The following is a 288358-nucleotide window of genomic DNA, read 5'->3' as shown; positions in this document are numbered from 1 at the left end:
CACGAGCCATAATCTAAAAGTTTTGTCTGTCAAGAGAGGCTGAAGTGAGTGGGCCCAAGAAAAGGTAGAGCCCTCTCTGTCCATCCATTATTATATCTCAACACAATCTCTGTTTTATAATCCAATACTGGATGCAGAGTTCCCAGGAGGATCGTAGAGAGAGAGAGAGCGTCTGAGTAATGGGAAAAATGTGTCTGCCCAATTTGAAAGAAAAACAATTTGCATACAAATTAATAATTGCCATTTCAAGTCCATTTTCAAGTAGCAGGCAAATGTCTACTCCGAGTGACACAAACAGAACCATATAGCTGCAGTTCTGCTGGTGATTGAATTGACATTGTTTTGTAGGCCAGGCGGCGGAACTGACGGAATACAAGTGTACTCAACTTCAATGAGGTGGGAGAAATACCACCAGAACACAGAATGGAGACAGAAGAAATGGGAGAAATACAACCAGAACCCAGAATGGAGACAGAAGAAATGGAGCCATTCATCTTGGGCTACTGACATATCAAAATGCAAGGCTACAACTTTAAGATAGCATCAGTCAAAAGTCATATTCATCTCCTATATAGGGTGATTAAAAGCATGCAGTGAATAGGTCTGGTTCCACCATATGACAGACAAGGCAATGGTAGGGCACCATGTCTGACTTTATGAGAAGCAAAATGCACAATATTACATAGCCTTAACCCGAACCCTTTAAAATGTCACATACCATCTGAATGACTGTTTAGATACTATCTTAACTTCTCTAGGATAGGGGGCAGCATTTTCACGTTTGGATGAAAAGCATACCCAAATTCAACTGCCAGCTACTCATCCCCAGAAGATAAGATATGCATATTATTAGTAGATTTTGATAGAAAACACTCTGAAGTTTCTAAAACTGTTTGAATCATGTCTGTGAGTATAACAGAACTTATTTAGCAGGCGAAACCCCGAGGACAAACCCTTCAGAATTTATTTTGAGGTCACTCTCTTTTCAATGGGTTTTCATTGGGAATATACATTTCTAATTGACCTTCTTGCAGTTCCTACCTCTTCCACTGGATGTCAACAGTCTTTAGAAATTGATTGAGGTTTTTTCCTTTGTGTAATGAAGAAGTACGACCATCTTGAACGAGGGTCACTTAAAGTGTCCTGTTTGTTAGAGGCGCGTGACCAGAAAGCTAGCTACAGTTTGTTTTAATCCTGTATTGAACACAGATCATCCCGTCTTCAATTTTATCGATTATTTACATTAAAAAATACCTAAAGTTGTATTACAAAAGTAGTTTGAAATGTTTTGGCAAAGTTTACAGGTAACTTTTGAGATATTTTGTAGTCACGTTTCACAAGTTGGAACCGGTGTTTTTCTGGATCAAACGCGCCAAATAAATTGACATTTTGGATATATATCGACGGAATTAATCGAACAAATGGACCATTTGTGATGTTTATGGGACATATTGGATTGCCAACAACAGAAGCTCGTCAAAGGTAAGGCATGAATTATATTTTTTATTTCTGCGTTTTGTGTCGCGCCTGCAGGGTTGAAATATGCTTCTCTCTCTCTTTGTTTACTATGGTGCTATCCTCAGATAATAGGCTTTTCGGCGAAAGCAAACGATGCTATTTGAATTCTGACATGTTGGCTGGATTCACAACCAGTGTAGCTTTAATTTGGTATCTTTCATGTGTGATTTAATGAAAGTTTGATTTTTATAGTAATTTATTAGAATTTGGCGCTCTGCATTTTCTCTGGCTTTTGGCCAAGTGAGACAGTAGCGTCCCGCATAAACTCAGATTTTTGGATATAAATATGAACTTTACCGAACAAAACATACATGTATTGTGTAACATGAAGTCCTATGAGTGTCATCTGATGAAGATCATCAAAGGTTAGTGATTAATTGTATCTCTATTTCTGCTTTTTGTTACTCCTCTCTTTGGCAGGAAAAATGGCTGTGTTTTTCTGTGACTTGGCTCTGACCTAACATAATCGTTTGGTGTGCTTTCGTCGTAAAGCATATTTGAATTCTGACACGTTGGCTGGATTCACAACAAGTGTAGCTTTAATTTGGTATCTTTCATGTGTGATTTCATGAAAGTTTGATTTTTATAGTAATTTATTTGAATTTGGCGCTCTGCATTTTTACTGGCTTTTGGCCAAGTGGGACGTTAGCGTCCCACGTATCCCAGAGAAGTTAAAGCACAGCACATGTATACTCCCAGAAGACCTCGGGGGAAAGTAACTTGGAATGGTAGTCGCTGAAACGTAGGCTAAATATCCCAAGTGATGCTTTTAAGTGTGCTGACAGGTTCGACCTAGAGCTTGAGAGCCAACCTTGAAAAGCATGGTCCTATTCATTAGGAACCAAACAACAGAAAACCAGCTGGCACAGGGAGAGAGACTACCTCTACTTTTTCCGTTGCAGAACGTTTTAAAACCATTGCATGCCCTAATAAATATGACCAACATCTGCCCTGTATAATAACTTAAGAGCAGAGTTCCCCTTGGCACGAAACAGATGACGACGGCGACGAAAAGACAAAGACAAAGAAGAAGACACTAACGGATTATAGAGACAGAATCAGAATGCTTACATGAACAGTCTCATTGCTTACATGAACAGCTAGGGAGAGCAATCCAAACGGAGCATGACAAATTCCCCTTCACACCACATTAGGCTAAACATGATGACAGCCGCATCTATGATGATATGACAGATTATCTCAAACAAACAAGCTAATTTTACTACCCTTTTCTAATTCTTAAGATCCAAAAAGAATATATCAAATCTCACTGGCATATAGTCACTTGGATTCTTGCCAACCACAGCATTTCCATGTGTTTGCAATGGAAATAGAAAAGCACAATGGACATGCAAATTAGCCAATTCAAATGCAAACAAACCGTGAACCTCTTATCAAGGTAGACATTGCATACAGTACACCTGGTCTCAGATCATTTCATATTATTATGTACGTAAAACACTCCATTTAGTGTGGTATGTTAGATTTGGTATGATTACATAAGACAGAGGGCCACTTAAAGCAAAAAATGAAAGGAGGGTGGTTGGTCACGGTGGATGGGTGGGCGTATAATGCAAACGTCTAGCAACCCAAAGGTTGCGAGTTCTAATCTCATCAAGGACAATTTTAGCTAAATAGAAACTTTTCAACTACTTTCTACCTTTTAGCTACTTTGCGTCTACTTAGCATGTTAGCTAACCCTAACCATAACCATTTTAGCTAACCATTCCTCTAACCCTAATCTTAACCCTTTAACCTAACTCCTAAACTTGACCCTAACCCCTAGCTAACGTTAGTCAGCTAGCTAACTAACATTAGCCAGCTAGCTAACATTAGCCAGCTAGCTAACGTTAGCCACCTAGCTAGAATTCGTAACATCATACGGTTTGCAGATTTGTAACATATTGTACATTTAGCAAATTCGTAACATATAATACAAATTGTAATTCGTAATATATCATACGAAATGGGTGATGGACATTCACAAATGAATACATACGAAATGTAATGGATTTACAGAATGACTACCAGGCACCAGGTAGATGTAATTTTATGGTGTTATTATTGATAATATTTGTCTTATATGGATATCTGGAATCCCTATATAGTACACTACTTTTGACCATAGCAGTGTACTATACCCGGGCAGGCAGAGTGCTATTGATGCAGTATGAACAGGATATGTGTGTGTGATGGGATGAGGGGTCCTTGGGGAGCACCTCAGGGGATAGGAACATGATGTTTATTCTGGGATGGAACCAGGAAGCGGATGTGGATCCAATACACAACGTACCTCATCCAGCCCTACAAATCAATACAGGCATCTGCTGACTGCACTGAGACCAAGCATAGGGCTCTGGTCAAAAGTAGTGCACTATATAGGGAATAGGGTGCCATTTGGGATGCAACCCATGTACCATTTCTCAATGGTTGCCTTTCTCCAGAAAATAGGAGATCTAGGAGTCAGGATGTTATGTGCCAGGAATCAATTCACAGTTTCACACCACTATAACTGAGTGTCTGTGTCAGTGAGGGCAGGGAGAATGTAGCAAAATGTCTTTCTGCAGACCGGTGTTTGCTTAGCCTGGTCTCAGATCGGTTTGTGCTGTTTTGCCAACCCTTATGGGACGCATGACAAAGACCAGAGACCAAGCTAGTTGCTTGATAGCCTCTCTCAGTTCATCTACCTGAGGAGAAACAATGCTAGTCCCATAGTGTCATAATTCACACACGCCTTTAAATGTGTCCTATAAGCGCTTTGTGAAGGGTTTTCTGTAATTAGCCAACTTTGAGGCTTCAGGTGCGGCGTATGTGAGACCTAGGCTAACTGCCGCTGAAGATCACAGAGCTAAGGCACAGCAACATCAGTTAAAGGTGCAATATGCAGAAATCATTCCGCCATTTCCTGGTTTAAAACATTCTGATAGTTTGCCTAATTTTAGTTTATGTGACAAAATAAGCAATGTATAGTGTAGATAATCATGGTACCATCTAAACCACTGTGAAATCTCTTTTCAATAACCAAAAATATAGTATTTTCAGCTGTTTGAGTAAGACGCAAAAACAAAACTTAAGAACGAGAAGCATAGAATAGCGCACATAGAACATATATACCGCTTCTTAGACTTGTTTTCAATAAGATTGACAGATCTATAACTTACATTTCTATGTGATTTTGGTCAAGTCGCCCAAAAAGTCACATATTGCAGCTTTAAAAGAGAATCCGCAACATGAACTGACGGAGCCACACAGACCTCTCTCTCAGTGAAGGGAGTTGGAGTGCAATTAGACAGTTGAAGGGTAACCACAGAACAATCACACTACGGTATTCCAATTTGAAAAACAATGAGGGATTGTGCTCTGAACTTTCAGTAACATATAGCAATTGACAAAGCAACAACTACACTGCTGAATCACTGCTCTGACGTGCAACACCAATCAATAGTGTCTGTACAGCAGCAGCTATATACTGGGCTCTAACAGCCAAAAGACTGCATCCAGTCAATTACTCATGCTCTTTCAGCGCAGCAGAGAAACAGAGTGACAGTCGATCAGTCTGTGTGTTTGTAGGAGATTCAGGTATACACAGCCAGTCTCTATCAGCTCTTCATGACTGTATGACAGGTATCTGAAAAAAAAATCTGTACACTGATTGGCTCTAGCTCTGATGCAGGGTCAGATGCTATTCCACCCCTCTAATGGTTAAGTCTGTTCCCAGACTTAACTTCCTCTATGTCTGTGTCTGTGTGTGTCTGTGTGTGTCTGTGTCTGTGTCTGTGTCTGTGTGTGTGTGTGTGTGTGTGTGTGTGTGTGTGTGTGTGTGTGTGTGTGTGTGTGTGGTCACAATACCAGAATTTTGACTTCGATACTGATACCAGGTTTAGTATCCCAATACCAAAATGATACCACAAAAAAAGAGAAGGCTTATTAGCCAAAGTCACAGAATGTCACTTGATCTAGACAGATACGTTACTGCTATGTTCAATCGTTGGGCATCTTTGAGTTCGACATCATTACATTTGAACATTTTTATGCAAATTATTTTGAGACAGCCATGTATGCATTAATTGAATCAATTATACAATCAATTTGACTTTGTTTTTACCAATCTAACTACAAAACAACATAGTTGAATGGTAAATCTATATTGATAAACTGGGTAAATCAAGATGTGGTTCTATTCACAATACAGGTGAATTAGTATTATTCAATAGGAGTGTGTGCATGCAGTGAGTTATTGAGCTTGTTTTAGCTGACATCATGAGGCTACAGATGACAAACAATCCCTTACATTTAGGACTTATTTTATTGTCAACTGCTAGGAGAACATATTATTTTATTGTCAACTGTGAAGAGAACATATTCTTTTATTGTCAACTGTGAAGAGAACATATTCTTTTATTGTCAACTGTGAAGAGAACATATTATTTTATTGTCACCTGCTAGGAGAACATATTCTTTTATTGTCAACTGTGAAGAGAACATATTATTTTATTGTCACCTGCTAGGAGAACATATTATTTTATTGTCAACTGCGAAGAGAACATATTATTTTATTGTACTGATTAACAACATTTGCATAGAAGAAGCAATCTTTTCTTTTCGAAAGTGTGCACTGTCTCTTTAAGAAATGAATGATATAATTTGCAAGGCAGAATGTGGCTATGGAATCTAGTGGAAACCAGACTGGAGGCAAAGGAAGATGTAGAAGTGAATGAGTTTTTCGTGGCGAGGGACACAAAGTGAATTAATACAGTTTTTGGTGGGTCAGCTTTGAAATCAGCATATTTTGCATTATGGTTGGTGCATTATCACAAACAAAGAACTATTGTAGTGAATTCAGCTGTAAGCTAGCAAGGAAAGTTAGCCTACAATTAAAGCTGGAATCTACCGATTTCATCTTGCATTGTGAAAGTGTTCTAGCCTGTACGGACATTGTTTTGTGAACAGTAATACACAGTTTTAACATTTCTACATGCCGTGTTGCATTCAGACTTGGGCTCGGTTTCCCGATAGCGATGGAACTCAAGATATCCGCATGCTTCCCATCCGAAACAGTTTGTGCATATATTATGATGACATTTTGTGACGTTTTTGTTCATTTTGGCCTTTGGCAAAGGTTTTTTCGGCTGTTCATACACACGTAATTTTTTCTCGAGGCAAGCCGAAGTTTGGCAGCCGAAGTCTACACCCCTTCGTCAGTGATTGGTCAACAGTAGGGATTCTTCAATGAAGTACTTGTAATTCAACGACAGACGACTCGTTTTCATACACACACAGAAATACTGCATGATCTCCTTGGCAAAAACTTCTTGAATTATCTCAGATTAATTCTGACTATGGCGTCTCAAGATGGACAAATAGTACTATTGCCGCGTTTTTCTAGAGCACACTCGTTCGGTTTGCCTAGCCGAACCGAAGCATGCAGAAGCCTTTATGCCCCGTTTACATTGTGATGTATTTCATTACGCCGTACTTCAACTTCATGCAATCTCATTCCGCTACTGGACGGAGAGCATAGGGTAGGGTTTCACAATGCAAGACAAGATGGAGGAGAGCCTACTCTCATCAGAGATAGGATTTATTTTGGAGATGGCTAAATATCTTTCTACACTGACTTGCCTAGTTAAATAAAGGTTAAATCAAATAAAAATAAATATGATCTTTTCATTCAAGACAGGAGAAATATATAGGTTGAAGATTCCACTGTAGCTAGCGACCTCCACCCAATAATTATCACCAAAATCAAAAGTCACTACCATCACAATAAACTTAAAAATGGGAGGCAACAGTCATAATATAATTGGCTAAACAGCCAATGTGTATTATTTAACATTACTATTAAAAGGGTACTTTTAATAATGACCCATTATATAGGAAGGGGTCATTGTTTACAATTTGTTAGCTATCCAATAAAGCCAACCTGAAACTCACATAGTTTTATCTTCTTCTGTGATTTGCTAAATTCCTGTTCTTTGACGGACTCTGTCTGGACTGGAGACGACGTAAAGTTTGGAAAATTTCAAAGTATGCGGCGTTCATCTTCCAACGGAGCCTTGAACAGCAAGGGGGCGTTGCGATTCCACTACTTTGTGGAAGTCCCCATTGAAAAGCATGACATCCAGCGCTTCATAACGGAGTGCTTATGGGTAATATGAACAAGGCTTACGAGGGATTTAACAATGTATCTATCTACAACGGCCGAAGATGTAACATGCTTTTCCTAAAACACAATGCAGAGAGAAAGGTCGCTTGCACCACGCAGAGAGAAAGGTCGCTTGCACCACACAGAGAGAAAGGTCGCTTGCACCACGCAGAGAGAAAGGTCGCTTGCACCACGCAGAGAGAAAGGTTGCTTGCACCCCGAAGAGAAAGGTTGCTTGCACCACGCAGAGAAAGGTCGCTTGCACCCCGAAGAGAAAGATTGCTTGCACCACGCAGAGAAAGGTCGCTTGCACCACGCAGAGAAAGGTCACTTGCACCACGCAGAGAAAGGTCGCTTGCACCACACAGAGAAAGGTCGCTTGCACCACGCAGAGAAAGGTCGCTTGCACCACGAAGAGAAAGGTCGCTTGCACCACGCAGAGAAAAAGGTCGCTTGCACCACGCAGAGAGAAAGGTCGCTTGCACCACGCAGAGAGAAAGGTCGCTTGCACCACGCAGAGAGAAAGGTCGCCTTGCACCACCCAGAGAGAAAGGTCGCCTTGCACCACCCAGAGAGAAAGGTCGCCTTGCACCACCCAGAGAGAAAGGTCGCTTGCCCCACGCAGAGAGAAAGGTCGCCTTGCACCACCCAGAGAGAAAGGTCGCCTTGCACCACCCAGAGAGAAAGGTCGCTTGCCCCACGCAGAGAGAAAGGTCGCTTGCCCCACGCAGAGAGAAAGGTCGCTTGCACCACGCAGAGAGAAAGGTCGCTTGCACCACGCAGAGAGAAAGGTTGCGAAGTGCATTGTTGGATCATGTGTCGATACAGGTAGGATCAAAAAGAAAGTGAGCACTGCTCTCAGATCAGCTTTCTCCATTCAAATCTTTCCTTAACATTAGATTTCACAATAATGATGACAGACCAGCTCCTAGAGAGATATTATCGCCTACGCCTGCAAATATTGAGCCGGCTTACTCTAACGCTTACCCAATAAAAATGCATCAAATAACTGATTTGGCACATCACTGTGCACATGTTAGGCTACACATAGCGAAATACAACTCAATTGATTGAACATGAAACGTATTTCAATGATTGAAATAGACCTATAGCCTACTGTTTATATTTTAATGTAGTCATCTCGGTTTTCATTTGAAGAATATTTTTACACGCTGCTTGCTTGTATCAATTGACATTGGCAACTTTGTATTTGTAGTCAACTTTGTTCTGAAGTTATCTGTGGCCACAGAGAGATATTTAGCGGAGATCTTCTGTGTATAAAGTGGAGGGGGAAAAAAGCATCCAACGACACACTGAGCTGTTCTACGAGTGCTCTGACACACTGAGCTGCTCTACGAGTGCTCTGACACACTGAGCTGTTCTACGAGTGCTCTGACACACTGAGCTGCTCTACGAGTGCTCTGATACACTGAGCTGCTCTACAAGTGCTCTGACACACTGAGCTGTTCTACGAGTGCTCTCACACACTGAGCTGTTCTACGAGTGCTCTGACACACTGAGCTGTTCTACGAGTGCTCTGACACACTGAGCTGTTCTACGAGTGCTCTGACACACTGAGCTGTTCTACGAGTGCTCTGACACACTGAGCTGTTCTACGAGTGCTCTGACACACTGAGCTGCTCTACGAGTGCTCTGACACACTGAGCTGTTCTACGAGTGCTCTGACACACTGAGCTGCTCTACGAGTGCTCTGACACACTGAGCTGTTCTACGAGTGCTCTGACACACTGAGCTGTTCTACGAGTGCTCTGACACACTGAGCTGTTCTACGAGTGCTCTGACACACTGAGCTGTTCTACGAGTGCTCTGACACACTGAGCTGCTCTACGAGTGCTCTGACACACTGAGCTGTTCTACGAGTGCTCTGACACACTGAGCTGCTCTACGAGTGCTCTGACACACTGAGCTGTTCTACGAGTGCTCTGACACACTGAGCTGCTCTACGAGTGCTCTGACACACTGAGCTGTTCTACGAGTGCTCTGACACACTGAGCTGCTCTACGAGTGCTCTGACACACTGAGCTGTTCTACGAGTGCTCTGACACACTGAGCTGCTCTACGAGTGCTCTGACACACTGAGCTGCTCTACGAGTGCTCTGACACACTGAGCTGTTCTACGAGTGCTCTGACACACTGAGCTGCTCTACGAGTGCTCTGAGGCAGGCGTTAGATTGCGAGTGTTTTCAAGTGCAATGTTAATAAAGATGGTTTTGGGAAACAGGTTCTAATGATGAACTTAGCCTTAAGATGCTTTTGGGAAACCGGGCCCTGATCAATTCTCTCAATCACATGAGACACATTTGACAGAGGTACTGAATGTAACAAAAATTCTAGTACCAAAAAGTTTTTTGTTTTATCGAAAAAGTTCCAAAGTTTCGGTATACGGTGCAACGCTAGTATGTGTGTGTGTGTGTGTGTGTGAGACCCCTGTTGCCATACATTTGCCCTCTGTCTTCACCTGCTAGGAGAACATATTCTTTTATTGTCAACTGTGAAGAGAACATATTATTTTATTGTCACCTGCTAGGAGAACATATTATTTTATTGTCAACTGCGAAGAGAACATATTATTTTATTGTACTGATTAACAACATTTGCATAGAAGAAGCAATCTTTTCTTTTCGAAAGTGTGCACTGTCTCTTTAAGAAATGAATGATATAATTTGCAAGGCAGAATGTGGCTATGGAATCTAGTGGAAACCAGACTGGAGGCAAAGGAAGATGTAGAAGTGAATGAGTTTTTCGTGGCGAGGGACACAAAGTGAATTAATACAGTTTTTGGTGGGTCAGCTTTGAAATCAGCATATTTTGCATTATGGTTGGTGCATTATCACAAACAAAGAACTATTGTAGTGAATTCAGCTGTAAGCTAGCAAGGAAAGTTAGCCTACAATTAAAGCTGGAATCTACCGATTTCATCTTGCATTGTGAAAGTGTTCTAGCCTGTACGGACATTGTTTTGTGAACAGTAATACACAGTTTTAACATTTCTACATGCCGTGTTGCATTCAGACTTGGGCTCGGTTTCCCGATAGCGATGGAACTCAAGATATCCGCATGCTTCCCATCCGAAACAGTTTGTGCACATTATGACATTTTGTGACGTTTTTGTTCATTTTGGCCTTTGGCAAAGGTTTTTTCGGCTGTTCATACACACGTAATTTTTTCTCGAGGCAAGCCGAAGTTTGGCAGCCGAAGTCTACACCCCTTCGTCAGTGATTGGTCAACAGTAGGGATTCTTCAATGAAGTACTTGTAATTCAACGACAGACGACTCGTTTTCATACACACACAGAAATACTGCATGATCTCCTTGGCAAAAACTTCTTGAATTATCTCAGATTAATTCTGACTATGGCGTCTCAAGATGGACAAATAGTACTATTGCCGCGTTTTTCTAGAGCACACTCGTTCGGTTTGCCTAGCCGAACCGAAGCATGCAGAAGCCTTTATGCCCCGTTTACATTGTGATGTATTTCATTACGCCGTACTTCAACTTCATGCAATCTCATTCCGCTACTGGACGGAGAGCATAGGGTAGGGTTTCACAATGCAAGACAAGATGGAGGAGAGCCTACTCTCATCAGAGATAGGATTTATTTTGGAGATGGCTAAATATCTTTCTACACTGACTTGCCTAGTTAAATAAAGGTTAAATCAAATAAAAATAAATATGATCTTTTCATTCAAGACAGGAGAAATATATAGGTTGAAGATTCCACTGTAGCTAGCGACCTCCACCCAATAATTATCACCAAAATCAAAAGTCACTACCATCACAATAAACTTAAAAATGGGAGGCAACAGTCATAATATAATTGGCTAAACAGCCAATGTGTATTATTTAACATTACTATTAAAAGGGTACTTTTAATAATGACCCATTATATAGGAAGGGGTCATTGTTTACAATTTGTTAGCTATCCAATAAAGCCAACCTGAAACTCACATAGTTTTATCTTCTTCTGTGATTTGCTAAATTCCTGTTCTTTGACGGACTCTGTCTGGACTGGAGACGACGTAAAGTTTGGAAAATTTCAAAGTATGCGGCGTTCATCTTCCAACGGAGCCTTGAACAGCAAGGGGGCGTTGCGATTCCACTACTTTGTGGAAGTCCCCATTGAAAAGCATGACATCCAGCGCTTCATAACGGAGTGCTTATGGGTAATATGAACAAGGCTTACGAGGGATTTAACAATGTATCTATCTACAACGGCCGAAGATGTAACATGCTTTTCCTAAAACACAATGCAGAGAGAAAGGTCGCTTGCACCACGCAGAGAGAAAGGTCGCTTGCACCACACAGAGAGAAAGGTCGCTTGCACCACGCAGAGAGAAAGGTCGCTTGCACCACGCAGAGAGAAAGGTTGCTTGCACCCCGAAGAGAAAGGTTGCTTGCACCACGCAGAGAAAGGTCGCTTGCACCCCGAAGAGAAAGATTGCTTGCACCACGCAGAGAAAGGTCGCTTGCACCACGCAGAGAAAGGTCACTTGCACCACGCAGAGAAAGGTCGCTTGCACCACACAGAGAAAGGTCGCTTGCACCACGCAGAGAAAGGTCGCTTGCACCACGAAGAGAAAGGTCGCTTGCACCACGCAGAGAAAAAGGTCGCTTGCACCACGCAGAGAGAAAGGTCGCTTGCACCACGCAGAGAGAAAGGTCGCTTGCACCACGCAGAGAGAAAGGTCGCCTTGCACCACCCAGAGAGAAAGGTCGCCTTGCACCACCCAGAGAGAAAGGTCGCCTTGCACCACCCAGAGAGAAAGGTCGCTTGCCCCACGCAGAGAGAAAGGTCGCCTTGCACCACCCAGAGAGAAAGGTCGCCTTGCACCACCCAGAGAGAAAGGTCGCTTGCCCCACGCAGAGAGAAAGGTCGCTTGCCCCACGCAGAGAGAAAGGTCGCTTGCACCACGCAGAGAGAAAGGTCGCTTGCACCACGCAGAGAGAAAGGTTGCGAAGTGCATTGTTGGATCATGTGTCGATACAGGTAGGATCAAAAAGAAAGTGAGCACTGCTCTCAGATCAGCTTTCTCCATTCAAATCTTTCCTTAACATTAGATTTCACAATAATGATGACAGACCAGCTCCTAGAGAGATATTATCGCCTACGCCTGCAAATATTGAGCCGGCTTACTCTAACGCTTACCCAATAAAAATGCATCAAATAACTGATTTGGCACATCACTGTGCACATGTTAGGCTACACATAGCGAAATACAACTCAATTGATTGAACATGAAACGTATTTCAATGATTGAAATAGACCTATAGCCTACTGTTTATATTTTAATGTAGTCATCTCGGTTTTCATTTGAAGAATATTTTTACACGCTGCTTGCTTGTATCAATTGACATTGGCAACTTTGTATTTGTAGTCAACTTTGTTCTGAAGTTATCTGTGGCCACAGAGAGATATTTAGCGGAGATCTTCTGTGTATAAAGTGGAGGGGGAAAAAAGCATCCAACGACACACTGAGCTGTTCTACGAGTGCTCTGACACACTGAGCTGCTCTACGAGTGCTCTGACACACTGAGCTGTTCTACGAGTGCTCTGACACACTGAGCTGCTCTACGAGTGCTCTGATACACTGAGCTGCTCTACAAGTGCTCTGACACACTGAGCTGTTCTACGAGTGCTCTCACACACTGAGCTGTTCTACGAGTGCTCTGACACACTGAGCTGTTCTACGAGTGCTCTGACACACTGAGCTGTTCTACGAGTGCTCTGACACACTGAGCTGTTCTACGAGTGCTCTGACACACTGAGCTGTTCTACGAGTGCTCTGACACACTGAGCTGCTCTACGAGTGCTCTGACACACTGAGCTGCTCTACGAGTGCTCTGACACACTGAGCTGCTCTACGAGTGCTCTGACACACTGAGCTGTTCTACGAGTGCTCTGACACACTGAGCTGTTCTACGAGTGCTCTGACACACTGAGCTGTTCTACGAGTGCTCTGACACACTGAGCTGTTCTACGAGTGCTCTGACACACTGAGCTGCTCTACGAGTGCTCTGACACACTGAGCTGTTCTACGAGTGCTCTGACACACTGAGCTGCTCTACGAGTGCTCTGACACACTGAGCTGTTCTACGAGTGCTCTGACACACTGAGCTGCTCTACGAGTGCTCTGACACACTGAGCTGTTCTACGAGTGCTCTGACACACTGAGCTGCTCTACGAGTGCTCTGACACACTGAGCTGTTCTACGAGTGCTCTGACACACTGAGCTGCTCTACGAGTGCTCTGACACACTGAGCTGCTCTACGAGTGCTCTGACACACTGAGCTGTTCTACGAGTGCTCTGACACACTGAGCTGCTCTACGAGTGCTCTGAGGCAGGCGTTAGATTGCGAGTGTTTTCAAGTGCAATGTTAATAAAGATGGTTTTGGGAAACAGGTTCTAATGATGAACTTAGCCTTAAGATGCTTTTGGGAAACCGGGCCCTGATCAATTCTCTCAATCACATGAGACACATTTGACAGAGGTACTGAATGTAACAAAAATTCTAGTACCAAAAAGTTTTTTGTTTTATCGAAAAAGTTCCAAAGTTTCGGTATACGGTGCAACGCTAGTATGTGTGTGTGTGTGTGTGTGTGAGACCCCTGTTGCCATACATTTGCCCTCTGTCTTACCCTGACATCGGTGGCGTCCCCATGGCGGATGTTGCTGGCCCATGTGCTATGCTCGCTATTGCTCTCGAAGTGATGGAAGACCTTCAGGACCCTGTCAGGGGCCCCGGGAGCCCGCTCCGTGGCTGTGCCCGCACTGAGGCGCGACTTGGCCCCCCCAGCCAGGGCGTGGTTGAGGTTGGGGTCCAGGTAAGCTGTCGCCATGCCTTTGCTGTGAGCTAGGTGTCTGTCATATTCTGTTAGTGTGGAGAGAGAGAAAACAACCATATAATTAGAATTCCTGCTTTACTCCTATAAGGAGATTGAAAACGGCCGGCAGTCCTCCCATTATGGCGTCATTGAATTTATTGGGAATGCCCGTTCTACTGACACTAATTATATGGAAACAACGCTGAGTGACAATGGAGTAGAAACATCACACGTCCCTGTAGTATAAAACATGGGAAGTCAACATTGTGTCTTGAGAATCTTGATTATAACAACTTTTTGGAATCTGAAGAACATTCTGAGAGCAGCAACAGGAAGTGGGCATATCATACTTCCTCACCGTTCAATGAGCCCCTGATAATGATTTATTCATGAATAAATGATGCGTAGTGGTGAAAAATGTATCAGCAAGTTGGGAGGTGTGAAAAGGGTTTCTCATCCATATTGCACAATGCAGAAAGGTGTGACAACATGTAACACACCAGTCTTTCCTTCTTTCACAAATGGAAAAGTGGCAAAGGACTCTAAGGAAAACATTAACAGTGACTTGGCCCACCACATCTCACTATAATCTCAATGGTGTATCTGGACTGGTGAATGCATCTGGAAATATATTATACAAAGAGCAATCTGTGGTAGTCAGTCACACATCCGGGCTCCAGATAGAATACAATCTAACAACTAGTGTGGATCTGTTGGGTGAATATACTATAACTAGTGTGGATCTGTTGTGTCACGAACACCACCGAAGGTGGCTCCCCTTCCTTGTTCGGGTGGCGCTCGGCGGTCGTCGTCACCGGTCTACTAGCTGCCACCGATCCCTTTTTCCTTTTCGTTTGTTTTTGTCTAATTGTTTTCACCTGTTCCTTGTTGGGGTTTAGGGACGGGTGTTATTTAAGTTAGTTTAGCCCGCTGGTGTTTGTGCGGGCTTGTTGTTATTTTGACGTATGTGGTGTTTGTGTTCTTTTGGGTTTTCGCTGTCCGGGTTTTTTAGTAACTATGGTTTTGGGTTTGTTGCACCTGTGTTTTGGGCTTCACCCATGTTTTTAACTGGTTACTAGCCGAAAGGACATTAAAGCGTTTTTCCCGTCTACCTTCTGCTCTCTGCGTCTGACTCCACACCCATCACTCTCCAGACGTTACATGTTGGGTGAATATACTATAACTAGTGTGGATCTGTTGGGTGAATATCTATAACTAGTGTGGATCTGTTGGGTGAATATCTATAACTAGTGTGGATCTGTTGGGTGAATATCTATAACTAGTGTGGATCTGTTGGGTGAATATCTATAACTAGTGTGGATCTGTTGGGTGAATATACTATAACTAGTGTGGATCTGTTGGGTCAATATCTATAACTAGTGTGGATCTGTTGGGTGAATATACTATAACTAGTGTGGATCTGTTGGGTGAATATACTATAACTAGTGTGGATCTGTTGGTTGAATATCTATAACTAGTGTGGATCTGTTGGGTGAATATCTATAACTAGTGTGGATCTGTTGGGTGAATATCTATAACTAGTGTGGATCTGTTGGGTGAATATCTATAACTAGTGTGGATCTGTTGGGTGAATATACTATAACTAGTGTGGATCTGTTGGGTGAATATACTATAACTAGTGTGGATCTGTTGGGTGAATATCTATAACTAGTGTGGATCTGTTGGGTGAATATCTATAACTAGTGTGGATCTGTTGGGTGAATATACTATAACTAGTGTGGATCTGTTGGGTCAATATACTATAACTAGTGTGGATCTGTTGGGTCAATATCTATAACTAGTGTGGATCTGTTGGGTGAATATCTATAACTAGTGTGGATCTGTTGGGTGAATATACTATAACTAGTGTGGATCTGTTGGGTGAATATACTATAACTAGTGTGGATCTGTTGGGTGAATATCTATAACTAGTGTGGCTCTGTTGGGTGAATATCTATAACTAGTGTGGATCTGTTGGGTGAATATACTATAACTAGTGTGGATCTGTTGGGTCAATATACTATAACTAGTGTGGATCTGTTGGGTGAATATACTATAACTAGTGTGGATCTGTTGGGTGAATATCTATAACTAGTGTGGATCTGTTGGGTGAATATCTATAACTAGTGTGGATCTGTTGGGTGAATATCTATAACTAGTGTGGATCTGTTGGGTGAATATCTATAACTAGTGTGGATCTGTTGGGTGAATATACTATAACTAGTGTGGATCTGTTGGGTGAATATACTATAACTAGTGTGGGATCTGTTGGGTGAATATACTATAACTAGTGTGGATCTGTTGGGTCAATATACTATAACTAGTGTGGATCTGTTGGGTCAATATACTATAACTAGTGTGGGTCTGTTGGGTCAATATACTATAACTAGTGTGGATCTGTTGGGTGAATATACTATAACTAGTGTGGGTCTGTTGGGTGAATATACTATAACTAGTGTGGATCTGTTGGGTGAATATACTATAACTAGTGTGGGTCTGTTGGGTGAATATACTATAACTAGTGTGGATCTGTTGGGTGAAGATACTATAACTAGTGTGGATCTGTTGGGTGAATATACTACATACATTCATCCAGCTTGTGTCAGCAGCACTGTTCCCTCTATGTGGCTGGAAAAGCCCAAAATAACCTCCCATTGTAGAATTGAGAGAATGGTTATATCCCAAACAGCACCCTTTTGCATGTCACACTACTTCTGACTAGGGCCCAGGTCAAAAGTAGTGCACTATATAGGGAATAGGGTTCCATTTGGGACGCACACAGTGACTAAGCACTGAAAATGATGGAAAACAGGCTACTTTTACTGTATTTGGCCTACAATGAAATGCCACAAATATGTGGTTTAGCGTGTGAGCTTTAAAGACATGGTCTGGAGAATTAAAAGACGTGTTCCAAATACACTTAACACAACTATAATGGATACAAGGCTTGGCAGCAGTGCAGTCAATTTGAGAACGGATGGTGGGCATTGCATCACAGCGTCGGGTACAGTACGAACTCAAGGTTATAGCAGGGGCGCCTAAAGTGCACTGCTTTCATTTTTTCATCCAGGCGTACACAGAGCCAATGGCTCTAGTCAACAGCAAGTCACAGACAGACAGTGTGCACTGCAGTGCTGACTGAAACTGCTCTTTGTAATCAGTGAATCTCCCGGTCTAAGCTGGGGTCTGGTCCGTGGCTTCAGGCAGGGGAAAAACACACACACACACATGGCTGGGCTGTCAGATGCCCGGCCAGTATCAAATCAACACACAGGCCAAACTGAGCAGCTCTCTCTCCCCAGGGGCACACAGTGTGTGTGTGTGTGTGTGTGTGTGTGTGTGTGTGTGTGTGTGTGTGTGTGTGTGTGTGTGTGTGTGTGTGTGTGTGTGTGTGTGTGTGTGTGTGTGTGTGTGTGTGTGTGTGTGTGTGTGTGTGTGTGTGTACTAGACATCATCTCTACTATAGTCCGCTGGTCATCTGGGAGCCCTGGGCCGTGCTGGTCAGTGTGTTCAGTTTGTCCATATTATTAACCGACAGATTAGATGTATGTCTACCACCAGCGAACAGGAGGACAGAACACACCCCTGTGGTGAGGGGCCACAGGGACAGACCAGTATGGTCACACAGGAGGGTTGTTAGCGGTTAGCACTGGGGTTCTTGCCAGCAGATGATATGTTTCAACTGCCACCTTAGTCTGACCATTAGCTGGCCTAAAATAGCAGTTTCTCTCCAGATGGGTCCACCTGCAGTCACACACACACACACACACACACACACACACACACACACACACACACACACACACACACACACACACACACACACACACACACACACACACACACACACACACACACACACACAGAGAAAATAAACAATTGACTGCTGTGGCCAGCCGCTATTATACAGTGCAATAGTGCCAAATACCCCAGCCAGTTGAATCATATCTATACTAGCCCAGCCTCAGAATAAAGTATGTTTACAGATGGCATACTGATCACATTCACCACGTATGTCACTGTGCATAATAACTAATAATCAGGCAAGAGGCAGCCAGTCCAGAAAAAAGTATATTTAGTCATTAAATGAATGGCCATATGGACCCAGCTTGTGCTTCTCATCAACACGGACTTCACACACACACACACACACACACACACACACACACACACACACACACACACTAAACCTCCCTCAGCCGCACTACATCAAAGTAGAGTACTGTTATTGTCAACAGAGTGAACCCATCCAACCACACCCACCCAACAGTGCACCAGGGAAACATCCCATTTCAACAGTGAAATGCATACAGTAGCAGTAACAGACTGTCACCCATCTGATACAGAGTAAAGAGAGACTGTCACCCATCTGATACAGAGTAAAGAGAGACTGTCACCCATCTGATACAGAGTAAAGAGAGACTGTCACCCATCTGATACAGAGTAAAGAGAGACTGTCACCCATCTGATACAGAGTAAAGAGAGACTGTCACCCATCTGATACAGAGTAAAGAGAGCAACAACGTCATTAAGTCAACACACGGCCATGACAACAACCTATTTCATTGATCCCATCTAACATTTATACAGGTCAATCAAATATGCTCACGCAAACAAACTGGAAACCTAAGACCAGCACACAAGCAACTATATCACCTGAGGATCTTTCACTTTTCTGTCCTCCTTTCTTTCTTTCTTTTCTTTCTTTCATACCACAATTAATACCCTGTCCAATCCCTACCTCCCATCAGAAAGGGCCAGCAGGCGCATGTCACCCTGGAGTGGCGTGGAGAGAGACATCTGTACCCATCTGCGTACATTGGGCAAGTAGAAGAGATTCCCTATGCACACACACTCTCTCACTCTCAGATTACGGCAACTCTCTCCAGAGGCAAAAGAGCCACTGAAGCTCCTGTAATGCTCATGGGCTTTTCCATCCACAGATGAAAACCACAGTCACAGACACACGTCCCGGCCTCTCCCCGCTGACTTTGGGTCACATCCTGGTTATAACAATGCTCCCTGCCGCTCAAAGTACTCAGAATGAGTCATCCTGAAATTACCGGGAGCGACTCACCTCATTCCCATATCATTTCCATGTTATCCCAATCCCATTCCCACCTCCAGGTAAGAGGGGTAGGGGCTGGATCAAGAGACTTCCTCTTATCAGAGGCATCATATGACTGAATAAGCGGTGAGCATTCTGATTGGCTCTGTGGTGTTGAAGGGGGGCTGTGAGCCTGCTGATTGGTTGGCTGTAGTTGTAAACAAGTTCAGCATGGCTGAGTGGGAGCTATGCCAGACAGTGAGAGGGTTGTAAACAACTATAGGGTGGGGCCTTCCTTCCTCCCTCCACACTGTGACTGCAGGCTGAATCTGAACTCCCTGTCTATTGTTAACCCTTAAAACCTTCAATCCTGAGCGTTGTGAATATGATGATATGAGACTCCTCATTAAACCACTGGGAAAGTGTTCATTTCGGCAACAATAACTTTTACGAAAAATATTTGTCAATTACCTATTTTCCCTGACAAAAAACTAATGACGACGTGATGAAAAACAAATTAGTTTTCATTTTAGTTGACGTAAATGTGACGAGACGAGAATTCCATGTGAAACTAATGGACATTCAATTTGACATGAAGCTCCTTTTCATCTGTTTAATCCAATCATAAGCAAGCATGGCTTTTCAGAATATGTAATACAATCCTCTAATTGGAAGAATGAATGTCTTTCAGTTGTGCAGTCTGATTGAGCTGATCTGCCTGGCTCTCCCACACACCTCCTGGGCAGTCACTTCAGTCACTCTTCAGTCTTTTAAACGGATGCCCAGCCAGCAAGCCAAGACATTTACATTGTAACTAACCTCAACTAGAAACAATAATGTTTACTCTCATGTTGGCAATTTTTGCTTTGATTACATCAGAAGCTCTATTTTCCCATGTGTGCTGTTATTCATCTGTTTTCTGATTGAAATATTAATGCCATTTACTGAATATAAGGAGTACAGTAATATTTCTGGCATTTATGGAAAACTCAGATTCTCCCCTTTTTAAGGGAATCATGGTTATTTACCCCCATCCTAATGTTATAATGAGAAGAAAAGAGACAAGGTATCCTTTGCAAGCCTCTAGTTCTTTTGACACAATGTTGCACAATCCACATTACATGAACATGTATAAATTAGCCACATAGTCGATCACTGACTAATTTCAAGAGGATTAAAATCTTCTCTGTAATCTCTCTGGGGCAGACACTCCAGTCTGGCTGCAATACAGACCAAACTCAAGCTCTTGTTCTGCCAAGACTATACATTAATGAAGGTGATGATGCCAACTGCAGTCAATTTGATAGTTTTCATAAATACACCCAGAGATCCTTAAATGAACAAACCCACTAACTCTTTAGTGACTGGGTATGAAAAAGGTTTTTGGTTGCTTTTCAAAATGATTTAAAATGTTTTCCGTTGAATAAGGATTTTCCATAACGTGGTTTTGATGTGCTATTATTTTCATTAAGTGTAACTCCCATGGCAATCACTTCATTCACTAAATAAACTGGCATTTCACTTTAAATAAAATCACACTCAACTCTCCACTATGTTGTGAAATATCATATAAAAAGGCACTTCCCAGAGAGAGAGACACAGAGAGCGAGAGAGAGACAGAGAGAGACACAGAGAGCGAGAGAGAGAGAGAGACACAGAGAGAGAGACAGAGAGAGACACAGAGAGCGAGAGAGACACAGAGAGAGACACAGAGAGCGAGAGAGAGAGAGAGAGAGAGAGACAGAGAGACACAGAGAGCGAGAGAGAGAGAGAGAGAGAGAGACAGAGAGACACAGAGAGCGCGAGAGAGAGAGAGAGAGAAACAGAGAGACACAGAGAGCGAGAGAGAGACACAGAGGGAGACAGAGAGACACAGAGAGCGAGAGAGAGACACAGAGGGAGACAGAGAGACAGAGAGAGACACAGAGAGAGAGAGAGACAGAGAGAGAGAGAGAGAGACAGAGAGAGACACAGAGAGAGAGAGATGCAGAGAGAGAGAGACACAGAGAGAGAGAGATGCAGAGAGAGAGAGACAGAGAGAGAGACACAGAGAGAGACAGAGAGAGAGACAGAGAGAGAGACAGAGATAAAGACACAGAGAGAGAGAGAGACACAGAGAGAGAGAGAGACACAGAGAGAACTACAGAGACATACAGAGAGAGTGAGAGAGCAAGAGAGAGGAAGAGAGAGAGACACACACAGAGAGAGGGAGACATACAGTGCCTTCGGAAAGTATTCAGACCCCTTGACTTATTCCACATTTTGTTGTTTCAGCCTGAATTCAAAAATGTTCTCACCCATCTACATACAATACCCTATAATGACAAAGTGAAAACATGTGTTTTTAGAAATGTTTGCTAATTTATTGAAAATGAAATACAGAAATCTCATTTACATAAGTATTCACACCCCTGAGTCGATACATGATAAAATCACCTTTGGCAGTGATTACAGCTGTGAGTCTTTCTTTGTAAGTCTCTAAGAGCTTTGCACACCTGGATTGTACAATATTTACTTCAAGCTCTGTCAAGTTGATTGTTGATCATTGCTAGACAGTCATTTTCAAGTCTTGTCATAGATTTTAAAGCAGATTTAAGTCAAAACTGTAACTAGGCCACTCAGGAACATTCTGTGTCATCTTGGTAAGCAACTCCAGTGTAGATTTGGCCTTGTGTTTTAGGTTATTGTCCTGCTGAAAGGTGAATTTGTCTCCCAGTGTCTGTTGGAAAGCAGACTGAACCAGGTTTTCCTCTAGGATTTTGCCTGTGCTTATTCCTTTTCTGTTTATCCTAAAACACACCCTAGACCTTGCCGATGACAAGCATACCCATAACATGATGCAAACACCACCATGCTTGAAAATATGAAGAGTGGTACTCCGTGATGTGTTGTGTTGGATTTGCCCCAAACATAACGCTTTGTATTCAGGACAAAAAGTACATTTCTTATATATATTTTTGCAGTATTACTTAAGTGCATTGTTGCAAACAGGATGCATGTTTTGGAATATTTGTATTCTGTAGAGGCTTCCTTCTTTTCACTCAATTAGGTTACTATTGTGGAGTAACTACAAGGTTTTTGATCCATCCTCAGTTTTCTCCTATCCCAGCCATTAAACTCTAACTGTTTTAAAAATCACCATTGGCCTCATGGTAAAATCCCTGAGCAATTTCCTTCCTCTCTGGCAACTGAGTTAGGAAGGACGCCTGTATCTTTGTAGTGACTGGGTGTATTGATACACCATCCGAAGCCTAATTAATAATTTCACCTTGCTCAAAGAGATATTCAGTGTCTACTTTTTTTATTTTTACACATCTACCAATCGGCGCCGTTCTTTGCGAGGCATAGAAAAACCTCCCTGTTCTTTGTGGTTGAATCTGTACTTGAAATTCACTACTTCATTAAGGTACCTTACAGATAATTATTGTATGTGTGGGGTACAGAGATGGGGCAGTTATTCCAAAACCATGTTAACCACTATTACTGAAACTAATTATGTGATTTCTTAAGCACATTTTTACTCCTGAACTTATTTAGGCTTGCCATAACAAAAGGGTTAAATACTTATTGACTCAAGACATTTCAGCTTAATTTTATAAATACATTTATAAAACTTTCTACAAAATTCCACTTTGACATTATGGGGTATTGTGTGTAGATCAGTGACACAAAATATACATTTAATCCATTTTAAATTCAGGCTGTAACAACAACATTTAGAAAAAGTAAAGGGGTGTGAATACTTAATAGGCATAATCCCTCATTGATTAATAGTACTTCTTTCTATTTGATGTAGATTAGAATATGCATCTGACCCCCTGCATTACTTATGTCCTTGTTGCATAGGCTAGTATAGACCTCTTCCCATCTGAGTTTTCATGGTAAAGTAGTGTATTGAGCTAGCTGGTGCACAGTTCTGTAGAGGCCAGTTAGAGGCTCCTTCTCTCTTCTCATAAACAGACAACTGAGGCAAAGGGGGACAGGCTCTCTGATGAAGAGGCCTTCTTTGTTCTGTGCCAAGGAGTCGAGGGTTGAACGGTTCACCCTGTACATCCTCACAGAAAGAGAGAGAGAGCGATGAGTGAAAGAGTGGGAGAAAAAGAGAGTTGGGTTAAAGCGAGAGAGCGGGATAGAGAGAAAGAGAGGCCCCTGGATGGAGCCCCTCTAGCTGACCTCCTGAGAGCAGGCAGCTCAGTACTGTACAGACAATGGCCATGTTAGTCAGAGCAGTTTACATAACCACAGTCCCGTATGCCTGTCTGTGTTCTGGGTACCTTCTGCATGTAAAGGTGTGTCTGAGGGTGTACACATAGGCTGAGTTTACACAGGCAGCCCAACTCTGATCTTTTGACCAATCAGATCAGCTTTTTTGCCCATAATTGGGCAAAATATCAGAATTGGTCTGCCTGTTTAAACGCAGCCTTACTGTACTTGGTCTGCTTATGTGTATCTTGGCCCAAGTGCAGGGATCTCAACATACGATATTACTGGGATACTTAGGTGCTGATAAGATATGTATTGTGATTCTCAAGATTCTATAAGTATTGCGATTCAATACTGCGACTTTATTGCAATGTAATGTTCCAAACATATTGCTCACCATATGTCTGCTGCAGAGGGACAAGAGAGAGACGTGAGAAAATGAGTTTGATCAGTCATGGAAATAAAAGTGCTGAAAACATTTTGACTCACTATTTGAAAAGAAGATGGAGAACAAGCTATATGATGAAAAATACCAGAGTTTTGCCGCATGTACAGCTGACTAGCGCTAGTGAACGTTACCTAGCAACAATTCATATATATATATATTTTTTAAATGGTAATGTATGTTCTGTATTTCAGAGTGTGAAGTAAAGCAGAACAGGGATAAATAAACTGCCATCTCTATCTCCTCTCCACGTCTCTCTCTCTCTCTCCTCGTCTCTCTCGCTCTCTCTCTCTCTCTCCTCTCCACATCTCTCTCTCTCTCTCCTCTCCACGTCTCCCCCTCTCTCTCTCCTCTCCACGTCTCCCTCTCTCTCTCTCCTCTCCACGTCTCTCTCTCTCTCCTCTCCACGTCTCCCTCTCTCTCTCTCCTCTCCACATCTCTTTCTCTCCTCTCCACGTCTCTTTCTCTCCATGTCTCTCTCTCTCTCCATGTCTCTCTCTCCTCTTCTCCCTATCCTCGTGTCTCTCCCTCTCCACGTGTCTCCCTCTCCTCTTGTCTCTCCCTCTCTTTCCTCTTTTCCCTCTCTCTCCTCTTTTACCTCTCTCTCCTCTTAACTCTCTCTCCTCTTTTACTTCTCTCCTCTTTCCCTCTCCTCCCTCCTCCTTCCCTCTCATCTTCTTCCTCTTTTCCCTCTCTCTTTCTCCCTCCTCTCCCCTCTCCCCCTCTTCTTCTCACTCTCCTTCTCCTCCCTCGCCTCTTTTCCTCTTCTCCTCCCTCTCCTCTCCTCTTCTTCCTCTCCCTCCCCTCTCCGCCCTCTCCTTCTCTTCTCTTCCCTCTCCTCTTCTCTTCCCCCTCCTTTCCCCCTCCCTCTCCTCTTTTTCCACTTCCCCTCCCTCTCCTCTTGTCCCTCTCCTCTTTTTTCTCCCTCTCCTCTTTTGCCTCCCCCTCTCCTCTTCTCCCTCTCCTCTTTTTTCTCCCTCTCCTCTTTTGCCTCCCCCTCTCCTCTTTTTCCTCTTCCTCTCCTCTTTTTCCTCTTCCTCTCCTCTTCTCCTCCCTCTCCCCTTCTCCTCTTCTCCCTCTCCCTCTCTCCTCTTTTCCCTCTCCTCCCTCTCCTATTCTTCCTCTTTTCCCTCCCTCCCTCTCTCCCCCTCCCCTCTCCCTTCTCCCCTCCCCGATAGTTGACTACTGACTGACACATGGCATGCTGAAGCATATGCCCAGTGACAATAGGGTGCTTTAAATTCACATGTAGTGTTTTCCATGCAGACAAAGAAAGCCACTCAAAGTGGGAGTCTGGCTAGAAATGGAATTGACTGCTACAGGTCCCAGTCTCCATTATCAGCAGCTGCTCAAGCAATCAGGTCAGCTGTGGGTTCTATGGGCAACATGTGAAAGGGAGCTGAACCCTGTGGTTGTGAAACACGCAACATCTACACGCAAACAAAAAAATCACACAGACACAGTTACACACATGTGCAAATACATAGACACACACACACAAACTAAGATAAACTAACACAAACTAAGACAAATATGTGCACACGCACACACCATCCATTCCACAGGGAAAACAAAGCTTGCAGCTCCCCTACTACAGTATCATGGTAACGTCCCTATCATCTGTCACAGACAGGTTTCTAAAGGTTACTACTCGTTATGTGGAGAAATGCCACTTCTCTGGGAGGCATTGTGCCCTTTAAAAGAGCAGAGCTTGCTGCATTGCACAGAAAGATAAACGACAACCGTTCAAGCAAAACAAGAGGTGGAGGCACATTGGAGGCGGTTAACACCAGGCATCAAAACTATAAAGATGTAATCGGTATGAAATCTGTCACTCTGTAGTTTGGAATGTTAATGATTTCAACACAATCCTCTATGGCATCACAACAGGCAGGCTACACAACACAGTCAGTCAGTCAGGATTAAACTAGAACAGAAAAACAACAACCGTGACTAGCTAAACACTCTTCTGATCGACCTAACACAGGTAGATGGTGAGGATATGGAAGAAGGTGGGAGGAGGAGAAGAAGAATAAGGTGGGAGGAGAAGAAGAAGAATAAGGTGGGAGAAGAAGAAGAATAAGGTGGGAGGAGAAGAAGAAGAATAAGGTGGGAGGAGAAGAAGAAGAATAAGGTGGGAGGAGAAGAAGAAGAATAAGGTGGGAGGAGGAGAAGAAGAATAAGGTGGGAGGAGGAGAAGAAGAATAAGGTGGGAGGAGAAGAAGAAGAATAAGGTGGGAGGAGAAGAAGAAGAATAAGGTGGGAGGAGAAGAAGAAGAATAAGGTGGGAGGAGAAGAAGAAGAATAAGGTGGGAGGAGAAGAAGAAGAATAAGGTCGGAGGAGGAGAAGAAGAATAAGGTGGGAGGAGAAGAAGAAGAATAAGGTCGGAGGAGAAGAAGAAGAATAAGGTGGGAGGAGAAGAAGAAGAATAAGGTGGGAGGAGAAGAAGAAGAATAAGGTCGGAGGAGGAGAAGAAGAATAAGGTGGGAGAAGAAGAATAAGGTGGGAGGAGAAGAAGAAGAATAAGGTGGGAGGAGAAGAAGAAGAATAAGGTGGGAGGAGAAGAAGAAGAATAAGGTCGGAGAAGAAGAAGAATAAGGTCGGAGGAGGAGAAGAAGAATAAGGTGGGAGAAGAAGAATAAGGTGGGAGGAGGAGAAGAAGAATAAGGTGGGAGGAGGAGAAGAAAAATAAGTAGTGGAAGTTCGGAGTTAGTAGTAGTACCTGCAGCCCAGCACATGGGGAAGAGGCTGCAGCCGGGACTGGTTTCCATGTTGGTTGGTCCCCCTGCTCTCTCTCTCTCGGGTCCCACGGCCGGCCAACACCCAGAGTTCTCACAGAACCGCATGGAGGCCAGGGCTTCCACCTTCCCCCTACACCACACTAACCCTTTACCTCCTTACCAAGTAACACCAACCTCCCTGTCTACGCCGGCCCACAATGCTCCTAATCCCCTACACCTAGGGCCAAGAGACAGCACTAGGGTCTGGGACAGGAGGGGGAAGGGGCTCTGAGAGAGAAGCACATCCAAGACATCCAGAGTAAGAGAGGGAGTCCCAGCCAAGTGCTGGCCCAGTTTTCAGCCCTGAAACAGGGGCAGGAAGAATAAGGTGGATCAACACTGTGTTGAGGTTTTTAGCCCCTCTACTGTGAATATACAGCTCATTTGTTCTGCTGCTTCTGTCCCGGTGGAGAAATCCACAGTAGTTCTGTCTGGCTGGCTGTCCGTCCGTCTGGCTGGTTAGCGTTGCTAAGCCTCCGGCTGAGAGCCTTCCCCCAGAATACTAATCCTAGCCCAGGTGCCCCGCAACCAACTCCCGCCGCCTCGCAGGAGAGGAGAACAGGAGAGCAGAGAACAGTAGTCCAAAACAACACAAGTAACTCCACACCGCTCGCTTCACTTTGTACTCATTCTGAGGCAGGAGACCAGTGTGCTAAACTCACCTGAGGAACAGTGTATGACAGGGTGTGTGCAGAGAGTGAGAGTGACAGTGAGAGTGACAGAGAGAGTGTGTAATAATGGGGAGAGAGAGAGTATGTAAGAATGGGAGGAGAGTGAGAGGCAGAGTGACAGCAAGAATGGAGAGAAGGATATGGAGAGACGGAGAAAGCAATTGTTTCAGGTTGAATGAGAGGAAGAAGCAGAAAAGACAGAAGCAGCCTGTGTACTCCGCTCCCTCAGTCAGAGAAGTGGGTGTGGGGAGAGGAGCGAGTGCAGAGAGAGAGAAAGAGAGAGAGAGAATCCTTCACTTGCTTTGGCAATGTAAACATATGTTTCCCATGCCAATAAAGCCTTTAAATTGAAGTGAATAGAGGGGGGGCCAGGGGGTTAGTATAGGCCTCATTAATATGCAAATCTGAGCCTAGGTTCTATTCAGTCCTCCAGCCCACTGCTGTTTACCGAGCCCCAACCCCCTCCTCCTCCGGCCAGGCAGGCTGCAAATCAACACTGACCCTGGGTCTGCTCCACTCCACCCCCACAGCACTCACTACTAGAGGAGGTTGTGTGTGTGTGTGTCAGGGTTTCCGTTAGGAAAACATGACCGGGCAGATTTTATTTACCAGCCATTTGAGAAATTTACAGGACCCATATGCATTGAGTGCATAACCTATTAACCATAACCCATTAATTAGGGTGTCCACCCACAGAAACCACATGTAGATTATGGTAATGCATCCAGAACATGCAACTAATGTAATGAAGCAGCCGACGAATTTCATTTTCAAACATTTGCCAAAATGCAATTTGCAGGAAAACATTCTAAACAGCGCACTTAGGAAAACACCATTCTAAACAGCGCACTTAGGAAAACACCATTCTAAACAGCGCACTTAGGAAAACACCATTCTAAACAGCGCACTTAGGAAAACACCATTCTAAACAGCGCACTTAGGAAAACACCATTCTAAACAGCGCACTTAGGAAAACACCATTCTAAACAGCGCACTTAGGAAAACACCATTCTAAACAGTGCACTTAGGAAAACACCATTCTAAACAGTGCACTTAGGAAAACACCATTCTAAACAGCGCACTTAGGAAAACACCATTCTAAACAGCGCACTTAGGAAAACACCATTCTAAACAGCGCACTTAGGAAAACACCATTCTAAACAGCGCACTTAGGAAAACACCATTCTAAACAGCGCACTTAGGAAAACACCATTCTAAACAGTGCACTTAGGAAAACACCATTCTAAACAGTGCACTTAGGAAAACACCATTCTAAACAGCGCACTTAGGAAAACACCATTCTAAACAGCGCACTTAGGAAAACACCATTCTAAACAGCGCACGTAGGAAAACACCATTCTAAACAGCGCACTTAGGAAAACACCATTCTAAACAGCGCACTTAGGAAAACACCATTCTAAACAGCGCACTTAGGAAAACACCATTCTAAACAGCGCACCTGATAGCGGTTACATATGTGACAGAGATGAACATCTCTAAACTAGGGGAATCTAAACTAGGATGGGCTGCTAATATAACTAGGATTGTGTCTTTGGCTTCTGGACAATGAAATAAATTAATATGATAACCAATAGAACAGGAGAGAAATAGCATAGCGGTAGGTCCAATAGGGAAGTAAATGGAAATACATTTACCAAAATGATATAATTACTCCTGCCTATACAGAAATAGAGAAGAAAAAAGAGGCAGAGAGAGACAGAGAGAGAGAGAGAAAATGGCAGAGAGAGACAGCGAGAGAGAGAAAATGGCAGAGAGAGACAGAGAGAGAGAAAATGGCAGAGAGAGACAGCGAGAGAGAGAAAATGGCAGAGAGAGACAGCGAGAGAGAGAAAATGGCAGAGAGAGACAGCGAGAGAAGCAGCAATAAGCATCCATTGGAAGAAAGAATCTCTGGCAGTCCCTGATAAGGCCAGAGCATTAAGGGCTAACCTTTGCGATGATCTGAGACCCCTGGCAATCTGCACAGAGGAAATACCATGATGATTTCATTTTCAAAGTCTCAAACCTCAATGTAGTTAATTACAGTGAGATGGCCCAGAGGGGATGTCTAGGACACGGAGTCTTCGTCTCAAATGCTTTACATGAGAACACAGCTTCAGTCTCAAGTGGCACCCGGTTCTTTATGGGCCCTGGTTGAAAGTAGTCCACTACATAGGGAATAGGGTGCTATTTTGGACACATTTGCTGCCCAAAAAGTTAATAATATTATTCATAGACAAAACTTGGGGTAAACCACCTTCATTCGAATCATTGCTATGTTTTTACTGACATGACAAGTTAAGAGTCTTCGTATTATTCTTTGGAGAAGAACACAGTTCTTTGCCTTGATGACAGCTTTGCACACTCTTGGCATTCTCTCAACCAGTTTCACCTGGAATGATTTTCCAACAGTCTTGAAGGAGTTCCCACATTTGCTGAGCACTTGTTGGCTGCTTTTCCTTCACTATGCAGTCCAACTCATCCCAAACAATCTCATTTGGGTTGAGGTCAGGTGATTGTGGAGGCCAGGTCATCTGATGCAGCACTCAATCACTCTCTTCTTGGTCAAATAGCCCTTACACAGCCTGGAGGTGTGTTGGGTCATTGTCCTATTGAAAAACAAATGATAGTCCCAATAAGCGCAAACCAGATGGGATGGCGTATCGCTGCAGAATGCTGTGGTAGCCATGCTGGTTAAGTGTGCCTTGAATTCTAAATATATCACACAGTGTCACCAGCAAAGCACCCTGTGGGACCTTATATGTGACTCGTTTCAGGAAACTAGGAGTATGTCACACATCACTACTTCACAGGAGAGCCTTTTGAACATAATACTTTTTAAAATCAAAATGCCTTATTGGCAGAAATTCCTTCTGGAACATGTGAACTTTACAAACTTGTATGCCATCTGTAAATATGAATAAAATTGTTAAATTACAAACTAGTTGGTTAAGCCACAGAAAAAGCCAGTAACCTTCCCGCTAGCCATGATTGGCTGAGATAATGAATGGGATGGACATCCCGAGAGATGAGTTCAGATTGGTCTGCCATGTAGAATGTTTCTGTCTATAACATGAGCTGCTCAGTATGTGTAGTATTTCAGTATTTCTACCGCAGCTTTTTTGAAAAATATATCACGAGTAACCACAAAAGTGTTGCTACTGCTCTCCACTTTCCGGAGGACGATCGTGCCATGCTGACTCTGACTCTGAAAATGAATCAGACGAGGAGGAAATCCCTGATTTAGGTAAAAACATCGTCACTGAACCAGACTGTGTAGTCTTCTGAAATGGTGATCAACAGTGTTGTTGTCACGGAAGACGTTGTCCCAAGTTTTGAATTCAGTGGAATGCCCGGTGGAAGCAAAGTAAGATAGCTAAGGAGATGGAGACTGGTTGCACAGAGTTACAAAGAAAAAGCCATATCTCAGACTGGCCAATAAAAAGAAAAGATTTAGATGTGCAAAAGAACACAGACACTGGACAGAGGAACTCTGCCTAGAAGGACAGCATCCCGGAGTCGCCTATTCACTATTGGCGTTGAGACTGGTGTTTTGCGGGTACTATTTAATGAAGCTGCCAGTTGAGGACTTGTGAGGCATCTGTTTCTCAAACTACACACTCTAATGTGTACTTGTCCTCTTGCTCAGTTCTGTACCGGGGCCTCCTGCTCCTCTTTCTATTCTGGTTAAAGCCAGTTTGCGCTAGTACACAGCGTTGTACGAGATCTTCAGTTTCTTGGCAATTTCTCGCATGGAATAGCCTTCATTTTTCAGAACAAGAATAGACTGACGAGTTTCAGAAGAAACTTCCTTGTTTCTGGCCATTTTGAGCCTGTAATCAAACCCACAAATGCTGATGCTCCAGATACTCAACTAGTCTAAAGAAGGCAAGTTTTATTGCTTCTTTAATCAGGAAAACAGTTTTCAGCTGTGCTAACATAATTGCAAAAGGGTTTTCTAATGATCAATTAGCTTTGAAAAATAATAAACTTGGATTAGCTAACACAACGTGACATTGGAACACAGGAGTGATGGTTGCTGATAATGTGCCTCTGCACGCCTATGTAGAGATTCCATAAAAAAGTAATCTGCCGTTTCCAGCTACAATAGTCATTTACAACATTAACAATGTCTACACTGTATTTCTGATCAATTTGATATTATTTCAAATGGACAAAAAATAATTGCTTTTCTTTCAAAAACAAGGACATTTCTAAGTGACCTCAAACTTTTGAATGTTAGTGTATGTATGTAAATGAGATATTTCCACAATTAATTTTCAATATATTTCAAAAACATGTTTTCACTTTGTCATTATGGGGTATTGTATGTGTTATTGTGTTACATATTGAATCCATTTTGAATTCAGGCTTTAAGGGGTATGAATACTTTCTGAAGACACTGTATGTGGCATCACAGACTGGCCCCTGTGGGTGAGTTAAAGTTGAAGGCAGAGATGTATGCTGCCAGTTAGTTTAATCATTGTCTGCTTACTGAACAGACTGCCAATGAAACGAGAGGGGGTGGAGAACAGAGAAGGAGAGAGGAGGAGAAGAGAGTAGCCCTGCCTGGCTGCTCCATCTATGGGTATTCATGTGGACTGGGTCTGCATCCCAAATGGCACCCTATTCCCTATGGTTCCTGGTGGAAAGTAGAGCACTATATAGGGAACAATGTGCTATTTGGGACATAGTGGATCAGAGGGACAGAGAGCCCCAGAAACAGCCGGGGCAGACAGACAAAGGGGCTATGACTGAACCCCATGGAGAAGGAGAGGTGCTCTTCCCAGCTATTCAGCTCACATCACATCCGGCCCACTGTTCCCAAACAAAAGCCTCTCTCCCACCCCTCCTCCCCGCTCCCTTGTCCATATTTCAATAGCAGGAGCCCAAGCCGGGGCACGTGTTACCAAACCATACAGACACCAGGCTGGGACACGTGTTACCAAACCATACAGACACCAGGCTGGGGCACGTGTTACCAAACCATACAGACACCAGGCTGGGACACGTGTTACCAAACCATACAGACACCAGGCTGGGACACGTGTTACCAAACCATACAGACACCAGGCTGGGACACGTGTTACCAAACCATACAGACACCAGGCTGGGGCACGTGTTACCAAACCATACAGACACCAGGCTGGGACACGTGTTACCAAACCATACAGACACCAGGCTGGGACACGTGTTACCAAACCATACAGACACCAGGCTGGGACATGTGTTACCAAACCATACAGACACCAGGCTGGGACACGTGTTACCAAACCATACAGACACCAGGCTGGGACACGTGTTACCAAACCATACAGACACCAGGCTGGGACACGTGTTACCAAACCATACAGACACCAGGCTGGGACATGTGTTACCAAACCATACAGACACCAGGCTGGGACACGTGTTACCAAACCATACAGACACCAGGCTGGGGCACGTGTTACCAAACCATACAGACACCAAACCTTACACGGCTGGGAGCAGTGGGTGAGACTAGGCCCACACAGAAACACACACACACAGAAACACATACAGACGTATGGTTCAGTGGTGCATGCAATCATCAGCTGAATATGTGACTGGTCTGTCTGCAGGCCTGGGTTCTAATAGAGAAGACACAGGAAGGCATACTGTAGGAGTCTCTAAGACCATGGTTAAATACATACTGTAGGAGTCTCTAAGACCATGGTTAAATACATACTGTAGGAGTCTCTAAGACCATGGTTAAATACATACTGTAGGAGTCTCTAAGGCCATGGTTAAATACATACTGTAGGAGTCTCTAAGGCCATGGTTAAATACATACTGTAGGAGTCTCTAAGACCATGGTTAAATACATACTGTAGGAGTCTCTAAGACCATGGTTAAATGATTACCTAGTCAATTTAAATTATGTGGATTAGAATCTCAAATTACTTGTATAACTGGGGGAGGGGGGGACTGTCAATCAAACAAATAAGCAGGTGTATCTGGTATGCAACGTTCTTCATTGAAAAGCTGATTGAAGACAGACATTGAATATCCCCACTGACAGTGATAGGAGTTTAGTGCACACAAACACACACAGTCTGAACCCAGGACAGATCCCAGATCAGCCATCCCACAGCTGCTCAGGTAGGCTCTATAACAGCCTGTACATCTTACCCTTCTGTCGCCGTTAAGGTTTTCACAATCATCCTTTTCACCATTATCACTTTCATCTCTGCACCCACATAGTCAGCTGTCACCTAATGGACTGTGTGTGTTTGTGGGGGTGTTGTGGAGCCAGCCACTGTTGAAGGTCAGGGGGTTGGATGTTGTACTACTCATCACTCCCTCTCTCATGGGGCTTTCAGCATCATCACACGTTATCCAACATACTTTACCTGGGTAACAGTGTCACATGGTTCCACTAACCATACAGTACATAGTCATGGAGGTTTGTGTGTGTCACACACCATACTGGATTACGCAATCTACTGTAGCTAGCTAAGTGCAATCGATCCAGATGGAACATCAATAGAATGTGTGAATGTGTGAATATTGATCTAAGAATGGATGCCATTTTAAACCATGACCTTGCCATCTCTGGTTTATCCAGGGGGACTCAGAGCATTCGGTATGGCTTTGCACAACTGGAATTAAACATGCTCTAGATTCTAGGACCATTATAAACCTACATACGTGTATTATAGGTTTTATAAACCTATGTAGGTGAATGATAGGTATCATAAGCCTACATAGCGGTTTTAACATTTGAACAGTGATAGGTTTAAGCTAACTCCCAAACCTCCTAACCCTGCAGAACTCGACCCATGTAACCCAACCCAGATGAAACAGAGAAACAGGGATTATCAATGATTACTTGCCTTGAATTTAATGAGTCATTTACATAACAATGCCATTACATCATTTGAACTCCTAATCAGTATTCCCTGGTGATGATTGCTATGTATCTGCCTTGCTAAAGAGGGCTGGAGCAATTAACATATACAACGTGCAGTGACCACCTTATTTAGCCCAACCACCGGAAGGCCTGGGATGTGGAGAGTCAAAGGGTACGTACCAAATGGCACCCTTTTCACTACTCCCATAGGGCTCTGGTCAAAAGTAGTGCACTCTATAGGGAAAAGGGTGTAATTTGGGACACACACAGAAAGAGAGTGCAGCGTTTGGAAGCTGTTTTATCCTCAGAGTTTCTGTGGTCGTCAAAGAAGATGAGGTGCTAGCTAGACAGACAGAAGACAGTCTGGGGGGTTGTGAATGAACAAACTAACTTTACTTTGAACAATCCCCCAAAATCTGCCATTCTAAATATCAATATGCCAAAATGGCTTCCAGATGCTGCAGCTCATTGAGAGGAATAACAGTCCAATTCAAACTCCGATCTAAAGCTATCGGTTGTGGATTTTTTTTAAACTGACAGGTGCTACCTTAACATGTCTAATAAGAAACACTCATTTTGGTTTAATGTTGCAAAATGTTTTGGTATGATGTGCCCTACTGAATGTAGCCCAGGTGTTTGTATAGCCAAACTAAAGAGGAGTATTTATTACCTCTATTCCGTGAGGTTTCTCTCCGTTATCATGTCTTTTATGGAGCTGGGACACTTCATCATTCTCCAATATTACTATAGGGGGTTTAGGAGGGCAGGGGACACAAAATGGACAACAACTGTGTGTGTGTGTGTGCGTCTGACATCTGTGCATGCGTGACCTGGCTCCAGGTCATCTATACGTCTCTGCTAGGTAAAGCCCCACCTTATCACAGCTCACTGGTCACCATAGCAGCACCCACCCGTAGCACGCGCTCCAGCAGATATATTTCACTGGTCATCCCCAAAACCAGTTCCTCCTTTGGCTGTCTTTCCTTCCAGTTCTCTGCTGCCAATTACTGGAATGAATTGCAAAAAATCACTGAAGCTGGAGTCTTATATCTCCCTCACTAACTTTAAGCATGACCTGTCAGAGCAGCTTACGGATCAATGCACCTGTACACAGCCCATAAATAGCCCACCCAACTACTGCATCCCCATATTGTTATTTTTTTTTTTGCTCCTTTGCAAAAATCTCTACTTGCACATTCCTCTTCTGCACATGTATCACTCCAGTGTTTAATTGCTAAATTGTAATTATTTTGCTACTATGGCCTATTTATTGCCTTACCTCTCTAATCTTACTAAATTTGCACATGCTGTATATAGAGTTTTCTATTATGTTATTGAATGTACGTTTGTTTATCCCATGAATAACTCTCTTGTTGTTTGTGTCGTACTGCTTTGCTTTATCTTGGCCAGGTCGCAGTTGTAAATGAAAACTTGTTCTCAACTGGCCTACCTGGTTAAATAAAGGTGAAATAAACAATAAAATTAATAAAAGAGAAAAAACCAAGCCATGAGGTCGAAGGAATTGTCCGTAGAGCTCCGAGACAGGATTGTGTCGAGGCACAGATCTGGTGAAGGGAGCCAAAATATGTCTGCAGCATTGAAGGTCCCCAAGAACACAGTGGCCTCCATCATTCTGAAATGGAAGAAGTTTGGAACCACCAAGACTCTTCCTAGAGCTGGCCAACCGGCCAAACTTGAGGCTGTAATCGCTGCCAAAAGTGCTTCAACAAAGTACTGATTAAAGAGTCTGAATACTTATATAAATGTATTTTTTATTTTTTATTATACATTTGCACAAATTTCTAAAAACCTGTTTTTACTTTATCATTATGGGGTATTGTGTGTAGATTGTTGAGGGGGAAAAAACAATTTAAACAATTTTAAAATAAGGCTGTAACATAACAAAGTGGAAAATATGAATACTGAATACTTTCCAAATGCACTGTATATACACACTGAGTGTATAAAACATTAAGAACCCCTCCGTGTTGCTCTCAGAACAGCCTAAATTCTTAGGGGCATGGACTCTACGAGGTATCGAAAGTATTTCACAGGGATGCTGGCCCATGTTGACTCCAATGCTTCCCACAGTTGTGTCAAGTTGTCTGAATGTCCTTTGGGTGAGTGAGACTAAACATGTTGTTCATTACACATTCTATAAAAAAAGGTATGGAGTTCTGGTACGGCTATGGAGTTCTGGTACGGCTATGGAGTTCTGGTATGGAGTTCTGGTACGGCTATGGAGTTCTGGTATGGAGTTCTGGTATGGAGTTTAGGTATGGCTATGGAGTTCTGGTATGGAGTTCTGGTACGGCTATGGAGTTCTGGTATGGAGTTCTGGTACGGCTATGGAGTTCTGGTATGGAGTTCTGGTATGGAGTTTAGGTATGGCTATGGAGTTCTGGTATGGAGTTCTGGTACGGCTATGGAGTTCTGGTATGGAGTTCTGGTACGGCTATGGAGTTCTGGTATGGAGTTCTGGTACGGCTATGGAGTTCTGGTATTTTAGTGTGTGTGTAGTCTCATTAAGGAGTGAGACGGACAAACAGGCTTCCCAGTGACCTTCATCATCTACCGGACACACACACACTTTCGCTCTCTCTCCCCTTCAGCTCAGCTAATATCCCCTTCCTAAATAATCTCGAGGAAATATATCTTTACACTCTGAACACAGACACTCTCGGTGGAGGGGACTAATATAACTTCACTTCGAGGATGGAAGAGTGAGTGAAAACATGCTTGGGTGATGAAATGTAACTTCCTTATGTTATAAAATACATTTTACCAAGACAAATATGATTCTTCATGTTCTAAATCATTCAGTGGGGTCCTTCTAACGTATCATTAACATTATATCCAAAAAGTCGGATTTCGTAACCTTATACATCCCATAATAAACACCAAGCTCTGTTGACAGAGTTCACATGTTGTGGTGGTAGTCTGCAAAGCTGTTTCGGCGGATCCCAAAAAGCTAATTTATCATGACGCGAGCTGAATTAAATGTAAAAGACTTTGAAAATAAAAAGCTTGTGGTATGCTCTGTGCACCGCTGACATTCACAGAGATATACTTGTTTTTGAAAGAAATCTTACGAATTTCGCATTAATATGAAAAGCGTACACTAAATTATTAAAATACTAAAATGAAATGCCTTAATCTATATCCATCTTACCTCTATATTGTTTAATATCCTCCGGATTTAAGAAGAAGATGACGAGTTCAACACTAACCCTGTAAATTAGCCTTAATTCTCACACAGCATCCAGGTTTGCTGACGCAATGCTTTTTCCAAGATTTTTTCCTACAAGGCTAAAAACTACAAGAACTTGTGAACGGATTATGATAGACACAGGTGTGGACCATTTGTTAACATTATTTTACCCATTGGTCAAAAGATGCGTTTCTGATTGGTCACTCGAAGAATAGTAGCCTAGATCCTCTTGGGAATAAGTGGTTGTGCCCTTCATATGAGTCGATGTTGGTGCATTAAATGTAGATGACAGACTTATCTAGTAGGAGCCTTCTATTCATCAGAAGAGCACCACTATAAATCAAACCTGCCTTCCAAGGTTTATCTGACAAAGGTTTATCTGACAATATCTGATAATGAGAAACTTTCACAGCGTATAAGATCCATTGTAGTTCACAGCATACAGTATGAGATCACTTGTAGTTCTGAAGGCCACTCACCTGTGTAGTAGGAAATTCTTGAAATATCTGCAAGAGAAAGAGAGACAACAGGGAGGTCAGTTGGTTTGATTGGTTGTTGATCTGTTAGTTCAGCACATTAGGTTCAGTAGAGTCGAGGCAGCATGTGGTTTAGTGGGTCAATGATAATCCTAGAGGGCAGCCTGGCGGCTCCAACCCAACCCGGTCCCTGGTCATAGAGCGCCCCCTAGCGGCCTGGGAGATAAAGCTCTGTGGCTCCCAAATGGCACCATATTCCCAAGTAAGGCACTACCTTTGACACATAGGGGCCCATAGGGGCCAGGGCTGGCACAGAGGGGGACTCCTATGATGACACCATAATCTGTCAGTGTCACAGTTCAAAGTGAACCGGATGGCAGGGTAACAATCTGAAGGAAGTCCTCCGGGGTTGGGTTTCAGAGTGCTCAGTGGGACATTGGCCATAGACAGACAGGACGGAAAGACGTGGTTTTAGTCTCTCAGGTGTCAGAACAAGGTTAATCAATTGTCAGGAGAGTACAGCCAGAGTACAATGAGAAGGATGAGTCATAAAATTGGCATGCACTTTGTGTGTGTGGATGTGTGTGGAATGGTCTATGTGAGCAAATATGAGATTGAGCCAGACACAAACTGCAGGTGGGTATGTAGGCTAACGCCAACTGAAGTGGTGAAATGTTAAGTGGCAACATGAAATTAAAAAATTAAAAATTTAAAAAGGCTGTTGCCTTCTCAATGCCTCTCATTCTACCCTGGCTTTGTGTTTGAGGACACTGTCTTGGCACCCTATTCTCTATATAGTGCCCTGTAGGCCAAAAGTAATCTACTATGAAGGGAATAGGGTGCCATTTGGATGAGAGTAGAGCCCAAATAAGCCTGTAGACCACAAACACCAGCCATCCAAATCAACAATCAAGAGGCTACAGAACAATGATCAACATTGACAAGCATCCCAAATAATACCATTTTGCAGTTGGTTTCATATCAACATCGGTCCCATGATCCATCACTTGAACATTATTACATTGACTTGAGATGTGTGGGTGGTGTAGGTCTCTCAGCCTATAACCAGATCAACCAAGCATATATTACTTATAGGGGTGTCTATAGTTGTAATAATTAGATTTCTGAGAAAGAGCTTGAGGCCCAGAATGAACCATATGCCCCTGGACAGACCATGATGTCTCTAAAGAGTCTGTCCTTCCTGAGTAATGAGTATAGGGTTGGTAAAGAAAACCTAAGTCCCTTAATAATCAATATATCCAAGCGCCAGTTGATCAAATCACCATGTGAAAGGCAGCTTGAGACCTCTGGATTGACTGTTCATCCAGAGCTTAAAAGATTAGTCCATTAGCCCAGTGTCTCTTTAATAGACTAGCATCACCTCGGTGCATATGGTCCTCTCTCTTTGTCAGTGGATCACCAACTAGATAGGTCAGCAGTAGAGGCTAGTGATGCTAGTAGCCAGGCTAGCTTTAATAGGACTGATCACACCTCACTGCACTAATGCTAACACTCGCTAAGAACCAGCCTTGACCCGCGTGGCCCATGTCAGTGTCAAGGTCGAGGTCTCTTTACTGTGGTCAGTGTAACGTATGGAGGGCCGTATGGGGCTGTGGTGGACGGCCCCGGTCTGCTCTGTCCCCTGCCTGGTGCCTGACCCCACTCTGTCTGGCAGAGGGCCCAAACACCTGCTCCTCAATCTGTCCCCAGGACACACACATTCAGGGAGGGAGATATACGGCCTGGGAGTGCCTAATGCTTACATTTATCTTAGCGCAGGGGAAAGGGGAGGCGAGATAACAAGGCTTTCTCTCCGAAGCATTTTAGAAAACAAGGCTCTCTTCTCACCGGTGAATTTTTAGCAAGCAGGGCTCTCTCCTCTCCGGTGAATTTGAAAGCTGCTGGCAGCTCAGTGTTGACAGAGAGGCAAAGAACAGTGTCTAAAACAGACAGACAGACTGAATGAGTGTGGGGGTGTCAGGTAGGACAAACACAACAATCACTACTGTAAAATATGCTTGTCCTCAAGTTATCTTACTGCCTGGCTTTCAAATCCATTTTTAATTACTCAGAATCCCTGATTGAAAAGGCCTAAATGGGGCTTTCTTTACATATCAACCTCTGAACGTAGCATTGGCAGAACACTAGAAAGAGATGAGTGTTACAGGCTGTGTTTGTCCTGCTTTGTGCTAAGACTGAGGGTATGTCCCAAAGCCACCCTATTGACTAGAGCCCTACGGTCCTATTGCCCGATGTAGTGCACTATAGAGAATAGGGTGCTATTTGGGGCAAAACTGCCTCAGTTATGTAGCTACCAGAGCAGACGTAGAGGGATACAGTGCTGGCCACCTGTGATGGTCTGGTGGAGGGGTGGAGACGATGTGAAACTGCTGAGACACTTTGTTCTAAAAGAAGAGTGCTGGGGTCTGGCTTGGGGACAGAGCCTGCCGTATATCACCTACAGACACACACACACAAAGAGCATTCTGCGAGCAAGTGAATAAATTCAGTCCTCTGATAGCGCCTAGCGACGCATGCACACACACACACACACACACACACACACACACACACACACACACACACACACACACACACACACACACACACACACACACACACACACACACACACACACACACACACACACACACACTATCTCTCTCTCTCTCTCTCTCCACCCCATAGATGTACACACCACAGATTGGGGCATCAATAAACCAGCGAGCATCGCCTGACATCATGTGAACCAGGAATGTCACTCACAAAAGCTGCAGCACATGTGAAGGTCAATATCTGCTTTCATGTCCAGCCCATATAAAGAGCCATTACCAACAAGCATTCATAACCCATAAGATCAATCATTCAGCCAGTTACACAGGCTAGGCCTGCTGCTGTCCTGTGTAATAATGACAGACTGGGGTTTGTCCAAAATGCCACCCTATGCCCTATATAGTGTACTACTTTTGACCAGAGCCCAGGCTCTATAGGGAATAGGGTGCATTTTGGAACGCAGAGAGAGACTAGGCTGCTGACTCCTCTCAGAATAGCCATCCAGCCATCCACAGGTCTGTTATCAAGCTTTTCAATGGCTGTTTTAAGTATTTTGAATCGTTTGCGGCTTCAAGCTGAACTGAGGAGTAGGGCTGGGATGATACCAGTTTTGCGATACTCATTAGTATTGTGGCAAGGAAACAAAACACAAAGCGGATTTAACTTCTTTAGGAAAACAGCTCTAATGTTGGAAACAAACATCATTATGTTGTCATCCAGATTCACATGTATTTATTTTCTAAGCTATAGAACACTATTTTACAAATAGCAGGTTTTGTAAAAGGACCAAATAGTGAGATCTGCTTCTTGTTTTCATTTTAGCCATGGATAAAATATTGCGATACTGGTATCGTCCTGGCCATACTGAGGAGACCATTGTTTCTGAAGAGAGTCTGTCTCTTGCAGCATGTTAAAGGAAAGCTGTGATCCTCAAAACACCCTCTTACAACAACATATGTGATTGACCAAGAGACATAACAGGAAATGGGCCCACATATTATTGGAACCTAATCTAATCCAATGGGAATGGTGCTAAATTGGCAAATCCAAATCGCTGAGTATGAAGCAAACGCAAATCCCGGTCTACCACAAAGAATACATCTGTGAGAGTGAGACGCATAATTACCTAGTGAGGAGGTTATAATTCTCCTGGCTCCAAGCTGTCTGCACTCTCCTTCCTTCCTCATGTCTCTCCTTACACCTGATTATTGACTTGATTAACTCATCTACTTTTACCTGCCCAATCAGGATTAAGATTACAATGAAGGCTTTCAGGAAATAAACCGAGAGAGAGGGGAAAGAGGAATGGGAAACGTTCCTGATTCTACTGTAAGTGATGAGAAAACCTCTTTTAACATCCAGGGGTTTGTTCAGTAGAGACCCAAATTAAGCCAAGAGAGAGGACAAACATTTTACTGAGAGGATTAAAGTGAAATGTAGAGACGAGGAACATCTTTCTAGAGTTACCCGAGAGGTGGGAAGACAGATTCTACTGAGAGGAATGAGGAACACTTTTGAACCCTATAACCTCCAACAGTCTACTCAGCACATTGGATGTAGTCTATCACAGTGCCATCCATTTTGTCACCAAAGCCCCATATACTACCCACCACTGCAACCTGTATGCTCTCGTTGGCTGGCCCTCGCTTCATATTCGTCGCCAAACCCACTGGCTCCAGGTCATCTATACGTCTCTGCTAGGTAAAGCCCCACCTTATCACAGCTCACTGGTCACCATAGCAGCACCCACCCGTAGCACGCGCTCCAGCAGATATATTTCACTGGTCATCCCCAAAACCAGTTCCTCCTTTGGCTGTCTTTCCTTCCAGTTCTCTGCTACCAATGACTGGAACAAATTGCAAGAAAATCACTGAAGCTGGAGACCCATATCTCCCTCACTAACTTTAAGCACCAGCTGTCAGAGCAGCTCACAGATCACTGCACCTGTACATAGCCCATCTGTAAATAGCCCATTCAACTACCTCATCCCCATACTGTATTTATTTTTTTGCTCCTTTGCACCCCAGTATCTCTACTTGCACATTCCTCTTCTGCACATGTATCACTCCAGTGTTAATTTGCTAAATTATAATTATTTCGCCACTATGGCCTATTTATTGCCCTACCTCCCTTATCTTACCTCATTTGCACACACTGTATATATACTTTTTTCTCTATTGTATTATTGACTGTATGTTTGTTTATTACATGTGTAACTCTGTGTTGTTGTATGTGTCACACTGCTTTGCTTTATCTTGGCCAGGTCGCAGTTGTAAATGAGAACTTGTTCTCAACTAGCCTACCTGGTTAAATAAAAGTGAAATAAAAAGTATGTGTGTTTGTGTGTGTGTGTGTGTGTTTCACCTGCAGTGCAAGGCGGGAGGAAGTTCTGTTTCCATATATGTAGCAGGGCATCAGAAGACTGCCAAGTGCTGACAAAGCAGGACAACGTAGCCAAAACAAGGTCAGCTGGACCTCCACTAGCATATAACTACATTACGCTAGGATAACGCTCACCTTGAGTTAGCACAGGCTACTAGGAGAGAAGGACCTTCAGAGTAGATTCCTCCACTAGGCTAGGCTAGGCTATAGGCTAACAGGAAAGATAACTCAACTGTACACAGCAGCTTCACTCCTTATAATGAACAATGCACAAGAATTCCCCAAAATAAAGGATTGTTATTTGAATGGCAGCATATGCCGAAGCTAAAGTGTGTGTGTAGATTTTTTTATTTATTTAACCTTTATTTTGACAGGGAATTGAGACCTAGATCTCTTTTCCAAATGCGCCCTGTATAATACAATATAAAACACACACACACACACACACACACACACACACACACACACACACACACACACACACACACACACACACACACGTATATACATACAAAATTCAAGAAAATTATGTCATAGAATCTTTAGAATCTTCTGTTAGGCTAATTGACATAATTTGAGTCAATTGGAGGTGTACCTGTGGATGTATTTCAAGGCCTACTGTCACGTTCGTTGGAATAAATGGACCAAGGCGCAGCGTGCGTAGAGTTCCACATGTTTTAATAAATGAAACTCACCAAAAACAATACAGAACAAACGAAACGTAAAGTAAATGCAGTGTTCACAGGCACTACACAACAACAAGATCCCACAACCAACAGGTGGGAAAAGGCTGCCTAAATATGATCCCCAATCAGAGACAATGATAGACAGCTGCCTCTGATTGGGAACCATACCAGGCCAACATAGAAATCAGAAACTAGAGTACCCACCCTAGTCACACCCTGACCTAACCAAAATAGAGAATAAAAAGGATCTCTAAGGTCAGGGCGTGACATCTACCTTCAAACTCAGTGCCTCTTTGCTTGACATCATGGGAAAATCAAAATAAATCAGCCAAGACCTCAGAAAAAGTGTTGTAGACCTCCACAAGTCTGGTTCATCCTTGGGAGCAATTTCTGAAGGTACCACGTTCATCTGTACAAACAATAGTAGAAACACCATGGGACCACGCAGCCGTCATACCGCTCAGGAAGGAGACGCGTTCTGTCTCCTAGAGATTAACGTACTTTGGTGTGAAAGGTGCAAATCAATCCCAGAACAACAGCAAAGGACCTTGTGAAGATGCTGGAGGAAACAGGTACAAAAGTATCTATATCCACAGTAAAACGAGTCCTATATCGACATAACCTGAAAGGCCGCTCAGCAAGGAAGAAGCCACTGCTCCAAAACCGCCATAAAAAAAGCCAGACTACGGTTTGCAACTGCACATGGGTACAAAGATCATACTTTTTGGAGAAATGTCCTCTGGTTTGATGAAACAAAAATAGAACTGTTTGGCCATAATGACCATCGTTATGTTTGGAGGAAAAAGGGGGATGCTTGCAAGCCGAAGAACACCATCCCAACCGTGAAGCACGGGGGTGGCAGCATCATGTTGTGGGGGGGCTTTGCTGCATTAGGGACTGGTGCACTTCACAAAATAGATGGCATCATGAGGCAGGAAAATTATGTGGATATATTGAAGCAACATCTCAAGACATCAGTCAGGAAATTAAAGAGCTTGGTCGCAAATGGGTCTTCCAAATGGACAATGACCCCAAGCATACTTCCAAAGTTGTGGCAAAATGGCTTAAGGGCAAAGGTCAAGGTATTGAAGTGGCCATCACAAAGCCCTGACCTCAAGCCTACAGAGAATTTGTGGGCAAAACTGAAAAAGCGTGTGCGAGCAAAGAGGCCTTACAAACCTGACTCAGTTACACCAGCTCTGTAAGGAGGAATGGGACAAAATTCACCCAACTTATTGTGGGAAGCTTGTGGAAGGCTACCCGAAATGTTTGACCCAAGTTAAACAATTTAAAGGCAATGCTACCAAATACTAATTGAGTGTATGTAAACTTCTGACCCACTGGGAATGTCATGAAATAAATAAAAGCTTAAATAAATCATTCTCTACTATTATTCTGATATTTCACATTCTTAAAATAAAGTGGTGATCCTAACTGACCTAAGACAGGCAATTTTTACTAGGATTAAATGTCAGGAATTGTGAAAAACTGAGTTTAAATGTATTTGGCTATGGTGTATGTAAACTTCCGACTTCAACTGTATGTATGTATGTATGTATGTATGTATGTATGTATGTATATATATATATATATGTGTGTGTGTGTGCACCGGGGTCTCCCACTCTTTCTATTCTGGTTAGAGCCAGTTTGTGCTGTTCTGTGAAGGGAGTAGTACACAGCTCTGTACGAGATCTTCAGTTTCTTGGCAATTTCTCGCATGGAATAGCCTTCATTTCTCAGAACAAGAATAGACTGATGAGTTTCAGAAGAAAGGTCTTTGTTTCTGGCCATTTTGAGCCTGTAATCGAACCCTCAAATGCTGATGCTTCAGATACTCAACTAGTCTAAAGAAGGCCAGTTTTATTGCTTCTTTAATCAGGACAACAGTTTTCAGTTGTGCTAACATAATTGCAAAAGGGTTTTCTAATGATCAATTAGCCTTTCAAAATGATAAACTTGGATTAGCTAACACAACGTGCCATTGGAACACAGGACTGATGCTTGCTGATAATGGGCCTCTGCACAGCTATGAAGATATTCCATAAAAAATCAGCCATTTCCAGCTACAATAGTCATGTACAACATTAACAATGTCTACACTGTATTTCTGATCAATTTTATGTTATTTTAAATGGACAAAAAAATGTGCTTTTCTTTCAAAAACAAGGACATTTCTAAGTGACCCCAAACTTTTGAATGGTAGTTAAAAATATATATAGTGTATTTTATATTGTATTATACAGGGCGCATTTGGAAATGATATACATATATAGATATAGATTGATAGATTATATACACATGCATTAGAATACAAGAGGAGAAGGAAAGGATCAAGAGAAATGTGAAATGTGAAAAGACAAAATATGTGGGTGATATATTGCATGAAAAGAAATGGGTCAAAAATCCAACAAGGAATGTGAATTAGATGCTACTGTTGCACAAAGAGCTGTGAGTGGTCGCATTCCAAGGTGACCATTACAAACGACCAACACTTCTTTACATGTTACTAAGTCAACCTTCCCATCCAGCTGCTGGTTATGAGTCTCCAGGAGATACTGCAGAGCACTAGTTAATGGTTAATCCCCTGGCTGCCCGCAGAGAAAGAGTGTGTGTGTGTGTGTGTGACCCCTCAGGACACGGGGTGTTACTGGAGCGTGTAAAGGGGTCTGTGGATGTAGGGGTCAGCACAGGGGTCTGTGGATGCAATAAAGGTCAGGGGTCCGCCTCCAGCACCTCCAACACCTGCTAGTGTGTAACTAGCAGTTACTAGTTACACACAATCACACACACACACACACACACAAACAAACAAACGCAAACACATGTACATACACACTCAGAGAAGCGCTCACAGGCAGGCACACACATGTGGTTACACTCCAATAAGCAGCCTCAGCTCTTCTGCAGAAGCTGTCATACGTACCAAAGCAGACATACATGAAAAGAAAAACAACTTGTGTAGCCAGACACTGACACACACGTCATATAAAAGCAAGGCATGAAGCAAAGGTCACTGTCATGCATGAGTGCACCGCAGATGAACGCATCCAGTAGTCATGCCCTGATGGAATATCACTAACCAAAAGCTTCTCTATGCCATAAAGTTAATACAATGTGGGCGTGTGTCTTTTCTTCATCAAATTAGAAATGTTCTTAAGACTACACGTTGTGTGCAGAGGGCACAAGGAGGCCTTTGCAAACGGTGCTTGTTTTGCATATGTCCCACACATTTTTTCAAGAGGGGTAAGGAATAATAAAGCACCATTAATTATGGATGAGGAAGTTGATATAACGTAGAAAATAGATGACACCAGCAGAGGAAGAAGAGGATTGTTGCACACCTACATCCCTCTCTCCCTCCCTCCCTCCCACACATGATCACACTTCACTCCAGTGACCAGGGCCATTTATCACTGGGACTGACACATGATTATCTACAGCTTGGATTAGGAACTGAACAGACACTCCAGAAAGACAGTTCTGTGTCCCAGTCTGCATCCCAAATGGCACACTATTCATTATAGCCCCTATGGGCCCTGGTCAAAAGTAGTGCAATGTATTGGGGATAGGGGCCATTTGGAACAGCCATTAGGTCAGGAGAAGTTTTACAGAAATAGAAGACCGTAGACATCAAGCAAGAGATTACCATCGGAGTGTGAAGTAGTACTGCACAGACAGCAAAAAATACATTTCTGTTTCAATGGATGAATAAAAGTTGTATTGTATCTCAGTCACATGCAAGCTACAGTATGAATCCTCTGTTAACGCTGGACCCTGTACAACAAGCTACAGTATGAATCCTCTGTTAACGCTGGACCCTGTACAACAAGCTACAGTATGAATCCTCTGTTAACGCTGGACCCTGTACAACAAGCTACAGTATGAATCCTCTGTTAATGGTGAACCCTGTACAACAAGCTACAGTATGAATCCTCTGTTAACGCTGGACCCTGTACAACAAGCTACAGTCTGAATCCTCTGTTAACGCTGGACCCTGTACAACAAGCTACAGTCTGAATCCTCTGTTAATGGTGAACCCTGTACAACAAGCTACAGTATGAATCCTCTGTTAACGCTGGACCCTGTACAACAAGCTACAGTCTGAATCCTCTGTTAATGGTGGACCCTGTACAACAAGTTACAGTATGAATCCTCTGTTAACGGTGAACCCTGTACAACATGTTACAGTATGAATCCTCTGTTAACGCTGGACCCTGTACAACAAGCTACAGTATGAATCCTCTGTTAATGGTGAACCCTGTACAACAAGCTACAGTATGAATCCTCTGTTAACGCCTGACCCTGTACAACAAGCAACAGTATGAATCCTCTGTTAACGCTGGACCCTGTACAACAAGCTACAGTATGAATCCTCTGTTAACGCTGGACCCTGTACAACAAGCTACAGTATGAATCCTCTGTTAACGCTGGACCCTGTACAACAAGCTACAGTATGAATCCTCTGTTAACGGTGGACCCTGTACAACAAGCTACAGTATGATTCCTCTGTTAACGCCTGACCCTGTACAACAAGCTACAGTATGAATCCACTGTTAACGCTGGACCCTGTACAACAAGCTAAAGTATGAATCCTCTGTTAACGCTGGACCCTGTACAACAAGCTACAGTATGAATCCTCTGTTAACGCTGGACCCTGTACAACAAGCTACAGTATGAATCCTCTGTTAATGGTGAACCCTGTACAACAAGCTACAGTATGAATCCTCTGTTAACGCTGGACCCTGTACAACAAGCTACAGTATGAATCCTCTGTTAATGGTGAACCCTGTACAACAAGTTACAGTATGAATCCTCTGTTAACGCTGGACCCTGTACAACAAGCTACAGTATGAATCCTCTGTTAATGGTGAACCCTGTACAACAAGCTACAGTATGAATCCTCTGTTAACGCTGGACCCTGTACAACAAGCTACAGTATGAATCCTCTGTTAACGCTGGACCCTGTACAACAAGCTACAGTCTGAATCCTCTGTTAACGCTGGACCCTGTACAACAAGCTACAGTATGAATCCTCTGTTAACGGTGGACACTGTACAACAAGCTACAGTCTGAATCCTCTGTTAACGCTGGACCCTGTACAACAAGCTACAGTATGAATCCTCTGTCAACGCTGGACCCTGTACAACAAGCTACAGTATGAATCCTCTGTTAATGGTGAACCCTGTACAACAAGCTACAGTATGAATCCTCTGTTAACGGTGGACCCTGTACAACAAGCTACAGTCTGAATCCTCTGTTAACGGTGAACCCTGTACAACAAGCTACAGTATGAATCCTCTGTTAACGGTGAACCCTGTACAACAAGCTACAGTATGAATCCTCTGTTAACGGTGAACCCTGTACAACAAGCTACAGTATGAATCCTCTGTTAACGCTGGACCCTGTACAACAAGCTACAGTATGAATCCTCTGTTAATGGTGAACCCTGTACAACAAATTACAGTATGAATCCTCTGTTAACGCTGGACCCTGTACAACAAGCTACAGTATGAATCCTCTGTTAATGGTGAACCCTGTACAACAAGCTACAGTATGAATCCTCTGTTAACGGTGAACCCTGTACAACAAGCTACAGTATGAATCCTCTGTTAATGGTGAACCCTGTACAACAAGCTACAGTATGAATCCTCTGTTAACGGTGAACCCTGTACAACAAGCTACAGTATGAATCCTCTGTTAACGCTGGACCCTGTACAACAAGCTACAGTATGAATCCTCTGTTAACGCTGGACCCTGTACAACAAGCTACAGTCTGAATCCTCTGTTAACGGTGAACCCTGTACAACAAGCTACAGTATGAATCCTCTGTTAACGCTGGACCCTGTACAACAAGCTACAGTCTGAATCCTCTGTTAATGGTGAACCCTGTACAACAAGCTACAGTATGAATCCTCTGTTAACGCTGGACCCTGTACAACAAGCTACAGTATGAATCCTCTGTTAACGTTGGACCCTGTACAACATGTTACAGTATGAATCCTCTGTTAACGCTGGACCCTGTACAACAAGCTACAGTATGAATCCTCTGTTAACGCTGGACCCTGTACAACAAGCTATACTATGAATCCTCAATAGAGGCTGATGTTTTGTATGTCACTGATGGTCCCCGGTACGATTGCGTGAAGACATAATATAATCAACCAATAAAATAATGTGCTATCATCATCATCATCATCATCACCATCCTAAATGCGTCTCAGAATGACGCTCATTAAAATACTCCGCTAAGACCTGTTATAATTGTCCAATTAATTTAATTTCTGACCACATGAAGTGTCCATATCGCTACCATTGCAGATAATACAGATAGATTAAAAATCACCCTAAAATCACACACACACACACACACATACACACACACTGACAGAGGAGAATACTATATTGTAAATGCCATTCCATTCAGCAAGCTAGCCTAGCGTACACCACAGCAGGGTAGCAGTGGTCTACACCGTAGGAGAACAGAGCAGCAGCGAGAGAGAGAGAAAACCTTACCGTGATAGAGTCCTTCCATTAAAAGATGAAAAGCCCAGAGAGAAGAATATATGATCTACTTATTAGTACACAAAGCTTTGAGACCCTAGTATCGTGGTGCCTCCTTTACACGCCTTAACCAAGATGGAATGAATAACAATATCCTGCCATGTAGAACAGAGCAGCCTTCCTTCTCAGACTACGGAGAGCCAGAGAGAGAGTCTGTGTGTGTGTGTGTGTGTGTGTGTGTGTGTGTGTGTGTGTGTGTGTGTGTGTGTGTGTGTGTGTGTGTGTGTGTGTGTGTGTGTGTGTGTGTGTGTGTGTGTGTGTGTGTGTGTGTGTGTGTGTGTGAGAGAGAGCTGAGTGTGCGCACACAGCCGGCGGACGGACTGCCTCCAAATAACAGAGAGAGGGGGATGAGAGAGGGGGATGAGAGAGGGGGATGGAAACAGGAGGAGGCGGGAGTCTTTGTCTCTCTGAAGGAGAGGGGGGATGAGCGAGAGGGGGAAGTGCAGGAGGAGGTGGGAGGGGAAAGTGCAGGAGGAGGAGGGAATAGAGAGAGGAATGGGGAGAAAGGAGAAGCGGAGATAGAGGGAATTGAGAGCAAGAAAGGGAGGAAAAGAGGAGAGGGAGAGACAGAGACAGAGGGAGACAGACAGAAAGGAGGGTAAATCACACGTCACCAACAAAAGCCGTCCATCACAGTGCATGGCCGTTAGCCCTCAATGGAGACAGCTCAGAGCAGACAACCAGCTTCCTGTATCTAACATCACACCGCTTACTGTCTACACACAGTAGACCGTCACACATAGCCTGGTCTCTCGCTCTCTCTACCCTTACAGGGATAGATGGAAGAGGGATGGAGGGGGCTCAAAAGGGGGTGTTGGTGTCGCCACAATTGGCAGAATTTCTTCCACTAAATCTAATCTTCTCAAATGACTCTTCCGGGCCACTTTTCAATCAAGAGTCTTGTTTTCACCACGGAACAAACAACCTGGCCGCAGTACAAGTTAGGGCTAGGACGATACCAGTATCACGGTACGCGTTAGTATTTTGGCAAAGAAACAAAACACAAAGCAGATTTAACTTCCTTAGAAAAACAGCTCTAATGTTGGAAACAAACATCATTATATTGTCATCCAGAGTCACGTATTTATTTTCTAAGCTATAGAACACAATATTTTACATACAGCAGATTTTTTAAGGACTGACAAAGAATTTGGTCTGCTTTGTGTTTTCATTTTTGACATGGAAAAACTAGTGCGATAGTGGTATCTTCACAGCCCGAGTACAAGTAGAGCTGTTAGTGTTAGTGAGGACTAGTGTGAGGAGGACACAGGGAGCAATATAGCCTGCTCCCTCTCTGTGTCTGTGTCTGTGTCTGTGTCTGTGTCTGTGTCTGTGTGTGTGTGTGTGTGTGTGTGTGTGTGTGTGTGTGTGTGTGTGTGTGTGTGTGTGTGTGTGTGTGTGTGTGTGTGTGTGTGTGTGTGTGTGCCGACATTAGACCGGCAGCATTTTAATTTACCAGACCCATATGTATTGAGTGAGGGACCTGATTAGGGCGTCCACCCATGGTGTTCAAAAGAAAGTTGATCTAAAATAATTGCCTGACATCAAGTGTACGGTGTCATTTTGAAACGAGACATGAGGAAAAACTTCAAGAATGAGACAGCTAAGGCTGAAGGAATCAAGGGGGCCGTGTCCAGGGATGAAAAGATAAGCAGTATGTTTACAAATCTACATGTAGTCAAATATCAAGCTACAGAGGGGAGCTACAAAGTTGCGCAGTGCATTGCTAAACATGGAAAACCATTTACTAATGGGGAATATATCAAGGAGGCTTTCCTCAGTAGTTTGCAGGCTTTATTAGATGGATTGCCTAACAAAGACACAATCCAGACATGCCTGTGTCTGCCAGAACTGTTGAAAGGCGCGTTACCGAGATGGTTGAAAATGTCAAAGAGCAGCAAACTGTAGCATTACAAGCACCTGTGTGGCTCTTGATGAGAGTTTGGCAGTTGCAATACATTGACTCAGAGCAGGTACGTGAGGAGCTGCTTTGTCTATAAGATACTGTGACTCAGAGCAGGTACGCGAGGAGCTGCTTTGTCTATAAGATACTGTGACTCAGAGCAGGTACGTGAGGAGCTGCTTTGTCTATAAGATACTGTGACTCAGAGCAGGTACGTGAGGAGCTGCTTTGTCTATAAGATACTGTGACTCAGAGCAGGTACGTGAGGAGCTGCTTTGTCTATAAGATACTGTGACTCAGAGCAGGTACGTGAGGAGCTGCTTTGTCTATAAGATACTGTGACTCAGAACAGGTACGTGAGGAGCTGCTTTGTCTATAGGATACTGTGACTCAGAGCAGGTACGTGAGGAGCTGCTTTGTCTATAGGATACTGTGACTCAGAGCAGGTACGTGAGGAGCTGCTTTGTCTCAAACCCATGCATGGATTTACTAAAGGGGAAGTTGTAGAAAAAGCCTTCACAGATAATTTTTTGGAGAGAGGTGTCTATTAAAAACATATTTGCTATTACAACTGACGGTGCCACCACTATGGTGGGGAAACATAAATGATTCGCAAAGCTGATTGAAGATAAGATTGAAGATAAGATTGGCCACCCCGTGGTTAAATGTCGCTGTATGTCGCTGTATCATTCACCAAGGGAATCTGTGTTCCAAGATCAAGCCTGTGGTGCTAATGGACAGTGCCTCTGTTTAGTGATTATTCCGTTTGTGGGCAATTAGATATTGAATAGACACAACTAGTTATAATGCACATATGAAAATCATAACTGGTACGTAGATCGTTAGAAATGACTGGATAAATTGTAAATTGGCACTCCACCCTGACATTGCCAATGAATATATAGCACATCTTTGGATTTCACCCCTATCTCAAAATCTAATGGTTTTGACCATTTGGATGTTTTGGTGAGCTTCTTTTCTACTCCTCTTTGGCCTTGCAGTGCGCCTCGCAAAACGTATTCCTTATTATGAAATTATCAACTTTACACTACATGTCTAAAAATGACCATATACACTGATTACCAAAACTATTTCTGACAGTGAACCTGTACAATCTAAATGAAATCTATTGTAAGCCCCGTTCAGCAGGTTTAGCCAGAGTTGTGTCTCCAGTAGCTTACTTTTACACCATTTTCAACAGTGCATAGATAACAATAACCTAGTAAATTACATAGGCTTTATGAGTTGAGTGACAACCTAATATCACGCAAGCCATTTTATCATTTGAATGCTGAAAGTGCAGATGTGCAAGATCAGGAGGTAGCCTAGTGGTTAGAGTGTTGGACTAGTAACCGAAAGGTTGCTAGATCGAATCCCCGAGCTGACAAGGTAAAAATCTGTCGTTCTGAACAAGGCAGATAACCCACTGTTCCTAGGCCGTCATTGTAAATAACAATTTGTTCTTAACTGACCTAGTTTAAATAAAGGTTACATTTAAAAAAAGGAACAGGCCGCCTACCTCGTGTTGGTCAGCTTGCGAAGCTGGGCACAGTGAGCAGTTTGTCCACGGAACTGATATTCCCTAGGGTTGTTCAGCATGAAAAATGACTTGCAGATCAATGAATTTGACAGTTACATGCTTAGATCCACACTGAAGGAGAGGACATAGTTGTCACAAAATATTAGGTATTTCAGAATTTAGAAAGAAAGTGAATCGGCGATTCGGAACATTTGAATCTATTTTCTGACCAATAGATGCTACATTTGGAATCCGTTTGGGGTCTGCAGACTGATGCAGTCATATCTTAAACAATTGACTGATGGGGACAGATGGGTATCAGTGAATATTACATCCCAACTTATTACATATAGTCTTACTAGTCTAGCCGTGTGTGTGTGTGTGTGTGTGTGTGTGTGTGTGTGTGTGTGTGTGTCAAGCTCTATACAAATGGACACTGGAGACAAAGCACGGAGAGCACAGCACTGAGTGGGACAGGAGATTTGGAGTTAGAGCAACAGCACATGCTGAACAGCCAGCTAACTCAAGAGTCTTAACAGAAGGTGAAGCTCTTCAACCGTCACAAATCCCCTGGGGAATGGACCAGGGCTGAGCCAGCACTAACCCAACTACAGCCTGCTTTCCAACAATATCAACTACACACTGATCACCACATGGATTTTGACCAACATACTTTGCATGTTGCAATCATCTTTCAATGAAAAACAGGTTATTAATTAAATATATTGTTATTTATTCTTACATAGACAACAGCTGGATTAGAATTTAAATTTGACAGACCAAACCCATAACTCTTACTAATCAGTGACACTACATGGAGATTAATGTGACCAATAATAATGATCATGACTTTGACAGACATTTTAGATGAGTTTAGTAGGCCTATCAATCTATGGAATTTGGCAACAGGATGCGAGTGAGTCCGGTCAGTCCCAGTCAGATCGTCAGGTAATCTAAAGGAAGTCTCTCTGACGTGTTCATGTGTGCAAACCTGACATATGCTGGATTGTGACTGCTTCCTCTGAGCTGGCTGGGGGGAAATGCCTTCCAGGCCTTAGAGGAAACTCTTTACTGTGTGTGTGTGTGTGTGTGTGTGTGTGTGTGTGTGTGTGTGTGTGTGTGTGTGTGTGTGTGTGTGTGTGTGTGTGTGTGTGTGTGTGTGTGTGTGTGTGTGTGTGTGTGTGTGTGTGTGTGTGGGTGTGTGCATCAAAGGAAAACCGCGGGAAACCGCCCCACCCTTCCAAAATGGCCTCCGGCTGATTCCAGACAGTGCTCCACTGGCACATTAAATACATTAAACATGTGGTAATGTAGTCAGCATTCTGAATAAATTACATTCATTTTTCTAGATGATTCAACTGAATTTCTACAAGATTCCTCAGCTTTGATTGTGAAAAACCTAAATTCAGTCCATAAAAGCCAATGGTTTCATTATCTCTCAAGCTTACTCATTTTGATATGTTTCCTAGGAAAGCCTATCCGAACACAATAACCTAATCAATGTCATAAAATAACAGGTCTGCATCCCAAATGGCACCATATTCCCTACATAACTAAAGTGTACATGTCAAAAGTAGTGCACTATGTCGGGAATAGGGTGCCATTTGGGATGCAAGCCAGATGTGTTCAATGAAACAAAAGCCCAAGACTTAACAAACACAAAATGTCTTGGGTCAAGCAAACAGATAACATGACAGAACTCATAATGGAAACATCTTTATTCCATTAACCACGAGACGTGCCAATACATGACAACAACCTTTTGTACTCTCGAAATTAAACTTGGATGCTTGAATTGAAATATCTATTTACCTTCCATACTGTGGTTTGAGATGTTTCTAAAGTCAGCAAACAGAAAACAATAGCATATTGTTCCAAAACCCATGTACTGTATACTCCACACCAGCACATCACATTCACCCTGTCACAGTAAAATCAATATACCATAGGCCTACAGCTGCTTTGGAAGTATTTCATACAAAAAAGTGAGACATTGTACACCACCATAAATAACTTCTACAATCCTAAGACTTGCAGCTAATAATAACAAAAACAGAACCCTGTTCTCTAGTGAACAGGTACAGTAGTGATCGGAAAGATGTTAACGAAAAACAACTTTACACAATGTACCTAAAACATTGTTAGTTTTCCTCAGGATATTCCTGTGAGAATACAGATATTCTGCTGCTGCATCCTCTCTCCCTCCCTTCATCTCTTCTCTCTCACTCCTTCCACCTCTCACTCCTTCCCCCTCTCACTCCTTCCCCCACTCGCACTCTCCCCCACTCGCACTCTCCCCCACTCGCACTCAACCTCCTCCAGCTCTCCAGCTCTCCCCCCATTCTCCAGCCTCTCTCCAGCTTTCCCCCACTCTCACTCAACCTCCCTCTCTCTCCAACTCTCCCCCCACTCTCCATCTCTCCCCCCACTCTCCATCTCTCCAACCAGCCTCCCCATCGGCACCCTCTTTCCCTCCACTATTGCAGTGGCAGCAGAGCGGTTTGGTGTTAAGCAGAGAAAGCGGCTCCAGCTTTGATGTTAAAGAGACTCCCGCTGCTTTCTGACAGGAAGAAATCCTGCCAATGCATCCGCTTCAAACGTAACGAGTCCACGAACGCAGAGCACTGGCTGCTTAGCTGTGTGTGATTGTGTGTGTGTGCCCGCTCAGTAGTGTGAACGGTGCTAACTTCGAAGTCAAACGGAAAGACAGAAACATCATCATGGCTTGCTGCGAGTCTCAGAATGCCACTTTCTCCCTCCACCGGCACAGTAAGCTTCAAACGCATCATAAAGGGAGAGATGACGTCTGGATTCAAAGAGATGTTAGTTCAAATGTGTGGAGCTCCATTGGAAAGCCTTCTTTTAGGAGAGAATGGGAAAATGCCTTCCTGTATACATTAAGCTGTGTACCAAACGCATTAGTGCACTATGTAGGGAAGAGGGTTCCAAAATGAAAAGCGTGCCCAAAGTAAACTGCCTGCTCCTCAGGCCCAGAAGCTACGATATGCATATAATTTTTAGATTTGGATAGAAAACTCTCTAAAGTTTCTAACACTGTTAAAATACTGTCTGTGAGTATAACATAACTGAAATGGCAGGCGAAACCCAGAGGACAAACATCCCCCCCCAAAAAATTCTGCATAACACTGATTTCAATGGCTGCCACTTTTATTATAGGGCGAAATCCTCCCTGATTGCAGTTCCTAGGGCTTCCGCTAGATGGCAACAGTCTTTAGAAAGAGTTTCAGAGCTGGTTTTTGGAAAAATTAGGGAGAAGTTGGCGTTTTTCTAAGTGGCTCCCATTTTGGCTGTAGTGTTTCCAAGCGACTGGAGGAAAGCGCATTCTTTGTTATTTATCTCCGGTAAAGACAATAACGATTCTCCGTCTTATATTTTATAGTTTATTTGCGTATTAGGCTACCTAGGTTTGATTATAAATGTTGATTGACTTGTTTGGATAAGTTTATTGGTAACGTTTGGGATTCATTTTGTATGCATTTTGAAGGAGGGAAATCGGTGGATTATTGACTGAAGCGCGCCAGCTAAACTGAGTTTTTATGGATATAAAGAAGGACATTATCGAACAAAAGGACCATTTGTAATGTAACAGACCTTTTGGAGTGCCAACAGAAGAAAATCTTCAAAGGTAAGGCTTATATTATATCGCTATTTCTGACTTTCGTGTCGCAACTGCCTGGTTGAAATATGATTTGTCATGCATTTGTATGCGGGGCGCTGTCCTCAGATAATCGCATGGTTTGCTTTCGCAGTAAAGCCTTTTTGAAATCTGACACTTTGGCTGGATTAGCAAGAAGTTAAGCTTTATTTTGATGTATAACATATATATTTTCAAGAATGTTAAATATTTGAATTTAGTATTTTGAATTTCGCGCTCTGCAATTTCACCGGATGTTGGCCAGATGGGACACTACCGTCCCACGTATCCGTAAGAAGTTAACTAGTAAATAGTGGCCTACAGTAAAGTGTGTTTAAATCATTTCTGACTTGTTAACAACTTCTGCTAGTTAATATTTGCTACCATGTGGGTTTTAGCTTGCTTGAGCCTGCTAACTGAGGAGTGTTAACCTCTCTGGGGTAGGTGGGACGCAATCGTCCCACCTGGCCAATAGCAAGGGAAAATACAGAGCGCCATATTCAAATAAAATGATATAAAAATCAAACTTTCATTAAATCACACATGTAAGATACCAAATTAAAGCTACACTCTTTGTGAATCCAGCCAACATGTCAGATTTCAAAAAGGCTTTTCGGCGAAAGCATAAGATGCTATTATCTGATGATAGCACAACAGTAAACAAAGAGAGTAGCATATTTCAACACTGCAGGCACGACACAAAACGCAGAAATGAAAATATAATTCATGCCTTACCTTTGACGAAATTCTTTTGTTGGCACTCCAATATGTCCCATAAACATCACAAATGGTTATTTTGTTCGATTAATTCCATCGATATATATCCAAAATGTCAATTTATTTGGCACGTTTCATCCAGAAAAACACAGCTTCCAACTTGCGCAACGTCACTACAAAATATATCAAAAGTTACATGTAAACTTTACCAAAACATTTCAAACTACTTTTGTAATACAACGTTAGGTCTTTTTAAACGTTAATAATCGATCAATTTGAAGACGGGATGATCTGTGTTCAATACAAAAAGAAAACAAACTGACGCAACTTTTTTGGTAATGTGCCTCTCTCAAACAATTTACTTCAAGTGACCCTCATTTACGATGGATTTACTTCTTCATTACACAAAGGAATAACCTCAACCAATTTCCAAAGACTGGTGACATCCAGTGGAAGAAGTAGGAACTGCAAACAAGTCCCTTAGAAATCTGGTGTCCCAATGAAAACTCATTGAAAAGACAGTGACCTCAAAAAAATAGAAATTCTGAATGGTTTGTCCTCGGGGTTTTGCCTGCTACACAAGTTCTGTAATACTCACAGACATCATTCAAACAGTTTTAGAAACGTCAGAGTGTTTTCTATCCAAATCTACTAATAATATGCATATCTTATATATTGGGAGGAGGAGTAGCAGGCAGTTGAATCTGGGCATGCTATTTATCCAAAAGTGAAAATGCTGCCCCCTACCCCGAAGAAGTTAATTCACCTGTTTTCATTCATGTTTAATTTTAAAACATTTATCTTACAAAGGAGTTGTTTAATCTAACTGCTTAACTATTTATCTGTACATGGAATTGTATTTGGGTTTTAAAAAATGAATAATCCTAATCTATACAGAAAAATGTCACAGGAACGATCTGATGTGTGGAGACATTCCACTACAGCTAATGTAGAAGGAAAAGCTGTGTACATGTCCAAATACTGTGCCAATTCATGTGATGAACAAAGATGCAGAATCATCTGGCCAAGTGCATAAAGTTCCCTCAGCGCTCAAAACAAGCAACCTCTGACAAAAGTCCTTCTACTTCTATTCAAGGTGAAAATGGTGAATCAGATACCTTATCGATAGCAACAGCTCATGGTCCTCCTGGAATCAGAAGTGTTTTTGACTCAATGGAGGAACGTAGTCAGAGAAATGCTGATGAATGTCTTGCTCGAGCTGTGTATGCAACGAGTTCACCTCTGATGCTCACAGGCAATGGGTATTGGAAGAGATTTCTGAATGTTCTTCGCCCAGCATACACCCCTCCAACCAGACATGCTTTATCTACTAATTTGCTGGATTCAAGTGAAGTTCAAGCAAATCATAGAGAAAGCAGACTGTATTGCAATCATCTCTGATGGGCGGTCGAATGTTCGTGGGCAAAAAATAATTAACTACATCATCTAAACCCCTCAACCAGTATTCTACAAGAGCACAGATAAGGGACAACAGACACACCCGTCTCTACATTGAAGATGAGCTGAAGGCAGTCATCAATGACCTTGGACCACAGAAGGTATTTGCACTGGTGACAGACAATGCTGCGAACATGAAGGCTGCTTGGTCTAAAGTGGAGGAGTCCTACCCTCATATCACACCCAGTGGCTGTGCTGTGCTCATGCATTGAATCAGCTCCTCAAGGACATCATAGCACTGAAAACAATGGATACCAAGGAAATGGTTAGGTATGTTAAGGGTCATCAGCAAACTACCTCACCAAGCAAAGTGAGAAGAATAAGAGCACCACATTGAAGCTGCCCAGCAACATCCATTGGCGTGGTGTTGTCATCATGTTTGACTGCCTCCTGGAGGGGAAGGAGTCTCTCCAAGAAATGGCCATATCACAGTCTGCCGATATGGACAGCCCCATCAAGAGGATCCTCCTGGATGATGTATTTTGGGAGAGTGGTAAGCAGCATGAAACTCCTGAAATCTATAGCAGTAGCCATTGCACGGATTGAGGGAGACAATGCCATCCTGCCTGATGTTCAGACTCTGCTTTCAGATGTAAGAGAAGAAATCCGTACTGCCCTGCCCACTTCACTGTTGCTCCAAGCAGAGGAAACTGCAGATCTGAAATACATCAAAAAGCGTGAAGACTTCTGCCTGAAGCTTCTGCCTGAAGCCCATACACGCCGCAGCGTATATGTTGGACCCCAAGTATGCTGGCAAGAGCATCCTGTCTGGTGCAGAGATCAACAAGGCCTATGGTGTCATCACTACTGTCTCGCCACCTTGGCCTGGATGAGGGCAAGGTTCTTGGCAGTCTGGCGAGGTACACTTCCAAGCAAGGGCTTTGGATTGGAGATGCAATATGGCAGTTGTGCCAACATATCTCATCAGCCACCTGGTGGAAGGGACTTTGTCGATCTGAGGCTCTTTCCCCTGTCATCATCCTCCAAATCCCACCAACATCAGCCGCCTCAGAGCGCAACTGGTCCTTGTTTGGGAACCGAACACCAAAGCACGCAACAGGCTGACCAATACAAGGGTTGAAAAATTGGTGGCCATCCGGGCAAATTTGAGGCTTTTTGAGCCTGACAACAAGCCATCCTGAACAAGGTTGGAAAGTGACTGTGAAGATGAGGCCTCAGAGTCTGATGTTCAAGAGGTGGACATTGAGGTCCAGGGAGAAGACATGGAAACCTGAGATGAAGACAACCAAAGCTTTAGTTTCTAGACTATCATTTTACATAATATAATTTTACAGATGTTGAAATCGTTTTTGGGAGATGCAGTGGATCATTGGGGATCATTCAATATTCCCTTTTGTTGTTCAGTGAAATCATCCTTTGTGAAGAGTCAATTAAAGTTCAATTCATAACTAAATCGTTTTTTTATTTCTATTGGAAGGATTGATTCATTTGCAATTATGTCTACTTATGATAAGGTAAAAGGTTTATGTTTGTCTACATATGATATGGTAAATATATCCAATGCAAGAAACATCTATATTTAAATAGTATTAATATAATTTGCATATATTTCCGTTAATTCCCAAGGCAAGTTTCCACCTCTGAATATTCCCCAAATTATGCAACCCTACTTATAGTAGCATTCAAGCATTCCGTCAACACACAAAAACTAAGCAATAATCCTCAATTACTCTTTCATAGACATTGTAATATTCCGGATAGTTCCTCAAACTATAAAGGCAATTCATTTTCAAGGGGGACTATTCCATCTATTCATCCTCCTCCTTCCCTTTCAGTTAGGGCGCCTCCCAATTAGCACCCTATTTCCTATATAGTGCACTATATAGGGCAGTGTTTCCCAACTCCAGTCTTCGAGTAACCCAGCACACATTTTTGTTGTAGCCCCGAAAAGACTCACCTGAATCAACTCATTGAGGGCTTGATGATTAGTTGACAAGTAGAATCAGATGTGCTTGTCTGGGGCTACCCACACAGGAGTTAGGAAACTGGGCCGCAGTTGGGAAGCAGCCCTAATCTGTTTCCATTGGGGTACAGTACCCTACACTACAGAAGAGTAAGCTGCTGCAGCGGGCCTCCTGTTGAGTTTCTCTAGAAGATTACCCTCTTGATCAAGTCAGGATTAAGGCTATTTAATTTGATCAAAATCAGGATTAAAGCTGTTTACTTTGATGGCTCCCCTCCACGCCATCACCGTTTCTTAACTAACTTCTTAGCCAAGGGGGAAGGGATCTGCAGGCTAAAGTTTGTCTACGCTCCAGTCACTGTCCTCTGCTATTAGGCCTGGCCTTGATTCCCCCAGAGAAGGAGAAATATGCACACATATAGAAATGTGCACACACACGTGCATACACAGTCGCAAGCACATATACACACACAGTCACACACACACCTAACTGTCAAGGTTACAATTATAGCAGACTAAAAAGCCTTTCAAAACATTCCCATTGATTGAGAAGAAGTTGAAACGTTGTTACTGGAGCAGTATTGAGGAACAAAGCAGCTTAATAGCTCTCTGGAGATTACAGTAAGAGCCAGCCGCCATGAGCCTCTGTTCTGCTAGCTAGGTTACACACACATTTATGCACGCGGACGTCACTTGACTTTCAGGGGAGTAACTAGTACTCCTCTGTGTCGGTCTCTGTCTCCTGATATTGTCTGTTAATGTTTGTACATGGGAGAGAGGAGAGAAGTAGTGTGTGTGTGTGTGTGTGTGTGTGTGTGTGTGTGTGTGTGTGTGTGTGTGTGTGTGTGTGTGTGTGTGTGTGTGTGTGTGTGTGTGTGTGTGTGTGTGTGTGTGTGTGTGTGTGTGTATTTGCCTGCCTGTCTGTCCCTGTTTAGCTAGGAGGAGAGAAAGAGTTAGAGACAGCAAGAGAATGAAAGGCTTATCCATGGAGGTAAACCAGCCTCACGTCTTGTCAGCCTGACTGACTGAAGGAGGAGACAGATGGACAGGTAAGCCAGCCTCACGTCTTGTCAGCCTGACTGACTGAAGGAGGAGACAGATGGACAGGTAAGCCAGCCTCACGTCTTGTCAGCCTGACTGACTGAAGGAGGAGACTGATGGACAGGTAAGCCAGCCTCACGTCTTGTCAGCCTGACTGACTGAAGGAGGAGACAGATGGACAGGTAAGCCAGCCTAACGTCTTGTCAGCCTGACTGACTGAAGGAGGAGACAGATGGACAGGTAAGCCAGCCTCACGTCTTGTCAGCCTGACTGACTGAAGGAGGAGACAGATGGACAGGTAAGCCAGCCTCACGTCTTGTCAGCCTGACTGACTGAAGGAGGAGACAGATGGACAGGTAAGCCAGCCTCACGTCTTGTCAGCCTGACTGACTGAAGAAGGAGACAGATGGACAGGTAAGCCAGCCTAACGTCTTCTATGGCTGCACGATTAATCAAATTCTAGATCTTGACCAGATCCATATCACAAGAGGCTGAAATTTTCTCCTTTCTTTGACACTCTGTTAATAATAGAACAAAATCTAGACTACAGCACCTTCTCCAATGAGATGCACTAAATGTTTATTCACTCTCTACATGCAAAATAAAGGTTAAATAAAAAATATAAATAAAATGCACAGAGGATGCTGACCAATCACAAGCGTCCCGGTTACAGGCAAACCGATTTCAACCAAATGCAAGTGTTGTGCAAAAAGTGCCTCAGAGTTGTGCCGACAACAAATGTATTCAATCATTTGAAGAAGAACCATCCCCTACTTTACGACGATTGCACGATGAAAAAAAGCGCACAACATCAGCAAAGCCCCTCGGCCACAGCCAGCCACCTACATTAAACAGGCATTCATTTTTCATTACGAAGCTTACCGGTAGTCCCCAGTGTTTGTTTACAAGCACACAAGGAAGAGAGCCAGAGCCTTGTGAGTCACTCAGTAGTGCAGCACGCACCAGCTGATCTAGTTACAGTATGAAATTCACAACTAATGTTTGCCAGCTAGATATCTTATAACTATTACGTTAACTGTCTAAATGCTCTGCAGTTGTGCATTTGGTTTGCTGATTTAGTAGCTAGTTAACTGTGTAGCTAGCTGAGTGGTTAGCTCTTTCAAAAATCAAGCTTCGCTTGGTAACAGTAGATAATCCCCTCCTGGAGCGTTGCTGTCTAATATTTGGTTTTGTGAATGCAGCAAATTGTGAGTAGCATTTTGGAGTTACTTGTGTAACTTTATGAGCTGGGATATCTGTGATGCAAATACTTTAGGTCAGAGACTATAACATTTTTGTAATGCGCTCGTTATCATTTAGTTAGCATTCTCTATGGGATTTCACATGTACTTGTTAGCATTGCTAACCTTTGCATTACAAAAGCTCAGTGGGGTTTGAAAATAGCAACCCTTGTGTTCAGTGCCAGTATTATGAAGATCGCAGAATGGCACAAGGTCGGTATGAAGGTCTGACAATCTGGATACACACAAGGTCAGTGTGAAGGTCTGACAATCTGGATACACACAAGGTCAGTATGAAGGTCTGACAATATGGATACCACACAAGCCTACCTGTTGGTTGCTCATTGTAGCCTACGCCTAATTTAGCAAACTTAATTCCGTCATTTTAATTGTATTTTGCATTTATTAGCTAGAAATCTCCCACTTCACTTGCTACACATGGAGCCTCTGACTGTAGCGCCGCTTTGACTGACCAACAACAACATGCTACACCTGTAAAACATGTTTTGTCTACTAGTGCGTCGTTTTTATGGGGCACACTCATAAAATCTGTAACATTTTTAAAATTTAAATGTTGAATGCAATGGTATCTTTGTAGGCTATGGCGCAATGATAGATCATAGATCATTTTTTAAATTTTAAACAAAGCCTCCCCCCTCAAAAAACAGGCCTATTTAAAAAAAAAAAATATGAATACTCTCCCAAGTAATCGAATACTAACGTCTGTTTGTATATTCCAATAACCATGCCCATCCCTACTCTGAACTAGAGGTCGACCGATTAATCGGAATGGCCGATTAATTAGGGCCGATTTCAAGTTTTCATAACAATCGGATATCGGTATTTTTGGACACCGATTTGGCCTATTTTTTTTTTTTTTTACACCTTTATTTAACTAGAAAAGTCAGTTAAGAACACATTCTTATTTTCAATGACGGCCTAGGAACGGTGGGTTAACTGCCTTGTTCAGGCGCAGAGCGACAGATTTTTACCTTGTCAGCTCGGGGATTCAATCTTGCAAACTTACGGTTAACTAGTCCAACGCTCTAACCACCTGATTACATTGCACTCCATGAGGAGCCTGCCTGTTACGCGAATGCCGTAAGAAGCCAAGGTAAGTTGCTAGCTAGCATTAAACATATCTTCATAAAAAAACGATCAATCAATCATAATCACTAGTTAACTACACATGGTTGATGATATTACTAGTTTATCTTGCGTTGCATATAATCGATGTGGTGGCATTCGCGAAAAAGGACTGTCGTTGCTCCATAGTGTACCTAACCATAAACATCAATGCCTTTCTTAAAATCAATACACAAGTATACATTTTTAAACCTGCATATTTAGTTAATATTGCCTGCTAACATGAATTTCTTTTAACTAGGAAAAATGGTGTCACTTCTCTTGCAACAGAGTCAGGGTATATGCAGCAGTTTGGGCCACCTAGCTCATTGCAAACTGTGTGAAGACTATTTCTTCCTAACAAAGACAGCCAACTTCGCCAAACGGGGGATGATTTAACAAAAGCGCTTTTGCGAAAAAAGCACAATCGTTGCACGACTGTACCTAACCATAAACATCAATGCCTTTCTTAAAATCAATACACAGAAGTATATATTTTTAAACCTGCAAATGTAGCTAAAAGAAATCCAGGTTAGCAGGCAATATTAACCAGGTGAAATTGTGTCACTTCTCTTGCGTTCATTGCACGCAGAGTCAGGGTATATGCAACAGGTTGGGCCGTCTGGCTCGTTGCGAACTAATTTGCCAGAATTTTACGTAATTATGACATAACATTGAAGGTTGTGCAATGAAACAGGAATATTTAGACTTATGGATGCCACCCGTTAGATAAAATACGGAACGGTTCGGTATTTCACTGAAAGAATAAACGTCTTGTTTTCGAGATGATAGTTTCCGGATTCGACCATATTAATGACCTAAGGCTCGTATTTCTGTGTGTTATTATGATATAATTAAGTCTATGATTTGATAGAGAAGTCTGACTGAGCGGTGCTAGGCACTTTCGTGCGTTTTGCCAGCAGCTTAAATGTTAGCTTTCTTACATGGCACATATTGCACTTTTACTTTCTTCTCCAACACTTTGTTTTTGCATTATTTAAACCAAATTGAACATGTTTCATTATTTATTTGAGGCTAAATTGATTTTATTGATGTATTATATTAAGTTAAAATAAGTGTTCATTCAGTATTGTTGTAATTGTCATTATTACAAATAAATAAATTTGTCCGATTAATCGGTATCGGCTTTTTTTTGGGTCATCCAATAATCGGTATCGGCGTTGAAAAATCATAATCGGTCGACCTCTACTCTGAACCCAAAGGAATCCCCCTGCTGCTGCTGCTGCTTCAGTGGGTCAACAATGGGGCAAACAGGCCTGATACCTACAGGGGTCCTAAAATTCTAAATCAAATAGCTAAATGATCCACGGTATGAACATCTTAAAACAATTCCATATGACTAACATTAAGGGTCTGTGGCTGTTTACTTTGATTAATACCACTCGCATGCGTCTGTGACCTAGCAAAGGGAGTTCTGCAGCACAAACCTTCATCTGTCCCAGGATCTACTAGGTTACTAAATCATTTGCCAGTCTGGGGTAGTAGCAGGGTTGACCACCTCTTTCACTGCTCCCGCTGGGTGTAGATTAAAGTTGCATTTATATGCTGATCTGGTGTCAGTTTTACATTTTCACCACTAATGGTTACGGTTAGGATTCGGGGAAGAGAAGCTGATCCTGTACCTAGGGGAAATGTCACACAAACTATTGTAGCTGTGATGTCATGGCAGTGGTCATTTTCCAGGTGTTTTCTTTTAAATAATCTCCTCACTCCCTCCTTCCTCTTTCTCTGAGGTCCGTTCCAGAAAAACGTTAACTGATATCCAGATCTGAGAGAGCGAGAGTTTACATCATCTGATTTGCCTAGCAGACGCCAATGAGCGCCTTTGTTTAAGTTATTGGGAGAGAGAGGAACGCATTAAATAAACCCATCCTTGCTTGACTAGGATGGAATTCGCAGTAATACCCCCGTAAATGAATGAGTCCTGTTTGTGGTAGTGCCGTGGTGGACCCAGTCTCACTCTCTACTCACATAACATTGATAGAGCCAGGAGCCATGAGGGTTAAGCTAAGCCTGTTAACTGAAAAGTGTGTGTTGTTCATATGGCTATGTGGGCAAGAATACTGTACATGTGTTGTAACACTATAATGAATGGATTGTGAGCCTAGGGCCACACTTCTTCCATTAATTTCCCAACTGCTGAGCATTTAACTGAGCTTAACCAAGCTTTTTAAAGTCCTAACATCTTTCAAATGTAAGTCATTTTAGCTAATCCCAGAATTGTAGATAGAGTAAAAAACCCAGGTGTGTCTTAGAGTAAACAGACATTCAGCCCACAGTTGAGAGGTAAGCAACCACAAGACAGACGCATTTCTCTTTATCTCTCGGACTCAGGGAGCAAGTGCACAGACACAGGGTCACAAAGTCCAAGCTAAGCTATAGTTTCTGTTCAGTTCATCTCTGTGACTCAATGCAGCGTCACTGACACTGTGCCCTGGCATTGCTCTCTGCAAGCTTGGTCGCATTACACAAGCACAGCACAACCTTACACAACAAATACACACACAGACACACACAGACACACAGCAACCTTACGCACGCACGCGCCCACACACACCCACACACAGTAACCTTTGTTCAGCTGAGTCACATAATATTCAATGTGTTTATAGTCTAGGGATGAGCCAGAAATATAAACCAGAGGTCCCACGGTAAGCCCTGTCTACAGCCAATATGGGTCCACAACAGTGGGCCGGCCTTCGCTCGAATCAATTGGCCTACTAATGTAATGTGTGGAACTTAGATGGGCCATGGCCATGATGCTTATGGCCTCTCTGGTGAGCAGGTGATGCCTGTCATAAGCAATAATAATGAAATCTAAGGATGTAAGCAATAAGACCACACACACACATAGCCTACCAGGGCACTAAATCTAGGCCAGGACCCCATGGAGAATAGGATGCCAGATGGCACCAGTGTCCATCAGGCTCCTAGAGGGGGGATTCTGCGGTGTTCGGTTAAAGAGAGCCACAACATACCAACCAACCCTAACTTGCAGGTTACTACTCAGTGTTGTTCATAGCTCCAGTAAATATTCCCTTGGTACAGATCTAGGATCAGCTTCTCCTCCCTAATCCAACCTTTACCATTAGTGGGATATATTCTAAACTGACCCAAGATCAGTGTCTAAGGGCAACTATACCCTGATCCGATTGTTTAGGCCTATATCTATGCAGGCCTATTCAGACCACCACTATATTTGCTCTCAACCTAGTCCAGTTAAATACCTTTCTAACCCCACGGCATGAAAATATAATTCATCATACAGGGCTGCTTAAGTGATAACAGATTCCACAGGGGATCCCCCAACCTCTCCCTATCAAACTCTCACGATCCATCATTGTAGAAGGCCCAAGCCGGCATACACCAAGGTCCTGACCTTGTGAGGGTAGAGTCTACACGTGTGTGTGTGTGTGTGTGTGTAAGTCTGCCTGTGCTTGTGTGTGCTTGTGTGTGTGTGTGTGTGTGTGTGTGTGTGTGTGTGTGTGTGTGTGTGTGTGTGTGTGTGTGTGTGTGTGTGTACATGAGGGTGGCTAAGGATGAGATCACCCCTCTCTAGCAGCCTGGGGGGGTGCTCTCTGCTGACCCGGCTCTGAAAACACAGCCCAGTCATAGCCTGCATCCCAAATAGCACCCTGTTCCCTACATCGTGTAAGTGCACTGCTTTTTAGGGCACTAGGTGGGGAATAAAGTGCCATTTGGAAGGAAGCCATAAAGCCCGGAGTACACACAGGACCATGATTAACTATGAGGTCATTTCCTCCCATTGTAAACTTTCTGCACAGACTCTACTCAGTGTTTCCCCTAGATTCATTTACTGTAGCTGCACCCCTGCCCATTCATGTTAATCCATAGATTAGTGCCTAATTTATTTATTTCAATTGACTGATTTCGTTATATGAACTGTAACTCAGTAAAATCTTTGAAATTGTTGCATTTTTATTTTTGTTCAGTATACATATACAGTACCAGTCAAAAGTTTGGACACTTACTAATTCCAGGGTTTTCTTAATTTTTTACTATTTTCTACATTGTTGAATAATAGTGACGACCTCAAAACTATGAAATAACACATATGGAATCATGTAGTAACCAAAACAGTGTTAAACAAATCAAAATATATTTATTTTTTGAGATTCTTCAAAGAAGCCACCCTTTGCCTTGATGACAGCTTAGCACACACTTGGCATTCTCTCAACCAGCTTCATGAGATAGTCACATGGAATACATTTCAATTAACAGGCGTGCCTTGTTAAAAGTTAATTTGTGGAATTTCTTTTCTTCTTAATGCGTTTGAGCCAATCAGTTATTTAGATTTGTGTAACACCTTTTTGGTTACTACATGATTCCATATGTGTTATTTCATAGGTCTATTTATAGGTCTTCACTATTATTCAACAATGTAGAATATAGTCAAAATAAAGAAAACCCTGGAATGAGTAGGTGTGTCCAAACTTTTGACTGGTACTGTATATGTTTATTTATTTATTTCCGCCTAGACGTGCTTTTAAATGGATAGTTGATGGCTCAATGACGGGAAGTCTATGGGAACAGCTAACATGTCATTGCGCTAACGCTAATAGCAGTGCACCCTTGCCACCACTGCTGAAAAAAATCAGAGGGGAAACACTGCTAGTGGAGTGAAATGCAGTAGTGAGGATGAAGAATACAGAACAACTAAACCAAGGCCAACCCACACATACTGGGTTCAAATTCCAGACATGTCACACTGAGACTACAAAGAAACAGAACAATGATTACTCGCAGGTTTTACAGTCACAACACATGTTACTACTGGTTGAATCAGCAGTCTGTGGGAGAAGGCGGCGATTACAAACAGTTACATTTTGGAGTTTTAACGAGGAGTTCACAGGCTAATGCAAAATGACAAACAAAAATAAAGCGACATAACAGAACATGTCATTATTACAACATAATAAACATTCTGTGCTCTACTGTACCTGAATAAGGCTCTAATGTACCTGAACATGCCCTGTCAGAGGAACAGACACATGCTGTCTTACCAAACACAGGACCAATTTGGTAATTGGTCTAGCCTAATTTCAAGGCAATATAAGCCATGGGCCACACTCACACATCACAAATGATAAAAGCGTTTGTGGTGTGGGTGGTATTGGATACCTGCTTTTGTTGCAGTATTTTCCCCAGACAGCTGGCTTGCACAGACAGAAAACACATCTTTGAGAGAACACGTCAGCCAAGGAAACTGCAGACACCCACAAATAGACTTCCAGGTCTCGATGACTATTTGTTTGTATCATGTGTCTCACTGTTTCCAACCAGGTTTCTCAATACACCCCCTCTTCAGGTATACCCAGACACACTTGTCACTCGAAATATTTGGGGTCTTGAGGTGCTACTTCCAGATAGACACAGTGTCGAACATATGCTGAGCCAAACCCTGAAAGCTACACATCAGCATTCCATCAGCAAGCAGCCCATCTAACACACCATGACAAACACAGACCAGCACCAATCACCCATTGACAGACCATTTCAGAGCAATTTTTCCATCCTACACAACTAAGTCAATGTTATTGCCTAGCTAAAAGGTGCTCTCTTCAAGGAATTATTTCCTGATAAGAGGGTTATAGATATTAGACGGGGGATTCTGACAAAAAAAAATAATATATATTTCACCTTTATTTAACCAGGTAGGCTAGTTGAGAATAAGTTCTCATTTACAACTGCGACCTGGCATAGATAAAGCAAAGCAGTTGGACACATACAACAACACAGAGTTACACATGGAATAAACAAACATACAGTCAATAATACAGTAAGAAAAAAAGTCTATATACAGTGTGTGCAAATGAGGTAAGATAAGGGAGGTAAGGCAATAAATAGGCCATGGTGGCGAAGGAATTACAATATACCAATTAAACATAGTTGAAGTCGGAAGTTTACATACACTATATTGACATAACCTGAAAGGCCACTCAGCAAGGAAGAAGCCACTGCTCCAAAACCGCCATAAAAAAGCCAGACTACGGTTTGCAACTGCACATGGGGACAAAGATCATACGTTTTGGAGAAATGTCCTCTGGTCTGATGAAACAAAAATATAACTGTTTGGCCATAATGACCATCGTTATGTTTGGAGGAAAAAGGGGGATGCTTGCAAGCCGAAGAACACCATCCCAACCGTGAAGCACGGGGGTGGCAGCACCATGTTGTGGGGGGGCTTTGCTGCAGGAGGGACTGGTGCACTTCACAAAATAGATGGCATCATGAGGCAGGAAAATTATGTGGATATATTGAAGCAACATCTCAAGACATCAGTCAGGAAGTTAAAGCTTGGTTGCAAATGGGTCTTCCAAATGGACAATGACCCCAAGCAAACTTCCAAAGTTGTGGTAAAACGAAACAGACGCCACACAAGTCTTTAACTGGCAGCTTCATTAAATAGTACCCGCAAAACACCAGTCTCAACGTCAACAGTGAAGAGGCGACCCCGGGATGCTGGCCTTCTAGGCAGAGCTGCAATGAAAAAGCCATATCTCAGACTGGCCAATAAATAGAAAAGATTAAGATGGGCAAAAGCACACAAACACTCGACAGAGGAACTCTGCCTAGAAGGCCAGCATCCCGGAGTTGACACCGTTGCCCTTGAGCACACAAAGGCCAGCATCTTGACAGTTGACACCGTTGCCCTTGAGCACACAAAAAACAATACGGACTTCAGCCTAAACATCAGCACAAAAGCTAACTTCCACAAAGCTGTGAGCGATCTGAGAGACAAGGCAAGAAGGGCCTTCTACGCCATCAAAAGGAACAAAGTTCAACGTCCCAATTAGTCAAAGCTTTTCTATGTACAGACTTAGTGAGCATAGCTTTGCTATTGAGAGAGGCCGCCGCAGGCAGACCTGGCTCAAGAGACGACAGGCTTTGTGCACACTGCCCACAAAATGAGGTGGAAACTGAGCTGCACTTCCTAACCATATTAGAGACACATGATGTATTTTACTCAGATTACACAGACCCACAAAGAATTTGAAAACAAATCCAATTTTTATAAACTCCCATATCTCTTAGGTGAAATACAAGTTTGCAATCACAACAGCAAGATGTGTGACCTGTTGCCACAAAAAACGGGTAACCAGCGAAAAAAACACCATTGTAAATACAACCCATATTCATTTTTTATTTTCCCTTTTGTACTTTAACTATTTGCACATTGTTACAACACTGTAAATAGCCATAATATGACATTTGAAATGTCTCTATTCGTTTGAAACTTGTGAGTGTAATGTTTACTGTTAATATTTATTGTTTATTTCACTTTTGTTTATTATCTATTTCACTTGCTTTGGCAATGTAAACATGCTTCCCATGCCAATAAAGCGTTTTGAAATTAATTGAGAGAGAAACAGAGAGAGAAAGAGAGAGAGATTGAGAGAGAGAAAGAGGAGAGGAGAGAAGAGAGAGAGATTGAGAGAGAGAGATTGAGAGAGAGAAAGAGGAGAGAAGAGAGAGAAAGAGAGAGAGATTGAGAGAGAAAGAGGAGAGGAGAGAAGAGAAGAGAGAGAGAGAGATTGAGAGAGAGAAAGGAGAGGAGAGAAGAGAGAGAAAGCTAAATGGGACCAGTGGTGACAGTACAGGGGGGGTGGCAGATATGACAGAGCCTCACTGAGCTTCCTTATCTTCCCTCACACCTGCTGGAATTCCACAGGCTGGCAGCAACCTTGCATCGTGTACCGTACGCTATGACAGCCTACGAGTTTCACCACCCCTACCTGCTCACTGCTTAGCCAACAAAATTCAACTGAGAAATGGGGGGAGAAGATGCTGAGGAAATAGAAACGGGCTCGCCATGAAACGGACTCAAGAGTGATTGTGAACACGTCTAACTACTGCACATATGCCTATAACCAGGAAAGGATTTGTTGCCGAATAACAAACATTTTAGAGCCGCTGGTCTATAAGGGCATGTTACAAAGTACAAATCAGCTACAGTGCTGGTTCGTGACAGATATGAAGGAGTTGTGATAAACGTAAAGCAGGCCAGGCAGCCTCTTGTGCATGAATATCTATTGACCTTTAAATATCACGGTTGCGTCATAAATGCAGACCTGCCAACCTCGAAGTGTACCACTTCAGCCCGGCGGCGGCACGCGTGTGACAACCCACACTGCTCAAGTCACAGGCAAATTTATATTTTTTTGTCTAATAATGATGTTGGCAGAAGATTGTCTCAGTAGGATCGGAAGGCTATAGACTACTTGGTACTTGGTAATTGGCTGCTCTTCAGTAACTAACTAGAAATACGTTTAAATGTACAATCGGGGGTGTAATCATTAGTCCAAACAGTTGCAAACCGGAACATTTTGCAACTAAAATGAGTTTCTCTTGGACAAATTCAGTTAAGTTCCTCCCTGTTTTGTTCCGTTTGCTTTAGTTTAAGAAATATTGTATTTGATCCTAAATAAAATTGAGGTGGTCTCAATGACACACACTCCCATTTTTCTAGGTTAAATTTAGGGGTAATGACTATTCTAATTAATAGGTGTCTTTATGGGGATAGTTTAGTGAAAATGTAAACTGGCTTCTTCTTCATTTTGATTCAGGAGAACATTCTGAATAAGTAAATTACTGGATGCAATGTAGTAGTGTATCTTACTACAGGCTATTTGGAATATGAAACAACTGAACTAGGCCTGTATGAGCTTGTTGCAGATCTCCATCCCTGACCTCATCCATCAAGCTAGGTCTGACTACTAGGTGACCATTTATTCAACATGCCATGTTGTCATTGGGGAATTGACAACTATCATATCATTAGCAGCCTACTGTTGACATACAGCTATATCAAGAGGACCGATAAAGAACTGATTAATTAACATAAGTGTACTAATCCATAACAATCTAACATGACTTCCTGTGAAGGATGGTATGATCAGCGTAACACTGCACGTTTCCTTGCGCCACAGTGCGTTGGTGCCTACTACCGTTGCAGAATTCAAAGCATATGCAGGCAAGAAACCGTTCTCACTTCGTTGACTGAACACTGTAGGTAGCTAACTACCTTCATTGTGATGACGCCTTAGCTAAGGAGCCAACTACGAAATATTGGTTGTGCTGAATACATACAATTTTGGAAAATGTATTTGAAAACAGTTTGTTCTCTAATTTTCCCGAGCCTTTTCCTTCACACATCAATGGTGTCAACGGACAAAGTGGAGGCTGCTATCCAGCTCGAGGGACGGAAACAGAACTGCAGGGGGGCAGCCCAGAGCGGAGAGCTAGAGATTTTTACTCCTTGCCAAAGTCATCTGATTGGCTCAGCTCCAACTTTAGACAGTCGAGTCAAAAACCCCAATGTGCCGACTAGAAGCCTATTTTAGGGTAGTTATTCGTACCTGCGCAATTTGACCTCAAATTGTGTGCATGGTACGCATAATTTGTGCAAGTTGGCAGGTCTGCAAATGGCACACTATTCCTTTTAAAGTGTACTACTTTGGACCAGAGCCATTTGGGCTCTGGTCGAAAGTAGTGCACTGTATAGGGAATAGGAAGCCATTTGGGAAACACATACAGTATCAGTCAAAAGTTTGGATGCACCTTTTCATTCAAGGGGTTTTTCTTAATTTGTACTATTTTCGACATTGTAGAATAATAGTGAAGACATCAAAACTATGAAATATCACATAGGGAATCATGTAGTAAGCAACAAAAGTGTATTTTCTATTTTAGATTCTTCAAAGTAGCCACCCTTTGCTTGATGACAGCTTTGCACACACTTGGCATTCTCTCAACCATCTTCGTGAGGTAGTCACCTGGAATGCTTTTCAATTAACAGGTGTGCCTTGTTAAAAGTTAATTTGTGGAATTTCTTTCCTTCTTAATGCATTTGAGCCAATCAGTTGTGTTGTGACAAGGTAGGGGTGGTATATAGAAGATAGCCCTACTTGGTAAAAGACCAAGTTCATATTATAGCAAGAACAGCTCAAATAAGCAAAGAGAAACGACAGTCCATCATTACTTTAATAAATGAAGGTCAGTCAATACGAAAAATGTCAAGAACTTTGAAAGTTTCTTCAAGTGCAGTCGCAAAAAACATCAAATGCTGTGATGAAACTGGCTCTCATGAGGACTGCCACAGGAAAGGAAGACCCAGAGTTACCTCTGCTGCAGAGGATACGTTCATAAGAGTTACCAGCCTCAGAAATTGCAGACCAAATAAATGCTTCACAGAGGTCAAGTAACAGACATATCTCAACATCAACTGTTCAGAGGAGACTGCGTGAATCAGGCCTTCATGGTCAAATTGCTGCAAAAAAAACACTACTAAAGAACACCAATAAAAAGAAGACTTGCTTGGGCCAAGAAACACGAGCAATGGACATTAGATGAGTCCAAATTTGAGATTTTTGGTTCCAACCGCTGTGTCTTTGTGAGACGCAGAGTAGGTAAACGGATTATCTCCGCTTGTGTGGTTCCCACCGTGAAGCATGGAGGAAGAGGTGTGATGGTGTGGGGGTGCTTTGCTGGTGACACTGTCAGTGATTTATTTAGAATTCAAAGCACACTTAACCAGCATGGCTACCACAGCATTCTGCAGCGATACGCCATCCCATCAGGTTTGCGCTTAGTGGGACTCTCATTTGTTTTTCAACATGACAATGACCCAACACACCTCCAGGCTGTGTAAGGGCTATTTGACCAAGAAGGAGAGTAATGGAGTGCTGCATCAGATGGACCTGGCCTCCACAATCACCCGACCTAAAACCAAATGAGATGGATGAGTTGGACCGCAGAGTGAAGGTTACTTTTGGTTACTACATGATTCCAGATGTGTTATTTCATAGTTTTGATGTCTTCACTATTATTCTACAATGTAGAAAATAGTAAAAAATAAAGAAAAACCCTTGAATGAGTGGGTGTGTCCAAACTTTTGACTGGTACTGTATAAGGCTGTGACGGTCATGGAATTTTGGATGATGGTTATTGGTCAGCAAAATGATGGGGCGGCAGAGTAGCCTAGTGTGTTGGACTAGTAACCGAAAGGCTGCAAGTTCAAATCCCCGAGCTGACAATGTACAATGTAAGAATTTGTTCTTAACTGACTTGCCTAGTTAAATAAAGGTAAAAAATAAATTGCGGTCACCGTTATAATTGTTGCACATTTTCTCCTCTCCTGACTGCACGTGCTGCTGCTGCAGGAAGGGGAGTGTTCCCTAGGTACCCAAAGAATAATTTGCTAGAACACCTTGCTTGTTTCAGCAAGGAGCAACAAAGTTTCATCACTTTGTAAAGAGTCGATGTAACCATGGAAACGGACTCAACTGCACGAATGCCTGGCTGTACAGTTTTCAGTCAGCTGTTCACTCAAAATGATTATTATGATTTTTACGGTTATGAAGGTTATTTTATTTTCATGACGGACTTCATCCATAATCGTCTGTTACCCAATTATACAGTAATAACACACACAGGCTGTTTAAAGCATCACAAACAGGCAAAGGATCAATCTAGTGACTAAGCATAACAGTAGCTAGGCTAATGTTTCCATTTAACAATGTTCAGTACCTAGAATAGAGCATAGTACATATTCTGATGCATACATTCTCAACTCATCACCGTTATACCTCAATCAAAATGACGTAACCGTAAAGATCTCTGTGTGACTATGTCAAGGCAACAAAAGGGATTTCTAGTTGATGCTGCGGCTTTCCAGACTACTCAACTCTGCCTACAAAAATACTACTTTAATCCATCCTAGAAAAACACATCTGTGCCATCAAATCTTTGAAAATTGTTTCTTTCCATTTTTTTCTCTTCTGTCATGACCCAGAATAACGTCAGGAAAAGAGGCCAACTCTTGTCTTGTGTGGGATGGATGGATGGCACACAGTGGACTGAGGAGCTAGAGCAAGAGAGCGGGAGAGAGATGGAAAGGGAGAGAGATGGAAAGGGAGAGAGGGAGAGATTGAGAGGAAGAGACATGGAAAGAAAGTGGTGGAAAGGGAGAGCGATGGAAAGGGAGAGAGGGAGAGAGATGGAAAGGGAGCGAGGTGGAAAGGGAGAGAGACGGAAAGGGAGAGAGACGGAAAGGGAGACTGGAAGAGATGGAGAGGGTGAGAGGGAAAGGAACAGAGATGGACAGGGAGAGGGAAAGGAACAGAGATGGAGAGAGAGTGACTATGTTTACTACTGGTCAAAAGAGAAACATACTTACAGTGCCTTCAGAAAGTATTCAGACCCCTTGATTTTCCCACATTTTGTTATATTTCAGCCTTATTCTAAAAATGATTTCATAGTTTTTTCCCCCTCAATAATCTTCAACGAATACCACATAATGACCCCAAAAAACTGAAATATGACATTTACATAAGTATTCAGACCCTTTACTCAGTACTTTGTTGAAGCGCCTTTGACAGCGATTACAGCCTCGAGTCTTATTGGGTATGACGCTACAAACTTGGCACACCTGTATTTGGGGAGTTTTTCCCATTCTTCTCTGCAGATCCTCTCAAGCTCTGTTAGGTTGGATGGGAGCGTCGCTGCACAGCTTTTTTCAGGTCTCTCCAGAGATGTTTGATCGGGGTCGAGTCCGCGCTCTGGCTGGGCCACTCAAGGACATTCAGAGACTTGTCCTGAAGCCACTCCTGTGTTGTCTTGGCTGTGTGGTTAGGGTCATTGTCATGTTGGAAGATGAACCTTCGCCCCAGTCTGAGGTCCTGAGCAGATTTTCATTAAGGATCTCTCTGTACTTTGCTCCGTTCATCTTTCCCTCGAGCCTGACTAGTCTCCCAGTCCCTGCCACTGAAAAACATCTTCACAGCATGATGCTGTCCCAACCATGCTTTACCGTAGGGTAATTTTAAGAGTGATGGCCACTGTGTTCTTGGGGACCTTCAATGCTGCAGAAATCTTTTGGTACACTTCCCCAGATCTGTGCCTCGACTCAATCTTGTCTCGGAGCTCTACGGACAATTCCGTCGACCTCATGGCTTGGTTTTGCTCTAACATGCACTGTCAACTATGGGACCTTATATAGACAGGTGTGTGCCTTTCCAAATCTTGTCCAATCAATTGAATTTACCACAGGTGGACTCCAATCTAGTTGTAGAAATATCTTAAGAATGATCAATGGAAACAGGATGCACCTGAGCTCATTTTAGAGTCTCATAGCAAAGGGTCTGAATACTTATGTTTTATATTTTATACATTTGCAAAAAAATTGAAAAACCTGTTTTCGCTTTGTCATTATGGTGTATTGTGTGTAGATTGATGAGGTAAAACATGTATTTCATCCATTTTAGAATAAGGATGTAATGTAACAAAATGTGGAACAAGTCAAGGGCTCTGAATATTTTCCGAATGCACTGTACAACTGTATGAAAACTATTAGAAGTCAAATTCAAAAAACAAGAATGCTTGTGTAGAATGCCTTGCCACTGCCAATATAATATATATATTTTTTAAATGAAGATGTAACACATTCCAGTTTTGGCCGACCACAACATTCTGCTCATAGTTCTCCAACCGGCCTGGATAAATGTCAGTGAGGAATAGTTGGGCTAAGAGAGTCAGTGTGTTTATCCCATCTTGTATTGCTGTTCAAAACATATAAACCTAGATGCCCAGGGATACACTCAACCCTGATCCAGACAGACAGCATGACAGTGAGACTCCCCCCTGATCCGGACAGACAGCATGACAGTGAGACTCAACCCTGATTCAGACAGGCAGCATGACAGTGAGACTCAACCCTGATCCGGACAGACAGCATGACAGTGAGACTCCCCCCTGATCCGGACAGACAGCATGACAGTGAGACTCCCCCCTGATCCAGACAGACAGCATGACAGTGAGCCTCAACCCTGATCCAGACAGACAGCATGACAGTGAGACTCAACCCTGATCCAGACAGACAGCATGACAGTGAGACTCAACCCTGATCCAGACAGGCAGCATGACAGTGAGACTCACCCCTGATCCAGACAGACAGCATGACAGTGAGACTCAACCCTGATCCAGACAGGCAGCATGACAGTGAGACTCACCCCTGATCCAGACAGACAGCATGACAGTGAGACTCAACCCTGATCCAGACAGGCAGCATGACAGTGAGACTCACCCCTGATCCAGACAGACAGCGAGACTCAACCCTGATCCAGACAGGTAGCATGACAGTGAGACTCACCCCTGATCCAGACAGGCAGCATGACAGTGAGACTCACCCCTGATCCAGACAGACAGTGAGACTCAACCCTGATCCAGACAGGTAGCATGACAGTGAGACTCACCCCTGATCCAGAAAGACAGCATGACAGTGAGACTCACCCCTGATCCAGACAGGTAGCATGACAGTGAGGCTGGGTAGACCTTACCAGTAGAATGCACGGTGTGAATAGTTCTGAGAAGCCAGGCAGCTCGCTAAAGATAATCTAGACACATTCAGTACAGGTCTCAAGTGTCTGACTGACCACCTGAGCCTTCCTCTATGGCCTCTCACTGTCCCAAATAGCCTATATCCTGACTGCAGGTGAGACAGTACACGACCCCGTCCCGATCTAGGCGAAGCAATGGCTATTGTCTTTCCATTACAGCCGGAAGTCACTTTGCAATGGTCTTCCATGTAAAAAAAACAAATGTGCCTACACACTATAGAAGCTTTCCTTCACTGTGCCTACTGTAACCTGCCCTGCCCTCTTCTATGTACGAAAATATATGTGACTGCCTACTGTATATTGTCTTCTATTTACCTTTAGAGGGAGTTGACATACAGGGTATGTGCTGCATATGTGACGGCTAAACATGCAAAGAGAAATGGTAGTGGGGGTAGTGCGTATATCTCTCACCAGTTACCCAGGCTACACTGTGGTCCCTGACGTGCTCTGCATAGATCTTAATCTCCTGGATGGAAGAGAATGGCTGGCAGACAAACCTGGCTTTGTTTGTTTTCCTCTTCCGGTCCTTGATCCTGCCTGCTAAGGCCACAGCAGGCCGAGCCAGGGTAGTGTTCACTAGGCCAGGACACACCGTAGCTAAATGATTTGCAATGGGAAACGAACATATATGGTGTTAGAAGTAGTGCACTATGTAGGGAATAGGGTTCCATTTGGGACGCCGCCAGAAAGAACACTGGAACCTTTAGCTTGAGGAGAAACATAGTCAGGGTAGTGGAGGCTAGTGGAGGTAAGTGGAGGCTAGTGGAGGCTAGCGGAGGGTAGTAGTTTGGGTTCACTTTAGCTCCCCCATCTCCTTCCTCTGCCATTTTAGCCCCTTTACAAAGAAACCACTCATGGAATAAGACCTGGAAGTTGTTAGATTTGTTTATGTTCATTGAGGTTGATTAAATGTGTACCAGGATTAACTGTACTGTATTAATCTAAACCAATAAGCACAAAACTATGCCCAGGGGCATTCAGACCATGGACATGTGGAACCATTTTTCTTTCAGAAACATTAAGAGAATGATTTGAATGGAAAGAGTAGTAGCAACTTCCCCATAATGCTCAAAGCACACCACAGGACTACAAACATAAACATCAAAAATGTCTAACCACTGTAACGTTGTCCTCGCCACCAGTCAAAGGTGATGCTTTGACTTACAGCCGTATAATATTAGTAGCAAGACTGTATGTTAAATGCATTATTAATGGATTCAAACTAAAGGTCAAAAACACCTCATCTCCCAGACACTGCAGAAGCCCAGAGCTACAATGGCACCATATTCCCTACAAAGTGCCATACTTTTGACCAGAGGGTGCCTATGGGTGCCATTTAGGACACAGGCCAGGTCTGAATGTCTAAAAGCCAATTTATGGTTGATCCAAAAATTTGGTCGGAGGCTCCATATGGAGGGTGTGACGCGATTGCTGAGCCTCTGGAGGCTTGTGGAGGCCAAATTGACCTCCGTACCACATCGCTGTGCGCCTCTCGAATTTTGTAACAATGCGGAGGGCATAGCTCCGCATTGACATGATTGGTTGATGGTAGGTGGGGGAGGTACGTCCTGTATAAACACAGTCACTTCCTTGACGACTTCCTTCACAATAGCTCTGCTGTGCTTGACTAAGCGCAAGAAGTATGAAAGCCCTGAAGTCTGCGGAGCCTGCATCGCAGTTAATGCTATACGGCCACCACTATACGGCCATTCAGAGCTTTTAATACATGTAACAGTACGCCACTGTCTGGTCAGGTGTGTTCAACTGATTCATCCACCCACTCAGTTACATATAATATACTGTCCAAACACATCATATATATATATTAGAGGTCGACCGATTATGATTTTCAACGCCGATACCGATACCGATTATTGGTGGACCCCAAAAAAAGCCGATACCGATTAATAGGCCGATTGTTTTACATTTAGTTGTAATAATGACAATTACAACAATACTGAATGAACACTTTTATTTTAACTTGATATAATACATCAATAAAATAAATTTAGCCTCAAATAAATAATGAAACATGTTCAATTTGGTTTAAATAAATGCAAAAACAAAAGTGTTGGAGAAGAAAGTAAAAGTGCAATATGTGCCGTGTAAAAAAGCTAACGTTTAAGTTCCTTGCTCAGAACATGAGAACATATGAAAGCTGGTGGTTCCTTTTAACATGATTCTTCAATATTCCCAGGTAAGAAGTTTTAGGTTGTAGTTATTATAGGAATTATAGGACTATTTCTCTCTATACCATTTTTATTTCATATACCTTTGACTATTGGATGTTCTTATAGGCACTATAGTATTGCCAGTGTAACAGTATAGCTTCCGTCCCTATCTGGGCTCGAACCAGGAACACATCGACAACAGCCGCCCTCGAAGCATCGTTACCCATCGCTCCACAAAAGCCACGGCCCTTGCAGAGCAAGGGGAACAACTACTCCAAGTCTCAGAGCGAGTGACGTCACCGATTGAAACGCAATTAGCGCGCACCCCGCTAACTAGCTAGCCATTTCACATCGGTTACACCAGCCTAATCTCGGGAGTTGATAGGCTTGAAGTCATAAACAGCTCAGTGCTTGAAGCATTGCGAAGAGCTGCTGGCAAACGCATGAAAGTGCTGTTTGAATGAATGCTTACGAGCCTGCTGCTGCCTACCATCGCTCAGTCAGACTGCTCTATCAAATATCAAATCATAGACTTAAGTATAACATAATAACACACAGAAATACGAGCCTTTGGTCATTGATATGGTCGAATCTGGAAACTATCATTTCGAAAACAAAACGTTTATTCTTTCAGTGAAATACCGTTCCGTATTTTATCTAACGGGTGGCATCCCTAAGTCTAAATATTGCTGTTCCATTGTACAACCTTCAATGTTATGTCAGTATTATGTACAATTCTGGCAAATTAGTTACGGTCTTTGTTAGGAATAAATGGACTTCACACAGTTCGCAACGAGCCAGGCGGCCCAAACTGCTGCATATACCCTGACTGCTTGCACGGAACGCAAGAGAAGTGACAAAATTTTCCCTAATTATAAGAAATTCATGTCAGCAGGCAATATTAACTAAATATGCTGGATTAAAAAGATATACTTGTGTACTGATTTTAAAGAAAGGCATTGATGTTCATGGTTAGGTTTGGTGCAACGACAGTGCTAAATCATCACCCGTTTGGTGAAGTAGGCTGTGATTCGATGAGAAATTAACAGGCACCGCATCGATTATATGCAACGCAGGACACGCTAGATAACTAGTAATATCAACCATGTGTAGTTAACTAGTGATTATGTTAAGATTGATTGTTTTTTATAAGATAAGTTTAATGCTAGCTAGCAACTTACCTTGGCTTCTTGCTGCCCTCGCGTACCAGGTAGTCAGCCTGCCATGCAGGCTCCTCGTGGAGTGCAATGTAAGGCAGGTGGTTAGAGCGTTGGACTAATAACCGGAAGGTTGCAAAAACGAATCCCCAAGGGGAAAATCTGTCATTCTGCCCCTGAACAAGGCAGTTAACCCCCCGTTCCTAGGCCTTCGTTGAAAATAAGAATGTGTTCTTAACTGACTTGCGTAGTTTAATAAAGGTGTAAAAATATATATATTTTAAAAAATCTGCCAAATCGGTGTCCAAAAATACCGATTTCCGATTGTTATGAAAACTTGAAATCGGCCCTAATTAATCGGCCATTCCAATTAATCGGTCGACCTCTAATATATATATATATATATACACTGCTCAAAAAAATAAAGGGAACACTTAAACAACACAATGTAACTCCAAGTCAATCATACTTCTGTGAAATCAAACTGTCCACTTAGGAAGCAACACTGATTGACAATACATTTCACATGCTGTTGTGCAAATGGAATAGACAACAGGTGGAATTATAGGCAATTAGCAAGACACCCCCAATAAAGGAATGGTTCTCAAAGGACCACTTCTCAGTTCCTATGCTTCCTGGCTGATGTTTTGGTCACTTTTGAATGCTGGCGGTGCTTTCACTTTAATGCATGAGACGGAGTCTACAACCCACCCAAGTGGCTCAGGTAGTGCAGCTCATCCAGGATGGCACATCAATGCGAGCTGTGGCAAGAAGGTTTGCTGTGTCTGTCAGCGTAGTGTCCAGAGCATGGAGGCGCTACCAGGAGACAGGCCAGTACATCAGGAGACGTGGAGGAGGCCGTAGGAGGGCAACCACCCAGCAGCAGGGCCGCTACCTCCGCCTTTGTGCAAGGAGGAGCAGGAGGAGCACTGCCAGAGCCCTGCAAAATGACCTCCAGCAGGCCACAAATGTGCTTGTGTCTGCTCAAACGGTCAGAAACAGACTCCATGAGGGTGGTATGAGGGCCCGACGTCCACAGGTGGGGGTTGTGCTTACAGCCCAACACCGTGCAGGACGTTTGGCATTTGCCAGAGAACACCAAGATTGGCAAATTCGCCACTGGCGCCCTGTGCTCTTCACAGATGAAAGCAGGTTCACACTGAGCACGTGACAGAGTCTGGAGACGCCGTGGAGAACGTTCTGCTGCCTGCAACATCCTCCAGCATGACTGGTTTGGCGGTGGGTCAGTCATGGTGTGGGGTGGCATTTCTTTGGGGGGCCGCACAGCCCTCCATGTGCTCGCCAGAGGTAGCCTGACTGCCATTAGGTACCGAGATGAGATCCTCAGACCCCTTGTGAGACCATATGCTGGTGCGGTTGGCCCTGGGTTCCTCCTAATGCAAGACAATGCTAGACCTCATGTGGCTGGAGTGTGTCAGCAGTTCCTGCAAGAGGAAGGCATTGATGCTATGGACTGGCCCGCCCGTTCCCCAGACCTGAATCCAATTGAGCACATCTGGGACATCATGTCACGCTCCATCCACCAACGCCACGTTGCACCACAGACTGTCCAGGAGTTGGCGGATGCTTTAGTCCAGGTCTGGGAGGAGATCCCTCAGGAGACCATCCGCCACCTCATCAGGAGCATGCCCAGGCGTTGTAGGGAGGTCATACAGGCACGTGGAGGCCACACACACTACTGAGCCTCATTTTGACTTGTTTTAAGGACATTACATCAAAGTTGGATCAGCCTGTAGTGTGGTTTTCCACTTTAATTTTGAGTGTGACTCCAAATCCAGACCTCCATGGGTTGATACATTTGATTTCCATTGATAATTTTTGTGTGATTTTGTTGTCAGCACATTCAACTATGTAAAGAAAAAAGTATTTAATAAGAATATTTCATTCATTCAGATCTAGGATGTGTTATTTTAGTGTTCCCTTTATTTTTTTGAGCAGTGTATATATATATATACACACATACATACACACACACAGAGTTCAGAAAACATTAGGAACACCATCCTAATATTGAGTTACACCCCCTTTTCCCTCAGAACAACCTCAATTCGTCGAGGCAAGGTGTCGAAAGCGTTCCACAGGGATTCAGGCCGGTTGACTCCAATGCTTCCCACAGTTGTGTCAAGTTGGCTGGATGTCCTTCGGATGGTGGGCCATTCTTAATACACATGGGAAACTGTTGAGGGTGAAAATCCCAGTTCTTCAACCACTCATACCGGTGCGCCTGGCACCTTCTACCATAGCCCGTTCAAAAGGCACTTAAATCTTTTGTCTTGCTCATTCACTCTCCGAATGGCACACATACACAATCCATGTCTCAATTGTCTCACGGCTTAAAAATCCTTCTTTAACTTCTTATGGCTGCAGGGGCAGTATTGAGTAGCTTGGATGAAAGGTGCACAGTGGTGCCCATAGTAAACTGCCTGCTCCTCAGTCCCAGTTGCTAATATATGCATATTATTATTCGTATTGGATAGAAAACACTCTGAAGTTTCTAAAACTGTTTGAATTATGTCTGTGAGTATAACAGAACTCATATGGCAAGGCAAAAACCTGAGAGGTTCCACTTCCTGTTTGGATTTTTTCTGAGGTGGCAGATTTTCAACCAAGCTCTCATTGAAATTACAGCGAGATATTGATGAGTTTTCACTTCCTACGGCTTCCACTAGATGTCAACAGTCAATAGAACTTTGTCTGATGACTCTAATGTGAAGGGGGGCCGAAGGAGACGGGAATTAGTCACCACTGCCACGAGCTGACCATGGTTTCACCATGCGCGTTCACATGAGGAGGACCTCCGTTCCACCGCTCATCTGAAGTCAATCTAATTCTCCGGTTGGAACGTTATTCAAGATGTATGTTAACATTCTAAAGATTGATTCAGTACATCGTTTGACATGTTTCTACTGACTGTTACGGAACTTTTGGACATTTCGTCACGTTATAGTGGACGCGCTTTGTGACTTTGGAATTGTTTACCAAACGCGCTAACCAAAGTAGCTAATTTGACATAAATAACGGACATTATGGAACAAATCAAGCATTTATTGTGGACCTGGGATTCCTAGGACTGCATTCTGATGAAGTTCATCAAAGGTAAGGAAACATTTATCATGTATTTTCTGGTTTCTGTTGACTCCAAAATGGCGGCTAATTTTATTATATTTCTGAGCGCCGTCTCAGATTATTGCATGGGTTGCTTTTTCCGTATTTTTCTTTTTGAAGTCTGACACAGTGGTTGCATTAAGGAGAGGTATATCTATAATTCCATGTGTATAACTTGTATTATCATCTACATTTATGATGAGTATTTCTGCTGAAACGATGTGGCTATGCAAAATCACTCGATATTTTTGGAACTAGTGAATGTAACGCGCCAATGTAAACTCAGGTTCATATAAATATGAACTTTATCAAACAAAACATGCATGTATTGTGTAACATGAAGTCCTAGGAGTGTCATCTGATGAAGATAATTAAAGGTTAGTGATTCATTTTATCTCTATTTCTGCTTTTTGTGACTGCTATATTTTGCTGGAAAAATGGCTGTGCTTATTGTGGTTTGGTGGTGACCTAACATAATCGTTTGTAGAGCTTTCGCTGAAAAGCATATTTGAAATCAGACACTTTGGTGGGATTAACAACAAGATTACCTTTAAAATTATATAAGACACATGTATGTTTGAGGAATTTTAATTATGAGATTTCTGTTGTTTGAATTTGGCGCCCTGCACTTTCACTGGCTGTTGTCATATCGATCCCGGTAGCGGGATGCAGCCATAAGAAGTTTTAACCTGTCTTCTCCCCTTCATATACACTGATTGAAGTGGATTTAAGGGATCATAGCTTCACCTGGATTCACCTGGTCAGTCTATGTTATGGAAAGAGCAGGTGTTCCTAATGTTTTTAATTTAAAGAAATTTTTTACACATTAATTAAAAATGAAAAGCTGAAATGTCTTGAGTCAATAAGTATTCGACCCCTTTATTATGGCAAGCCTAAATAAGGTCAGGAGTACACATTTGCTTATCAAGTCATATAGTAAGTTGCAATAAGTGTTTAACATGATTTTTGAACGACTACCTCATCTCTGTACAACACACATATAATTATCTAATGTCCCTCAGTCGAGCAGTGAATTTCAAACACAGATTCAACCACAAAGACCAGGGAGGTTATCCAATGCCTCGCAAAGAACGGCACCTATTGGTAGATGGGTATACATTTTTTTATAGTAGACACTGAATATCTCTTTGAGCATGGTTAAGTTATTAATGACACTTTGGATGGTGTACCAATACACCCAGTCACGAAAAAAATACAGGCGTCCTTCCTAACTCAGTTGCCGGAGAGGAAGGAAACCGCTCAGGGATTTCACAATGAGGCCAATGGTGACTTTAAAACAGTTACAGAGTTTAATTGCTGTGATAGGAGAAAACTGAGGATGGATCAACAATATTATAGTTACTCCACAATACTAATCTAAATGACACGGTAAAAAGAAGGAAGCCTGTACAGAATAAAAATATTACAAAACTTGCATCCTGTTTGCATCAAGGCACTAAAGTAATATTGCAAAAATAATTGGCAAAGCAATTAACTTTTTGTCCTGAATACAAAGTGTTATGTTTGGGACAAATCAAATACAACACATTACTGAGTACCACTCTCTATATTTTCAAGCATAGTGGGAGCTGCATTATGTTATGGGTGTGCTTTTAATTAAGGACAGGGAAGTTATTGAGGAGAAAAAAAACACAGGCAAAATCCTAGAGGAAAACCTGGTTTAATCTGTTTTCCAACAGACACTGGGAGACTAATTCACCTTTTGTAACGCACTTCTATAGTGGGTGGTAGTGGGTGCGGAGTCAGGCGCAGGGAACAGAGGGTAAAGGACAATTGTTTTTTATTCCGGCGCAGGAAAACGGTCACGCCAAAACACCAGGCGCATAACAAAGACCGACCCAAAAACAGGACCCAACCAGTCCGGAAAAAAACAAGAAAATCGAACAACCACAAACACGAACAGAGGAAATAAGCCCGCACAAAAGCCGGCGGGCATCACCGGCTTAAATAGCCCAACTAAAACCTAAACAAGAAACAGGTGTAACCAATAAGACAAAACCAACAGAAAAGGGAGAAGGGATCGGTGGCAGCTAGTAGGCCGGTGACGACGACCGCCGAGCGCTGCCCGAACAGGAAGAGGAGCCACTTTCGGTGGGAGTCGTGACACCTTTCAGCAGGACAATAACCTAAAACGCAAGGCCAAATCTACACTGGAGTTGCTTGCCAAGAACAGAGTGAATGTTCCTGAGTGGCAAAGTTGACTTAAATCTACTTGAAAATCTATGGTAAGACTTGAAAATGGCTGTCTCGTAATGATCAACTATAAACTTGACAGAGCTTGAAGAATTTTAAAAACAATAATGGGCTCCCGAGTGGGGCAGTGGTCTAAGGCACTGCATCTCAGTGCTAGAGGCGTCACTACACAACCCCTGGTTTGAATCCAGGCTGTATCACAACCGGCTGTGATTGGGAGTCCCATAGGGCGGCACACAATTTGCCCAGCGTCGTCCGGGTTTGGCCAGTGTAGGACGTCATTGTAAATAAGAATTTGTTGTTAACTGACTTGCCTGGTTAAATAAAGGTTCAATTTAAAAAGATAATGTGCAAATATTGAACAATCCAGGTGTACAAAGCTCTTAGAGACTTACAAAGAAACTCACAGCTGTAATCACTGCCAAAGGTGATTTTATCATGTATTGACTCAGGGGTGTGAATACTTATGTCAATTATATATTTCTATATTTAAATTTCAATATATCTGAAAGATTTTCTAAAAACATGTTTTCACTTTGTAATTATGGGGTATTGTGTGTAGATGGGTGAGAATATGTATTTATTCAATAGATTTTGAATTCAGGCTGTAACACAAAATGTGGAATAAGTTGAGGGGTATAAACACTTTCTGAAGACACTGTATATACAAAAGTATGAGGACGCCTTCAAATGAGTGGACTTGGCTATTTCAGCCACACCCATTGCTGACAGGTGTATAAAAATAGAGCACACAGCCATGCAATCTCCATAGACAAACATTGGTAGTAGAATGGCATTGCTGAAGAGCTCAGTGACTTTCAACGTGGCACCGTCATAGGATGCCACCTTTCCAACAAGTCAGTTCGTAAAATTTCTGCCCTACTAGAGCTGTCCCAGTCAAAGTGCTGTTATTCTGAAGTGAAAACGTCTAGGAGCAACAACAGCTCAGCCGCGAAGCAGTAGGTCACACAAGCTCACAGAACGAGACCGCCAAGTGCTGAAACGCATAACCCGTAAAAATTGTCTGTCCTCTGTTGCAACACTCACTACCGAGTTCCAAACTGCCTCTGGAAGCACTGTCAGCACAATAACTGTTCAGCGGGGGCTTCATGAAATGGGTTTCCATGGCCGAGCAGCCACACACAAGCCTAAGATCACAATGCGCAATAACAAGCGTTGGCTGGGATGGTGTAAAGTTCGCCGCCATTGGACTTTGGAGGAGTAGACACGTGTTCTCTGGAGTGATGAATCACGCTTCACCATCTGGACAAATCTGGGTTTGGAGGATGCCAGGAGAACGCTACCTGCCCGAATGCATAGTGCCAACTGTAAAGTTTGGTGGAGGAGGAATAATGGTCTAGGGCTGTTTTTCATGGTTCGGGCTAGACCCCTTCCAGTGAAGGGAAATCTTAACGCTAGAGCATACAATGACATTCTAGACGATTCTGTGCTTCGGACTTTATGGCAACAGTTTGGGGAAGGCTCTTTCCTGTTTCAGCATGACAATGCCCCCGTGCACAAAGCGAGGTCCATACAGAAATGGTTTGTCGAGATCGGTGTGGAAGAACTGGACTGGCCTGCACAGAGCCCTGACCTCAACCCCATTGGATACCTTTGGGATGAATTGGAATGCTGACTGCGAGCCAGGCCTAATCGCCCAACATCAGTGCCCGACCTCACTAATGCTCTTGTGGCTGAATGGAAGCAAGTCCCCACAGCAATGTTGCAACATCGTGGAACGCCTTCACAGAAGATTGGAGGCTGTTATAGCAGTTAAAGGGGGGACCAACTCTATATTTATGCCCATGATTTTGGAATGACATGTTTGACGTGCAGGTGTCCACATACTACTGTATTTATATTCCGGTCTCTGACATCGCTCGTTCTGATATTTCTGAATTTGGTGTGTATTCTTTTTAATTGGTAGGTATTACTGCACTGTTGGAGCTAGAAACACTAGCACTTCGCTGAACCAGCAAATCTGTGTACGTGACCAATAAACGTATATTTCATTTGACAATACATCAGGTTATCCACACAGTTTTTTTTCACAATATATGGTTGTTTTTGTGTTTTTTTCCCACAGTGTAAGACAACACAATTTTCCTAATTGAGACTTAATAGAGGAAGAGAATAAAGGATTTCAAGCAGCCTCACGTAGTCATTGACTTCAATTGACAGGTCAGTCAGCCAATACAGTAATCAGTAGCCAGCATCCTCCGCACTATTCATTTAAGATTATGCTGCTAAGGCCATCACAGTACACTTTATAATATATTATAAATTGGGTGGTTCGAGCCCAGAATGCTGATTGGCTGACAGCCATGGTATATCAGACCATATACCACGGGTATGACAAAACATTTATTTTTACTGCTCTAATTACATTGGTCGTGTTTAAGAACAGCCCTTAGCCGTGGTATATTGGCCATATACCACACCCCTCCCAGGCCTTATTGCTTAATATATAATATAGTTTATAATATAGTTATAATAGAGGACGATCACACACGCAGGCATTTACATACAGACTGAAAACAACAACTGTTTTCAATCAACTCATCCATTCTCACAGAGAGAGTTCAAAGAGTTATGAATGAACACATCTATGAAACATACAACACAAGCTATGATCAGAGGGAAACTGGAGTCAATTAAACTTGGAGTGAACTGCAACATGATGCTGGCTGTGAAACCATGCTGCGGACCGAGTGGAAGCAATAAACTTGATGTTAATCTGTTATTTACGCCTCCGACCAAAGAAATGGAAATAATAATGAAACAACAAAGTGTTCAAAATGGACACAGACACACACACACACACAAAGACACTCCATCTTTGTTTTGTAATTATGGTTTAGGGATCTGAGGCTGGAACTCCAACGTGTCCATTATAAATGCCAGCAGCAGAACAGACCTACTCTAAAACCTGTGTTTGTGAAACATGTTATTTACTACTGCAGCTCATCAGGTCAAAATGCAACAATTCACATAATAGCCACAGCTGCATCACAGCACAGCAAATCCTCTCTCTTCTCAATCTCTCACACACACACACAATATGAAACTGCTGCTGCTGAGTAGAGGGGAAAAAGGCGTTTCCCCCCGAGAATCCTGAGGGGCAGTGTGTCTGTGTGTGTGAGGCAGCCAGGCTAGGCTGCATCCTGGAAGGCCAATCTAAAGCAGAATGCAGCAGCACAACTGGAGAACATTGTTAATTTGTCCTTCCTGTCACAGCCGCTGCTTCAGACACAGCTCCTCTTCCTCTGCAGCTAAAACAACAGTAGGCAGAATAAGGAGGAGGATGTGGAATATAGCCTATGTCCGTGTGGGATCCCAACTTGCCTGAGGTGGATATGATGAGCATGGTTGAGCCTAGGCCTACTCAGTGGACAATGTCACGTGTGCACGCGCACACCGACAGACACAGACACAAGCATGCATCCACGCACGTACTCACAGACACCCACCGAGTGGCCCCTGGAAGTCTTGGAATTAATTCATCAAGCAATGAATGAGTCGAATCAAAGTCGGTATGTTTCCTTTCATCCCCCCTTATTACTGCCAGCCCATTAGATTACAAACGGTACAAGTGTTTGTTTGTGTGTCATCATGAAGTCCGTATCTGTCAACACATCTGCTCTCCTGGCTCTGAAAGTGTACTTTCAAAAGTGGGGGGTCTGGTCCTGTATTTGTCAAGTGTCTCAGAGTAGGAGTTTTGATCTAGGATCAGTATTGCCTTTTAAATGTAACAATTCAGACTATTATGGACAAGGTTAACCTGATCCTAGATCAGCACTCCTACTCTGAGACACTTGATTACAGGCCCTGAGTGCAATACTGTCCCACCCTTCACTCTTTACAGAGGTTTATTGTGAGTCTCAAGCAGACAAATAGATGTTCGGAACGTCCCTGAAAAACATTGGGATAGTCAACACGAACACAATATTATGGCAGACCAAGGTCATATGGCATATCAAAAACCGATTTCACCTTTTTGTGTGTGTGTGTATATATGAGAGAGAGTATGTGATATATAGACTTATTTCATAATTTATAACATGAATGTCAGACTATCCTATCACATTCACGAGTCTCTTAGATTTCAGCTAAATAAACTAAAAGTAGCCTAACAATGACAATATATGCCTGGTGGTTTACACTCAGGAGTCACTCACTGCTCCTAAAAATACAGGCCTTCACTGCACTGTAATTTAAAGGGCCTCGGGCTACGCGAAGCTTACAGTTGTAAACAGTAACAAGAATTCCACGGCAATAGTCAAATATAATGGGAGCCGTAGGCTTCGCATGGGTGTAAGTGTAGCGAATCACAAATCTTCAGGAAACACCCATAGGCTAGGCTACCTATAGTTACCACATACATCTCTCAGAAAGATAGACTACACAAACGAAACAATAATTGAATAGACTATGCTCTAAGACTTTATGATCATATTGTGGAAAGAAATGTAATATACAACCATTTCTGGAGATTCCCGAGTCATTGTTAACTATTAAATGTACAGTAACGTTACTTTCCTGAAGATGTAATCAAAGACAACCAACATTTTTTTTGTTAGCTTGAATTGGTCAACGTTACTGTTACGTGTGGCACATTATAGCGATGAAGTATCAATTGAGCGACAACACCAATGATTGAGCATTACATTAGCAGAATAGCCATCTTCAACAGAATATTAACTGATATGGAAAATAACTTATAATTTTATGTGAAGAAAACGTCAATGTGTCGGCACAGCAAATCCTCCATCACACACACAGGCTTCAACTGGAAGCCGCCTACATTTTACTTACAAATATAATATAATAAACATGACTGTACTCACTTTGTCCTTTCCAATTCGCGTGTCGGATCAATTCACTTTAGTTAACCGGTTCAATTCCTCGTTTATATGTGTTTTAAATCCGTTAAAAACTGAAGTTGCTTAGCGGTTCGTGCGCTCTCCTTTCTCTGCCCACCACTTCAGGCTCGTTAAGTTCTGTATATTCCCAATCCTGAGCCGAGCATTCCAATATGGCTGACACGCAGGAACAACCGGCCTACAGTTGAAGCAACTACACCCCTCACAGGAAAATTGTGAAGCAGGCAGGCGTTAGAAAACTGTAGCAGGCAGTGCCACACACTCACCAAACATTCATGCCGCCACACCTTGAGTGTTACTTTAAAACAGTATTATACTTGAAATGTTTCAAGTCATGGTGATTCATTTTGCGATGCCCCAGCAATTACTGTAATACTTGACATCAAAGGCTACAATGTAACGTTCTAAAACCTGAGGCTGCCCAAGAAGTCGATGTGTATGTTTTTTGTTGTTGACAATGTTGCAAATGATCTACTGTGAGCTGCTAATGTAATAATCATTTTATGCAGTTCTGTATGTTATAGGCTACTGTATCATTTTGAACATAGCTGTTATTGCATATATTTGAATCGATCTTCTTCCATTTTCTTTTTCATGTTCAAAAGGTCAGTTTTATTTTGTTTCTATTTACGTGGCTGTGTGTGTGTGTGTGTGTATTTGACTGAAGGACCACTATTGCTATCCTACTTCTCTGCACACAATTTGTTCACACACCACAAGTATGTTTCATTTCTAGTAGCAGGGGTTGCCCCTAAAGTAGCCTAGCTAGCCTACATATCTAGGGTGATATCTCTCCACTCCAACCCTACCATTAGAGGACAAAGTAAAGTTGATGACATGATGTGTGCATTGGCACATATACTGTCTAACACTTTCTGCATGCAGTGGAGTCAAGTTACCTGGAGACCGATTTATGTATCAACAAAAAGGGCCACGATTTACTAATTGCATCACACTTCCCCACATCAGAGGGGTGCAAGGCCAGCAACACCTGTTCACTGGTGACCTGACTCTCCTTCTCATTCTCTTTTGAGGAAATCACAACTAGGTTTTTTGTTGTTGCTGGATTTCCACCACAAAGAGTAAGTGTATGACTGATATCTTGTCATTACAGTAATGATTCAATGCTTATCAGCAGTCCTATATGGGTGTCGTGATGGATGTGCACTACTGTAGTATCCATCCTATATATAAAGGGAAACATAATGCCCACTCCATATGATTAAGTGTGTGATACAGTAGTTCTGAGTGTGAGGACTCTTGATAGAGAGACTCAATGGAAATTCAATACAACTAACAGTACCCACCATGGCCTGAACTACAGTGGCAAGAAAAAGTATGTGAACCCTTTGGAATTACCTGGATTTATGCATAAATTGGTCATAAAATTTGATCTGATCTTCATCTAAGTCACAACAAAAGACAAACACGTTGTGCTTAAACTAATAACACAAATTGTATTTTTCTTGTCTATATTGAATACATCATTTAAACATTCACAGTGTAGGTTGGAAAAAGTATGTGAACCCCGAGGCTAATGACTTCTCCAAAAGCTATTTGGAGTCAGGAGTCAGCTAACCTGGAGTACAATCAATGAGACGAGATTGGAGATGTTGGTTAGAGCTGCCCTGACCTACAAAAAAAACCCACACAATTTGAGTTTGCTATTCTTGCTATTCACAAGCAACAAGCACCCCGGAAGAAGCCATTGCTGTCCAAAAAAACCATTGCTGCACGTCTGAGGTTCGCAAAAGAGCACCTGGATTTTCCACAGCACTACTGGCAAAATATTCTGTGGACAGATGAAACTAAAGTTGAGTTGTTTGGAAGGAACACACAACACTGTGTGGAGAAAAAAAGGCACAGAACACCAACATCAAAACCTCATCCCCATTGTAAAGTATGGTGGAGGGAGCATCATGGTTTGGAGCTGCTTTGTTGCCTCAGGGCCTGGACAGCTTGCTATCATCAACGGAAAAATGTATTCCCAAGTTTATCAAGACATTTTGCAGGAGAATGTAAGGCTATCTGTCCACCATTTGAAGCTCAACAGAAGTTGGGTGATGCAACAGGACAACCGAAAACAGAAGTAAATAAACAGAATGGTTAACAGAAGAAAATACACCTTCTGGAGTGGCCCAGTCAGAGTCCTGACCTCAACCCGATTGAGATGCTGTGGCATGACCTCAAAAGAGCGGTTCACATCAGACATCCCAAGAATATTGCTGAACTGATACCATTTTGTAAAGCGGAATGGTCCAAAATTCCTCCTGATCGTTGTGCAGGTCTGATCCGTAACTACAGAAAATGTTTGGTTGAGGTTCTTGCTGCAAAAAGGAGGGTCAACCAGTTAGAAATCCAAGGGTTCACATACTTTTCCCACCCTGCACTGTGAATGTTTACACAGTCTGTTCAATAAAGACATGAAAACGTATAATTGTTTGTGTTTTATTAGTTTAAGCAGACTTAAATGAAGATCAGATCGAATTTCATGAAAAATCTATGCAGAAATCCAAGTAATTCCAAAGGGTTCACATACTTTTCCTTGCCACTATGTACAGATGACATTTACCGTAGCCAACCATTTTGCCTATCAAATGGAAGGAACGGATACCGGTATACAGTAGATATGGTAGCAGAGTTCCATCCATTTAGCAAACACAAAGACCCCTCTCGGTTCAACTGCCACATACTGTGCATCCATCCATCCCTCTCTGCCGATAGCAAGTGGTTGTACACTCAGCAGCATTCTGTGCTGACTCATAAAAAGAGGCAGATTCCTAATCCTCATGCACAATCACCCACACACACTTGAAAACCCCCACACTCACATACTGTGAGTATTAAAAGCTTGGAAAACTTCCAAACGGAGTAACCCTTGGCATAGGGAATCCTCCAATCCTCATGATTTACAGAAATCAGGTTTACCACAAAATGACAGAGACCCAGGTCAGGACAATGGTGCTCCCAAGGCCATCTTACATAATGGTTTGGTAAATTGGTAATGCAGTTTCTCTAGGTTAATTTTCATCTTCAATATTTCATGGCCTTTTACTGTAAATACAAATAAAGTCTGTGAAAAAACACCCCCACTACCAGCCATTATGAAGCAACACTATATGACCATCAACCAGACCTTACTCTGCATAGTAGCTAGGTCCCAAATGGCATCCTATTCCCTATATAGTGCATTACTTTTGACAAGGGCCCAGATCTAAAGTAGTGCACTGTGTAGGGAACAGTGGAGGCTGCTGAGGGGAGGACGGCTCATAATAACGTCTGGAACGGAGCGAATGGAATGGCATCAAACGCATGGAAACCATGTGTTTGATGTTGTTGATAACTTACCACTTATTCCGCTCCAGCCATTACCAGCCCACACAATACTTCTTCTGGGAATTGATATCTGTCTGAGGGGAGGAGTCTTCCTGTTATATACTGTACGTGTGTATAAATGATGTCATGATGTGTGTTGGACTAATCTTATTGCTGTCACCCAGTCTGTGGGTTGGTGGCAGGTAGCGTACCCACAGTAGCTACCTGCACTGGGCCAGTAACCAAAAGGTTTCTGGTTTGAATCCCCGAGCTGACTAGGTAAAAAAAAAAAGTTGAATTGTGCCCTTGAGCAAGGCACTTAACCCTAATTGCGACTAAGTCGCTCTGGATATGAGTGTCTGCTAAATTACTTTATGTATAGATGCTTGATTCAACGGGGCCCCTGTGTAATGTAATCCTAGTATTATAGATTCAACCTCAAAGGGTCTTAGACGTCCCTGGATTCAATTACTACAACTCATAGCAAAGTTGTAGTTATGACCAAAAATCGATGGCATTTGAAACCCATTGGGTACATCCCAATTTGTGGGAAAAAACATTGTTTAAAAAAATCCCCAGTCTCTAATCTACAGCTGGATTTAAAATGTGGTCTGTGATTGTTTCTGTGTTGCATTGTATGAACACAGAGGAGAGGGATTTATATTTGTAGAGCTGGCAACAGTTAGAGAATAAAAATTGGAATACTCTGGCATTTGGATGATGACTTTGATGATTTTGCCATCTGCTGGTGTGATTAATGAGAGGATTCTCAGATGATGTAGATACGGGCTTGCCTGTAGCCACCGTAACGGGATTTAATACAAATCTGAATAAAGACTACTGCATGAAGGCAGCCAAATTACTTCATCTGATTATATATGTGCCAAGTGGGTTAAAATGTTATAATCCTCAAGATTAAAGAAGAAAAATGGTAGTATAGCTGAATATTGTTGTTGTGCTGTGGGATGAATCAAAATACTTTTTGAAAAGGTACGGTAGGTTCAGGCGTTTTCAGAAGATGGGCAGGGACTCCGCTGTCCTGATGTTAGGGGGAAGCTTGTTCCACCAAATCGCTATATAGAGAAATTAAAGTATTTAGTTTGTCATTACAATGTCAATCTCATGACCTGTAGCCTACACAAACAGTTTACAGAAGACAGTTCTGGGATGTGAATTAAAATGTAATAGAGGATGCTGTACTGTCCCCTGGTGGCAAAAGGCATATTACAAAACAATATACTGTAATATAAAGAATATACAAGAAACACTAATATTAATGGAAAATATTTCACTTTTTCATTTAAAATGTTAGAAGTAGCTTGTGTCATGTTATATGAAGACTGAGACAAATACATTGCGAGGACAAGTCTTCATTACTAAACATTTTAATAATACTAAAATGCATAGTTTGGGTTGAGTGTATTAAACATACAAAAACATATTTAGAAGAAAAAGCACATACATTAAATATGAAATACTTATTTGGATGTGAGTAACCTGTGAAGCATCCCAATATAAAAACATCGAAGGTTCCTCCTTTGATGTAAATAATACATAAAGCAGTGTACTGCTTAAAAAGGAAAATGACATCCAAAACTGTGTTTTGGTATTTGTTTCATTAGTCTATTGTTGATATAGTCCAAAAATGCATCACACTGGCAGTATTTCTGTATTTTTTAAGTTATATATCTTGAAAAATGTATTTCTGATATTCAAAACATGTTGGGATTATATCAACAATGGACTAATGAAACAAATACCTAAATAGTTTCCCTTTAACATAAACAATAAGATACATGTGTTTAAAACTATAGGTTGGAAAGATTATTCCAGAAATAAAAATAAATCCTATGCAATCAGGTGAACTTTGGGTTGGTCATCCATCCACAGGCAGTCACAAATCACGACTAGAGTTTATTTCCCAACTGTTCATAATCACCTGGGTTATTTGGGCACACCTTAGCAAAACAATTTTCAATGGTTAACAAAAATGAGCGTTTCTTATTGAACAAGTTCCTGTTTCAGTCCGTTTTCTACCGTTTGGTGAATAATGAACACAATCCTGTTCTGACCCCCAGTTACCAGGTGGCCGTATTGAATTTCCACTCAAGTTACTCCACTTTCCAGATGGCTATCTTCCCGTCCTCACGGGCTGCCCCACTCAGCACATAGCGGTCCTCTGCAGAGCACAGTGCCTGGACACAGTCTGTGTGAGCTACCAGCTCCTTCTCCACCGTGTGTCGCTGGGCATCCACTACGTAGATCTTCCCCCTGGACTTCCCTGAACTCCACCCTCGGCCCCCAACCCAGATCTGACAGGACCGGTTAACAGATTAGGTTTCATCACCATAAAGGACACATCTCATTTCTGGTTTTAAGACATGCTGAATTGACAATTGACATGTCAGAGTGCATTGTGATAGGAATGATCTAGTCAGTATTTTAAAAAAGCTATAAAAAAAAAATTAAAGCGGGAAAGGAGTGGGAAAGGGAACCCATGGTGATTTGGGCCTGTTAATATTTTAAACTTTCACATAATACCTTAATACAGAACTAAGTAATGTAACTAATCCAGTGGAGTACCCAAGCAATGCCATTTTATAGAAACTACAGTAGAGTAGAATAGAAGCACACTCATTTTCCTCCTACAGTACAGTCTACAGACAATCTCACCTGGTTTTTGACCTTGATAAGGCAGGTGACGCCTGCACAGTCAGGCAGCTGGATCCTCTGGAAAGGCTTGGTGGGCTCCCTGAGGTGCCACACACACAGCTCCCCTACGTCTATACAGGCCGTCCACAGCTGCTCCCTCTGAAACACAACACGGCTCCAATCATCACTCCCATACCATGTCAAAGTAGCCCAGACCTCACTGATCGCAGTAGGCTGTATGTAAACTATGACATACTATGTACATACAGTGGGGTCCGAAATGATTGACACCCTTGAAAAAAGACGAGCAATAATTAGTGTATAAAAATAAATAAAATACTGAGATATATTGTATGCAACAAAAAAAAGGAAATTATATTATTTTATACTAATACAATTGCTCAGAGAAAGATATTGTTTAACAGGTAATACTTTTTTCTCCTCAAAAAAGGTAGGATTAAAAATTGACACCCCTAAAGACTTATAAATAATGTAGTCAAAAGTGTAGTATTTGGTCCCATATTCCAAGCATGCAATGACTTAATCAATCAACTCTACAAACTTGTTGGATGCATTTGTAGTTAATTTAGTTTGTTTGATTATTATGTGCCCAATAGAAATGAATGGTACATAATGCATAGTGTCATTTTGGAGTCACTTTTATTGTAAATAAGAATAGTTGATGTATCTAAAGACTTCTACATTAATGTAGAAGCTACCATGATTACAGATATGGTGACAAGTTACCATGTCTTGGGGGTATGATCTTTAATCCTCATCATTATTCCATTTGAGATAATAAAATAAGAAAAATATATATACACGTTTCACTAGCCTCAGTTTGACACCGCTCAAAGCGGTGCGCCTGGCACCTTTTACCAGAGGTGTGGACTCGAGTCACAAAATTATGATTTTAGACTCAACAAAATCAAAAAAGACTTGCAACTCGACTTTGACACCAATAACTCGTAACTTAACTTGGATTTGAGCCTTTTGACTCAAACTGACTTGATACCCTCCCCAAGCCCAAATATAAAAAATTATGCTATTAAAAAAAAAGTGTGCAGCGCATCAACTCTCATTTAACGGATTACAGTTTGAATCGGACAGCAGCCAATCAAACTGTGCCAACGGAGAAAAAGTTGCGTGTGGCAGTGCAGAGGAACGTCGGCAGGTGAATTCAGACGGAGCCCTTGGAAAGATGCACCTAATCATTGCACCTAAGATTGAGCTACAACTGCTGTTCCTAAAACCATTGACATACATTAGCCTACTGTAACCACACACAGAGAGGTTGTGTGTGTGTGTTAAGGTTGGGCGATTGTGTACAAGGGGGGGGGAGGGGAGAGTGCAGGTTTTATCTCCCATCTTTTGGATCTGTATTTTTTTTTTTACAGACATTCAGGCCAGTGTTCAAATTGTAGGCCTACCTGAAGTTCAGTAGCAGTTGTTTTGATGTACCTTTTAATACATTATTGTAACTTTATGGCAGGATTGTTTTAGGTGTCTAGAGTATATCTAGAGAGAGCACTACAATATTTAGTTTTTGTTGTCATATTGACAAGCAGGTCATTTCATTTATTTCCATGGAAATACAAAGTTTATTTGGAAAACAATAAATATATTTTAAAAAGCATTCATGATTTGCGTAAATTTAATATAACTATTACTCTTGTTAAAAATTTTGAAATGGTATTCAATTTGGTGAAGAGCACATTATGACTTGTTTAGGACTCGAAACTCAAAGTTTAGAACTTGAGACTTGACTCGGACTTGCCTGTCTTGACTTGGGACTTGAGTGCTAAGGCTCGAGATTTACTTGCGACTTGTAAAACAATGACTTGGTCCCACCTCTGCCTTTTACCATACCCACCCACTTAGGAGCCAGGCACAGACAATCAGAATGAGGTTTTCCCCCCAAAATTGTCTTTATTACAGACTGAAAAACTCCTCAGTTTCATCACCTGTCAGGGTGGCTGGTCTCAGACAATCCCGCAAGTGAAGAAACCAGATGTGGAGTTCCTGGGCTGGCGTTGTAACACGTGGTCTGCGGTTGTGAGGCCGGGTGGAGTACTGCCAAATTCTCTAAAACAACGTTTGAGGCGGCTTATGGTAGAGAAACAAACATTAAATTATCTGGCAACAGCTCTGGTGGACAATCCTGCAGTCAGCATGCCAATTGCACACTCCCTCAACTTGAGACATCTGTGGCATTGTGTTGTGACAAAAATGCACATTTTAGAGTGGCATTTTATTGTCTCCAGCACAAGGTGCACCTGTGTAATGATCATGCTTTTTAATCAGCTTCTTGATATGCCACATCTGGCAGGTGGATGGATTATCTTGGCAAAGGAGAAATGCTCACTAACAAGGATGTAAACAAATTTGGGCACTAAATTTGAGAGAAATAAGCTTTATGTGCGTATGGAAAATTTCTGGGATATTTTATTTCAGCTCATCACACACACGTGGGGTTGTTCAAAAAGGAGGAAAATGTTAGTGTTTTATATCGACTGAATTGCCTTTGACTATACACTGGGTATAGCAAATATTAGGTACACCTTCCTAATATTGAGTTGCACCCCCTTTTGCCCTCAGAACACTCTCAATTCGTCAGGGTATAGACTCTACAAGGTGTCGAAAGCATTCCACAGAGATGCTGGCCCATGTTGGCGACACAACTTTAGGAAGTGTTGGCAAGTTGGCTGGATGTCCTTTGGGTGGTGGACCATTCTTGATGCACAAGGGAAACTGTTGAGCATGAAAAACCCTGCAGCGTTGCAGTTCTTGACACAAACTGGTGTGCCTGGCACCTACTACTACCATACCCTGTTCATAGGCAATTAAATATTTTGTATTTCCCATTCACCCTCAATGGCACACAATCCATGTCTCAAATCATTCTTTAACCTGTCTCCTCCCCTTCATCTACACTGACTGAAGTGGATTTAACAAGTGACATCAATAAGGGATCAGAGCTTCACCTGGTCAGTCTACGTCATGGAAAGAGCAGGTGTTCTTAACATTTTATATACTCAGTATATGTGTATAGATAGATGGATAGAGATATATACACACAGTACATTCGGAGAGTATTCAGACACCTTGACTTTTTCCACATTTTGTTACAGCCTTCTAAAATTGATTACATAATTTCCCCCCCTCAATCTACAAACAATAATACTCCATAATGAAAAAGCGAAAACAGGTTTTTAGACATTTTTGAGCTCAGGTGCATCATGTTTCCATTGATCATCCTTGAGATGTTTCTACAACTTGGAGTCCACCATTGGTCAATTCAATTGATTAGACATTATTTGGAAAAGCACACCTGTCTATATAAGAACCCACAGTTGACAGTGCATGTCAGAGAAAAAACCAAGCCATGAGGTCAAAGGAATTGTCTGTAGAGCTCCGAGACAGGATTGTGTCGAGGCGCAGATCTGGGGAAAGGTACCAAAACATTTCTGCAGCATTGAAGGTCCCCAAGAACACAGTGGCCTCCATCATTCTTTTTTTCTTTTTTTTTTTTACAGTATTTTTATTGGAATTTCACAATTTTCACCCATATTAAAAGAGATACAACAACAGAGACAAGGCAAAAAATAATAATAATAATAAAAAAATACAGCACCCGCCTACACATATCTGCGCATACATATATATATACACATATACCTATACACACATACGCACACCACTTTCCTATCCCCGCTTCTCTCACCCTATCCCCATCATTGCGTCTCTCAATACATACATTTTAAACAAACTTACAAACAGAGATTAAACAAAAAAGCTCGGTTTAAACTAAGAAGTTAGGTTCCACACATGGAACATACAGTGTAGTTCTGAATACATAGATCACCACCATTCTAAGAGAATCCTTGCAGCATAATAGCTGATACCTCAGGTTCTAGGTAATTTAGATAGGGTTCCCACACTTTGTAGAACTGATCTGTTTTAGAATGCAATGTACATGTCAGATATTCCAGAGGCACCCATTCAAAAAGTATCTTATGCCAATCTTTAATAGAAGGAACCTTATCACTAATCCACCGTAAAAGGATGTTTTTCCTTGCAGCAAAGGTAAGGATGTTATAAAGCCTCCTCTTACTCACAGAAGTAACATGCCTACTAGGGAGACCCAACAGTAAAGAAACTGGGTCCAATTCTAGATCAACCCCCAGGATCTTTTCAATTTCTTGCAGAACACCAGACCAGTATCTTTGTATTTTGGTACATGACCATAAACAATGTGTTAGGGTGCCTGTATCAGTTTTGCATTTAAGACACTGAGGAGAAGAGGAAGAGGGGCTAAAGGCATGTCTGCGATTTGGGGATATATGCAATCGGTGTATTATTCTTAATTGGATTGCTCTAGTACGATTACATATAGATATTGTTTTTGCATATCTCCAAATGTCCTCCCACATCTCTTCGTCAATAGTCACAGACAATTCTTTCTCCCACACTTGTTTCACCCTCTGTGTATCGACAGCAGGAAAGGACCTTAAAGCATCATAAAACAGACTTACAGACATTTTCCTTTGTGGAAAGAAAAGCATTCTCTCAATGACAGACATATCAGGGTTACCAATTAAGGTGGTGCTCTTCACAATATAATGTCTTACTTGTAGGAAGCGGAAAAAGTCCTGCTTTGGGAGTCGGTATTTCTCCACCATCTGCTCAAATGACAATAGAATCTTATCAGCAAATAAGTCATTTAGTCTGCGTATGCCCTTATTAAGCCAAGAGTTAAAGCCAGCATCCAGCAATCCTGGACCAAAATCTGGGTTGTTAAGAATTGGGGTAAGAGCAGAGGTCAGTTTGGACCTTCCCAGGAAGCGCCGAACTGACCTCCACACCTTGAGTGTGTTAAGTGTAATAGGATTATTGCAGTGATCTTCTACAGACTTGAAACTTCTGAAAAATAAAAGATCCTGTAAGGGGTATTTTGAAAGAGAAGTCTCAATGTCTAACCAAATAGAGGAGTCATCGTTTGTGATCCAATCAGAAATATAACATAGGTGGGCACACCACTGATAGAACCTGATATTGGGCAGATCCAAGCCCCCCATAGAACTTGGCAGCTGCAATATTGCCATCTTAAGCCTTGGCTTGCGTTTACTCCATATGAAGGAACTTAGCCATCCATTTACATCCTTTATTACCTTATTGGAGAGTAATACTGGGATCATTTGGATTGGGTAAAGTAGTCTAGGTAAAATGTTCATTTTCAAGAGGGATATTCTACCCAACCAAGAAATCGGGAGAGAGTTCCAGCGCTCCAGATCCTGTCTTACTGTATCAAACAAGGGAACAAAATTGGCTTTGTACATTTGCTGGAATTTAGGAGTTACAAATATACCCAGATACGTATAGCCTGAGGGAGACCATTTAAAAGGGAAGGGGGGAGAAGTATTAGGTACAGAGTGAAGGCTACCAAGTGGCATAGCCTCTGATTTAGTTAAGTTAATCTTGTAGCCTGAGAATTCGCTGAATAATTGAATAATATTAATAAGAGATGTAGTTGAGGTCTCGGGATTAGAGATGAATATCAGGACATCATCAGCATACAAGCTTATTTTATGGTGAACATCACCAATGAGCAGCCCCTGTATAGCAGGCGTTACCCTGATGGCCTCAGCCAGTGGTTCCATAGCGAGTGCAAATAGGAGGGGGGACAAAGGGCAGCCCTGTCTGGTACCTCTGTATATAGAGAAGCTATTTGACCTTAGCCCATTAGTAAGGACAGCAGCCTGAGGATCCTCATATAAAACTTTCACCCATTTTATAAAGTTGTCCCCTAGACCAAATTTATTTAGAGCAAAGAGTAGGTAAGACCACTCCACACGATCAAATGCTTTCTCAGCATCTAGGGAGAGCACAAGACCATCCCTAGCACTTTGTTGGTAGGCTTGAATTACATTAAGAAGCCGCCTGACATTGTTGCACGACTTACGGCCCTTAATGAAGCCAGTTTGGTCTCCTTTCACAATTAGTGGCAGTGAGTCCTCTAATCTTGTGGCTAGAATTTTAGAAAGTAATTTTCTATCCACATTCAGAAGGGAAATTGGTCTGTACGAGGAACAAGACTCTGGACATTTTCCCTTTTTGAGAATAAGTGATATGTTGGCTTCCCTCAGCGTTTGAGGGAGCTGGTCATTTGAAAATGAGTGGTTAAACATATCACGCAATGGCTCAAGGATCAGGCCATGAAACTCTTTATAGAATTCACTACCAAACCCGTCTGGTCCTGGGGCCTTACCGTTTTGCAGATTCTTAATTGCGAACATTATCTCTTCCTCGGTAATAGGGGCATTAAGGAGAGACCTCTGGTCTTCGGAGATAGTAGGGAGCTCAATCTTAGAAAAGAAATTCTCCATTAATTTGGGTGCGTCATTTGGCAGTTCTGAGGCATAAAGATTTGCATAAAATTTCTTAAATCAGTCATTTATCAATTTATTTTCATATAACTGATTGCCATCCGAATCAGTAATAGTAGCAATTGACTGTGAGTCAGCTCTCTTTTTAGCTAAGTACGCCAAGTACTTTCCTGGCTTATCGCCATGTTCGTATAGCTTTTGCCTGACAAATCCCATTTTCTTTTCAGCGTCCTGTGTTAGGAGAGAGTCCAACGTTGATCTAAGAACTGATATTTCCTTTAATAGGGCAGGAGTGGGAGTTTTAATGTAGTCCTTCTCTTTAGTTCCTAATTCACCCTCTAACCTTTTTTGCTTTTCACGCTTTTTCCGCCTCTTAGTGGCTGTGTATGACATAATCAGACCCCTGGCGTACGCTTTACAGGTTTCCCAAAGGAGCGAGGGATTATCTGTTGATTGAGAGTTAATAGAGAAAAATGCTTTAAACTCTGTAATAAAATATGATGTGAACGTATGGTCTTTAAGGATGGTTGTATTCAACCTCCAATGTCTTGACAGATTGAATGCCCCGTTGAGTTTTATGTCCAGGATCACCTCCGCATGATCAGATATGACTATGCTTCCTATCCTAGCAGATAAAACAGACTGCAAAGACGTCCTGGGCATAAAAAAGTAATCTATTCTAGTCTGACATCCATGAGGTGCAGAGAAAAAAGTGAACTCTCTGTTGGAGGGGTGAAAAGTTCTCCAAACATCAGCATACCCCAGATCATCACAAATAACTTTAAGTGACTTAGCTCGAGGGGAGAGTGAAGCTATACCGCTGGGAAACTTATCAATAAGGGGGTTCAACAAACAATTAAAATCTCCTCCAACCACTGCAGTGTCTGAGTTTAATTCTGAAAAGTCTAGAAATACCTTGGTGAGGAAATCAGGGGGGTGGGCAGGGGGGAAGTAAATATTCATTATGGAGATGCTCTGCCCTTGTAAAGTACCATTAATTATAACAAAGCGACCAGATTTATCTTTCACACAATTCAAGACCTTAAGTGGTAAGTTCTTTTTCACAAGAATTGCTACACCTCTACTTCTGGATGTAAATGATGAGAAAAACACTTGACCAAACCCCCCTTGTTGTAATTTCAGATGTTCCTTATCATCCAAATGAGTTTCTTGCAACAGGGCAATATCAACATTTTCTTTTTTCAAAAAAGACAGTACCTTCTTCCTTTTAATGGGATTATGGCTCCCTCTAATGTTCCATGTACATACACGCAGTGTATTACCTGCCATTGCACTTTGACCGTTTCATATTCAGACTGAATCCCACTGTAAAAATGGGGTGGTACCTTTTTCCATGTGTTGAACTCTCTTCTATCTCACCGAGCATAAACAAACGATATGAACCCTGAACTCTAACTATACTAAACCCAAAAATTAAACATGTAAAGATCCAAAAGGGGGTTTTCCCACTAGCTAACATGCAGGGGATTTCAACTTTCCAATGTAGACTCTTAAGTCTGCATTGCCACTCAATAGCCTCGTCCTTTATACATATGAAAATGAAAATCAATATATGAAGATTGAGGCTCTTCCACCTAAAACCAAGCCTGGGCACCAATATAGATTCACCCATATCTCAGCCTGAGCTATAGCGGCAGTTACTTTAGCAAGAAAAATAATAAAAATACGAATATTACTGAACCGGAGCATGTGAGAGCTCACACCACTGTTTCATGATCAGGTTCAAATAAGATAATAAAGTTATCCAATGCTGCGGCGGCGCAGCTTAAAGTTATTTACCCGAGAGAGTCAATAAACGCAGCAGCCTCTTCAGGTGTGGAGAATTTCTTAGGCGATCCGTTGACCATAATCTTCAATGTGGCCGGGTACAACAGTGCGTAGTCCATCTTCATTCTCCTGAGTCGAGCCTTCGCCTCATCAAACCCTTTGCGTCTTCGTACAACCGCTGTGGAGTAATCATTGAAGAATGAGACCTTTGGACCTTTACGTTGACTACCGTCAGAGCCGATATTTCTAGCCGCATCCATAACGCGCTGCTTGTCGGTGAAGTTGTGGAACTTTATAACCACTGGCCGTGGGCGCTGGTTGGGACCGGGTATCGGTGCTTGAGAGCGATGAGCTCTGTCCAGCTTCACACGACCAGCCTTAGTGTCCATTTGTAAGTAGTCAGGGATCCATTCCTCAAAAAATTTTACTGAACGTGTCCCTTCAGAATTTTCCGGGAGTCCCACAACACGAATATTGCATCTGCGTCCTCGATTATCCAAGTCGTCAATGTGCTCCGCCATTTCGCGCACCTGTTTCTCAAGTGCTTTCATCTTAGTGTCCATAGATGTAGTTGAGGCTTCCACTGTAGCGATTCTTCCTTCCGCCTCATCGACACGTTTGACCACCCTCTGTAATTCAGCTGAATGGCCTGCTATTGCTTCCAAGACTGTTCTTATCTTAACATCGATCACTTTAGTAATGTTGTCCGTCATCTTTTGAATCACCAGGTCCATTGTGCCTGGATCCGCAACGGTGCTAGCCTCGCTAACGTAAGCTAGCTCCTCCTGCACATCTACAGGGATGGTGGTTTTGGTCGAGTTCTTAGTAGCTCTGCTGGGCATGTTGTCAGAGATTTTTGAGAAATAACCGTCAAGACTCATTGCAGGATAACTTATTTAGCCAATTCTACCACTTTTTCAAGCTAGGAGATTAATGAAAGAATATAAATTTACGAATGCCACGGGAGCTCGCTGAAACACAGTGTTCTCTCTACGGCGCCATTTTGTCCCCCGCCTCCATCATTCTTAAATGGAAGAAGTTTGGAACCAAGACTCTTCCTAGAGCTGGCCGCCCAGCCAAACTGAGCAATCGGGGGAGAAGGGCCTTGTGCCCCGAAGGTGACCAAGAACCTGATGGTCACTCTGACAGAGCTCCAGAGTTACTCTGTGGAGATGAGAGAACTTTCCAGAAGGACAACCATCTCTGCAGCACTCCACCAATCAGGCCTTTATTGTAGTGTCCAGATGGAAGCCACTCCTCAGTAAAAGGCACATGACAGCCCGCTTGGAGTTTGCCAAAAGGCACCTAAAGGAGTGTCAGACCATGAGAAACAAGATTCTCTGGACTGATGAAACCAAGATTGAACTCCTTGGCCTGAATGCTAAACGTCACGTCTGGAGGAAACCTGGCACCATCCCTACGGTGAAGCATGGTGGTGGCAGCATCATGCTGTGGGGATGTTTTTCAGCGGCAGGGACTGGGATACTAGTCAGGTTCAAGGGAAAGATGAACAGAGCAAAGTACAGAGAGATCCTTGATGAAAATCTGCTCAGGACCTCAGACTGGGGTGAAGGTTCACCTTCCAACAGGACAACAACCCTAAGCACACAGCCAAGAAAATGCAGGAGTGGCTTCGGGACAAGTGTCTGAATGTCCTTGAGTGGCCCAGCAAGAGGATCTGCAGAGAATGGGAGAAACTCCCCAAATACAGGTGTGCCAAGCTTGTAGGGTCACACCCAAGAAGACTTGAGGTTGTAATCGCTGTCAAAGGCGCTTCAACAAAGTACTGAGTAAAGGGTCTGAATACTTCTGTAAATGTGATATCTCAGCTTTTCAAATTTCTAAAAATGTGTTTTTGCTTTGTCATTATGGGGTATTGTGTGAAGATTGATGGGGGGGAAAAAATGTGGGAAAAGGGGTCTGAATACTTTCCGAATGCACTGTATATCTCTATATGACCACAGACACTACCCACCTCATGGTAGAGCAGGAGGCTGCTGAAGGCAGTTGGGGAGCCACAGAGCTGCTCAGGAAGGGAGATCTTGCGATGTAACATTCCGTTTTTCCACACCTCCATAATGCAGTCTCTGGCACCTGAATGATGGAGGAATAACATGCCCAAATCACAAATAAAACAATCAATAAGAATCCATCTCATCTCTGATCCACCTCCAAGCAGACGACACCATTCTGTATACTTCTGGCCCTTCTTTGGACACTACGTTAACAAACCTCCAAATGAGATCAAATGCCATTCAACTCCCTTCCGTGGCCTCCAACTGCTCTTAAATACAAGTAAAACGAAATGCATGCTCTTCAACCGATCGCTGCCCACACCTTCCTGCCTGTCCAGCATCACTACTCTGGACGGTTCTGAATTAGAATATGTGGACAACTACAAATACCTAGGTGTCTGGTTAGAATGTAAACTCTCCTTCCAGACTCACATCAAACATCTCCAATCCAAAGTTAAATCTAGAATCGGCTTCCTATTTTGCAACAAAGCATCCTTCACTCACGCTGCCAAACATACCCTCGTATAACTGACCATCCTACCGATACTTGACTTTGGCGATGTCATTTACAAAATAGCCTCCAACACTCTACTCAGCAAATTGGATGCAGTCTATCACAGTGCCATCCGTTTTGTCACCAAAGCCCCATATACTACCCACCACAGCGACCTGTATGTTCTCGTTGGCTGGCCCTCGCTTCATATTCGTCACCAAACCCACTGGCTCCAGGTCATCTATACGTCTCTGCTAGGTAAAGCCCCGTCTTATCTGAGCTCACTGGTCACCATAGCAGCACCCACCCGTAGCACGCACTCCAGCAGGTATATTTCAATGGTCTCCCCCAAAGCCAATTCCTCCTTTGGCCACCTTTCCTTCCAGTTCTCTGCTGCCAATGACTGGAACAAATTGCAAAAATCACTGAAGCTGGAGACCCATATCTCCCTCACTAACTTTAAGCACCAGCTGTCAGAGCAGCTCACAGATCACTACACCAGTAAATAGCCCATCCAACTACCTCATCCCCATACTGTTATTTTTTTGCTCCATTGCACCCCAGTATCTCTACTTGCACATTCATCTTCTGCACATCTATCACTCCAGTGTTTAATTGCTAAATTATAATTATTTCGCCACTATGGCCTATTTATTGCCATGTCACCTCATTTGCAACCACTGTACATATACTTTTTCTATTGTGATATTGACTGTATGTTTGTTTATGCCATGTGTAACTCTGTTGTTGTTTGTGTTGCACTGCTTTGCTTTATCTTGGCCAGGTCGCAGTTGTAAATGAGAACTTGTTCTCAACTAGCCTACCTGGATAAATAAATGTGAAATAAAAATAAATAAATATATACAGTAGTATAGTACAGCCAGAAGTCATTTTAAGTACCTTATTTTTATGCTTGTATGTGTACTTACAGCACCATAGGGTTCCATTGCAGAGCTGAACGGACTGGAGACGGTCGCAGGAGACCCGGAACTGTTTCCTGACCTTTAACGTGGACACGTCCCACACTATCACTGCACCCTCCGCACTGCAGGAGTATGCCACCTTGGGGCTGCAACAGGGAATACATGTTCGTGTTTAGTGTGGCACACAGTAGCGAAATGTTTTTAAAAACTGGAAAGAGCATTTCATATTGGACACGTTCAGATCTTCAGTCCATTGTCCTCCTTTTGGTGCCTAATGAACACGACCCAGGCATAAAGAAAGGATGTTATACTTAAATTTTTTTACTTCGAGCTGGGACTGCTCATTGATGCCGTTATCATGCGGTCCTAAAAAGACAGCTCTCTCTATGGATATGATGCCAGTAGTAACTGTATGTTTAACTTCACTAGATTACATTTCATTTTACAAGGACAGTGCTCATTAATCAACATTACTGTAAATTTAAGTTTAACCCAGCCGGATAGATTTCAACTGCATGTCATCGTCACCCCTCACCTGTATTTCTCGCTGCGTTCCCCTAGGGACAGCCCTGTGACCTCACTGCGGTGGTCTGTCAGCTGCTTGTTACAGGACATGCTGCGGGTGCTGATTATGTAAATGACTGAATCCTGGGAGCCAATCCACACTTGCTGCCGGTCCACTCCCAGCATGCAGTTCTGGACAAAACAACAAAACATAGAATCTCAGGACCATGTTACCAGACAGGCTGGCATGCCCATTTCAAACCAGGCGGTCTGCCCATTTCAAACCAGGTGGCCTGCCTATTTCAAACCAGGTGGCCTGCCTATTTCAAACCAGGTGGCCTGCCTATTTCAAACCAGGTGGCCTGCCTATTTCAAACCAGGTGGCCTGCCTATTTCAAACCAGGTGGCCTGCCTATTTCAAACCAGGTGGCCTGCCTATTTCAAACCAGGTGGCCTGCCTATTTCAAACCAGGTGGCCTCCCTATTTCAAACCAGGTGGCCTGCCTATTTCAAACCATGGCACCAAGACAATTCAGAAATAAACACCATTTTAAAACCGTCCCATTTCAAAAACATAGAAGCAGGTCCAAGCAGGTAATTTCAGTCTTAACATACTGTACCCACCAGGGGTCAGCAGAATCCCTCAAGTTATATTCATCTACACAAACACTAAATATAGCCAAATGGGACCAAGCAGAAGACGACTAAATGTGGTAAGTGAATTACTACTGCTTTTTGATAATTCTATAAATTGTCCTCCTCCCTTCAATTTGCCTACTCCTTTAAAATAGTGGTCCCATCCCCATCCTTACCACTCGTGAAGTTCCCACTTGGACTTGGTTCTGCTGCATGGACCAGCTGGTTGCATCAAACACCACAACCTTCCCGTCACTCAGGGCACACCACAGTTTGGGGTTCCCATCACCCTCAGAGTCAGACGACACGCCCAGCTGGCCTGAGAATGTGAACAAAAATATTGCTGAATGCAGGAACCCCTGAATCTGCATTTTCTATGCATCTATTTCTATATTCCTACAAGCATGGCATAATATTTCTCACATGCTGAAAAAGTCTATATACTGTAGGTCTGATTCAAATACAGTAAGTAGCTCATGGCTTGACTAGTAGAAATGGTAACTATAGTGCATTTGGAAAGTATTCAGGCCCCTTGACTTTTCCCACAATGTTACGTTACAGCCTTATTCTAAAATTGATTAAATAGTTTCCCCCCCCTCAACATACATGCAATAGCCCATAATTACAAGGCAAAAACAGTTTTTAGAAAACGTTGCAAAAAAAATGAATCTCATTTACATAAGTATTCAGACCCCTTACTCAGTACTTTGGTTTAAGCCCTTTTGGCAGCAATTACAGCCTTGAGTATTTACCTGTATTTGGGGAGTTTCTCCCATTCTTCTCTGCAGATCCTCTTAAGCTCTGTCAGGTTGGATGGGGAGCGTCGTCTCTCCAGAGATGTTCGATTGGGTTCAAGTCCGAGCTCTGGCTGGGCCACTCAAGGACATTGAGACTTGTTCCAAAGCCACTCCTGCGTTGTCTTGGCCGTGTGCTTAGGGTCGTTGTCCTGTTGGAAGGTGAACTTTCACTCCAGTGAAGGTCCTGAGCGCTCTGGAGCAGGTTTTCATCAAGGATCTCCCTGTACTTTGCTCCGTTCATCTCTCCCTCGATCCTGACTAGTCTCCCAGTACCTACCGCTGAAAAACATCCCCACAGCATGATGCTGCCACCACCATGCTTCACCATAGGGATGTTGCCAGTTTTCCTCCAGATATGACGCTTGGCATTCAGGACAAAGAATTACATTTTGGTTTCATCAGACCAGAGAATCTTGTTTCACATGGTCTGAGAGTCTTTAGGTGCCTTTGGGCAAACCAAGCGGGCTGTCATGTTCATTTTACTGAGGAGTGGCTTCCGTCTGGACACTCTACCATAAATGCCTAATTGGTGGAGTGCCACAGAGATGGTTGTCCTTCTGGAAGGTTCTCCCATCTCCACAGAGAAACTCTGGAGCTCTGTCAGAGTGACCATCGGGTTCTTCTCCACCGATTGCGCAGTTTGGCCAGGGCTGCCAGCTCTAGGAAGAGCTTCTTCCATTTATGAATGATGGAGGCCAATGTGTTCTTGAGGACCTTCAATGCTGCAGAAATGTTTTGGTACACTTCCCCAGATCTGTGCCTCGACACAATCCTGTCTCAGAGCTCTAAGGACAATTCCTTCGACCTCATGGCTTGGTTTTTTCTCTGACATGCACTGTCAACTGTGGGACTTTATATAGACAGGTGTGTGCCTTTCCAAATCTAGTCCAATCAATTGAATTTACCACAGGTGGACTCCAATGAAGTTGTAGAAATATGTCAAGGATGATCAGTGGAAACAGGATGCACCTGAGCTCAATTTCGAGTCTCTTAGCAAAGGGTCTGAATACTTAAATAAGGTATGTTTTTTTATTTTTTGCAGAAATTTCTAAAAACTTGTTTTCGCTTTGTCATTATGGGCTATTGTGTGTAGATCGAGATACATTTTTTATTAAATCAATTTTAGAATACGGCTGTAACCTAACAAAATGTGGGAAAAGTCAAGGCGTCTGAATACTTTCCGAATGCACTGTATACAGTTAAGTTAAAAATAATCCCTGATGAAGGCTGAGGCTGAAATGCATTGAATATTCTTTCTTTATAATAAATACGTATATTCTAATACATCTAGTGTCTTATGCGCAAAGGTGAATATCTCTCACACACACATACAGAAGAAGTGTAAACATTTAGTTACACAATGGCACACATATGGAACTTTTCAGACATCAATCCATATTATGGAATACAACCTAAATCTGTCCACCTTCAGCCTAGCTGTTCCATTTCCTCTTACGGCCTAACATTTATTTTTCAAATCATAATAGGAAAAAGAAGAGAACTTGTGTCACTTTCTTGGGGAGGAGTGAAGAACAGAACAGAAAGGAGGGAGGGGGGGATCTGGACTCTGTCCAAGGGTACATAAGTAACCTACATTTAGTCCCTGAGAGCGGTGCTCTGTGCTGACGCAGCACTATTACCAATGCCTAGAGCGGTGCTTCTCAAACCTCTCCACCTAGACCCACAGACGTTTCACAAGTTTGTTGTAGCCCTGAACTAGCTCCCCTGATTTACCTATTCAAGGGTTTGATGATTAGTTGACAAGTTGAATCAGGTGTGCTAGCTCTGGAATTGTTCAAAGACATGGAACGGCTTGGGGGTCTCCGAGAAGAGGTTTGAGAACCACAGGCCTAGAGGGTCATGTCCAGGCCCCGTACCATGGCCACTACCATGCCCCCTTCTAATTGGTTACAGATGGACCAATCAGGGGGAAGGCTCAGACAAACACACCACTGTCTGTGAGAGGACCAGGGGAAGGAGTAGGGAGAAGGGACACTGTGTTAAACAAAGAAGCTGCTGTTGGTTCCCTGATGTCACTAGGTTAAGACACAGGCTCCTTTACACAGAATGCTAGGACTGAGGAGCCTTGCAGACTAGAGCATGTTTCTTATGACGTGTCTTGTTAACAAACTATAGTTTTGGCAAGTTGGTTAGGACATCTTTGTGCAAGACAAGTCATTTTTCCAACAATTGTTTATAGACAGATTATTTCACTGTATCACTTTTCCAGTGGGTCAGAAGTTTACATACACTAAGTTGACTGTGCCTTTAAACAGCTTGGAAAATTGTCATGGCTTTAGAAGCTTCTGATAGGCTAATTGACATCATTTGAGTCAATTGGAGGTGTACCTGTGGATGTATTTCAAGGCCTACCTTCAAACTCGGTGCCTCTTTGCTTGACATCATGGGGAAATCAAAAGAAATCAGCCAAGACCTCAGAAAAATAATTGTAGACCTCCACAAGTCTGGTTCATCCTTGGGAGCAATTTTCAAACGCCTGAAGGTAATACGTTCATCTGTACAAACAATAGTATGCAAGTATAAACACCATGCGACCACGCAGCCGTCATACCGCTCAGGAAGGAGATGCGTTCTGTCTCCTAGAGATGAACGTACTTTAGTGCGAAAAGTGCAAATCAATTCCAGAACAACAGAAAAGGACCTTGTGAAGATGCTGGAGGAAACAGGTACAAAAGTATCTATATCCACAGTAAAACAAGTCCTATAATCGACATAACCTGAAAGGCTGCTCAGCAAGGAAGAAGCCACTGCTCCAAAACCGCCATAAAAAAGCCAGACTTTACAACTGCACATGGATCATACAAAGATCATACTTTTTGGAGAAATGTCCTCTGGTCTGATGAAACAAAAATAGAACTGTTTGGCCATAATGACCATCGTTATGTTTGGAGGAAAAAGGGGGTGGCTTGCAAGCCGAAGAACACCATCCCAACCGTGAAGCACGGGGGTGGCAGCATCATGTTGTGGGGGTGCTTTGCTGCAGGAGGGACTGGTGCACTTCACAAAGTAGATGGCAGGAAAATTATGTGGATATATTGAAGCAACATCTCAAGACATCAGTCAGGAAGTTAAAGCTTGGTCGCAAATCGGTCTTCCAAATGGACAATGACCCCAAACATACTTCCAAAGTTGTGGCAAAATGGCTTAAGGACAACAAAGTCAAGGTATTGGAGTGGCCATCACAAAGCCCTGACCTCATTCCTATAGAACATTTGTGGGCAGAACTGAAAAAGTGTGTGCGATTAAGGAGGCCTACAAAGCTGACTCAGTTACACCAGCTCTGTCTGGAGGAATGGGCCAAAATTCACCCAACTTATTGTGGGAAGCTTGTGGCAGGCTACCTGAAAACGTTTGACCCAAGTTAAACAATTTAAAGGCAATGCTACCAAATACTAATTGAGTGTATGTAAACTTCTGACCCACTGGGAATGTGATGAAAGAAATAAAAGCTTAAATAAATATCTACTATTATTCTGACATTTCACATTCTTCAAATAAAGTGGTGATCCTAACTGACCTAAGACAGGGCATTTTTACTAGGATTAAATGTCAGGAATTGTGAAAAACTGAGTTTAAATGTATTTGGTTAAGGTGTATGTAAACTTCAGAATTCAACTGTAATATAAACATTTGTGGTTTGAGTAGGAGGAACAATCACAGAGATTCTATTTGGACTATTATATGACTCTACTATCAGTAACCACTGCATGAAACTAAGGAACACAACAGGAAGTGGTTGGTGGTGATGCGTTGGGAAAAGCTGTGCCTCATTATTTGTTTAAGTGAAATAAAATAAAATGCCTCTGGCCCTTTCTGCCAAGCCTCCTCCTGTAACCTGACACTGTCACCGTCACTGTCCAAGCAGCAGTAGGGAGTGTGACAGACCTGGGTTCAAACACCATTTAAAATCATTTAAAATACTTTAGCTGTGCCTGATTGAGCTTGCCTGTTGTAATGGAACCAATTGAATAGTCACAGAAGTGCAAACCCCACCCACCTGGCACTCAAGGCAGATTAAAACAAACAAAGTATTTGAACGATTATTAAATAGTATTTGAAACAAGGTCTGGAGTGTGACATATGTTACTAGGACACAGACAACATGACTCTCGGGTGTTGTTGTCATGCAATACCTCGACTACAGAACACAGATTTGAGGTGTACTACCATGACAGTCATGATCTGAGGAGTACTGTATGAGGGTACGTGGTATGTCCTAGACTGGAGGAGAGTTTAGGTTGAAGTGGAGTTGAATGGGAAATACCAGCAGTACCTACTTGATTTTCTGAGCATCCTGTAGGGTGTTTATAGTACTGGGAAATCATTCTACAGATATGTAGTGTTACCAGTTTGTTGAACAGGAACAGTGTCTGATGTCATGACTGACACGTTCCTTTGAGACTGACAGCGTGCCTGAGAGTTTACCTGGGGTGTAGAGCAGAACATCCACCGCCTGGGGGCTTGTCAGGTCCAGAGAAGGGTTGATCTTGTGTTTCAGGGTCTCTGACGTGGTTTTAGGGACCATCAGCGGGACTGTTTAGGATGGAGAGAAAGCTCAGAGGTCAAAGTTCAAAATGAATAAAAAATCTCCTGAGAAACAAGACTTATAAACATGCGCTTTCTGTAAAGTTATTCATGTCAATGATCTAAAATGGTGTGGATTTTTTGGTATGATCTGATGTTTTTCGCGTCTTTTTGTCATGTAAAAATATCAACTTTGGGAGAGAAGCTGCTTAAACCTAATTCATGGCGCCACAAATATCTCAGTTGCCATACCTTCCAGTTTCATTCTGTCAAAGTGTGCCAGCTTGGTTGCAGCAAAAATGGCCTTTTGTGACTGCAGACAACCAACCACTGCATCCATCAACAGGGCGTTGGTCAGAGCCTGCTGCATATATTGGGGGTCCTGAGAGAGCGAGGTAGAGGGAGAGAGAGTAGGAGAGGAAGAGCGAGAAACAATGAAGATTTGAGATTCTATTCATATGTATCTGAATTATGATGATCGTCACACATTCTATGCTCCAGATGTACAAGAGAGTCTGTTTCCCATGACATCATGCTGACGTCAACATGAAAAAGAGAAAAGGAGGAATAGAATTCAAAATATCTCTAGGGCCAGTAGTTTGTAACCAGACCAACTGGCTCTTACGGTAACTCCATGGCATCTGAACCATGCGTTGGGGGAGGCTAGCCTGGTGCCAGATCTGTTGGTGCGGTCTTACCAACTCCTTGTCTAGTGTAGTTATTGTCATGCCACAACAGCACAAACAGATCCGGAGCTAGGCTAGCTGGAGGCAGCAGGGGATGAGGCCTTAATTAAAGAGAAAGACAGAACTTAACCCTGGGAAATGCGGTCTTTCCAGTGATAACAGAGAAGAAGACAATACATGAAGTGAGATGGGCCGGGGGCCAGAAGCATCCATGTTGTTTCATGCAGTTTAATAGTGGAAACTGAAGGCTGGAGAGTGGTGTATACTTTGGACTGGCTGAACAATAGAGCCAAGCCCATATGAAACTCCATAGCTCCCCCTCTTACATGGAATGTCAACCACACCCACTGAGCTGCAGTCCAATCTGCCAGAGAGGCCCAGGGTGGGATCAGGAAGAATGGTTTTAGTGCTAACGTTGGCCATCTTTGCTGCTAAAGAAAAACTCCCTTCATAGTGTAGCTACATACTGGCCATACATAGTCGTATGCAGAGCGGGATAGCGAGAGAGAGAGAAGCTATGTCCCAATTATCTCTCCTTCCACCCCAAGGGTGTCCTTGTTCACTTCCATTTACGGATTTGAAAGGAAATGTCTAGTACAGTATAAGACATATGGTGAAATAAGTCCCATGTCTTCACCAACCCAATTCCTAGAATTGTGGGAAGTAGTGAACGAGTGCACAATTCAGGATTTTTTAAAAATATAAATTGACACGCACCCAGAGACAGAGAGATGAACAAATTGTCCAGTCACATTTTGACATACTACCTTGTGGTCGTCGGCCATCTTCCTTCCAGCCCACATCTCCTTGACCATGAGGTGCCAGAGGTCAACCTCTGACTTCAGGTTGACCTCGAACGTCTCCTTCCTCAGGGTGGTCTTGATCTTCAAAGACGGGATCCTCAGCAGTAGGAAGGGAGCAGAGGAGATCTTCACCTCCTGAGGTACAAAAGCCTACCGGTTATTCACTAGCCTGGTCCCAGATCTGTTTGTGCTGTATAGCCAACTCATATGGTTGTAAAGACCACAGATCTGGGAGCAATTATTCACCTAACACCATCTTTGACATTCATATTTGTAATATCATATTTGGTAAGACTTTGTATGATGGTACACATGTATAAAGCCTTATGAGTGTATTTATAGTGCCTTATGACATACTTACAGTGCACTGTAACACTTGCTATAAGCAATCATAACATGGATACCTATGCATACAACATGTTTTACAGCTAATTTCCTACAATTCTACACATTTTGCCATACGATGGAGAGAAATGTTTGCAGTTTTTAATATGATATCTGAGTGAGACTGACTAACAAAATCAAATGGGGCCCCCCCCCAGCCAGTAAATCAACCATGATTACTAAGTTTAGATAGCTGGCCGCTACCAATCTAAAAAATATTAGCTGACATGGGTTAATTGAAGGACTATCAGTGATTGACATAAGAGAAACTGTTGATGTACAAACAAATTTCGAAATTGCACCTTGTGTATTCTACCTTCCAACAGTAAGTTGAGACCCCGACGGAGTGAATAAAACATATTTTTTCATTATGGATCCGAGAGCCTTCAATGTATTCACATACTGTAGTAATATCTATAAAAATATATAGTATCATGAATAATATACAGTATTTCACATAAAGTGTAGTAGTAACATAGATCAATTAGGTCCTAACTCACCTCAATGTCTCTGAACTTGGTGACCTCCATGTACCCGGGTCGTCCTTCGGTCAGCAGGAACAGCCGTCTCTGTGTCATGGCGATCTTGCCCACGCCGTGGCTTGTCTTGACCGAAGAGGACAGCTTGAAGACACACTCATTAGCCTCCAGGTGCTCCAGGGCCGAGGCCGGCAGGGCCACTTCCTTAGCCTCGGCCTCCGTCTCCTTCCAGAAGGTGTAGAACACGCGGAATATCTCCGGGTCCACCTGTTTCTGCTGGCCTGCAGGGGGCAGTCTAGAGTTAGGGTTTTGCAACCATAGGGGCAGTTTACATTCACTGTAAACTGGGTGGGATTCAACTAGGTTTCCCATTCAAAACAATAATCAATGAGCTAGAATGGAAAGGTGATAAGCTAGCAGGGTTGGGGAAGGAGTTATAGTATTAGGAACCACATTAAACAGCCTTTTTTTGATTGGCTGGTGGAGCAAGTTCATGGTGTGGTGGTTTCCTGTTGCAAGAGATTCACACAACGTTCACTAGACGTTAGGGCCGGGACGATACCAGTATAACAATATTTCTCTTTAAAAACCTGCTGTATGTCAAATATTGTGTTCTATAGCTTGGAAAATAAATACATGTGACTCTGGATGACAACATAATGATGTTTGTTTCCAACATTAGAGCTGTTTTTCTAAAGATGTTAAATCCGCTTCATGTTTTGTTTCGTTACTGATATCGTCCCTGGCCCTACTGGACGTACACAGTATGACTCCTATGTAAAGTGAAATGTGAGGCACTTTAACACACTTCCATGAGGCTACTCATTACCATTATCATTGTAAGATAAGAGTCCTGTAACAGTCAATTGACACACACAAATACTATTTGTCCTTCAAAACAAAGAAAATATTACCTAGATGTCAGCCATGAATGCTGTGAGGTGTTTGAAGCGACACTAATGTTAAAAGCAAACACTTCTCAGATTTAACACCTGAGGGGATAGTTGATGAAGCAGAACACACACAGGCCAAAGCAACACACACAAACAACAAGGTAGGAGTTGGGCACAGCACACTCTGCAAGCAGGCAGGGCATAATGCTATGCTTACCCTCCAGATTGGAATCAAGGTAAAAGATAGACTGGGAAGGAGCCTTCACCGCAGAGCCACCACCATGCCAACCCAAGCTGCTCTTACAACATTCTGATCAGGTAAAGGATAAGAAATTAAGCAGATTCAATAATCAGATAAATTAGCATGGCCATTCACTCTACATGTAGTAAGGTATTAACACATCGATCACTGGGACTGGAGTGATTACAGAGTATAGGCCAAGTATTATCAATTGGATTATGTTCATGAGTCCCATACAACAAGGGGCTACTGTAAAACTAACATAGAAGAAAACCTCCACCAAGAGAGACAACCCTCTCTCCTTTACCCTCACTCATTATTTCCCTCTTTCTAAGCTTGGAGTCTGTATGACTTCCTTACCCACAGTGAGAGCCTCAAACAGCCGGTGAATGGTCCCCTGGTCTTTGACAATCCCAGACTCCTGCACATGCCTCACAAAGTCCTCCAACTGCATGTGCTTTTTCGGGAGTTGGAACCGCTTGACACCTTCGTCGACATGGCGCGCCCGCTCTCTCTCATGGTCCCTCTTCACTTGACTAATCAGGCGTTTGATTTCGGGTCGGCGGTCAGCCAGTACCTGTTCGCCCTCCTGTAGAGAGTCCACCAGCGCGTTGACCAGCTCGCCAGGGAAGATGTCTGTGTCTGTCTTGTAGAGGTTCTGGAAGTCTTCCAGAGCGTCCAGGCGTTTACCGGCCACGGTGTTCACGAAGCCCCTGAGGTAGTGATAGCGAGCCAGGAGAGAGGAGTCCTCGGAGGCCGCCCCGCTGATGGCCTTGCCCAGGAGGGTGATCATCTCCTGGTAGTAATTCTGGACGTAGTGGTAGGCCAGCGGAGGGGGGAACTCAGGAAGCTTGAAGAATCTCACTGGGCTCTGGGGAGACTTCATACCTATGGGGTTCCATCAAAGGTTTCAAGAACTGAGGTCAGTGAGATTAAATCCATTCATACAGAGGAACCCTTAAAAGGGCCAATCAGCAATTGGAACAATAACAAAGCATTGTCCTGACCACAGTTTCGGTAAACAGCTGAGGGATGGGGCTGGAGAAATGTTTGATCACTCTCATATTCATAGATAGAGCTATGAATGCAAGGACCGACCATCCACGGTATCCAAATTATAGTTTTAACCATGTTGAGGCTATAGAGTGCTTGTTTACATTTACTTTGTTTACAAACATTGGAGTAAAACAAGCTGATATTTTGGGTTCTGATGGGGTACAACAGTTAAACCAAGCTCATGAGGCATTTCTAAGCTATATCAGGGGTGTTGATTCCAGCCCTCAAGTGGTTTGAGTAAACCATTTTACCACATCCAAACTGTGTAGAATGATAATGGTTTCTTGACAGTCCAGCTCGCTAATAAAATCACTAGACAGTCAGGGAGCATTGCAAACTATTTATATAATACATTTTCAGTGCGGCCCTGCGGACCTCGAAGAACGATTGCGGCCCACGGGGCAAAATGAGTGACCCCCCCCCCGAGTTAAATTCTTCGCCTGCCAATGGTAGTAGCAGAGAGGAAGAGGCAAAACGGGAGGCTTTACTCCACAAAAATATGCCCACGAAGTGCAGAATTCTGGTATGGAGGTCAATGATTGTAGAATTTGGTCAACAAAAAATAAATGTAATTGATCATTTGCTACGTGAGGCTTATCTGATCGAATAGAAGTTTCGCATTGGTTAGGTTGTTACAAATACACTGATATAAAAGTTGACGCACATGACATTTCGCCAACTTTGGAAAACAACATATCGAATTTGTCCCTGTTGTCATAGAGATAGAGGACTCATAATGGATATAACCCGTTTTAGCATGGTCATTGCCATTAAGGGCCTCCACCATTCCACCAAGTAGTCAACTGGGTGGGGATTCCTAGAAGTTGGGAGAAATCAGCCAATTAATAAAATTGACAACTTTAAAATGCCCATGCCATCACAGACGCTATAATGGCACAGATACAAAGATGAGTCCTCTATCTCTATGGCTTGTTGTTCACACGCGTAGCTGTCCACCTGAACCTACCGCTGTCCACCTGAACCTACCGCTGTCCACCTGAACCTACCGCTGTCCACCTGAACCTACCGCTGTCCACCTGTATGTTCTTGAAGGAGGTCTGCCTGAGGGGCCCCACCAGAGATCCCCCACTCTCCCCCAGGTTGGGCAGGCTGGCCCCCAGCCTCTTGCTGAGCCGGCTCTCTGGGCTGGTGTATTTACGGGCCAACTCCTGCATGGTGGGCCGCCGCGGAGACTCTGTCATGGACCTCAGCCTGGGGAAGAGTTCAGAGGTGGAGGGTGAAGTTGCCTCTAGATGCTGATCTTGGGTCAGTTTAGCATTTCCCAACTAATGGTTAAGGTTAGGGTTAGGGGAGGGGAAGCTGATCCTAGATCTGCACCTAGGGGAAATGTCACCCCGGAGCGAGGACAGACGTCAGGGGAAAGGCTGTGCTTATACCAGGAAGGACTTGGGATGTGCGTTTGAAGATACAGTACTGCAGTGTTTCCCAATCCTGGTCCTGGGGACCCAATGGGGTGCACATTTTAGTTTTTGCCATAGCACTAACACACCTGATTCTAAAGGGTGCTGAGGAGTTGAATCAAGTGTGTTAGTGCTAGGATATTTTTTTTACCAAATTGAAATCCAATTGAATCCAATTCTATTTGCAAGGTCAAAATAAACTCTTAGTTTAAAGGTAAATATAAATATTCATGCTAAACTCTCATCTTCCCTCTCACCTGTAAGCTTCTGTCCGAGTACTCAGCTCCATACGTGTGAATGCGTCCATCTTCCTGTTCAGACGATCCCGTAGGAATGAGTGGAAGATGTGTGTGTCCAACACCTGCAAAGAAAACTAAATATACTGCATTCACTTTCAATTGGATCACATTCTGGACAGAAAATATTGCCCCAAATATTGTAGGTTAGAAGTCAACAGAGATTGACGTCTCACTGAACAGACAGACCAGAATTTGTATCATACCTTCTTGTAAAATGGCTGGTCTGCTTGCTCTCTAGACCTAAAGAACTCCTCACTGTTGAAGACTCTGTGCTCATAGTTGAGGTGATCGTGGACTTCTCTGTCGTGGTGGTTGGGGTGTGGAGTATGGGGGGGGGGGGGGGGTAATAATCACTAGATTAGCTTTCCGGTCCTGATATTTTACAGGATATTGCTGTGATTTTGCACAGGGAATTGTATTGGTTGTAATAAAGCAAGATTTAATAGGATAACTAACAGTGTTAGAATGTCACTATTTTCTAAATAGTTAATTTGATAATCAAAAGGCTTTGCTTGTGAGAAAAATAGGCATCTTTGGTCCAACCCAAAATGTATGACTAGATATGCTCAATGTGAGTCTCAATTATCAAAGTTACATAATTAAAGCATGTCAATTAGGTTATAATATTGTAACGACTATGTAATAATATAATAATTATGTACAGTATATTTTAAGTCATAGTGAACGACGGTGAATAACAACAGTATAGATTTGATGCCTTTTGTCTCTTGCCAGGCAGTCATTGTAAATAAGAATTTGTTCTTAATTGACCTGCCCGGTAAAATAAAGGTGAAATACAATTTTTTAAATGATGCTGACCTGAAGATGTTGACGATGAGTTCCAGAGTGATATTCTGGATGTGTGTGTTGAGTTTCCTCTGCCACTGCTTCCTCTGGGCCCTCCTCTCGTTCACCTCTGTACCGGCCCCCAGGTGACACACCTCCAGGTCATAGTGCACCTGGAGGCCCTCCACCCTGCACACACACACACACTTAATGGGGAGGGGTAACAAAACATTTTCTACTCCAATGCTCAACTTGGACACTTATCTGCATAACATCCCTTCCCCTATTCATTACAATACACATTGTAATAAACTCAGCAAAAAAAGAAACGTCCCTTTTTCAGGACCCTGTCTTTCAAAGATAATTCATATAAATCCAAATAACTTAAGAGTTTAAACACTGCTTCCGATACTTGTTCAATGAACCATAAACAATTAATTAACATGCACCTGTGGAACGGTTGTTAAGACACTACCAGCTTACAGACGATAAGCAATTAAGATCACAGTTATGAAAACTTAGGACACTAGAGGCCTTTCTACTGACTCTGAAAAACACCAAAAGAAAGATGCCCAGGGTCCCTGCTCATCTGCGTGAACGTGCCTTAGGCATGCTGCAAGGAGGCATGAGGACTGCAGATGTGGCCAGGGCAATAAATTCCAATGTCCGTACTGTGAGACACCTAAGACAGCGCTACAGGGAGACAGGATGGACAGCTGATCGTCCTCGCAGTGGCAGACCACGTGTAACACCTGCACAGGATCGGTATAGCCGAACATCACATCTGCGGGACAGGTACAGGATGGCAACAACTGCCAGAGTTACACCAGGAACGCACAATCCCTCCATCAGCGCTCAGACTGTCCGCAATAGGCTGAGAGAGGCTGGACTGAGTGCTTGTAGGCCTGTTGTAAGGCAGGTCCTCACCAGACAACACCAGCAACAACGTCACCTATGGGCACAAACCCACCGTCGCTGGACCAGACAGGACTGGCAAAAAGTGGTCTTCTCTGACGATTCGTGGTTTTGTCTCACCAGGGGTGATGGTCGGATTCGCGTTTATCGTCGAAGGAATGAGCGTTACACCGAGGCCTGTACTCTGGAGCGGGATCAATTTGGAGGTGGAGGGCCATCATGGTCTGGGGCGGTGTGTCACAGCATCATTGGACTGAGCTTGTTGTCATTGCCAGCAATCAACACTGTGCGTTACAGGGAAGACATCCTCCTCATGTGGTACCTTTCCTGCAGGTTCATCCTGACATGACAATGCCACCAGCCATACTGCTCGTTCTGTGCGTGATTTCCTGCAAGACAGGAATGTCAGTGTTCTGCCATGGCCAGCGAAGAGCCCGGATCTCAATCCCATTGAGCGCGTCTGGGACCGGCTTGGATCGGAGGGTGAGGGCTAGGGCCATTACTCCAGAAATGCCTGGGAACTTGCAGGTGCCTTGGTGGAAGAGTGAGGTAACATCTCACAACAAGAACTGGCAAATCTGGTGCAGTCCATGAGGAGATGTACTGCAGTACCTAATGCAGCTGGTGGCCACACCAGATACTGACTATTACTTTTGACCCACCCTTTAGTCAGGGACACATTATTCCATTTCTGTTAGTCACATGTCTGTGGAACTTGTTCAGTTTATGTCTGTTGTTGAATCTTATGCTCATAAATATTTACACATGTTAAATTTGCTGAAAATAAATGAGGTTGACAGTGAGAGGACGTTTCTTTTTTTGCTGAGTTTATTTTAGGACAGCAGACTAACCGTGAGTCTTGTTCTCTAGGTACAATTCATTAGGCACCAAACGAAAGAAAACAGAATGAAACAGGGAGGGACATCCCGAACAGTCCAATAAGAAATGTTTTGCAAAGGCGAGCCCTAATGAACACGCCCCAGATGGTCTCCTGTCCTACCGTGTTATAAAACACTCTGCGGCCGCCAGCGGGACATCGGGCAGGTCAATCCCATCAGACCAGGAAGACGACACGGTCCCATCATCAATATTAACCAGGATCAGATCATCCGTTTCCTGTCATATAGGGAAAACACAGAAATCAACACAACACAGTAATACACAACACTGCCCCTCTCAGAGAATACTGTGTGACGGAGGAGAACAAAGGATTAGGGACAAGTCAAGTGGATAAGCTAAAATTAACTTGACTCTTAACGCCTGTACTTTATGTTAGTTAGGACATTGAACCACATGATCCTCTATACCGTGTAACCAAGTGGAAACTGAAAATAAATGATACATCTTAATAAAGCATGATAAATCTGGGTATTAAATAATAAATAAATCACTGATGCCAGAAAAATTTCCAGACTGAGAAGTGTAAACATTCTCCACTATGGTGCGAGTGCTCCTTACCGCGGCTACCTCCTTGTAGTGATGCAGGTGGCAGACCATGAGGTAAGGGAAGGTAAAGGAAAATTTACTTTATTGTCCATCAACTTACAGAGAACAGAAATGTGTCTTTATGCTCAACCCAACCCCCAGACACACACAGCTATGAGGTGCTGGGAAAATGAGTCAGCCACAGTACAGTGCCCCTGGAGCAGTTCTAGGTGGTTAAGTGCCTTGCTCAAGACCCACTTCTCTAACCACTAGGCTACCTGCCGCCCCAGGTAGAGGTCACTATCACCACCACTTTTACCATCACCATCACTTTAACCATCACCACCACTTTAACCATCACCACCACTTTAACCACCACCACCACTTTAACCACCATCACCACCACTTTAACCACCATCACCATCACCACCACTTTAACCATCACCACCACTTTAACCACCACCACCACCACTTTAACCACCATCACCATCACCACCACTTTAACCATCACCACCACTTTAACCACCACCACCACCACTTTAACCACCACCACCACCACTTTAACCACCACCACCACCACTTTAACCACCACCACCACCACTTTAACCATCACCACCACTTTAACCATCACCACCACTTTAACCACCATCACCACCACTTTAACCACCATCACCATCACCACCACTTTAACCATCACCACCACCACTTTAACCACCACCACCACCACTTTAACCACCACCACCACCACTTTAACCACCACCACCACTTTAACCATCACCACCACTTTAACCACCACCACCACTTTAACCACCACCACCACTTTAACCATCACCACCACTTTAACCATCACCACCACTTTAACCATCACCACCACTTTAACCATCACCACCACTTTAACCATCACCACCACTTTAACCATCACCACCACTTTAACCATCACCACCACTTTAACCATCACCACCACTTTAACCATCACCACCACTTTAACCATCACCACCACTTTAACCATCACCACCATTACAGTGATAACTGTCACAGTAACCATCTCTATAACTATCACTATCGGATCACACCATTCTAGCATGGCTATGTAGTGAAAATCCATCCTTACCGCAGCCACCTCTTCATAGTGGTGCAGATGACAGCCCATGAGGTAGGCGGTGGGCGCCATGAGGAAGTCCAGCATCTGGTGTGAGAGGATGGGCACGAAGGGGTGCTGCCACACCAGGGGGTGGATGAAGAGCATCAGGCTCTCTGCCAGCAGGGTGAGCCGGGCCCAGTCACAGGACAACAGTACTACCCTCTGCTCTGTCAACAGGCTGGTAATGATCTGAAGAGCAGAGACACCAGCACATGCACGCAGGCACACACACACGGCTACATTGATATAGAGATATACACGTCTTTTACCAATCAAAACAGGTTGACAGAAACATACTGTATATTTGCACATAATCCAATTTCCAGTCTTCCACAGTAGATTTTCTTTAACTGCATTGAAAGAACAGATTGTGTAGTGGGTTAAGCAGTTTAGTAGCAGTACAATCAGGCTGTGTGGGACAGCTATGTACTGTCTGTCCTCACTTGGAGGAGCTGTCGGGGTCTAAAGCACAGGAAAGGCAGATGGAGGTCCAGGTCAACAGCCGGCCGGTCCTTATCCTCCCGGGAGGGAAGCCCAATCTGGAGAGGCCTGAGGTTAAAGACCTGGGACAGGACAGAGGAACAACATAGACCACCAACACAGAGATTATGTTTCTGGAACATTACCTACATAACAACACAACAGAAGAGAGAAACATGATGTGGTCCTGTATGGCTCAGTTGGTAGAGCATGGCGCTAAATGGCATATAGCACAGTTTAATAATGCACGTATATCATAGAGCGAGATGGAGAGAAAAACAATTGGCTCACCACATGAAGTTGCCCAGGTGGGGGAATGGGCACCAGCGCCAGCTTGGCTGAAAACTCCTTCACCCTCTCCTCAAAGTCCCCCATCCAGCTGGGCTTGAGCTGGGTCAAGAGACTGGGAGGGACGCCGTTCAGTAAAAACATTAACATAAAAAGGTCAATAGGTGCCTAAGATGAGTAAACTGATCATTGACACTTCATGATGATGGGCCAAGTCTGGCTGGATTTATTTTGATATGTACTGTTTGGTATTCTCTTCCGGTATTTACTTGAACGAACACAAAGACCTAGAGGAGTAGGAGAACAGTGAATTGTTCTCACCATGACAGGCAGTCCCGGAGAGCGTTGTAGTAAGGGTATTTAGAGATGACACAGATGCCGTACGCCGTGTAGAGACGGGACGACTTGGAGGATGACCGGTGGCCATTTTGGTGCCCACCATCCTGAAAAAACTGGGAAGCAAACAACCAATCAGTGACCAATGACCAGATGAGGATCTCTGGAATGGTGAAATTACTGTAGGTCTACTATGTCATGTGTCCTTCTAAACCAGGGGTGTCAAACTCATTCCATGGAAAGCCTAGTGTCTGCAGGTCTTTGGTTTTTCCTTTCAATGAAGACCTAGACAACCAGGTGAGGAGAGTTCCTTACTAATTAGTGACCTTATTTCATCAATAAAGTACAAGGGAATAGCGAAAACCCGCAGTCACTCGGCCCTCCGTGAAATGAGTTTAACATGTGTTCTAAACAATACACAGACAGGTAATACACATACCTGCATTTTTAGTGCAGGATGGCATTTATTGGGATGACTCATGTACTGGAGGCAGCTCTGCAGGGTAGTCACTAGCTGGCACAGCCACAGTCATTAAATCAGATTTTAAACCTGACCACACTACTAACCTTATGCTGAGCCCTAACCGTAAACACATTTCTGTTGTTATGAATGATTATGATATTGCCAATTTTGACTTTGCAGCTGGCAAAGTGGAAATCGCTCAGCTCTGCCTCCAGGACAAGATTCATCCCAATAGAAGTCTACTTAAAATGCAGCTTGACATTTAACTCAGCAGTGAACAGGAAACCTGTCCCTAAAAGGCTTCAGATGTCCATGTATGTAATCAATCCATTTTTTGATTATCTAAACCTAGCTAATATAGGCTACATACCCAGGGAATTTAACAGTAAGCCCCTTTGTTTAAACAATTTTGTTTCCAAGAATCCAAAGCATTCCAGTTGGCATGAATAAAGCTCAGCTGGTGAGCCGTCTCACCTGTATAGGCCTGTAGTACTGCACCACTACAGCATGTGTCCTGTTCCCAAAGACATCAGTAAACACCAGGTAATGGTACGAGTCTTCTCTCTGCTCGCTGGCTATCTGAAGACCACCTGGTCAATGGAAGAAAACCGACAAGGTCTCATATAAGCATGACAAGAGGAATCACATCACTGCTTCATATATGGTTGTGTGTGATAATCAGAACGTAGATAATCAGCTCATAGTGTATGTGCCGTGTTTTGTCCTAATTTGATGGATTTCATTTACTAGGCAGGGATATCGTACAGTAATCAACATCGCAATAATAAAGGTATATGGGATTTAGCTAGACAGCTAGTTTTCATCCATCCTTGTCTAGCTATTTCACTAGCATGGTTCTAGTTTGAATCAAAACGGCGACTTCGACATCACGCTGTGTCACCTGGGAAGCAGAGTTGAGGCAGGGCGATGAGGTCCAGGTCCTTGGGGACACTGATGTCCTCTGTGGTGGTGCCGCCCCCTCCATCGCTACCCTTGGCTGTCTCTCCGTTAGCTATTCCAGCCCTCTCCTTCTTCTTCTTGATGAAGGAGCGCCTCCTCTGGACCCTGCTGAAGGCCGGGGCGTGACCCTGGTTCTCGCTACTCGCACTCTCCTTGGTCACGAAAGGTGGGGCGTGAACCTGTAGTACCTCTGCCCCCAACAGGGGAAGCTCTTTGATTTTGCCCTGTTGATGGGACTGGCAGGAAGTGGGAACATTTTCAATATCTAACATGCTGTACATAACTTATATCATATATAGACCTACATATGTGTATAAGTAGGTTTCTTACATTTACTTTAGTCATTTAGCAGACGCTCTTCTCCAGAGCCACTTACAGGAGGAATTAGGGTTAAGCGCCTTGCTCAAGTACACCAGCAGATTTTTCACCTAGTCGGCTCAGGGATTCAAACCAGCAACCTTGCGGTTACTGGCCCAACGCTCTTAACCACTATTCCACAGTGTTCTTAGTATATGATTGATGTGATGGTAGCCTAAGCCCACAATAACCAATGTGTTGCAAAAACAACAGTGTATGCCCCCACCATGTATCAGTCCATTGATCGAGTCAGCAGTACCTACCTGATGGACTTCCCTGAGTTTATCGCTGGCTGCTCCAACCACCACACAAGCCTCCAGCAGTCCAGAGGGAATATCTGCCATCAGAGCCTAGACAACAGCAGAGCCGACCAGATACCACAGATAGTGTGTGTCTACCAAGCCGTCTGGTTACAGCATTGTCTTCTGTTTGGAGTCCAACAGGTGGCGTCACTCCTTCGTAACACTCCTCCTATACAACGTAAGATCAAACGAGTGTGGACAGACTAACACCATCTGACGTGAAACAATGGTGTGTCTACAGTCCATACATCCAGACTAGAGTCAGAATGCTAGGCGTCCTGCTTCTTCCACCTCTTTCTTCACCTTCACAGGACCCATCTGGACCAGAACCACCTAGAGGAAAGGCCCATCTCAGTAGAATCATCCAGACCATGACCTCAGGTCTAGGAAATGACAGACATACATGAGTCAGTTAGGTTAGTCATTCTATAAGCCACTGAGATGCTTGCCTGCCAGCCTGGTAGTCACAACACACCCCAAACACATTGTCATCCCACCAGATGTTGGGGCCTGATCACTCAGGCAGCTAACCACAAACATATCCTTAAAATGTTTAAAATGCATCTGAAGCCCAGGGGAGAAAATCAAGAAACAGTTGTTACCGTAACTTGACAAAAGATTCAACTGAAAGTCTAAACCTGATAATTCCCTTAGATGCAAACCAGAACTGTTTAGAGTTGAACTTCAAACTACCCAAGAAAGTGTTTCCCAAACTCTGTCCTCAGGACCACATTTAGTTTTTTTCCCTAAGCACTAGAGCAGATTCAAGCTTGATCATTTGAATCAGCTGTGTAGTGTTAGGGCAAAAAACTAAAACATGCACCCCTTGGGGTCCTGAAGAAAGAGTTTGGGAAACGCTGACCTAAGACATGTTTTCCCCATATCTTCGCCTACCTATTTTCCTCTGCTGTTGGCTATGGTAGAGAAGAGATAGGCCTTCACTGATGACTCACGGATGTAGGTTACACAAAGGAGCCGTTCTAGGAGTGAAGATTTCTAGGTATAGTTTTTCCTCAGAACAAATAACCGACGTTACACATTCCTCTGCTGACTGTGTTCTGAAGCCTCAGATGGTGAATTACAATCTGTCTGCATTCTTCTGTCCACTTGAAGATGTCAGACATATATAGCCTACATCAGTTATTTACAGTGTACAAAACAGCGTTCCACAGGAATACTGGCCCATGTTGACTCCAATGCTTCCCACAGTTATGTCAAGTTGGCTGGATGTTCTTTGGGTGGTGGACCATTTTTGATACACATGGTAAACTGTTGAGCGTAAAAAGCCCAGCAGTTTTGCAGTTCTTGACACAAACCGGTGCACTTGGCACCTACTACTATACCCTACTCAAAGGCACTTAAATATTTTGTCTTGCTCATTCACCCTCTGAATGGCACACATACACAATCCATGTCTCAATTGTCTCAAGGCTTAAAAATCCTTCGTTGACCTGTCTTCTCCCCTTCATCTACACTGATTGCTTCAAGTCTGACACCAACAGGCTCTTGATCAGCTCGTATCGCCAAGCAATACAACTGATAAACAGCTAACAAAAAAACCTACCTTGCATCTTTATTGACCTTTTATTTAAATATTTGCACTCTCTATGCACACTCTCTGGGCCCTACACACACGCCATCATTTGCTCACCTCCCACATATACTGATCCTATACACCCGCACACCCACACAGATTGCTGCTAGTCTATCTTCTATCCTGTTGCCTAGTCCCCTTACCCCTATACATATCTACCACCATCACTCCAGTATCCCTGCACATGTAAACATTGTATTGGAACTGACAAATATTTCCTGTATATAGTATGCTTACTTTGTGTTTTCTATTTATTATTCTTCATGTTTTTTTTTCTAGTAATACACTTACTGATTATTGTGTTGTTGGGTTTTGAGTTTGCAAGAAAGGCATTTCACTGTACTTGTGCATGTGACATTAAAACTTGATTCACCTGGTCAGTCACGGAAAGGGCAGATTTTCATAATGTTTTGTACACTCAGTGTATGTCAGGCTTGTATCAGTATTGATGCATAAGCATAGCTAGATCAGTTCTCAGTAAATCTTACTTCCATAAGTTACTGGAATCATTTAGTGAGGCTTATTTTCTTTGTTTACATAGTTTAGATATCGTTCTCTAATAACTACCATTTTGTCTACATGTAGTGCTCATAGTCTTTAACATGTAAAGAATTACACTGCTGCTACTACAAATAGGGGCGGTGTCATGTAAAAAGCTCACAATCGTTATTATTGCGAGCATTTTTACACTTATGACTGGCTGTGATTGTGATGTCAAATACTGAAAAAGCTCAGCTTGAGAATTCTCACTGGTCAATTGCTCACAGAGTTTCTAAACCAAGAGGTGCAACATCACGAGACTTCCGGGAATGCTAGTGACACAGACCAATAAGACTGACGCGTGATAATTTTCACAGTGTGAGGATATTTTCGGCATGTGTTATAAGGGTGAAAAAACTCAGTCAATCATAATCATTGATTATGAACCATTTCACATGACAAGCAGCCTGGAGTTTAGAGCGTTGGGCCAGTAACTGAAAGGTTGCCGTTTCGAAATACCGGAGCTGACAAGGTGAAGAAAAAACGAGATCTCTGTATATACAGTGGCTTGCGAAAGTATTCAACCCCCTTGGCATTTTTCCTATTTTGTTGCCTTACAACCTGGAATTTAAATCGATTTTTGGGCGGTTTGTATCATTTGATTTACACAACATGCCTACCACTTTGAAGATGCAAAATATGTTTTATGGTGAAACAAACAAGAATTTAGACAAAAAACTCAAAACTTGAGCTTGCATAACCATTCACCTCCCAAAGTCAATACTTTGTAGAGCCACCTTTTGCAGCAATTACAGCTGCATGTCTCCTTGGGTATGTCTCTATTAGCTTGGCACATCTAGCCACTGGGATTTTTGCCCATTCTTCAAGGCAAAACTGGTCCAGCTCCTTCAAGTTGGACGTGTTCCGCTTGTGTACAGCAATCAATTTCACCTTTATTTAACCAGGTAGGCCAGTTGAGAACAAGTTCTCATTTACAACTGCGACCTGGCCAAGAACAGAGTTACACATGGAATAAACAAACATACAGTCATTAATACAATAGAGAAAGTCTATATACAGTGTGTGCAAATGAGGTAGGATAAGGGGGGGGGGGGGGGGGCAATAAATAGGCTATAGTGGCCAAATTATTACAGTATGGCAAATTAAACACTGGGGTGACAGATGTGCAGAATACGAGTGTGCATGTAGCAGTACTGGTGTGCAAAGGAGCAAAATAAATAAAATAAATAACAATATGGTGATGAGGTAGTTGGATGGGCTATTTACAGATTGGCTATGTACAGGTGCAGTGATCTGTGAGCTGCTGACAGCTGGTGCTTAAAGCTAGTGAGGGAGATATGAGTCTCCAGCTTCAGTGATTTTTGCAGTTCGTTCCAGTCATTGGCAGCAGAGAACTGAAAGGAAAGGCGACCAAAGAAGGAACTGGCTTTGGGGGAGACCAGTGAAATATACCTGCTGGAGCGCGTGCTGCGGGTGGGTGCTGCTATGGTGACCAGTGAACTGAGATAAGGCAGGGCTTTACCTAGTTAGTTAACTGGATCTCAGCCGTAAGAAGTTAACGACAACAGCCAGTGAAAGTGCAGGGCGCCAAATTCAATCCGACAATTAAAATTCCTCAAACATACATGTATTTTACACCATTTTAAAGATACACTTCTTGTAAATCCAGCCAGTGTCCGTTTTCAAAAAGGCTTTACGACGAAAGCAAACCAAACGATTATGTTAGGTCAGAGCCAAGTCACAGAAAAACACAGCAATTTTTCCAGCCAAAGAGAGGAGTCACAAAAAGCAGAAATATAGATAAAATTAATCACTAACCTTTGATAATCTTCATCAGATGACACTCATAGGACTTCATGTTACACAATACATGTATGTTTTGTTCGGTAAAGTTCATATTTATATCCAAAAATCTCAGTTTACATTGGCGCGTTATGTTCAGTAGTTCCAAAACATCCGGTGATTTTGCAGAGAGCCACATCAATTTACAGAAATATGTCGTAGCTGAATCAGAATTAGTTAGGTAACATAGATAAATAAGATGTTTTATTTACTTTCATAATATGCTTATGTGAGATACTTGTCATTAGAATGTCTCCTTTTGGACTATACTGTTGGCAGTTGCATTTTTCCTTTCTTCTCTAGGGAAAAGTCACTTGGAGCCCAGAGAGGGGAGAGGTCCGGCTTGTCTTTTACATGTCTGGTAATATGCAGAATATCAGAAAGGGAGAAGTCAGAATTGAACATCGTCTTCATATGTGAACGTATCTGTTAAACCATGTGAAGGGCTCCACAATGTCTGTACGCCAGTCACTCCCTCCTTTTCTCATTGGGGGGAGGAGTATGGCAGTGTCTGGAACCATTGTATTACCCCTCTGATGTTGAACTTATCTTTCATAGTATATGACCTAGAGGCTCACTCCTCTCAGTGAGCTTGTCCAGGAGGGGGTGTATTTGAGATGGGAGTATCTAAAGTTGACAATTGATATATACCATTGGATGAGGTAATGTTTTGGTACTATGGAGTACCAAGAACGAGATTAGAACCTCGTTTTAGAGACCAAACTGAACGATAATTTATAGCTAATGCTATCTGGCTATGGGATACACCTCTCTCAAGTAAAAGGCCCTTTGTGAAGTTCCTGAGATCTGTGGATCGTCATGTGAGTTGAGAGGGGTGTATCTTGGCTATAAAAGATACGAGAATTATTTTGTAAGGACTCTCAGAATTCATTTATAGACACTGAATTGATCTGAGAGTCAAAGGGCTATGGTGAAGCTCATAATTCAAGATGAAGTTTAAATATAACTCTGACTTGTGTGTGGTTTGTAAACTCTCCTCATTTAGTAATACAGGAAATTACCACGACAAATAGTCATCATAAATGTTGATGAAAATACAAGGGTTATACATGGAATTTTAGATCCACTTCTCCTTAATGCAACCGCTGTGTCAGATTTCAAAAAAACTTTACAGAAAAAGCAAACCATGCAATAACCTGAGTACGGCGCTCAGACGACAAATCAACACAAAGACATATCCGCCATATTGGAGTCAACAGAAATCAGAAATAGCATTATAAATATTCACTTGCCTTTGATGATCTTCATCAGAATGCACTCACAGGAATCCCAATTCCACAATAAATGTTTGTTTTGTTCGATAATGTCCATCATTTATGTCCAAATTCCTCCTTGTTATTGTTCGCGCGTTCAGTACACAATCTAAACTCACGACGCGCGGGCAGGTACAGGCAAAAGTTCAGACGAAAAGTCATATTACAGTCCGTAGAAACATGTCAAACTAAGTATAGAATCAAATCTTTAGGATGTTTTTAACATAAATCTTCAATAATGTTCCAACGGGAGAATTCCTTTGTCTTCAGAAATGCGATGGAACAGAGCTCGCTCTCACGTGAACGCGCATGGTCAGCGCATGTTCTGCTCATGGCAGACCTTACTCAATCCCCTCTCATTCGGCCCCACTTCACAGTAGAAGCATCAAACAAGGTTCTAAAGACTGTTGACATCTAGTGGAAGCCTTAGGAAGTGAAACATGACCCCATTTCCACTGTATCTTGAATAAGCAAAGAGTTGAAAACATACAAACCTCAGATTTCCCACTTCCTGGTTGGATTTTCTCAGGTTTTTGCCTGCCATATGAGTTCTGTTATACTCACAGACATCATTCAAACAGTTTTAGAGACTTCCGAGTGATTTCTATCCAAATCTACTAATAATATGTCTACTAATAATACAGATTAATCGGTATCAGCTTTTTTTGGCCCTCCAATAAATCGGTATCGGCGTTGAAAATCTTATTTTTAATTTTTATAAAATCGTCCAAAAATACTGATTTCCGATTGTTATGAAAACTTGAAATCGGCCCTAATTAAATCGGCCATTCCGATTAATCGGTCGACCTCTAAAAGAAACCACTGCTATAGAACATCAATAAGAAGAAGAGACTTGCTTGGGCCAAGAAACACGAGCAATAGACATTAGACCGGTGGAAATCCGTCCTTTGGTCTGATGAGTCCAAATTTGCCATTTTTGGTTCCAACCCGCCGTGTCTTTATGAGACGCAGACTAGGTGAACGAATGATCTCCGCATGTGTGGTTCCCACCGTGAAGCATGAACGGGTGTGATGGTGCTTTGCTAGTGACACTGATGTATTTTGAGTAAGGCACACTTAACCAGCATGGCTACCACAGCATTCTGCAGGGATACACCATCCCAACTGGTTTGCACTTAGTGGGACTATAATTCGTTTTTTAACAGGACAATGACCCAACAAACCTCCAGGCTGTATAACAGCTATTTGACTACAAATCACCCAACCTAAACCCAATTGAGTCGGACCTAGGGTTGTACATTTTGAGGAATATTCAGAGGTGGAAACTTTCCATGGGAATTAATGGAAATATATGCAAATGAATATTAATACCACTTAAAATGCAGATGTTTTTTTGCATTGGATATATTTACCATATCATATGGAGACAGACACATAAACCTTTTACCTTATCATAAGTAGACAATTGCAAATGATTAAATCCTTCAATAAATTTTACGAATTTAACTTTAAATGCTATTTAATCAGCTTCTTGATATGACACACCTGCCAGGTGGATGGATTATCTTGGCAAAGGAGAAATGCTCACTAAACGGGATGTAAACAAATTTGTGCACAAAATTTGACAGAAAAAAGATCTCAGCTCATGAAACATGGGACCTACACTTTACATGTTGCGTTTATATTCTCTCCCTCACACACAGTTGAAGTCGGAAGTTCACATACACCTTAGTCAAACACATTTAAACTGAGTTTTTCATAATTCCTGATATTTAGTCCTAGTAAAAATGATCTATCTTAGGTCAGATAGGATCACCACTATTTTAAGAACGTGAAATGTCAGAATAATAGGAGATAATTATTTATTTCAGCTTTTATTTCTTTCATCACATTCCCAGTGGGTCAGAAGTTTACATGCACTCAATTAGTATTTGGTAGCATTGCCTTTAAATTGTTTAACTTCTTATGGCTGCAATCCCGGTAACGGGATGATATGACAGCCAGTGAAAGTGCAGGGCGCCAAATGAAATGGCTAGCTAGTTAGCGGGGTGCGCGCTAATAGCGTTTCAATCGGTGGCGTAACTCGCTCTGAGACCTTGAAGTAATTGTTCCCCTTGCTCTGCAAGGGCCGCGGCTTTTGTGGAGCGATGAGTAACGCTGCTTTGAGGGTGGCTGTTGTCGATGTGTTCCTGGTTCGAGCCCAGGTATGGGAGAGGGACGGAAGCTATACTGTTACACTGGCAATACTAAAGTGCCTATAAGAACATCCAATAGTCAAAGGTATATGAAATAGAAATCGTATAGAGAGAAATTGTCCAATAATAACTACAACCTAAAACTTCTTACCTGGGAATATTGAAGACTCATGTTAAAAGGAACCACCAGCTTTCAAATGTTCTCATGTTCTGAGCAAGGAACTTAAAAACATTAGCTTTCTTACATGGCACATATTGCACTTTTACTTTCTTCTCCCAACACTTTGTTTTTGCATTATTTAAACCAAATTGAACATGTTTCATTATTTATTTTAGGGTAAATTGATATTATTGATGTATTATATTAAGTTAAAATAAGTCTTCATTCAGTATTGTTGTAATTGTCATTATTATAAATAAATAAAAATTAAACGGCCAATTAATCGGTATCGGCTTTTTCTGGTCCTCCAATAAATCGGTCGATCTCTAATATAGAGACCTGTCCACCCAATCAAAGGATCTGAGAATGAATCTACTGCCGAAAGCATAAACTACAGCTAGCTAGCACTGCATAAAACGTGGTGAGTAGTTGACTCAACGAGAGAGAAAGATCATTTGTTCAAAACTGACAAACTATTTCCTTCAAAAATTAAGAAGGGAGATATATAGTTATTTATTGCAGCTAGCTAGTTTAGCCTATTCAAAACAGAGAGGGATGCTATATTAGCTAGCTGGCTATCCAACACTGGAACTATTCCAAGTCAAGGTAAGCTTTTGTTTTTTATTAAATGTATTGCCACCAGGGCCCGCCACTTTAACTGCTAAACTGCTTTTTGATTGTAATGCATGATTGTAGCGGGTTTACGAACGCATTAGATCTAGTAGCTATGTTGACTATGACGTTAGCTAATATGATGACAACAGTGTAGGCTGTGTGTAGTAGTTACCAGCTATGATAGGAAGGTTTGGCTTGGAAAGGTTTTTTTGCCTGGTCACAGACAGCTGAGGTGCTATGCACTTAGGTCCACAAGTGAAGGGATAAGGTGAGAGGAGATTGCGTAGATGCGAGAAGGAATAATACAATGGGCAAATGATCATGCTGTTTGTATGTGGCTGCCATAAAAGTGAACTGTATGTGTGTGTGGGTGATCAGGGGTGTCTTCATTCCGCCGAGTCGGTTGAAAAACGTTTCTTAAAGCGGATGCAAACGGAACGGGGATAAACATACCTGAATTTGTCCAATAGAAACTTTAGTTTGCAACTGCTGGACTAATGATTACACCCTAGATTAGATAGACACAAGCAAGAGTGTGCAAGGCGGTATTGAATGTCACTGTCTGTCACCTTGATTACTCTAATTTCTCTCTCGACCTACGTTGTAAACTTTAATTCATAGACAAGGTTGTAACAACCTCATGATGGTTATAGGGAAAATTTGAGTATCATGTAGTAGCTTAACCTATCGATGTTGCATTGAACTGGGTGAATGGAATATGAATGACAGTCATCCAATATGCTCTAATAGAAATAAAGCTGTGCTCATTAAAAAAAGTTGTCATCTTAAAAACAGCAATTCTTTGGTTATATCACATCATCTGGTGTACAATGTGTAGCCTAACCTTGTGTAATGTAAAACACTAGCAGTAATGTTAACCTCCCTCAGAATTCACACTTTAGGCAGTTCTGCCTGTTAGAAAGGGTTGAAGGTGCAGTTTCAGAATAGTGATCTGTCCAAATGTTGACAACTAAGACGTAGGCTACAGGGTTTCCGGTAGGAAAATGTGAGTGGCGCCGGACATTTGACCGGCAACATTTAAATTTATTTGAGAAATCTCCCGTACCCATATGCATTGAGTGCATAACCTGATCAGGGCGTCCACCCACGGTGCTCAGAATGACAGAAGTCACATTTAGATTATGGTCATTCATATTAACAGTTGAGGATGCAACCATATGCGGTCCTTCTTACTGAATTCTGATGTGCACTTTGAAGATGTTAGAATAACTGTCCACATGAACTTTTCCTCAGCCAGCAAGACCAGTGACAAACAGCAACATCACTAGTCTGTCAATCCACTATCCCCCATAGTAGAAAAGTTGACATATAGTATTGGTCAGCTTGTTGAGAGACAGTCTGTTTTGGAATAGGCTGTGGTGAGAAGATAGTATGAATTTGGACTCTAAGTTGGCCTAGGCTACATATAAAATAATTTGCTTTATAAAATAATTTGCTTTATAAAATAATTGTAAAGCAAATGGTCTGATGCAACAGATTAGCTTAAAATGTTGATAAACTATAATTTCTTCACATTATAAGCACAGCAAGGCAGTAGTCTATGTGCAAATGTTTGTTCCATAATGCAATTAGCAGGAAAACACAATTGTCAAAAGAGCAGTGCACATGTGAGCAGTTTCATGTGACAGATGAAAATATCCCTTAGAAATGTAGAAAGAGAGGAGATCTAATTGGCTACTTTAAAGCAAGGTACAACATGTCTCATAATATGTATTAATACGTTCAGGTTTAAAAAAAAAAATTAAGTATATGTTTTCAAAATGCATAGCCCCTTCGGTGGCTTGAGTAAAACGTATTTTAATTAACTCGGCTCTTTCTGAGTTCTCCTCCCTGGTAGTGTGACAGTCAGTGTGACACTGGTCATTCTAGTTTTCAGGTATGTCGCAGGGGTGTGCCTCATGGAGCTTGCTGATAAGGGGATATTTATAGTCTCCTGACAGGTAGACAGATCATTGTCCTAATCTATAAGCACATGTAGACATCTCATTGAAGACGTGTCATTTTAAACTTAAGAACACAACAAGGGGAAAAGTGATTACATACGACAGCATAAGCTGCATTCAGCTTTGACAATACTCAGTGTTGTAAAGTACTTAAGTAAAAATATTTTAAAGTACTACTTAAATCGTTTTTGGGGGTATCTATACTTTTCTTTACTATTTATATTTGACAACTTTTACTCCACTACATTCCTAAAGAAAATAATGTACTTCTTACTCCATACATTTTCCACGATACCCAAAAGTACTCATTACATTTTGAATGCTTAGCAGGACAGGAACATGGTCCAATTCACACACTTGTCAAGAGAACATCCCTGGTCATCCCTACTGATCTGGCAGACTCACTAAACACATGTGGTTTGTCTGTAAATGATGTCTGAACTGTGAGATGTAGTAGGGAGTTATAGTTTCCAACAGGCCAATATTTGACAGTTCAGAGCATAACACATGGATCAACGTTTCCGGGTTGGAGCGAGTGGTCGCATTTCGCTCCGCAGGTAGTATTACTTTTCATTACAGTACAACGGTTTGATTTGTCTGATCTTAGCTAGCTACATAGCCGTCTTTGTATCAAAGATAATTGTGTAGTTTAGAGTAATTATCGTAATTACCGAGGTTAGCTGGCCAGCTATTTTCGTCCTTCGTAGTCAACACTGCTAGCTAGCCAGCAGCTAGCAAGCTAGCCTACGTCTACCGTCTACCGAATAGCAGCACTGTAGAAACTATTACATTACAACGGAACGACTTGATTAGTGTAGTGTTAGCTAGCTACATAGTTGTCTTTGCTGTCTTTGTATCCAAGATAATTGTGTTGTTTAGAGTAATTATCGTAATTACCGAGGTTAGCTAGCCAGCTATTTTCGTCCTTCGTAGTCAACACTGCTAGCTAGCCAGCAGCTAGCTAGCCAGCTAGCCAACGTCTACCGTCTACCGAATAGCAGCACTGTAGAAACTATTACATTACAACGGAACGACTTGATTAGTGTAGTGTTAGCTAGCTACATAATTGTCTTTGCTGTCTTTGTATCCAAGATAATTGTGTTGTTTAGAGTAATTTGTCAAGGTTACCTAGCCAGTTACCGAGGCTACCTAGCCAGCTACACTTTCAAACTAAGTCAACAACGCAGCCACTGCTAGCTAGCCTACTTCAGCAGCACTGTATCATTTTAGTCAATAAGATTTTTTTGCAACGTAAGCTTAACTTTCTGAACATTCGAGACGTGTAGTCCACTTGTCATTCCAATCTCCTTTGCATTAGCGTAGCCTCTTCTGTAGCCTGTCAACTATGTGTCTGTCTATCCCTCTTCTCTCCTCTCTGCACAGACCATACAAACGCTTCACACCGCGTGGAGTGACTCTCTAACCTGGTGGTCCCAGCGCGCACGACCCACGTGGAGTTCCAGGTCTCCGGCAGCCTCTGGAACTGCCGATCTGCGGCCAACAAGGCAGAGTTCATCTCAGCCTATGCTTCCCTCCAGTCCCTCGACTTCTTGGCACTGACGGAAACATGGATTACCACAGATAACACTGCTACTCCTACTGCTCTCTCCTCGTCTGCCCACGTGTTCTCGCACACCCCGAGAGCTTCTGGTCAGCGGGGTGGTGGCACTGGGATCCTCATCTCTCCCAAGTGGACATTCTCTCTTTCTCCCCTGACCCATCTGTCTATCGCCTCCTTTGAATTCCATGCTGTCACAGTTACCAGCCCTTTCAATCTTAACATCCTTATCATTTATCGCCCCCCAGGTTCCCTTGGAGAGTTCATCAATGAGCTTGACGCCTTGATAAGTTCCTTTCCTGAGGATGGCTCACCTCTCACAGTTCTGGGTGACTTTAACCTCCCCACGTCTACCTTTGACTCATTCCTCTCTGCCTCCTTCTTTCCACTCCTCTCCTCTTTTGACCTCACCCTCTCCCCCTACTCACAAGGCAGGCAATACGCTTGACCTCATCTTTACTAGATGCTGTTCTTCCACTAATCTCATTGCAACTCCCCTCCAAGTCTCCGACCACTACCTTGTATCCTTTTCCCTCTCGCTCTCATCCAACACTTCCCACACTGCCCCTACTCGGATGGTATCGCGCCGTCCCAACCTTCGCTCTCTCTCCCCCGCTACTCTCTCCTCTTCCATCCTATCATCTCTTCCCTCTGCTCAAACCTTCTCCAACCTATCTCCTGATTCTGCCTCCTCAACCCTCCTCTCCTCCCTTTCTGCATCCTTTAACTCTCTATGTCCCCTATCCTCCAGGCCGGCTCGGTCCTCCCCTCCTGCTCCGTGGCTCGACGACCCATTGCGAGCTCACAGAACAGGGCTCCGGGCAGCCGAGCGGAAATGGAGGAAAACTCGCCTCCCTGCGGACCTGGCATCCTTTCACTCCCTCCTCTCTACATTCTCCTCTTCTGTCTCTGCTGCTAAAGCCACTTTCTACCACTCTAAATTCCAAGCATCTGCCTCTAACCCTAGGAAGCTCTTTGCCACCTTCTCCTCCCTCCTGAATCCTCCTCCCCCTCCCCCCTCCTCCCTCTCTGCGGATGACTTCGTCAACCATTTTGAAAAGAAGGTCGACGACATCCGATCCTCGTTTGCTAAGTCAAACGACACCACTGGTTCTGCTCACACTGCCCTACCCTGTGCTTTGACCTCTTTCTCCCCTCTCTCTCCAGATGAAATCTCGCGTCTTGTGACGGCCGGCCGCCCAACAACCTGCCCGCTTGACCCTATCCCCTCCTATCTTCTCCAGACCTTCTCCCTTACCTCACCTCCCTCATCAACTCATCCTTGACCGCTGGCTACGTCCCTTCCGCCTTCAAGAGAGCGAGAGTTGCACCCCTTCTGAAAAAACCTACACTCGATCCCTCCGATGTCAACAACTACAGACCAGTATCCCTTCTTTCTTTTCTCTCCAAGACTCTTGAACGTGCCGTCCTTGGCCAGCTCTCCTGCTATCTCTCTCAGAATTACCTTCTTGATCCAAATCAGTCAGGTTTCAAGACTAGTCATTCAACTGAGACTGCTCTTCTCTGTGTCACGGAGGCGCTCCGCACTGCTAAAGCTAACTCTCTCTCCTCTGCTCTCATCCTTCTAGACCTATCGGCTGCCTTTGATACTGTGAACCATCAGATCCTCCTCTCCACCCTCTCCGAGTTGGGCATCTCCGGCGCGGCCCACGCTTGGATTGCGTCCTACCTGACAGGTCGCTCCTACCAGGTGGCGTGGCGAGAATCTGTCTCCGCACCACGTGCTCTCACCACTGGTGTCCCCCAGGGCTCTGTTCTAGGCCCTCTCCTATTCTCGCTATACACCAAGTCACTTGGCTCTGTCATATCCTCACATGGTCTCTCCTATCATTGCTATGCAGACGACACACAATTAATCTTCTCCTTTCCCCCTTCTGATAACCAGGTGGCGAATCGCATCTCTGCATGTCTGGCAGACATATCAGTGTGGATGACGGATCACCACCTCAAGCTGAACCTCGGCAAGACGGAGCTGCTCTTCCTCCCGGGGAAGGACTGCCCGTTCCATGATCTCGCCATCACGGTTGACAACTCCATTGTGTCCTCCTCCCAGAGTGCTAAGAACCTTGGCGTGATCCTGGACAACACCCTGTCGTTCTCAACTAACATCAAGGCGGTGACCCGTTCCTGTAGGTTCATGCTCTACAACATTCGCAGAGTACGACCCTGCCTCACACAGGAAGCGGCGCAGGTCCTAATCCAGGCACTTGTCATCTCCCGTCTGGATTACTGCAACTCGCTGTTGGCTGGGCTCCCTGCCTGTGCCATTAAACCCCTACAACTCATCCAGAACGCCGCAGCCCGTCTGGTGTTCAACCTTCCCAAGTTCTCTCACGTCACCCCGCTCCTCCACTCTCTCCACTGGCTTCCAGTTGAAGCTCGCATCCGCTACAAGACCATGGTGCTTGCCTACGGAGCTGTGAGGGGAACGGCACCTCCGTACCTTCAGGCTCTGATCAGGCCCTACACCCAAACAAGGGCACTGCGTTCATCCACCTCTGGCCTGCTCGCCTCCCTACCTCTGAGGAAGTACAGCTCCCGCTCAGCCCAGTCAAAACTGTTCGCTGCTCTGGCACCCCAATGGTGGAACAAACTCCCCCACGACGCCAGGTCAGCGGAGTCAATCACCACCTTCCGGAAACACCTGAAACACCACCTCTTTAAGGAATACCTAGGATAGGATAAAGTAATCCTTCTAACCTCCCCCCTTAAAAGAGTTAGATGCACTATTGTAAAGTGGTTGTTCCACTGGATATCATAAGGTGAATGCACCAATTTGTAAGTCGCTCTGGATAAGAGCGTCTGCTAAATGACTTAAATGTAAATGTAATGGCCTACAATGAACATATTCCATTGTGCATCTACACTACATGACCAAAAGTATGCAGACACCTGCTCGTCAAAAATCTCATTCCAAAATCATGGACATTAACATGGAGTTGGTCCCCCCTTTGCTGCTAAAACAGCCTCCACTCTTCTGGGAAGGCTTTCCACTAGATGTTGTAACATTGCTGCGGGGACTTGCTTCCATTAAGCAACAAGAGGTCGGGCACTGACGTTGGGCGATTAGCAGTCAGCGTTCCAATTCCTCCCAAAGGTGTTCGAAAGGTTTGAGGTCAGGGCTCTGTGCAGGCCAGTCCTTCCACACCAATCTTGACAAACCAGTTCTGTATGGTCCTTGCTTTGTGCATGGGGGCATTTTCATGCTGAAACAGGAAATGGCCTTTCCCAAATTGTTGCCAAAGTTGGAAGCACAGAATATCATTGTATGCAGTAGCGTTAAGATTTTCCTTCACTGGAACTAAGGGGCCTAGCCGGAACGATGAAATACAGCCGCAGACCAGTATTCCTCCGCCATCAAACTTTACAGTTGGCACTATGCATTGGGGCAGGTAGCGTTCTCCTGAAATCCACCAAACCCAGATTTACCCATCGGACTGCCAGATGGTGATGTGTGATTCATCACGTGTCCACTGCTCCAGAGTCCAATGGCGGCGAGCTTTACACCACTCCAGCCGATGCTTGGCATTGCGCATGGTGATCTTAGGCTTGTGTGCGCGGCCGCTCGGCCATGGAAACCAATTTCATGAAGCTCCCGACTAACAGTTGTTGTACTGCCCTTGCTTCCAGAAGCAGTTTGAAATTCGGAGTATTGCAACCGAGGACAGACAATTTTTACGCGCTTCAGCACTTAGTGGTCCCGTTCTGTGAACTTCTGTGGCCTAACATTTTGTGGCTGAGCCGTTGTTGCTCCTAGACATTTCCACTTCACAATAACAGTACACAAATACAGTTGACCAGGCCAGCTCTAGCAGGGCAGAAATTTGATGAACTGACTTGTTGGAAAGGTGACATCCTATGGCGGTACAACGTTGAAAGTCACTGTGCTCTTTAGTAAGGCCATTCTACTGTCAATGTTTGTCTATAGAGATTGCATGGCTGTGTGCTCGATTTTATACACCTGTCAGCAATGGGTGTGGCTGAAATAGCCGAATCCACTAATTTGAAGGGGTGTCCACATACTTTTGTATATATAGTGTGCTTCTCGGGTCTGTGTTTCTTTTACGCCTGCTACGTTAGGTTAGTGTGGGGCAGACATGAAGAGAAGAAAGCGCGATCGTGAGGGGATATAGAGTAGAGGTCGATCGATTATGATTTTTCAACGCCGATACCGATTATTGGAGGACCAAAAAGGCCGATACCGATTAATCGGCCGATTGTTTTTATTTATTTGTAATAATGACAATTACAACAATACTGAATGAACAATTATTTTAACTTAATATAATACATCAATAAAATCAATTTAGCCTCAAATAAATAATGAAACATGTTCAATTTGGTTTAAATAATGCAAAAACAAAGTGTTGGTAGAAGAAAGTAAAAGTGCAATATGTGCCATGTAAGAAAGCTAATGTTTAAGTTCCTTGCTCAGAACATGAGAACATATGAAAGCTGGTGGTTCCTTTTAACATGAGTCTTCAATATTCCCAGGTAAGAAGTTTTAGGTTGTAGTTATTATAGGAATTATAGGACTATTTCTCTCTATACGATTTGTATTTCATATACCTTTGACTATTGGATGTTCTTATAGGCACTTTAGTATTGCCAGTGTAACCGTATAGCTTCCATCCCTCTCCTCGCCGTTACCTGGGCTCGAACCAGGAACACATCGACAGCCACCCTCGAAGCAGCGTTACCCATGCAGAGCAAGGGGAACAACTACTCCAAGTCTCAGAGGGAGTGACGTTTGAAACGCTATTAGCGCGCACCCCGCTAACTAGCTAGCCATTTCACATCGGTTACACCAGCCTAATCTCGGGAGTTGATAGGCTTGAAGTCATAAACAGCGCAATGCTTGAAGCATTGCTTAGAGCTGCTGGCAAAACGCACGAAAGTGCTGTTTGAATGAATGCTTAAGAGCCTGCTGGTGCCTACCACCGCTCAGTCAGACTGCTCTATCAAATCATAGACTTAATTATAACATAATAACACACAGAAATACGAGCCTTAGGTCATTAATATGGTCGAATCCGGAAACTATCATCTCGAAAACAAAACGTTTATTCTTTCAGTGAAATACCGAACCGTTCCGTATTTTATCTAACGGGTGGCATCCATAAGTATAAATATTCCTGTTACATTGCACAACCTTCAATGTTATGTCATAATTACGTAAAATTCTAGAAAATTAGTTCGCAATGAGCCAGGCTGCCAAACTGTTGCATATACCCTGACTCTGCGTGCAATGAATGCTAGAGAAGTGACACAATTTCACCTGGTTAATATTGCCTGCTAACCTGGATTTCTTTTAGCTAAATATGCAGGTTTAAAAATATATACTTCTGTGTATTGATTTTAAGAAAGGCATTGATGTTTATGGTTAGGTACGCGTTGGAGCAACGACAGTCCTTTTTCGCGAATGCGCACTGCATCGATTATATGCAACGCAGGACACACTAGATAAACTAGTAATATCATCATCCATGTGTAGTTATAACTAGTGATTATGATTGATTGTTTTTTATAAGATAAGTTTAATGCTAGCTAGCAACTTACCTTGGCTTCTTGCTGCCCTCGCGTAACAGGCAGGCTCCTCGTGAGGCAGGTGGTTAGAGCGTTGGAGTACTTAACCGTAAGGTTGCAAGATTGAATCCCTGAGCTGACAAGGTAAAAATCTGTCGTTCTGCCCCTGAACAAGGCAGTTAACCCACCGTTCCTAGGCCGTCATTGAAAATAAGAATGTGTTCTTAACTGACTTGCCTAGTTAAATAAAGGTGTAAAAAAAAACATCCAAAATTACCGATTTACGATTGTTATGAAAACTTGAAATCGGCCCTAATTAAATCGGCCATTCCGATTAATCGGTCGACCTCTAACATAGAGAGCAGCTGTTGCTTCACAAGGTATTTCTACTTGAAAATACATGATATAAGTGATTGATAGTTGCTCATCAGTAGTCATAAAAGTATGCCTTACGTACTTTGAAGAACTACAAAATAGTTATTGTCAAACAGCAAAGGCAACAGTTCTATAGAGATGAGATGACTTGGAATTATATGATAAAGTCAAATAAAACAAATGTAATTTACACAACTGAAATATTTTAAAGTAATGTGAATAAATTAAGGTTAAGTAGCAATGGGCAGTCACTACCATCATGGGACTTTTAGGAAGTTTTATCCTGTGTTACAGCATTCAACCCAAATAATCGAAACAAATCTGTAGTTATTTTTTATCAATCGAACCGGCCCCAAAAAGCACTAATCACTCAGCAGGGTTAGGGGAAAGATTAGCTAACATGTAATTTAGTAGTTGCAAAGTAGCAAGTAGTTGAAAAGTTACTAATGAGCTAAAATTCAAAAAAAATTCAGTGATGAGATTCAAACATAACCTTTGGGTTGCTAGACATTCGCGTTATACACCCACCCATCCACTCCGACTTACCACCCTCTCGTTTTTGCTTTAAGTAACCACTCCAAACATAACACATCATACTAATTTGGTTATCCCGGGTTTACTTTGACTATGTTACGTCTAGTCTGAGACCAGGCTGGACTATCAGTGACTGACAGAAACTGCTAATGCGCAACCAAATTTCGAAATGCCACCTTCTGTATTATAATTACGTTATTCTAACTCGCAACAGTAAGTTGAGAGCCCAATTGAGTTCCTAAAAAACAAGAGAGAAAGGGGCAACCACCAGTTGCCCATCCCTGCAATACGGTTTATATATCAAATATAACATGACATATAGTTAGCTAGCTGAATAAAATCAACTCCATAGTGAAGGAAACAGGATTTGAGTTTAATCAGCGAACATATAGCTAGAAGCTAGCGCTTTTATGACACGTGTAGAAAACACAAGACATCACCAACCTCTATTCAATCGGTTATTTTTCATCGGTGTCTTTGTTGGAGAAATAATGAAGGCGTCAAATCCTGCTTAATTAGGGATAACCTGCACACGTAGCTCTACACAGCTCGCCGATGATTCCACCAGTGATGGGTCGTTCGCGAACGAACGGCTATTCTTGAGTGACTCTTTTGTGGTGAACGTCTCGAAGCGAATCGCATTGGCGAAAGAGCCGTGTATTTGACTCCCTGATGTGCATACTGCTACTACTGCTTTTTGAGGTCAAAACGTTTTTCTGCAGATAAGTTACAACATAATGATCTAAAGATAGTGAATCCTCACTGCAGAAACAATAAATAGTTGAGCAGCACTCAATCAGGTCCACGCTGATTTGTTTCAGTGCGTAAAAAATACATACTTGTTTTTTTTGCAGGCCATATAATAATTTGGCCAGGTAAGTTACCATTTTATTTGAGCGCGCATTTCACTATCTGACATAATGGTATCCAACCTTTTGGGCTTTACATTGGAGATTTGCTATTTTTTTCTTCGTTCCAGCAAAGATAGACCGGAGCCTGTAGTTTCCAATGGGAGAAAATTAATCATAGTGGGCAAAACACGCAAAGTGGGCAGACCCAACCACGAGCTAGTGAGATCCTATTGGCGTGTTCTAGCATTTATTAGCAAATTTCAGTTATGGAACGCCTACTCTGAAGTGCACATGTGAAATAACTCAATTCCCCTTGCACTCCTAAACAACGCAATTTTATTTTTACTTTGTCAAAGGGTAAAGTCGACAAAACGCAGTCCACTGTTTGTTACAGAGTCTATATTTGTAAACAGACAACTGTATGGAGATCAAATGTTTAATCGATGAGAAAATGTGCAGAATGTCAGCCAAAATCTATCTCGCACCGTCTTCTCTCACTGCCGGCAACTGGGCTTCCTCTCATCACCATATTTGGTAGTGAGTGGAAATGCCAACCGGATGCTTCACATTTAAACATCCGGTGATCTGTTGATCTAGGTCGATTTTTAAGCGTTTTGAACCAACAGCCGTTTGGGAGCCAAATGAGCCGGCTCTTTTACGTGAACGGAACCGGGTGAGCTGCATTGACTCCTATAGCATAATTAATTTACGCTCCTCCTACTCAGCGGATGCTCGCAGGAAAATATATAAATAGCATAGAGAAGAAAAATACATGTTTAGAACTGATCATTGATTGCATGGTGCAAGAATGACTGCAATTAATTGATTATTTAATGTACTGATGGACACAGCTTTGTAGAACCAAAACATACACAGCCTCTGCTCAATAAACTCGAGAGCGAATTGTTTGGGGGGCTGCAGTTCGTGAACAACTGCTTATCGTATTGCCTGGCAACACAAACTCCTTTTGCCCAAACGCTACACCACGCTCACGGACGTTTGATACTTCTCGCAGAGAAGAAACTAAAATAGAACACATAGAGACCCAGATAATCTGCGCCTACGAATTATTAAAACAACACAGAAATACGACGTAAAAACAGCACGTCAGAAATCCGCTCAATGTAATTTAATAATCCATAGACTCTAACCACTTCTGGGAAAATTGGAAAACTCGAAACAAACAACAACACAAGGAGTTATCTATCCAAAACGGAGATGTATGGATAAACCACTTATCCAATCTTTTTGGCTTTATAAAAAAGAACAAAAACATGTCACATTCCTAGCAAGATGGCGCTGACAGAGATGGTCGCATCGCTTCTAGTCCTTAGGAAACTACCCAGCTAGCACACAGTGGATCTGGGCCGATTCTGGCTGAGTGTCAGACTCGGCAGACGTAATAAGGCCCGAGTCTGGGCCGCCTTCGGGCAGTATTACTTATGGCTAGGATGCGGGGATTGAGCTCTGGCCGATTCGGTGCGAGTTATCTGGCCCAAATGTATTACTTGGGGCTCGGGCCGATTGGGGCTACTCTCTGGCATATGATTACACGGGCTGCTTTATATAATTAACATTTCATTATTTATTTATTTTTCCATATTTTCCTCATTGTTTAGGTGATCAAAAAATACTATTAACATTTAAATGAAACTATTTAAGAGTCCTGTGTAGTATTTTAGTATTTTGATACTTTGTGCAAGGCAATTGATAAGCATTAAAAACTTTGTGGATGGAACTTCCCGAGTGGTGCAGCATTTCTACAGATGGTGGTTCGAGACCCGTGCCGGCCGCGACCGGGAGAACCATGAGGCGATGCACAATTGGCCCAGTGTCGTCCGAGTGAGGGTAGGGTTTGGCCGGCTGGGATGTCCTTCTCCCTTCGCGCTGTAGCGACTCCTTTGGCGGGCTAGGCGCATGCACGCTGACATGGTCACCAGGTGTATGGTGTTTCATCTGAAATCAAATGTTTTTTTGTGGATGGGTATAATTTTTATGTATAAAATGTATAATAGTAATATTTAAAATTACTAAATCGGGTAATTTTGTATACATTTATTTAAATTTGCATCGGGCCGCTTCTGGGGGGATTCTGGTAAGATGCCGGCAAAGTCGGCTGAATTTTGGTAGAAGGAAATGGCCCAATGTATTTGGGCCGATTCTGTGCTGTCATTCATTTTGATTAAGGGCTGAGTCCGACACCTGATTCTGGGTAAGCAGTATTCTTTTTAAATGTATTATTTCTTACATTGTTAGGCCAGAACATCTTAAGTGTTAATTCATACAGCCGGGAAGAACTATTGGATATCAGAGAGACGTCAACTTAACAGCACAACCAGCACTACGACCAAGAATACAACTTTTCCCAAGCGGATCCTTTGTCTGTACCTCCCAGGGCATTTGAACTGATTCCAGAGGTCAACCCAAAACAATGCCATCGGAGGAGAGGGTGCCAGAGCGGGATTGTAACATACTCTGTTTCACAGAGACATGGCTAGCTGTGGACATGCGGTCGGAGTCCAGACAGCCAACAGGATTTTCAGTGCATCGCGCGGACAAGAACAAACATCTCTCTGGTAAGAAGAACGGCGGGGGTGCATGTTTCATGATTAACGACTCATGGTGTAATTGTAACAACATACAAGAACTCAAGTCCTTTTGTTCACCTGACCTAGAATTCCTCACAATCAAATGCCCTTCTCCTCGGTTATCGTCACAACCGTGTATATCCCCCCGCAAGCAGATACCAAGACGGCCATCAAGGAACTTCACTGGACTTTATGCAAACTGGAAACCACATATCCTGAGGTTGCATTTATTGTAGCTGGGAATTTTAACAAAGCTAATCTGAGTAAAAGGCAACCTAAATTTTATCAGCATATTGATTGCAGTACACGAGCGAGTAACACACTCGACCACTGCTACTCTAACTTCCGCGATGCATACAAGGCCCTCCCCCGCCCTCCTTTTGGCAAATCTGACCATGACTCCATCTTGTTGCTCCCCTCCTATAGGCAGAAACTAAAACAGGAAGCGCCCGTGCTTAAGTCTATTCAACGCTGGTCTGACAAATCGGATTCCACGCTTCAAGATTGCTTCGATCACGTGGACTGGGATATGTTCCGGGTAGCCTCAGACAATAACATTGACGTATACACTGTCTCGGTGAGCGAGTTTATAAGGAGGTGTATAGGAGATGTTGTACCCACTGTGACCATTAAAACCTTCCCTAACCAGAAACCCGTGGATTGATGGCAGCAATTGCGCAAAACTGACAGCACGTACCAACACATTTAATCATGGCAAGATGACTGGAAACATGACCGAATACAAACAGTGTACTTATTCCCTCCATAAGGCAATCAAACAAGCAAAGAGTCAGTATAGAGACAAAGTGGAGTCGCAATTCAACGGCTCAAACACGAGACGTATGTGTCAGGGTCTACAGACAATCACGGATTACAAAAAGAAAACCAGCCCCGTCGTGAACATCGATGTCTTGCTCCCAGACAAATTAAACAACTTCTTTGCGCGCTTTGAGAACAATAGTGCCACCGACACGGCCCGCTACCAAAGACTGTGGGCTCTCCTTCTCCTTGGCCGACGTGAGTAAAACATTTAAGCGTGTTAACCCTCGCAAGGCTGCCGGCCCAGACGGCATCCCTAGCCGCGTCCTCAGAGCATGCGCAGACCACCTGGCTGGCTGATGTGTTTACGGACATATTCAATAAATTTCTATCCCAGTCTGCTGTTCCCACATGCTTCAAGAGGGCCACCATTGTTCCTGTTCCCAAGAAAGCTAAGGTAACTGAGCTAAACGACTATCGCCCCGTAGCACTCACTTCCGTCATCATGAAGTGCTTTGAGAGACTAGTCAAGAATCATATCACCTCCACCCTACCTGACACTCTAGACCCACTCCAATTTGTTTACCGCCCCAATAGGTCCACAGACTACGCAATCACACTGCACACTGCCCTAACCCATCTGGACAAGAGGAATACCTATGTAAGAATGCTGTTCATCAACTACAGCTCAGCATTTAACACCATAGTACCCTCCAAACTCATCATTAAGCTCGGCATAGGCAAGATGCAGTAGATGGTATAGAGTACAGTATATACATATGAGATGAGTAGTGTAGGGTATGTAAACATTATATAAAGTGGCATAGTTTAAAGTGACTAATACATTTCTTACATCCAATTTTTAATTATTAAAGTGGCTAGAGATTTGAGTCAGTATGTTGGCAGCAGCCACTCAATGTTAGTGATGGCTGTTAACAGTCTAATGGCCTTGAGATAGAAGCTGTTTTTCAGTCTCTCGGTCCCAGCTTTGATGCACCTGTACTGACCTCGCCTTCTGGATGATAGCGGGGTGAACAGGCAGTGGCTCGGGGGTTGTTGTCCTTGATGATCTTTTTGGCCTTTCTGTGACATCGGGTGGTGTAGGTGTCCTGGAGAGCAGGTAGTTTGCCCCCAGTGATGCGTTGTGTGTAACCGATGTGAAATGGCTAGCTAGTTAGCGGTGGTGCGTGCTAATAAATCAAATCAAATCAAATCAAATTTTATTAGTCACATACACATGGTTAGCAGATGTTAATGCGAGTGTAGCGAAATGCTTGTGCTTCTAGTTCCGACAATGCAGTAATAACCAACAGTAATCTAACCTAACAATTCCACACTACTACCTTACACACACACACAAGTGTAAGGGATAAAGAATATGTACATAAAGATATATGGATGAGTGGTGGTACAGAACGGCATGGCAGATGCAGTAGATGGTATAGAGTACGGTATATACATATGAGATGAGTACTGTAGGGTATGTAAACATAAAGTGGCATAGTTTAAAGTGGCTAGTGGTACATGTATTGCATAAAGATGGCAAGATGCAGTAGATGATATAGAGTACAGTATATATACATATGAGATGGGTAATGTAGGGTATGTAAACATTGTATTAAGTGGCATTGCTTAAAGTGGCTAGTGGTACATTTTTACATAATTTCCATCAATTCCCATTTTTAAAGTGGCTGGAGTTGAGTCAGTATGTTGGCAGCGGCCGCTAAATGTTAGTGGTGGCTGTTTAACAGTCTGATGGCCTTGAGATAGAAGCTGTTTTTCAGTCTCTCGGTCCCTGCTTTGATGCACCTGTACTGACCTCGCCTTCTGGATGATAGCGGGGTGAACAGGCAGTGGCTTGGGTGGTTGTTGTCCTTGATGATCTTTATGGCCTTCCTGTGACATCGGGTGGTGTAGGTGTCCTGGAGGGCAGGTAGTTTGCCCCTGGTGATGCGTTCTGCAGACCTCACTACCCTCTGGAGAGCCTTACGGTTGTGGGCGGAGCAGTTGCCGTACCAGGCGGTGATACAGCCCGACAGGATGCTCTCGATTGTGCATCTGTAGAAGTTTGTGAGTGCTTTTGGTGACAAGCCGAATTTCTTCAGCCTCCTGAGGTTGAAGAGGCGCTGCTGCGCCTTCTTCACAACGCTGTCTGTGTGGGTGGACCAGTTCAGTTTGTCCGTGATGTGTACACCGAGGAACTTAAAACTTTCCACCTTCTCCACTACTGACCCGTCGATGTGGATAGGGGGGTGCTCCCTCTGCTGTTTCCTGAAGTCCACAATCATCTCCTTTGTTTTGTTGACGTTGAGTATGAGGTTATTTTCCTGACACCACACTCCGAGGGCCCTCACCTCCTCCCTGTAGGCCGTCTCGTCGTTGTTGGTGATCAAGCCTACCACTGTAGTGTCATCCGCAAACTTGATGATTGAGTTGGAGGCGTGCATGGCCACGCAGTCGTGGGTGAACAGGGAGTACAGGAGAGGGCTCAGAACGCACCCTTGTGGGGCCCCAGTGTTGAGGATCAGCGGGGTGGAGATGTTGTTACCTACCCTCACCACCTGGGGGCGGCCCGTCAGGAAGTCCAGGACCCAGTTGCACAGGGCGGGGTCGAGACCCAGGGTCTCGAGCTTGATGACGAGTTTGGAGGGTACTATGGTGTTAAATGCTGAGCTGTAATCGATGAACAGCATTCTCACATGGGTATTCCTCTTGTCCAGATGGGTTAGGGCAGTGTGCAGTGTGGTTGCGATTGCGTCGTCTGTGGACCTATTGGGTCGGTAAGCAAATTGGAGTGGGTCTAGGGTGTCCGGTAGGGTGGAGGTGATATGGTCCTTGACTAGTCTCTCAAAGCACTTCATGATGACGGAAGTGAGTGCTACGGGGCGGTAGTCGTTTAGCTCAGTTACCTTAGCTTTCTTGGGAACAGGAACAATGGTGGCCCTCTTGAAGCATGTGGGAACAGCAGACTGGGATAAGGATTGATTGAATATGTCCGTAAACACACCAGCCAGCTGGTCTGCGCATGCTCTGAGGACGCGGCTGGGAATGCCGTCTGGGCCTGCAGCCTTGCGAGGGTTAACACGTTTAAATGTTTTACTCACCTCGGCTGCAGTGAAGGAGAGCCCGCAGGTTTTGGTAGGGGGCCGTGTCAGTGGCACTGTATTGTCCTCAAAGCGGGCAAAAAAGTTGTTTAGCCTGTCTGGGAGCAAGACATCCTGGTCCTCGACGGGGCTGGTTTTCTTTTTGTAATCCGTGATTGACTGTAGACCCTGCCACATACCTCTTGTGTCTGAGCTGTTGAATTTCGACTCGATTTTGTCTCTGTACTGAGACTTGGCCTGTTTGATTGCCTTGCGGAGAGAATAGCTACACTGTTTGTATTCGGTCATGCTTCCGGTCACCTTGCCCTGGTTAAAAGCAGTGGTTCGTGCTTTCAGTTTCACGCGAATGCTGCCGTCAATCCACGGTTTCTGGTTTGGGAATGTTTTTATCGTTGCTGTGGGTACGACATCGTCAATGCACTTCCTAATGAACTCGCTCACCGAATCAGCATATTCGTCAATATTGTTGTTGGACGCGATGCGGAACATATTCCAATCTGCGTGATCGAAGCAGTCTTGAAGCGTGGATTCAGATTGGTCGGACCAGCGTTGAACAGACCTGAGCGCGGGAGCTTGTTGTTTGAGTTTTTGTTTGTAGGCTGGAATCAACAAAATGGAGTCGTGGTCAGCTTTTCCGAAAGGGGGGCGGGGGAGGGCCTTATAAGCGTCGCGGAAATTAGTGTAACAATGGTCTAGTGTTTTTCCAGCCCTGGTAGCACAATCGATATGCTGATAGAATTTAGGGAGTTTTGTTTTTAGATTAGCCTTGTTAAAATCCCCAGCTACGATGAATGCAGCCTCAGGGTGTGTGGTTTCCAGTTTACAAAGAGTCAGATAAAGTTCGTTCAGGGCCATCGATGTGTCTGCTTGTGGGGGAATGTATACGGCTGTGATTATGATTGACGAGAATTCCCTTGGTAGATAATGCGGTCGACATTTGATTGTGAGGAGTTCTAGATCAGGTGAACAGAACGACTTGAGTTCTTGTGTGTTGTTATGATGATCACACCACTTCTCGTTAATCATAAGGCATACCCCCCCGCCCCTCTTCTTACCGGAAAGATGTTTGTTTCTGTCGGCGCGATGCATGGAGAAACCAGCTGGCTGCACCGACTCCGTTAGCGTCCCTTGAGTTAGCCATGTTTCCGTGAAGCAGAGCACGTTGCAATCCCTGATGTCTCTCTGGAATGCTACCCGTGCTCGGATTTCATCAACCTTATTGTCAAGAGACTGGACATTGGCGAGTAGTATGCTAGGGAGTGGAGCGCGATGTGCCCGTCTCCGAAGCCTGACCACGAGACCGCCACGTTTTCCCCTTTTCCGGCGTCGCACAGGGTCGCCGGCTGGGATCAGATCCATTGTATTGTGTGGAAGGCAAGACACTGGATCCGTTTCGGGAAAGTCATATTCCTGGTAGGAACGATGATGAGTTGACGTTAATCGTATATTCAGTAGTTCCTCCCGACTGTATGTAATGAAACCTAAGATTACCCGGGGTACCGATGTAAGAAATAACACGTAAAAAAACAAAATACTGCATATTTTCCAAGGGACACGAAGCGAGGCAGCCATCTCTTTCCGGCGCCGCCTGTTGTAATGTAATAATAGTGTTTCAATCGGTGACGTCACTCGCTCTGAGACCTGAAGTAGTTGTTCCCCTTGCTCTGCAAGGGCCGTGGCTTTTGTGGAGCGATGGGTAACGAGGCTTCGTGGGTGTCAGTTGTTGATGTGTGCAGAGGGTCCCTTGTTCGAGCCCAGGTCGGGGCAAGGAGAGTGACGGAAGCAATACTGTTACATGTGCAGACCTCACTACCCTCTGGAGAGCCTTATGGTTGTGGGTGGAGCAGTTGCCATACCAGGCGGTGATACAGCCCGACAGGATGCTCTCGATTGTGTATCTGTAAAAGTTTGTGAGTGATTTTGGTGACAAGCCACATTTTTTCAGCCTACTGAGGTTGAAGAGGCGCTGTTGCACCTTCTTCACCACGCTGTCTGTGTGGGTGGACCATTTCAGTTTGTCCGTGATGTGTACGCCGAGGAACTTAAAACTTTCCACCTTCTCCACTACTATCCCGTCGTCGATGTGGATAAGGGGAGTGCTCCCTCTGCTGTTTCCTGAAGTCCACGATCATCTCCTTTGTTTTGTTGACGTTGAGTGTGAGGTTGTTTTCCTGACACCACACTCCGAGGGCCCTCACCTCCTCCCTGTAGGCCGTCTCGTCGTTGTTGGTAATCAAGCCTACCACTGTAGTGTTGTCTGCAAACTTGATGATTGAGTTGGAGGCGTGCATGGCCACGCAGTCATGGGTGAACAGGGAGTACAGGAGAGGGCTGAGAACGCACCCTTGTGGGGCCCCAGTGTTGAGGATCAGCGGGGTGGAAATGTTGTTTCCTACCCTCATCACCTGGGGGCAGCCCGTCAGGAAGTCCAGGACCCAGTTGCACAGGGCGGGGTCGAGACCCAGGGTCTCGAGCTTAATGACGAGTTTGGAGGGTACTATGGTGTTAAATGCTGAGCTCTAGTCCATGAACAGCATTCTTACATAGCTATTCCTCTTGTCCAGATGGGTTAGGGCAGTGTGCAGTGTGATTGCGATTGCGTTGTCTGTTGACCTATTGGGGCGGTAAACAAATTTGAGTGGGTCTAGAGTGTCAGGTAGGGTGGAGTTGATATGATTCTTGACTAGTCTCTCAAAGCACTTCATGATGACGGAAGTGAGTGCTACGGGGCGATAGTAATTTAGCTCAGTTACCTTTGCTTTCTTGGGAACTGGAACAATGGTGGCCCTCTTGAAGCATGTGGGAACAGCAGACTGGGATAACGATTGATTGAATATGTCCGTAAACACACCAGCCAGCTGGTCTGAGCATGCTCTGAGGACGCGGCTAGGGATGCTGTCTAGGCCGGCAACCTTGCGAAGGTTAACACGTTTAAATGCTTTACTGACGTTGGCTGCAGTGAAGGAGAGCCAGCAGGTTTTGGTAGCGGGCTGTGTCGTTGGCACTGTATTGTCCTCAAAGCGAGCAAAGAAGTTGTTAAGTTTGTCTGGGAGCAGGACATCGATGTCCGCGACAGGGCTGATTTTCTTTTTGTAGTCCGTGATTAACTGTAGACCCTGCCATATACGTCTCGTGGCTGAGCCGTTGAATTGCGACTCTTTGTTTCTATACGGACTCTTAGCTTGTTTGATTGCCTTGCGGAGGGAATATCTACACTGTTTGTATTTGGTCATGTTTCCGGTCGCCTTGCTGGTCATGGGGCTCTGTTCACAAACACAAACAGACCCCACAGAGCCCCAGGACAGCAACAAAATTAAATCCAACCAAATAATGAGAATCAAAAAGATAATTACTTGACACATTGGAAAGAATTAACAAAAAAACAGAGCAGACTAGAATGCTATTTGGCCCTAAACATAGTACACAGTGGCAGAATACCTGACCACTGTGACTGACCCAAACTTAAGGAAAACTTTGACTATGTACAGACTCAGTGAGCATAGCCTTGCTATTGAGAAAGGCCGCCGTAGGCAGACATGGCTCTCAAGAGAAGACAGGCTATGTGCTCACTGCCCACAAAATGAGGTGGAAACTGAGCTGCACTTCCTAACCTCCTGCCTAATGTATGACCATATTAGAGAGACATATTTCCCTCAGATTACACAGATCCACAAAGAATTCGAAAACAAATCCAATTTTGATAAAATCCCATATCTACTGGGTGAAAATCCACAGTGTGCCATCACAGCAGCAAGATGTGTGACCTGTTGCCACAAGAAAAGGGCAACCAGTGAAGAACAAACACCATTGTAAATACAACCCATATTTATGCTCATTTATTTTCCCTTGTGTACTTTAACCATTTGTACATTGTTACAACACTGTATATATATAATATGACATTTGTAATGTCTTTATTGTTTTGAAACTTCTGTATGTGTAATGTTTACTGTTAATTTTTATTGTTTATTTCACTTTTGTATATTATCTACCTCACTTGCTTTGGCAATGTTAACACGTTTCCCATGCCAATAAAGCCCCTTGAATTGAATTGAAAAGGCGGCTAATAGCCTACACAGATTTAAATTTGATTCAGGAGTAATAGCCTATGTATGCTGACACAGACAACTAATTGAAATCAAACGTGTTAAAAATGTATTGCGTTTCAATTGAGAGTTCTATTGTAGGCTACAACTAATCACATGTTTCAATTAAGATGACTATAATAAGAATGTATAGGACTGCTGGTTGCTATGCCGTTAAACGCGACCATCCAGCGGCAAGAAAAACAAATGAAATACAGAATAGTATCCAGTGGTGAGAAATGTAACAGTACAACACCACAAGGTGGCAGCCTTGTATAAGGGACTGTTGACAACATTCACAGACAAGTGGACATTTTTGTCCTCAAGGTGTCGTGTACATTACGTATGGTAGATATGATTTTATGTCCAAGTCATAGTATTGCAGTCTGGTACATTTACAGTACAAAATGTTTAGCAAATATACCCATTGGTTTAAGAAGTATTATAAATCGGGTGGTTCAAGATCTGAATGCTGATTGACTGACAGCCGTGGCATATTAGACATTATATACAACTAATGTAGCCTATGACAACAACCGTTTCACCTTATCATAAGCAAACATGCTCTTACAGAGCGTGGCTTTAATTGAAAGAGGAAGCTGTGGTTAGCTCACTTTGCCTATCTATCAGTGGGGATGACCTGTCGTTTGACCTCAGTGATGGGCCCTTAAGTGACTAAGACTTTAGTATTGTGGGACTGGAATATGGTGTGGAGGTGTCACTATTCCCTCTCCCATTTTGTATTCATTTGATATCCCCTGATAAATTATGTTGAGTCGCTTCATTTGTCCGTCTAATGCACTGATAGCTGTTGTGTCCGCTTCTTCATCTACAAGACCTTCGGACAACCCAAGGTCTTACAGTACGTTGGACTTACTCATGTTGACCTAAAAACAATCCACCCTCTAACGTTAACATGACTTTATATTACGCTTGTACAGTTTTTCAGAGATGCTGGTGATGCAGTCTACCAGTATATGTGTAGATACATATCTAATACTTAGTCTTCAAAATGCCATGTATGAAAGTATAGTTTAATAATAAAGAGACAGAAGCTCTTTGGTTATTAAGAGTTTTTTTAAAGGTGCATTCAATACAGTGTTCTTCCATACTTCTACATATGAAGGCTCAAGCATATTTACACAACGTATATACAGTACTTAAAAAAAAAACTAATACAAATAATCAGCTTTTTTATAGCAGCAAAATAAACTAATATAATATTTACAACTTTCATGACAAGGTATATAGTACACTGCAAATACTCTGTTTTCCCCATGATTAAATCTTTAAGCAACATCCATGATTAATTTCATTAACAGAAAAAAATATATGCAACTCCCATTGTCCTAAAATCAGATGATCTTATAAAAGGTATCTTTAACATAATGAGAGATGAATAATAGCATTTTCCAATCAAAAGCAACAACAGGGAAATTGATCTTAAGAACTAGGCCTATACTTATTCAAAGATATTTCTGTGTAAAAATATGTACAATTAAATGTTGGTAATGCAGCGCGACCTCAAGCTTTGAAAGTAAAGTGAATTGTAAACCAGATGATTGTGGAGACGTAGGAACAGGAAAAACTGAGGTGAGATTGAAATCTAACACGCACACACACACACACTCATTCGCACACACTCATGTGTTTCAAACACATTCCAGTCCTCTGATTACTGTAACATGCCTCTCTTGCATTTGTTACAACTGTAAATATCTCTCTCTGTATTTGTATATCTTTAAATAAAGTGAAAGTGTCCATTTAACGAGAAAATATCTAAAAATAAATATCCACAGTTTAGATTTTTTTTCTTTTGCAAGATTATTAATTTTTTTCTTCAAACTTTGTATGTGCAAGTTCTGTGCAATGTCAGACCCTCTACCCATCACAAAACAACAAAGATTTTACATTCATGACTTTTTCATTGTCACCTGATGGAATCAAGGAAACTCCAACTCCCAGCAGGCCATTCAACGTAGGCCACTATCTTAACATTCCAGAGTCAACGGCAAGAGGTTCAGGAAAACTTTCATACACTTCCTTGCATCTTAGAAACACTCAAGTTGCACTTCAAGTATTCAACAAGGTGTGGTTCTCTTAAAAACCAAACCAATACTATGCTTCTTTAGCTACGAGTACATGGTTGTTGTTTTTCTTTTTCATATAACTATGATACACATAGGCTACATCCACCCAGGCAGTCTAAAAGTTCACCTGACCCCAGTCTTAACACTTCCACCCTTGCTTACTGAGGCAGAAAACATTATTGCAACGATTGACAGATTTGTCAAAACTTGATGCTCTCTTTGTTTTCACTTCAAGTTTGGTATAAATCTCCTCGACACTGAAAAGATTTCAGCTTATTGTTTTTCAGTTTTACACTTATTAATAAAGGTTAAATTACACTTGCACAAATCTACCTCTATGGATTAACATGTATCCTAAACAAGAGACGACAGAGCGATGTACTCTAACTGTTTAATATAATAAACACGTAGTAGAAGGAAGCCATATCTCGTATACGGTAAGTATTCCTGTAGAAACACAGCCAACCTGGATAGTTTTTGGGTAGTCCCAGCTCTAGAGAGCCCTAAGAAGGCTCTGGTTAAACCTCCTGGGACCTGTCACCTGTGCCTGTAAAGCCATAACCAGCATAGACGCTCAACGCAACAGACACACCAGCTGGACATTTAGCCCCAATGAGTTTTACAGTGGAGCTCTACTTCCACCCTCAGCCCACCATGTCTTCTATACAAGAATTAAACTGAGCCCCCACTCCAGCTCAGGGTATACAATGCATTTGGAAAGTATTCTGACCACTTGACTTTTTCTACATTTTGTTGTTACACTCAATCTACACACAATACCCAACAATGACAAAGCAAAAACTGGTTTTTATACATTTTTGCAAATGTATTAAAAAAAAAAACCCGGAAATATCACGTTTACATAAGTATTCAGAACTTTTACTCAGTACTTTGTTGAAGCACCTTTGATAGCAATTACAGCCTCAAGTCTTCTTGGGTATGACGCTACAAGCTTGGCACACCTGTAATTGGGGAGTTTCTCCCATTCTTCTCTACAGATCCTCTCAAGCTCTGTCAGGTTGGATTGGGAGCGTCGCTGCACAGCTATTTTCAGGACTCTCCGGAGATGTTCAATCGGGTTCAAGTCCGGGCTCTGGCTACTTGAGGACATTCAGAGACTTGTCCTGAAGCCACTCCTGCATTGTCTTGGCTGTGTGCTTAGGGTCGTTGTCCTGTTGGAAGGTGAACCTTCGCCCCAGTCTGAGGTCCTGAGTGCTCTGGTGCAGATTTTCAACAAGGATCTGCTATACTTTGCTCCGTTCATCTTTCCCTCTATCCTGACTAGTCTCGCAGTCCCTGCCTCTAAAAAACATCCCCACAGCATAATGCTGCAACCATAATTCTTCACTGTAGGGATGGTGCCAGGCTTCCACCAGGCGTGAGATTTGGCATTCAGGCCAAAGAAGTCAATCTTGGTTTCATCAGACCAGATAATCTTGTTTCTCATGGCCTGAGAATCCTTTAAGTGCCTTTTAGCAAACTCCAAGCAGGCTGTCATGTGCCTTTTACTGAGGAGTGGCTTCCATCTGGCCACTCTACCATAAAGGCCTGATTGGTGGAGTGCTGCAGAGATGGTTGTCCTTCTGGAAGTTTCTCCCATCTCAGCAGAGGAACTCTGTCAGAATGACCATCACTGCCCTTCTCCCCCAATTGCTCAGTTTGGCTGGGCGGCCAACTCTGGGAAGAGTCTTGGTGGTTACAGACTCCTTCCATTTTAAGAGTGATGGAGGCCACTGTGTTCTTGGGGACCTTCAATGCTGCAGACATATTTTGGTACCCTTCCCCAGATCTGTGCCTCGACACAATCCTGTCTCGGAGCTCTACGGACAATTTGTTCAACCTCATGGCTTGGTTTTTGCTCTGACATGCACTGTCAACTGTAGGACCTTATATAGACAAGTGTGTGTCTTTCCAAATCATGTCCAATCAATTGAATTTACCACACGTGGACTCCAATCAAGTTGTAAAAACATCTCAAGGATTGTCAATGGAAACAGGATGCACCGGAGCTCAATTTCTAGTTTCATAGCAAAGGGTCTGAATACTTATGTATATAAGGTATTTCTGTTTTTTATTTTTAATACATTTTCAAAAATGTCTAAACCTGTTTTCGGCTTTGTCATTATGGGGTATTTTGTGTAGATTGAGAAGGAAAAAATTCAATTTAATCCATTTTAGAATAAGGCGTAACAAAATGTGGAAAAACGGAAGGGGTCTGAATACTTTCCCAATACACTGTATGTAGGCCATGCAGAGCCAACATGGCTGGCGGGTTAGCATTTAGCTAGGGCTGCTTCAGAGCACAGCACAACTCGCCACATGGCCCAAACCATGCAGCAACCAGGTTTCTAAAATGTAAACAGACTACAAAAGTGAGAGGATATTACTCTTCTTTTAAGACCCATTACTTCGTTTTCATTCAGTTAGAAACTGAAAATAGAAGACCTATGTAGTAGGAAAAGAACCAACTTCAATTCCTGCACAGTTTAAGTTCTGCCTAGGGGCTCCTCCCCCAACCCTCCATCTAACCTCACTCCCACATTTGACAAACATCTAGCTAGTTTTAGTAACATCCTCAAAAAAAGGACAACAGCTGAAATTGTGCAGCGAGTGACACAATCCATTAACATTGCATTTGAAACAAGAGAAAGAAAAATAAGTAGTAGTAAAGGAAATTAAGCCCGAAATCTGTTTCTTCTCACTGAGACAGAAAACCATCCAAGCTCCTTACAGCGCTCCTCAGCTTCTCTCCTTCGTTTGGTATGCACTCCTTCGTAACTCCAACGCAGCACTGAGATTCTTTCTCTTAAGCATTTCCTTAAAGTGTTTCTGTTCTCCGTCAATGGTAATGCCCTTGAGGACGTGATCTCTGAAGGATTTATACTGAAAGGTGGAAAATAGGATCCTTAGTATAAATTACTAGAGAGGATAAAGATATCTACGTGTAGATATAGTGTAACTGGTCTTATGACAACTTAGTATGTGCTAAAATAAAATAAATAAGAGAACTATTTACCAAACAATGCCTTCTTTCCCTCCTCACTTTGGAGATGCTCTCCTAACCAAGAAATCACCTCCTTATACCTGTGCCGTTTCCTCTTAAAGCCACTAAAAACCTTTAAAGTCCAAAAAGTAAAACATCAACCCTGTAAATTATACCGGGCCTGGCCACATTTGGTGATTACAATGTCCTTCTGCAATATCATGTCAAAAATATATAGAGTAAAATAAACTAAATAAAATGTTCAATCAAAAGGAAGAGCAATTTTCAGTATTTTTAAATGATTCACTTATTAGAAGAATAAAATATCTCTTAAACTATTTTTGTCTTGACCCATGATTGGAAGTGCAAGAGTGAAGTGCATGTCTTTTCGAGAGATCCCAGTTCAGCGTGTGAACAACGGTCGGTCGCGTGTGTATCCATTGTCCCCTGATCTGTCCTATCCAGTCGGACCGCCTTGATGGCGGCTCCTGGTGGCCCTGAGAGGGAGAGATGATTGTCCTCTCCTCGCCACACCACAGTCCTGAGACCGCGACACGAGAGAGGCCCCATATTAAATGAAAAAAGTAAAAATTAAACCTTAAAACATCCTGGCCCATGTGTCTCAGAGAAAGAGCAGGTCGGTCAAGCCCATGCCATGCAGCACAGTCTTGGGTGGCGGAAAAGGGAATGTCAGTTTTTATTTTCATCGTTTGTTGATGTCGTTTGCATTGCTATGGTAACAGTAACCCCCCATCACAGAGTGGATTCGCACTCCACTTTACACGTAGTGGTGGCGGCGCCTTTCTTGGTCAGTTTTAGAACACTGGGTTTCTCTGTGCCGCTGCTTTCAGAGGAGGGCCCTGTTAAAGCTTTCTGCTCACCCTTGGCCTCTGCATCGCCGTGGCTCGGGTAGATGACCAGGAACCAGGCGGTGAGGAAACCCAGGAAGGAGCCACCGGACGCCACCATAGGGATGACCCGCACACTACCCGTGGCGTCCACTGCAGCGCCCAGCGCCGATGCCACCAGGATCTGGGAGATGTACACCTGGCATGACAGGATGGCACAGTCGATGCCGAAGCCACGCTTGGAGTTCCCTGGGCTGTGGTGGATGTACTGGGAGAGGGGGAAAGGGGGGAAGAGAGAGGGGAAAGGAGGGAAGAGACATGGTATCAAATAATTGCCAAGTTGTCATCGTAAAATACAAGTTTTTTTTAACTGACTGACTTGTAAATGGTTAAATAAATTATAAAACATTCTTTAGAGATTTGTATATAATGGAGCTATGATATTAACCTGTATAACCTGTTCTGGCATGTACTGATGGAATCTGGCCTTGAAATGCTCTATTAGTCTTGGCATAGTGACATAAAGGTTTACGTTTCTGGATCTTTTTATGGCTTGACACCACAGCATACAGCCTGGAGGTTATCATAACAGTCAGCAGATTAAGCATTACCACTGTCTGTTGGCATCTTCAAATCTGTCCTCTTGGATATGGGCCTGCAATAACGTCCTTCAGCAGATGTTACCTCTAATGTCTAGTGTATGTGATTTAAAGTGTATCTAATGAGACATCAACTACGTATGTATACTAAACAACATCTTGGAACATGTGGTTTAAAAAAATCTTGACGCCAATTCTTGTATGGATTGCTGCCAATGATTTGATTAACCTGATTTTAATTCACACTGTGTGAAAAGTGAATAGCATTTCTTCTGAACATCATCTGTTATATAATTGATCCAGTCTACTAACTAACCTGTTATATCAGTGTGTAACTAACGAACTAACTCACCTGTTATATCAGTGTGTAACTAACTAACCTGTTATATCAGTGTGAACCTAACTAACCTGTTATATCAGTGTGTTACTAACTAACTTGTTATATCAGTGTGTTACTAACTAACTAACCTGTTATATCAGTGTGTAACTAACTAACCTGTTATATCAGTGTGTTACTAACTAACTAACCTGTTATATCAGTGTGTTACTAACTAACTAACCTGTTATATCAGTGTGTTACTAACTAACTAACCTGTTATATCAGTGTGTTACTAACTAACTAACCTGTTATATCAGTGTGTTACTAACTAACTAACCTGTTATATCAGTGTGTAACTAACTAACCTGTTATATCAGTGTGTAACTAACTAACCTGTTATATCAGTGTGTAACTAACCTGTTATATCAGTGTGTAACTAACTAACCTGTTATATCAGTGTGTAACTAACTAACCTGTTATATCAGTGTGTAACTAACTAACCTGTTATATCAGTGTATAACTAACTAACCTGTTATATCAGTGTGTACTAACTAACTAGTTATATCAGTGTGCAACTAACTAACTAACCTGTTATCAGTGTGTAACTAGCTAACCTATTATCAGTGTTACCAACTAACCTGTTAAATCAGTGTGTACTAACTAACCTGTTATATCAGTGTGCAACTAACTAACTAACCTGTTATATCAGTGTGTACTAACTAACCTGTTATATCATTGTGTAACTAACTAGTTATATCAGTGTGTAACTAACTAACTAACCTGTTATATCAGTGTGTACTAACTAACCTGTTATATCATTGTGTAACTAACTAGTTATATCAGTGTGTAACTAACTAACTAAACTGTTATATCAGTGTGTAACTAACTAACCTGTTATATCAGTGTGTTACTAACTAACTAACCTGTTATATCAGTGTGTAACTAACTAACTAACCTGTTATATCAGTGTGTAACTAACTAACTAGTTATATCAGTGTGTAACTAACTAACTAGTTATATCAGTGTGCAACTAACTAACCTGTTATAACAGTGTGTAACTAACTAACTAGTTATATCAGTGTGCAACTAACTAACTTGTTATATCAGTGTGCAACTAACTAACCTGTTATATCAATGTGTAACTAACTAACTAACCTGTTATATCAGTGTGCAACTAACTAACAAACCTGTTATATCAGTGTGTAACTAACTAACCTGTTATATCAGTGTGTACTAACTAACCTGTTATCTCAGTGTGTTACTAACTAACCTAGTTATCTCAGTGTGTTACTAACTAACTAGTTATATCAGTGTGCAAATAACTAACCAACCTGTTATATCAGTGTGCAAATAACTAACCAACCTGTTATATCAGTGTGCAAATAACTAACCAACCTGTTATATCAGTGTGCAAATAACTAACTAACCTGTTATATCAGTGTGCAAATAACTAACCAACCTGTTATATCAGTGTGTACTAACTAACTAACCTGTTATATCAGTGTGTAACTAACTAACCAACCTGTTATATCAGTGTGCAAATAACTAACTAACCTGTTATATCAGTGTGCAAATAACTAACCAACCTGTTATATCAGTGTGTACTAACTAACTAACTAACCTGTTATATCAGTGTGTAACTAACTAACCAACCTGTTATATCAGTGTGCAAATAACTAACCAACCTGTTATATCAGTGTGCAAATAACTAACCAACCTGTTATATCAGTGTGTAACTAACTAACCAACCTGTTATATCAGTGTGTACTAACTAACTAACCTGTTATATCAGTGTGCAAATAACTAACCAACCTGTTATATCAGTGTGTACTAACTAACTAACCTGTTATATCAGTGTGCAAATAACTAACCAACCTGTTATATCAGTGTGTACTAACCAACTAACCTGTTATATCAGTGTGTAACTAACTAACTAACCTGTTATATCAGTGTGTAACTAACTAACCAACCTGTTATATCAGTGTGTAACTAACTAACCAACCTGTTATATCAGTGTGTAACTAACTAACCAACCTGTTATATCAGTGTGCAAATAACTAACCAACCTGTTATATCAGTGTGCAAATAACTAACCAACCTGTTATATCAGTGTGTACTAACTAACTAACCTGTTATATCAGTGTGCAAATAACTAACTAACCTGTTATATCAGTGTGAACCTAACTAACTAACCTGTTATATCAGTGTGTACTAACTAACTAACCTGTTATATCAGTGTGCAAAAAACTAACCAACCTGTTATATCAGTGTGTACTAACTAACTAACCTGTTATATCAGTGTGTACTAACTAACCTGTTATATCAGTGTGTAACTAACCTGTTATATCATTGTGTAACTAACTAACTAACCTGTTATATCAGTGTGTACTAACTAACCTGTTATATCATTGTGTAACTAACTAGTTATATCAGTGTGTAACTAACTAACTAACCTGTTATATCAGTGTGTAACTAACTAAACTGTTATATCAGTGTGTAACTAACTAACCTGTTATATCAGTGTGTTACTAACTAACTAACCTGTTATATCAGTGTGTAACTAACTAACCTGTTATATCAGTGTGTAACTAACTAACTAGTTATATCAGTGTGTAACTAACTAACTAGTTATATCAGTGTGTAACTAACTAACTAGTTATATCAGTGTGCAACTAACTAACCTGTTATAACAGTGTGTAACTAACTAACTAGTTATATCAGTGTGCAACTAACTAACTTGTTATATCAGTGTGCAACTAACTAACCTGTTATATCAATGTGTAACTAACTAACTAACCTGTTATATCAGTGTGCAACTAACTAACAAACCTGTTATATCAGTGTGTTACTAACTAACTAGTTATATCAGTGTGTAACTAACCAACCTGTTATATCAGTGTGCAAATAACTAACCAACCTGTTATATCAGTGTGCAAATAACTAACCAACCTGTTATATCAGTGTGCAAATAACTAACTAACCTGTTATATCAGTGTGCAAATAACTAACCAACCTGTTATATCAGTGTGTACTAACTAACTAACCTGTTATATCAGTGTGTAACTAACTAACCAACCTGTTATATCAGTGTGCAAATAACTAACTAACCTGTTATATCAGTGTGCAAATAACTAACCAACCTGTTATATCAGTGTGCAAATAACTAACCAACCTGTTATATCAGTGTGTACTAACTAACTAACTAACCTGTTATATCAGTGTGTAACTAACTAACCAACCTGTTATATCAGTGTGCAAATAACTAACCAACCTGTTATATCAGTGTGCAAATAACTAACCAACCTGTTATATCAGTGTGTAACTAACTAACCAACCTGTTATATCAGTGTGTACTAACTAACTAACCTGTTATATCAGTGTGCAAATAACTAACCAACCTGTTATATCAGTGTGTACTAACTAACTAACCTGTTATATCAGTGTGCAAATAACTAACTAACCTGTTATATCAGTGTGTAACTAACTAACCAACCTGTTATATCAGTGTGCAAATAACTAACCAACCTGTTATATCAGTGTGTAACTAACTAACCAACCTGTTATATCAGTGTGCAACTAACTAACTAACCTGTTATATCAGTGTGTAACTAACTAACCTGTTATATCAGTGTGCAAATAACTAACCAACCTGTTATATCAGTGTGTACTAACTAACTAACCTGTTATATCAGTGTGTAACTAACTAACCAACCTGTTATATCAGTGTGTAACTAACTAACCAACCTGTTATATCAGTGTGTAACTAACTAACCAACCTGTTATATCAGTGTGTAACTAACTAACCAACCTGTTATATCAGTGTGCAAATAACTAACCAACCTGTTATATCAGTGTGCAAATAACTAACCAACCTGTTATATCAGTGTGTACTAACTAACTAACCTGTTATATCAGTGTGCAAATGACTAACTAACCTGTTATATCAGTGTGAACCTAACTAACTAACCTGTTATATCAGTGTGCAAATAACTAACCAACCTGTTATATCAGTGTGTACTAACTAACTAACCTGTTATATCAGTGTGTAACTAACTAACTAACCTGTTATATCAGTGTGTAACTAACTAACCTGTTATATCAGTGTGTAACTAACTAACTAACCTGTTATATCAGTGTGCAAATAACTAACCAACCTGTTATATCAGTGTGTACTAACTAACTAACCTGTTATATCAGTGTGTAACTAACTAACTAACTAACCTGTTATATCAGTGTGTAACTAACTAACCTGTTATATCAGTGTGTAACTAACTAACTAACCTGTTATATCAGTGTGTAACTAACTAACCTGTTATATCAGTGTGTAACTAACTAACTAACCTGTTATATCAGTGTGCAAATAACTAACCAACCTGTTATATCAGTGTGCAAATAACTAACCAACCTGTTATATCAGTGTGTACTAACTAACTAACCTGTTATATCAGTGTGTAACTAACTAACCAACCTGTTATATCAGTGTGCAAATAACTAACCAACCTGTTATATCAGTGTGTACTAACTAACTAACCTGTTATATCAGTGTGTACTAACTAACTAACCTGTTATATCAGTGTGCAAATAACTAACCAACCTGTTATATCAGTGTGTACTAACTAACTAACCTGTTATATCAGTGTGTACTAACTAACTAACCTGTTATATCAGTGTGCAAATAACTAACCAACCTGTTATATCAGTGTGTACTAACTAACTAACCTGTTATATCAGTGTGTAACTAACTAACCTGTTATATCAGTGTGTAACTAACTAACCTGTTATATCAGTGTGTAACTAACTAACTAACCTGTTATATCAGTGTGTAACTAACTAACCTGTTATATCAGTGTGTAACTAACTAACTAACCTGTTATATCAGTGTGTAACTAACTAACTAACCTGTTATATCAATGTGTAACTAACTAACTAACCTGTTATATCAGTGTGTAACTAACTAACCTGTTATATCAGTGTGTAACTAACTAACTAACTAACCTGTTATATCAGTGTGTAACTAACTAACTAACCTGTTATATCAGTGTGTAACTAACTAACTAACCTGTTATATCAGTGTGTAACTAACTAACTAACCTGTTATATCAGTGTGTAACTAACTAACCTGTTATATCAGTGTGTAACTAACTAACTAACCTGTTATATCAGTGTGTAACTAACTAACTAACCTGTTATATCAGTGTGCAAATAACTAACCAACCTGTTATATCAGTGTGCAAATAACTAACCAACCTGTTATATCAGTGTGTAATTAACTAACCAACCTGTTATATCAGTGTGCAAATAACTAACTAACCTGTTATATCAGTGTGTAACTAACTAACTAACCTGTTATATCAGTGTGTAACTAACTAACCTGTTATATCAGTGTGTAACTAACTAACTAACCTGTTATATCAGTGTGCAAATAACTAACCAACCTGTTATATCAGTGTGTAACTAACTAACCAACCTGTTATATCAGTGTGCAAATAACTAACCAACCTGTTATATCAGTGTGTAACTAACTAACTAACCTGTTATATCAGTGTGTAATTAACTAACCAACCTGTTATATCAGTGTGTAATTAACTAACCAACCTGTTATATCAGTGTGTAACTAACTAACTAACCTGTTATATCAGTGTGCAAATAACTAACCAACCTGTTATATCAGTGTGCAACTAACTAACTAACCTGTTATATCAGTGTGCAACTAACTAACTAACCTGTTATATCAGTGTGTAACTAACTAACCTGTTATATCAGTGTGTAATTAACTAACCTGTTATATCAGTGTGCAACTAACTAACCTGTTATATCAGTGTGTAATTAACTAACCTGTTATATCAGTGTGTAATTAACTAACCTGTTATATCAGTGTGTAATTAACTAACCTGTTATATCAGTGTGTAACTAATTAACCTGTTATATCAGTGTGTAACTAATTAACCTGTTATATCAGTGTGCAACTAAGTAACTAACTAACCTGTTATATCAGTGTATACTAACTAACCTGTTATATCAGTGTGTAACTAATTAACCTGTTATATCAGTGTGCAACTAAGTAACTAACTAACCTGTTATATCAGTGTATACTAACTAACCTGTTATATCAGTGTGTAACTAATTGACCTGTTATATCAGTGTGCAACTAAGTAACTAACTAACCTGTTATATCAGTGTGTAACTAGTATAGATCCTTACCTCTTTCATTTCATGGTATTGTCCCAGGAGTACTAACTAGTATAGAGCCTTACCTCTTTCATGTCATGGTATTGTCCCAGGAGTACTAACTAGTATAGATCCTTACCTCTTTCATCTCATGGTATTGTCCCAGGAGTACTAACTAGTATAGATCCTTACCTCTTTCATCTCATGGTATTGTCCCAGGAGGGCATAAGGGCAGTAGGAGATGCTCATGGAGATGATGCCCATGCTGCTGATCATCACCATGGAGACATAGACGTTGGGGAAGATGGCCATGACGGCCGTACCGATGGAGAAGCCCAGCGTACCCAGGACGTAGATAACCTTGATGCTCAGGTCAAAGTTGTCCAGGTACTTCTGCAGTAAGGCTGAAATAATACAATATAATAGTTTATAAAATTATTTGGCCTCCCTTTGTTTATAAAGCCCTTTTTACATCAGCAGTTGTCACAAAGTGCTTTAAAGATACTTAGCCTAAACCCACAAAGAGCAAGCAATGCAGATCAGAAGCACAGTGGCCAAGGCCTGAACCTACAAAGACGCCTAGATTTCATATGGCCTCGTATAAAAGTTGGTTTAGTTACAAGAGAGGTGACTCCTGTAAGTCTTATCCACACTGTGGGTCAACTAGACGACATTCACCATGATTAAGTGACCAGCAATTAGTACAGATTTCCTCTTGTGACTTATGCTGGGTGTTTAGGTGCTGGGTTGCTGTACAGTTCTTTGTGAATAGTCCAATTATAAAAAGCACTACAATTTCTTTTGACTGATTGAGTGACTATATCACTTGCACAGATCATCTCAGTTCACTGTCATAGTCTAACCGTCCAGCATGCGAACAGAGCGACAGATAGCACATCGGCTGCAGACTGAGCACATTGTTTAGAAAGTACTTTATGGCTGCCTCAGAGCACACAGACCTGCACAAGCCTGTGTCTGGGCCCTGTGCGCTCAGCATGGTCTCAGACTAGACGCAACATAGTAAAAGTTAATCCAGGACACTCAACTTAGTATGATATGTTACGTTTGGTATGGTTATATAAGACAGGTGGTTACTTAAGGAAAAAAACAAAGTAGCGTGGGTGGGCGTATAACGCGAACGTCTAGCAACCCAAAGGTTGCGAGTTCGAATCTCATCACGGACAACTTTAGCATTTGCGCTAATTAGCTACTTTGCAACTACTTACCGTGTTTTAGCTAACCCTTCCCCTAACCTTAACCCTTCAACCTAACTCCTGAACTTAACCCTAACCTTAACCCTAACCCTAAACCCTAGCTAACGTTAACCAGCTAGCTAACGTTAGCCACCTAGCTCAAATTCATAACATACTGTAGTTTTTGCAAATTTGTAACATATTGTACATTTTGCAAATTCGTAACGCTTACCATACGAAATGTAGCATATCATAGTAAATGGAGTGTCTCAGATTTACATACAGAATAAAACGAAATGCTCTGAGACCAGGTTGGTGTGCTCAGTCATAGGTCACTTAGTTAATTCGTCCATCCTTCCATTCATCCATCCATTTATTCTACTCAATGACTGGTCAGTGACCTGAGCAGGAGGCAGCGGTCAAGGCATAGATGACCAGCCCCCAGCAGCCCATCTGAACTCCTTTGTGGTAGTTCTGCAGTTCCGTGGAGTTAGCGGGAGCCTGGAGAGAGGAGGGAAAACAACAGCTTTAGTTAGGGATAGAGAATGGGGGGCCGGTATCCCAGAGGTTAGAGAGAGGCGGGCCAGAAACCAGAGGGTATCCGGTTCAAATCCCAGGTCAGCAACAAAAATCTGGTGGGGAGTGAACTGGCAACCGGAGATTGAGTTTGTGTGATTAATAGTTTTTTATTTGCAGAAGACATAAAAAAAAGACATGTACATTTATGTCCAAATAAATACTTTGCCCACATAAATACAACAGGCTATATAATAACGTGGCATATTGGTCCTTGGCGTCCCAGTAGCCTTACCGTGGGGTCGCCGTGGTAGATGACCTGGCCCATGAAGTCAGTATAGAAGACGGCCTCAGCGATGATGGAGAACCAGGTGAGGAGATGACAGACACAGAGCCTCATCAGCTCTGGAGGCATCTTCAGCATGGACAGCCACAGCAGCCTGACCGTGGTCTCCGTCTCCCCCTCCTCACTCTCTGTGTCCCCGCTGGAGTTGGTGTTGCCCGACTGGTGGCGCGCTCTGGGGTTCTGCTGTTTCCTCTTCTGTCTCCGCTGCACCTCGTAGATGTCGTTCAAGCTGCGCGAGGGCTTGATGAGTAGCGCGGCGTTGGCTCGCCGGTAGCGGTAGCGGTGGGAGCCCACGCGGCCGTAGTAGGAGAAAGTGCAGGACGGCTGGCGGTAGAAGATGTGTCGGCGGTGCCGCATGGAAGCGTTTGTGCTGGCCGAGTTCTTCATGACCATGTGGGCATGCCCGTTGGCGCCCTGGCCCAAGCCGTTGGCATGCGCCCGGCCGTTTGGCGTCTTCTGCTCGTTGAGCTGGTTGTTGAGAAGCGCCTCTTCCCCGTCGCGGTCCTGCTCCTGCAGGAACTGGGACAGCCGGCAGATCTTTTTGGAGGTTTTGAGGAGGTCCTGGCTGCCTGTGCTGCTGCTGCGGCGTGGTGGAGAGCCATGGTAGGACGACAGGCGATCAGCGAAGATGGAGGGCTCGATGTGAAGCAGGGACAGAGCGTCGTGGTCCAGGTGATCCAGTGTGGCGTCGGCCATTTGCAGCACTGAGTCCGACTTGGACCTCACCATCTCCACATCCAGGAAGTCCATGTCCATGTCGCGCAATGAGCGCCCATCCTCTTCCCCATCACCATCCCTGTAGAACTCATAACGGTCGTAACGATCACAAGGGTCGTAGATGTCGTCCTCTCCGATGAGCTCCATGTGGGGGGTGTTGTGGCCATGAAGCTTCCCTAGGGAGCAGTTGACCTTGTGGGCCGTGGAAGAAGCGGCGTCGGCCTCCTCGTCCAGCCGGTCCTGCTGGGGGCTGTACCGCTGCTCTTCGATGCTGAACAGATGCAGCGCCACAGAGATAGTGAACAAGATGGCGGCGAAGAAGAAGAGGATCTGCTCCTGGGACTTGAAGATTGAGCCCAGGAATGTGTGGGTCCAGTCCAGACCGCCTAGCGCGTAGCCCACCGCTCCCCCACAACCTGGCCCAGGCACACACATGCAAAATACACAAACACACAATTAGCATCTCTAATAACACAACATAGCATGGATCTCTGTTTCAGCTGAATTTCCTGTTTGAGAATATTCAATTTCTTAAAACTTTCACAGACATAGGTATGGGCATGGAAACATCCTGAAATACAAGGTGAGTGCTACTAAGACGTGTGCTGTACCAGAGGAGAAGGCGTGGATGTTGAGGGCCATGTCTTGTTCTTCAGTGTCTGCTACATCTAGTAGGTAGGCCCTTATGGGACCCTCCGTGGCGTCTGCACTGAAGTCCAGCACTACTACACCGAGCACCGTCAGAACGATCCCTATGGGCTGGTTATTTGGCACGTCACCGACGGCAAGTCCTGGAACACAACCAGAGACAGAGTTAGTATCCTAGCTGGTACAACACCTTCACAAAACCATAGGCCTAATTCACAGATAGAAAGTTTGCCACAGAGACCACATCCTGCCAATCCAGTATACATATTGATAAGCTATATCCATCCTAGTTACTTTGCAGCTCTGCAACTATGAGAACACAGCTGGATCGAGATATTCACATGTGAATCAATACCCGAATAGTAGGTTACAATCATGGAATGCAACTGCCTTCTAACACACACACACACACACTAGGTCAATCGTAGCCGTATATGGTATATTCCACCTCAGAGGCCAGGAAGAACACAATAAGTTTGATTGGATGATTACCCTCAGGGCTACAGCGAATATCTAGATTGTCGCTGTGTGATGAAAACCGAACTCAATTTTTGCCAATTTTCACATGTATTGAAAGCAGTAACCCCCTCAACATACTCTCAACATTTCATGACTAGAACCAAGAAAATGTTTTCAAAATAGCTTCTGAACTTTTGAAAATTGTATGTTCGTTAACGGTAAAATATGGCAGTTTTTCCCCCTTCATTTCCTGAAAAGTTTCTGTTTTGTAGATAAGAGGTTTTCATCCAACAGCGACAATATGATACCTCGTCAGTGTATACTATTTAAAGAGGCTCCTGCCCTGGTTCACTCCAATGCAGAGTTATCAGTACAAGTGTCACGCGTGAATCTAATTTATCAAAATATCCTCTAAAAATAAACACTAGCCAGAAACATTGTGCTTCACTGGTGTAAAACATTGTCCCTGTAATGTAAGTGTCATTAGTGTCATTGCAAATCTGGCCTACTGTGAATTATTTCACTGGGAATCGAAACTCTTAGTTGTAAACTCCCATTTACTACTTCCATCATAACATTGAGCCCAGAGGAACTCCCCATTGCCAGGACACAACAACAAACAAGTCATTATTCCAACTTTCTCATTAAAGGGACAACGCTCTTTAGAAAATATTTAACCAATTAACAACGACCAGAGGAAGAGAAGTGTAAAAGTTGAGAAAAAAAAAGACTTGTAGTACTGAAGTCTGTACTGTCTGAGCCTGTGTGTAGTCAGTCAGTGTGTACGTAGTAAGCAAAGACTTTGTTCCTGACAATGGAGTGGCTGACGGGCCGACGAGCAGCGTGCTAGCGCTGGAGACAGGAAGCGGCTCCAGATAGGCAATGAAAGGTAAGAAAGGGGGCACAACAGGAAACGTTTCCCTGTGAACTGGTTCCTAGTCCTTTCCCATGTCACAGAGACTGACAGGGTTCACACACACCGTTCGGCCCAGCAGGTCAGCGTACACCGGAGTCTGTAGCCTATGACCCACAGCACTGGGACCTGAGCTGGGGGTGATGATGCACAAATAGCCGCTCTGTTAGGGCTATAGTGAGGGCACTGCTCCCTTCCATTACTACCAGACTCTTCAGTCCTAATTGGTTGACTGTCCTGAAGCCGGCAGCAAATCAACTCTATGGGATATCTATTGATCTTCCCCTCTGCTGTGCCTTTCAAGCACGGAGCAAACTGGAACCCTTCTCCCTCTTCCGCCTGCACAGATAGTGGCACTTAGGATCACTTCCACTGATAATAATAATGAGTAGCCAGTAGGTTAATGTAGGATGTGAAACTCCTGATAGAAGTGGAACTTGATGTGTGCGTGTGCGTGTGTGTGTTGCATTAGAACACAGTTGAAGTTATAGAACCAGGCTATCTTTTTACTCTGGTTTCAAAACTCAGGAGAACCACATTAGTGAGACACAGCCAGAGATCATTTTGAATTCAATATGCTTCATATCACAACTCACACTTCAGAAGACTGCTTATTAGGTGAGGCTAAAAGATTGACTGACTGGCTGACTGACTGATTGACCGGCTGGCTGGCTGGCCGGCTGACTGGCTGACATCATGGATAACAACAGAGGAGGTCATTAGCCTATTCTGTGAACTCAATCACTTTCCTGTCACACACACAGGCAACAAGAGTTTAAACCGTCAGATAGGACATGACGGTTAATTAGAGATGGTTTTAGAAGGTATTGTATCTCAGTTGGTGTGTATGTGTGGGTGGGTGTGTGCCTGTCATGTCTTTCAACTCCCGGAGGTTGTCAGACTACAAGTCTATAGGGTTAGTGTGAATTCCTGTTCCGAATAGAGGATGTGGCTGTGTAGCGGGGTCTCAGATGGCGTCAGTGTTCTCTGCTCCAGCAGGTGACTGCCAGTGCTCCTGTAAAGTGAGGCCTTTCATCTCAAAAAATAAATAATTCAACACAATTACTCCCATTGGGTAAAAACAGCAAATGCAGCTGAGGATGGTTGCATCTAATAACCTAACTTCTCTAAACTGGCAAGCTGCCCAACTGAATAGATTTGATCAATAATTTATGTTTTAACGATCAATTGGTTAAACTTTTGACCTTAACCTATAGTGACAATGTAACAATGTAGTAACAATGTTGGTTATTGAATTCCTGGCGGAGTACACAGCAGCTCTTTCTACAGGCCTCGTCTCTCCTGCCCCCCCCCCCCCCACCTACACCCCCCCAACTCCCAGTCTCACCTATGAGTGACCCGTTGAGGAAGAGTGCTACTCCAAACAACACCCCCACACACAGGGCCAGGATGAAAGGGCGTCGCCGGCCCCATTTCAGGGTGCAGCGATCGCTGGCTGAGCCAATCAGAGGTGTGAAGATCAGACCCAGGATGGGGCTCAGGAACCACGTCAGACTGTAATACTGTTCTGGAAGACCTGGAGATAGACAGGAAGGAAACAAGGGGTATAAGGTTATGGTTTATCATAATCATCCAAACAGGCAGCACTTTGGAACTAGTGGTTAGAGCGTTGGACTAGTAACCAAAATGTTGCAAGTTCAAATCCCTAAGCTGACAAGGTACAAATCTGTGGTTCTGCCCCTGAACAAGGCAGTTAACCCACTGTTCCTAGGCCGTCATTGAAAATAAGAATTTGTTCTTAACTGACAAAAATAAAAAATAGAAATAGGATCACTGTTCTGGAGGACTTGAACACAGGATCAAAAAATAGAACATGTACTTTACGGGCTAGTATACCAGACTAAAACCACACCCAATGGAGATTCTCTACTGGACTGCATGTACACTATATACACATGAAAGTATGTGGACACCCCTTCAAAATAGTGGATTTGGCTATTTCACCCACACCCGTTGCTGACAGGTGTATAAAATCGAGCAAACAGCCATGCAATCTCCATAGACAAACATTGGCAGTAGAATGGCCTCACTGAGGAGCTCAGTGACTTTCAATGTGGCACCGTCATAAGATGCCACCTTTCCAACAAGTCACTTCGTCAAATTTCTGCCCTGCTAGAGCAGCCCCGGTCAACTGTAAGTGCTGTTATTGTGAAGTGGAAATGTCTAGGAGCAACAACGGCTCAGCCCCGAAGTGGTAGGCCACACAAGCTCACAGAACAGGACCGCCGAGTGCTTAAAGCACGTAGCGCGTAAAAATCTAATCATCTGTCCTTGGTTGCAACACTCACTACCAAATTCCAAACTGCTTCTGGAAGCAAGGTCAGTACAAAAACTTTTTCTTCGGGAACTTCATGAAATGGGTTTCCATGGCCGAGCAGCTGCACACAAGCTTAAGATCACCATGCACAATGCCAAGCGTCGGCTGGAGTGGTGAAAAGCTCGCCGCCATTGGACTCTGGAGCAGTGGAAATGCGTTCTCTGGAGTGATGAATCACGCTTCACCATCTGGCAGTCCGATGGATGAATCTGTGTTTGGCAGATGCCAGGAGAACACTACCTGCCTCAATGCATAGTGCCAACAGTTTGGTGGAGGAGGAATAATGGTCTGGGGCTATTTTTCGTGGTTCATGCTAGGCCCCTTGGTTCCAATTAAGGGAAATCTTAATGCTACAGCATACAACTCGATTCTGTGCTTCCAATTTTGTGGCAACAGTTTGGGGAAGGCCCTTTCCTGTTTCAGCATGACAATGCCCCCGTGCACAAAGCAAGGTCCATAAAGAAATGGTTTTTCAAGATGGTTGTGAAAGAACTTGACTGGCCTGCACAGAGCACTGACCTCAAGCCCATCTAACACCTTTGGGATGAATTGGAACTCAGACTGCGAGCCAGGCCTAAGCTCCCAACATCAGTGCCCGACCTCACTAATGCTCTTGTTGCTGAATGGAAGCAAGTCCCCACAGCAATGTTCCAACATCTAGTGCAGTGGTTCTCAATCCTGGTCCTGGTGACCCAAAGGGGTGCACATTTTTGTTTTTGCCCTAACACTACACACCTGATTCAAATCATCAAAGCCTTTTGATGAGTTGATCATTTTAATCAGCTGTGTAGTGTTAGGGCAAAAACAAAAAATGTGCACCCCTTTGGGTCCACAGGACCAGGATTGAGAACCAGTGATCTAGTGGAAAGCCTTCCCAGAAAAGTGGAGGCGGTTCTCGCAGCAAATGGGGGACCAACTCCATATTAATGAGATGTTCAACGAGCAGGTGTCCACATACCTTTGGTCATGTAGTGTACTTTTTAGTCCAAGACTAGGCTCAGTCTGTGTTGGGAAACAGGCCTAGATTAACTTTTTGTGACAGTGTGAACTGTTTGTGACCATATTGACCTAGACTAGGGGATCTAGGCTATGGTCTAACCAGAAGAGAGAAGGAGAAACCCAAACAGGTGTAATATTTGGCACCGTGTGGACACACATGAGTGGGGACAACATCAGGCTGGTATAGCCTTACCTCAGACCAGGAAGGCTTGAAGCAAGCTTGGCCTTTATACCCAGACTGATTTTATTCCTTTTTCTGAATTCCAATAGGCTCCAATAAGAAGCTAACAGTAAATAAAGCTATTTGGTACACAGTCCAGTGCAGCCCAGTTGTACTTGTAGTAATCCTGATCCTCTCTGTGTGGCTGGCTATGCTGGCAGACTTCCCTCCGGCTGGCTCTGACCAGCCCAGCCACAATACACCTTTCATTGTTAGGGGGGGAACAGTGTGTGTTTGTTTCCTGCTGCTCTGAGAGAGGTGACCTATATAGGAGAGAGGGCAGGCCTCTGACATGTGCCCACGTCTGGCTCTGGGAAGCAGCCAATACACAGTACAGTACTATACAGTAAACTGATAGAATCAGCTGAGCAGGGTTGTGAGAGAAACATGGCGGAATGAGATCAGCAGTTTTACACGAATGTGTGTGTGAAATAAGTGTTGTGTGTGTGTCTTCGATCATAGCAGTGTGTATACTTTTGAACCCAGTCATTAGCTGTATATGGAGCTCAGGTCATGAGAATAAATCCACACAAACATAGATACTGGTGAGAGGCTGTCTCTAGGTGAAATGAGGTAGAGGTCATATGATAATAAGGATCATCAGGGCTGTGAAGCTCTCATCCCTCGATTACACACGCATGTTAAATGCACATACACACAGGCACGCACACAGTACAGGCCTAATGATAATATCACAATTGTAAAAGACAATAACATAATAATAAATTAATACAACCACAGGCAAATGATCAAATAAGGAAATAGGCTTTTCAACATTATCCTCAAGATACCTAAAAGGGATACTTCAGGATTTAGGAAATGAATCCCTTTAATCTACTTCCCCAGAGTCAGATTAACTCATGGATACCATTTTTATGTCTCTGCATCCAGTATTAAGGAAGTTAGAGGTAGTTCCGCAAGCCAATGCTAACTTGCGTTTGCAGAACTAGCATGCTAGCAGTTATAATAGACTTCCAGTCATTGTACTAACGCTGGTTAAAAAACTTCCTTCAAACTGCGTGCAGAGACATCCAAATGGTATCCATGAGTTCATCCGACTCTGGGGAAGTAGATAAAGGGCTTCATTGACAAAATCCTGATGTATCACTTTAAGATACCCAAGATTACCCTCTCTTCTCACAATTAGCCCAGGGACTACAGATAAAAAGCTGGTGCAATGGCATTGTGTACATGGTCCCTTACAAATAAACAAATAAAATAAAAATACAGGGGATTACAGGTTATAGCTCCAAATGATTCCACACTTCGAAACTCCTCAAGTCCTGTCACCTCAGTCCAGACACACAAACACATATTACGTAACCCCTAAACAGCACGTAGCTGGTGATTAAGGTTATGTAAAAGGGGAAGAGATTGGGGGCGTCTTAAAGGAGGTGAAGTCAGACTGATGGACACAACCCAAGAACCTGTGATCCACATTCAAACAACACACAGTCAGTAACACTGAATATGAACGGACTAAACCTCAGCAAAGCCAATTATACCCATTAGACACTGTCATATGTGTAGACACCTTTCAGACACCTTTCACCTTCAGTCTTGTTGTTGTTTTTGCACAATTCACACACCCCTAGTCAGGCTATGCATGCCATACTCATAGTCAATTTGCTTCACATACTCTTTTCATTGGTCACACCATTGTAATTATCCAATAAAACAACAGGTAAATCAATGAAGACAGAAAAAAGCCTAGCCTCAGGCCATATTTCCATAGGAAACCAATGAACTGAATGGAGGGGCCATCCAGAGGTGTGTAGTGCACTGACTGCTGAGGGTGTAAGACATGAGATCAACACCCTCTATATATAGATGCTGATTAGGCTTAGGGGGGGAAGGACAGTGACAGTGGGCCTGGCCAGAGAATCAGTCCACAGGCGGGACGACACAGAGCCACGTTGCTCTTTAATCCTCCCATCGGTCTGGTCATGACAGAATTGAGGCGCGGGACAAGACAGGGATGGCACGAACGCATGCACATACACTCTCTCACTCATCTTCTCTGGGCTATTAAAGGCTAACTGTCATCTCACTGACATCGGCCAAAGTATCCCTGTTACGTAGTGTGATTGCTGAATGACAAGGCAGCTTTGGTGATGTGAGCCAAATCATTAATTACTGGCCAGGCACAGAATGGAGTCCTGGTGTACACAAATGGTAGTATGCTAGTAATATGCATGTAATAACATATGTTGGTGGCCACGGCATGATTTTCATTCATCATCTTATCCAACAAATTGATATTTGGAAACATTTTGTCACACTGAATTATACCAGCTGTCCATTCTTAGTTTAGGTTCCGCAAAACAACAAAAACAAAGTTAGACGAGGCCACGCCCCCTCGCCATGCCCTCTCCACAGATAGGTTGTTTTGCAAGTGTGTATTATTGTGTAATGACCCCATGTTTTGTGCACTGGAATGCTACAATAGCAGATGAACACTATAGACAATAGGCTAGTTAAAGTTCTGATCATTCTAATGACAGGTGGATTGACCAGAGAGAAACAGTAAGAGTAGGGTGATTTCACACTTGGACCCTTTCAACTGATTGTTGGAAACTCAGTTCGGTTCGCAATATTTTTTGGTGCAGTATGAACACTCCACAGGAACTTGGACCCCTCACGAGCCCCCAAAGTAAACCGAACTGAAACCATCTCGAGAGTTCGGTTCGCTTGAATTCCAGGATCCGGTTCCCTTTTTTAGGGCAATGTGAAAACAAAGCTCCCCAGGTTCGCTTGTCATCATTCCCGCACCATACTCTACTGCAACACCGTTCCCCCTGACATAACCTCTCACATTGGTGCCACAAGAGAGATGATGTCCAGGTTTGCGTAAAAAAACGTTTTGGATGTTGATTAGCGATTGTCAAGGACACACAGAAATTACAAAATGTGTGATTTTACTTCAGATAAATTTGTTTGCAACATTTGATCTATAGGCTAAGATAGCTTCATAAACTGTATATTCGATTGAAGGGTTTGAATAGCGTGAGAAGACAACCTATTTGGTGAGAATCACAACATAGAGAACAAAATCTATTCTAGCTCTTAAAGAGGCAGTAGCCTACATTGGGTGTACAATTTTCAATTAGAGCATTATTTAATCTTCAGTTATTCTTCTGCTATTTATTCTGTTACCAATAATATTTTCATGTTAATAGAATCTTCTGATTACAATGATTATGTCTAAAATTTTAACAAAATGCAAGTAGGTATATCTAGCTGTCCAATAACAAGTTATGATGAAATGGCTTGTCCCAGAATGCATTGAATGCCAGAAAAAGATCTTGGTTCCTTTCTCAACATAGCAATGTGAATGGGTGAGGTGAACTGACAAAAGAGTTGAGTCTTCACTCAAAGGCAAGGGCAGTGTGAATAAAAAGAGAAGGTATTTAGCTCTTTTCTTTTACCCCAGAGTTCACTTTAAAGAGGACTGAGATCGGCCCTCCTGAAAGACTCCGCAGAAAGAGAGAAAAAGAGCGAGAGTGATAGAGAAAAGGGAGATTCCAGATTCGCACCTTGGCTCTGAATGTGCAGTATTAACATGAACCAGACCTGCAACAACGTCAGTTCTGCAAAGTGCTCATGTTCTCTCACGACAAGGTCGTGAGGCTAAGCCGCAGGCAACCCTGTCCCAAAACCTCAGGGACAGGCTCGTAAAGGCTTTAACCTCACCATGGTGCAGGCCTGCCCTGCGCCACAGGCCCACAGAGGGAGAACCAGCTAGCCAAGTCTGCGCAAAGCTCAAGGCTAGGCAGTACTTTTCCATTAATCTGCCCTGCTTTGCTATGTGGGTTAGAGTCAGGCTGCAGGGTGTACTTACAAACCGGCAGTCACTCTATGGAGTGAACGGAGTGAAACGTTTCAAGTGTAAAAAAATAAAAAAATAAAAAAAATAAAAATGACAATGTTTAATAGAAAATTACCAACGAATTGACAAAGTCAGCATTTATAATACAGTGCCTTGCAAAAGTATTCAGACCCCTTGGATTTCTTCACATTTTGTGTTACAAAGTGGGATTAAAAGTAATTCAATTGTCATTTTTGTCAACAATCTACACAAAATACACAAAAAAATATAAAATACAAATTAAATAACTAAAATATAGTCGTTGTATAAGTTTTCAGCTCCCTGGTGAATACATGTTAGAAACAACTTCTTGGGTAAGTCTCAACAAAAAGCTTACTTTGAACACCTGGCTTGTGTAATATTTGCCCATTAGTCTTTAAAAAAATCTTCAATCTCCGTCAAAATGTTGGGGGTCATGGCTAAACATCAATTTAAGTCTTGCCATAGATTTCAAAGCATATTTAAGTCACTCAGGAACATTCACTGTCTTCTTGGTATGAAACTCAAAATTTGGCCTTGTATTTATTGTAGGTTATTGTCCTGCTGAAAGGTAAATTCCTCTCCCAGTGTCTTTTGTAAAGCAGACTGAAGCAGGATCTCCTCTAGGATTTTGCCTGTGCTTAACTCATCCCGTTTTTTTAAATCCTGAAAAACTACCCAATATTTGCAGATGTCAAGCATACCAATACCATGATGCAGCCACCACCATGCTTGAAAATAAGGAGGAAATTACTCAGTGATGCGTTTTGTTGGATTTGCCCGAAACATAAGGCTTTGCATTTAGGCCAAAAGTTATATTCCTTTGCCTTGTTTTGTTGTTGTTGCAGTATTACTTTAATGACTTGTTGCATACAAGATGCATGTTTTGGAATATTCTATATATGTGTATTATTTTCTCTCTGTCATTTAGGTCATTATTGTGGAGTCGCTACAATGTTTTGATCCATCCTCAGTTCTCACAGCCATTGAACTCTGTAGCTGTTTTAAAATCACCAATGGCCTCATAGTAACATCCCTGACCTGTTTCCTTCCTGTCCTGCAGCTCAGTTCAGAAGGATGACTATATTTGATGTGTCTGGGTGGTTTAATACATAATCGACAGCATAATTATTAACTTGGCCATGCTTAACATATTCAATGTCTGATTTGTTATTGTTACCCATCTCACAAACACTGTCCTTCTTTATGAGGCTTTTGAAAAGCTCATTGGTCTTTGTAGTTGAATCTGTGCTTGAAATTCTATACTTGACTGAGGGACCTTATTGTATGTATGGGGGACAGAGGAAGGGTTAGTCCTACAAAAATCATGTCAAACCCTATTATTTCACAGAGAGAGTCCATGTAACTTATTATGTGATTTGTTAAGCCAAATTTTACTCCTGAATTAAATTAGGCTTGCCTAAACATAGGGGGTGAATACTTACGCAACAACTCTTTTAGTTATTACATTTTTATTCATCTTTAGAGAATGTTATTTTTCTTCCACTTTGACAGAGTATTTTGTTGACAAAAAAATGACAATTAATTCCATTTTAATCCCACTTTGTAACACAATAAAATGTGAAGAAATCCATGGGGTCTGAGTACTTTTGCAAGGCACTGTATAAAGTGTTACTTTGCCAGTAGGAACGAGTGACAAGTCTCACATTCTATTCTAAAAACTCTGGAACCAGCTTAAATCAATAAAATAGTACACTTATACCAGCTTAGAACATAAATGGTATAACCTTATTTAGAAAAACATCTCTCAGGTATGGAGATGTAACTGCTCAGTCCAACCAGCGTGGGAGGTGTATGTGGGAGGTGTGAGAAGAGAAGACCCCAGTGGTTCCATAGTCTTATCAGTCCTAGAATGTACACTAGACAGGATCACACAGTAACTGAAGCCCTGGTCACATTCTGGTTCACATGAACCTGATCGTTGCTGATGGCCATGACCCGGGTGGCTTGGGAACCCAGAGCTCCACAGTGACCCAAACCCAACTACTTCCTGTTGCCTGTAGACTGTTCCTGTAGACATGTCCACTCAATGACCAATCAATGAGTCAACTTCTTCCTGCAGGTTTTTGTTGAGGTTACTCACAGGGCCCCAAAAAAGTGTTTTTGTTCATTTATCTATCACTGGTTGTTTTGTTCGCGACCTGCCGTCTGTCAGACACACAAACACAAAATGTCAGATTTAAATCTGTCGGTAAGCAGTTTGTTTCTTTGGGAAAGCGGCCGGGATAATCATCCAAACAGGACGTCAGATTATAGTAAATAAAGACCCGTTTTTTTCTCCACCGGTTCAAAAATGGCGAACAATAGGCCCACTGAGAGCAAAGTGACTCGCACCACTTCAGGAAATATTTACCGTGGTATAGCGAGACATAGAAGAGAGGTTTACACCAGGTCAGAAAGAGCACTCACAAAACTAGTGAGTTGCAAAACTAAACAGAGGGAAGAGGGAGAGAGAGACAGAGAGAGAGAGAGCAAGCGGGAGAGAGAGAAATATGGAGAGAGAGCTAGAGAGAGACTGAAGACAACCAACAGTGGGTAATAACAACGTGGCAAGGGGGCAACTCACAATCTGCTCAATCAACGAGGTTGATTTATACACACCATTACCATCTGACACACAATGGCTTCCCATGTGTAAGAGTACAGATGTCTCATTAGTCTACTCTGTACACATATAGTCCTTGCTAGGCTGTCAACAACAAAAACATCTTAGTCAACCGAGTCGTCTGTTCTTTTGACCAACCGATTGGTTGAAATTTTAAAACATGTATTTTCCATATATAGACACATCCTATGTTTGAATAAAATCAAACATAAGTAGGCTACTGAGCTTGTCTGATGCATTAAGCACTGCGATTAAAAATGAAGACACAAATTACCAAAGAGGGAACCAGATATCAATATAGCCTAACCAGAAGAAAAAAAACATGTTCCCAACACCACACCTCCCGCTGGTCTTCACAGATTCTGACATTATGCTCATGAAGTTGCTGGTAACAGGCTACACCAGCGGTCGGCAACCTTTTCCATTTGCAGTGCCACGTTATCGTACCATGTCTATTGATCTGCGTGCCAGTTATGATTTTCATATGCACATTTTCGTGGAACAGCTTCATTTCATTTATATAAAGTCGTCATCTCAAAATCAATGTCATCTGGTTAATCAAATAATATAATAATGAAAATTATACAAATCTAAAAGTAACTTCTATTTCCATTGCCAATATGTAAATATAGCCTACATAAACCATCAAATAAAAACATTGTAGCCTGCATGTAGAAAATATCCTGATAAAAATAAATATCCTATAAATCACATTAGCATCGCATGGCCTGTCTGCAAGAAACTTGTAACATTGTATAAAATATTCTGGGCCTTCAGAGTTTCCCACACCAGTGAGCTCCAGACAGACAGACACAGCTGTAGACAAGGGATAAGAGGTAAATTAGGTAGGTCTATTTTATGACGTTTCCACTGGATCAGAGCATGACATTTCCCCCCCTTTCATGCTGAGTGGTTATTAGGGTTGCAAAGGGTCGGAAACTTTCCCGGAAATTTTCCATGGGAGGTTAAGCCTGGAAATTTGGGGGATTTTTACTTAAATTCATTTAAAGAAGTTAGCTTATAACCTTTTTTGTGTGATACACAAGGTAATTCTAGGTCTTGTGGCATATTTTGGTTAAACTACTAAACTAGAAGGTATTTGCACTGGTGACAGACAATTCAATGGAATTGCAACCCTCTGCATGCACAGTGCATTCTTCCATCACATGTACAGCTGATTCTCAAGATCTTACACACTAATGAGATGCTATTGAGCCTACACTACTACACTGTCTGAGCCAAGGACTACATGCTTTCTGGTAAGTTTTGATTACAATACTGAGTGGGGTGAATATATTGTATATGACATACATTATTTTTTGTTAACTAGTAAATAGTAGCCTACAGCAAAGTGTGTTTAAATCATTTCTGACTTGTTAACAATTTCTGCTAGTTAGTTTTTGCTACCATGTGGGTTTTAGCTCGCTTGAGCCTGCTAACTGAGTGTTAATTCACCTGTTTCCATACATGTTTCATTTTAAAACATTTATCTTACAAAATGAGTTGTTTAATCTAACTACTTAACTATTTATCTGTACATGGAATTGTATGTTTTTTTTTACTCATTTTTTTCTAATCTTTACAGGAAAATGCCACGGGAACTATCTGATGTGTAGAGACATTTCACTGCAGCTAATGTAGAAAGAAAAGCTGTGTACATTTGCAAATACTGTGCCAAATCATATGTGAAGAATGCAACAAAGATGCAGAATCATCTGGCCAAGTGCATAAAGTTCCCTCAGGGCTCACAACAAGCAACCTCTGATAAAAGTCCCTTTACTTCTATTCAAGGTGAAAATGATGAAATCAGACACCTTATCGATAGCAACAGCTCATGGTCCTCGTGGAATCAGAAACTTTTTTGACTCAATGGAAGAAAATAGTCAGAGAAATGCTGATGAATGTCTTGCTCAAGCTGTGTATGCAACTGGTTCACCTCTGATTCTCACAGGCAAAGTGTATTGGAAGAGATTTTTGAATGTTCTTCGCCCAGCATACACCCCTCCAACCAGACATGCTTTATCTACTCATTTTCTGGATGCAGAGTTCAACAGAGTTCAAGTGAAGGTCAAGCAAATCATAGAGAAAGCAGACTGTATTGCAATCATCTCTGATGGGCGGTCAAATGTTCGTGGGCAAGGAATAATTAACTACATCATCTACACCCCTCAACCAGTACTCTACGAGAGCACAGACACAAGGTACACCAGACACACCCATCTCTACATTGCAGATGAGCTGAAGACAGTCATCAATGACCTTGAACCACAGAAGGTATTTGCACTGGTGACAGACAATGCTGCGAACATGAAGGCTGCTTGGTCTAAAGTGGAGGAGTCCTACCCTCACATCACACCCATTGGCTGTGCTGATCATGCATTGAATCAGCTCCTCAATGACAGCATGGCACTGAAAACAATGGATACACTCTACAAGAGAGCCAAGGAAATGGTTAGGTATGTGAAGGGTAATCAGCAATCTACCTCACCAAGGAAAGTGAGAAGAATAAGAGCACCACATTGAAGCTGCCCAGTAACACCCATTGGGGTGGTGTTGTCAATCATGTTTGACAGTCTATTGGAGGGGAAGGGGTCTCTCCAAGAAATGGCCATAATGGACAGCCCCATCAAGAGGATCCTCCTGGATGATGTATTTTGGGAGAGAGTGGTAAGCAGCCTGAAACCTATATCAGTAGCCATTGCACGGATTGAGGGAGACAATGCCATCCTGTCTGATGTTCAGACTCTGCTTGCAGATGTAAGAGAAGAAATCCGTACTGCCCTGCCCACTTCACTGTTGCTCCAAGCAGAGGAAACTGCAGTTCTGAAATACATCAAAAAACATGAAGACTTCTGCCTGAAGCCCATACACGCTGCAACGTACATGTTGGACCCCAAGTATGCTGGTAAGAGCATCCTGTCTGGTGCAGAGATCAACAAGGTCTATGGTGTCATCACTACCGTGTCTCGCCACCTCGGCCTGGATGAAGGTAAGGTTCTTGGCAGTCTGGCGAAGTACACTTCCAAGCAAGGGCTTTGGGATGGTGAAGCAATATGGCAGTCGTGCCAACATATCTCATCAACTACCTGGTGAAAGGGACTATGTGGATCCGAGGCTCTTTCCCCTGTTGCCTCCATCATCCTCCAAATCCCACCAACATCAGCCGCCTCAGCACGCAACTGGTCCTTGTTTGGGAACACACACACCAAAGCACCCAACAGGCTGACCAATACAATAGTTGAAAAATTGGTGGCCATCCGGGCAAATTTGAGTCTTTTTGAGCCTGACAATGAGCCATCCTCAACAAGGTTGGAAAGTGACAGTGAAGATGAGGCCTCATAGTCTGATGTTCAAGAGCTGGACATTGAGGAGGTCCAGGGAGAAGACATGGAAGCCTGAGAGGAAGACAACCAAAGCTTTAGTTTCTAGACTATAATTTTACAGATGTTGAAAACGGTTTTGGGAGATGCGGTGGATCATTGTGATCATTTAATATTCCCTTTCTTTTGTTGTTCAATGAAACCATCCCATGTGAAGAGTCAACTCATTTAATTAAAGTTAAATTTGTAACTAAATCGCTTCTTTTTTTTCTATTGGAAGGATTTAATCATTTGCAATTATGTCTACTTAGGATAAGGTAAAAGGTTTATGTTTCTGTCGCCATATGATATGGTAAATATATCCAATGCAAAAAACATCTACATTTAAATGGTATTAATATTAATTTGCATATATTTCCATTAATTCCCATATATTCACATTAATTCCCAAGGCAAGTTTCCACCCCTGAATATTACTCAAAATGCGCAACCCTAGTGGTTATCAAAAGGGAGCGCGCTGGAAAGACTTTTCAAATAGGCTACGTTGAGGAACTATTGTCATTCTTAATGGATGTAAAAACACACTTTGTTTACTTGCTGTTTGAGGCTTAGAAAAAAATTACTTTGAGGACCTACACAGTGATGGTGAGTTAAGACAATCAGAAATACTATCCGATCCCCAAATGTGCACATTTATAAGCCTACATTTGCACGCAGACCAGGTAGACTAGTGGCCTACCTCTATGCATAATCAGGTGCGTGTCCTTACTTAAGATTGTCTTTTGTCTGGAGTGCTCCTGTCAATGAATACATTGACAACGTGTAAATGGAATGAAATAAACCAAAACTTTTTTCTCACAAGTCAAATCAAATCACATGTCAATTCAAGTCGCATGCGCCGAATACAAACAGGTATAGACCTTACCTTGAAATGCTTACTTACAAGCCTTTAACCAACAATGCAGTTCAAGAAATAGTTACGAAAATATTTACTAAATAAACTAAAGTAAAAAATGTCATAAAAATTAATACAATAAAATAACAGGCTATATACAGGGGTACCAGTACCGAGTCAATGTGCGGGGGTACAGGTTAGTCGAGGTCATGTGTACATGTAGGTAGGTAAGTGTAGCATAGGTAGCTCTGCAAACAAAGTGTCCACTCCTACAATGACAACTAAGACTGTAATAATAATAATAATAATAATAATAATAAATTGAATGCATTAACAGAAATGACCAAACATTGTAGATTAGAAATTATGGGAATTAACAGTAAATGTACCACTGGTGATACTAGTGTGCCATCCCTGCGGCCTCTGCAATGGATTAGTCCACTGAGACAGGCGTGAATCAGACAGGTGTCTCGTGTGCCATAAATCTTCATATATTTGCCACTGCTTGACAAAAAATATATATTGGTCGACCAGCAGCCTATCGACCAAACAATAGACTAGTCAACTAAATGGGGTCAGCCGTAGTCCTTGCTATCCGGGATCCTTGGGACATCCATAAAGTTTACATTTAAAATGGTCAAGGTACGGGTTACGGTAAGGGTTAAGGTTAGGGACCGTCCAGAGGTTCCGGATAGCACAAACCATACATAGCGGATCCCGGATAGCACTAACCAGTCCAGGCCTTACTGTGTGTTTAGTCAGTCTAGGTTAGGGTTGCAACATTCCTGAAATCCTGGTTGGACAATTTCCTGTCTATTCCCTCCTGATTCCGGGAATCTTTCAAAAAGGTACAAATAAAAAAGTTAAAGTTATTAACTAGACTTTGGATGGTGTATCAATACGCCCAGCCACTACAAACATACAGGTGTCCTTTCTAACTCAGTTGCCGGAGAGGAAGGAAACCGCTCAGGGATTTCACCATGAGGCCAAATGAGACTTTAAAACAGTTAGAGTTTAATGGCTGTGATAGGATGAAACAACACCATTGTAGTAACTCCACAATACTAATCTAAATGACAGTGACAAGGAAGCCTGTACAGAATCAAATATTCCAAAACATGCATCCTGTTTGCATTAAGGAACTAAAGTAAAACTGCAAAAAATGTGGCAATGACAAACTTTATTTCCTGAATACAAAGCGTTATGTTTGGGGCAAATCCAATACAACACATCACGGAGTACCACTCTTCATATTTTTAAGCATGGTGGTGGCTGCATCATGTTATGGGTATGCTTGTCATCAGCAAGGACTAAGTAGTTTTTTTTAGGATAAACAGAAACTGAATAGAGCTAAGCACAGGCAAAATCCTAGAGGAAAACCTGGTTCAGTCTGCTTTCCAACAGACACTGGGAGACAAATTCCCCTTTCAACAGGTCAATAACCTTAAACACAAGGCCAAATCTACACTGGAGTTGCTTACCAAGACGACATTGAAATGTTCCTGAGTGGCCTAGTTACAGTTTTGACTTAAATCAGCTTGAACATCTATGGCAAGACTTGAAAATGGCTGGCTGTCTAGCAATGATCAACAACCAACTTGACAGAGATTGAAGAATTTGTAAAATAATAATGTGCAAATATTGTACAATCCAGGTGTGTAAAGCTCTTAGAGAAAGACTAATAACTGTAAATCGCTGCCAAAGGTGATTCTAACATGTATTGACTCAGGGGATTAAATACTTATGTAATCAAGGTGGGGTTTTAAAACATTTATTTTTCACAAATGTTCAATCTTTTTCTTCCACTTTAACATTTTAGTATTTGGTGTCGATCGTCGACAAGAAGTTACAATTAAATACATTTTAATCCCACCTTTTAATACAACAACATTTGGAAAAAGTCAAGGGGTGTGAATATTTTCTGAAGGCGCGGTAGTTCCACAATGGAGTCATTAGACAGAAATGCTTTCATTGCATCTTGGGTAAGCAATGTGTCTGGTCAGTTTACCCTCTTCAACCCAGTAAAGTAACCATTAGGCTCCAGTCAATAATAATGACATTTACACTTGGCTGAGACACTTAGAGGTGATTTAACTATGGTTCATGTCTGGAAGTGGATGGGACATGAAGAAGAACAAAGGTTTTTATAACTTCTTCGAAGATGTTCTGAGGAATGGAGTGCTTAAGTGTCTAGAGGCTGTCACGTCTCGTGTCATAACACCTTATATAGAAATGCCATGGGCTGCGTTAGCTGTTCAGGTATGTACTGAAAGGCACATTGAATGCACCCGGCAATCAAAACAAGTGTCAAGGCCTAAGCATGCACATACAAACAAATAAAACAAAAGCAAACACACAAACAAAAGCAAATACACACACGCAAACAAGCAAACACACACACGCAAACAAGCAAACACACACACGCGCAAACAAACACACGCGCAAACAAGCAAACACACACGCACACAAAATGACTCATGCAGGCCAATCAAACTACCTATACATAACTTTACGATCCCATGACTCAGCTTTCTGCCTGACTCATTTCTCCCTCCTTCCATTTCGCATAAAACAATGTCATCCGCTCCTCACCGCTCCCATCCAACCAATTTAACTTCAGGGCTTTCATGTGAAAATTAAACTGCCAAGAAACTGTGTTCCGGTCCTGATGGTTGGTGTGAAAAGTAAAAGCAGGTCAGGGAGTGTAGGAAAGAGGGAGAGGGGAGGGGAAGGGAAGGGCTTGGGGGTTAAGTGAAGTAGCCACAGGCTGGATGATAGAGGAACCACAGGAAACAGGTGCTTTCTGGGGCTGTGCTGCTGCCAGACAGACTTGGTCAGGTGCATAACAGTGTGCCTGGCCTCAACACTGGCCTCAGACTAGGTTTACAGTACAAATCATTGGCCACACGTCCCAAATGGCACCCTATTCCCTATATAGTAGGGCACTGTATAGGGAATAGGTTGTCATTTGGGACGTAACCATTAACAACTGCTAACAAAGCCCTCTTCAAGAAAAACACCTTGACAACGAGCAATGTATAGCCTAGCTGGCATGGCAGTTTAAAATCCTTTGCAACAGGGACAGAGAGAAGGGTCGATCTTGGCTAGCAGATGAATGTTCTGGATGAAAAATGTTCATGATCATTTCACAACATTCACTGTGTCTCCAACAATAGGGACAGCTGCTCTGCAAGCAGTGGTCTCAGCCAATGAATAATTCAGTGATGCTCAACAAAGAAAAATATTGAGTGAAGATGTAGAAGAAGCAAAGAGAGAGAAGCAGAGAGAGAGAGACAGAGAGAAGCAGAGAGAGACAGAGAGAGAGAGAAGCAGAGAGAGACAGAGAGAGAGAGAAGCAGAGAGAGACAGAGAGAGAGAGAAGCAGAGAGAGACAGAGAGAGAGAGAAGCAGAGAGAGACAGAGAGACAGAGAAGCAGAGAGAGACAGAGAGACAGAGAGACAGAGAGAGAGACAGAGAGAAGCAGAGAGAGAGACAGAGAGAAGCAGAGAGAGACAGAGAGACAGAGAGACAGAGAGAGACAGAGAGACAGAGAGAGACAGAGAGAGAATGCAAAGTAATGTTGATAATATTTCCCATTTAGCTTAGTTTTGTTTTGTCTTTCATACCAGGTCATATGTCTTCTCAAGTCATGTTGACACTGGTCTACTACCATTGATTTAATGTATTGTTGTTCTGATTAATATTGTTGTTGTAGCTGTTATTAATGGTAATCCCATGTCCACTACTACTATTATTATTACTGTTGGTTCCACCATTTATTTATATATAAATATATATATATTTTGTATATATATATATACATATATATTTTATTTTTCGATATGTATACTTTGACAATGTAAGTAATAATGAACTTGCCATGTCAATAAAGTCAATTGAATTGAATTGAATTGAGAGACAGAGAGAGAGAGAGAGAGAAGCAGAGACAGAGAGAGAGAGAGAGAAGCAGAGACAGAGAGAGAGAGAGAGAGAGAAGCAGAGACAGAGAGAGACAGAGAGAGACAGAGAGAAGCAGAGAGAGACAGAGAGAGAGAAGCAGAGAGAGACAGAGAGAGAGAGAAGCAGAGAGAGACAGAGAGAGAGAGAAGCAGAGAGAGACAGAGAGAGAGAGAAGCAGAGAGAGACAGAGAGAGAGAGAAGCAGAGAGAGACAGAGAGACAGAGAAGCAGAGAGAGACAGAGAGACAGAGAGAGACAGAGAGACAGAGAGAGACAGAGAGACAGAGAGAGACAGAGAGACAGAGAGAGACAGAGAGACAGAGAGAAGCAGAGAGAGACAGAGAGACAGAGAGACAGAGAGAGACAGAGAGAGACAGAGAGAGAATGCAAAGTAATGTTGATAATATTTCCCATTTAGCTTAGTTTTGTTTTGTCTTTCATACCAGGTCATATGTCTTCTCAAGTCATGTTGACACTGGTCTACTACCATTGATTTAATGTATTGTTGTTCTGATTAATATTGTTGTTGTAGCTGTTATTAATGGTAATCCCATGTCCACTACTACTATTATTATTACTGTTGGTTCCACCATTTATTTATATATAAATATATATATATTTTGTATATATATATATATATACATATATATTTTATTTTTCGATATGTATACTTTGACAATGTAAGTAATAATGAACTTGCCATGTCAATAAAGTCAATTGAATTGAATTGAATTGAGAGACAGAGAGAGAGAGAGAGAAGCAGAGACAGAGAGAGAGAGAGAGAGAGAGAGAGAGAGACAGAGAGAGAGAGAGAGAGAGAAGCAGAGACAGAGAGAGAGAGAGAGAGAGAAGCAGAGACAGAGAGAGAGAGAGAGAAGAGAGAGACAGAGAGAGACAGAGAGAAGCAGAGAGAGAGAGACAGAGAGAAGCAGAGAGAGACAGAGAGAGAGAAGCAGAGAGAGACAGAGAGAGAGAGAAGCAGAGAGAGACAGAGAGAGAGAGAAGCAGAGAGAGACAGAGAGACAGAGAAGCAGAGAGAGACAGAGAGACAGAGAAGCAGAGAGAGACAGAGAGACAGAGAGAGACAGAGAGACAGAGAGAGACAGAGAGACAGAGAGAGACAGAGAGACAGAGAGAGACAGAGAAACAGAGAGAGAGACAGAGAGAAGCAGAGAGAGACAGAGAGACAGAGAGACAGAGAGAGACAGAGAGAGACAGAGAGAGAATGCAAAGTAATGTTGATAATATTTCCCATTTAGCTTAGTTTTGTTTTGTCTTTCATACCAGGTCATATGTCTTCTCAAGTCATGTTGACACTGGTCTACTACCATTGATTTAATGTATTGTTGTTCTGATTAATATTGTTGTTGTAGCTGTTATTAATGGTAATCCCATGTCCACTACTACTATTATTATTACTGTTGGTTCCACCATTTATTTATATATAAATATATATATATTTTGTATATATATATATACATATATATTTTATTTTTCGATATGTATACTTTGACAATGTAAGTAATAATGAACTTGCCATGTCAATAAAGTCAATTGAATTGAATTGAATTGAGAGACAGAGAGAGAGAGAGAGAAGCAGAGACAGAGAGAGAGAGAGAGAAGCAGAGAAGCAGAGACAGAGAGAGAGAAGCAGAGAAGCAGAGACAGAGAGAGACAGAGAGAAGCAGAGACAGAGAGAGACAGAGAGAAGCAGAGACAGAGAGAGACAGAGAGAAGCAGAGAGAGAGAGACAGAGAGAAGCAGAGAGAGACAGAGAGAGAGAGAAGCAGAGAGAGACAGAGAGAGAGAGAAGCAGAGAGAGACAGAGAGAGAGAGAGAAGCAGAGAGAGACAGAGAGACAGAGAAGCAGAGAGAGACAGAGAGACAGAGAGAGACAGAGAGACAGAGAGAGACAGAGAGAGAATGCAAAGTAATGTTGATAATATTTCCCATTTAGCTTAGTTTTGTTTTGTCTTTCATACCAGGTCATATGTCTTCTCAAGTCATGTTGACACTGGTCTACTACCATTGATTTAATGTATTGTTGTTCTGATTAATATTGTTGTTGTAGCTGTTATTAATGGTAATCCCATGTCCACTACTACTATTATTATTACTGTTGGTTCCACCATTTATTTATATATAAATATATATATATTTTGTATATATATATATACATATATATTTTATTTTTCGATATGTATACTTTGACAATGTAAGTAATAATGAACTTGCCATGTCAATAAAGTCAATTGAATTGAATTGAGAGACAGAGAGAGAGAGAGAGAAGCAGAGACAGAGAGAGAGAGAGAGAAGCAGAGAAGCAGAGACAGAGAGAGAGAGAGAGAAGCAGAGACAGAGAGAAGCAGAGACAGAAAGAGAGAGAAGCAGAGACAGAAAGAGAGAGAAGCAGAGACAGAAAGAGAGAGAAGCAGAGACAGAGAGAGAGAGAAGCAGAGACAGAGAGAGAGAGAAGCAGAGACAGAGAGAGAGAGAAGCAGAGACAGAGAGAGAGAGAAGCAGAGGCAGAGAGAGAGAGAAGCAGAGAGAGAGAGAGAAGCAGAGAGAGAGAGAGAAGCAGAGACAGAGAGAGAGAGAAGCACAGAGAGAGAGAAGCACAGAGAGAGAGAGAGACAGAGAGAGAGAAGCACAGAGAGAGAGAGAGACAGAGAGAGAGAGAAGCAGAGAGAGAGACAGAGAGAGAGAGAAGCAGAGACAGAGACAGAGAGAGAAGCAGAGAGAGACAGAGAGAGAAGCAGAGAGAGACAGAGAGACAGAGAGAGAGAGAGAGAGAGACAGAGAGAGAAGCAGAGACAGAGAGAGAGAGAAGCAGAGAGAGAGAGAAGCAGAGACAGAGAGAGAGAGAAGCACAGAGAGAGAGAGAGACAGAGAGAGACAGAGACAGAGAGAGACAGAGACAGAGAGAAGCAGAGACAGAGAGAAGCAGAGAGAGAGAAGCAGAGAGAGAGAAGCAGAGAGAGAGAGACAGAGACAGAGACAGAGAGAGGCAGAGAGAGACAGAGAGAGACAGAGAGAGAGAGAGACAGAGAGAGACAGAGAGAGAGAGAGACAGAGAGACATATTTATGCTTATTTATTTTAACTTGTGTGCTTTAACCATTTGTACATTGTTACAACACTGTATATATATAATATAACATTTGTAATGTCTTTATTGTTTTGAAACTTCTGTATGTGTAATGTTTACTGTTAATTTGTATTGTTTATTTCACTTTTGTATAATATAATATATAATAAGAGAGAGAAGCAGAGACAGAGACAGAGACAGAGACAGAGAGAGAGAGAGAGTCATAGAGCCCATTGCCCTTTATGGTTGTGAGGTCTGGGGTCCGCTCACCAACCAAGATTTCACAAAATGGGACAAACACCAAATTGAGACTCTGCATGCAGAATTCTGCAAAAATATCCTCCGTGTACAACGTAGAACACCAAATAATGCATGCAGAGCAGAATTAGGCCGATACCCACTAATTATCAAAATCCAGAAAAGAGCCGTTAAATTCTACAACCACCTAAAAGGAAGCGATTCCCAAACCTTCCATAACAAAGCCATCACCTACAGAGAGATGAACCTGGAGAAGAGTCCCCTAAGCAAGCTGGTCCTAGGGCTCTGTTCACAAACACAAACACACCCCACAGAGCCCCAGGACAACAGCACAATTAGACCCAACCAAATCATGAGAAAACAAAAAGATAATTACTTGACACATTGGAAAGAATTAACAAAAAAACAGAGCAAACTAGAATGCTATTTGGCCCTAAACAGAGAGTACACAGTGGCAGAATACCTGACCACTGTGACTGACCCAAACTTAAGGAAAGCTTTGACTATGTACAGACTCAGTGAGCATAGCCTTGCTATTGAGAAAGGCCGCCGTAGGCAGACATGGCTCTCAAGAGAAGACAGGCTATGTGCTCACTGCCCACAAAATGAGGTGGAAACTGAGCTGCACTTCCTAACCTCCTGCCCAATGTATGACCATATTAGAGAGACATATTTCCCTCAGATTACACAGATCCACAAAGAATTTGAAAACAAATCCAATTTTGATAAACTCCCATATCTACTGGGTGAAATTCCACAGTGTGCCATCACAGCAGCAAGATTTGTGACCTGTTGCCACAAGAAAAGGGCAACCAGTGAAGAACAAACACCATTGTAAATACAACCCATATTTATGCTTATTTATTTTAACTTGTGTGCTTTAACCATGTGTACATTGTTACAACACTGTATATATATAATATGACATTTGTAATGTCTTTCTTGTTTTGAAACTTCTGTATGTGTAATGTTTACTGTTAATTTGTATTGTTTATTTCACTTTTGTGTATTATCTACCTCACTTGCTTTGGCAATGTTAACACATGTTTCCCATGCCAATAAAGCCCCTTGAATTGAATTGAATTGAGAGACAGAGAGAGAGAGAGACAGAGAGACAGAGAGACAGAGAGAGAGAGAGAGAGAGAGAGAGAGAGAGAGAGAGAGAGAGAGAGAGAGAGAGACAGAGAGAGACAGAGAGAGACAGAGAGAGACAGAGAGAGACAGAGAGAGACAGAGAGAGACAGAGAGAGACAGAGACAGAGACAGAGACAGAGACAGAGAGAGAGAGAGAGAGAGAAGAGGGGGCAGAGAGAAGCAGAGACAGAGAGAGAGAAGCAGAGAGAAGCAGAGACAGAGAGAGAGAGAGAAGCAGAGACAGAGACAGAGAGAGACAGAGAGAGAGAGAGAGAAACTAAAAGAGAGAGATGACAGTTCTCTAGCAGAGTCCCTGAGAGGTGAGAGCGAGGAGTGGCGGAGGGGGAGGAGAGTGGCCTACAGGGTCGTGGGATGTGAGTCATAGTGTTTGCTGCTTCCCAGCAGTGTGAGGGGGAGTGTGAGTGAGGAAACTATTTTATGAAAATGCCTCCTCACCCGAAAAGAGATGGGTTTCCACTCACACACAACATTTGATGAATGGTGGCAACAGAGGACTCGTTTCCCAGACTGCAGAGCGGTATGGAGCAGTGGTTAGAGCCACCGCTTCTGACAAACAATTAGAACGTTAACAACCTCAGCTTCCCCGAGGAGAGAAAATGTAACTTATTTTGTAGCTTAGCTAGATCACTATCAGCAATAGACAACTCCATATCCTGTCCTCCAAAAAAACGAAACAGAAAATGGAAGAATCTAAACAAACTGTATCAACTAAATTTGATTTGGTTAGGGAGTGAAGCGGTGAAATATGACGATAGGCGGAGAAGCCTGCTCCTGCCAAGAAAGCCATCAGTGGCACATCTGCCTGCCTGGACTCGGCATTACATGATTTCATTACTTAGGACGGTTTAAAGTGCACCCCGTGATTAAGAGCTTTGTCAGGCTCCGCCGACCGAGCGGAGGATCTGACTCTCAATGAAGAGGACCAGAAACAGACGGATAGAGCACCCACACGGCAGCTTGTTTGTTTGCCACGCTGAGTGTATGTGCATCTCTCTGTGTGTGAGAGAGAGAGAGAAAAAGTCATTTGGGGGGGTTGGGTTTATGATTTGCGTGGTAGAGAAACATTATGATGATCATTTGTGTTGGTGCAATCATTATGAAGAGAAAGAAGATGTTCAGGATTCAGGACAGGTGGGTACTGCCCAGAATAGAATACAGCCAGAACAAGAACTAGCGCCGCAGTACGTGCAGAAAACAAACACACAGCCGTCTGTCCCCTTTCTCAGGACACACGTAGAACAGTAGTGCTGTCAAGGTCATTTGCTCTGTGCCAGCTAAGATGCAGTATGATGTGTTAGCAGTGTGTGCGCCTAGGAGAGAGGGAGCCGTTCTCAGCTCTGATTATTGGATTCTGAGCTGACTTCTAATATAACAGTTTTTTTTTTATGCGGCATCCACCCGGCTAATTTTACACCTCCTGAAGGGGACAATTAAAACTGCATGAATCTCACACACCCCCACCTGCTAGTCAGCCGTGTTACATAACACTGCAGTAGTCAGTAACCAGCCACCTAGTCCTGGGACAGTGCAGGATCATAGACGTAGAGAGGATTCTACCTCCAACCACACAGCACAAAGACATGGGTGACTTTAACACAAAGTCAGATTATCAACATCGTTTTTTTATTTATTTTTTATCTCAAGATTTAAATCAAACGGATACATTTCTTATAGTACACTGTCGTTTTTTTACATTTTATTTTTTACAACTGGCAGTAAACCACAGCAGTAGCAACGTTCTGCACCAACACAACAACCCTGCACAGAGCCATGATCGTCGAGACACTACACCTCATTACCCATTGTCTATTAAATCCCATTCAGACAATTTAGGATCCCAACGGGCTGAACCCAACGAGCTGTTCTCAACGGGCTCCTGGAACGAAATGGGTCACAGTGTGGGGGTTTCCTGCTTTTGTAGACACAGATGGTTCAAGGTTTGGAGAGAGATGACGATGGCTATACTGAAATAATACAAACCCTAAATGAATAGGTCTCTCTCTAGCCAAAGGGTCTGGGTTCACCCGGCACCGATTGTTTTGGGGAAACTGAAGAAAAGCCTCACAGGCCACGAAACAATGCTAAACACACTGGGGGATAAGCAGAGGGAGAAAAAAAGTTGATTGTAAAGAGCATGGTAATGTTTATGATATTAAAAGGTCCCGTGTGGCTCAGTTGGTAGAGCATGGAGCTTGCAACGCCAGGGTTGTGGGTTCATTCCCCACGGGGGGACCAGGATGAATATGTATGAACTTTCCAATTTGTAAGTCGCTCTGGATAAGAGCGTCTGCTAAATGACTTAAATGTAAATGTAAATGTAAATGTAAAAACAAGAGGCCAACATGGACCATGTACCACATAACGGTTCCCATCCCTTGTTTCAGTTCTACTTGGTCTGTTATAGTTAATCTATTTACAATCCACCACATTCATGGTCATTTTAACTTCTAGGAACAAAACATAAATATAGAGTGTCTTGTCAAACACTTTGCAGAATGCATTTCCTAGTAAGAAATTAGCTAAGCTCACATTAACAATGTGCATGCCCCACTCACCTGTGTCTTTTTCAGACATCTGTTTCCTGTGTTTGAAGGGTGCAAAATGCTCTTGTAACTTAAATATCGTTGGATTGATTGCTTTAATTTGACTCCTGCATCTCTTTCATACTGTTGCTTGTGCCTGTCGTTTTTTGACATTAACGTTACGACCGCAGAAATGTTTGTAATGACTTGTCAAACACACCCTGATAATGTCTGAAATGGGCTGAATGGAATACGTTGTCTTTCTGTTGCATCTATAAGAACACTCCATCTGGGATTTAACGCATCATTTAGACACTTACATCATCTAGACACTTACATCACAAGAAAGAGAAGAAAGATAAAGTTATTTTGATGGGTGTTCATTTTTGTGGACTTTAAAAAAGTTATAATTTAATACAGTTGAAATGTTTACAAATTAGATGCATTGAAATTACAGCAACATCTGAAAATGAACACTCGGATTATTGTGATATTATGTCTGATCTCACAAACAATGTAAAGTATGTTTAGATAGGTGTAATCTAGAGTCAAGCCTGTTGATTTTTAATCTGAGGGTATCCTGCTATTGACACACTTGTTGAATTATGCAACAGAACGTGACAACAACAGTAATTAATTAATGAGGCAGTCTAGACAGAGCAGGTGAGTACAGGTAGGCCTAGACAGAGCAGGTGAGTACAGGTAGGCCTAGACAGAGCAGGTGAGTACAGGTAGGCCTAGACAGAGCAGGTGAGTACAAGTAGACCTAGACAGAGCAGGTGAGTACAGGTAGACCTAGACAGAGCAGGTGAGTACAGGTAGGCCTAGACAGAGCAGGTGAGTACAGGTAGGCCTAGACAGAGCAGGTGAGTACAGGTAGACCTGGACAGAGCAGGTGAGTACAGGTATACCTAGACAGAGCAGGTGAGTACAGGTAGACCTAGACAGAGCAGGTGAGTACAGGTAGACCTAGACAGAGCAGGTGAGTACAGGTAGGCCTAGACAGAGCAGGTGAGTACAGGTAGACCTAGACAGAGCAGGTGAGTACAGGTAGGCCTAGACAGAGCAGGTGAGTACAGGTAGACCTAGACAGAGCAGGTGAGTACAGGTAGGCCTAGACAGAGCAGATGAGTACAGGTAGGCCTAGACAGAGCAGGTGAGTACAGGTAGACCTGGACAGAGCAGGTGAGTACAGGTAGGCCTAGACAGAGCAGGTGAGTACAGGTAGGCCTAGACAGAGCAGATGAGTACAGGTAGGCCTAGACAGAGCAGGTGAGTACAGGTAGACCTAGACAGAGCAGGTGAGTACAGGTAGGCCTAGACAGAGCAGGTGAGTACAGGTAGGCCTAGACAGAGCAGGTGAGTACAGGTAGACCTAGACAGAGCAGGTGAGTACAGGTAGACCTAGACAGAGCAGGTGAGTACAGGTAGACCTAGACAGAGCAGGTGAGTACAGGTAGGCCTAGACAGAGCAGGTGAGTACAGGTAGACCTAGACAGAGGAGGTGAGTACAGGTAGACCTAGACAGAGCAGGTGAGTACAGGTAGACCTAGACAGAGCAGGTGAGTACAGGTAGACCTGGACAGAGCAGGTGAGTACAGGTAGGCCTGGACAGAGCAGGTGAGTACAGGTAGACCTAGACAGAGGAGGTGAGTACAGGTAGACCTAGACAGAGGAGGTGAGTACAGGTAGACCTAGACAGAGGAGGTGAGTACAGGTAGACCTAGACAGAGCAGGTGAGTACAGGTAGGCCTAGACAGAGCAGGTGAGTACAGGTAGGCCTAGACAGAGCAGGTGAGTACAGGTATACCTAGACAGAGCAGGTGAGTACAGGTAGGCCTAGACAGAGCAGGTGAGTACAGGTAGGCCTAGACAGAGCAGGTGAGTACAGGTAGGCCTAGACAGAGCAGGTGAGTACAGGTAGACCTAGACAGAGGAGGTGAGTACAGGTAGACCTAGACAGAGCAGGTGAGTACAGGTAGACCTAGACAGAGGAGGTGAGTACAGGTAGACCTAGACAGAGGAGGTGAGTACAGGTAGACCTAGACAGAGCAGGTGAGTACAGGTAGACCTAGACAGAGCAGGTGAGTACAGGTAGACCTGGACAGAGCAGGTGAGTACAGGTAGGCCTAGACAGAGCAGGTGAGTACAGGTAGGCCTAGACAGAGCAGGTGAGTACAGGTAGACCTGGACAGAGCAGGTGAGTACAGGTAGACCTAGACAGAGCAGGTGAGTACAGGTAGACCTGGACAGAGCAGGTGAGTACAGGTAGACCTAGACAGAGCAGGTGAGTACAGGTAGGCCTAGACAGAGCAGGTGAGTACAGGTAGACCTAGACAGAGCAGGTGAGTACAGGTAGACCTAGACAGAGCAGGTGAGTACAGGTAGACCTAGACAGAGCAGGTGAGTACAGGTAGACCTGGACAGAGCAGGTGAGTACAGGTAGACCTAGACAGAGCAGGTGAGTACAGGTAGACCTGGACAGAGCAGGTGAGTACAGGTAGGCCTAGACAGAGCAGGTGAGTACAGGTAGGCCTAGACAGAGCAGGTGAGTACAGGTAGACCTAGACAGAGCAGGTGAGTACAGGTAGACCTAGACAGAGCAGGTGAGTACAGGTAGACCTAGACAGAGCAGGTGAGTACAGGTAGGCCTAGACAGAGCAGGTGAGTACAGGTAGACCTAGACAGAGCAGGTGAGTACAGGTAGACCTAGACAGAGCAGGTGAGTACAGGTAGGCCTAGACAGAGCAGGTGAGTACAGGTAGACCTAGACAGAGCAGGTGAGTACAGGTAGGCCTAGACAGAGCAGGTGAGTACAGGTAGACCTAGACAGAGCAGGTGAGTACAGGTAGACCTGGACAGAGCAGGTGAGTACAGGTAGACCTGGACAGAGCAGGTGAGTACAGGTAGGCCTAGACAGAGCAGGTGAGTACAGGTAGGCCTAGACAGAGCAGGTGAGTACAGGTAGACCTAGACAGAGCAGGTGAGTACAGGTAGACCTGGACAGAGCAGGTGAGTACAGGTAGACCTGGACAGAGCAGGTGAGTACAGGTAGGCCTAGACAGAGCAGGTGAGTACAGGTAGACCTAGACAGAGCAAGTTTTTCGTGGTTGCAGCCCTGTTCCATCCATTCATGTTAATTTATGCATATGCAAACTAACCCAGTGTATTTATGCAAAATTCTTTATTTTAACAAACTATTAAAACTGTACCTGTTACCATTAGAAAGTGTATCAGTGCATTCTAAGATTTTTTTGACGACATTTGACGATAAATTTAATACCTGAATTCCCACCAAAATCCCTGAACTCCATTAATTATTTGTCTCTGCCCATAAAATGTTATGCACTATAATTCAATCAATATCTGATGGATTAAAAAAATTGTTTGGAGTATCTTTATCCATTGTCCGACTGTTGCATTTATTAGAAATGTTTTTAAAACCTTTTAACAATTTTAATGACTATTGCTACTCACATTGCCAATCATTAAAGCTATTATGAAAGACAGTGTGTGTGTGTGTCTCAGCGCCATCTAATGTGTGAGATGTGACGTACCCAAGACACAGTGATTGATGGCTGGGGGCTGGCAGCAGGCTGTGAGCTGCGTTGGAGCAGTCTCTCAAAGCCTCTATTAGTTAGCGCACACGCACACACATGTTAAAGAAAGGAGAACCCCCCAGCTTAATATGAACTAAAGCAAGTGACAGGACTGATCTGAAGGTGATGAGATGAGTCTAGCCCAAACCCTCCCTCGCTTTGCCTGAGCTGCACAGAGAGAGAACAGCAGTTAGAGAAATGACACAATCTCTCCTTGCTGTCTAACTAACTGGGAGAGGGAAAGGCAAGCAGACAAAAGGCCCACTATCTAGTCTATCCATAGATAGATGCCATAGATACCATTACCTCATTTCATTTATCCACAGAGTACCCTAATGGAAAAGGATCTTAACCTTTTAGACACTGCATGCATTGACAGAGGGGGGCAGAGAGCTGGCAGTAATGGATGCCCTGAGGGGGCTGTATGTGGTGTGTGTGTGTGTGTGTGTGTGTGTGTGAGTGTGAGAGAGAGAGTGTGTGTGTGTAGAATAGCAGTATAGATTTCTGAGATCTATTGCCATTGCATACGGTTTATGTGGTCTGTGGCTACCATGACTTTGCTGAGATTGTACATTGGACATACGGTATGTATTGTTCAGCGAGATCATCTAAAAACATATTGGTCATCTAGGCTATACTACACTCACTGGTACAACGTCCAACCAGTGTTGTGGAAGCTACTCTGAAATCATAGTTTACCAAACACTTCACACTAGAAGAAGTTTCTTGTCATATCAAAAATGTGAAATATCATAGACTACACATTGCAAGATCACTCTGGGGTCAGGTGTTACTAGACGCAAGATCACTCTGGGTCAGGTGTTACTAGACGCAAGATCACTCTGGGTCAGGTGTTACTAGACGCAAGATCACTCTGGGTCAGGCGTTAGACGCAAGATCACTCTGGGTCAGGCGTTACTAGACGCAAGATCACTCTGGGTCAGGCGTTAGACGCAAGATCACTCTGGGTCAGGCGTTACTAGACGCAAGATCACTCTGGGGTCAGGCGTTACTAGACGCAAGATCACTCTGGGGTCAGGCGTTACTAGACGCAAGATCACTCTGGGGTCAGGCGTTACTAGACGCAAGATCACTCTGGGTCAGGCGTTAGACGCAAGATCACTCTGGGTCAGGCGTTACTAGACGCAAGATCACTCTGGGGTCAGGCGTTACTAGACGCAAGATCACTCTGGGTCAGGCGTTAGACGCAAGATCACTCTGGGGTCAGGCGTTACTAGACGCAAGATCACTCTGGGGTCAGGCGTTAGACGCAAGATCACTCTGGGTCAGGTGTTACTAGACGCAAGATCACTCTGGGTCAGGCGTTACTAGACGCAAGATCACTCTGGGTCAGGCGTTAGACGCAAGATCACTCTGGGTCAGGCGTTACTAGACGCAAGATCACTCTGGGGTCAGGCGTTACTAGACGCAAGATCACTCTGGGTCAGGCGTTACTCGACGCAAGATCACTCTGGGGTCAGGCGTTACTAGACGCAAGATCACTCTGGGGTCAGGCGTTACTAGACGCAAGATCACTCTGGGGTCAGGCGTTACTAGAAGCAAGATCACACTGGGGTCAGGCGTTACTAGAAGCAAGATCACTCTGGGGTCAGGCGTTACTAGACGCAAGATCACTCTGGGGTCAGGCGTTACTAGACGCAAGATCACTCTGGGTCAGGCGTTACTAGACGCAAGATCACTCTGGGGTCAGGCGTTACTAGAAGCAAGATCACTCTGGGTCAGGCGTTACTAGACGCAAGATCACTCTGGGGTCAGGCGTTAGACGCAAGATCACTCTGGGGTCAGGCGTTACTAGACGCAAAAGCACAAGCATTTCGCTACACTCGCATTAACATCTGCTAACCATGTGTATGTGACCAATACAATTTGATTTAATTTGATTAAAATGTGTAATTTAGCCTATTAATAAAAACAAGGCTCATCTGATCCTGAAAAAGAAGGGAAATGGTCTATTTCACCCATATTAAAAAAAATAAAAAATTGCTACAAAAGTAGTAAAGGGGGATACCTAGTCAGTTGTCCAACTGAATGTATTCAACTGAAATGTGTCTTCCGCATTTAACCCAACCCCTCTGAATCAGAGAGGTGCGGGGGGCTGTCTTAATCCACATCCACGTCTTCGGCACCCAGGGAACAGTGGGTTAACTGCCTTGCTCAGGGGCAGAACGACAGATTTTACCTTGTCAGCTCGGGGATTCAATCCATTAACCTTTCGGTTACTGGCCCAACGTTCTAACCACTAGGCTACCTGCCGTAGAGTGTAGTTCCAGTAGTTAGATACACCACCAGATGGCAAAAAAGTTATAACTAGTGGAAACACTACCTAGATTTGAATTTAGTTCAACTATGACCAAGCTACTGCAAAATGTAGTTTAATTACTAGTTGCACTACACGTAGTTCACTACTCCCCAACACTGTGTCCAACATCCAACAAATTATTTTTCCTAGAATTCAATGTCCAACTAACTATGTCCAACGAACCTAATTCCAGTGGTGGAAAAAGTACCCAATTGTCATACTTGAGTAAAAGTGAAGATACCTTAATAGAAAAAGACTCAAGTAAAAGTGAAAGTCACCCAGTAAAATTCTACTTAAGTAAAAGTCTAAAAGTATTTTGTGTTAAATATACTTAAGTATCAAAAGATTAATAATTTCAAATTCCTTATATTAAGCAAACCTGACGGCACCATTTTCTTGTTTTTTTATTTACGGATAGCCAGGGGTAAACACCAACACTCAAATATCATTAAAAATGAAGCATGTGTGTTCAGTGAGTCCGCCAGATCAGAGGTAGTAGGGATGACCAGGGATGTTCTCTTGATAAGTGTGAATTGGACCATTTTCCTGTCCTGCTGAGCATTCAAAATGTAACGAGTACTTTTGGGTGTCAGGGAAAATGTATGGAGTAAAAAGTACATACTTTTCTTTAGGAATGTAGTGAAGCAAAAGTAGTAAAAAATATAAATAGTAAAGTAAAGTACAGATACCCCAAAAAACGACTTAAGTAAAAATACTTTAAAAGTACTTTACACCACTGCCTAATTCTCTCCCAGAATTCGATCTGCATGGTATGCAGGAATGTTGGATGGGGATTGTGGAAAGAAAACTGGTGGAAACTATATTGACATAGAACCACAACAACATGGCCTTGCAATTCCACAAATTCCGGCCTCATTAGAAACGGCACCTGTCCCCCCACCCCCCCTCAGCTGAGAGTTTGGGGTTTGTCAGTGACCTCACCCCCAAAAATTCTTCTGCAGAGAAAAACAGGGGAGGGGGTGAAAAGAAATGTGCCAGCTCACACATTCCCACCATACCTAGCAAACCTCCCAGTCTCCATCTCTTTGTGGTGATTCTTCTTATTCAGCATAGGGAGGTAAACACGGATGGAAACATAGAAGCCTCCTTGCTGCCATTGCAAATAGTTGGCATTTCTGGACAACATGCCATAGGGCAGGGATACCAGGGATTAGCCAATGGCGTGGTGTTATAACCGATCATACGATATGCCTACTGTTCATTCAAGGGGCAGACGAAAAACCTGCGAAGTACTCATTTCACACTGGATGTGGAAAATATCACAGACACACAGCCTACATGACAGGCTGTCCTACAAATGTGCTGTTTTTTTGTTGTTGGGGTATATCAAATATTCTGCCTCAATTGAAGTATACACTAGTTTGCTTTTTGCATACTATGCAGCATGATGGTTGTATTAATAAATCACAAGTTCTGCTGCAGCCATTACGCAATAATAAAAACCTATAAATAGGCACGTTTGACTGTCCACGGAGTTCATGCTGGCAATCTAAAATGCCTGCTGTTTTATGGACTGCTCACACCGACACCATTTCATGGCACTGCGGAGGGAGAGTTCAGACGTAAACAGAGCAATTCCCTAGTGCTGGGTTCCATAGAGAGGTGCATGGACATATAGCAGATATCGAAGCACCCATTATAAATAGCTAGTCTGGATGCCTCTTAGGCAACAAACACCTGTCCAACAACACGACAGATGGCCCACCACTCTTTATGACATAGTACAAACTGTGAGACAGAGAACACTGATGAATTAAAACCCATTCTATCAGATAACAGAGATCCTGACTAATTCATTGATATGGACTGTATACTTCATATTAGGTCAAGACAAAAAACATTGGGCCGTTTTTCCGGATACGTTTGAAACACTCCATGCATGTCCTGAAAATGTACGTTTGAATGATTGTTGTATGTTTTCGTTTCAATCTTAACCCAAGGCACAAGGCAAAATTGGTTGTCATGACATCATCTCAACTCAGCTTTGCCTGCAGGAAAAACTGGGATTGGAAAAGGAAGAAAGTTGTATTGGATTTCGTCTGAACAACCCAGGATGCATCCCAAATGTCACCCTATTCCCTGTAGTGCACAATATTTTATTTGTTTTGCTCTTGTCAAATGTATTGCACTATAAAGGGAATAGAGTGACATTTAGGACACAGTCCTCGTCACCTGTTTTGGACTAAGAACCGCTTCCTCCCTGTGTTAACACTGAAAGCTGCAATTTGTGCCTCACCACCTGGATTCGGTCTTATGTAGCAACATTTGAAATTGTGTTTTTTACATTGGATAAAAGTAGAGATTCAGAGCTACAACATGGTATATCATACACTGCATTTGAGGAACAATGGGAAAGTAATTCTTCTTTGAAAGTTGATCAACTTGTAAACTCACTTTTGAGAAAATGGTCTTTGAATGTTTTGGTATCTAGTGAAGAGCTCTTCTTTGTCTACACCCATTCAGCATCGTTCACACCCTCTTAAACTTTACCCCCACCCACCTCGGTTTGCTCTCTCGGAGCGATGATTTGTTTACCTATAGATAACAAGAAAACAGCCTAACCAGCTCTGCTGCAACAATTTCCTTACGATTTTTTGCAAACGTTTACTGCCACCGGCCATATTCAAATGGGTGTTGTACACACGTCACGTTAGCTAACGAGCCAGCCAGCTAACGTTAGCTAGTTAATGAACAGTGCCACAGTGCTGGGAGCTAAACAATCAGGTTTAACTTTAGCTAGCTAACATTAGGCTCTACCTAGAAAAGCAAACGACTCTGGGATACAAATAACAACATCAGCTAGGGAGCCAGGCAGCTAACGTTAGCTAGCTAACAGTACACTTTAGCTTGAAATGAAACCACTGTCAAAATGTGAAACGTGTAATATCTGAAAATGTAGCTAGTCAACGCTAGACTATCAACATGTATGATGGACGCGTCTCCCTGTCAGGAATGCCATACCACGGTTGCCCTTTGAAGATATAATCCGGAGACAGGCGTTTTCTCCATCTCTTTAGCTATCATACTCTAATTCCACTGATCCTCCAGAAAGTGGAGAGCAGCAATTTTGCAGCTCCACTACACAATACATTTTTTTTAAAGCCGCGCTCGACAGGATAACCAACACAGACTGACGAGCTCAAATAGACAGACACCTTCTATATAGCAGACCAAGCTGAACTCATCTCTCGGCATGTCCAGCCCACTCATTATCTCAGCCAATCATGGCTAGTGAGAAGGTTGCTGACTTTTTCTGTGGCTTAACCAACAAGGTTCGTAATTTGACATTTTTTTAAATTCGTATTTACAGATGGCATACAAGTTTGTCATTAAGGCACATGAAAGTTCACATGTTCGAGAAGGCATTTCTGCCAAAAATCGCATTTTGATGCCAACATTTTTTTTTACCTTCAAATGGCTCTCCTGTGAAGTCATGACTTGCGACATACATATGTGACCCAATTCAGGAAACTAGGCATAACTTTCTGGGCGACCCAACCAAATTCACATAGAAATGTGTGTTATACTGTAGATCTGTCATTCTCATTGAAGGCACATCTAAGTGGTAGGTAGATCTGTTCTATGTGCACAATTTCTATGCTTCCCGTTCTTAAGTTTAGTTTTTGCGTCTTTTACTTTCGGTTTTGTACACCAGTTTCAAACAGCTGAAAACACAATCTTTTTTGCTTACGGATAATATATATGTCACAGTGGTTTAGATGGTACAATGATTCTCTACACTATACTTGCTTGTTATGTCACAAACTGAAATTAGGCAATTAGTATTTTAGCAACCAGGAAATTGCGGAGCCATTTCGGCATAGTGCATCTTTAAGTCACATAATCTTGATCCATCTAAACTAACACTCAGCATCCCAACATCCTGTCAAGCAAGCCTGGCTTCATGCAGATTAGAGCGCAAATCCATAACCTTAAGCCATTCTTTTATATAACAGGACAAGATTAAATTTAGGACGGACGTCATGTATACTGGTATTATTAATACACGTTGAGTGTACAAAACATTAGGAACACCTTTCTAATATTGTGTTGCACCCCATATAATCCTCAGAACAGCCTCAATTTGTCAGGGCATGGACTCTACAAGGAGTTAAAAGCATTCCACTGGGATGATGGGCCCATTTTGACTCCAATGATTCTCATAGTTGTGTCAAATTAGCTGGATGTCTTTTGGGTGGTGGACATTTATTGATACACACGGGAAACTGTTGAGCATGAAAAATCCAGCAGCGTTGCAGTTTGACACAAACCAGTGCGCCTGGCACCTACTACCATACCCGGTTCAAAGGCACTTAAATATTTTGTCTTGCCCATTCACCCTCTGAATGGCACACAGACAATCCATGTCTCAATTGTCAAGGCTTAAAAATCCTTCTTTAACCGGTCTCCTTCCCTTCATCTAGACTGATTGAAGTGGATTTAAGAAGTGACGTCAATAAGGGATCATAGCTTTCACCTGGTCAGTCTATCATGGAAACAGCAGTGTTCTTAATGTTTTGTACACTTGGTGTATGTATGTATGTAGATTATAAAGTAGCTTCAATTTATAGACTAATGTTAATACTTCTATTTCCATACATTGTCTGGTGCTGGTACAATGTTATTAGCTCAAGGGCTTATTCAGGTAGACTGTAATACTAGCTATATTCTCATGTACTGTGTAGTTCTCATATATTGTCTGGTTCAGATGTTGTGAGCTAGGCTTATTCATATAAACAAATGTCACATTGTGGTCATTAACCTTCTGTGAAGAAAATAATAAAACAATGAATGTGGTAAAAAAATATAAAAATAAAATTGTGAAAAGCCCTGAAACAGGGTTATTATTCTCCTGTCATTGTCCTGTTCCTACGTTTAGGAGCCATGAGTAGGTTCCTGTTGGGAAAAGCCGCAGCTCTGTTGAGTACCAGCCAAACATTCACAGGAGACTCAGACCACAAACACTTATCAACGGTATTACCAACATTACGAAGCAGTGGAACTGCCATTTTCCTTTTTAATTCTGTACCTTTTAGAAGCTAAAAAAACTAAATTCCCAACAATGTTAGAGTATTATTCCAACATCCCCAGACATCTTTGCTGAGGTAGTTCCCTGTGTTTAGGGACTACAAAGGGTGGGGGACTGTGGGAAAGGGGCAGAAACACAACCACACACACCTTTGCGTACTGAGGAAATCAACAGCCTGGGCATACATTTAAAAAATGTTGATTTGTTCCATAAACCTTGCGTGCGTCCTACCCTCCCTCTCCCCTTCTTCCTACCTCTTGTTATCACTATCCCCCTCTCTTCTTTCCCCCCTCCCTCACTCCCTTGCTCTGAGTGCTATAATGTCTCTGAAATGGCATGAAGGTCCTGACAGGAAAGGTCCTCTGGTCCAGACCAGACAGACAAGCTGACAGATTAGACCGACCAGACTGATATAACATACACAGCCTGACTCACCATAAATTACACTTAAAAATCCATGACACTGTTATGACACTCTTAGAAAAAAGGGTTCCAAAAAGGTTATTTGGCTGTCCCCACAGGATAACCCTTTTGGTTCCACGTAGAAACATTTGGGATCCATGTAGAACAAGGGTTCTTAAACTTTTTCAGCCTGGGACCTACAGTGGGGAGAACAAGTATTTGATACACTGACGATTTTGCAGGTTTTCCTACTTACAAAAAATCCAGAAAATCACATTGTATGATTTTTAAGTCATTAATTTGCATTTTATTGCATGACATAAGTATTTGTTCACCTACCAACCAGTAAGAATTCCGGCTCTCACAGACCTGTTAGTTTTTCTTTAAGAAGCCCTCCTGTTCTCCACTCATTACCTGTATTAACTGCACCTGTTTGAACTCGTTACCTGTATAAAAGACACCTGTCCACACACTCAATCAAACAGACTCCAACCTCTCCACAATGGCCAAGACCAGAGAGCTGTGTAAGGACATCAGGGATAAAATTGTAGACCTGCACAAGGCTGGGATGGGCTACAGGACAATAGGCAAGCAGCTTGGTGAGAAGGCAACAACTGTTGGCGCAATTATTAGAAAATGTAAGAAGTTCAAGATGACGGTCAATCACCCTCGGTCTGGGGCTCCATGCAAGATCTCACCTCGTGGGGCATCAATGATCATGAGGAAGGTGAGGGATCAGCCCAGAACTACACGGCAGGACCTGGTCAATGACCTGAAGAGAGCTGGGACCACAGTCTCAAAGAAAACCATTAGTAACACACTATGGATTAAAATCCTGCAGCGCACGCAAGGTCCCCCTGCTCAAGCCAGCGCATGTCCAGGCCCGTCAGAAGTTTGCCAATGACCATCTGGATGATCCAGAGGAGGAATGGGAGAAGGTCATGTGGTCTGATGAGACAAAAATAGAGCTTTTTGGTCTAAACTCCACTCGCCGTGTTTGGAGGAAGAAGAAGGATGAGTACAACCAAGAACACCATCCCAACCGTGAAGCATGGAGGTGGAAACATCATTCTTTGGGGATGCTTTTCTGCAAAGTGGACAGGACGACTGCACCGTATTGAGGGGATGATGGATGGGGCCATGTATCGCAAGATCTTGGCCAACAACCTCCTTCCCTCAGTAAGAGCATTGAAGATGGGTCGTGGCTGGGTCTTCCAGCATGACAACGACTCAAAACACATAGCCAGGGCAACTAAGGAGTGGCTCCATAACAAGCATCTCAAGGTCCTGGAGTGGCCTAGCCAGTCCTGAACCCAATAGAAAATCTTTGGAGGGAGCTGAAAGTCTGTATTGCCCAGCGACAGCCCCGAAACCTGAAGGATCTGGAGAAGGTCTGTATGGAGGAGTGGGCCAAAATCCCTGCTGCAGTGTGTGCAAACCTGGTCAAGAACTACAGGAAACGTATGATCTCTGTAATTGCAAACAAAGGTTTCTGTACCAAATATTAAGTTCTGCTTTTCTGATGTATCAAATACTTATGTCATGCAATAAAATGCTAATTAATTACTTAAAAATCATACAATGTGATTTTCTGGATTTTTGTTTTAGATTCCGTCTCTCACAGTTGAAGTGTACCTATGATCAAAATTACAGACCTCTACATGCTTTGTAAGTATGAAAACCTGCAAAATCGGCAGTGTTTCAAATACTTGTTCTCCCCACTGTAAATGAGAAGTTCTGTGTTTTCCTGGGAGCCAAGCTTATGAAAATATGCAACTATGCGTAAATATTGGTACATTTCATTGCCCTTATTGTACAAAAGGCTGGTTAGTATTTGTAGTTAATCATATCAGTAATGTTAGTTCAACATATCAGAGCTGTAGCTCCGCCCACTGGTGAAGTGGAGCATTCTGGGTGATCTCCAGCTCAGAGTAGAAGATCAGCTGGAGAGAAGTGAAGTGAGAGAAAGTTCCAGTCATCCTTGTGTTTTCCCACCAGCTAACTTTCATTGTTAGCCAAGGCCAGTGCACGTCCTTGTTAATAGTTGCCAGACCACTAAGTGCCTTAGCCCATCCATACTACATACACTGTTCTGTGTATCTTCAGCATTATTAAACACCTCAACTGGAATCCTACCTGTGTGTCATCTGTGCCCGTACCAGCACATGGGAGAGAACACAAAGTAGACCCTAACCTAAAGAATATACAGTCCACCAAGTCCTCACTTACATTTATGGCTAAAACAAATGAAATATAGGCTAAAACGAATAACAATTAAATATCCATATAAACAGCTATTCATGTTCATTTTTCCCCATTAAAAACACTCTTACATATCGGTTTAGGATGGAACTGTTGCTGTTAAAATACAATAAATACATTTCATTCTGAACTAGAATAAACTGATTGATCACATCACACAGATGTATAACAGAACACACACACAGAGTTTGATAGAACAACAGTACAGATGAAAAATTCAGGCCTACTGTACATCTTACTGTAGAAACTATTGTTAAAAACAAGTCGGTTGGAACTGTTGCTGTTAAAATACAGTAAATATTAGTTTATTCTGAACTGGAATAAACTGATTGATCAAATCACACAGGTTGAATATTTCAACAAGAATGTCTATTCTGGACTCTGTTTTTAACAGTGCAACACTGAGGTCATACTCAGCATTGAAACTGTTTCTGTACTTGTTTTTTAAGTATGTCAGAGTTGAGAACCCTGACTTGCATAGGTATGTGGTGACAAACTGGACCAGAACATCTACTGCTTTCTCAGACAGGCAGGAGACCACTTCCTGCTGTAGATGAACAACCCAGAACTGTGTGAGTGTGTTTGCCTCAAAAAGCATCTTGCTTCAATCAGTTTATTCCAGTTCAGAATAAAAAATGATTACTTGTATTTTAACAGAAACAGTTCCAACCTAGACTTTCTTTCAACAATAATTTATACAGTAAGATGCACAGCAGGCCTGATCATTGTTCATCTTCATCTGTATTTACTATTACACTATCAGTAGCTAGCTAGCTTGCTTTGGCTAACGTTAGCTATTAGCTGTGTACAAGGCCAGGGGATTGTTTGAAAGAGAAACTCACATCTACTACTATGAGATAGTACTCCCTTATTTCTGCTTATCATCACCTGTTATAAAATGACAATGCCTTGCTAGCTGACTTTTCCACTGTCGAAACATTGCTTCCTGAAGCATTCTGCCTTGTTCTGAAAGAACTCCCTGGGTTTACCGTCATGCTGGGGATTTTTGGTCAGGACCTGTCGTTATATTAATTTGTTAGTTTTGACAGACTCATTACTAAGCACTTCCCCGCACAAAACACATTGTGGGCGCTCCTCGTTACTTCTCAAAGTTTGTATGAAACCAAGAGAGAGAAACTCTTCGCTGTATTTGCGTTTCATGACGATTGAGCTCAGTCAGAACTGTGGCTAGCTTGAGTCCATTTGATGACAGTGGTGAGTGATCGCGAGTGGGAATGACAAGTCAGTGGCTGACAGCGCATCATCTGCTGCTGAACGACAGCGCTGCATCGTGTGGGTCGCAGAATGATCTTCAAGAAAACTGACAGGGAAAAAAGATCCTGTAAACTGCGAAGCACACTGCCAAACAGCTGTGTGAAACTGCTGCTGCTAAGAGAGCGCACTGAACAGTGAGACCAGTTACACTTAGCCAAATCTATTACAGTAATCAATTAAATAATTATAAATTTACTCACACGTTGCGACCCACTATTAACAAGTCTGCGACTCATACTTTAAGGCTGATGTAGAACCATCAGTGGGAAAAAAAAGGTGCTAAAGCGAGACCTCAATCAAACAGTGACATTATTAGAATGCTGAACAGCAATCAAAACTAACAGAGACTAAGGAATTGAGGTGTCTTAAATTGTATCAGTTCAATTGAATCTGACTCTCACCATCCTACAGTGATGTTTGTTGACATATGAATAAGTGTATTTGAATCGTCTAGTGGAATATCCCATTTCCCTTCACTACAGTGGGTTGTGTCAACATCACCTATAAGACCTGCCTGTTGATGGCTGAACCAGGTGAGGTGCAGATACACAGGAGTTACATCAGGAGGCCATCCTGACCTCCACATCAACAACAATACAACTCCTCTGTGTTTCTCAAAACGATGTGAGGAAACTGATGGTCAGAATGCAGGGGACACGGTAGTCGGGCACCTAGGTTATTCCCTGGGGGGGGGGGGGGGGCAATCTAGTTGGACTAGTGGCCTATGTCTGCATATTACTATGGAGAAGAGTAATGGAGTCTGCATCTTAAATGACACCCATAGGGGTCTGGTCAAAAGTAGTGTACTATATTAGGCACTACATAGGGAATAGGGTGCCATTTGGGATGCACCCTGATAATGTACAATGGAATTTATTGAATCTAAACAAGGGTAGGATATTGGGTTGTCATGTGGCCAACCCCCCCCCCCAAAAAACACATCAACCAGTGTGATATTGTCTGACTGCATACTCTACAAGAGAGAATGAAGGGACATTTTAACAGATCGTAATGATGGACGACAAGGCATCGTCTCACCCTATGATGAACACTACCAGACATTACTCAAGTCAAACACTAATTCACTTAGACAGGGGTGTTTCCCTGGACTGGACTCAGCTCCAGTACCATGGCTGACTTACGTAACCCAGAATAATATGTCACTTCTCCACACCATCATTGAAACGCAGTATGTCTGAGTGAGGAGGTAAAAGGTAGTGCCTTATATAGGAAATAGGGTGCCATTTGAGACGTAGCGTGAGAGCGGCTGCCAGGGAACACATACGGCTCCAGGATTGCTGGAGATGTGACTTTGTTAGAGTTGTAAACAAGGTTAGCGCCCAGTCAGAGCTCGGGCCAGAGAATGCTGAGCGCTCTCTCTCTCTCCCGCCTCACCCTTTATATCTCTCTTCATCTCTTCCTTCACACCCCTCCCGTGAGGTAGGTAGGTCGTCTTTCTGAGGCTACGGACAGGAAGGATTGTGGTGTTGCAGAGAGCTGTAATCCCCAAGCAGACGTAACAGCGAGCTTAGAGTAGAGGACAGAACAGCCAGCTAGTTACACCTTCAAAACACTGGCATCAGCCATGATGGAATACAGCTCAGAGGGGGCCTCTGCCTTCTCCCCACTTGCCTGATGTTCTTACACTTGATAATAACATGGTTTGATTTCCTTTACATTTACTTCATGCTTGCAATTGAAAATACTGAATTAAGTAGAACGCACGATACTTAAAAACACCACAACAACTAACACACCGACACGGTTAGGTCCCAAGAAGTAGGCTTGTTTCGTCAACTGAGTGGCGTCAATCACAGATTATTTATTTTATCTGTATAGACTCAATGACATTAATAATGTATCAGCTGGACGAATGGAAACACAGACACTCCCCCTCACTAGATCTGAAAAAGTATTTATCATTTGGAGATCTCTTTTATCTACAGCTGTAGCTCACTGTCATTAGTCAAGAAGATCACTGGTGTATCACTGCATCCCCCCACGTGGTTATTCTAATCCTCTGCTAAATCACACATCCAGTGTCTATACACTGCTGCCCAAACCGATGCCCCTTGGCCAGTCAAACATTATGATATACTGTTTACAGCACTGATAGCATCTAATCTGAAAGTCTAATCAGCTGTAAAAGGACCTCAGCTAGGGCTGTTGCGGTGACCATATTACCACCACACCAACAGTCATGAGTCATGGCTGCAGTAAAATGCCATGTGACCGGTGAGTCACTAATGTCCTTTTATGCCCTCTGGACATGCTTTGGTAGTATGGACATGCTTTGGTAGTACCTAACTTGCTAACGACCATCAGGTCCTGATGGCCTGGTACTCAGGGGTCTATTGTCCCTCTAACCACTCTGACAGAAAATGCAAATACAATCAAAAATCACATCAAAACAGAATAGTGCTTTAAAAAAAAAAAAATGTAAACACCTCACTCTGGTGATCAATTTGAAGACAGCAGGTTGTAAAACATGGTCGTTGTGGATGTTTTTTCAAAGCCTAACAACGAAACAGACAGCGCATTCTAAGGGGATGATTAATTCAAAACACCCATACTCATATTAGAGCTAATGAATACGTATAGGCTTATGAGCCCAAACCCGAAAAATACCCTAAATTAAAATTGATTGTGCCGTTACACAATACATAGACCGAAATAAGTGTTCTTATATGTATTTCTCAGCTGCTCATATTAAGCACAGCTCTGCTATATAACCGAAGTAGCCTACCAGGCATCATTGAAAAACGTACCGGCGGGAAAGCGCGCAGCCTCCATTCGCTATTCGAGTGAAAACAGATGACATGTCTTTTTCCCCTGCCCATGTTCCTGCCCATTTGATAATAGGCAATTCTAAATCGAAACACATTTTACATATTAGTAAAGACAAGATTAAATGGTGGATACTACGATGGGTGAAAATATGATGACTTGATGAGAGAACAGCTGTGCAGCCTGAGGCAAGGAACAGAGTGCGAGCTTTGCAACTTTCTCAAATCATTACAGCCTCTAGTCGCTTCATGCAGCCCATATATGTTTTGATTTCTAAGACATTCTAAGGTTTGTATCATTCACAACTAATGTTGCCAAATAACTCAATCTAGCATATAGGACATGTTTCAAATGAACACTTTTATGCTCAACATAACCACTTGATATTTGTCCTCGTTCCTCAATGGGAAAACTATCCTTTCTATTTTATTCAGCTAAGTACAATTATACTTAGCTATAATGAACAAGACTACAGCCTGTGGCATGGAGCCTAGCCAGATAACATACAGTAAGCCAACTCATATTCTGTTCATCTGAATTTTTTTCCCTTCATATCATGTTTCTTTAGACCTGACTAAAATAAATAATGGATTTAGTGTGATGGTTTATATTCAATTGATTTATTAGACTTTTTTAAATGTAGATGTTCCAAAGGGGAGCATCAGATGCTAAACGTGTTAATGTTAATTAACGGTCAATTACTGCGAGACCGGCATCCTTTTGCATGACAATAACCGGCGGACAAAATGTCATGTTCGCCACAGCCCTAACCTCAGCCTTCTCTTTCCTAGGCAGGCCTGTTATTAGGGCTGTGAATGTGACAGGGACACAGGAAGGGAGCAGGAATGATGACAACATGCCTTGAATTGTTATCCAGTGTTTACGATGGTTGGGATGTGCTGTCTTTACAGCTTCAACAGCATGTGTACAGTATGGGAATTCACCTACCTGTCACGCGGGTCATCCCTATAATTCTGGATTTTGTGTGTGTGTGCGTGCAGGTGTTTATATGTGTACAATGTTCATGCTTCTGCACAGTGCCGTCTCATATCTCTCTCACCTATTTGCAGCAGTACAGGCGTAACCAAGGCCGTTTCCATGGCGTAGCAGAACTCTCGTCCGAACATGACGGCTCCATGCATCACCCACTGCTGCAGGGGGATCCGGTCTATAGACCCCTCGCTCACCGACTCCTCCTGGCATGACTCCAGCACCACACCTCCTCCACCTCCTCCTCCTCCTCTATCCCCTGTGGCAGCAGAGCCTGTGGTGGTTTTCTTAGCAGTAGGGACCACCATCACCCCCTGCACTTGCATAGCATCCGCCTCAGAGTTCTGGGGAGCCATTTTCTTCTTCTTCGGCATGCACACAGCCAAACGCACAGCGCTTCAGGCTCCAGAGAAAAACAATATATATATATTTTAAAAATTAAAAGGGATCTGTATGCATACACCGGTGGCTTGGTGGCGCCTGATGTGAGCTGGTCCTCAAAGTATAGCTCCCTCTGCCGTCGATGTCCTCAAACGAGGTAATCAGGTAGGAGGAAGAATCTGTCAAAGCGTACAATACATTCCTCGTGTTTTCCAGAGAGGTGTTGTTTTCAGGGAGGGCCTGTGCAGGCAGCCTAGAACAGCACCCCACAGGCAGGTTTATTTGGTGTAAAGGAAGGACGTGTGAAAATGAGATATGGCTTTTCCTCCCTTTTTGTGTTTTTGTTGCTTCACTGTCTACTGGAATCAGTAAAAATCCATATCAATTGCCATTCAGTTAATACCAGTTTCATGATGCGTGTGGAGGAGGTGCAGAAGAGGGAGGGCAGGCGGCGGGCCGGAGGGCAGGAGGCGACACAGGTGAGAGCTCCTCGGTGAATCCCCATCGAGTGGCCGATCATTCTGCAGTACCCAGGGTGCACAGAGGGAAGCCAGGGCCAGCAAGAGAGAGAGAGAGAGAGAGAGAGAGAACAAGAGAGTGAAAGATAAAGAGAGATGGGGACAGAGAGACAGTTATTAAAATGGCGTGTGTGGACAGTAATATTTTTTAAACTTCCAGTAAGGCAGTGGAAAACTGAACCACACTAGCCTAATACAGAAGAATATGGGTCAGCTTGGGCGGATTGTGGAAAAGGTGCAAACAGATTCTCAATATTTTTTTAAACTCTGAGGTGAATATAATATTTGAAAATGGACCATGTATAGGCCTAGTTTCTGCTTCATAGCAATCTGGCTCTTAGGAATGCTTCAACCCCAGGCCAGAGACGTGTGCATACAGGGTAAATTAGGCCTATGTAAAGGGAGAGGGCCCACGTTTCACTCACACACCTCCCGGGGGCATTCCATTCTGCTCCTTTATCCTCTAAGTCAAGGCATGAATAAAGCACCTGAGGGGCCATTACTGCACAGTTGGTTAGGGCTTGCAAGTTTAGCATTTCACTGTACTTGTGCATGTGACAAATAAAACAGAAGTTGAAAAAACAACCCCTCGTGTGTGTATGTGTGTACGCATGTGCTGTTCTGCTATGAACAAACAGCTAGGCATTAGCATGACTCAGAGGATTGGGGCTGGGACCCCTCGAGAGATTAAGACGGGGAAACGGCAGGCTACAGAGGCAGGACTACAACAACCTGTAAAGACTTGACACGTGAAACTTTATAATACCACACAAACAATAGGCCTACTATTACAGGTAAAGCTCTTTCTGTGAGACTCTTATAAGTAATTGAAAGACAGAAAACGGACCACATGGGTTTGGGTGGGAGGGGGCTGATGAGAGCCGATATTGAGATTCCTGAGGCAAAAGAGAAAGAAAGAACTCTGATTACCTTTCAATTAACGCGATGCTGTATGGTAATGAGAGATGTGTTAGTCTTTTTTATGTGTTATTCTTTAGTCTTCCTTTTTTCTGCTGAATGATGAGAAGGAATCCCTTCAAAACGCAATTACCAACATTAGTCCGTCTCACTCAGCTCACTGAACTAGCCAGGAGCTAGGCCTAATCGATCCAGTAAGGCACTGACTGACACCAACATTGCCATGCTCCTCAAACAAGCTCCCCCAGAGGACAAATCAATCAGCTAATTTATCACATTGTCATCCATTCCCCAGAACCATTCAGAACATTGATTACACACTTCAGGACAGGTTTACATTTATCGGGTTACAGCTGCCTTGGGGGTTACAGTACCACTGTTAAACAAGTGAAAAGTGAGCCTTGCTATTCAACCCTACAGTGATTCCCTTGGCCTCCTCATGCTACCCTGGCTGATTTCCTCATCATCTCTGGCATCCTCTACTGCAGTGTTTTTCAAACTCCGGTCCTCCAGTATCCAACAATACATATTTTTGTTGTGGCCCCAGACAAACTCACCTGATTCTACTTGTCAACTAATCCTCAAGCTCTTGACAAGTTGAATCAGGTGTTTTTGTCCATGGCTACAACATAAATGTGTGCTGTTGGGGGTACTGGAGTTGGTCTGTTGGGGATACTGGAGAACTGGAGATGGTCTGTTGGAGGGTACTGGAGGAGGTCTGTTGGGGGGGGGGGGGGGGGGGTACTGGAGGACTGGAGATGGTCTGTTGGGGGGGGGGGGGGGGGGGTACTGGAGGACTGGAGATGGTCTGTTGGGGGGGTACTGGAGATGGTCTGTTGTGGATACTGGAGGACTGGAGATGGTCTGTTGGGGGGTACTGGAGGACTGGAGATGGTTAGTTGGGGGGTACTGGAGGACTGGAGTTGGTCTGTTGGGGGGTACTGGAGGACTGGAGTTGGTCTGTTGGAGGGGTACTGGAGATGGTCTGTTGTGGATACTGGAGGACTGGAGATGGTCTGTTGGGGGGTACTGGAGGACTGGAGATGGTCTGTTGGGGGGATACTAGAGATGGTCTGTTGGGGGTACTGGAGGACTGGAGATGGTCTGTTGGGGGTACTGGAGGACTGGAGTTGGTCTGTTGGGGATACTGGAGGACTGGAGATGGTCTGTTGGGGGTACTGGAGATGGTCTGTTGGGGGGTACTGGAGGACTGGAGTTGGTCTGTTGGGGATACTGGAGGACTGGAGATGGTCTGTTGGGGGGATACTGGAGATGGTCTGTTGGGGGGATACTGGAGATGGTCTGTTGGGGGGATACTGGAGATGGTCTGTTGGGGGGATACTGGAGATGGTCTGTTGGGGGGATACTGGAGATGGTCTGTTGGGGGATACTGGAGGACTGGAGTTGGTCTGTTGGGGGTACTGGAGGACTGGAGTTGGTCTGTTGGGGGGATACTGGAGATGGTCTGTTGGGGGGGTACTGGAGGACTGGAGATGGTCCGTTGGGGGGATACTGGAGATGGTCCGTTGGGGGGATACTGGAGATGGTCTGTTGGGGGTACTGGAGGACTGGAGATGGTCTGTTGGGGGTACTGGAGATGGTCTGTTGGGGGGGTACTGGAGGACTGGAGATGGTCTGTTGGGGGGGTACTGGAGATGGTCTGTTGGGGATACTGGAGGACTGGAGATGGTCTGTTGGGGGGTACAGGAGGACTGGAGATGGTCTGTTGGGGATACTGGAGGACTGGAGATGGTCTGTTGGGGGGTACTGGAGGACTGGAGATGGTCTGTTGGGGGGTACTGGAGGACTGGAGATGGTCTGTTGGGGGGTACTGGAGGACTGGAGATGGTCTGTTGGGGGGGGGGGGGGTACTGGAGATGGTCTGTTGGGGGGGGTACTGGAGGACTGGAGATGGTCTGTTGGGGATACTGGAGGACAGGAGATGGTCTGTTGGGGGGTACTGGAGGACTGGAGATGGTCTGTTGGGGGGGGGGTACTGGAGATGGTCTGTTGGGGGGGGTACTGGAGGACTGGAGATGGTCTGTTGGGGGTACAGGAGGACTGGAGATGGTCTGTTGGGGATACTGGAGGACTGGAGATGGTCTGTTGGGGGGTACTGGAGGACTGGAGATGGTCTGTTGAGGGTACTGGAGGACTGGAGATGGTCTGTTGGGGGGTACTGGAGGACTGGAGTTGGTCTGTTGGGGGGTACTGGAGGACTGGAGTTGGTCTGTTGGGGATACTGGAGGACTGGAGTTGGTCTGTTGGGGGGTACAGGAGGACTGGAGATGGTCTGTTGGGGATACTGGAGGACTGGAGATGGTCTGTTGGGGGGTACTGGAGGACTGGAGATGGTCTGTTGAGGGTACTGGAGGACTGGAGATGGTCTGTTGGGGGGTACTGGAGGACTGGAGATGGTCTGTTGGGGGGTACTGGAGGACTGGAGTTGGTCTGTTGGGGGGGGGTACTGGAGATGGTCTGTGTCTGTTGGGGGGGGGGGGGGTACTGGAGATGGTCTGTTGGGGGGGGGGTACTGGAGATGGTCTGTTGGGGGGGGTACTGGAGATGGTCTGTTGGGGGGGGTACTGGAGATGGTCTGTTGGGGGGGGTACTGGAGGACTGGAGATGGTCTGTTGGGGATACTGGAGGACTGGAGATGGTCTGTTGGGGATACTGGAGGACTGGAGATGGTCTGTTGGGGATACTGGAGGACAGGAGTTGGTCTGTTGGGGATACTGGAGGACTGGAGTTGGTCTGTTGGGGATACTGGAGGACAGGAGTTGGTCTGTTGGGGATACTGGAGGACTGGAGTTGGTCTGTTGGGGATACTGGAGGACAGGAGTTGGTCTGTTGGGGGTACTGGAGGACTGGAGTTGGTCTGTTGGGGATACTGGAGGACTGGAGTTGGTCTGTTGGGGATACTGGAGGACAGGAGTTGGTCTGTTGGGGGTACTGGAGGACTGGAGTTGGTCTGTTGGGGATACTGGAGGACTGGAGTTGGTCTGTTGGGGGTACTGGAGGACTGGAGATGGTCTGTTGGGGATACTGGAGGACTGGAGTTGGTCTGTTGGGGATACTGGAGGACTGGAGTTGGTCTGTTGGGGATACTGGAGGACTGGAGTTGGTCTGTTGGGGGTACTGGAGGACTGGAGTTGGTCTGTTGGGGATACTGGAGGACTGGAGATGGTCTGTTGGGGATACTGGAGGACAGGAGTTGGTCTGTTGAGGGTACTGGAGGACTGGAGATGGTCTGGTGGGGATACTGGAGGACTGGAGATGGTCTGTTGGGGGGGTACTGGAGGACTGGAGATGGTCTGTTGGGGGGGGGTACTGGAGGACTGGAGATGGTCTGTTGGGGGGGGGGGGGGGGTACTGGAGGACTGGAGATGGTCTGTTGGGGGGGGTACTGGAGGACTGGAGATGGTCTGTTGGGGGGGGGGTACTGGAGGACTGGAGATGGTCTGTTGGGGGGGGGGGGGTACTGGAGGACTGGAGATGGTCTGTTGGGGGGGGGGGGTACTGGAGGACTGGAGATGGTCTGTTGGGGGGGGGGGGGTACTGGAGGACTGGAGATGGTCTGTTGGGGGGGGGGGTACTGGAGATGGTCTGTTGGGGATACTGGAGGACGTCTGTTGGGGGTACTGGAGATGGTCTGTTGTGGATACTGGAGGACTGGAGATGGTCTGTTGTGGGGGTACTGGAGGACTGGAGTTGAGAAACACTGGTCTACTGCAGGCCAGGCTATCCATCCTCACTTTATGGGGCCCATTTCCTCATGAGAGATCAGTGGCTCTCCCTACCTGATGAAAGATGCAAATGGTACCCTAATCTCTATATAGTACCAACCGGCCCAGGTCAAGTGTTCCATTTGGGACGCATTCTAGGAGATGGACTGGTCTGTGTGAGAAAATCAGTGGCTTGCAGTGATTGAGCAAAGGCCTCTGATACAACATAGTCATGTAGAACTAAGTAATGCAGGCAAAACACTGGGTCTTCTGTGACCGGGTACTGAACCATTACACCCCTTATCCCTTTGTAAGCTTTAATCAATAATCACCATTTTAACACTATACTAGCTAAGCATCCATAAGATGCATCAAAAATTATACCGTAAGTGACAGTTACAAGGGGGCAGAATAGGGGCTCCGGAACCAGTCAATCAAGACCTGTTAGCACTTGGAGGGCCATGGGGGTTCACTGCACGCTGACTGGGGATCTGAATTTGCCGGAGAGGCTCTCTGGGTTAGGCCTAGTGCTCACACTGCCTGTCAGTCAGTAGTTTTGAGAAAGAGAGAGGAGAGAGGACATGCTGACGAGAGGCTGAGAGGCGTGACTGCAGGAGGGGTCATGGTTTCAGAAGGACACGTCTATAGGCTACATATAAATGATTGAGTCTTGGAACTGCTCGTTTAATGCATGCGCCATCTGAGAATCCACTAGCCAATTCCCACACTAACATTAAACAGTCTCTCTCTCTGGTGCTTTTCATTTATATACAGAGGAGAGACCTGAGAAGGAGACCGGAGAGAGATTGTAGTGCATTATAGGCTTTCATCTTATGAGTCTTTGGATGAGTTTCCTCATTTGATGCAATAAGAAAACACAAGCTGGGAGGAAGAGAGTTTGTTAGAAGGGGATATATTTAGCTTTGGGCAATTGGTGTTGCCTTTATTCTCTGAATGATGTCTGCTATGTGAGTGGTCTGCTATGTGAGTGGGTTAACCACTAACAGTACTTCAACTGTCTCAGATTTATAACCCTTATAAAAAAGAACTTATACCGTATCCATTTAGCTAACCTAGTCACATGAAAAGGTAAAGCAATCCAATAGTTTCCCACTAACATTCAACCACTGTAGCATTTCCACTAGTGCCTATGCTGCAGTGGCAAAGAAGAACAGCAGATGTGAGGAATAGGCTATTAGTCCTTTTCAATACAGCTGTTGCCAGGCAGAATAACAACCTAGTCTCTTCTCGGCTTAACAGTATGTGTATGAGAGAAAAGCAAACAAAAGGCCTCAGTATAAACATTCTGAAGGACAGAGCAGGACAGAGGGGCTCAGTCGGTGAGTTATCAGTGTGGGTAAAAAGACCCTGTTACTAACTGCCCTCCCAGCCTGCCTGCTGTGTGCCTGCTGCCTGACACAGGACGGTTACATAACAGTCACATCGTACTACACCCTCCACCCTGCCTGCATCCACACCAGGAGGGGAGCTGGGGAACGAGAGGCTAGGGGACTGTGAGTGTGTGTGTGGTTGGGGGGGGGGGGTAGTTCAGTTTAACCGTTTTGTTTCTTTGCTGCACTAAGCAGGATCAGGGTTGTTACTCCCCCCTCGTGTCCTGTCCAATCGGCAGTGAGCAGAAGTGTGTTGTGAATTTGACCGGTGTGGTCAGAGGAGGGCTGGTTTCAGTGAACCACACAGGCAGGCTACGGCTCTACGATTAATCATTCAGGGTAGGAATGAGTCTCTCGCTCTCTCTCTCTCTCCAAAGCAAGGTCGACGGGGCTGTAGTGGAGCAGGTTGAGAGCTTCAAGTTCCTTAGTGTCCACATCACCAACAAACTAACATGGTCCAAACACACCAACACAGCCGTGAAGAGGGCACAACAAAACCTATTCCCCTTCAGGAGACTGAAAAGATTTGGCATGGGTCCTCAGATCCTCAAAAGGTTCTACAGCTGCACCATCGAGAGCATCCTGACGGGTTGCATCACTGCTTCGTATGGCAACTGCTCGGCCTTCGACCACAAGGCACTACAGAGGATAGTGCGTAAGGCCCAGGACGTCACTGGGGCCAAGCTTCCTGCCATCCAGGACCTATATAGTAGGCGGTGTCAGAGGAAGGCCCTAAAAATTGTCAAAGACTCCAGCCACCCTAGTCATAGACTGTTCTCTCTGCTACCGCATGGCAAGCCGTACCGGAGCGCCAAGTCTAGGTCCAAGAGGCTCCTAAACAGCTTCTACCACCAAGCCATAAGAATCCTGAACATCTAATCAAATGGCTACCCAGACTATTTGCATGGAGCACCAAGTCTAGATCCAAGAGGATACTAAACAGCTTCTACCACCAAGCCATAAGACTCCTGAACATCTAATCAAATGGCTACCCAGACTATTTGCATTGTCCCCCTCCCCCCTTTATACTGCTGCTACTCTGTTATAATCTATGCATAGTCACTTTAATAACTCTACCTACATGTACATATTACCTCAATTACTTCGACTAACCAGTGCCCCCCCACATTGACTCGACCGGTACCCCTGTATATAGACTTGCTATTGTTATTTTACTGCTGCTCTTTAATTATTTGTTACTTTTATTGTTTATTCAAAAAAAGAAAAAATACTGCATTGTTGGTAAAGGGCTTGTTCACGGTAAGGTCCACCTGTTGTATTCGGCGCATGTGACAAATAGAATTGTATTTTATTTGGAATGGTAAAAATAAAAAAACTTAGAATAAAAATACACTCTTAGAATAAAAAAACACTCTTAGGTTCTAGATAGAATAAAAAGGTGCTAAAAGGGTTCTTAGGATTTCCCCACGGGAGAACCCTTTGAAGAACCTTTTCCACAGAGGGATCTACAAGGACACAAAAAGGGTTCTCCTATGGGGACAGTCGGAGAACCCTTTTGAAGCCTTTTTTTCTAAGAGTGTATCAGATGAGTGTCAATAGAAACATTTAGCATTAGCCCACAACCGCCCCGTTCTGTGGTAACCTGACCACTGAATGGCTCTGCTCCTTACCAAATTACATATTTATCTACCCAGGTGACACTCGCAAAGAAAATAGACCATTATTTTTGTATACTCACGTGAGAGTCTGTCAAAAAGGGATTGAGAGAGCGAGTGAGTGAGGGTATGAGAAAAGGAGTGGTATAAAGGGAAGGAAAGAGATACTGTATGTAGATGACTGTAAAGTTCAAGGTTGGGAACAAATGATTAAGTTGCAGTCTGTCGCCTCCTGTGACTAGCTTTAGCCCTCCACACATGCTCAACATATAGGGCAGCTAGGGGGACTATTTTGATGGTTGTTTATTTACAGTACATGGCTGAAATCAGATTACCTATGCCACTCCACTCATCGCAAACATGGATAGAAAATAAATGCTTTTCCAAGAGGAGATAATCAGTACTGTATAATCCGTACCGTTCTGAAAAGAGATTCACTGTCTGTACATCACTATCAATTATGATACTCAATATATCTATTCCTTATGACTCAATGTGACTATGCTTCCAATCAAATCAATGTTCACAGTTGTGAAAGGTCAGAGTCCTCAAGGTCAAAACTGAAGCGTTTGGTTGTGTAAGACAAAAGCGAATGAGAAATCTTTTGGCTCTGTCGACTGAAATATGACAAGGTTATATAGCCTAGGTCTAGTGAGATCAAAGGGCCAAGACAAAACTACATTGTGACTAGGGCTGTTATGGTGACCATATTAATGATGCTGCCAGTTGAGGACTTGTGAGGTGTCTGTTTCTCAAACTAGACACTCTAATGTACTTGTCCTCTTGCTCAGTTGTGCACCACTACTTTCTATTCTGGTTAGAGCCAGTTTGCACTGTTCTGTGAAGGGAGTAGCACACAGCGTTGTACGAGATCTTCAGTTTCTGTCAGGTTGTGTGCTACTGGTAAGAAGTCAGGTGCAGGAGAGCGGAGAGTTGTGATCAGGCGCACACTTTAATTGGCAAAAGTAACAACAGGCGGACGCACCTGCGTCAAAAACCTCCAAACAAATGGCAAAAGTGCAAAGCGCGACAACAGTCACAATAATGCATAAGTTAAACAATTAAACACACTCGGGTTCAACACGGTACCCGGGGAAAAACCAGCCTGGCACGTAACATGTAACAAAACAATTCCACACAAAGACATGGGGGAAACAGAGGGAATATATATGTAGTGTGATTAGGGAATGTAAACCAGGTGTGCGGGGAAACAAGACAAAACAAATGGAACAATGACAAGTGGAGCGGCGATGGCTAGAAGACCAGTGACGTCGACCGCCGAACGCCGCCCGAACAAGGAGAGGAGCCGACTTCGGCGGAAGTCGTGACAGTTTCTTGGCAATTTCTCGAATGGAATAGCCTTCATTTCTCAGAACAAGAATAGACTGACGAGTTTCAGAAGGTCTTTGTTTCTGACCATTTTGAGCCTGTAATCGAACACACAAATGCTGATGCTCCAGATACTAAACTAGTCTAAAGAAGGCCAGTTTTATTGCTTCTTTAAATCAGGACAACAGTTTTCAGCTGTGCTAACAGAATTGCAAAAGGGTTTTCTAATGATCAATTAGCTAATCCAAGTGTATCATTTTAAAAGGCTAACACAATGTGCCATTGGAACACAGGAGTGATGGTTGCTGATAGTGGGCCTCTGTACGCCTATGTAGATATTCCATAAAATCTGCCGTTTCCAGCTACAATAGTCATTTGCAACATTAACAATGTCTACGCTGTATTTCTGATCAATTTGATGTTTAAAAAAAAAATGGTTTTCTTTCAAAAACAAGGACCCCAAACTTTTGAACGGTAGTGTAGATGTTCCAAAGGTTTGCATCAGCAGCATGTGGGAGCCAGGAGATGCTAAATGTGCTTATGTTAATTAACAGTCAAATACCGTGAGACCGACAGTTATTTGCTTGACAATCACCAGCTGACAACATTTCATGACAGCCAGAGCCCCAATTGTGACCAAACGTGATATTTTGTAAAGCTCACAGTCTTGGGTGACAAAATGGGTCCGGAGAAGGGACCTTCAGTTTTAGGATACTGGAAGAGATAGCTTTCACTGTCAGGCCACCCATCATCAGCAATCATAGAAGTTGAAATACTATAACCGTCTATGTTACCCAACTCAAAACAACAAGTCTAAGGATAAACTGTTGTTCTCATGCAGCTACAAAACAGAAGTTGTAACATCATGTTCTCTCAGGAAGGGAAATAAGATCAGTGTGATGATAATGTCTTTAGAACAGATCCGACACTATATACAGTTGAAGACAGAAGATGACATACACCTTAGTCAACTACATTTAAACTCAGTTTTTCACAATTCCTGACATTTAATTCTAGTAAAGATTCCCTGTCTTAGGTCAGCTAGGATCACCACTTTATTTTAAGAATGTGAAATGTCAGAATAATAGTAGAGAGAATGATTTATTTCAGCTTTTATTTCTTTCATCACATTCCCAGTGGGTCAGAAGTTTACATTAGAGGTCGACCGATTATGATTTTTCAATGCCGATACCGATTATTGGAGGACCAAAAAAAGCTGTAATATTATTTGTAATAATGACAATTACAACAATACTGAATGAACACTTTTATTTTAACTTAATATAATACATCAATCAAATCAATTTAGCATCAAATAATTAATGAAACATGTTAAATTTGGTTTAAATAATGCAAAAACAAAGTGTTGGAGAAGAAAGTAAAAGTGCAATACGTGGCATGTAAAAAAGCTAAAGTTTAAGTTCCTTGCTCAGAACATATGAAAGCTGGTGGTTCCTTTTAACATGAATCTTCAATATTCCCAGGTAAGAAGTTTTAGGTTGAGGTTATTATAGGAATATTTCTCTCTATACCATTTGTATTTCATATACCTTTGACTATTGGATGTTCTTATAGGCACTATTGTATTGCCAGTGTAACAGCATAGCTTCCGTCCCTGTCCTCGCCCCTGCCTGGGCTCGAACCAGGAACACATCGACAACAGCCACCCTCGAAGCATAGTTACCCATCGCTCCACAAAAGACGCGGCCCTTGCAGAGCAAGGGGAACAACTAGTCCAAGTCTCAGAGCGAGTGACGTTTGAAACGCTATTAGCGCGCACCCCGCTATCTAGCTAGCCATTTCACATTGGTTACACCAGCCTAATCTCGGGAGTTGATAGGCTTGAAGTCATAAACAGCTGCTGGCAAACGCACGAAAGTGCTGTTTGAATGAATGCTTACGAACCTGCTACTGCCTACCACCGCTCAGTTAGACTGCTCTATCAAATCATAGACTTAATTATAACATAATAACACAGAAATACGAGCCTTAGGTCATTAATATGGTAAAATGTTCTTCTGTCTTTGTGTTCATTGCACCAGATAGGACTGTTTCGGTTTTGCCACATTTATTATTTTGTATTTGTGTAGTGTTCACGTTATCGTCTTTTATTTAACATGTTGAACACTAACTACGCTGCGTCTTGGTCCGATCCCTGCTACACCTCCTCTTCAGACGAAGAGGAAGGCTGCCGTTACAGACGAACCAGACTTGTGGAGGTCTACAAGAGTTCTTGGCTGATTTCTTTTGATTTTCACATGATGTCAAGCAAAGAGGCACTGAGTTTAAAGGTAGGCCTTGAAATACATCCACAGGTACACCTCCAATTGACTCAAATTATGTTAATTAGCCTATCAGAAGCTTCTAAAGCCATGACATCATTTTCTGGAATTTTCCAAGCTGTTTAAAAGGCACAGACCCACTGGAATTGTGATACAGTGAATTATAAGTGAAATAATCTGTTTGTAAACGATTGTTGGAAAATTACTTGTGTCATGCAGAAAGTAGATGTCCTAACCGATTTGCCAAAACTATAGTTTGTTAACAAGAAAATTGTGGAGTGGTTGAAAAATGAGTTTTAATGACCAACCTAAGTGTATGTAAACTTCCAACTGTTGAGCTACCTGACCTAACCTCAACTCCACCCTCTCTGGATGTTGTTTGTGATTGTAAGTACGTAGGCTATATGTGAGTGTGTGTATACGTGAATGTGTATACACTGTGTACTGCTTGGCTAACCAAAATAGAGGCCCAGATATGGATTACATTGGTGGTGTTGGGAGGCCAGCTGACTGAGTGAGGGCGACAGGCTATCAGGTTTAAATTTGTGCCAACCAGGCAGGCACATAAACAACCGCCACCGACAACACCCTGGGAGAGCTGGGCTGTGTGCACTGGTGACGCCTTAAGCCAGTGGTCACCAACCTTTTCTGAGCTGAGATCACTTTTTTTCTTAAAAAGATATTAGAATAACACATTCATCTCAATACATGATCACTGCATATTGGGTATTCTTGAATTGCCCCACCAATGGTTGTTCTTCTCAGACCATTTTTAAAATGATATTTAAAAATGCGAATTATATGATCACACTGGTAATACATAGTATTACTTGTGAGTCAGATTTAAATTATTAGCTTTTTTTTTTTACTGGGCTGATGGTGACTGCATCTGATGGTCAGTCCCAGCAGATGGAGGGAGGGAGAGCGAGAGAGAGATTGCCTCTCACAGTCCCTCAGCTCTTCCTCCCTCTGCAGACTGACCAAAAAGGGGACACTGTCTTCAAGCTGATGGCAAAACACAAGCCGCACTTCATTAGTTCTGACTCATGCACCAATTCATGTTGTTAGTCGTATGACCAGAACGTGAAATAATCCTCGATATTAGAAAGACAAGCCGTAATAACAATGCAAACCTACCAATTCACTTCGTAGTGCGAGTGGTTTGGGAGAGGGCATTTTAAGGATTATAAAACAGTTGAAGAAAGTGTTGCCAGTGCTGAATAAAATCTTAAACATGAACTCATAAAAAATCTGCTATTTTCTGTAGTCTCTCTAGTCATGGTTTTTAAAAAAGTTGTGAAATATCACAGTCGAATATCATCTTCATTGTGGAAGCTGCATACACAGTGATCTGAGCTATCGGATTAGCCAGCGGTAGGCCTATAGGTGAACTTGATTTTCTCTCTGGGCCTGCCGGGTAGGCAGAGTTAGTATTTTCAGACGCAAAGAATAGTTAAAAAAATTTTTTTAACTTTGAATACACGGTGCGCAGGACAACTGAATGAAGTGCACATACCGCAAACTGCATGAAGCAAAGACTAGGAAAGCCTTGGAGATGGACCGATCGGTTGGTGACCACTGCCTTAAGCACTCATAAAAGTCCCCAAAAATTTAGGTCTACATGTCCGCACAGTAGTGTTTTAGAATATTGGACCATTGGCTTTAAGAACTTCTGGAATTCTCAGCGCGGCTCAAGCTATTTTTCCAACCACCACCCCATTCAAATGAATAGAAGATGCTAAGGCGGAGCTGTGCTGGTTGGGAATCTTGGGGAGGTGCGCAGTAGGGCTGTGCGTCCCCCACGGAGGGTGGTCTCAGAGCCGCGTAGCCATGTCACAATGGGCCATCAATGGACACTGAATTACACCTGACTCAGGATTGGCGGTTTGTATTTGAATCGTTGTCTTTGAACTCACATACACGCCAATGGCATTGATTAATACAGTCTGCCTACATATTGATCCATTCATCCATCATGAGGTCTTTGATTAGTGCAGTCTGCCTACCTATTGATCGCTTCACCCATCATGGAGTCTGATGAGCCAGCGATCCTGCTCCAAGCCATGACCCATCTGACCTATTGTTGCATGGCGGCCATTTTGTAGACTGGATGACTCACTGACCGTCCATTTAAATTGTGTTTGTCGAGCTACCAAGGTTAGATGGTTGGCTTAGGGGGTTGACCTGCTGTAACGTTCTGGTCACAGGTTCAGTTACAACTCACTGCACCGCATACCACATCTCTAGGTCACAGATACAAGTCCTGATCATATACAGTTCTTTTGGAAAGTATTCAGATCTTTTTCTACATTTTCTTACGTTACAGCCTTGTTCTAAAATTGATTAAATCTTTTTTTCCCTCATCAATCTACCCCCCAAAAAAGTTTAGAAATGTTTGTAAATGTATACTTATTTACATAAGTATTCATCCTGTTTTCATTGATCATCATTGAGTATGTTTCTACAAGTCCACCTGTGGAAAATTACATTTATTGGACATGATTTGTAAAGGCAAAAACACCTGTCTATATAAGGTCCCACAGTTGACAGTGCTTGTCTGAGCAAAAACCAAGCCATGAGGTCAAAGGAATTTTCCTTAGAGCTCCAAGACAGGTTTGTGTCGAGGTACAGATCTGGGGAAGTATACCAAAAAATGTCTGCAGCATTGGAGGTCCCCAAGAACACAGTGGTCTCCATCACTCTCAAAATGGAAGAAGTTTGGAACCACCAAGACTCATCCTAGAGCTGGCCGCCAGACTAAACTGAGCAATCGGGGGAGAAGGGCCTTGGTCAGGGAGGTGACCAAGAACCCGATGGTCACTCTGACAGAGCTCCAGAGTTCCTCTGTGGAGGTGGGGGAACCTTCCAGAAGGACAACCTTCTCTGCAGCACTCCACCAATCGGGCCTTTATAGTTTTCCCAAAAGGCACCTAAAGGAAACAAGATTCTCTGGTCTGATGAAACTGAGACCTCAGACTGGGACGAAGAAGGTGAACCTTCTAACAAGACAACGACCCAAAGCACACATCCAAGACAACGCAAGAGTGGCTTCGGGACAAGTCTTTGAATGTCCTTGAGTGGCCCAGCAAGAGCACGGAATTGAACATGTCTGGAGAAATCTGAAAATAGCTATGCAGCAACATTATCCATTCCAACCTGACAGTGCTTGAGAGGATCTGCAGAGAAGAATGGAAGAACCAAGCTTGTAGCGTCATACCCAAGAAGACTCGAGGCTGTAATCGCTAGCAAAGGTGCTGCAAAAGTACTGTATAAAAGGGTCTGAATAAATTAGCAAACATCTACCTGTTTTTGCTTTGTCATTAAGGTGTATTGTGTGTAGATTTGAGGTAAAAAATGTATTTAATCCATTTTAGAATAAGGCTGTAAAGTCAAGGGGTCTGAATACTTTCCGATTGCACTGTATATTACTTTTAAAAATAATTAAATTATTTCCTAGTCCCATTCCCTCGACTGCTAGGTATCTCAAAGCTCTGAGAAGGGAGAATCCCAGGGCAGTGTGTAGCTGTGTGTACAGTATTCCATCATTCATAACAGTATCCATTTCATTTCGAGCTCAGACAGATCAGATCCCGCCCTGCTTAGAGAAGTGGCAGATCAGAAGAAAAATGTATGGATTTGTTGAGACTCACTGCCCCACTGCAGCCTGATAATACAGTAGGACTTTAAACAAAGTGTCAGGGATGATGATTGTGTGTGTGTATAGCACTGCTGTAGCAGAGGGAGAGTGTGTGAGGCCGGGACAGAAGGCGTTGGTGAACAGGGAGTATGACAAATCCCCCTCACACACACACTCACCTGAACACACTTTCTCTCTCCCACATATATGGCCATAAACACACGCATGTGCAGAGACTCTGCACGCACACACAGCCACAATGTGCTATGTAGATCACCACATCAGCAGGTTTACCAGCTTGAGGTCTAACCGCAGCAACAACCCTGCCTTGTGATGTATAATGGTGGAATTACCTTACAGAAAGCAGTGGAAGAAACTGCTGCGTCAACGATCCAGACATTTTAAGCTGTAAACAAGGGAGGCCAGTTCATTTGTAAGACAAAAAAAAATGAAGCACATTCCCAAGTCAAGTGTTGGTAATTTATGCAGGTATGCCGGTGCTACCAAAGAGCACTGTGAGAATGGAGTGCTTGTCTGAGTAAATGGACAGGCTACTAGAAGTCTTCAAAAAGAGGGCAGAAGTCAGCAACACCCAATAATGGACTGCAACTATGATATTTGTCAGAGGTCCATTCTTGGGACTTGCTGTCTTTCTCCACATTTTTTTGGTAAAGACAACATGCTCTGCTTTGAGTGGCATATTTTGAGTAACTTGCATAACAGAGCATGCTTTTCTAGATAGGGAGGTGGTGACAGGATGAAATGTCAAAACTTACAAAACTATGGTTACAGCATGTAAACAACACATGTCCAGGGCATTTTGGCTGTTCAATGTCAAATGTGTGAGGTCATGCTATGCAAAGTCATCAGCTGTAAGGGTTAGAGTGGACCTATGACCTATCTTGGATACTAACCATACTGTTCCACTCTATGTTGTAGGCCTATGTAGCCAACAACATGGCTGAGACGGCATGGAGCCTGACTGCCATGTCAATTACCTATTCTCTGTTGTTGTGGCAAGGTACGAGGCAGCTTACAGGACAACTATTATAAGGCTATCATCCCTGGCTTTATATTTAGCAGACGGACACTGGCCACCCTAATTCCATGTGGGCCTCCTCTGCCTGCCCGCCCTTCTTCTAGCTTGTCAGCACCTCACTAAGCACAGCTAGCTAGGCCTATACAATCATGAGGGTCATATAGTGGCCTTTCCTAGAAGGCCTTTCGTCTTTGGAAAATAGGTAGTGTTACCAAGTATTTCCGAGTCTTACTTTGAGAGAAGACAACATTCTTTCAGTGGATGATACTGCATTGCTGAATGCCTCCCTGGGGTGTTGGTCAGGGCAGGTCGTTGAGTCCCTCATCAAAATGGTTCACAAATCATCCTCTAGCCTTATTCTCAGTTTCCCCTTGAAGGAAACCAAGTCATAAACACTAGTCTTGCAATGTCAGCCTACATCTTGTAATGCACAAATCAATTGAAGGAAAAAGGGGAATTTAGGCCTGGTCAGGGTATTTGATACACTTAGGGGTGTGTACCTAAGTGTGATCAACCACAGCTGAAGGAAAGGCCCTGAAGCAAAATGAGAGGGATATTCAAAGACCACAGAAATAACAAGCAGGAAAACATCCAAGAAAATACATTTCATAGATCCCTCTCAGTGGTGCAATGTCAGTTATCTTGATTAAGACCACAGTAGATTCACACCACCGCAACAATTAACTCAAAACAATCCAACGGCAAACCTCCAACACCACAGTATTTTGGTTAGGAAACAGCCCTGACCTTCACGTTACACATACATGCAGTGATCAATTGCACTGAAATGTAAAAACAAGCAGGCGTGCCAGGCTCATTCAAGGTGATGCAGCAGTCTTTCCATGACAACATAACAACCACGTCCCAAAAAAAACACCACGAGTTAGGCGGGGCCTAAGCCTAACGAGGACAGAATATTCTGGCTAGTGTGCATGAACAGCACCCCATGGTCTGCTCTGATAGCTACTGATACACACCTGCACTTCTGATAAAGGTCAAACCAAAACCTCCAGCTCAGCATTGGCTTGACCTAACTGACACACATGCATGCACACACACTAGCATCTGCCGAGTCCCCAATAACCAGATGTTTTCAGTTGAGGGGAAATGGAAAGAGCCTGTAGCTAGGTTTCCATCCAATTGGTGACAGAATTTATGCGAATATTCTAGAAATATGTGCATTTTCCCACCCGTGGTATGTTTCCACCAAATGGACTTGTTCCGGATAAAAATCAGTGCGTAATGAAGTAGTGCACACAAAATGTAACTTTCCACTTAAGCTTTCAAGAACCAAATAAAAATGTAAAGTTCAATGTGTTTCCATCGCATTTGCAACTCTACCGATAGTTTTGTCACAAAAACTGTTGCGTTAAATAGCTAAATGTGCCTACTCTGGCCTTGGCACCTGCGCTCTAGCTAACAGTTCGCAGATACAGTGTGGGTAGGCTGTGCGGGTTGTCTAGTCCAGTGGTTCCCAAACTGTGGGGCGGCAGTCCGGCTTTGAACTTACGCTCGAAAGTTGTAATAGAATGCACAAGGTGCAACTTCAACATTGGGTGGTGCATCAGTTCCTCTTGTCATGTTAGTCATTGCAGACCTTAGAAAGCTATTTATAACTTTTAAGAAATATCCAGATCAACTAGCCCATTTTTTATTTAAGCTGTGTTCGAATACTCATAACCATACTATTTGTGATGTGAATTGAGTATGTTTATTAGTCATAGTATGGATATAGTTAGTATGCCAAAAGTTCCCAGATGTCGTACTAAATTCGCCAAAATACAAAGTATACATGCAGTGGACACTATTTCCGTCCTTTTATGGCCCATAATGCAATTCTTCATAAAATGGGCGTGGCTTCATAACTTTTCAGATTTGAAGAAAATATGCAGCCGAAGTCCGACGAGAGCGGATACAAATTAATTGCTTTAACTAACTATGACAAATGTTAAGAAAATGCTGAGAAAAGTATTAAAGTAATAACTTTTCAAATAAGTAACGTTACACGTTATGTTGGCTGACAATTTGTTAGCTACACTATCCTTACGAACCACATAGCTTTACAGCAGTATGTACTTTACTGGTACGTTAGCTAGTTACCTATACATTGAACTTGCCAGGCAGTATATTAACTATCTTCTAACTACCCAACATTTATTGACTTGATTATTCACATCCTTCTTAGCTAAGTGGTATAGTTGTGCATTTCAAATTGACATTGTTAATTATGTATCTACTCAGATTTCAAAGCACCCGTTGAATATGGCCAGTCAGTAAACGTTAGCAAAAATAATTAAAAAGTGTGACAAATTGTTGCCAGCAGGACAGATACCAACGCTCTGGATAACATGAAACAAGAGGGGTGTGAACAGTTTGTGTCATGAACAGTGCTTGTGACCATAGAAATAGACGTGGCGTGTGTGCACTCGTACAAAGGGGGTGTGGGATGTTCCCCAATGCTGGAAGGGGGGCCCTGAGTGAAAACGTTTGGGAACCCCTGGTCTAATCTACATGATGAGATTATTATGGATAAGAGCGAGAATATTTTTTTTATTGGTCAGGCAGTCAAGCATCGATCATCATCACCAGAATAAGACACTCGATATTTATTGGAAAGGAGCATCAAGCTCATCACCGTGCACTTTCACCACCCTGCAAAGTTCATCATAACTTATTTCATCTGTAGCCTAAAACTTCATGGTTTCCGAGTCGTAGTGGGAGGACCACATACTATATCATCGCGTGACTCCAAATTTACTCTGATGTTGTTTATTACATAAATATTTGCGCATAAGGGCGTTTCCACCTCCATTTCCCACAAATAATTTTACAGACACAAAAAGATACCACCATGTCGAACGAATAAATGATCTGTATTGCTTACAGGCTAGCATACAGCCACCTGCAAGCAATACAGGAACAGCTTGGAGTGAAAACGAAAAAGCTTAAGCAAGACGTTTCCACCAGATGGAACAGTACTTTACATGGAGAGCCTGCTGGAACAAAAACGAGTGCTTGGCATGTACGTAGCCGACTAGGAGTTACCTGCAACAATCAGTACAAACCAGTGGACTCTCATTGAAAACATGAGCACACTCCTAGTGCCATTCGAACAACTGACTCAAGAAATAAGCTCTTCAACTGCGTCTGCAGCAGACGTGATACCCTCTGTCATGGCACTGAAAAGCCTGCTCAACAAAACTGCAGACACAGACAGTGGGGTTAAAACTTGCAAATTCCACCGAATCGCTTGTTCACAGTGTCTAGTAAAGTACTTTTGCAAGTTAACCCCACGGTCTGTCGGCAGTTTTGTTGAGCAGGCGTTTCAGTGCCATGACAGAGGGTATCATGTCTGCTGCAGACGCTAGGTACAAGGACCGCTACTTCGATGCAGACAAGAAACAGGGTTTACGTGAAATGTTACACACAGCTGGACAAGATGGAAACAGACAGTGACCGTGCACACCGAAGAAGAAGACCGACGACAGAAGAGGCCACGGACAGACAGGGCTGAAAATTCACTGCTTGACATGCATGATGAAATCCTGGTTGAGAATGAAACGACTGAACAACGAAACAGCACAGCAAGTAAATGAAAGAAATAGGTTTTGATTATGTTTTACTGGTAATGGGGCCATACATAAATGCCAACAAAATAACTTTTTGGTCAGTGTGTGTGTGTGTCAGAGAGAGAAGCGTTGTATTTTTAATTTTCTGTTACTACATCGGCCAACATTTGTCAATGTTGATCTATGCCTAATGATCATTTGGAATGCAAGAATAATGCAAAATGTACTAACCCCCCCCACAACCCTTATTTGCAAATAACCTACTATTCCCAGGAATGAAGATGCACGTAGATACTGGAGAAGTAACAAACACCATTTCCCCATCCTAGCTAAAGCTGCGCGCAAGTATATTGGTTCTCCCTGTACTAGTGTGGACAGTGAGCGCTTTTTCAGTGCAGCTTCACACATTGTAGACGAATAAAGAAACAGACTCTCGTGACTAAGTCAAGCAGGTCCTCTTTGTGAAGAAAAACCTCCCCCAAATGTTAAAATTGTAAATGGGCAGTCATATTGTAACCCAGCCATCTAATGGCACTGGAAAAAATTGACTAAGCCCAGTGGCTTTTCTGTTGTTCATCAATGGCTGGTATAATAGGTCAAGATTTTAATTTCATTTAAAACAAAGCAGTTTTTTATTTTTTTATTTTCTAAATGAAAGATGAGATGTGTTGTAAATTTCTCTCATTTTACTCGTCAAGTCAGTTGAGCACATTTGAAAAGTTTAAGTTGTGTCATTTATAGCAGGTTGACAGCCTAGAGACAGTACTTTTTTCAAACAGTTAAAGCTAAAATGATTAACTGCATTTTAGTTTCAACCAATATTTTATTTTTGAAGTTTCTCCACAGAGTCAAGACTGGATAGTAAGAAGAGCCACCAGCAACTTCACCATCTTTGTAATACGGGGCAGATAAAATATGTGTCTGTTGTGCGATTAAATACATTCATGGATGTGTAATTTTTCTAATTTACAAGTTTTTAAACAATCTGTTCCTAACTGAACAAATGACACTTTGTTTCAACTATTTAACTGTACTAGAATGCTTAAAAGGCTGCTAAAATGTCAAATATCGGTATCGTTTTTTTTTGGGCAAGGAAAATATCGGAATCAGACAAATGTAATATCGGTGCATCCCTACTCCATATTAACTCCTCCTCCATTAAACAGTGCAGAAGAGAACCTCCCGACAGTTTTGTTTCTTCTCGTCAAGACCAGTATGTAGGGGATCTAGTTTCAGGCGTTTATTTGACTCCTGCTACGTTAGGTTACGCATACACAGACGTGGGAATCAACAGCAGCCTGTGTGTAGAATCAGCTACTAGCTACCTACTAGAGGTCGACCGATTAATCGGAATGGCCGATTAATTAGGGCCGATTTCAAGTTTTCATAACAATCAGAAATAGGTAATTTTGGACGCCGATTTTTTATTTTTATTTTTTATTTTTTACACCTTTATCTAACTAGGCAAGCCAGTTAAGAACACATTCTTATTTTCAATGACGGCCTAGGAACAGTGGGTTAACTGCCTCGTTCAGGGGCAGAACGACAGATTTTTACCTTGTCAGCTCAGGGATTCAATCTTGCAACCTTACGGTTAACTAGTCCAACGCTCTAACCACCTGCCTCACGAGGAGACTACCTGTTACGCGAATGCAGTAAGAAGCCAAGGTAAGTTGCTAGCTAGCATTAAACTTATCTTATAAAAAACAATCAATCATAATCACTAGTTAAACTAGTAATATCATCAACCATGTGTAGTTATATAGTGTGTCCTGCGTTGCATATAATCGATGCGGTGCGCATTCGCGAAAAAGGACTGTCGTTGCTCCAACGCGTACCTAACCATAAACATCAATGCCTTTCTTAAAATCAATACACAGACGTATATATTTTTAAACCTGCATATTTAGCCAAAAGAAATCCAGGTTAGCAGGCAATATTAACCAGGTGAAATTGTGTCACTTCTCTTGCATTCATTGCACGCCGAGTCAGGGTATATGCAACAGTTTGGCAGCCTGGCTCATTGCGAACTAATTTGCCAGAATTTTACGTAATTATGACATAACATTGAAGGTTGTGCAATGTAACAGGAATATTTAGACTTATGGATGCCACCCGTTAGATAAAATACGAAACGGTTCTGTATTTCACTGAAAGAATAAACGTCTTGTTTTCGAGATGATAGTTTCCAGATTCGACCATATTAATGACCTAAGGCTCGTATTTCTGTGTGTTATTATGTTATAATTAAGTCTATGATTTGATAGAGCAGTCTGACTGAGCGATGGTAGGCACCAGCAGGCTCGTAAGCATTCATTCAAACAGCACTTTCGTGCGTTTTGCCAGCAGCTCTAAGCAATGCTTCAAGCATTGTGCTGTTTATGACTTCAAGCCTATCAACTCCCGAGATTAGGCTGGTGTAACCGATGTGAAATGGCTAGCTAGTTAGCGGGGTGCGCGCTAATAGCATTTCAAACGTCACTCGCTCTGAGACTTGGAGTAGTTGTTCCCCTTGCTCTGCATGGTGTGTTCCTGGTTCAAGCCCAGGTAGCGGCGAGGAGAGGGATGGAAGCTATACTGTTACACTGGCAATACTAAAGTGCCTATAAGAACATCCAATAGTCAAAGGTATATGAAATACAAATCGTATAGACATAAATAGTCCTATAATTCCTATAATAACTACAACCTAAAACTTCTTACCTGGGAATATTAAAGACTCATGTTAAAAGGAACCACCAGCTTTCATATGTTCTCATGTTCTGAGCAAGGAACTTAAACGTTAGCTTTCTTACAAGGCACATATTACTTTCTTCTCCAACACTTTGTTTTTGCATTATTTAAACCAATTTATTTGGTATTATTTATTTGAGGCTAAATTGATTTTATTGATGATTCATTCAGTATTGTTGTAATTGTTTCCGGATTCGACCATATTAATGACTTAAGGCTCGTATTTCTGTGTGTTATTACCTACAACATCAAATGCAACGGCCCGGCAGGAGTCTCACATAGCCTGCCTTCAAAATCAACATGTAATTGACATAGTGGGACTATAGATTCTTCAAATCAACATTTTATATACACAGTATATAAAAGTATACCAAACATCAGGAACACCTTCCTAATATGGAGTTGTACACCCCCCTTTTTCCCTCAGAACAGCCTCAATTTGTTGGGGGTGTACTCTACAACGTGTTGAAAGCATTCCACAGGGATGATGGCTCATGTTGACTCCAATGCTTCCCACAGTTGTGTCAAGTTGACTGGATGTCCTTTGGGTGATGGACCATTCTTGATACACACGGGAAACTGTTGAGTGTGAAAAACCCAGCAGCGTTGCAGTTCTTGGCACAAACCAGTGCGCCTGGCACCTACTACCATATCCCGTTGAAAGGCACTTAAATATTTTGTCTTGCCCATTCACCATCTGAATGGCACACAGACAATCCATGTCTCAAGGCTTAAAGATCCTTCTTTAACCTGTCTCCTCCCACTCATCTACACTGATTGAAGTGTATTTACCAGGTGACATCAATAAGGGATCATAGCTTTCACCTGGATTCACCTGGTTAGTCTATGTCATGGAAAGAGCAGGTGTTCTTAATGTTTTATATTCTCAGCGTAGAGTAAGACTATAAAGATTAACACTATAATGGTGTTACTGCATGCACCATTCAATGCAACTTCCCATCTCATCCTGGCTATTTGGTATGGTGAAAGGTACCTTAACTGGTTTTCCCAGAGCCTGGTGGTGACAACAACTCCAGGAACTTCAGCTACAGATAACCCTTTTTCCCTATGCGCTATTTAATCCCAGTTGTCCAGACATGCTCTACACAGGACAACACATCTCCCATTATAGCCTGTTGAAGTCCAGAGTGTTACATAATGGCTGAAAAACAGACAAGGTACACTGTAGTACAGTAGGTGCAACCAGGAAACAAGATAGATACAGAGCTCTTGAAGTTAGATTAATAGATTGTGACTATTTGTCTGAGGTTGAAATAACAGCATATTTAAACCAATATCATATATTTTTTGATAAACTGGTTCTTATAAACTCCCACTGAACAAGAATATGTAAAAAATATCATGCAGCTAATATATATGGCGACAGGTAGCCTAGTGGTTAGAGCGTTGGGTCAGTAACCGGAAGGTTGCTGGATTGAATCCCCGAGCTGACAAGGTAAAAATCTGTCATTCTGCCCCTGAGCAAGGCAGTTAACCCACTGTTCCCCGGGCGCCGAAGACGTGGATGTCGATTAAGGCAGCCCCCCGTACCTCTCTGATTCAGAGGGGTTGGGTTAAATGCGGAAGACACATTTCAGTTGAATCCATTCAGTTGGACAACTGACTAGGTATCCCCCTTATATAATATACATGTACATGGCAATTATTAGACACTCCTATATAAAGCGACCTAAAGTCATATGGGTGGTCCTGGGAATTGAACCCACTATCCTGGCATTTATTTTATTATTTAAAAATAAGTGATAGGCAACAATAGAGAGAAAAACCAAAAACGGTGTGCAGGTGTGGTTGGAAGCCCATGGGCTTATAGGAAAACCACACCACAAAGAAACAGTATACAATACATGCTCGACCAACTGAGTTAGTAAATCTAATGATCTACCAACTGAGTTACAGTTAATCTAATGCTCTACCAACTGAGTTACAGTTAATCTAATGCTCTACCAACTGAGTTACAGTAAATCTTAAGACCAGAAGAGAAATGCAACCGAGGTCAGGTTATTAGAAAACCAAGCCCACGGGTCACTAAATAAACACAAATGTTGACTTCCATCCTCAGTTGACATAGCAGAAGACAGCTGGCAAAGCTGTGAGTGTTAAGACGGGAAGGAGATTAGTAAAATCCATATTTAATTTCTTAAAATCAGTCCTCAGAGTATGCTGCCCTGGTGCTCCCCGTGACAATGTTCTGTGACAATGTTCCGTGACAGATCCATGTCAAACCTGGCAGACATCACACTCAGGTGCATAGTAATAGATTATATCTCCATGCTCAGATGTCTGTGTGAAAACTGTCATCTTCACATCCTATCTATTCCTCTAAACCATGGACAGTTGACAATGCTCAACACAAAAATAATTATGGTTATCCTATCTCACTAACAATTGCACATTCAACTGAATTACAAAGCAAAACCAGTATCTTGAAAATCATCCATTCATCACTAAATGAACAGTGACCCACCTGTGTGGAAAGATGGTGACGGCACGTCTCATCTCAACCGCATCCAAACAGATCTGGCCCAGTCATTTCCAAACACTACAAGGGAGCCTTTCTGCCAACCAAACCAGCCACAGTGCATGTGTGTTGTCTGAGAGGAGAAGTCCGTCCTCAGTCCCTAGCTGGCTGCTACCTTAATGTTGTTCTACTACTGCCAAGTCCTGTCACCCAAGCTTCTGAGAGAGCTACCTGGGTTGGAGAAACTGTTTATGGAAAGGAGGGGATACAGGAGAGAAGGGGGCAAAACCTCCCACTTCTCTCATTACAAAAGGGGCATGAGAGAAGAAAAGCTGCCAGTATCTGAATGGTTTATCATCAACAATACTCAGGTATCACCAGACACAACAAAGAAAACCAACTGCGCCCTGTATATAGTTTCTTGTTTGGAGGGCCCTCCCTAGCTACTCAGTGTGAAGAGAGGACCTATACCTATTGTACAGTTCTGTAGTACACAGCACAGGTGGCATCATACTTGGGGAGGACAGGCTCACAGTAATGGCTGGAATGAAATGGTTTCAAACACAGTTCATTCCAAACATTATTATGAGCCGTCCTCCCCTCAGCAGCCTCCTGTGGTACAGGTAGACGGGCAGCTCAAACATGAGTGAAATAGCTGAAAAACATCACAGCCCTGAGTACCAGAGAACATGAATCAAAGTTGAGCTCAGATAGGAACAACGCGAAATGCACTCTCTCTTCTCAGACTTTCACACTCAGTTGAGGCAGAATCCTCCTGCTGCAGGGCAGGCTCCATAGAAGGAGCTGGACTGGCTGAGTTTGTGTTGTGATGCAGTAACATAACTACAGCTTTGGCCATCTTATGAGCAGGCAGTGTGAAGGGGTGGAGAGAGGGAAAAGTGAGCACATCGAGAGAGAGAGGGGGGGGGGGGAGCAAGCACATCGAGAGAGAGAGAAAGAGAGAGAGAAAAGATAGTGAAACTGAGGCTCATCCTGAAAGGGCTCCTTCACTGTGACCGAGTCTATTATTAGCAGGCGTTGTGCATTATTGAGAGGTCCTTTAAATATCATTAGAGGAGCACCCAGCCAGGAAGGCAGCCCAGGGATCAGGCAGAGCCTCTGCTCTGTAGAGACGACTGTTAACTGGTCATATGCAGAGGAAAGGAGAGAGCAATGTCATTTATCACGCAATGTGGAAGAAACAAAACACACCAATACAATTGTGAAGAGGGCACAGCAACGCCTCTTCCCCCTCAGGAGGCTGAAAATATTTGGCATGGGCCCTCAGATCCTCAAAAAGTTCTACAGCTGCACCATAGAGATCATGTAGACGTACTGAATCAAGGCTTGGTATGGCAACTGCTCGGCATCCGGGTTAATCGGTCGACCAATTAATCGGAATGGCCGATAAATTAGGGCCGATTTCAATCAAATCTGTATTTTTTTACACCTTTATTTCATCTTTATTTAACTAGGCAAGTCAGTTAAGAACACATTCTTATTTTCAATGACGGCCTAGGAACGGTGGGTTAACTGCCTCGTTCAGGGGCAGAACGACAGATTTTTACCTTGTCAGCTCGGGGGATTCAATCTTGCAACCTTACAGTTAACTAGTCCAATACTCTAACCACCTGATTACATTGCACTCCACGAGGAGCCTGCCTGTTACGCGAATGCAGTTGAAGCCAAGGTAAGTTGCTAGCTAGCATTAAACTTATCTTATAAAAAACAATCAATCAATCATAATCACTAGTTAAACTAGTAATATCATCAACCATGTGTAGTTATCTAGTGTGTCCTGCGTTGCATATAATCGATGCGGTGCGTATCGTTGCTCCAATGTGTACCTAACCATAAACATCAATGCCTTTCTTAAAATCAATACACAGACGTATATATTTTTAAACCTGCATATTTAGCCAAAAGAAATCCAGGTTAGCAGGCAATATTAACCAGGTGAAATTGTGTCACTTCTCTTGCATTCATTGCACGCAGAGTCAGTGTATATGCAACAGTTTGGGCCGCCTAATTTGCCAAAATTTTACGTAATTATGACATAACATTGAAGGTTGTGCAATGCAACAGGAATATTTAGACTTATGGATGCCACCCGTTCTGTATTTCACTGAAAGAATAAACGTCTTGTTTTCGATGATAGTTTCCGGATTCGACCATATTAATGACCTAAGGCTCGTATTTCTGTGTGTTATTATGTTATAATTAAGTCTATGATTTGATAGAGCAGTCTGACTGAGCGTTGGTAGGCTGCAGCAGGCTCGTAAGCATTCATTCAAACAGCAATTTTGTGCATTTTGCCAGCAGCTCTTCGTTGTGTTTCAAGCATTGCGCTGTTTATGACTTCAAGCCTATCAACTCCCGAGATTAGGCTGGTGTAACCGATGTCAAATGGCTAGCTAGTTAGCGGGGTGCGCGCTAATAGCGTTTCAAACGTCACTCGCTCTGAGACTTGGAGTGGTTGTTCCCCTTGCTCTGCATGGGTAATGCTGCTTCGGGGGTGGCTGTTGTCAATGTGTTCCTGGTTCGAGCGAGGAGAGGGACGGAAGCTATACTGTTACACTGGCAGTACTAAAGTGCCTATAAGAACATCCAATAGTCAAAGGTTAATGAAATACAAATGGTATAGAGAGAAATAGTCCTATAATTCCTATAATAACTACAACCTAGCTTTCTTACATTTTGCATTATTTCTTACATTTTGCATTATTTAAACCTAATTGAACATGTTTCATTATTTGAGGCTAAATTGATTTTATTGATGTATTATATTAAGTTAAAATAAGTGTTCATTCAGTATTGTTGTAATTGTCATTATTACAAATAAATAAATTTTTTAAAAATTGGCCGATTAATCGGTATCGTCTTTTTTTGGTCCTCCAATAAATCGGTATTGGTACCGGCGTTGAAAAATCATAATCGGTCGACCTCTAGTGCATACGGCCCAGTACATCACTGGGGCTAAGCTCCCTGTCATCCAGGACTTCAATACCACGCGGTGTCAGAGGAAGGCCCTAAAAATTATCAAAGAATCCAGCCACCCAAGTCCCAGTCTGTTCTCTCTGCTACCAAAAGGGCAAGCGGTGGCAAAGAACCAAGTCTGGGACCAAGAGGCTCCTGAACAGCTTCTACCCCAAAGCCATAAGACTGCTGAACAGTTAATCAAATGGCTACCTGGATTTTCTGCTTTTCACCCCCTAGCTAGATGTACATAGTACTTCAATCAATCACCTAACCAAACGTACATGTACATATTACCGCAATCAATCACCCCAACTACCTCATACCCCAGTACACTGACTAGGTACTGGTACTCCTTGTATATAGCCTCGTTATTTTAATTTTAGTATGTAACTATTTTCTTACTTTTTAACTGAATTGTTGGGAAAGGGCTCATAAGTAAGCATTTCACGGTAAAGTCTACACTTGGGCTCCCAAGTGGCGCAGCGGTTTAAGGCACTGCTTCTCGGTGCTTGAGGCATCACTACAGACACCCTGGTTTGATTCCAGGCTGTATCACAACCGGCCGTGATTGGGAGTCCCATAGGGCGGCGCACAATTGGCCCAGTGTCGTCCGGGTTTGTAAATAAGAATTTGTTCTTAACCGACTTGCCTAGTTAAATAAAGGCTCAATTTTAAAAATGTTTTGGCGCCTGTGACAAATAAAATGTGATTTGATCTCTGTGGCTTTGCCTCAACTCATGTTGAATTTGAATACTTGTTCATCTGTCAAACTCATCAAAACTGACTATGGTGTATAAACCTCAAATTTTTTGCTGGACCTCGAAGCCAGTTCCACTGCTTTTTTAAATTATTTCCCTCTAATCAGGGAGTGATTTAGACCTGGGAGACCAGGTGGGTGCAATTATGCATTTTCATCAGGTAGAACAGAAAACCAGCAGTAGTCTGGACATCGATGGGTAAGATTTGAATACCCCTGGTCTATAACATGGTCTATAATAACTATATACCTCGTTTTATAATAACTATTACAGACCAAGGTCTATAACTACTGTGTGACAATACCACTTGCAAACAGTAAAAAGCATGACACTCAATGAAGTAGTTGCCATGGCAGACTGGACAGAACAGGAGCATAGTGTAGCTGCCCTCTGCATTAGAACCAGGGCTATTATTAAACCTCAGTGGCATCATACTGCATGCATGTTATCTGATATCGATTTAGATATTGAATGTGCTCGAGCTCCAACAATGTGGCTGCCTGGCCGGAGTCAGATCTGCTCTCTCTCAGCCGTCACTGACATGAACAGTAAACAAAATGATTTCTTTGCCTGACTTTAATCCAATATTCTATTGTGGTTGAACAACATCCCATATAAGGCCTACTGAGCCTAGAGTGGACTAGAATGACGTCACACAACTTCAAGAGAAAGCCGACAAGGATAAAAGAAGACTGTTGAGAAGAACTCAGACCACACCGCACAAATAGACTGTGTAATTCAAGACACACAGTGTCCTGTACTTGGAAGCTTGGTCGGGATCTCAGTGAGGTGGGTGGGGTTATCTGTGGTCAATTTCTTTGTTAATGACAAAGCTGGGATTCACAATGATACCGTCATAATTACAATTATTATAATATTGTAATCATCTGGACGATATGCCCGTAATATCTGATGTCTCCACATCAAACAAGTAGTAAAATATTCCAAATATAGGCCTAGGGCTACTTTTTCTAAACTCACTGTCAATGTATGATTCTGATGAAATGATATAGTCACACCCTTAAATCAAAAGAATTAGGCCTTGTCTGAAGCAAACTACCAAAGACAACATAAGATAGCCAAAACTGAAATGTAGAATTTTTTTTAAGAGCTGTGTTTCACCCATTTAAGGTGATTTCACAAGCCTCAGCATGGAGCAGTCAGCCAGAAAGTTTTAATCAGCAGTTTTAAGCTGGAATAAGAAACAGAGCCAGAGGGACAAGTTGTATGTGAGTGCAGTCCAGTGATCTTTGGGGTTATGAAAGGAAGAACATTTCAACTTTAGTAGCCTATGCTAATGCTCCAATGTAACCTTTCTGTCTTGTGTCATAGTTTGCTTTATTCAGGGGTGTTGACGCAACAGACAGTCTGCAACGAATAAGAACAAGGGTCTGTGGTTCCCCGTCTCTCTGCTGCGTTGTGAGACCGACTGCTGAGCCAGCGGGAGTGTTTAGTGATCAATACCGTTAATGGGATGTAAAGGTTTCTCTTCATGACATGCGTCCACGCAGTCCCGAGCTGAAACCAGATCGGACCAGATTAGCGCTCAGGAGTGTCTGAAAGGGTGTTTGTAGATGTAGACCATGTAGATACACACACACACACATCTTGTATCTAACCTGAATAATCTAAAAACGAATGAGTTATAAAAACATCCAGACAGACTCACCAAAAAGGCCTTAAAAGCTTCATACAGTAACCTCTGCAGATGACTGCATGCAACAGCAGTTGTCCCAAAGACGTTGTGCGCCTCCTACTTTTGGAAAAGAGGAGCAGCTGTCTTCTTGGCACCTGCAAAAGACAAATTATCCATAGTGGCAAGGTTAGCGAACACACATTTCAGGAAAGCAAAGTGAAAAGCAAAGAGCACCTGGTGCACCACCACCCTTGGGGCACTTGGGTAATCCTCATAGGAGATAAACATACCACGGGCTCTCTCTACCCTTCTGGTTTGCATCTCACTCATCAAGAAGCGATTTACATCGGATTTTAATATCCACCACTTCCCTGACGTGAACCTGGACTCTGCAGTAAATACAGAGACTCACATGATGCACACATGATATCGACTCACACCACTGTATTTCGACAAAACTGGTCAACAAACACACTTGGTTGCTATTACTGTATTATTAACTGGTTTGATTTGACAGTTATGAAAAAGGCTATGTACTTTGCTCATAAATTGCTTCCAACCTCCTGACACATGCAGCATGCTAAATTGAATGATTGCAATTGCATAACATAATTTCAACCAAAAGAAAGGGCAGCAAACCAATTTTCTGGTGCATCTTTGTATTAATTCCATTCCAAAACATTACTCTCAATTTCAAATTATATTATTAATGTATGAAAAAAAGTTTTGCAAATGCAAAACATTGCCTTTACGTTTCACAGGCGCACCGGACCTGTACAGTTGAACTAGATGCCACGGTAGAAAATAGTAACAGGTCTCGTGGAATAATGAACAAGTGCTTTTGAAATAATTATATGAAAAGGTTAACATGACAATTTGTAATTGCAACTGCCTAATTATGCAACCTACCCTCTAGTGTTACTGTCAAGAGCATCCATCGTCAACAGTTGCACGAGCACTCAAATGTATTAATTAAGCCCGCTGTGTATTCAATGTTATCAACAAACTTGAGGTCGTCAGTTCATTCTAGTACAGTGTAGTAATAATACTACATATGGAAACGTGTTTATTATAGCCTACCACGGAACTTGCAGGCATTTCGATGTTGCTTTTTCACAAGTACATAGCTGACGGTTAGTCGAGCGAAACCTTCTGATGCAGCAAGAAAACTGAGATGCTTAGTAACTTGAGCTGGTAAATTATAATAATGTCATCTTTTAAAACATGCACTATGCTTACCCAGTTATTGGTATCTCTTTCCTTCGTTCGTTATTGTTGTGATATAATGTTTACGTCCCCTCGAAAGGTATTTTTGTATTGGTGCATCGACTGGATCCTCTGGGACGTCTTGCAGTCAAGCCACAGCTTTAAAGGAATATCTGTCGGAAATAAGCTTACAGCCAGCTTCCGCTGACGGGATGAGCGATTTGCATAAAGGGCTGGGGTTTTCGATTTAAAGGAGAAAATAAAAACATAGTGGGCGTTATCTCACGTTATTTGCATATGCATGATGGTACTCTGTACTTGCATTAACAGTCTAAATTCTATAACATTCTTAATAACACTTTTAGTAATTTGTTATTTTACCAGGTAAATTGACCGAGACACATTCTCATTTATGGCAACGAACTGGGGAATGGTTACAGGGGAGAGGAGGGGGGATGAATGAGCCATTTGGAAGCTGGGGATGATTAGGTGGCCATGATGGTACTGTCCAGATTGGGAATTTAACCAGGACACCAGGTTAACAGGCCTACTCTTTAGTGACCACAGATAATCTGAACACCTGTTTATCTTGACATCTAAAAGACTGCACTTTACGCAGGGCAATGTCCCCAATCCATGCAATATTTCTTTAGACCAGAGGAAAGCGTGCCTCCTACTGGCCCTCCAACACCACTTCTAGCAGCATCTGGTCTCCCATCCAGGTACAACACTGCTTAGCTTCATGGGCAACCCAGCAGTGGGATGCAGGATGGTATGCTGCTGTTAATTAAATCTGAAATTATTTTAATAATTAATAAACATTATTTCAAAAAACCTGCAGAGAATTCGGTGTTTCTATGTCAGATGGTTTTGTTATATTTCAGTCTTCTGTGATGTATATAAAGTGTAATATTGGGATGCAAACTCAAAATGTAATAGATTTCAACTCTATATCTGAAATGGTACAGGTTTTTCTAAGTCCATAACCATGTGTGTGAGGTGTACACTTTTGTTTCAAATAGATTGTTTTAAGACTACCAAGAAATTCTCTGTATGACCCAGATTTAGCCCACTCAAGTAAAAGGTTTGTAACTATCTGTCTAATGTAACCATACTAAATGTAACATATCATACTAATTTGAGTGTTTACATTTACTATGTTACATCGAGTCTACACAGGGGGTGAAGAGGAGGTGGAGGTGCTCTTTGTGTAATGAAATTGAAAATGTTATGGTGAGAATCAAATAGTTTAACCTGGAGGTGAAAGGGGAAGGGGGGAAATAAAGGACTATTCACTAGGCCTATCTGATGTAAGCAGTAAGGATGAGGTATGAGTATCTGGGAACAGTAAGAAAAGGTTTTCTGTAGACAGGACAGGGGGGAAATTAAAACAAAATGAGTCAAGGACGCCAGGTATGAGTTTCCTGGTGTAATATACACATAAGAAAAACAAAACAGTGGGAAATTTCACAAAAGACTTCCTGCTTGACAGTTAGCTAAAGCACAAAATGACCACACAGTCGATTGCTGCCTGCTGGCTGGAGTCTGGATGCCAGGGTTACACATATCCTAAAATCTCTCGTAATTTGGTCGGCCTGTCCACGAGAGATTACCTGAGATAGAACAAAAACTTTTCCACCATCATTCTTTACTGCATACATCAAAACACATTGTTTGTTTCTCAGCTTTGAGCTACAGTAAGACAAAGCTCCCAGGAGAAAAAATCAAGAGATAAGTCGTCTATGTATGACACAGTGTACTGAAAAGAGATGATGGTTAACACAGGAGAATAAAGGTCAAGGAAGGTCACTGGGAGCCAAACACCTCCTAACTGCAGTGTCTGGGACCTAGACACACACACACACACACACACACACACACACACACACACACACACACACACACACACACACACACACACACACACACACACACACACACACACACACACACACACACACACACACACACACACACACACACACACACACACACACACACACACACACACACACACACACACACACACACATACAAACCAGGGAGTGTGAGGTCAGGAAGGCCATAGTGCTCCTGGAGACCCTGGTTTGGCTGTTTTACAGAATCCTATTGTTCCTCTCTGTCAAGTAGACAACTATCTCCAGTGTCCGTTTCTTCTCAGTCACTTTCACACCCGGCGGAACAATAAAGCTGCCCATTGAGAAGACAAGAGCCAAACAGGATGTTCTATCTCTCTGCTTCTCTCTTTCTCTCTGCTTCTCTCTCTCTCTTCATCTCTCTCTCTCTGCTTCTCTCTCTCTTTCTGCTTATCTCTCTCTTGGCTTCTCTCTCTCTCTCTGCTTCTCTTTCTCTTCTCTCTTCTTTCTCTTTCTGCTTCTCTCTCTCTCTCTGCTTCTCTCTCTCTCTCTCTTTGCTTCTCTTTCTCTCTGCTTCTCTCTCTCTCTGCTTCTCTCGCAATTCAATTCAATTCAAGGGGTTTATTAGCATGGAAAACATATGTTAACATTGCCAAAGCAAGTGAAATAGATAATAAACAAAAGTGAAATAAACAATACAAATTACAGTAAACATTACACTCACAGAAATACATTTCAAATGTCATATTATGTCTATATACAGTGTTGTAACGATGTGCAAATAGTTAAAGTACAAAATGGAAAATAAATAAACATAAATATGGGTTGTATTTACAATGGTGTTTGTTCTTCACTGGTTGCCCTTTTCTTGTGGCAACAGGTCACAAATCTTGCTGCTGTGATGGCACACTGTGGTATTTCACCCAGTAGATATGGGAGTATATCAAAATTGGGTTGTTTTCGAATTCTTTATGGATCTGTGTAATCTGAGGGAAATATGTGTCACTAATATGGTCATACATTGGGTAGGAGGTTAGGAAGTGCAACTCAATTTCCACCTCATTTTGTGGGCAGTGTGCACATAGCTTGTCTTCTCTTGATAGCCAGGTCTGCCTATGGCGGCCTTTCTCAATAGCAAGGCTATGCTCACTGAGTCTGTACATTGTCAAACCTTTCCTTAAGTTTGGGTCAGTCACAGTGGTCAGGTATTCTGCCACTGTGTACTCTCTGTTTAGGGCCAAATAGCATTCTAGCATTGAAATAGCACACTGTTTTTTGTTGTTAATTCTTTCCGATGTGTCAAGTAATCATCTTTTTGTTTTCTCATGATTTGGTTGGGTCTAATTGTGTTTCTGTCCTGGGGCTCTGTTTGTGTTTGTGACAGAGCTCCAGGACCAGCTTGCTTAGGGGACTCTTCTCCCTGTTCATCTCTCTGTAGGTGATGGCTTTGTTAAGGAAAGGTTTGGAAATCGCTTCCTTTTAGGTGGTTGTAGAATTTAACGGCTCTTTTCTGGATTTCGATAATTAGCGGGTGTCACGTTCTGACCTTAGTTCCTTTTTTATGTCTTTATTTTGGTTTGGTCAGGGCGTGAGTTGGGGTGGGCATTCTATGTTGTTTTTCTATGTTTGTATTTCTGTGTTTGGCCTGGTATGGTTCTCAATCAGAGGCAGCTGTCGATCGTTGTCTCTGATTGAGAATCATACTTAGGTAGCCTGTTTTCCCACTATGGGTTGTGGGTAGTTGTTTTCTGTGTTTTACCATACAGAACTGTTTCAGTCTCGGTCATTCTCATTTTGTTTTGTCATTCAGCGTTCAGTTGGTTTTCATTAAAATGGACACTTACCACGCTGCTGTCATGACTGTCCTGATCAGGTCAGGTTACAGGAGACCACAACCCTACAGATTATCTCTCAACCCCAACAGAGGAGGAGAGATCTAGGGGTCTGAAGATGTGGGGGTTTTATGACCCCTCACACCTATGGTAATTCTGAGACCACGGACAACATTCCCTTGTCCCTTCCCTCTCACTATGGAGAACCAGCCTCAGAACTGTAAACATGCAATAAAGGGACTTTGGAACAATGGTTTCCGTCAACTACAATGGTGGTCATGACGATAGATGGAATATGAAAATGTATGTCATTTTTGTTTTGTTATTAAAGGTTAATAGATTACGTTATTATGAAAACATTGTAACGTTAAGAGTTTTCCTCGTATATGCTTGATGTTTATACATTGTACGTTGTGTGGAAAATGTCCAAATCAAAGAGAATGTTTCGGTAGAGATGAAATGTGAAGTTAGTTGTCTAAAATTGGATTTGAGTAAAATCTATACCTTGCCCCTAAAACTTGGTACGCCCAGAGAATTGCCCTGAAGGCGGTTACGCCCACTTCTGACCCGAGGGTATAAAACCTGTGAGTGCAGAATTAACAGATTAGACTAAGTGACCCGAGCTGCAGCCAAAGGTCTAAAAGGTCAACGAACCCAAAACGCAACAAGTTTGAAGACAAAGAAATATTTTTCTACCCAAGCTACGGATGAGTAGCGGTGTCTAAGCGGGTGAATACAAGCCGAACCACCTAGCCTCCACTCCCCATCGAATCGTGGTATCTACACTCTTTCATCTTTACGCTGTGAGCTGTGAGCTACAGAGCTATCTGTCCTCCGAAGACCCCTTCCAGAGCGAGGACAAAGGAACAGGCCAGTAAAGCCAAAGGACACGGACATCGTGAGGACACCTAGAGAGGTGCGCAGGAGAAGTGCGTCATTGAGCAGCTTGAACGGTCCACGCGGGAAAATCCACGGAGACCTTCCACAAGTAATTACATCATTATATTCTGACTCATAACAGCGGCAGTTTGGGGCAAGGCTAGGGTTAGAATGAGCATAGCTGACAATTTCACCCAAATGTATATTCCTCTTGTGTACTTTCTCTCTTTCTCTCTCTTTTAAATCCCCATTTTGGGTAACACGCGCCCTAGTGTGTTGGCCCGTTATACTAAGTTCTAATCAATAGCCTAGAATGTGTTTTTGTGTATGTGTATCTTTTATCATCATTTTAGCTTTTTAGTAAATAAACATTCAACTAAGATTGGTGTGGTGCGAATTCATTAGTGAGACCCGGGTCCGTGCAGAATCCCGGGCTATACGACGTTCAGAACGAGACTGTTAGAGGCAACTGGTTAATTAGCGGCTGTGGTAAAATCGATATTCTGATATTCTTTGAGTTAATTTGGGAAATAGAAACTCAATAAAAACTAGTTTTCCCATGGTGCCCCAGGTTAATGAGTTAATAATTGCTTGATTCAGTTAATCACGTAATTAGAAACTTGTAATCATTCGATGAGCAACAGTCGCCACATTAACTAATACAACGTCACGACACTGCACATTGGTCCGATCTTTCATACTCGTCATCAGACGAGGACGAGTACCGTTACAGCGGGTATCGGCCTAATTCTGCTCTGCATGCATTATTTGGTGTTTTACGTTGTACATGGAGGATATTTTTGCAGAATTCTGCTTGCAGAGTCTCATCTTGGTGTTTGTCCCATTTTGTAAATTCTTGGTTGGTGAGCGGACCCCAGACCTCACAGCCATAAAGGGCAATGGGTTCTAAAACTGTATTCTATAAGTATTTTTAGCCAGATCCTAAATGGTATGTCAAATTCTTTGTTCCTTTTGATGGCATAGAATGCCCTTCTTGCCTTGTCTCTCAGATCGTTCAAGTAGTGTTGCCCCTTGCAGAGCAAGGGGCAACACTACTTCTAGGTTTCAGAGCAAGTGACGTAACTGATTGAAACGCTATTAGCGCATACCCGCTAACTAGCTAGCCATTTCACATCCGTTACACATGACACAAGTAATTTTTCCAACAATTGTTTACAGACAGATTATTTCCCTTATAATCCACCGTATCACAATTCCAGTGGGTCAGAAGTTTACATACAATAAGTTGAATGTGCCTTTAATGTGCCTTTAAACAGCTTGGAAAATTCCAGAAAATGATGTAATGGCTTTAGAAGCTTCTGATAGGCTAATTGACATAATTTGAGTCAATTGGAGGTGTACCTGTGGATGTATTTCAAGGCCTACCTTCGAACTCAGTGACTCTTTGCTTGACATCATGGGAAAATCAAAAGAAATCAGCCAAGAACTCAGAAAAAAAATTGTAGACCTCCACAAGTCTGGTTCATCCTTGGGAGCAATTTCCAAATGTCTGAAGGTACCACGTTCATCTGTACAAACAATAGTACGCAAGTATAAACACCATGAGACCACGCAGCCATCACACCGCTCAGGAAGGAGACGCGTTCTGTCTCCTAGAGATAACCGTACTTTAGTGCGAAAAGTGCAAATCAATCCCAGAACAACAGCAACGGACCTTGTGAAGATGCTGGAGGAAAAAGGTAGAAAAGTATTTATATCCACAGTTAAACGAGTCTTATATCGACATAACCTGAAAGGCCGCAGAGCAAGGAAGAAGCCACTGCTCCAACCGCCATAAAAAAGCCAGTCTACAGTTTGCAACTGCACTTGGGGACAAAGATCGTACTTTTTGGAGAAATATCCTCTGGTCTGATGAAACAAAAATAGAACTGTTTGGCCAAAATGACCATCGTTATGTTTGGAGGAAAAAGGGGGAGGCATGCAAGCCGAAGAACACCATCCCAACCATGAAGCACAGAGGTGGCAGCATCATGTTGTGGCATGCTTTGCTGCAGGAGGGACTGGTGCACTTCACAAAATAGATGGATTCATGAGGATGGAAAATGATGTGGATATATTAAAGCAACATCTCAAGACATCAGTCAGGAAGTTAAAGCTTGTCAAGGTATGCTTGAAGGGCTGTAGGAAGTCAGGTGCAGGAGAGCAGATAGTTGATAGTAACACAGAGACTTTTATTTGGCGAACCAAAAGCACACAGCACAACGAACACGAAATACAATACGGGTTGACATAACCCAGCGCAACCAGACATACGTGCGCATACATGAAACAGATAAACAATACCACACAAAGACATGGGGGAAAACAGAGGGTTAAATACACAACACATAATGAGCGAAATGAGAACCAGGTGTGTGGAAAAACGAGACAAAACAAATGGAAAATGAAAAATGGATTGGCGATGGCTAGAAGACCGGCAACGTCGACCGCCGAACACCGCCTGAACAAGGAGAGGCATTGACTTCGGTAGAAGTTGTGACAAAGCTTGGTCGCAAATGGGTCTTCCAAAAGGACAATGACCCCAAACATACTTCCAAAGTTGTGGCAAAATGGCTTAAGGACAACAAAGTCAAAATATTGGAGTGGATATCACAAAGCCCTGACCGCAATCCTATAGAGAATTTGTGGGCAGAACTGAAAAAGCGTTTGCGATTAAGGAGGCCTACAAACCTGACTCTGTTACACCAGCTCTGTCAGGAGGAATGGGCCAAAATTCACCCAACTTATTGTGGGAAGCTTGTGAAAGGCTACTTGAAATGTTTGACCCAAGTTAAACAATTTAAAGGCAATGCTACCAAATACTAATTGAGTGTATGTAAACTTCTGACCCACTAGGAATGTGATGAAAGAAATAAAAGCTGAAATAAATCTCTACTATTATTCTGACATTTCACATTCTTAAAATAAAGTGGTGATCCTAACTGACCTAAAACAGGGAGTTTTTACTAGGATTAAATGTCAGAAATTGTGAAAAACTGAGTTTAAATTTATTTGGCTGAGGTGTTTGTAAACTTTTGACTTCAACTGTAACTGTGGCGCTGATGTTTAGGCCAAGCTATGTATCGTTTTTTGTGTGATCTTGGGCAACGGTGTCTAGATGGAATTTGTATTTGTGGTCCTGGCGACTGGACCTTTTTTGGAACACCATTATTTTTGTCTTACTGAGATTCACTGTCAGGGCCCAGGTCTGGCAGAATCTGTGCAGAAGATCTAGGAGCTTCTGTAGGCCCTCCTTGGTTGGTGACAGAAGCACCAGATCATCAGCAAACAGTAGACACTCAACTTCAGATTCTAGTAGGGTGAGGCCAAGTGCTGCAGAATGTTCTAGTGCCCTCGCCAATTCGTTGATATATATGTTGAAGAGGGTGAGGCTTAAGCTGCATCCCTGTCTCACCCCATGGCCATGTGGGAAGAAATGTGTGTGTTTTTTGCCTATTTTAACCGCACACTTGTTGTTTGTGTACATGGATTTTATAATGTTGTATGTTTTTCCCCCAATACCACTTTCCATCAATTTGTATAGCAGACCCTCATGCCAAATTGAGTCGAAGGGTTTTTTGAAATCAACAAAGCATGAGAAGACTTTGCCTTTGTTTTGGTTTGTTTGTTTGTCAATTAGGGTGTGCAGGGTGAATACGTGGTCTGTCGTACGACCATTTGGTAAAAAGCCAATAAGACATTTGCTCAGTACATTGTTTTCACTGAGGAAATGTACAAGTCTGCTATTAATGATAATGCAGAGGATCTTCCCAAGGTTGCTATTGACGCATATACCACGGTAGTTATTGGGGTCAAATTTGTCTCCACTTTTGTGGATTTGGGTGGTTTTGGTTCCAAATATTGGGGAAGATGCCAGAGCTAAGGATAATGTTAAAGAGTTTCAGTTTAGCCAATTGGAATTTGTTGTCTGTATATTTGAACATTTCATTGAGGATACCATCAACACCACAGGGTTCTCAGAGGAGGGTCTGGGGTGGACTGTTCTGCTGTGGTGTCGAGACTTTTGTCGGGAGCTGAGGTGGGCTGTTCTGCTGGCTTCTCTGCGGGGGTGGCCACCTCTCTAGTGGGTTGTTCTCTGTCACACGCCATCCCCCTCAACCTCTCCTCCAGCAGTCTGATCCTCTCCTCTAGTGCTCTGTTCTTCTCCTGCTCCTGCTCTTTCTCCTGCTGAAGTTGTCTCACCACAGTCCAGAGTGCAGATATGTCTCTCTCCACCTCCAGCTCTCCGGGTCTGGTTAAGGGGGTGTTGTTGTGCTGGACTGTTGTCTGGGACTGTGCTGACTGGAACTTGCTGTTCCAGCTCCACCTACCTTATCTCCAGCTGGGTAAATGTATCCTTCATTTCAATGAGGGAGTAGTACTGTATGCTGGGAGGTTGACTTTCCGCTTGGTGTTGCTCATCTGTGGGGTTATATAATGAAGAGGTCAGGTCTGACCCGCTCGGGGTGGGGGTATCTTTCTCATGGGAGAGCTTCTCCTGCTGAGCTAATTCTTTGATTAGGTGAAAGTCCAGCTGAAACTGTTTGGGGTGGCCCTGTACCAATACTGTTCCAGACTTATATAGATTTATATTAGCTGACTCAGAGTCCTCGTTGTCTAGTATGCTGAGTTTCCACCCCTCGGTAACACCCCCCCTCTTAACAGAGGTGTAGTGTGCTAATATAGCATGTGTGTCATGCCAAGGGATGGTCTATGTGGAAGATAAGGTTGCTGATGTTCCCATTTTTATAATAGTCAGCAAAAAGTGTCTTTTGAAAAAAAAAAACGTTTTCCTAAGGAGCTTAATTTTGTGCTCTTTTTGTGTCTTATCATTCTTTACATAAACAGGGTACTGTATTTTAATTACCTCTGAACAGCGGGAGGCAGCTTCTAAGGCCTCTCCATTTGGTTGGAGTAGACTGTGCGACTCTCCTGCCATTATTGGGCTAAAAGGCTTTGACACCTCTCACTTGACACGTCAGTGCTAATTGAAGTTGTATCAAGCTTGGCAGCCTTAATTTAGCATTCAGTCCTTATAAAGTAATGTAATGTATTTTTCTTCTTGACTTTTGGAAATAAAATATAGCTTCAGACTAAACATTATTCACTCAGTTCCAGGTTGGATGGTGTTTTCAGGTTTCTGTTGTTTTCCAGAACATTTGCTGTATAGCTTTGGAATAATAATCTTTGGTAGTTGTAAACCTTCCAGGTGATTCCGTAATTCCATCCAAAGTCACGTTGAAGGTTTTGAGTTTTGATTTGGAGTGAAGGTTATGTTGTAAAGGGTAGCATCCTGTATATGTCCCTGACAAAAAATCCAAGTTTATCTAACTCTAAATCTATATTTTTCTAAGATCATGCTGAAAAATGCAGGAGCTCTTCTGCTTATGACCTCTCCTCTCTCTCCTACCTCAGTTCTCTCTCTCTCCCTCTCCCTCTCCCTCTCCCTCTCCCTCTCCCTCTCCGATGGACTGGACAGTGCAGTCCATTGGGGTCTATAAATACAAGCAAATGGTCTTAAAGCACCTTTCATAAGGCATGTACAGTATGTTAATTAAGCACCTTTCATAAGGCATGTACAGTATGTTAATTAAGCACCTTTCATAAGGCATGTACAGTATGTTAATTAAGCATCTTTCATAAGGAATGTACAGTATGTTCATTCATCTCCTTTCATAAGGCATGTACAGTATGTTAATTAAGCACATTTCATAAGGAATGTACATTATGTTAATTAAGGACCTTTCATAAGGAATGTGCAGTATGCTAATTAATCACATTTCATACGGCATGTACAGTATGTTAATTAAGCACCTTTCATAAGGAATGTACAGTATGTTAATTAAGCACCTTTCATAAGGAATGTACAGTATGTTAATTAAGCACCTTTCATAAGGAATAAGGTATGTTAATTAAGCTAATGGTGGATAAAGTGAGACCATTGTATAAGAGGTGTGAGCACATGATTACTTTTATCCATTAGGATGATGAAAAGACTAATGGTGTCACGACTCCCGCCGAAGTTGGCTCCCCTGACTGTTCGGGCGGTGCTCGGCGGTCGTCGTCACCGGCCTACTAGCCGCCACCGATCCCTTTTTCCTTTTCTGTTAGTTTAGTCTTATTAGTTGCACCTGGAGTGGGCCAACGCAGTGTGGAATGGCCCAGACTCGGCGAGGGATCACTACCCCGAGTTCACCCGCCGATTCCGGGCTGTGTTCGACCACCCAGAAGGCCGAGCGGCGGGTGAACGGCTGTTCCACCTGCGACAGGAGACGAGGAGTGCACAGGACTTTGCACTGGAGTTCCGGACCTTGGCCGCAGGGGAGGGGTGGAACGACAGGGCTTTGATGGACCACTACCGTTATAGCCTCAGGGAGGACGTCCGCAGGGATCTAGCGTGTCGGGACACCACCATCTCCCTGGATGAACTGATTGACATGTCCATTCGTCTGGACAACCTGCTGGCTGCCCGCGGGCGTCCAGAACGGGCCCTGTCGATTCCACCTCCAGGCCCTCCTGTTCCCATCCCCATGGAGTTAGGGGGGGCTGCATTGAGGGGGACCGGAGGAGGAGTTTCCTCCTGCACCAGTTGTGGTCGGCGGGGACACACTGCCGATCGGTGCTGGAGGAGCTCGTCTGGGAGTAGGGAAGGCAGGCGGAGCACTACTCGTTCACCCCAGGTGAGTCAGCACCAGACTCAACCAGAGCTTCCTGTCGGCCATATGTTTTTGCTAACTTCTTTTCCTGGGTTTTCTTCCTCTCTACAGCATAAGGCGCTAGTCGATTCAGGCGCAGCTGGGAACTTTATGGATCGTGGGCTCGCGCTAAGGCTAGGGATTCCCCTGGTGTCGTTAGACCAACCTTTCCCCATGCACGCCTTAGATAGCCGACCATTAGGGTCAGGGCTGGTCAGGGAGGCCACGGTTCCACTGGACATGGTAACGCAGTGGGATCATAAGGAGCGGATTAGTCTCTTCCTTATCGATTCACCTACGTTTCCAGTGGTGCTGGGAATTCCCTGGCTAGCTCATCACAATCCAGTGATTTCATGGAGACAGAGGGCTCTTCGAGGGTGGTCAAAAGAGTGTTCAGGCAGGTGTATAGGAGTTTCCGTAGGTGCGACTACGGTGGAGAGTCCAGACCAGGTTTCCACTGTGTGCATTCCCTCTGAATATGCCGATTTGGCTATCGCCTTCTGTAAGAAGAAGACGACCCAATTACCACCCCATCGACGAGGGGACTGCGTGATAAACCTCCTGGAGAACGCTGCACTTCCTAGGAGTCACGTGTACCCGTTGTCCCAGGAGGAGACAGTGGCTATGGAGACATACATCACTGAATCGCTGGGACAGGGGTACATTCGACCCTCCACGTCACCCGTCTCCTCGAGCTTCTTTTTTTTTTGAAGAAGGAGGGAGGTCTGCGTCCGTGCATTGATTATAGAGGTCTAAATTCAATCACAGTGGGGTTTAGTTACCCACTACCTCTCATCGCCACGGCGGTGGAATCATTTCACGGGGCGCGTTTCTTCACAAAACTGGACCTGAGGAGTGCGTATAACCTGGTGTGTATCCGGGGGGGAGATGAGTGGAAGACCGCATTTAGTACTACATCTGGCCATTATGAGTACCTCGTCATGCCATATGGGTTGAAGAATGCTCCAGCCGTTTTCCAATCTTTCGTAGATGAGATTCTCAGAGACCTGCACGGGCAGGGAGTGGTAGTGTACATCGATGACATACTGATCTATTCTGCCACACGCGCCGCGCACGTGTCTCTGGTGCGTAAGGTACTTGGGCGACTGCTGGAGCATGACCTGCACGTCAAGGCTGAGAAATGTGTGTTCTCCAAACAAGCCGTTTCCTTCCTGGGTTATCGCATTTCCACCTCTGGGGTGGTGATGGAGTGTGACCGCGTTACAGCCGTGCGTAATTGGCCGACTCCGACCACGGTAAAAGAGGTGCAGTGTTTTTTAGGGTTTGCCAATTTTTGGGGGTTTGCCGGTTTATCCAGGGTTTTGGTCAGGTGGCTGCTCCCATTACCTCACTGCTGAAGGGAGGACCGGCGTGCTTGCGCTGGGCAGCAGAGGCGGGCAGAGCTTTCAGTCGTCTGAAGGAGCTGTTCACCAATGCGCCCGTGTTGGCGCATCCGGACCCCTCTTTAGCGTTCATAGTAGAGGTGGACGCGTCCGAGGCTGGGGTAGGAGCCGTGCTGTCACAGCGCTCGGGCGCGCCACCAAAGCTCCCTATGACGTGGGGGACCAGGAGTTGTTAGCTGTAGTCAAGGCTCTGAAGGTGTGGAGACATTGGCTTGAGGGGGCTAAGCACCCTTTCCTCATCTGGACTGACCATCGTAATCTCGAGTACATCCAGGCAGCGAGGAGACTGAATCCGCGTCAGGCTAGATGGGCCATGTTCTTTACCTGGTTCCGTTTCACCATCTCATACCGGCCAGGCTCCCAACTCCCAAAACACGAAGGCCGACGCGCTGTCCCGCCTATATGATACCGAGGAGCGGTCCATCGAGCCGACCCCCATCCTTCCACCTTCATGTCTCATGGCACCGGTGGTATGGGAGGTGGACGCAGAGATCGAGAGGGCATCACGGTTGGAGCCTACACCCCCTCAGTGTCCCGCAGGGGCTCGGCACGTGCCGCGGGGTGTCCGTGATAGGTTAATTCGTTGGGCCCATACTCTACCCTCCTCGGGTCATCCTGGCATCGAGAGGACAGTGCGGAGTCTTAGGGGGAGGTACTGGTGGCCCACGTTGGCGAAGGACGTGAGGTTTTATGTCTCCTCCTGCTCGGTGTGCGCTCAGAGCAAGGCTCCCCGACACCTAGAGGGAAGTTACAGCCCCTCCCCGTTCCACAACGGCCGTGGTCACACTTGTCGGTGGACTTCCTCACCGACCTTCCCCCGTCCCAGGGAAGTACTACGATCCTGGTCGTTGTGGATCGGTTTTCTAAGTCCTGCCGTCTCATCCCGTTGCCTGGTCTCCCTACGGCCCTACAGACTGTGAAGGCTCTGTTTACCCATGTCTTCCGGCACTACGGGGTGCCTGAGGACATCGTTTCTGATCGGGGTCCCCAGTTCACGTCCAGAGTTTGGAGGGCGTTTATGGAGAGGCTGGGGGTCTCGGTCAGCCTGACCTCGGGTTTCCACCCCGAGAGTCTCTGCCTGGCCGGTTCCCCTCTCTCCACTGGGATTCTCTGCCTCTAACCCTATTACAGGGGCTGAGTCACTGGCTTACTGGTGCTCTTTCATGCCGTCCCTAGGAGGGGTGCGTCACTTGAGTGGGTTGAGTTACTGACGTGATCTTCCTGTCTGGGTTGGCGCCCCCCCCTTGGTTTGTGCTGTGGTGGAGATCTTTGTGGGCTATACTCGGCCTTGTCTCAGGATGGTAAGTTGGTGGTTGAAGATATCCCTCTAGTGGTGTGGGGGCTGTGCTTTGGCAAAGTGGGTGGGGTTATATCCTTCCTGTTTGGCCCTGTCCGGGGGTATCATCGGATGGGGCCACAGTGTCTCCTGACCCCTCCTGTCTCAGCCTCCAGTATTTATGCTGCAGTAGTTTATGTGTCGGGGGGCTAGGGTCAGTTGGTTATATCTGGAGTACTTCTCCTGTCTTATCCGGTGTCCTGTGTGAATTTAAGTATGCTCTCTCTAATTCTCTCCTTCTCTCTTTCTTTCTCTCTCTCGGAGGACCTGAGCCCTAGGACCATGCGTCAGGACTACCGGGCATGATGACTCCTTGCTGTCCCCAGTCCACCTGGCCTTGCTGCTGTTCCAGTTTCAACTGTTCTGCCTGCGGCTATGGAACCCTGACCTGTCCACCGGACGTGCTACCTGTCCCAGACCTGCTGTTTTCAACTCTCTAGAGACCGCAGGAGCGGTAGAGATACTCTTAATGATCGGCTATGAAAAGCCAACTGACATTTACTTCTGATTATTATTTGGCCATGCTGGTCATTTATGAACATTTGAACATCTTGGCCATGTTCTGTTATAATCTCCACCCGGCACAGCCAGAAGAGGACTGGCCACCCCTCATAGCCTGGTTCCTCTCTAGGTTTCTTCGTAGGTTATGGCCTTTCTAGGGAGTTTTTCCTAGCCGCCGTGCTTCTACACCTGCATTGCTTGCTGTTTGGGGTTTTAGGCTGGGTTCCTGTACAGCACTTCGAGATATTAGCTGATGTACGAAGGGCTATATAAAATAAACTTGAGAGTAATGGGCAGGTGGAGCGAGTAAACCAGGATGTGGGTAGGTTTCTGCGGTCGTATTGCCGGGACCGGCCTGGTGAGTGGGCGAGGTATGTTCCATGGTCAGAGCTCGCTCAGAACTCCCTTCGCCACTCCTCGACTAACATGTCTCCCTTCCAGTGTGTGTTGGGGTACCAGCCGGTCCTGGCCCCATGGCATCAGAGCCAGACCGAAGCTCCTGCAGTGGAGGAATGGGTGCAGCGCTCAAGGGACACCTGGAGAGCCGTCCAGGAATCGTTGAGACTGGCTGGTGGACGACAGAAGAAGAGCGCTGACCAGCACCGCAGTGAGGCCCCTGTGTTCGCACCGGGGGACCGGGTCTGGCTTTCGACCCGAAACCTGCCCCTCCGCCTGCCCTGCCGGAAGCTGGGGCCGCAGTGTGTGGGGCCATTTAAAGTCCTGAGGAGGATAAACGAGGTGTGTTATAGGTTACAACTTCCTACTTATTATCGTATTAACCCCTCGTTTCATGTGTCTCTCCTCAGGTCGGTGGTGGCTGGTCCCCTGCAAGAGGGTGAGGTGCCTGAGGTCCCTCTACCCCCTCTGGACATCGGGGGGTCCCCGGCGTACACAGTATGTGCCATTCTGGACTCGAGACGCCGGGTGGGGGGCCTACAGTACCTCGTGGACTGGGAGGGGTACGGTCCGGAGGAGAGGTGCTGGGTACCGGTGGGGGACATTTTGGACCCTTCACTTCTGAGGGACTTCCACCACCTCCACCCGGATCGCCCGGCACCTCGCCCCCCGGGTCGCCCTCGAGGCCGGTGGCGGCGCGCTGTGGGAGCCGCGCGTCAGGGGGGGGGGTACAGTCACGACTCCCGCCGAAGTTGGCTCCCCTGCCTGTTCGGGCGGTGCTCGGCGGTCGTCGTCACCGGCCTACTAGCCACCACCGATCCCTTTTTCCTTTAAAGGTTAGTTTAGTCTTATTAGTTGCACCTGTTCCTATTTGTGTTTTCTTGATTTTCTAGCCTATTTAAGCTTGTTAGGCCCGCTCTAGTTTGTGCGCGATTATTTTGTGTTCACGTTTAGTGTTGGCTGTGGTTTGGTGCTCCGGACCGTTTTTACCCTGTGTTTTGGGTTGGTCAGTGTTTTCCGCCCTGTGTTTGGGCATGACCGTTTGTGCCGGAATAAAAGTGCCTATTTTTCTTGAACCCTCTGCTTTCTGCACCTGACTCCTACCTTCCACTCCTATTCATCCGTGACAAATGGCAAGCGGAGGACAGCACATTGGAGGTTGTTTCTACGAACTTCAAAGATGACTCACATTAGGTTGGTCACATTTGGTGGACACTGGACAGATATTCAATTTCTGTTGCTATGCGTTCATTCATCCTTTGTTTGATACACTTGGTCTTATCAAAGTCAGTAGAAGTGTTTATGTTGTGTTTACAATTCCACACACCTTTAGATGACTACTGGACTGTATGTGTACTCAACACAGAGGGGAAGTGAACAGTTGGAGTCATATTTCATGCCAGTACAGTATGCTAGCTCTCTAGTAAAAATAAATGGCCTAACCTTGACTCCGTTCATAGCAGAAACTTAATTTTCTTTTTAACTTATAGACGATTGATGTCCTGAGATTGCTCATGAACACACCTCTTGCTTCCTGCCCCATGGTCAGCTTAAAGAAAGCTAAGATATTTTGGATTTGGAGCCAAATAACAAATAAAGCCTGCTTTTGTGACTCTCTTAGTTTCCTAAGTCTATAAATACCTTAGTCTTTGGAATTAATGCATGCAACCTGTCACACCCTGACCTTAGAGAGTCTTTTTATGTCTCTATTTGGTTTGGTCAGGGTGTGATTTGGGGTGGGCATTCTATGTTTTGTTTTTCTATGATTTTGTATTTCTATGTTTTGGCCGGGTATGGTTCTCAATCAGGGACAGCTGTCTATCGTTGTCTCTGATTGGGAACCATACTTAGGTAGCCCTTTTCCCTCCTTTCTTTGTGGGAAGTTAACTTTGTTTGTGGCACATAGTCCTTAAGCTTCACGGTTGTTTTGCATTGTTTATTGTTTTTGTCGGCGTCATTTCTAATAAAAGGAATATGTACGCTGACCACGCTGCGATTTGGTCCACTTCATTCGACGGCCGTGACACAACCACATTAAATGTGTCTGTAATTGTGAAAAGTAGTGCACTATGTAGGGAATAGATTGCCATTTGGGACGTACCCATGAACAAACAATGAGACGACAAAGAAAACTTCAAACAAAAAGGGCATGAACAGGCTTGCATGCAGAAGATTATCTGCTAGCCTACTTATGCATTTTTAGAACATTTACACAACAAAGTCTGCTCAGAGCTCTTGCATAGCGGCAGTTACTCCGTCTGGCTTCCTATATTGACCCTGTTGAACCGTGTGTAGCTAACTGAAGTCAATGAAGCAGGAGCAATGAGTGTCCTTTTTAAACAGTGATGTTTATTTGATTGTTTGTGTTGTGTAAGCCTCGGTGAGTGTGTGTGTGTGTGTGTGTGTGTGTGTAGTGGTGGAAAAAGTACCCAAATGTCATACTTGAGTAAAAGTGAAGATACCTTAATAGAAAATAACTTAAGTAAAAGTGAAAGTCACCCAGTAAAATATTACTTGAGTGAAAGTCTAAAAGTATTTGGTTTAAAATATATTTAAGTATCAAAAGTATAATAATTTCAAATTCCTTATATTAAGCAAACCAGACAACACCATTTTCTTGTTTACATTTTTTTAACGGATAGCCAGGGGCATACTCCAACACTCAAACATCATTACAAATGAAGCAGGTGTGTTTAGTGAGTCTGCCAGATCAGAGGCAGTAGGGATGACCAGGGATGTTCTCCTGATATGTGCGTAAATTGGACCATTTTCCTGTCCTACTGTAACGTCTGCTTCCAACTCACACCCTCAAACACCTAGATCCCCTGAACGCAGCTCACTCTCCAGATCCCAATCACCTGAATTCTAATCACCTGTTCACACACCTGTACGTCATTATCACACACTATTTAGTTCAGTTCTTTGCACCCATCACTGTGAGGTATTGTTTGTTTTGTGACACACGTCTTTCAGCGCTCTGGGTTTCCCTGTGATCTACTCCTTCTGTGTATGATAGTTTTTTCCTGCCTCACTAATGATGCCTTTTTGCCTATTCCCTGCCTGTACTTTAGCCTATTGGATTCCTGTTATCTACCTATTGCCTGATCTCCCGGACTACGTTACTAGCCTTTTCCCTGCCTGTACTGTTGCCTTTGGATCCCCCTGTGTATGACCTTCTGCCTCCTCCTGTGGTCCTTTTTAATAAACACCTGCTGTGCCCTGCGCTTGAAACCAGCTCTCTGTCTCCCCTCATGTTCATTAGACCTGCTTAGCCATCAAAATGTAACAAGTACTTTTTATTGTCAGGGAAAATGCGTGGATTGTCTTATTGAATTGTCTTATGTAGTGAAGTAAAAGTAGTCAAGTACAGTAATCCCCAAAAATTACTTAAGTAGTACTTTCAAGTATTTTTACTTAAGTACTATACACCACTGTGTGTGTGCATGTGTGAGTGAATCTCACTGATCTACTGCAGCTTTGTAAATAAACTTGAGTAAAATAATTCACTTCCTCTGTTAGAAACTGTCAGCTTCATTTGAAGTGTGTGACTGACTGACACTCCTCAGGGGGATGAAAAACATTCAAATCAGTTTTTAACGACCCTGAGGTTAATTACTCATTAAGGTAATGCTGTCCAATTAGAGGCACTAATCTTCAGAAATAAGAATTTTCTCTTCAAGGCAGCTCTAGGCCATAGGCTGAGAAAACAAGATTGAGACACTTCCAGAGACCGTTCTCATTCAAGGTAACTTTACTATGTTCTTGCATACTAGAAGGTACTTAACACCTTTTACAGTTTTAATGAAATTTAAGAGGGGAAAATAATGGGGGTTTTTTGTTGCAAAATTGAATATTTACAGTGAAACCATACTAGTATTTATGCTACTCTTAATTTAGTAGTGTAGGTAACAGTCTCTCAAATCTTGTCATTAGGCCTATAGGTGTATGCCTGAGCAGGTCTCATCAGGAATTATTCAACTATTCAAATCTCATAACCTTTCATATCTAATAACGTCTCAATATATTTCTTCATGAAATCCATAAAGGACCATGTGATCCTACATCATAGGGATGATTGTCCCTGACCTGAATTGTAATCACAATGGCTATAGGTCCAGCAAATAGCATATGGTAGACTTACTTTACGATGATGGCTTAGGAGGAGTCAAACATTGGCTTTACGCATAAATAAGATATGCTGAAGGGTTCCTTCCTTGGAAATCTAAGGAATAATCTGGCCCAGTAGGTCAGATCACATAAAAGAGGTACTGATATGGCCTGCTGAGATTAATTAAGGCTATCTTTCACGTGAGTCAGATACCAACAACTCAGCAATAAACCCTGCAGCTTTCTACTTCCCCCACACACGCACGTTCCAGATCCCAACCTGTACCATGACTGGCTGCATCACCACTTGGTATGGCAACTGCTCGGCATCCGACCGCAATGCGCTACAGAGGGTAGTGTGTACGACCCAGTTCATCACTGGGACCGAGCTCCCTGTCATCCAAGACCTCAATACCAGGCGGTGTCAGTGGAAGCATCTAACAATTGTCAAAGACTCCAGCCATCCAAGTCCCACTCTTTTCTTTCTGCCTCCGCATGGCAAGCGGTACCGGAGCGCCAAGTCTGGGACCAAAAGGCTCCTGAACAGCTTCTACCTCAAAGCCATAAGACTGCTGAACAGTTAATTAAACGGCTACCCGGACTTCTGCTTTTCACCTACATGTACAGTACATACCACTTCAATCAATCAATCAATCAATCAATCAATCAATCAATCAATCAATCAATCAATCACCTAACCAAACCTAAATGTTCATATTACCTCAATCAATCACCCCAACTACCTCATACCCCAGTACACTGACCCGGAACTGGTACTCCTTGTCTATAGCCTATATATAGCCTCGTTATTATTTTATTGTGTTACTATTTTTATTTGTATATATTTGTAAATGTGCTTACTTTTTAACTGCATTGTTGGGAAAGGGCTCGTAAGTAAGCATTTCACGGTAAAGTCTACAGTTGTTGTATTTGGCGCATGTGACAAATAACATTTGATTTGACTCACTAATCCTGTTTCACAAGTTCAGGGTTGTTGCACTCCTTAAGAAGAGAAAGGCTCTTTCTAGAGATACCAGTCTGAAGAAAGAGAAACTGTCAGAAGATAATAAACAGTACACAATACAAGGTCACACAGAGTTCACATTATACCATAAGAGGTTGGTGGCACCTTAATTGGGTAGGATGAGCTCGTGGTAATGGCTGGAGAGGAATTAGTGGAATGGTTTCCATGTGTTTGATGCCATTCCATTGACTCCGTTCCGGTATGGCTCATGACATGAAAGCTCATCACTGCACAATGAACAAAGTATGCTACCTGTTACTCAGTTGGCCCCTGAAACTGCTTTAGCTGGTTTCATGAGAGTGCTATAAAATAACATTGTAACGATTTAGTGAGGTCAGTAGGATAGCTGTCGAACACCTGAATAAAATAGGACTGGTGCACAGGAAGTGCATGTCAGAGGAGGATGGTGGGAGGAGCTATAGGAGGATGAGCTCATTGTAATGGCTGGAATGGAATTAATGGAACGGTATCAGACGCATCAAACATGGAAACCACATGTTTTACTCAATTTCATTCCAGCCATTACAATGATACCGTCCTCCCATAGCTCCTCCCACCAGCTTCCACTGGTGTGTGTTTGTGTGTGTGTGTGTGTGTGTGTGTGGTGTGTGGTGTGTGGTGTGTGGTGTGTGTGTGTGTGTGTGTGTGTGTGTGTGTGTGTGTGTGTGTGTGTGTGTGTGTGTGTGTGCGCATGTTGATTTACACACAGTAAAGTAACTCAAACCTGTAGTGAAGGGTAAGGAAACCTTGAAGAAGCGTTCAATTGCATTCCTCTTCTTAGAATAACTTCCCCATCAATACATGCCGAGCAGTTGTCATACCAAGTGGTGATGCAGCCAGTCATAGTATAGGTTCAATCACACTCCATATTGCCCTTTCCCACCTGGACAAAATGAACAACTATGTGAGAATGCTGTTCATTGACTACAGCTCAGCGTTCAACACCATAGTGCCCACAAAGCTCATCACTAAGCTAAGGACCCTAGGACTAAACACCTCCCTCTGCAACTGGATCCTGGACTTCCTACCTAAATGGTAAGGGGAGGCGACAACACGTCTGCAACGCTGATCCTCAACACTGGGGCCCCTCAGGGGTGTGTGCTTAGTTCCCTCCTGTACTCCCTGTTTACCCACGACTGCGTGGCCAAATACAACTCCAACACCATCATTAAGCTTGCAGACGACACAACAGTTTAATGCCTGATCAATGACAACGATGATACAGCCTAAAGGGAGGAGGTCAGAGACCTGGGAGTGTGGTGCCAGGACAACAACCTCTCCCTCAATGTGAGAAAGACAAAGGAGCTGATCGTGGACTACAGGAGAAGGCTGGCCGAACAGGCCCCCATTAACATCGACGGGGTTGTAGTGGAGCGGGTCGAGAGTTTCAAGTTACTTAGTCTCCACATCACCAACAAACAATCATGGTCCAAACATACCCAGACCGTTGTGAAGAGGGCACGACAATACCTTTACCGCCTCAGGAGACTTGGCAAAGATTTGGCATGGGTCCCCAAATCCTCAAAAAGTTCTACAGCTGCACCATCGAGAGTATCCTGACTGGTTGCATCACTGCCTAGTATGGCAACTCCTCGGTATCTGACTGTAAGGCGCTACAGAGGGTAGTGCGTATGGCCCAGTACATCACTGGGGCCAAGCTTCCTGCCATCCAGGACCTATATACAAGGCGGTGTCAGAGGAAAGCCCAAAAAATGGTCAAAGACTCCAGTCACCAAAGTCTCTCTGCTACCGCACGGCAAGCGGTACCAGAGCGCCAAGTTTAGGACCAAAAGGCTCCATAACAGCTTCTACTCCCAAGCCATAAGTGAACAATTCATCAAATGGCTACCTGGACTATTTACCCCTCCCCCCCATTTGTTTTTTACACTGCTGCTACTCGCTGTTTATTATCTATGCATAGTCACTTCACCTCTACCTACATGTACAAATTACCTTGACTAACCTGTATCCCTGCACATTGACTCGGTACCAGTACCGCCTGTATATAGCCTCTTGATTTTTATGTTATTGTGTTATATTTTTATTTATTTTTTATTTTATTTGTTAAATATTTTCTTAACTCTTTCTTGAACTGCACTGTTGGTTAAGGGCTTGTAAGTAAGCATTTCACGGTAAGGTGTTTTATTCGGCGCATGTGACAAATAAAGTTTGATTTGAATAACAACATGACCTGTCATTTTTTATTTGGATATAGGCTATACAGTATCCTTACTTCTGTTTTTCCATACTCCAGGTAGCCTTAGGGCCTAACCTCCTCTGTTCTGAATGCAGAGAATTTTGCTTTGAAATCACTACCTGACTTGAGGGACTTCAATTAGAATTGACCGCAACCCTGCTGTCCAGGCCTTTGCGTCAGGCCCCCAGTCACCCCAGCCAAACCCCCTGGCCACGTGCCACAGCCAGGGGAGGGATGGTAATACTCACACTGTAGGACCTAGGTGTGAACAACGCCAAAGCCCAGACTGAGCCTTGTTCACATCCTGTGGAAGAATGTCACAAATACAAACCTGACCAGCATACACAGACTGAATGCTTATTATATGGTTATAAGTCTGTGTGCTCCAGATAGTAGAGGATGATTGGGAATGTAACATGGATAACTCTTTACAGGAAAGCATTATACTGTAGGATTTAGTGGAAAATTAGATATGTGTGGAAGTGTATGTTAAAGGAATAAAATAGTACTACCAAGAAGGTTCAAATGCAGAAACGTGACCAAAGGTTATTCTTACAATGACAAGCCATAGGAAGAAACCATCCAAGTCTCATGCTACCCCCTTGTGGCCAAAATAAATACAAAAACATCATTCAAAAAGACAATCTGCTGGCCTACAGTCTTTTTCCCTAAACCAGGGATGTCAAACTCATTCCATGGAGGGCCTACTGTCTGCTGGTTTTTATTTTTAATTAAGACCTAGACAACCAGGTGAGGAGAGTTCCTTACTAATCAGTGGCCTTAATTAATCAAGGACTAGGGAGGAGCGAAAACCCGCAGACATTCGGCCCTCTGTGGAATGAGTTTAACACTTGCCCTAAATGGAGAAATGCCCCAAACACATCCCGAAAGAGTTTACCTTCAGAATACCACATTACATTTTCTGACTCAGTGACAGTTAAAGGGGCAATCTGGGATTGGAATATCCATTTTTATACTTTTAAGTGAATTACATACCCATTGATTATTGAAGAATATAAAGTATAAATCACAAGTTTTGTTTGTCAGAACCCAAAAATATAAGCTTGCTTGAAAACAAAGTGTATAGCCTCAAAACGGTTAAAACTATAATTTTGATATCATGGATGGTCAGTCCTTGCACCAATAGCTCTGTGGTTGCATTTATCCAGTCCCATCTCTCAACTATTAACCAAAACAGTGGCTGGGCTGCCATTGTGTTGTTTTCCAATCCCAGACTCTAGCTTTAAGGGAGATGTTACTCAAGGAGAACATTAACGTTGTTTGTGGTGGGCATGCACTTGTAAGGCAAGTGTTTTAAAGATCATTCAACATTATGCCTATCATGAAACTGCATGGGGATGGTGACATCATGGTTTGAGAATAGTTCATATTTTCTCAAATGCTGTATTTTGTGGATAGTACAGATAGAACAGAAGTGACCAATAATAATGTAAAAACCTTTTGAAACTCAAAGTAAAAAGTTCAAACGTAGCGTTTGACACCGGCATGAAAATAAACAGCTGATAATGTTCTGGAAAAAGTTCTGCTACTGTTCAATTCCAATCCTTTAAGTCCCTATTAGTGATTCAGATCAATCACATATCCTGTCCAGGTTCATTATCGCTGCACAAAGTACTGTGTGAGACTTCATCAGTGGAGGCTGCTAATGGCTGGAACGGAGCAAATGGAATAGCAACAGCATATTTTATGTATTTTATACCATTCCACCTTTTCTGCTCCAGCCATTACCACGAGCCCGTCCTCCTCAATTAAGGTGCCATCAACCTCCTGTGTGTCACGTTCTGACCTTTATTTCCTTTGTTTTGTCTTTATTTAGTATGGTCAGGGCGTGAGTTGGGGTGGGCAGTCTATGTTTGTATTTCTATGTTTTCCTATTTCTGTGTTTGGCCTGATATGGTTCTCAATCAGAGGCAGGTGTTTTGTGTTGTCTCTGATTGGGAACCATATTTAGCTAGCCTGTTTTGTGTTGGGTTTTGTGGGTGGCTGTCTTCAGTCTTCGTGTGTCTGCACCAGACAGTTTTTCACATTTTGTTGTTTTTGTATTTTGAGTGTTCACTTTTATTAAACAAGATGAACAATTACCACGCTGCACATTGGTCCTCCGATCCTTCTAACTTCTCCTCCTCAGGCGAGGAGGAAGACGAAAGCCGTTACACTGTGGTCTTCATAGTCCAGACACAAGGGTGTATATTTTAGGTTTCATAAGCTCAACTGCTTAGAAGTCCAACTGCAGTGTTCAATACCCTCTCTCCTGGCCATTATTGTAAAAAACACACTCTTTCTTCCCTTCTTTCTGTTTACCTACCTCTGTCTCACACCTCTCTTTATGCAGACATCTCCATCTGTTGCAGGGTGCAGGGGGTGAGAGTCAGTGTGGCCACACTGTGAGCAATAGCCATTGCTGTCCCTGATCCTTTCAAACTCCTTAGTCCACTGGCCACGTCCACTCCACTGGTTCTCTCCATCTCCACTACAACCCCTGCCATCTTCCAGCAGGTCCGGCGCATGGCCGAGCGGAAGCTGTCCATTACAAAGCAGTAGACCACGGGGTCCAGGCAGCTGTTGAGATAACTGAAGGTCACGTGGCGTGGTACGCCACCTCCTGCTGTGCCCCCCCGCCCGGAAGTACACCAGTGCCCGGTGCATGTGGAAAGGCGTAACGCAGATGGCGAACACCACCAACACTGCCAGCAGGAACCTGACCGCTCTTGCCGCTCTTGGGGCATCAGCCAGAGGACGGCCAGGGCGCACGCCACCCTGAGGGTAAAGGTCACAATGACCACCAGAAGGAGCAGGAACTCCAGGAACGTGATGATGATGATGATGACAGGTCACGTAATGTTATTGAGCAAACCAAGTTTCTTGGTGAGTATGCATTGATGGTTAAGGGCTTGTAAGTTAGCATTTCCCGGTATGGTCTACACCTGTTGTATTCGGCGCATGTGAAAAATAAAATTTGATTTGCTCCATGGAAATATAATTACAAGAAATGGCTAAGGCCCTCAGATCACTGAAATTTGACTGCACATTCGTGTAATCCTATGTCTATGGCATGCTCAATGGTGACATTTCTGCTTTATACTGAAGATGATGACCTAAGGGCCGGAGATATGGCCCAATGACCAGAGATATTTTCTCCCTTATATACACATTGGAAGAACGTTAGAGCACCACATGTGTCTTTATCTTGGCCCTACATGAAGGGGCTGTTCTGACTTTGTAAATCGGTGCAGGAACAGGGGATTAGACCCAGTGTCACGTCCTGACCATAGAAAGCTTTTATTTTCTATGGTAGAATAGGTCAGGGCATGACTGGGGGGGTTGTTCTAGTTTAATTCTATGTGGGGTTCTAGGTTTATTTTCTATGTTGGTGATTTGTATGATTCCCAATTAGAGGCAGCTGGTTATTGTTGTCTCTAATTGGGGATCATACTTAAGTAGCATTTTTTCCACCTGTAGGTTATGGGATATTGTTTATGTTTAGTTGCCTGTTAGCACTGCGTTGTCGTTTCATTTGGTTTGTCTTTGCTAAAGTTGCACTTTATTCTATAATAAATATGTGGAACTCATATTGGTCCGACCATCATTATTACGAACGACGTGACACCCAGTGAGTCTGCATGCATGGTGATGTACAGGGATGGTACTGTGTGTCCCCCATCACAAACTGTAGATAAACACACTAAATGAACTAATATAGAGTCAGGATGAAAAGTGGTCAACACTAGTTTTAGATGAACTCTGTTGGTTTGTATTATAAATCCCACTTTATACAGCCTGTAATCATACTGGGGTTATTGTTAATAATAAATTAATGTAGTTAATACATTTTTGATGGCAGAGACTGTGCCCTTAATGTTACCTGATACCATTTAATTTTTTGCTGTGTTGTGTGGAATTAGTGAGGTGTGATGTGGAAAGGTAAAGGCGTTTAATTGCATATTAAGCTTATTAACACAGCACTATGTTCTACAACGTGATAAATGTTTTAGTTACATGAGCATGACCTTAATATACCAATATACCAGACACTTGAGTCGTGTCTGGCTGTTGCGCCTTCTTCACCATACTGTCTGTGTGGGTGGACCTTTTCAGTTTATCTGTGATATTTACCCAGAGGAACTTAAAACTTTCCACCTTCTCCACTGCTGTCCAGTCGATGTGGAGGTGTGCATGGCCACGCAGTCGTGAGTGAACAGGGAGTACAGGAGAGGGCTGAGAAAGCACCCTTGTGTGCACTGTATTGTCCTCAAAGCGTGCAAAGAAGTTGTTTAATTTGTCTGGGAGCAAAACGTCAATGTCTGCGACGGGGCTGGTTTTCTTTTTGTAATCCGTGATTATCTGTAGACCCTACCACATGCGTCTCATGTTTGAGCCATTGAATTGCGACTCCACTTTGTCTCTATACTGACACTTTGCTTGTTTGACTGCCTTATGGAGGGAATAACTACACTGTTTGTATTCGGTCATGTTTCCAGTCGCCTTGCCTTTATTAAATGCGGTGGTACGTGCTTTCAGTTTTGCACGAATGCTGCCATCAATCCACGGTTTCTGGTTAGGGAAGGTTTTAATAGTCACAGTGGGTACAACATCTCCTATACACCTCCTTCTAAACTCGCTCACCGAGTCAGCGTATACGTCAATGTTATTGTCTGAGGCTACACGGAACATATCCTATTCCATGTGATCGAAGCAATTTTGAAGCGTGGAATTCGATTGCTCAGACCAGCGTTGGATAGACCTAAGCACAGGCGCTTCCTGTTTTAGTTTCTGCCTATAGGAGGAGAGCAACAAGATGGAGTCATGGTCAGATTTGCCAAAAGGAGGGCGGGTGAGGGCCTTGTATGCATCACGGAAGTTAGAGTAGCAGTGGTCAAGTGTGTTACTCGCTCGTGTACTGCAATCGATATGCTGATAGAATTTAGGTAGCATTGTTCTCAGATTATCTTTGTTAAAATCCCCAGCTACAATAAATGCAGCCTCAGGATATATGGTTTTCAATTTGCATTAAGTCCATGGAAGTTCCTTGATGGAGAGTTGGAGGGGGGGATGTTGGAGGGGGGGACAGTTCCCTGTTCCTGGAGAGCTACCGTGCTGTAGGTTTTTGCTCCAACCCTAAATTAGCGCACCTGATTCTAAAAATGTGCTGTTTGATAAGCTGAATCAGGTTAGTTACAACTGGGGTTGGAGCAAAAACCTACAGGAGCAGGGTTGGAGAGCCCTGGTGTGGACTATGATAATTCCTTAGTGATGTGGACACCGAGGAACTTGAAGCTCTTGACCCACTCTACTACAGCCCGTTGATGTGGATGGGGGCGTTCTTGTAGTCCACGATCAGCTCCTTTGTCTTGCTGACATTGAAGGAGAGGTCACTGACCTCCTCCCTATAGGCTGTCTTATCGTCATCAGTGATTAGAACAACCACCGTCGTGACGTCAGCAAACTTAAAGATGGTGTAGTAGTCGTGCATGGCCACGCAGTCGTGAGTGAACAGGGAGTGAGGGGACTAAGCACACACCTCTGAGGGGCCCCCGTATTGAGGGTCAGCGTGGATGTATTGTTGCCTACCCTCACCACCTGGGGTGGCCCGTCAGGAAGTCCAGGATCCAGTTGCAGAGGGAGGTCAGAGAGGGCAGTCTTGTCCAGGTCAGAGAGGGCAGTGTGGAGTGCAATAGAGATTGTGTCATCTGTGGATCTGTAGGGGCAGTATGCAAATTGGAGTGGGTCCAGGGTGTCTGGGATGATGGTGTTTTTGTGAGCCATGACCAGCCTTTCAAAACATTTCATGGCTACGGACGTGAGTGCTACGGGTCTATAGTCATTTAGGCAGGTTGCCTTTGTGTTCTTGGGCATAGGAACTATGGTGGTCTGCTTGAAACATGTTGGTATTACAGACTCAATCAGGGACATGTTGAAAATGTCAGTGAAGACACCTGCCAGTTGGTCAGCACATGCCCGGAGCACATGTCCAGATAATCCGTCTGGCCCTGCAACCTTGTGTATGTTGACCTGTTTAAAGGTCTTACTCATGTCGGCTACGAAGAGCGTGATCACAGTCATCCGGAACAGCTGATGCTCTAATGCTTGCCTCAGTGTTGCTTGCCTCGAAGCAGGCATAGAAGTGATTTAGCTCGTCTGGGACGGCTTGTCACTGGGCAGCTCACGGCTGTGCTTCCCTTTGTAGTCTGTAATAGTTTGCAAGCCCTGCCACATAAGATGAGCGTCGGAGCCGGTGTAGTACGATTCATAGCCTTATATTGGCGCTTTGCCTGTTTGATGGTTCGTCGTAGGGCGTAGCAGGATTTTTTTATATGCTTCTAGGTTAGAGTCCCGCACCTTGAAAGCGGCAGCGTGCACGCATGCCTTTTCTTATAGCTGGCCCCAGTGGGAATCAAACATTGGAGGCTGCTGAGGGGAGGACGACTCATATTAATGCCTGGAATGTGATCAAATGTGGTTGATACCATTCCATTGACTCCATTACTATGAGCCGTCCTCCCCTCAACAGCCTCCCCTGGAATCAAAACAATGACCCTGTCGTTAAAAACCATAAACTCTAGCAACTGAGCCACACAGGAGCCTACATGTCCTCACAGCCAGTCTTTCTCTTCACGTAGAGGAATGAACTCAGACAGAGGTTTAGACTTAGCATGGTCCTGGTGTTGGTCTCCATTGACAGGCACATTACAGACCTCCTCCAGTGTCATTCTGGGAGTCACCGACGCCTTCAGTCTCTACACCAGGAGAGAGGAACACATTCATATATCCGTCCATCTATCCATCTGTCCATCCATGTGTGCGTCCGTCCATCCATCCATCCAGACATTATCCATCCATCTTGGTGGATTCATGTTCATTCATAGGGTGGCAGGTAGCCTAGCGGTTAAGATCATTGGGCCAGTAACTGAATTAAATGGAGAAGCTGCATTTTGGTTGAATGCCTTCAGTTGTGAAACAGACTAGGTACCCCTTTCACATACAAATTTGTCTACCTTACCACTAAACAAGTGCCTTTCCTTCCAAGAAGCTCAGGCATGGCTCCAAAAGGTAGCGATATGTCTTCACCTTAACAAAGTGGGCTGTGCTGGACAATGGCAATGGCCAGTATGGCCTGCAGGTAGAAAATGTTGGTGAGGGCCTCCCGAGTGGTGCAGTGGTCTAAGGCATTGCATCGCAGTGCTAGCTGTGCCACTAGAGATTCTGTGTTCGAGTCCAGGGTCTGTCGCAGCAGGCCGCGACCGGGAGACTCATGGGGTGGCACACAATTGGCCCAGCGTCGTCCGGGTTATGGGAGGGTTTGGCTGGCAGGGATGTCCTTTTCCCATTGCGCACTAGCGACTCCTGAGGCGGGCCGGGCGCAGTGCACACTGACACGGTCGCCAGGTGTACGGTGTTTTCTCCCACACATTGGTGCGGCTGGCTTCCGGGTTAAGTGGGCATTGTGTCAAGAAGCAGAGCGGCTTGGTTGAGTTGTGTTTTGGAGGACGCGCGGCTCTCGACCATCGCCTCTCCCGAGTCCGTACGGGAGTTGCAGCAATGAAACAAGACTAACTACCAATTGGATGCCACGGAATTGGGGAGAAAAAGGGGTAAAAAAAGAAAAAAAAAGAAAAGGTTGGTGAGGAGCAGAGTTCGCCTTTCATGGTGAAAAATAGCTAAGATTGCATACATACGTTTTTACTAACAAAGGAAAATTCCACTATAAACGGTAAGAGACATGAAGCGCCATTTTCCTTACTCAAAACAGCACTGATCTGTGCAAAATGCAGAACTGTGAAACACAGTTAAACTCGCAATACAATGCAGCGTGATTAAGGCTGTAAATGTTTTGCTTATTGCGGTTGGCTGCCCTGGGTAGGGGCGATGTCACCCAATGCAATGTGATGAATGAGGTAGACTCACCACGATTAACAGTGGAGACCACCAACCAGCAGTGCCTTAAAGAAGAAATGTGGAGGTTTTCCCAGGAACCTTTTCACCATGATAGCGAGCCGCTGTACTCCAACAAATCAGCAGGAAGTATATTGTCATGGACTAAAAGCGTATAAGAAATGATAAGAATGAGATCTGCAAAGGTCATTATCTGCTGTATATTGATGGGGTCAACTTGGGGTCATGATAGGGGCTGCACCAAATGTTTGATGTATTATAATAATTGATTATGCTTATGTTGTATTAATGGAAGGGCTATAAGACCCCTCCCCCTCCACATGTATAGGGTTCTAGACTACAGATTAACAATATATATTCATTATAAGGTTTAATATTGTTCCACAGTCTTTTCTAGTCTCTGCTTCTTATAAGAAACGGTCTGAGAGATGTGTGAGTTATTGCAGTCAAAACAGGAGGTCTGTGAGAAAGCGCCTCAAAGATAAAAGAGATTCATAGACACAGAACCCTGCATGGAGTGAAAGAGATAAGAGACTAGTCAGACATACCACTATAAATCAACTTGGGGAGTGGACATTTATATAAAATAAATTTTTGACTTGAAATAATAAATAATGAATATTTCTTGGACGCAAGAGGAGTTGTTTTGGAGAGAAAAACCAATGAATAATGTCATATAACAGGGCATAATCATTCAAGGCCAGATGAAGCAAACAGATACAGCACATTCATTCTGAAAAAGAGCTCACATTGGAACACTTACCAAATATCCAGCTTAGGGCAACAACTTCAGATAAAGAAGTGAACATCAGTGTTATAACCACAGCATGGTCTAACAATTGGAAGATTTAGACCCTGCCCTGTAAAGACCAAGGCCCAATTGGATAATAGGATATTATTTGTTTGAATAGGATAATGGCACCAAGATTACCTCTCTTGAAACCAGATACACATATGCATGCATGCACACACACACACACAGAGAAATAGAAACATGCATTGACACGCGCACGCACGCACACACACACACACACACACACACACACACACACACACACACACACACACACACACACACACACACACACACACACACACACACACACACACACACACACACACACACACACACACACACACACACACACACTCACACCTTAGTAATGCAGTAAAGGCCAAGCAGGAAGGTCAAGCAGTAGACAAAGTAATAGGGTCACCACCTCTTTATACACCAGCCTGAGAAGACTCTTTGGAACAGAGCTGTCATAACAGTCCCCACAACCCTACAAGACAAAACACACATCAAACTATACACAAGATAAAACACACAAACTATAGACAAGACAAGACACGCATCAAACTACGGACCTGACAAAACACACATCAATCTATAGATGACAAAACAAACATCAAACTATAGACAAGAGAAAACACACAAACTATATACAAGACAAAACATACATCAAACTATAGACAAAGCAAAACAGATCAAATTATAGACACGACAAGACACACATCAAACTATAGACAAGACACACATCAAAATATAGACAAGACAAAACACACCAAACTATAGATAAGACGAAACAAAAACACATCCAACGATAGACAAAACAAAACACATCAAACGATAGACAGGACAAGACACACATGTAATTATACACAATACAAAACACACATCAAAACTATAGACAAGACACACATCAAACTATAGACAAGACAAAACACACAAAGTATAGACAGGACAAGACACACATCTAATTATACACAAGACAAAAAACACATAAAAAAACAGACAGGACAAGACACACATCTAATTATAAAACAAGACAAAACACACATCAAAACCATAGACAAGGAAAAACACACATTAAAACTATAGACAACACAAAACACACATGAAACTATAGACAAGACCACACAAATATCAAACTATAGACAAGATAAAACACACAAACTGTAGACAAGACAATACAAACATCAAACTATATATGAGACAAAACAAAACACACATCCAAAGACAGACAAGACACACATCAAACTATAGACAGGACAAGACACACATATAATTATAGACAGGACAAGACACACATCTAATTATAGACAAGACAAAACACACATAACAACTATAGACAAGACTAAACACACATAAACCGATAGACAAGAAAAAACACGCATCAAACTATAGACAGTACAAGACACACATATAAACTATAGACAAGACACAAATCAAACCATAGACAAGACACAAATCAAACTATAGACAAGACAAAACACAAAGCAAACGACAGACAAGAAAAACATCAAAATTATAGACAGGACAAGACACACATTTAACTATAGACAAGACAAGACACACATCAAAACTATAGACAAGACACAAATCAAACTATAGACAAGGCAGAACACACATCAAACTATAGACAAGACAAAAAACACACATTAACTATAGACAAGACAAAAAACACACATCAAACTATAGACAAGAAAACATACAAATCAAACTATAGACAAGACAGGACACATAAAACTATAGACAAGACAAATATCAAACAATAGACTAAACAAAAACACATCCAACGATAGACAAGACAAAACCCACATCAAACTATAGACCATATAAAATAGAAATCAAACTATAGATAAGACAAAACACACATCAAACTGTAGTCAAGACAAAATACAAATCAAAATATAGACAGGACAAGACACACATCTCATTATAGACAAGACAAAACACACATCAAAACTATAGACAAGACAAAATTCACATCAAACTATAGACAAGACACACATCAAACTATAGACAAGACAAGACACACATCAAACTATAGACAAGACAAGCATCAGACTATAGACAAGACAAAATACACATCTAACTATAGACAATATAAAATAGAAAGCAAACTATAGATAAGACAAAACACACATGAAACTGTAGTCAAGACAAAATACAAATCAAAATATAGACAGGACAAAATACAAATCAAACTATAGATAAGACAAAACACACATAAAACAATAGACAGGACAAGACACACATCTAACTATAGACAAGACAAAACACACATCAAACTATAGACAAGGCAGAACACACATCAAACTATAGACAAGACAAAACACACAACAAACTACAGACGAGAAAGAAACACAAAACACACATCAAAATATAGACAAGGACAAGACACACATCTAATTATAGACAAGACAAAACACACATTAAAACTATAGGCAAGACAAAACAAACATCAAACTATAGACAAGACAAAACACACATCAAACTATAGACAATATAAAATATAAATCAAACTATAGATAAGACAAAACACACATCAAACTATAGACAAAACAAGACACACATCAAACTATAGACAATATAAAATATAAATCAAACTATAGATAAGACAAAACACACATCAAACTATAGACAAAACAAGACACACATCAAACTATAAACAATATAAAATAGAAATCAAACTATAGAGAGGACAAGACACACATCTCATTATAGACAAGACAAAACACACATCAAAACTATAGACAAGGAAAAACACACATCAAACTATAGACAGGACAAGAAACATCAAACTATAGACAAGACAAGACACACATAAAACTATAGACAAGACAAAATACACAAACTATAGACAATATAAAATACAAATCAAACTATAGATAAGACAAAACACACATAAAACGATAGACAGGACAAGACACACATCTAACTATAGACAAGACAAAATACACAAACTATAGACAATATAAAATACAAATCAAACTATAGATAAGACAAAACACACATAAAACGATAGACAGGACAAGACACACATCTAACGGTCCCGTGTGGCTCAGTTGGTAGAGCATGGCGCTTGCAACGCCAGGGTTGTGGGTTCATTCCCCACGGGGGGACCAGGATGAATATGTATGAACTTTCCAATTTGTAAGTCGCTCTGGATAAGAGCGTCTGCTAAATGACTTAAATGTAAATGTAACTATAGACAAGACAGAAATCAAACTATAGACAAGACAAAACACACCTCAAACTATAGACAAGACAAAACACACATCAAAC

At 43.0% G+C, this 288358-nt stretch overlaps 3 protein-coding genes across 37 annotated transcripts in view; all 3 read right to left on the bottom strand.

Moving 5' to 3' along the window:
* The window catches only part of ptk2aa (protein tyrosine kinase 2aa), a 160344-nt gene extending 67244 nt beyond the window's left edge, over nucleotides 1-93100 (bottom strand). For 7 of the 27 annotated variants that reach the window (XM_071375303.1, XM_071375305.1, XM_071375306.1 and 4 more), the window contains exons 1-2: nucleotides 26926-27835; nucleotides 14322-14554 (exon numbers count right to left, since the gene is read on the bottom strand). In XM_071375303.1, the coding sequence (XP_071231404.1) occupies nucleotides 14322-14554; nucleotides 26926-27049 (357 nt within the window). In that variant the 5' untranslated portion in view covers nucleotides 27050-27835. Of the gene's footprint in view, nucleotides 1-14321; nucleotides 14555-26925; nucleotides 27875-38215; nucleotides 38243-40060; nucleotides 40142-50346; nucleotides 50592-92930 lie in introns of those variants that run through there. The other 20 variants (XM_071375316.1, XM_071375320.1, XM_071375318.1 and 17 more) reach the window with 11 other exon arrangements.
* Nucleotides 93101-97650: 4550 nt separating this feature from the next.
* On the bottom strand, nucleotides 97651-149512 carry LOC139559355 (DENN domain-containing protein 3-like). Of its 8 annotated transcripts, none has more exons than XM_071375287.1 (26): nucleotides 149300-149482; nucleotides 130697-131118; nucleotides 130018-130312; nucleotides 129591-129706; nucleotides 128639-128769; nucleotides 128321-128432; nucleotides 127993-128112; nucleotides 127520-127738; nucleotides 126442-126453; nucleotides 125984-126099; nucleotides 124102-124257; nucleotides 123486-123582; nucleotides 123241-123356; nucleotides 122590-122774; nucleotides 120867-121394; nucleotides 120483-120575; nucleotides 119394-119653; nucleotides 118474-118644; nucleotides 117273-117402; nucleotides 116922-117029; nucleotides 111855-111997; nucleotides 111074-111234; nucleotides 110545-110684; nucleotides 109083-109201; nucleotides 98955-99092; nucleotides 97651-98593 (listed from the first exon to the last, which is right to left on the bottom strand). In XM_071375287.1, the coding sequence occupies exons 2-26, from the start codon at nucleotides 130775-130777 to the stop codon at nucleotides 98393-98395; spliced, it is 3948 nt and encodes a 1315-aa protein (XP_071231388.1). In that variant the 5' UTR covers nucleotides 130778-131118; nucleotides 149300-149482; the 3' UTR covers nucleotides 97651-98392. The 8 variants fall into 8 exon arrangements, 7 of the variants coding, with proteins under 7 accessions (XP_071231388.1, XP_071231389.1, XP_071231392.1 ...); XM_071375288.1 differs by having other exon boundaries at nucleotides 123241-123344; nucleotides 149300-149479; XR_011671746.1 differs by lacking the exon at nucleotides 97651-98593 and adding an exon at nucleotides 100898-101039 and having other exon boundaries at nucleotides 98956-99092; nucleotides 149300-149510.
* Nucleotides 149513-161300: 11788 nt separating this feature from the next.
* LOC139559354 (solute carrier family 45 member 4-like) lies at nucleotides 161301-254310 on the bottom strand. 2 transcript variants are annotated; one of them, XM_071375286.1, is made up of 10 exons: nucleotides 254183-254310; nucleotides 252977-253098; nucleotides 252772-252825; nucleotides 222024-222855; nucleotides 179390-179578; nucleotides 176633-176812; nucleotides 175254-176437; nucleotides 174844-174943; nucleotides 173442-173653; nucleotides 161301-166431 (listed from the first exon to the last, which is right to left on the bottom strand). In XM_071375286.1, the coding sequence occupies exons 4-10, from the start codon at nucleotides 222325-222327 to the stop codon at nucleotides 166069-166071; spliced, it is 2532 nt and encodes an 843-aa protein (XP_071231387.1). In that variant the 5' UTR covers nucleotides 222328-222855; nucleotides 252772-252825; nucleotides 252977-253098; nucleotides 254183-254310; the 3' UTR covers nucleotides 161301-166068. The 2 variants fall into 2 exon arrangements, with proteins under 2 accessions (XP_071231387.1, XP_071231386.1); XM_071375285.1 differs by lacking the exon at nucleotides 252772-252825.
* Nucleotides 254311-288358: the final 34048 nt, after the last annotated feature.

The sequence above is a fragment of the Salvelinus alpinus genome, chromosome 29 (genome assembly GCF_045679555.1).
Source record: "Salvelinus alpinus chromosome 29, SLU_Salpinus.1, whole genome shotgun sequence".
In the NCBI taxonomy this organism is placed as follows: domain Eukaryota; kingdom Metazoa; phylum Chordata; class Actinopteri; order Salmoniformes; family Salmonidae; genus Salvelinus; species Salvelinus alpinus.
The sequence above is the reverse complement of the archived record's forward strand: the minus strand, read 5'-3'. Positions and strand labels throughout refer to the sequence as shown.

Coding starts and splice junctions, on each gene's coding strand:
- LOC139559355 (XM_071375287.1), bottom strand. CDS start 130,777: ATGGCAGATATTCCCTCTGGACTGCTGGAGGCTTGTGTGGTGGTTGGA. Junction 128,433..128,638: donor CTCCGGGACTGCCTGTCATG/GTGAGAACAATT, acceptor CGTCCCTCCCAG/TCTCTTGACCCAGCTCAAGC. Junction 124,258..125,983: donor GCAGAGTGTTTTATAACACG/GTAGGACAGGAG, acceptor GTGTGTGTGCAG/GGTGGAGGGCCTCCAGGTGC.
- LOC139559354 (XM_071375286.1), bottom strand. CDS start 222,327: ATGCCGAAGAAGAAGAAAATGGCTCCCCAGAACTCTGAGGCGGATGCT. Junction 179,579..222,023: donor GCCTGTACTGCTGCAAATAG/GTGAGAGAGATA, acceptor GTCTATCTCCAG/GTCTTCCAGAACAGTATTAC. Junction 176,438..176,632: donor CATCCACGCCTTCTCCTCTG/GTACAGCACACG, acceptor TGCCTGGGCCAG/GTTGTGGGGGAGCGGTGGGC.